Below are 288,358 nucleotides of genomic sequence, written 5' to 3' on the forward strand. Positions count from 1 at the left end.
CCAGGAAAGTGGAGACGGAGGCTTTGGAACAGTGCCGATGCTTTCAAAGCCAATTCTGTTCAAAGACAACCTGTGTTGATAATGCAGTGGGCATGGCCCTTTAGGAACCTGAATTACAGGCCCACTGAAAAGCACAGTTTAACCTGCTCAGTATCTTGTCAGGAAAAGGATTTGCTTTAATTCTAGGGCTTTCTTCAGAGCTCCTGGGTCAGAAAAATTTGCTGCAATAGAGTTGGTTTCTGTACTGATCAGAAACAGTCTTAGCAGGAATGTTAGCAGGAATGTTAGCACGAAAACAAGGCACAGTATGAAGGCAAATAAATATCAATAAATAGCTAGCTAGCTAGTTAGATAAACAGATAGGTAGATGATAGATGTGATAGATAGTTGGATGATAGATGAATATATGTTGATATTTTTCATACTCTCAATTACAATATAATAAACACGGATATTTTTATAATATGATTTAGTTATTGAATGGTAATGTATAACTGTGGTGGTAAATCATATGATTGAAATCTTATGATAGCTATAAATGCCGCCTAAAAGGATCGTTTTGTAATGGAATTTGAATCAGTACAATCTGGCTAGTAAAAGCCATCTCAAAGAACTTATCAACATAGATCAAATTTTTCAAAATCATTCCAAAGGCACATTTTACCCAACCATCTTTTGTCTGAATTTTGGAATGCATATAAAAATCAAATACATGCAGACAACGAGTAGGATGATGGTAACCAGGGGCTGGGTGTGGCAGGGAATGAGGAGCTGCTCTTCAGCACGTGTAAATTTTCAGTTATGCAGGATGAATAATTTCTAGAAATCTGCTGTACAGCCTTGTGACTGTGGTTAATGATACTGTATTGTACACATAAAGATTTGTTATAAAGGTAGATCTCTTCTTAAGTGCTCTTACCACACAGACACACAGACACAGACACAGACACACACACAGAAAGAAAGTCAGGTAAAATGGATAACTAATCTAAATAAACAGGGATGCCTCTCTTACCTCTACACTAATATACTATTTGATCAATAAACATAGATTATCCAATTATTTCACTTTTTTACCATATAAAATTATACTGAAATATAAGGGTTTGTTTAACATAATTAGAAAAGTAAATTTAAACCTATAGTGTATAACAACAAAATTAGTTATGTAGTATATAGATTTCTGACAACCTTGAATTTCCAAAATACCTGTGGAACTTCAACTCCAGGTTTCTCTTAAATCAGTCATTCATTATCATAACAAGAAAACAAATCCAACACAAAGAAAAGAAACATGTGAAGATAATTAAATTTCAATTTCCTTCCTGCCAAGAATTAATGATTTAAAAAAAAATTTACATCTTTATGCTCTAAAGATGTTTGCCATGTGGTCTTGGTCAAAAAAAGGACTTCTCGAGATGATATTCTGCTATTTCTTATATTTTTTCCATCTGTGTCTTACATAGCAAATGTACTCACTGTACAAGCCAAAACAAGATTTTTTTTCCTCTGAGAGTGTTGAAGTTCAATCTTTGCTCTAAAAATCAAGCTGTTCTTTCTGTTTCACATTTAGTATAATTGATAACAATCCCTGAAAATTTTAGAAATCAGATGTGCCCTGATAGTTTGGTTGACACATACAGCTAAAAAAAATTTTGCTTGCCTCTTCCACAAGTTGTGACAACAGTAGCCATCAGATGTTTGAGGCTCATAAATAGCCAAAATACGTTCTAGGAAATGTTTAAGGAACAAAAAAGAAAATAATTCAGAAGTTACAATGAAGTATCGTTAACTTTTGCCATCTAGAAGGAGGTGATTGATAATTATTAGGAAAAAATGAAGTCTATGATAATTCAAAATAAGTACAAATTTGCTCATTGGGAGCATATGCCATAACTCAAATTAAGATAACAAAGTGTTTGCCTTGTAGGACTCTATAGGCCATGTACTTTAATAAATGTATAATTATAAGAGATAAATTGACTTTTAATAAATTTATTGCTATTATCTTTATGTAATTAGATGTTTCTAGATAATTTCAAATAGTTCACTGATAATATTCCTGAAGCATTCATTCTCTAGTGATATTCATTAGCTTTTGCTACCTGTTAAAATGAGATTGTCAACAAAAAAATAATAATACTTTTGTACATACTCTTTGCTGTGGCTTCAAAGAAGTTCACAAATGTTGCCTAGTATTTTCAAATGTGAAGAAACTATTTAAAAAGCAAACATTATTGGACATGAAGGAAGAGGTGAGTAAGAGCTCAACAGAGATTATGAGCGTGATCACAGCTTTAAGAAACGTGACGATCACTTTTGTAGATGTATGATCTGACATCTTCCTGCTTCAACCTTCACCTCTAAAAAGTATCTGACAGTCAGCAGTGTCTCTAGTAAGCAAACAAAAACAGACAAACAAATAAAAAAGGTTCTCTTTAGCCTTTCTGAAAAGCAGGAAGCCAAGTTGTCAACCCCTAAGCTACACCCAGCTGCTTCTCTGTGTGCCAGCTGAGATCAATGCTCGTGTAATCCAGAGGACAGCACTGGAGAAATGATGCTCACCGTGAGCAGAAAAATGATCAAGAAAGCTGAGACTCTATTGAGAAACTGTTCAGTGTGCTACTAGTGGCCCTTTTTTTGGTGTCTCCTTTATACCCAGTCCTATCCAGTGGCTGCAGGCATCTGGGTTGGCTTTATGTAGCTTCTGATAGATTCTGAACAAGCTGGTTTATGATAACAGACAGAAACTACAAAAATATAAATGCAGACTCTTAAATTTTCATCTTTTTCTTTCTGCTCAGCAGTCGTACTACTTCTGCCTTTTAGACTCTCTTTGTTAAGATTATTATCACCTCTTTCAGCATCCTCCACTGCCTCTAATTTGGACAGAAGAAAATATTTCTGTTCTTTATTTTACATTATCCCTGAACTTTACACCCTCAAGAATAGCTATACAATACTTCAATTACAAGTCTTTTTACACTGTATTGTATTATAGTATGTCTCTATTGACTCTAAACTTTGTGGGCAAAAGTATACAACAAGATTCATTACTTAAGTCCAAAACTGAAAGCGAGGTAGTTATTCATGAAAAGTTGTTTGAAGCAGACTGAGCTGAATATTATCTATTAACATGTTTCTTTATGGTCTTACAAAAACTACATTGTAATGCCATGATACTGACATTATTTCAAAATGACACCTCTTCTTCTTAGAATAGAAAGGTGGCTATTATTAGATTCTAGGATCAAGATCAAAAACTTCAAAAATGACAGGTCTGGGACTTAAACTGTCATCATTAAAATGGAGTCTTTAGCAGTGTCCATCCACTTTAGAATGTTATGAGAAATGACTGTTCAGTCAAAGTTTTAATTGTAACAATGGAAAAAAAAGACTAACTTCAGCAACAAAGAAATTTATTACAAACTTATGTATTGGAAGGCATTTGGAGAGTTTTAGAGGCTCAGGAAGAGCATTAGGAAACCCACAAAGACTCAGGCAGAAGCTGAAGATGAGAAGAAACAAGATCTTACCACAGTAAGAATTTGCTTGGGATGCTGCCACTGGTGCCATCAGCACTGCTTAACTGAAGCCACACCTGGATACTCTCATCTCCACCTCTGCAATGCTAGCAGAAACTTGTTTGTTCCTTCAAATCACTCCTTCAAAATTCAAAGTTCAAAAATAGTTGTCTAATGGGCTGGACCTGAACTATGTAACAAAAATTTTCCTGCCAGGTAGTTGGGAGAGAAATAGGTGCTCCCTTTAACTTAAAGGAGATCAAAGTGAGAAAGGAGTTTGGATGTTACCTTGGTTATGGTGCTCAGGAGAAACAGAGCCAATAGGATATATTTATATATACAGTTGGCTCTTGAAGAGGGGCGGGGCGGGGTGACGCGGGGAAGGGGAAAGGGGCAGTAAGGCATGCTGACAAACCCGCACAATTGAAAATCCACATGTAACTTTACCGTCGGCCCTCCGTATCATGATTCTGCATCCTCAGATCTAGCCAAACACGGATTGTGCAGTACTGTGGTATTTACTATTGAAGAAAATTCATGTATAAGTGGACCTGCACAGTTCAAACCCAGGCTGTACAGCAGTCAACTGTTTGTATGAAGATAAATATATGAACTAGCTTATGTGATTATGGAGACTGAGAAGTCCCACGATATGCTGTCTGCAAGCTGGAAACACAGGAGAGTCAGTAGTATAATTCCAGATTAGGTCTGAAGACCCGAGAACCACAGAAGCTGATGTGTAAATTCCAGTTCAAGAGCAGGAGAAAACTGATATCCCAGCTCAAGCAGGCAGGCAGGAAGCAAAAGGGTCGAATTCCTTCTTTCTCCATATTTTTGTTCAATTTAGACCCACAACGAATTGGATGCCCATCCACACCAGGGCAATCGACTTTACTGAGTCCACTGATTCAAATGCTAATTTCATCTGGAAACATTCTCACAGACATACCCAGAAATAATGTTTAATCTGGGTATCCCTTGGGTCAGTAAAGTTGGCATATAAAACAATTAACTATTGACATGTGAAACCACAGAAATACCAAAGGTTTTACTGTAGTGAGTCTCTCTTAGACCTGACCCATTTGATTTCTGACTCTGTTACTAAAGTATATTTCTACTCTTGGAGTTTTAATATTTTAGGCTTTTCCACATCCAAATTACAAAATACATAGAGTAGGAACACTAATGTGGGTAATTGATGGGTTTAATTTCAGATTTTTTAAAACTACTTTTCCACATTAAATTAGATAGAAGATACCTTGTCATATTTAGGAGTTTCACTTAGATTTTTTTTGTTTGTTAATCTTAGGGATGCCAAAACTCTCTCTACAAGAAGTTTTCATTCCACATACATATGCTAATCAAAAAAATGTTTACAAGTTACAAAGCTAATTCATAAAAAAAACTGCTTAGCTCATTATGGAAAATAACAGTGTTTTAAGAGTAAGAATTAAGCTAAACTAAACAACAACAACTAAACTTGAATGACATTGCAAGGATGTTTGTTGGAAAAAGCTTATTCCATTAGAGAAAGTTGAGTACATCTCAATGACTTTTGTGGAGGAGAGAAAAGATTTTCCATGCACAGCAAAAAAAGGCTGAGTACAAGGAGGAAGTAACAATGGGCGAAAGGAAACCAAGATGTATACATGCGTGAGATGATCTGAAACGTAATTCATTCGACCCAAGAAATAAAATACGCTAAGGGAAAGTGGAGGAAAATGTGACAAGGGAAAGTGGAGGAAAATGTGACAAATCAGTATACAGTAAGCAGGAAAAGCTGCTACTTTAGCCAAAAAGTGTCACAATAGACCCAGAACTATTATTTGGAAGAGGATATATAAGCTAGAGTGAAAAATAGTCCTTCAAATGCAAGTGCAGGATAATTATAATCCGGAGACTTTCCCAAACTAGATATATATCAATCAGGCATTTGTGTTTATAATGACATTAGCATTGTTTTCTGTACATAATTATTGTTTATTGAGTTTCTTTTTAAAAAAGTAGATGAGAAAAATATTAGCTGACCAAGTGATTAAGAGCTTTATAGCATCCAAAAACGCTATCAAATATCCTCATGTAATAAATTAAAACCAGTTGCTTATTTTTTTTTTTATCCCCCTCACTTCAAATAGGTGGGAAATGAAACATATTTCACTATGGGTCTTAGTATTCTGGAAAAAACAATTGTGCAAAATAACCGTTACCTAAAGTTTCATATTTAAAATTTTATCCAACTGGATATAAATCTAGGATTCTCCTGATTGTGATTCATGCTAGGAAAAGATTTTGTCTTACCTTGAAAAGTCCTGATCACTAAATAAAAAAAAGTTATTGTCGTAAAGATTACCTTTAAGGCAATTCGATGAAATGTACCCCTCTTGGAAAAACTCAGCTCGTGCCATAACACAGATATTAGATTTCAGCCTTTTCTCAGCCTCCTCGTATGGATATCTTTACATAGTGTACAACCTGCAAAACCATATATGGCCACTTTCTATGGACTCCATAGAATATTTACCAGGGAAACATTATATCAAACTCAGTCATATTTATCCTAATCTATTCACTTAAAATATGTGTAGATCATCACACACCATTCATGTAATAAAAACACATTAATGCATATTAAAAAGCTCAACACTCTAGATGTGTTGTTTTATAAAGACGTAATGAAAATAGCTCCCTTTCAAAAGCACTGTCATTGTAAGAAGTGTTTCAGTAGGCATTGTACATATATATCATTTATTTCTCAAAAAATTCTCTGATGATGATAAGCTTTCCTGCTTGCTAAAAGAATATCCTTTTCTTCTTTGAGGTCGTAATTGTCCTCCACAAAGATATTTAGAGGTATCCAGAGATTTCTAGTGATCCACATATATAATTGAGGCCTATATTTTGATTCAGTTTCTAAATCGATTTTCGAGGTATGAGTATATACTGCTACTTTACCCTGTTCCTGCATGTCTGTGTCTCCGTGTCAGAGGGATTGTCCCAGATTGTGAATGCATGAAGAAGAACTGCAGACACACACACACATATATATATACACACACATACCTACTTAAGTCGTCACTCTGGGTATCTAACTTTCTTGCATGTGCAACACTTCCATTATACTTACATACAGACATTGTTCATTACCCAAATCAAACTAATTATTTAGCAAACTGTCTTATTATTTGTTGACCATCAACCTACATTATTTCCATAGATTTAGGCAAAACATTAATTTCCTTTTGGGTTACCTTTCAATCTGTACGGATTCAAGGCCAGGCCCCAAGAATCTCTTAGTTATTGCTTAATCTCTTCTTCCAGGTTCTCCTGTTGTTTTCTGTCCTTCTGCCCTCCTCAGTTTTATCCTTTAACCCACATCCTGATCCTATGCTTGGGGTAATGTGGGAAGTGGAAACCACAAAGACCCTCTTGTAGAAACATCTCAAAATATTGTCTTGCTCATATGAACAGATTTTAATATAATTATTCTAAACAACAGCGAAACAGATTTTTCAACCAGAGGTGAGAAGAGAAAGAAACAGAGTGGGTAAGGGGGACAGAAAACTTTGTCCTACTTATCAAATAAAATGAAAGAATTGAAACTGAGAATTCTTGTATATAGCATGTTTAGACTAGTCAATTTTTATAAACTAAAATTCTCCATGATCCCTAACAGGATTGCAAGTTCTATCATCTAGAATAAAGAACATTACTTGAAAAGTAGAGCTGTATTCAGAAAAGTTTCCTGTTAGACTTCACATAACACTTTTTCACTGCACACACATTCAGCCAGGTACCCATAGAAATCAGTCCTGCTTATTTCACAGAAGAAAAAACAACTGCATTATTATCATCAGTGCTGAACTGTGAACTTCTAAAAAGCAACTTGGATTTTTTCCACCTAATGCAATGTCAAAATGCTGCCAGAAATATCCTGATCTCAGGATTTTTATTGCTGATGATGATGTATGAAGTGGAAAGAACATAGCTTGATTTTCAAATAAGTGGTTAAGCTTGCACTACTGACTACATTATTGAAAAACTAAAAAGAACTTGGTAACTGAGTGAATATGATAGGAAAGTCACTGATGGGGAAGAAAACTGGAACACTAAGATATGTCAGCTTTATAGAATCACATTTTTGGAAATATTGTGCATTAAATCGAAGACAGCAGGTTACATAGGATTTTTTTTTTAGTAAGTTGCCATTACAACAATTTTGAATAAAACGTAGTGTTTTCCTTAAAAATTCTTCCAATTGAAAGTATTTGATATTTTTAAATAAGAAACAAGTTATCAACAAGTATAAATCTCCATAGTCAATTTTCTTGCTATAAAACACAATTAGGCTTCAATTATAATAATGCTTTAGTGATAAGCAGTGATATCTCACATGGGCTTAGGAAATAGAGAAATGAGAAAACATGTACTTATCTTATAAATAAGTTGATATCAAGGAAGGGAAGGAATACGGGGATATGTGTATAAAAACAGATGATTGAACTTGGTGTACCCCCAAAAAAATAAAAAAAATAAAATAAAATAAAATATGGCATTAAAAAAATAAGTTGATATTTAGACTAGTTTACAAATACTTGAATTTACATATAATCAAATTATATAATAAGCAAAATTTGGCAACATCCCATGTCTTTTAATAGCCTCATTGTTATTTCCTAGGGACCAAGTAGTAAAAGAAAAATCAGACATAGGCAGAGAATGTTAGAAAACAGGTGAAGCTATTCATTGTATGTTTTTCATAGGCATTTAAGAATAACTTAAATTGTGTTGGATCATTATCTTTTATCAATATAGCCATTATATATTATAATAATATATGTATACATACTACATGTATTTTATATAATCCTCTTTTACTATATTCATATTATTACCTCTTTTAAGCCTGTTATACATTAGAAATACCACTCTACATATTTCACAGATTTCATTTTTATCTCCTGTTACACATTAATTTTTTCCCCTATAGTAAATGGCTGCACTATAATTACACATCATCAACTTTAAGATAGGAAAATCAACAATATTCCCTTTAATTATCTTTCATGAGCGTATCCTGAAATCTCACATCATGCATCCATCTTAAGTTCTTCTTCTTTCCCTTCTTTACCATTAGGACCCAGGCTGATGGAGCAACCCTGCTCTATGCATGTCAAATTAATGGCAGGACAGAGGAGCCATGGACGAACCATCAAATGACTCTTAAATTAATTGTTCTGCCTGAAAATAGGATGCTTCACTCCCACTCACATTTCAATGGACAAAGCAAACCTATGCCTGTTGTCTATGGAATAGGCCCACTACAGAGGGGTTTGGGGGAAAATCTTGACTATTTTGTCAATAATGTAGATAATCCCAATGCTCAAATTGAAGTCCTCCAACAGTACTGGCTTTGGCTACTAATCTATTATTTACTTTAAAATTGTCTTTCCTTATCTTTATGCTAAAACTGTTCCTGCTCAGATCATCTCAGTGTTGGCGTATCTAAAGGACACTTTTCTATTCCTATATTTTGCCTGATCAGAAGCATTCAAGTTTCCCACTCCCCCTTCACTATCTTTTTCCTTTTGACATTGAAGACTCCAGGATCTCTCCCACACCCAAAATGTGTTTCTTTACATCTTACTTGACAGCATTTGAACTCCTTTATATTTTTCTAAACAGTGATCAGGGCTTTACTCTTTACAACTTCCTTTCCCTTGTTTTATATACTAATCCTTAATGAAATATTATTTATTTTTAAAACAACTTTATTGAGATGTAACTGATACATCTTAGAGTATTGCTTATATAATTAAATCTTCCTAGAACTCTGTTTAATCCACCTTCTTATGTCAAATGTCCATATCCATTTGGTTTTAGAGTAAAATCACTTCCTTGGAGAGCCCTCTATAACATACTCGTCAAAATTTGTCTTTAATATATAGTTTATATTTTCCTGTTATTATCTCTCATAGTAGCCTGAATTTTTCTTTTGTAATTTTAGAGAGACTACTTCTGGGATTTTTCTTGCCAAATTCTTTAAAATTTCTTTGTTCATTCATTCATTCATTCATTTGGAATTTACTCACTCAATGAAGGAAAAGAAAGGAAAGGAAAGGAATAGTCTCAAGAGCACATATTGAAAGAAGATGTAGGTAGGTAAAAATTTAGTTAAATGTAAAAGTATGTATAATCTCATTTCATCCTACAACAACCTAGATGTGTAGACAAAAGCTTTTCAATTTTGCAGCTTAATAAATGAAGGTGCAGAGTTGAGGTAATGTCACTGGGATTTAAAACAATATGTGAGCGGCTTAAAAAGCTCTTTCATTAAACCATGCTGCCAAATGTAGGGAGATTGCTGCAAATCTGTTCAATGTTATCCTTTGAGCCTTTTATCCCACATAATCCAATTTCGTTGACCTGCCATGTTTTATGAATAGTGAGAGAATTAACTTAAAAGAAAAGATATATTATGAAGTCAGGGACCTTATATTTTAAAGTACTTATACCCACACACACACATATTTTATAACTTTCTGTTAACACAGATATTAGGTGACTACAAACCTACACAAAGTTGAGTATGCAAATAAGGTTTACATAAATGACTGAAAATCAAAGATTAAATTCATGTAACATATTGCAAAAATTATTGATTATAAGCACTTTGTCAACACAATACAAAACATTCTGAAAGTACGTTTAGCAAGATTTTTGCTGTAAAACAAACAATTCTAAGGAAAGGAGTTTTGTGTTATATATCTATTTAAAAATATGTATTGGTAAATGTGCTTACTAATATGGTAAAGAAATTACAGTGGCATGCCACTTTTCTTCTTAGATAATATTGAAAAAGAACATTTAAATATACTAATGAATATTGTAACAGGGGTCCTGTCTCACATCCAGAGTGTATCTGAGTATGACTGGGAAATTGGTTGAGGATACTATAATTCTTTTTGTAGGAGGGCATGGGAGCCATTCGTCTTGTTTCTTTTTATCCCCCCACAATTTCTCTGTGGGATTAAGCTCAGGTAGCCTCACCTTGAAATGGACCTTAGCTAAGTTTCCTTCTTTGATTTACATCCTCAATCCCTACCAGTGGTTTCTGAACTTACCAAATGAACTATTGTACTCAAATCCTTATCTTAGAATCAGCTTTAAGGGAAACTCATTCTAAGATACCTGGTACCATTCTAAGCTACCTGGTTTTACTGTCTTGCTAACATAATACAGTCCAAAAGAAGCTCGATTATCTGGATGTTGCCGGAACATAACGGTAGCCCTCTATGTTTATGACCTCATATTAATTAGAAATGATAAGCAGAACATAATAAGTATTCTTCATGCCTTAGAAAGACACATACCAGGATGTGAGAAACGAAATATAAAAATTCAGGAACAAATGCCAGTATATACCCTCTAAAGTATAAAGCAAATCATTATCTTGTATCCCTCCTGTCACTAAGAAAGAACTTCAGTGCTTGATTGTTCTCTTCAGGATTTTGGAGGCAATGTATACCACACTTGCACATGTTGATTCAGCCCATTTATCAAGTGACTTGTTGGGTAAACCAGGAAATTCCAACTAGCCTTGTAAGCTTGACTTTAAGCTGGTAGATCCCATTAAAATCTCTAAACATTCAGGAAGGAGTATTAATTCAGAAAAAAATAATAATTTCAAATTCCTGAATGTAGATACTCTAAATATTAATCACACTCTTGGCTTTATCTTGATAAAACCAAACAAGCTGACTGTTGTACATAAGAATTTCATTGAAGCCATAAAGAGGGGAAATTTTAGGAGGGACTGTTAGGAATCATGATAGAAAGCCAACCATAGATGAATATAAATAATTATAAAAAGTGAGTAAGGGATCAGTTCAGGTCAAAAAACACTAACATATATTGAACTTAACAAGGATGGTTACATTATCCCCTCAATAACACCCAGCAGTGTCATATGAGGAGAAGAGAAAACAAATAATCAAGATTACCTGAGCTGGATATTGGCAAGGTGAGACTGGAGGAGGAACATTAACATGGGAAGTAGGGAGAGTGGACTTGGATTGACTTGTGAGTGAAACTTAACTGTATATCAAATTAGTGCCATAACCACAGAAAAAAAAACCATGTAGCTTTTGAGCACAACTCAGACTGCACATTATTAGTAAAATATTCTTTTAGGATAAAAAAATTACAAAGAAATCTTAAACTTCTTTTATTAGATGTATTGTCAGTAAAAATATTGGTTAGTAGAAAACATATATATTGGTATTATAATTTTGAAATAATATTCAAATTGAAAGCTTCAGCAAATAAATATGCTATTACTATTAGTGACTGAGATTTTTCATGTGAAAGAAAAGAGGCAAAATTATAAAATCAACAAAGTTAAAAATTCTGCCATGTTAAATTTAAGTTAGACATTCAACATGGACTTATGACTTTTAGGTCGTTGAAAGATCAAGACACTCTAGTAGCAATAAGTATCTCTAAAACCCAGAAACCCAAGTCTTGGTTTCCACATACCCTGCTAAAAGAAACTAGGACTCTTGGACACATTCCAAGATCAGAAGAGAGAAAACAAAACATGGATCTGGGACTTTTGCTGTGCAAGAAAATAAGAAAGCCTAATGGGAAAGTTATCAAAAGGACATAAAATCAGCTTGAAAGGGATCCCGCTGGCCAATTAACACATCACAAGTGACTGCACTTCAAGGTAAAACAATGAATAAATAAAAGACTGTGAATTCTTTGTGACACTAAAAAAAAGGAAAGATAAGAAAAATTTACATATATATAACAATATGTGGCAAAATAGTTTTATCGCTATATAAATGTTAAATAAACTTGAAATCATTTTAATGACTGTATTCAGGAAAGAAATGATTTCTAAAATACATAAATCAGTTTTCTGATAAATTTGAGGGGTTTTGCTTACTTGTAATTTTTACCCTTCACCCAAAATAAAAAGTTATAAATTTTGCTACCTAAATTATACAATGTTTAACAGGTACTTATGGGAGAAATCCGAAGTTATTTATGTATTTCCTACTGGTAAAAATATTAGTTAATAAAAGCCCATTACTGTAAAGGAAGATGAATTAAATACATATTTAACTGGTGAAATATTTTCAATGGAAATTATAAACTCTTTAATAATGTCACATTTATAATAATTATAATCACTTTAATGAATAATTTAAAGTAAAAATAAGAAAAAATCATTCAGACAGTTTAAAAAAAAAATGAAAGTACCATACATCTGTTCAAAAGAGATTCCAGAAGGAAACTCTTAAAGAGTCTTCATTCTTGCTGACTTTGTTTATTTCTAATAAACAGTACAACCAAAGATGTTTAAATTCATGGGCAAATTAAAAAGCTCTTTTATTCTGGGATGAAGAGATCATGAATCCATGACACTGACATGAAAGTGAGCATGAGTGCTCACAGAGTTTATTGGCTGTAAAAGTCTTCAAATAACTTATGTGACTGGGTGGTCGCTTAGGAAGCTGCAAATACGTCATTTACAATCTTTGCTAAGAAACTGCACAGTTTCTCCATGAGAATATTTTGATTTTATGTGAGAATTGTCTTTTTTAAGAATAATTTAGTGCTTTCTGATTATGATAGCTTCAAAAACGTCCTGCTTCTACAAATTCTTATAAAAATAAAATGCGCATATTTACATTTGTAATTTCATGAAATCCCATTATTCAAAAGTTATTACTGTTCTTTTCCCATGTATTCACAGAGACTGATGGGCATAAACAGAAGAGATCACAGAAAGAGATGCCTTATTATCACTATGTGTTAAATGAAAGCAAATTCTTGGTAGTTCTGAATATGTGTGGCAAAAGGGGCGAGGAGATAGGGATAATTCAAAGAACTTCTCTTAGGAATTTAGACATGGTGGTGCATGTAATAACATTTCAATCCTAAAGCATGTGGAAATCCACCATAAGTAGAAAAATAATCTAAACTTGTCCATCTACGACATGCTTCAGAATGCTAAAGGAAGACTGAGTGTGTTTGTGTGTGTGTGTGTGTGCGCGCGCGTGCGCGTGTGCGTGTATACATGTGCCTGTGTTTTGAGGCAAGGAGAACTCCTCCAGTAATCTCTGGAATTGTTGTTTCTGCTGTGTGGATGGTAGGCAAGTTTTTGCACAATGTTTTAAAATGCCTGGACCTATGGGTACAAGTAGATGTGGCTAGAAAGGATACAGTTTACACAAATAATTCACAAGAAATGCACTTCTAAAAATATAAAATTTTCTTTCAGAAAATTGAGGAAAACTTTTAAGCAACATACTAAATATTTAATTCTCTCTAGGAATCTAAATTAATTTGCTTAGCCAGTGGAGTGTCCTTTAGGAAACAAGTTTTCAGTTCAGTATTTATCATTCCTGGAAGTATGTTAATTTACTTCATAGTTATTTATTAATTCTGTTCTGTGTACTAAGCATCATGCCAGGAGTTGAATACAAAGTAATCAATTAGGCAAAAAACTTACCCACATGCAGTATACATTTCTGTGTTGGTGGTGAGAGGGAAGGAGACATGTATTTCATATAAATAAGTAAATGCATAAACTAATTTTATACTGGGATTAAGCAAATGAAATAAACAAGACATGATAATAGAGAATAACTGGGCTGAATTATGGGCAAAAATGGGAGATCTCTTTGGGACAGTGACACTTTTTAATTTAATTTAATTTAATTTTTTAATTTTTATTTTTTACAATAAACTGCATATATTTAGAGTGTGGAATTTGGTATCCCAGTCTCCCAATTCATTCCCCCCCAACCCTCCCTGCTTTCCCCACTTGGTGTCCATAAGTTTGTTCTCTATATCTGGGTCTCTATTTCTGCCTTGCAAACCGGTTGATTTGTACCATTTTTCTATAGTCCACATATATGTGTTAATATATGATATTTGTTTTTCTCTTTCTGACTCACTGCACTCTGTATGACAGTCTCTAGGTCCATCCATCTCTAAAAATGTCCCAGTTTCATTGCTTTTTACAGCTGAGTAATATTCCATTGTATATATGAACCACATCTTTTTTATCCACTCATCTGTTGATGGACATTTAGGTTGCTTCCATGTCCTGGCTATTGTAAATAGTGCTGCAATGAACACTGGAGTGCATGTGTCTTTTTGAATTATGGTGTTCTCTGGGTATATGCCCAGTAGTGGGATTGCTGGGTCATATGGTAACTCTATTTTTAGTTTTTCAAGGAACCTCCATACTGTTCTCCATAGTGGCTGTATCAGTTTACATTCCCACCAACAGTGCAAGAGCGTTCCCTTTTCTCCACACCCTCTCCAGCATTTACTGTTTGTAGATTTTCTGATGATGCCCATTCTAACCGGTGTGAGGTGATACCTCATTGTCGTTTTGATTTGCATTTCTCTAATAATTAGTGATGTTGAGCAGCTTTTCATGTGCCTCTTAGCCATCCATATGTCTTCTTTGGAGAAACGCCTATCTAGGTCTTCTGCCCGTTTTTTGATTGGGTTGTTTGTTTTCTTGATATTGAGCTGCATAAACTGTTTATATATTTTGGAGATTAATCCTTTGTCTGTTGATTCGTTTGCAAATATTTTCTCCCATTCTGAGGGTTGTCTTTTTGTCTTGCCTATAGTTTCCTTTGCTGTGCAGAAGCTTTGAAGTTTCATTAGGTCCCACTTATTTATTTTTGTTTTTATTTCCATTATTCTAGGGGTGGATCAAAAAAGATCTTGCTGTGATTTACGTCAAAGAGTGTTCTTCCTATGTTTTCCTCCAGGAGTTTTATAGTGTCTGGCCTTACATTTAAGTCTTGAATCCATTTTGAATTTATTTTTGTGTATGGTGTTAGGAAGTGTTCTAATTTCATTCTTTTCCATGTAGCTGTCCAGTTTCCCCAGCACCACTTATTGAAGAGGCTGCCTTTTCTCCATTGTATATCCTTGCCTCCTTTGTCATAGATTAGTTGACCATAGTTTATCTCTGGCCTTTCTATTCTGTTCCATTGAAATATATTTCTGTTTTTGTGCCAGTACCACCCTGTCTTGATGAGTGTAGCCTTGTAGTATAGCTTGAAGTCAGGAAGCCTGATTCCACCAACTCCGTCTTTCCTTCTCAAGATTGCTTTGGCTATTCGGGGTCTTTTGCGTTTCCATACAAATTGTAAAATTTCTTGTTCTATTTCTGTGAAAAATGCCATTAGTAATTTGATCGGGATTGCATTGAATCTGTAAATTGCTTTGGGTAGTATAGTCATTTTCACAATGTTGATTCTTCTAATCCAAGAACACGGTATGTCCCTCCATCTGTTTGTGTTGTCTTTGATTTCTTTCATTAGTGTCTTATAGTTTTCTGAGTAGAGGTCTTTTAGCTCCTTGGTTAGGTTTATTCCTAGGTATTTGATTCTTTTTGTTGCAATGGTGACTGGGATTGTTTCCTTAATTTCTCTTTCTGATCTTTCATTGTTAGTGTATAGAAATGCAAGAGATTTCTGTGTGTTAATTTTGTATCCTGCAACTTTGGGACAGTGACATTTAAACTGGACCTAAACCATAGCTGGACTGACTAGTTACGTTAAGAACCAGTAATGAATTCCTTAGAGTGATTACTTAAGTAACTTGCCCAAGGCCAACCATCCTGTTAGAATGAAGCCCAAATTTAAACTCAGATTTTCTCACTAGAAAATTACTCTTCTCAGCACAAAACATTTCTATCCATATAATTATAGCCAAAATTTCAGATTCCTTTCCCACCTCTGTTCTTTTCATCTTTTGGTGTTGGAGTCCTCCAAGGCTTGATCTTTAAGATGTCTCTCTTCTCAATCTGTGCTACATTTATGCCCTTTGCAATCTCATCTCATACTTTAAACACTACCTATAGGCTTATGGCTCCCAAGTGTATCTCTGTAGTCAAGACCTCTTTCTGATCTTCAGACTTATATCCTGATTGCCTACTTACAATAATGATGGCTAATAGACAGATTAAACTTAACATACCTTGAAATGAAATACTGGTAGTTAGTCCTCTACCAAACTCACTTAAATGCAATTCCATTTCTCCATTTTCTAGAGCAAAACAATTTGGAGTTATTCTTGAATCTGTTCTTTCTTTTATAAACTGTCTCTAATTCATGATCCAATCCTGTTAACTGTACTTTTAAAAAAGTCCAGAATTTCAGAACCAGGTAATTTCTTCAAGATATTTTTTTCTAGTGTTAGCTATGTGTACTCTGCTGCTTAGTATATTGTTGATTTTCTAGTCCTAATTATTTTTTCCCATTTCTATCAGTTCTATTTTTCTTTCAATTTTGCCTATACATTTCTTTTTCTTCCTTCCTTCCTTCCTTTCTTCCTTCCTTCCTTCCTTTCTTAGCTGCATTGGGTCTTCGTTGCTGCGCATGGGATTTCTCTAGTTGTGGTGAACGGGGGCTACTCTTTGTTGTGGTACATGGGCTTCTCATTGTGGTGGCTTATCTTGTTGTGGAGCACAGGCTCTAGGGCACGTGGGCTTCAGTCGTTGTGGCTCACAGGTTTTAGTGCACAGGCTCAGTTGTTGTGGTGCACGGACTTAGTTACCCCATGGCATGTAGGATCTTTCCAGACCAGGGCTCAAACCCGTTTCCCCTGCATTGGTAGGAGGATTCTTAACAACTGTGCCACCAGGGAAGTCCCTATACATTTCTATTAATCACTTATTTCTGTTCATCTTTGTGATTTTGTTTCCTTTTTAATATTTTATACATAGTCTCCTAAGTCCTCTAAATTACTTTTTGTTCAGTCCTTAGTAATCTGATCATGATGCTTTATTTCTACTGTCTATTACAGATGTTGTCTTGATCGTGTCTGTAGTTTTGTTATTTTTTGATTGTAAGCTCATTGCTTTATTTTAATCTATGGGAGTCCTGTGGGCCTGAATTGTGAAAGCTTTCCTCAAGATAAGATTTGTTCTTGCTTCTTTTGAGTAGCTGGGAAGCACCACCCACAAGAGTGTCATTCTAATCATTTTCAGGTAACGGGTTTCACTAAGTCCAAGCCTCAGTTCCTCAACCTTGATTCTGGCCCAAAGCTAAGTATTCAACAGCTTTCATGCTGGTGATATCCATTGTACCTCTACTTGCTGCCTGTACCTCTAGCACCAAATCTTGTCTTGTTTGCTCACTTGTTTGGGAAGGGTTTTCCATGGAGATCACTACTACCTCATATGAAGCCAGCAATGCCTCAAAGAGCGTGTCTTATCTATGATCTAGCTGTTTTGAAGTTAGAGGGGCTTTTAGATCACCAGTTTAATATAGTACTGGTCAAGGAAGAAAAAAAATGGTATTTTTGATCTTTTATTTTATTTCTAGAAATGGATATAGAAAACCTGACATGGTTGTTAATTTTTTTCCCTCCTTTAATTATCTCAGATTTTACTTTGTATTTTTCTAGGCTATGTTTTAGGTACGTACAAGATTATAGTTGATGATCTTCCACTTAACATTAAGTAACCTTCTTTAGTTATATCCTATTTAGTTAGTTCACCTTAAGTTCTATTTTTCATTTAATGCTACTTTTATTAGTCATTGTCTGGTGAATCCTTTCCCACCCTTTTATTTTATCCCCTTTATATTTTTAAAATATGGATGTGCTTCTTTTAATGAGCAATTATTTTTATATAATTCCAATGTTTGTGTCCCATAAACAATAAATTTATTCCATTTGTCTTTATTGTTGATATTAATACTAGTGTGTATTTTGTCTCACTTTTGCAATCTTGTATGTATACCATGCTGCCTTTGCTTTGTGTTTTCCTTTTGTCCTTTTTGAATTTATAAGTTCCTTCTTTCCCCCATTACTCATCATTAAGTGATACATTCTATTTCTAACTTCGATTAGCCATAAATATTGAACAACTTATTAACTTTATATGTTTTCTGACAAAGTTCAAAGTCAGCACATAAATATATTTCACCTCCTCCCCACTCTTCTCCTTTTCCCATCTTCTTCATCTTATAAATTTATTTTATTTGTATTTAACAACTTGGTTTACCAATTAGTTTTTTCACCACTACTTGCTTTTCACTCCTTTCTTCTGGATTCATTTTATTTCTTGTTGAAGTGTATCTTTTAATAGTCTTACTTCTAAACTTCCCACAACTACTTAACTCCTAATCACGTTTTGCTTATACAGGTATTTATTTTATTTTCACTTTTGTGTAAAGATTAGCTAGACAGAGAATTCTAGGTTTATAACAAAATTACCTTTTCATTTAAAAAATATAATTCTATTGTCTTCAGGCATTTTTTATTGTAGATGAGGTCAGCTATATTCAATATTCTTTTTGTCTTAGTTGTTTGTAATCATTCTCTTTTCTTTGGTAGTTCTGAGCTTTTCTATTTGTCCTTGGTATTAGGCAGATTTATTAGAATGTATGAAGTGTATCTTTTAGTTTTTATTTTGCTTGTTTTATTATTTGTTAAGTTAATACTCTCAGCTTTCTTCAATTCTCAAAAGTTTTAGCCATTATAACTTTGAATTGTATCTCTCCCCGCTTGCCTCTCTGTGCTACCCCTATAAATCCAATTACATACTTGTTTTCTTCTGTCTCTCTGTTCTAGAATTCTGAGTGATTTTCTGTTTTACATTTCTAATTATATATTTTGATGTGCCTAGTTTACTGTAGAGCTTTTCTGTTAAATTTACTATATCAACTATTGTATTTTAATTCTAATATTTTAATTTTTATATTAGCCTATTATTGGTTGATAACTACAGGTTTTTATTCCATAATTCATTAGACTGTGAGACTTCTAGATGCCCACTAGCAGATTTTGAGCAAAAGTAAGTCAGCAAATCTTAATTTGAAAACTCATCTTGCATTGGAATATTTCTCTTTTGATCACCAGATCAGTCCTCTTTGTGCAGTATTTTCTGAGGTCATTTCAGCCCAGCCCCAGGAATCCAAAGCTCAGAAAAAGATCATCCAAATGTGTTCTGAACTCTAGACAACAACATCTCTGTTTTAAAAACCAGCATATGACTTGGCCAGGATCCAAGTTGTACTGCAACCTCTTTTTACTCCCTCCACCACATACAGTTTGTTTCTCCTACAAGCAGCCAAAACTTTACCAACTACATTCTTGTAGCTAGCCTGGTTTTATAACTCTAGTGTGAGCTTGAGTGGCCTCTGTTCATATGCAAGGGTGGAAATTCTAGACTCAGCTTCTGCCTCTGAGCCCAGAATCTCTTGGACCATAGAGCTTCATTTCCTATTGTGACTTCCAAAATATTTCTGGTTCATGTATTTGTTTTTAGCCCTGTGATACTGTTTTAACTTTATAAAAAATTTCTGTGTATTTGTAGAAGTGAGAGCAGTTATACTTGTGTACTTAATCCAACATTCATGACTTTATAATTCATCCTAAACAGTGAAATCCATGCAGAAACATATATAAAAAGATGTTTATTTTAGGGTTCTTTATGAAAAATCAGAAATGACATGAATGATTGATAATAGGGTTTGGTTAAATAAATTACACTATTCCACAAAATAGAATATGTGCGGTCTGTAAAAATAATTATGTGAGAAACTATTGACTAAGCTGAACATAGATTTTTAATTTAAAAAGCTGCTTATACTATAGTTCATATATGTATATTTAAGCATTTGCATATTTGAGTGTGTGTGTGTGTGCATATACAATATGTTACAGTAATAGGACATCAGGTTATTTTAAATTTGTAGGCTCTATATTTGCATTTTCCGATATTTTTTGATGAATATTTTTTACTTTCAGAAGACAGGATAAAAAGCTACACTTCTAAAGGTAACATTAGACTTTCATAGTGAAAATAGAGTTGGTGCTAATTGGCAGTGTACTTAAAAACATATAATTAAGATATCATTTAGCTTCTGATCTGTTCATTCTAAGGTTTCTGGCACAGAAACAATACCTATGCTTATTTACAACAGTCTAAGACTGGAATCTGGGATCTTGAGGCTGCTGCTTCATCTGGCATATGTTTGACAAACAGATGGATCTTCCATTATGCCCCAAGGGCCAGAAAACTTGGGCTCTTTCAAGCAAAGCAGTAAATTATTTAACTTCCCCATGCTTCCATTAATGACCTGATAGATCAGCACAGCAATGAAATGTGTAAAGTGCACTAAGTTAATGATGGTATGAAAAATTCAGTGAACATAAAGGGAAGAAGCAAATTGAGCAAAGAATCAGTAGAGAGAAAATTTGCCAACATACATTCCTTACAAAACTCTATGGGAAACAGTAAGGTAAATGGGAGTAATGGAGAGAAGTATCAAGAAAGGATGAGTTTGAATCTGTGAAGATGCCTTTTGATTGTGTGTATGTTTAGAAAAAAATTAATATAGAAATTTCTGTTGCAAACTATGTCTCAAAAACCTGTATTTAAAATAAAATCTAGAGGGCTTATGCAACTAAAAAATTATTGGACTCGATTACTTTTAAAGCACTATATATAATCTAAGCTCCTTGAGGGCTGGGCAAATAACTATCATTTTTATTTCCCAATGTATTAGCACAGTGCTCTCCATGTAATAAGTGATCATTAAATCATTGATGAACTGAATAGAAATGACTGAAGTTTCCAAAAGTAAAAGGTATTAAAAGCAATTAAATAAATGTGAAAAATGACAAGGCTGAATTCAGAAAACCTATCCTTTATTGATATAAATAATCTGTTCTCCATTTAGTTTTTCTATATGGAAACCACCCTTTAAAAAGTCTTGGATTTTAGAAGATTTATCCTTGCTTTAATTTTTCCTGTGCCATTTATTTACTCTTTCCCTTTTAAGATCTAAGAACAGTAAGAGCAGAAATGGGTATTTTTTTCTCCAAAGTGAAGCATTTAAAAACCCAGAGTTTATAAATAATTAATGCATCTTGGCACAGAATTTAACTGATGCACAGAAGAGCTGGCCTACCCAATGAGGCTGACTTTTTCCTAAGCTTTGAAGGCAATAATAGCTTTAAGCTTTTTGGATGAAGAGAAAAAAAAAAAAAAGAAAAGCAAGCCTCCAAGTAAGGGGCAGCTATGTTTATAAACCCTGCAGCTCAGCAGATAGATATTTTTGCATAAAACAAGGCCTGCTAACCGTGGACACATAAACCTAAATCATGTTAGTCAGCCAACTTCGATGGTGAGACATAGCTGTAACGTAGAGTCTGACTTCAACAACCACCTTGGCAGGTTTTCATGTTGCTGCAGCTCATATTCATAGGTATCCACTCTGTAAGGGAGCAGGCTAAGGATAAAAAGCATGCTGCTAGGGTACAAAGACAAAAGAAATAAAGAAACAGAGAAAAAAATCCAGGTCTCCCCTAAGGAACTCAGCTTGTTAAAAGTCCTTCCTGATACCCCTCATATCAAATATTATCCGTCACTGTTTTTTTCTTTAACTTACCCAAAATTTTGAACAACAGTATTTATATTTTAAAGGCAAAGCATTGGTGACAAACTACAGAATAGGTCAGTTAAGTCCAAGGTGATTTCTTTTCAAACTATATCTTTTTTCTGTCAGCAAAAGATAAACATTTTGCATACATCCTATATATTATAAACTTTACATCCTTTTATTTTTAGTATTTTCCCATGAAATATCTAGTTATTCTCCACCATTATTAACTGAGATACCTTGAAAATCTTAACGAACTGCATTTCAGTAGTCATCTCTACTTTTTAAAATTTGAAACCTGTCTGTAAGCCCAACTTTTGTAACCTATAGAAAAAATAAAGTCTTGGGCCCTATGACCTATTTTTTAAGACGACATCCCATCATAAGATAAATATTAAAAGATTAATCAGAATTAGTACCAGAAAGTCTACCATGCTCACAACCATAATTTCAAATATCTCACAACCTCAAACCATTTTCCATCTGGAAAGCTTATTTTTAATTATATTCCCATCACTTCCACAATATTTTAATTTCTTTAAGATCACCAACCCATTGAACGCTTCACTTTCTCACGGTCCATCAAGACTGTTATGTTTTCATTTTTTTCATTGTCCAACTTAGACCTCATTATTAATCATTTAAATCTTCACTTGTAAATATTTCCAAATGCCTTGTCTTCCATTTTTTCTTCTGTGTTCACTTGGCAAAACCTAAACCTAGTTATACCCAACTATAACATAAACAACTTAATGCCTACACAAGTCATTCCCCATTCCCTTTCAAACAGAAGTCTATTTACTATTACAATTATTATTATCACCACACTATTCTTCATGAGCAGGTAATTTAGGAAAGACTGACTCAACCCCAGATGTAGGTTCTGATTAGACTAAGCTACCATGTTTTCCCATTCCTCTTGTTGGGGAGTGGTTGAAGCTTGAAAATATGACAGAATTCTGGCCAATAAAAGGAAGTTTTCTAAGTGGTTTCCAGAAATAGTTCCTTTACTTGTACAAATAGATAGTGGTGTTCTGGTCCATCTTTCTTTTTTTTTTGCCTAGATGTCTGCATATGGCTCCTAAAACTGTGGCAGCCATTTTGCAATCATGAGGGAAGCTAGTCATAGAAAATGCCAACATTTTGAGACTAGCCAGGGGAAGTTAAGTGGACTTTGGTTACCATAAATCACTGATTTAATCAACTCTGGAACAATGCAATGTTGGGACTTTTTTTTTTTAAGCTCTTTATTGGAATATAATTGCTTTACACTCTTGTACCAGCTTTTGAGGTACACCAAAGTGAATCAGCTGTATTTATACATATATCCCCATATCCCTTCCCTCCCACGACTCCCTCCCACCCTCCCTGTCCTGGCCCCCTAAGGCATCACCCATCATCGAGTTGATCTCTCTTTGTTATACAGCAATTTCCCACTAGTTATCTATTTGACAGTTGGTAGTATATATATGTCTATGCTGCTCTCTCACTTCGTCCTAGCTTCCCCTTCACCCCCCGGCCCCCCCAACCCTGTGTCCTCCAGTCCATTCTCTGCATCTGCATCCTTATTCTTGCCCTGTCACTGGGTTCATCAGTACCATTTTTTTTTTTTTTTTTGGATTCTGCATATATAAGTTAGCATGCAGTATGTTTTTCGCTTTCTGGCTTACTTTACTCTGTATGACAGACTCTAGGTCTATCCACCTCATTACATATAGCTCCATCTCATTCCTTTTTACAGCTGAGTAATATTCCATTGTAAATATGTACCACATCTTGTTTATCCATTCATCTGTTGATGGGCATTTAGGTTGCTTCCATGTCCTGGCTATTGTAAATAGTGCTGCAATGAACATTATGCTACATGTTTCTTTTTGGATTATGGTTTTCTCTGGGTACATTCCCAGTAGTGGAATTACTGGATCATATGGTAGTTCTATTTTTAGTTTTTTAAGGAACCTCCAAACTGTTTTCCATAGTGGCTGTACTAGCTTACATTCCCACCAACAGTGCAGGAGACTTCCCTTTTCTCCACACCCTCTCCAACATTTATTGTTTCTAGATTTTTTGATGATGGCCATTCTGACCGGTGTGAGGTGACACCTCATTGTGGCTTTGACTTGCATTTCTCTAATGATTAGTGATGTTGAGCATCTTTTCATGTGTTTGTTGGCCATCTGTATGTCTTCTCTGGAGAAATGTCTATTTAGGTCTTCTGCCCATTTGTGGATTGGGTTATTTGCTTTCTTGGTATTAAGCTTCAGGAGCTGCTTGTATATTTTGGAGATTAATCCTTTGTCCATTGCTTTGGTGGCAAATATATTCTCCCATTCTGAGGGTTGTCTTCTTGTCTTGTTTATGGTTTCTTTTGCTGTGCAAAAGCTTTTAAGTTTCATTAGGTCCCATTTGTTTATTCTTGATTTTATTTCCATTATTCTAGGAGGTGGGTCAAAAAGGATCTTGCTTTGATGGATGTCATAGTGATTTCTGCCTATGTTTTCCTCTAGGAGTATTATAATGTCTGGCCTTACATTTAGGTCTTTAATCCATTTTGAGTTTCTTTTTATGTATGGTGTTAGGAAGTGTTCTAATTTCATTCTTTTACATGTTGCTGTCCAATTTTCCCAGCACCACTTATTGAAGAGGCTTTTTTTCCATTGTATATTCTTGAAAAAGAAGAAGTAAAATTGTCACTCTTTGCAGATGACATGATATTATACATAGAATACCCTAAAGATCCTATCAGAGAACTACTAGCACTAATCAACGAATTTAGTAAAGTAGCAGGATATGAAATTAATGCATAGAAATCTCTTGCATTCCTATACACTAACAATGAAAAAGCAGCAAGAGAAATTAAGGAAACTCTCCCATTTACCATTGCAGCAAAAAGAATAAAATACCTAGGAATAAACCTGCCTAAGGAGGCAAAAGACCTATATGCAGGTTTGAAAGAAATCAAAGACAATACAAACAGATGGAGGGACATACTGTGTTCTTGGATTGGAAGAATCAACATTGTGAAAATGACTATACTACCCAAAGCAATTTACAGATTCAATGCAATCCCTATCAAATTACCAACGGCATTTTTCACAGAACTAGAACAAGACACCTTACAATTTGTATGGAAACGCAAAAGACCCTGAATAGCCAAAACAATCTTGAGAAGGAAAGATGGAGTTGGTGGAGTTAGGCTTCCTGCCTTCAAACTATACTACAAGACCACAGTGATCAAGACAGTATGGTACTGGCACAAAAACAGAAAGGTAGATCAATAGAACAGAATAGAGAACCCAGAGGTAAACCCAAGCACATATGGGCACCTTATCTTTGACAAAGGAGGCAAGAATGTACAAGGGACTTTTTTTCAATTGAGAAATTAAATCTCCCTTACTGGTTTATTTGGGATTTTGTCTTGTTTGTGGTCAAAAATATTCTGGGAAAGCTGAGATACTATTAAGCAGTCACATAAATGGTTTCCCCTTTCAAATTATGATTAATAATTTTGAATAGACATTATATACCACTGAGCACTGAGCAATCCCATATCCTTCCTAGTAATTTTGCTTTTCTACTGGCTCAAATTGCTATTTTATACCATCTTACCCCACCCCCACCCTCTTTTTAAAGATTTCCTTATCATTTTTTTAGCTCCATTCTTACTGATCATCTTATCAAGATCAAAATGTGAAATCTCTCATTTTTTTCATTACTAATTTTTCAATCATATCAGTGTCTGTATCCAACTTCTCCTTTCCTCTTGTTAAATCTAAAGAACACTTTGTGCTCCTATAAATTATCAATCCTTGCTTTCTAAAGGACTTTGATTCCTTCTCTGGGATCCATTTCTTAACTTGTGTTATATATATTGAAACTACTTGATCTCAAATTGGGGCTTAAACTCACTTCTTCTGGCTTAAGTCTCCATCATTTAATTGATAGTAATCTAGTAAGGCCACCAATAAATTCCATGTTTCTAAACTCAATATATACTTTCATGTCATTAAAGCTTTCAGCAATATCTGATTCAGTTAACCACTCCATCTCTCCTAAAATATTTTCCGTTTTCCTTTCTCAGCCATAGTGTCACTAACTCATAGTTTTTCCTTTTTTTTTTTTTTTTAATTTTTTGTGTTTCCTTCTCCACTAAACCTTTGCAATTTGAAATTTCTCCGAGCTTAGTCTGGGGCCCTCTACTCTTCTAAATCCATATACTCTTCTTAGTTGACTGGTGACCCCAAGACTTTTCTTCAAAATCAAATGTTACTTGCACAGAAACATACCTACACATTTTATGCAGTCGTTAATCTAATAAGTCAAGAACACACATAACAGAATTCTTTACACACTTTGTACATTGAGGTTCCACAGACCTCCGATCTTATGACTTTTCTTTTCTAAATCTATACAACCTCCCTAGGTAATTTCATTTTTCATGATAAATAATGTCTTTATGTCGATAATGCACAGCATTTTTATCTCCATCCAAGAGTCATGGATTTAGATATCAATGCATTTTGGCAATACTCAAATGCATGTTTTACTACCTCTGTGCTCCTGACCCAGACTCAGCTGTCTACTTGAGATCCTTACTTGCCTATCTCATTGAAATCTTAAAGACAATATGAGCAAAATGAAAATATTGATTTATTGGTCATCCCCCCAAAATACTTACTTCAAACCTAATCTTTGTTAATATTCCCTATCTCAGAATACTACAACTGACCCAATTACTAAGGCAAAAAACATGGAAGTCATTTTGACTTCTCCTTTTTCTTTATCTCCCCCATCCAATCTAGCAGTAGGTCCAGTTGGTTTGTATGTCTACATTGTATCAAATATCCTCTACTTAATCCATTTCATCTCTCACCACCTTAGTCCCATACACCACCTACTTATTTCAAAAGCCTCCTAACTAGTTTCTCCGATTTTCCCTTAATTCACTCCAGGCTAGTTTCTAACAGCCAGAGGGATCTTTTAAAACACAAATTAGATTAGATAACTCCTCTACATTAAAAACCTTTCCATAGCTTCCCATTTGCATTTCAGTTATAATAAAACCCAAACTTCTTGCCAGGCCTTTATAGTTCTGTGTAATCTGACCCAAGTTGGCTTTCTAACTCTTCTAACTCTCTAGACCCCAGGCAGCCTGGTGTTCTTTCAGTTTCTATAATGGTTCAAATTAGTTTCCATTTAGGGAACTTGAGACTGCAGTTCCCTGGAATGCTTTCCCACTGGTTTTTCACACATCTGTCTCTTTTCATTCCTCTAGGTCTCATTTTAAATGTACCCTCTTTGAGATGCATTTCTTAAATTCTATGCTATGTAGCTTACCCTGCTCCTACCAATACCCTTCTAACATAGCAACTAGGTATTTCTTTCACAGGATTTATCACAGTCAGTAATCATTTTACCCCTGTTTGTGTACTGGTTTACTGTCTGTCTCATTTATTGGAATATAAACTCTATGTGAGTGGAGATCTTGTCAGTCTTTTCACCTTTAGGCAGAGTGACTAGCACATAGTAAGTGCTTAACAAAATTTTATGGAATTAGCGACTACATATTAAGACTCAATAACATTACCCATGGCCCAAACAGAAATGTGAGGTGATAAACATTTTAAAGACCTTTATAGCTCTCCCTGAAAAATCCTGACTTTCTAATTTCTAAGTCTTAAATTTTCATGCAACTTTAAAAATATTTTAATACTCAGAGTTATTTATATTTAAGCCATGTCTCATTTCAAAAAGAAACTTCAAAACCCTGAAGTACCTTTTGAAATTAAATACAGTAAAAATTTCAAATTGAATAAAAACTAAGTTAGGAGATTTCTTCAAGGTGGAAATAATATGTAAGAGCAATAACTATTACCATTATTGAGAATTATAACTATTAATGAGAATTGACTTCATGTAGATACTATGCTAATAACAGCTTGCACTATCCTATATGGTTGTCACACTAAGCTTATGATATGGTACTATTCTCCAAGTTTTTCAAAATAGGGATACTAAGGTTTACAAAAATGAAGTAATACCCAAGGGCACACAACTAGTGGCATACAGATGCCACTGAAGTCTGAGTGCTGAACCTACTATGTTGTATTTGCCACTCTTCTATGTTGCTTCTTAATCAGAAAGGAAAATACAATTAAAAAAACAGATGTGGCAGATTCTACACATCCACTTGCATCCTTTCTAGCTTGCTTGTCTGTAAAATAGAGGCTGTGAAGCTAAAAAACTACAATCCCCAGACCACTTTGCAATACCAAGCAGAAGTTTGGCAATAGAATGAAGTGAAATGAGTCATCCTTTGGGCAGGGAGACCTGATCTTCTGACATGTATAATCAGAGAGAGATGTTTTTCTGGGGCAGCTGTAGCAGTTTCTGTTATCAGGTTCCTAGTGTTATAAGTGTTAGGTGACAAGCCATGGTAGTAGTAATGTTTCCCTGTGAACAATTTTTCCTGTGGCTCTTCTGGGGATTTCATGAACTAACTGTTGCTAATTAAATTACTTAACATGTATTGTTCTGCACACATGTACTGCGATTGATTCAATAATTGTTACTAGAAATAAGTAACAGGAACTAAAATATGGATTTGACTTAATGGAGAAAGTGGAAAGATGAAAAGTCAAGTCTTAGGTACTTGACACTGAAAAACTGGTCACACTTTATATGGAATGGAAAATATTTGCTCAAATTGTTACATGATGAATTTTGTTGAAGCAAACTATACACTAAGACGGTACTGTTGGGAAGAATGGGGACTGATCAGAATGTTAGCTAGAGCTAGCTCTATTTCCACCTTTAGGAAAATTCTACAAGAGCTAGATGAACCCAGGTGAGAGGCAGAGAGCTTGGAACCCAGGAGGGAAAGGCCACTTTGGTAAGAGAAATACTCTCTCCATACAGCCTAACACCTATATTGCCAGAGAATCCTCTAACTTGGATCCTTAGAAGGCTAAAACAAAGCAAAATATGTTTCACACCCTAAATAGAAGCCATTGCAAGGGCAGCAAAGCAACAACCTTAGCAAAAGATAAAACTGGTAGGCAGCCAGGCAAATGCAACTAGTATGAAGGCAAAAATGAGATTAAGGATTTAGTCTTACCCCAAATATATTATTTTAAATTACCCCAAGGCACTCACCATTAAGTTAAGGGAGGAGGAGTGGGCAGAATGTAAAGGCTAGTCAATAAAGAGAATATTCAAAGTTAAAACCCTTGACTAGGTAATGTCTTTAGCTACAGTTACATCTATAGGATACTGACTGGACACAGGTAATCTGCTAACGTTCTGACAAAACAGTAGGTGACCAAACACCCAGTCTGGGTTGCAAATTCTTGTGACTGTCATTGCTCCACTAAAAAAGGTATGAAACAAGTCCCATTTCCCCCAACTCATGATAATAGGCAATTGCTTTTGAAAAGTACAACCACCTGAAGTATCAGATCTGTGCAGCATCTCACAGGACAGAGCTAGGGACCATAAAAATGGAATGAATACAGGATTGGGTGACACAGATCTTTTTCTGCCACTAGTTCAGGGAGTCCTTGCTACTCTTATCAGCAGGATTTGAAAATCGCTAAGGATGTTACTTCTCTGTATTTTCTTAATCCTCTCTTTTTCCAAATGGAAGGTTTCATAACAGTTAATCTGTACTTTCTCCAACATTGTGTATGTTTTGGGGACAATTTGCCTTTTAGTTAATAAATTGCCAGACAACCAGGAACTACATGTGGTCCTACTGGTGAAATTACCTAACATCAAGATAACACATCATGAACTTTGAGTTGGATGCAGCAACTAGAAGAGAATTTGTGGTGTCTTCATTGGAAAAGAGGTGGTTCTATTCAAGACAGAAAAAAACCCAAAACATATTTCCTAGTCTCTGTACTATTCCCTTACCAAACACTGAAACAATTCTGATCGATGAATAAAGTTAAAGTGTGCTAAGGATTTCTGGCAAATTTTACTTTTCTGTTGAGGTAGATCATCTCTAAAGATGGCCATCATAAATTCCTTCCTTTTCTTTACATGCACGTTCCTTCACATATCAAGAGATGAGGTCTAGTTCCTTTTTACATGAATCTGGGATCCCCTTAGTGACTGATTTAACTGATAGGATATAGCGGGAGTGACAGTCAGGAGTTTTTGAAGCTAGGTCATATGAAACCTTTCAGTTAGACAAAGTTTAGTGATGACATGCTACAGTAATGTAGGAGATGGAAAATGGTCCTAATGAATTGCTATATCAGGCAAAGGAGATTTCCAGGCAGAATGTTGAAAGTGTCAATTGGTTTCTGCTAGATGCATAGAGTAAGACACAGATAAAGAATGAGCTAAAAAACAAACAAACAAACAAAAAAAAATATTCAGTGTTTTATATAAGAATTTAGAGAGAAAAGAAAAGAGATACGATTTATTGGGCTCAAAAATAGAACTGTTTATCATCTTCAGCCTTTGCAGGCAGCAAGAGGCTTCTCAAAATAAGAAATGTCTTTAGGGCAAAACTCAAACCCAGAATATTTCCAATAACACACAATAGGAGGATAAATTTCAGTTCAGTGGTGCATTTAGAGCACCCTTTACTGACACCTCAGAAACATTTCTGGTAGGGCCTCAACCCAGACTAAAAAGCTTTATGCATATCACAGAGTGTCTTACAGGCTTTGTTAGGTAGAAAATAGGTCTCCTAAGAATCTTAAGGATATAATTCCATACTATCAAGGCTTTCAGCTTAAAATACAAGAAAAAAATTGTGCGGATGGCTTTTGCCTAATGGGTTGAACCCCAAAAAAACAGGTTGAAAGGGATAGAAGCAATTTACAAAAAAGAGCCCTTGGGGACTGCAACCTTCTAAAGGCAGCAAGTAGGCAGAGAAAGCTACTAGCAGCAAACATGTGCCAGTTCTAAATGAAAAGAACAGAAGTGTTAAAGAGCAGAGCCAGAAACCTAGAAGGCAGACCCAAGTGTCACAAACTCCTTCTCAGGAAGCAGGACTCAGCCCCAATCAAGGAACTGCTGACATGTGCTCAGCTAGATTTCAGAGTTCTTGTGGATGAGTGACTGCTATGTGCCTTCCATCAGACCCCACTCTCTTTTAAAATTGGAGTTGCTGTTTGCTTTGTAAATTCCATACCCTTGTATCAACAATGTAATATTCAGTGTGTTGAACAGATAACTTATTGAGTTTATTGAGCAGATAACTTGTCTCGTTAGTTCAAAGATCTTCCACTAGAGAGAAATCATGCTTGAGAAACTGCGTTTGAGAAACTGGACCCTCATTGTCCCTTGAATATCATTTAAATGATGAATTCTACACTTTAAACCAATGTCATAATGGAATACAATTTGGGAGATATTGAAGAGGAATCAGTCTATTTTGTATATGGAACGAACATGAATATTGGTAGCCAGAGAGTAGACTATCATCTATCTATTACCTATCTATGTATGTATCTATCTAAAGGTAGATAATCTTCAGAAATGGTCATCACTGATCCCTTGTCTCCATGCCCACACATGCTGCTCCTCACGTGACAAGGTAGGCTGCAATTTCCTTTCCTTGAATCTGAGTACCCTTTATTTTCTTGACCACTAGAATATGTATCAGAAGCAATATTCAAAAACACCTGAGACCAGGTCATTAAAAGTCTTACAGCTTTCATTTTTTAACAGTTACTCTTGGGATGTTCTCTCTCAGAATCCAGCTGCCAGACTATGAGAAGCTAAAGCCATATGTAAGCATTTCAGCTGAGTTCCCAGCCAACAGTCAGCATCCACTCAGCCACATGAGTGCGTCACCTTGGACTCAGCCCAGTTAAGCCTTCAGATGCCTCCAGCACCAGCTACAGTCTGACTGCAATCACATGAGAGATCCCAAGTAAGGACAGTCAGTCGAGCCTAGTCAATACACAGAAGCATATGTGATGATAATTGTTTTAAGCTACTAAGTTTTGAGGAGGTTTGATGTGAAATAATAGATGGCAGAAACACCTGTTATCAGGACCAACCATACTTCTTCTGGTCTTTTCCTCCTTCCTTTTGCAAACAAAGGCATGATGCCTGCAACTGGAACAATTATTTTAAGCCCATGAAGGAAATACCAAAACATTTTTAGAGACATTGACCCTGAATTCCTTAAGCTTTAAACAAAGCACTAGAAACCACAAACTTCCTGACTTCAAGATATTAGGAAAGAGAATCTCCTATTTGGGTTTTTGGTCACACACAGCCATGTAAACAAACTGATACTCCAGGGATGAGGTGAATACAGAAAATGATACCATAAAGTGTTGTACTTCACTAAACAGAGGCTGCTGGTTCAGCTTTGAGTTTTGTGGGCAAAGAAAAAGAAATCAGTCACAGAGTTACAAAATTTCCAGAGTATCTAAAATAAAAAATCAAACTAGCTATTCAATGGGAACCCAAACATTCTGAAACTGAGTTAAAATATCTCTCATAGATCCTTGTAAAAGAAAAGATATGGTGTGATGCAGTATACTACTCACTTATTGTTAAGTTAAATATGACCTTATCTTTCATAGCTATATATTTTTATAACATCTCTCTCCTAATGCCAGGCAGTCCAAAGCAATTCTATAAAATGAAAAACAATGAAGTCCAGTTTTACAGTTGCTGGCAATCTGTACTAATCCAAGAATAAAATTCAGAATATAGAGAAAGTGGTGGCCAGTGACTTCTACTACCAATCTTTATAAAAAACCTTACTACTAAGCTGTTGATAAATCAATCTGATAAAATCCAGCACTATAAGTATTGCCTATAATTAAAGACAGACACAAATGCTGATATGGAGGTAGAGTTAGCATTTTCTTATGGAAACTGAAGAGCCTAATTAGGATATGTACCTGGATGGAAAACTCTAATTCAACCTGGAGATTGGCTGAGAGAGTAGCCAATAACAGAATAAGGGTTTTCTCTTAGAACATTTCTGTTCATTTCACAACAAAAGTGGTAAAATGATACAATAATGACCAAGCCCATAGAGTCCATGCCCAATAATTTTAACCTGGAAAAAAATTCAATTAGGCACTGCCAAGGGCCCTCTTGGACTGTATGTATATATGAACATGGTATTGATTTGGATACAGGAGGTAAGGGAAATGCTAAGGATGAGCTTCCCTCTGGTCTCTTTACTAGCAACAGAGTGACACTGAGTGACATTTATGCACCTTTATAACAAATGTATGCAAGTTCAGAGCAAAGATGTGAGGCAATAAAATCATAGTATGACCTTGTTTTCCTACCTTTTGTTTCCCTGTACCTCAACTTCCTCAACAACTCAGATTTATTTTATCTTTTCATTATATATACGTTTGTAAACAATCTTATCCTTTCTTTGGAAACAAACTGAGATTTACATTAGTAAAAATAAATTTCCTAAACTCATATTCAGTAGGCCATTCTGCTACTTTATAGCTGTTTGATTTGGAGCAAATTCTTCAACTTCTCTGAGCCTTAGTATACTTGTCTGCAAAATGAAGATAATCTTAATCTGAAAGAGTTATTGTGAGGACTGAATGAATTAACAAATCTAAAGCATTTAGCATGTTAGTGTTCAGTTAGTCTGAACAATTATTTTTATATGGAGAATAAGAGACTGTGGAAAAAGAAGTGCGGAAAATAAGTTGAGGAAAATGATGGAGCCAGAATCCAGTACAAATCGGAGTCTCTGAAGCTCTGCTCTTAATCACGATGTGATTAATCTTCAGACTGGTAGAGGATCTCAATCTGAGGTTACAACAGAATCATTTATGAAGATTCCTAACTGTACAGATACTTAGGCAACTCCCTATGCCAATATAACATGAATTCTTGAGTGTGGGATCAGCACATGTATATATTTTTTAAAATGTCCATAGGAACTGTAATACTTCCTGCAGAACAGAAATCTTGCTCTTGAACACTTCTATGAAGAGTCTCATTGCTCCTGCTAAGAGTTTTGACTTTCAGGTCCCCAGATATATTTATTTTTATATCATGTACATTATAAAGGAGTTAAAAGTAAATAGAACTGTGAGCAGATATCCGGAGTGGGTTTTTTCCTAGGAATAATGTTAAGTACCTTGATAGACAACTAATTCTGGAGCAATAAACAATGGACTCTTGTGGATGCTAGAAATAAGTTTGATTAATCTACCCCTATTTGTCAAAGTCTATTTTGCCACAGAGAGTTGAAAAAAGAAAAAACCTCAAAACTATGGAATACTGTGAAATTATATTTACTTATGCATTTCTTGAAAACAGAATATTGAAATCCATTGGAAAAGATGAGCCAGAGAATTGGGATGATTACTTTTCGGAGCCCAGCTTGCCATATTCCAAGAAAGAAATAATTATCAGCAGAAATGATATTGAGTTTGTCTTCCCTGAAAGACTACACCCATTGATTTTACCTTAGATTTCAGGATTTGCTAAATCCATTGCTCTGGGCATGGTATAATGCAAATTTGACAAGCCAAGGGCAGCTCATTAAAGGTCACATGTTTGTTGCTTAGAAACAAGTAAATATGCAGGCTTCTTGGACCTCCCTGACTACACTGGTGCTTGTCTACCTAAAATTTAGCTCATTTATACACAAGAAGCTATTAGGCCATGAGAAGCCTACTGGGTAAAATGCAGTTGGAATTTTAGGGAGGGAGATTGAACCCTGCACAGATGAAGAGTAACAACAGAGTAAGTGGGAAATATACATAAAACAAGGGGATAAGAACTAAAGTCTGAAGCTTAAAGATTGCCATCCTTCCTGTTTTGGAGACAAAGGATTAAAACAAACAAACAAACAAGCAAACAAACAACCAGCCTAATCACTCTATGTAAAGAACTTTCTTCAGGCTGGGGGTGAGCAGAGTCAAAGGATAAAATAAATTCCTAATCCTTTTTAAGTAATTAAAATAGGTGTAAGGCCAGGTTGCCCCCAAAAGGACTGGCAGATTAAGGGGAATAACTATCAAAGATGTTTGCTTACTTTGCTTCAAATGCCTATTTGAGAAAAACTACCTGAGGAATTTTACCTTATCCCTGATGATATGTCATGAGTATTGAAGGAACCTGTTTGAATAGAATGGAGAGAAATCCAAGTAAAAACACATATATTTAGAGTCAGATGAAAAACAGAGCCAGAAACCTGAGCAGAGATCCTATATTGTGGCTCTGTAATAGGATCTTTTAACAAAATATGAAACGTCCAAGGTTTCTCAACCAGCCAGACGTGAAAGTTTTGGTGACGGTTCCTCTTCTATCTTCTTCCATTCTACCTTTACCTCTTGCCTTGTAACATGCTATTGATATGGGCAGGCCAAATATATTGGAGACTGTGGGTTTAAAATGTTCAACTTCTGATGGAGGGACTGATATGAACTTAAAAGGACTATCAAACATCTATCTTAGTAAATCAAGCATAGCATCTGTACTGAGAATAATGTTTGCTGGATACTTATCAGTCACTGAGGATAAAGCTCTTTATGAAAGCCATCCTTGAAAGTGCTGGGATAGCCTGAGGAGTATTGGGGAAATAAATATTCCAATCACACATGTTTATGAAATGGATTATTTTACAACACTCATCTCTTCAATAATTTTTCTTAAAAGTTCTTTTACCTTCCAACATGAAACAAACTATTTTTCCTTTATTGCTTCACTTTAAAAAGTAAATTAGTCAAAACTATACTGAATAAGCAAAAATGAATAAAACTAAAACTAAAATAGCAAAAAAAAAGAAAGAGAGAAAGAAAGAAAAGAAAAAACAGGATAGGTGATAAAAGGTAATAGATTATATCCTTGGTAAACAACCAAACTCTAGAACCAGCGAGAAGCTGACAAGGTGTTGGCTGAGTACCCAATCCATGGATTCGATTTCATAGTAGTGGTTACTTACCTAATAATTATGAGAAACTAGGCAGAAAGGAATGACTTGATTTTCTAGCCACATACAGTGGTTGGTCAGCTTGCAAATCAAGTGGAGAACATCTGTAAGTCACTCCAAACCTATTCTTTCTCTCTGTTTACTCCCCTCCTGAGCTATGAACGCAATTACACTAGTTTCCATTGATCTCTAGTTCTTAGGTTAGGCTCTTACTAACAAAACAGCCAAAAGGAGGTACAAAAGGGAAAGGAGAATAGTTAACATGTTTTCAAACATCAAGATATCACCAACTATTTTATGATGTACATTTAGCTTTGTAGGTGAAAATCCTAACCATTTTATCAGCATGCTTATTACACATCTAATGAAATTTATTTACATAGCTAAATAAAATTTGGTGTATTATCTGGCACTTCAATCAAAGTGTGACTTATGATGGTTAAAATAGTAGATTTTCAGTTCAGGAGTGACTATATGAAAGTAATGAAAAAATAGTGTTTTTAACAAACATCAGAATTTCATATTTAGTGAAAAGATATTCTTTTTAAAGGAGTAACCTAGAGAAACTGTATATTTCTACTAAAGTTGCTGCCACAGCTTAAAACATTTGGTAATATTTCCTTTAAAGACAACTTGGAGATAATGTATAAAAATTATCATTGCTTTAAGTTATCGTAATAGTTTTCTTATTTTCCGACAGATATGATTCTCACTTCCATTTAGTTTTAATGCAAAAGTTAGTTTATAAATAATAGCAATTATTAAGTGAATTACCACTATTCTACGATATTATAGTGTATGACTTTCAAATATCACAAAAAGTTAGGTATACGGCTAAATAAAATTTATGTGCTCTGTTTTAATAACATTTTTAAATGAGGAAACATCATCTAAGAAATCTGGAGTCTTGGCTTCTCTTGGAAATTAAAACTAAAATATTTAGCAAAACTGGGTAAATAGTTCCTCATAATAAATATTAGTGGGAGCTGAACAAAGGCTGATCCCTTTAGAAGAGGAAATGTACTTTCTCTTTAGTCCCTGTTTACACAATATACACAAATACACTGACATCATGGGGGCTTGGCTCACTCTGGTAAGCTAGTTAGCATACAGGTAAAACTCAGTTGGCTGTTTAAGTGGCCAAATACTCCAACTTACCTCACTGCAAGAGGATTACCTATCCTTGCCTTGCTGAACTCTAGAGTGGCTTCAGGGCTTATTTTGACCAATAAAATGTAGATGAAAATGAAATATATCATTTAGGGCAGAAGCTTATGAACTAGCATGCAGTTCACCACATCTGGACATTTAGCTATGAGGCAATATTCCAGGCAGGGGTTTCTCCAACAGCCTTGGCCCTGGAGAAAAAACAATGAAGAGCAGAATCACAGTCCATAACAAATGGGCAGTGTGAGTGACAAATATATCTTTGCTGTAACCCTCTGTGATATGGGGACCATCTGTTGCTACTATATGAACCAGCCTACCCTAACACACACATTTAAATTACCACCATGGCCCCTCTAGGCAAAGGAGTTTGTGACCAATACTTTTCCTGTAAGTTCTCTTCTAATTTTTAGAATGTGAAAAACTGAAGCCCAATAGGGTTAAATACACATTCAGAAGATAACGAAGTCAGTTTGTGTATCTAGGTCTGTCTGACTCCAAAGTCTACGCACATACTTTCATTCCTTACTCTCCTACGTCATAATGTGATGGGAACTTTTCACCATTATTTCTCTCTCTCACAATGCTGTAAATAAATTAAACAGCTTTGAAATTCACTGGTTTCTAAAATATCTAATCAAAGCAGTATCATAATTTAACAAGGAAGTTGTTAAAATACAAAAACTCTTTGCCAGATTTTTCTAGAAATCATACAAAATACATATGTTAATATGTAATTCTATAGTCTTGGGTTTATTTTGTAAACACATTCTATTACTTTCAAAGAATTTTAAATTGTATTTATTGTTTTGCATACAACTCAGACATTTTTAATATTTAAAAAACCCAAACACAAAGTAATACATTTGGCTTCTTTTCCCCATAAAAATGGGAAATACATCTTGGTAAAGAAATTTTTAAATTATTTTTACACACCAGTTGGCTGTTGGAATTTATAGTTCCAGGAAAACAAACAAACAAAAACCTTAACCAGCCCCAAAAATAATTAACTGATTAGTGTATAAACAGTTTACAATAATAAGGTAAGCAAGAAAGAAAAACAGATCAGAAAACACCCTGCTTTAAAGTAATTTTCAGATCTCTATTATAATAGTGCAGTTTACTGCCAACAACTCTGAGCCCATTAAGAGCACTTCTATATGGAGAAATACATAACAAAATGATACATATTTATTGCAACAGCAAATTAAAGGTTATCATAATATATGTAACTTAAATACCCCCCCCATTGATAAAGTGGCTTTTTATTCCTTAAACATAGAAATTCTGCTTTTCATTGTAGAAAGATGAAGTCCTCTCATCAAAAGGCACATTCTTATCTGCAAGAAAAAAAAAATACTATAAATTCTCATCCTGGAACAAATTTAAACCACATTTTAAAATATTCCCAAAGATTTGGAGTGCCAGAAGATAATGAAAGTATCTAATCTAAGGAAATTATAATGAATGGCACCAATAAAACACATGATTACTTTGTCTATATTAATTATATCAGATGCTATTTTTAAAATATAATTCTAACTTTATCAAGGAATTTTATATATAATTAATGTGGGTAATTAAAGGCTATTTCATAGTCATACTAAAGTTATACCCTTGTATAATATTCATAAACAACTTTAGTTAAGTATACAATGTAGTTATTTATAGTTTTTATAAACATAATTCTTAACTGATTCTATTTCTAAACCTTCAGAAATGAGGATTAATTGAAGCTGTAGGCCTGGAAGTATATTCAATGAAACAAACAAAAAATGCTTTTAATATTTATAATACAATTACAAAATTTATCCATACAGAAGATAAGGTTTTCTATAAACTATATAATGGGGTAAATTTGCCCATTTTCTTACCTTATTGACTAGTTTATGGTAATATGAGGTATATTTTCATCACACATGTTTTATAGACCTTAATTCTAATTACACCTCATGCTTTACTGCTATTTATTCTAAACCACAAATTCCAAGAAGCTTCTGCTAATAAGAGCCATTACAACCAAAAGCATTTAGTCCAATCAAATCCAAACATGTGCAGATGTTTACTAACTTAATAAATCGTCCTTTATAATCATTAACATATAGAACTTCATTGGAGATACCTATGAGAATGAGTAATACTCTTTTGCAACTTATTGTTTTATCTGAATCTTGGTAAGCAATCTATAATAGATCTCTAAATGATTAGATTATTATAAGCAAATGAGATTCTAATATATTTTAATTTGAGGGTAAATTTAAGCTTTTTAAAAATATATATTGAAGGTTATTAAAAAACCTGCTAGTCATGAACAAAAATTCCTCAGAATTCATGCCTTCATTCAGTGCCCCACTCCCTCAAACCCAACAATTCTCTCTTGCCAGTTGCCAAATTTAACTTTCAGAAAATACTCTGAATAGTCAGAATGACATATTTTAGGCTGTCTGCTCAACATTTATCTCCTTTTTGTTTGCTAATAAAAATACTGATTTTTTTTTTTTTTGGTGAGCAAAGTAGGATGACAGTCTGTTGGGAGGAAGGGGATAGTTCTGAGAAATTTTGATTTCCTGATAAAGAGACAGATGTGGCTTGGGTTCTTGCCTTTCACTATCCTGTTTTCTGGAATACAGATGTGATGGCTGAAACAGCAGCAGCCATGTAACCAGGATAAAACAAGTATCAGAAAGGATTTGGGAAAATTACATAGACGTAGACCCTGTCATCAAATCGCCACTGAATAGATGGCAGGAGACAACTTCTGCAGACTTCTTATGATAGGAGAAAAACTTGAGTCTCTGTAATTCTAGGTTCTCTGCTATTTGTAGTAAAAAATATTCAATCCAACAGAAGCAGAGAGTAGAATGGTAGTTACCAGGGACGGAGCGGACAGGGAAATGGGGAATTGCTACTCAAAGGGCATGAAGTTTCAGTAATGCAAGATGAATAAGTTCTAGAGACCTGTTATATAACATGGCACCTAAGGTTAACAATACTGTATTATGTGGCTAAGAATGTGGGAGGGTAGATCTCATGTTAAATATTCTTACCACATGGTTTTCTATGAGGTAAAGCAGGTATGTAGTATTAATATATTTTGTGGAAAGCTCAGTTTATTTTTCAAGCTTCAAGAATGTTCTGTCTCTACATATTATGCAATGACACAATTAAAAAAAAAAAAAAAAAGAGACATTTTCAAGGACAGCCTAAGAGAAAACTCGGAAAATCTTAAACTATCAAAACTGCTATTAATCCAAATCAAGTTTGAAAGGAAAAACTGTCCTAGTGTAGTCAAGAGTATTGTTATTCTCCGTTCATTTAAATACATTTGCAAATATTAGATTCCTGGAGTTCTTTTCTCCCTGGATCTTTCCAAGAAGATATAACGTCTTTGGATTTTAAAGAATGAACACTATCTGAGGATACTGGGAAATATTAATGCCTTAATAATTGTGTTTAGGACTTTTCCGTCCATAAACTTGAGGTCCTTGTCGCTGCGTTGTCCTGCAACCCTGTTCACATAAACCAACCTTATGGGTGGCTATGCTCTGCCTCCCATGCCCACTTATCCAACTATATACCTTACAGAGTTTGCAATCCAGACTATCACAGCAGAATATAAATCCTGAACCAAAGCAGTAAGTAAGCATTTTATTAAACAGATCAACTGCTATATGAACAGAAACTTGTGATTCAACTGTTTTTTAAGAGTTTCCATTTGACAGGAGTAGTTTAGACTAGATCAATCAAACACTTTCACTCTAGGTCTGTACTATCCAACACAATAGCAATCTGGCAATTTAAATTAAAATTTCAATTAGTGAAGATGGCAGAGTAGGAGGACGTGTGCTCACTCCCTCTTGCAAGAGCACTGGAATTACAAATAACTGCTGAACAACCATCGACAGAAAGACACTGGAACTCACCAAAAAAACCACCCCACATCCAGAGACAAAGCAGAAGCCGCAATGAGATGGTAGGAGGGGCACTATCACGTTAAAATCAAATCCCATAAATGCTGGGTGGGTGACTCACAAGCTGGAGAACAGTTATACCGCAGAAGTCCTGAGGGTTCTGAACCCCACGTCAGGCTTCCTAACCTGGGGGTCCAGCAAAGGGAGGAGGAATCCCCAGAGAATCTGACTTTGAAAGCCAGCAGGATTTGATTGCAGGACCTCCACAGGACTGGGGGAAATGGAGACTCCACTCTTGGAGGGCACACAAAAAAGTGTGCTCACCAGGACCCAGGGGGAAGGAGCAGTGACCCCATAGGAGACTGAAACAGACCTACCTGCTGGTGTTGGAGGGTTGCCTGCAGAGGTGGGGGGCAGCTGTGGCTCACTGAGGAGACCGGGGCACTGGCAGCAGGGGTTCTGAGAAGTGCTCATTGGCATGAGTCCTTCCAGAGTCTACCATTAGCCCCACTAAAAAGCCTGTAAGCTCCAATGCTGCGTTGCCTCAGGCCAAACGACCACCAGGGTGGGAACACAGTGCCACCCATTGGCAGACAAGCAGATTAAAGTGTCACTGAGCTCCACCCACCAAATCGGATTAAAGTTTTACTGAGCTCCACCCACCCAGCCATACCCACCATCAGTCCCTTCCATCAGGAAGCACCCACCAGCCTCCTAGACAGCTTCCTCCACAAGAGGGCAGTCAGCAGAATCAAGCAGTATCAGCAGTATTTCATCTTGTGGAACTGAAAATCACAGCCACAGAAAGACAGAGAAAATGAAAAGGCAAAAGACTCTGTACCAGATGAAGGGACAAGATAAAACAGCAGAAAAAAAACTAAATGAAGAGGAGATAGGCACTCTTACTGAAAAAGAATTCAGAATAATGATGGTGAAGATGATCCAGGACTTTGAAAAAAGACTGGATGCAAAGATCGAAAAGTTTACCAAAGACCTAGAAGAATTAAAGAGCAAACAAACAGAGATATGCAATACAATAACTGAAATGAAAAATACACTAGAAGGAACCAATAGCAGATTAACTGAGGCAGAAGGGCGAATAAGTGACTTGGAAGACATAATGGTGATAATTACTGATGCAGAAAAGAAAAAAGAAAAAAGAATGAAAAGAACTGAAGAAAGCATAAGAGACCTCTGGGACAACGTTAAATGCACCAACATTTGCATCATAGGGGTCCCGAAAGGAAAAGAGAGAGAGAAAGGACCTGAGAAAATACTGGAAAGATTATAGTTGAAAACTTCCCTAACATGGGAAAGGAAATAGCTCCCCAAGTGCAGGAAGCGCAGAGAGTCCCAGGCAGGATAAACCCAAGGAAAAACACACCAAGACATATAGTAGTCAAATTGACAAAAATTAAAGACAGAGAAATGTTATTAAAAGCAACAAGGGAAAAATGACAAATAACATACAAGGGAACTCCCATCAGGTTAACAGCTGATTTCTCAGCAGAAACTCTGCAAGCCAGAAGGAAGTGGCATGATATATTTAAAGTGATGATAGGGAAGAACCTACAACCAAGAATACTCTACCCAGCAAGGATCTCATTCAGATTCGAGGGAGAAATCAAAAACTTTACAAACAAGCGACAGCTAAGAGAATTCAGCACCACCAAACCAGCCCTACAACAAATGCTAAAGGAACTTCTCTAAGCAGGAAACACAAGAGAAGGACCTACAGAAACAAAAACAAAACAATTAAGAAAATGGTAAGAGGAACATACATATTGATAATTACCTTGAATGTAAATGGACTAAAGGAATCAACCAAAAGACACAGACTGGCTGAATGGATACAAAAACAAGACCCATATATATGCTGTCTACAAGAGACCTACTTCAGACCTAGGGACACATACAGACTGAAAGTGAGGGGATGGAAAAAGATATTCCATGCAAATGGAAAACAAAAGAAAGCTGGAGTAGTGATACTTATATCAGATAAAATAGACTTTAAAATAAAAAATGTTACAAGAGACAAGAAAGGACATTACATAAAGATCGAGGGATCAATCCAAGAAGAGGAGATAATTATAAATATATATGCACCTAATATAGGAGCACCTCAATACATAAGGCAAATGCTAACAACTATGAAAGAAGAAATCAACAGTAACACAATCAGTGGGGGACTTTAACACTCCACTTACACCAACGGACAGATCATCCAGACAGAAAATTAATAAGGAAACACAAGCTTTAATTGACACAATAAATCAGCTAGATTTAATAGATATCTATAGGACATTACATCCAAAACCAGCAGATTACACTTTCTTCTCAAGTGCACATGGAACATTCTCCAGGATAGATCACATTTTGGGTCATAAATCAAGCCTTGATAAATTCAAGAAAATTGAAATCGTATCAAGCATCTTTCCTGACCACAACGCTATGAGATTAGAAATCAATTACAGGGAAAAAACTGTAAAAAACACAAACACATGGAGGCTAAACAATATGCTACTAAATAACCAAGAGATCACTAAAGAAATCAAAGAGGAAATCAAAAAATACCTAGAGACAAATGACAATGAAAACACAATGATCCAAAACCTATGGGATGCAGCAAAGGCAGTTCTAAGAGGGAAGTGTATAGCAATACAATCCTACCTTAAGAAACAAGAAAAATCCCAAATAAACAATCGAACCTTACACCTAAAGAAACTAGAGAAAGAAGAGCAAACAAAGCCCAAAGTTAGTAGACGGAGAGAAATCATAAAGATCAGAGCAGAAATAAATGAAATAGAGACAAAGAAAACAATAGCAAAAATCAATAAAACTAAAAGCTGGTTCTTTGAGAAGATAAATAAAATCGATAAACCTCTAAAAAGACTCATCAACAAAAAGAGGGAGAGGACTCAAATCAATAACATTAGAAAGGAAAGAGGAGAAGTTACAATGGACACCACAGAAATAAAAAGCACCATAAGAGACTACTACAAGCAACTATATGCCAATAAAATGGACAACCTGGATGAAATGGACAGATTCTTAGAAAAGTATAACTTTCCAAGACTGAATCAGGAAGACATAGAAAATATGAACAGACCAATCACAAGGAATGAAATGGAAACTGTGATTAAAAATCTCCCAACAAACAGAAGTCCAGGACCAGATGGATTCACAGGTGAATTTTATCAAACATTTAGAGACGAGCTAACACCCATCCTTCTCAAACTCTTCCAAAAAATTACAGAGGAAGGAACACTCCCAAACTCACTCTATGAGGCCACCATCACCCTGATACCAAAACCAGACAAAAATACTACAAAAAAAGAAAACTACAGACCAATATCACTGATGAATTTAGATGCAAAAATCCTCAACAAAATACTAGCAAACAGAATCCAACAACTCATTAAAAGGATCATACACTATGATCAAGTGGGGTTTATCCCTGGAATGCAAGGATTCTTCAATATATACAAATCAATTAATGTGATACACAATATTAACAAATTGAAGGATAAAAACCACATGATCGTCTCAACAGATGCAGAAAAAGCTTTTGACAAAATTCAACACCCATTTATGATAAAAACTCTCCAGAAGGTGGGCACAGAGGGAACCTACCTCAACATAATAAAGGCCATGTATGACAAATCCACAGCAAACATCATTCTCAATGGTGAAAAACTGGAAGCATTCCCTCTAAGATCAAGAATAAGACAAGGATGTCCACTCTCACCACTATTATTCAACATAGTTTTGGAAGTCCTTGCCACAGCAATCAGAGAAGAAAAAGAAATAAAAGGAATCCAAATTGGGAAAGAAGAAGTAAAACTGTCACTGCTCACAGATGACATGATACTATACATAGAAAATCCTAAAGATGCCACGAGAAAACTGCTTGAGCTAATCAATGAATTTGGAAAAGTTGCAGCATACAAAATTAACACACAGAAATCTCTTGCATTTCTATACACTAACAATGAAAGATCAGAAAGAGAAATTAAGGAAACAATCCCAGTCACCATTGCAACAAAAAGTATCAAATACCTAGGAATAAACCTAACCAAGGAGGTAAAAGACCTCTACTCAGAAAACTATAAGACACTAACGAAAGAAATCAAAGACAACACAAACAGATGGAGGGACATACCGTGTTCTTGGATTAGAAGAATCAACATTGTGAAAGTGACTATACTACCCAAAGCAATTTACAGATTCAATGCAATCCCGATCAAATTACTAATGGCATTTTTCACAGAAATAGAACAAGAAATTTTACAATTTGTATGGAAACGCAAAAGACCCCGAATAGCCAAAGCAATCTTGAGAAGGAAAGACGGAGTTGGTGGAATCAGGCTTCCTGACTTCAAGCTATACTACAAGGCTACACTCATCAAGACAGGATGGTACTGGCACAAAAACAGAAATATAGATCAATGGAACAGGATAGAAAGGCCAGAGATAAACTATGGTCAACTAATCTATGACAAAGGAGGCAAGGATATACAATGGAGAAAAGGCAGCCTCTTCAATAAGTGGTGCTGGGGAAACTGGACAGCTACATGGAAAAGAATGAAATTAGAACACTTCCTAACACCATACACAAAAATAAATTCAAAATGGATTCAAGACTTAAATGTAAGGCCAGACACTATAAAACTCCTGGAGGAAAACATAGGAAGAACACTCTTTGACGTAAATCACAGCAAGATCTTTTTTGATCCACCCCTAGAATAATGGAAATAAAAACAAAAATAAATAAGTGGGACCTAATGAAACTTCAAAGCTTCTGCACAGCAAAGGATACTATAGGCAAGACGAAAAAACAACTCTCAGAATGGGAGAAAATATTTGCAAACAAATCAACAAAGGATTAATCTCCAAAATATATAAACAGTTTATGCAGCTCAATATCAAGAAAACAAACAACCCATTCCAAAAATGGGCAGAAGACCTAAATACACATTTCTCCAAAGAAGACATACAGATGGCCAAGAGGCACATGAAAAGCTGCTCAACATCACTAATTATTAGAGAAATGCAAATCAAATCGACAATGAGGTATCACCTCACACCGGTTAGAATGGGCATCATCAGAAAATCTACAAACAGTAAATGCTGGAGAGGGTGTGGAGAAAAGGGAACGCTCTTGCACTGCTGGTGGGAATCTAAATTGATACAGCCACTATGGAGAACAGTATGGAGGTTCCTTGCAAAACTAAAAACAGAACTACCATATGACCCAGCAATCCCACTCCTAGGCATATACCCAGAGAACACCATAATTCAAAAAGACACATGCCCTCCAGTGTTCATGGCAGCACTATTTACAATAGCCAGGACATGGAAACAACCAAAATGTCCATCAACAGATGAATGGATAAAGAAGATGTGGTACATACATACAATGGAATATTACTCAGCTGTAAAAAGCAATGAAACTGGGACATTTGTAGAGACATGGATGAACCTAGAGACTGTCATACAGAGTGAAGTGAGCCAGAAAGAGAAAAACAAATACTGTATATTAGCACATATGTGTGGACTATAGAAAGATGGTACAAATCAACTGGTTTGCAAGGCAGAAATAGAGACACAGATGTAGAGAACAAACATATGGACACCAAGTGGGGAAAGTGGGGCGTGTTGGGGGGGAATGAATTGGGAGATTGGGATACCAAATTGTACACTCTAAATATATGCAGTTTATTGTAAAAAATAAAAGAATTAAAAATTAAAAAAAATTTTCAATTAGTTAAAACCCAATGAAATTAAACATTCAGTTCCTCAGTTACACTAGTCAAATTTCAAATGTTGACTATCCACATATCGCTAGCAGCTGTCAAATTAGACAGGGCGACTCTAGACCATGTGCTGAGATGAGAAAACAGCATTACCAAACAGAATTTAGTGTTACATATCATGTGTTGAAGTAACATACAAATTATTCATGTTCTTAACCAATAAGGAGATTGGGATGATGAATGGATCAAGGCAAACTTTCTTCTAAGGCTCAACGTCCACAAAAAAGTTAAACGTCCAAAAAAACCCCCCAAGCTCTACACGGAGGTTCTCTTCTATTACCCATTTAAATAATGACAATGACAGCATAGTTCCCTTTAATGGATAAAGTACAGTCTATCCTACTAGTAAGACACACTGGACATCCTTAAATACCAATTTCTGTGTAAAATAAGCATTTGTACTTTGACACATTCCTATACATATTCCTACTTATTTTGAATAACCTTAGTGTTTATTCTGATAAAATGTTATGGTCCACATTGAAAGTACTGATTTAGAAATTAGAACTATTTTCAAATTGATAACTGTTTGAATAAGATCTTCTTAATGAGAGTTTCTAGTTAACACACATATCAAATCTGCTTCTTGATTGTGATATGCTGATGTTAATAACCAGAAAATATTTTGTGACCAAGTAACATGGAGCGCAAATGTAATGGACATATACAATACAATATTAAATTTAATCAAGCAGAATGGAAGTAGCGAAAAAGCAAATTTATATTTTTTAAATTACACGCTTGGCAAAAATTACTAGTATAGCCTTGAAGTGACAGAAGTACCAGCTTTTAGAAGCTACTACCAAGATTGTAAAAATGTCCTTTAGTGTACATCATTATAAAATAATAATAGTAACTTTACCGTTCAGCAGAAATCAAAAAGAATAACAAGGTATTTTTTCCCCTTGTTTTGCACCATAAAGCAGTTTTAAACTGCATTTTTGAAACTGCTTATGAGTATTTACTTCTAATATTTTTTTAAGGAAAATGAAGGTAATTTTTAGTTAATATATAGCTGTCTCTGATTACTCATCAGTTTTTCCATGAGCGAGCTAAAACTTCCTACACAATTGTTAAATAATTGACATTTGGGTCAGTTTTATAATTCCTTTGTGCAAAATGTTTTAGTAACCAAACAAAAGAAATTACTTCTAATATACAAAATTAGGATATCAATAGCAAATTCAAGAGAAGTCATATTAACTAAACTGCTTGAGCTATTTTTTCCCACAATTTGACTGTATTAACCTCAATGCTTAAATTACTAGATCTAGTGGTAAGGATGGTTAACTCCTCAATAACCATTCAACCCCAGATAATAATTCCAAACTAATCATGGTACTTCCGTTTTTCTTGCAAGGATTTAGTTTAGGAATGATCACATAACCAATGATATGAAAAACAAAAGCAAAACTGTCACACAGAGTTTCAGGGGAAACTATTCTCATTCCTTAGAAGGAGACACAAGATAGCTGGTCCTTAACTTCCAATGAAAATCACTATTTTTGGCATGATTATAGGAACTGCTGGCAGCTCCTACTATTGGCCTAAAAATGAAGCCCACACGTGAAGATGGTCAGAATCAAGGGGATCACGGAGAACAGAAGCCAGCGCCCTGATGTATTGTGCCTGGAGTTGGCCCCACCTGCTGTATCTTATTACATGAAATAATAAACTTCCTTCAGGAAATTTAGATTAAACCATATATTAGCAGTTTCATATGGTTCAATCTAATGCAAAGAAACAGTGAAAATAATTACTCCAAATTCTAATCACCACCAACAATAATCATGAAAATTTTGATGTATTAGAAGCCACATTAAAAATACCCCTCTCAGAAAGAGTTGACTACAAAAGGATAGTTTTATACTGTGATTAAATTGTAGGCAAGGAAATTAATTTACTTTGGAAATAACTTGCTTCCTATTATTTTGTGGATAGAATTTATAAAATGAAGATGAACTAATTTTAGAAAGCACTTAAACAGTGAAGGAAGCATCAGTAAGAGATGATCCAACAACAATCACCAGCAGTTATACTGCAGACTAAGATGATTCTGCATTGCAGTTGGCAAGGCAGGCAGATAATAATATTTACATTCCTCATTTTAGGGGTCCCCATTTGAAAAATGAACAATAATAGTGCTAATATAGAAGACAGAATGAACAGACTTTAGAATTATTCTCTTTATAGGTATAAATCAAATAAATATTTAAAAAATGCAATGAGATTGCAACAGGAAAAGAAGCCTAGATTACTTAAACTCTCTGAGCCTCAGTTTTCCTATCTTTAAAGTGAGAGCAATAGAAACTACTTTGCAAGATGGTCCTGATGATTTCATTGCATGTTTAAGGAGCCTAGCACAGTGTCTGATACCTCCTGCACTAAGGCAAGTATTTACTATTAAGTGATTATTATAATTACACCTATTATAGTTCTGCTACCCCACTCTGTCCAGGTTTCCCCCCTGGCTCAGTGCTAGGACCCTTGCCTGATCTTATCCCTCTAAAGACATTCTCTCTACCATTATCATCCATTCCCTTGGTTTTTTCCTACTATTTCTATGATTGCTCTGGGAAGCTCTTCGTGAAAATCCTCTTCTAGGGCCTACAAAGACCTTGTGATATACTCTCCATACAAGTTTTGATTTTTCCCTTTTATTGAGAGCAACAAATGGCATTAATTACGATTATCAGCTGTTATTGAAGTGAGTCACAATAGGATCTATACAGACAGTCCCCAACTTACGGTGGTTTGACAACAATATTTTGACTTTATGATGGTGTGAAAATAATATGCATCCAATTGAAACCATACTTAAATTTTGAATCATGGTCTTTTCTCAGGACAGTACGATACTCTTGTGATGCTGGGCAGTGGCAGGGAACCATGGTTCCCAATCAGCCATGGGATCACGAGAGTAAACAAATGTGACACACTTAAAACCACTTTGTACTCTTACAACCAATCTGTTTTTCACTTTCAGTGCAGTACTCAATGAATTACATGAGATATTCAGCACTTTATTATAAAATAGGCTTTGTGTTAGATGATTTTGCACAACTATAGGCAAATATAAGTGCTCTGAGCATGTTTAAGGTAGGCCAGGCTAAGCTATGATGTTCAGTAAGTTAGTTGTATTAAATGCATTTTCAACTTAAACGATATTCTCAATTTATGATGGCTTTATCAGGACATATACCCATTGTAAGTTGAGGAAGATCTGTGAATCTTTCCCACAAGATAAAATTTGAAATGTTGAATAAATTGATGGCATAATGCATGTTTAATATCCAATACCAACACTGGAAGATCAGAAAAAGTCCTGCCCACTGAATCTACTTCAAATGAAGTAACAGAGTTTGGACTGTATATCTCATCAGAAAATAATCTCTAAGTTACAGAAGGTAATAGGAATACAAACACACCTCTACCCACATGTCTTTGAAACTTCTATCCATTAGTAGAAAAGAAATGAGTCTACCTTCCTCAAAATGAGAGAGAGAAAAAAAGATCCATGTGTGCACAGACTTTGAAAAAAAAAAAATCACAGTAGAGATCTAAAATCAGTGTAGGTGTTATTTAATACTGTTTGAAGAAGAAAATAAAAGGAGAATAGGAAGACTGGTCTTTGCGTCTTTGCACTCTGAAATATCCATCTTATTGCTCATTTTAAAAGGTGCAAAGGAGTTTGGGCCTAGAGAAGAGCATTACCCCTGGTTTCAGCAAGGTCAAAAAACAATAATCGGGAATCCCAAGTCTAGCTCAGACTTCTTTGTTCTGTATTTCTGGCCTATGCATGTATATCTGTTGTTAACTACATGAGGCTGAGCATTTTGTCCATTTTTGTTCACCACTGTATCCCCAGGGCTTAGGAGAGTGCCTGGGGGTAGACGGCAGACAGTTTATCATTGCTCTTAATGAAAAAATGAATCCATCCAATTTGCTATGTCCTCTGGGATATCACAGGTACCTCTAATATTCATAGTTAAAACAGACCTCACATCCTTTGACAAGAATCCTGCTCCTATAAATTTACCCTGAGCATATACCTCCAATAATACAAAAATATATATGTGCAGGGTTATTCATTGCAATATAATTTGTAATTGCAAAATAACTGAAAACTATCTAAACATGAAAGCATAGGCAATTGATATAATAAACCATGATACACATACAACATGGAGTACTAGATAGCTGTGAAAAATAAAATCTCTGTGAACTTACACAGCATGACTTATAGGAGATAATATTAAGTGCAACCAAAAATATAAAATAATATATGCTACATGCTACTTCTTGTGTAAGAAAGAGGAGAAACATAAGAAATACATATTCCAACCAACTTTTATCAAAAGAACCACAGGAGGACAAACCGGAAAATAATGAAATTGATTATCTACAACAGGTGAGACGGGAAGAATGGAGAGGAAGGGATACAAGAGAGTGGTACTTCTCTGAGTGTATCAGAGAGTGAGTGGCTGACATTCTTAAAAATTTTTTGGTATAGTTTTTACTTTTGGAGGCATGTTAGTACTTTTCATATCAAAAAAAAAAAAAACAAAAAAAAATGGGAAGGGCAGAAGAAATCTAAAACAGAAGCAAACAAATGACAAATTGTATTTCTTTCTTTAATTGTATTTATTTTATTGGAGTGTAGTTGCTTTACAATGTTGTGTTATTAAATTGTACTTCAAATGACTACTATAACCACAATGAAGCGGGCGAAAAAAAGAACTAAGCCAAATCACTTACTGTACCTGACTACCCTCAGTTCTGGGCAGGATGAGGTTGTGAGGAGAAAACTGCAAACAAATCCTAAACTTTTATTGGTAGGTTTGTCTACTGTAGTGCTATAGGCAAAGCAATTCTGAAACTATATTAGTTTTATTATAAGACTGAGCAAATAAGTAAATGTGTTTATGTTGTTGGAAGCCAGGATGTTGCTGGAAGTCATTCTTAACACAATGAACAAGAAAAATGCCATTACATAAAAGGAAGAAGGCAAGAAAGAACCCAGTGGGGATAGACTGGAATGGCAGAATAGGAGGTGTGAAGTAATAATATCTAAAGTATGCATATCTATGCAAATATGCATGTATACGGGCACATGGGGGTATGTGTGTACGTGTGTGTGTATGTGCTTATGTATATATTTCATAGGCTTCTCTGCTGAAAAGGCCAAGAAGCAAGGACATCCAGTAGCAAAGAGCTCACCTAGTACGCAAAGGAACCAGGGCTCCTTGGAGAAATGACTGATTCCATGGCTGGAGCACGGCAGGTACAAAATGAGCCTGGAATGTCTTGTTAGACCAGAATGTAAGGGAATACTTAAAAAAAATGGGAGCAGGTCACAAAGGCACAGAAGCCAGCTTGAAGAGGCTCCCACTGGCAAGTACATCAATGAACTATAAATCTTTGAAAATCATTATTTTGTAACTATCATAGTGTGAAGATGAGATCAGGCAAGAATCATGACAAATGGGTACTAAACCTAGGGGGAAATTTTGATGAGAATCAGAATATTTTCATGATTTAAAAATGTCTCTTTAGTAGTCGCAAAGGAAAAAACAGTACATACTGGAAAAATGAGACAAAACCTTGAAGAGGTACATCACAATTACACTGCTACTAAAGGACAGATGGACACTATGTGTCTCCAGATACAATATCCTGAGTAGAACGTAGAAAGATCTATGTAGTATTTCCATCAAGAATGCATACTGAGAATCTAATTATGAGGAAATATCAGAACATCATTTAAATATAAAGTGAGAGGGATGCATTCTTCTGTGTCTATTTTATGACAGGGAAAGAGAGAACACAAGAGAACAAATGAAGTAAAATGCTAAGGATAGGTGATTCTAGATAAAAAGCTTAGGATACTCTTTGTACTGTTTTTATTCCTACAACTTTTCTGTAGATTTGAAATTATTCCTGAGCAAAAAGATTTTTTTTTTAACTAATGCATGAGCATGCGCTCTTTAAAGAAATAAAAAAAATCAAACAACACAGAAATATATAGTAGGAAAACTGAAAATGAAAATGAACTGTCAACCCCCCAGTCTCACCTTCTCCCCACTAGAAGCTAAGCTTCACAAAGTCAGGATGTTTTAAAATTTTTATTTTCTGTTTTGTTGCTTTAATGTAGCCTAAGCACCCAGACTATTGCCAGATATTAAATAGTTGCTGTATAAACTAGCTGCTACATCATTCATTTATTGGATGGATGAATGAATGAATGAATAGGTAAGTACACTTAATAAGGTGTTGCTCTCCTTACTTAATGTAGACATATGTATATTAAAGTTTTTTCTAAGTTTTTAAGTAAATAGTATAATATGAAAAAATTCAAGCTGATTTCATTACCAATTATCATTATATTATCATCATCATACTCCTGAAACTTGCTTCTCCATTTTAACCATTTCTCTCTTTCACCCTCCACGCACAATACCTAACTCTTGTTGATAACACCTTTCAAAGCCTCTTGAATAACTCACTCTTTTTTACTTCTCTTGCTATCACCTAGTACAGGCCACCCCATTTACGCATACCATCTAACTGGTCTTCCTCCTGGTCACCTGGTCATCTTTATCATACTCTTCTCCAATTTATGCACAGTAATCTTCAAACTATAGCTTCCATTATGTTTTCTTTGTCTTAAAATTTTCCAAGTGGCTTTTTGTAACCTGTAGAATAATTTCTAATCAAACATGGATCACAGTCTGCCTTCTGATTCTTTGTTCTGCCTTAGCCTCTTCCTTTTGTATTCAAAGCTCAAAAAGTCATTCATTCACCTGCTTATTTCACACATATTAATATAGCACATATTCAACTTCTTTGAGTTTCTTGAATACACTATACTATACTCTTTTGCTTCTGGTACTTTGTGACTGCAGTTCTGTCTCCAACTCCTGCCTCTATATCCACCTTTCACTTAGCTAATTTTTACTCATGTCTCAAGTCTCAATTTACACGTCACTTCCAAGAGGCTTTTCTGGACCATTCGTTTTTGGTTAAGTGTTCTGTGCCCCCACTATATGTTCTCACATCACCCTATTCTTATTCTTTCTCTGTTTATGTAACTCTGATTAATGTCTAACTCCCTAACAGAATGCAAAATTCATGAGAAGCAGGGCATAAATATGGGAGAAAGGTCTGTGATGAGGCCAGATACAGAATGAAAGATGGCCACAGGTAACTGCATCTCACGGAAACTATCCCCTTCTTTATGTCCTCCTACCTTCCCTAGCTCTGTCCCTCTTCATCACTCCTAGGCCACTTTGCCCACCACTACAACACAGATATGATTATCTGATTACATACACTCCAGTCATGCAGCATCAATAGTTCTCCACTGATAGGGCAATATCAAACTCCTTAAAAGACTACAAAATTCTTCCTATTTTCCTAAAAACAAACACAAAAACAAAACCCTTGCACATCCCCATGACCTGTCACAGCTGATCCCCAAGTATAACACCTTGCATGTATAAATACATGTGCACATACAACAGACTGCATTCTAAACATTTTCTGCTGGTTGTATTCTGAACAAACTATCATTTTTCACAACTACTGAACTCTGGGTAGTTGCTGCTGACTATAAAAACCTTTGTCTTTAGTCAAGCACACTTCAAATAGATGAACTGGGCTTCAAATTCAGTTTCTCTTTGGAAGTAACCCTGACTTCCTAAGTCAACAACTTCCTTTTTTGTGTTCCCTTTCTGTGTATGTACAGAAGAGGTACCTCATATGCATTCAGCTTTTTAAAATACTACAAATACTACACTTTTCAAATACTATAAAAATTTTGCAGAAAATTAAAAGAAAATAATTATTATATAAAAAGTGAGACTCCACCCCCCCATCCTACTCAATGAGCACCTTTTCTAGGGTAAACCCAAGATTAGAGAAATGATGAGCTGTTTCCTGAGTCAGTCTCAGCTCCCAACTGTATTTCACAATTATTCTCACTGTCATTCTAGTGTGTAAAGATAAGTATCTACTACACACAATGGCTCCCAAATGCACGCGAGTAACCTCATCTTGTTCACAACTACAGAAGCAGTCAACAACTGGCAATTTTAGACTTAATGGGAATTTATAGGCAGTTTAAGGTCTTTCAGGGGGTATATCTGAATGTTCTAAATAAACTTTAGAATATTCTAAATAAATACATTTTTTATCTCCTTTATTCATGTTTATTTTCACTAAGAGACTGAATCCCTAATGAACAAATAAAGTTGTTTTGTTCATGTTTATATATCTAGTCTCTAATAGTATTTTATGATATTTCATGAATGTATTTTTACTAAATGAACAAATTACCAGCAACTAAAAGCTCATATATGTTTGATATAACAGCCCAATTTTTTGTTGAGTCTTTTTTTTAACCCCCAGATTTCTGTAGTCTTTCTATATGTACCTGATTCTGGACTCCAGTTTTCCTCCACTCAACGAATTCCTCTTCTATTCCAACATGTCTTTTCCTATTGAGTGGAACCTTTATTGCCTCCTTTCCTCACTCCATTTGCATTGAAATTAGTCTATATCCATACAACTTTGTTTATCCAAACCTTTTAGGAAAGGTCTTAACAGTCAGTGAGAATAGATCTGAGAACAGACATTATAGTCACACTGTCAGACCACTGACCACTGGTCCCACAATTTTGCTGAAAACATTGTTTACAAATAGAATAACCCAGACCAAAACCAAAATATTTTCAGAATGCAAAAAGAAAATCAAGTTTACTGATCTCCCTCCCTCCCTCTTTTTCTTCTCCCTACCGCCTCACACACAGAGAATTACTATTATGCACCAAAGGACCAAGCTCTTTAAGGAGATCTAAAATAATAATTTTTTTGGGGAATGATATTCTATTGTTTACATTCTTTTTAGCAAAGCAGTGTGAATGTGAGCTAGTGGCTAGGGAGCACAAAGAACTTCATTAAACAGAACTGAAAATAACCGTTTAGGATAAAAACTGTTAAATGAAATTCTACTTTATTTTTTCAATTTACTTGTGAAAGTGCCTCCTGACTCGTGGAATTAAACTGCTCAAAACTTACCTTCGAGGATGATTGGCATCAAACAATGTGTTATCATCATCCTCATCATCTTGTTCTAAAGGTGTCAGTTCCATGTTTTCTATGTTAGTGTCCAAAACTCCGTATCTCCTAGTCTTTCGGTTTCTTCTTCTCATCCTATTAAATAGAACATATTAATGAATAAAAAATATTTGAATATGATATAGATGATTTTATACTGATTTGTAGATTAAAAATAAACTATCCCAGTTTCTGACATTGGAGGCATTCAATATCAGAAGGGTTACATTTCAGAAATGAAACCAGTTTATCACCTAGGATTATTTATTAAATAAAACCTACTCCTGTATATTTGTGCACCATCACCATTTCTTCTGTCTGACATACTTTCTTCTCTGTCAACTTATAATGTTGACAGATAATTCCTCAAGTCTTAGTTCTGGTACAATATTTTTACTGAAGTCTTCTATACCAGCCTTTTTCCCCGTCTCCTCTATGCCTTCTTACCATTGTACAGCATTAGGTACTTTCTGCCCCACTATGAAACTGTATGTATATATGCACTCAAATTCTAGACTAGGTACTGTACAACCCCGGCTGCATATCAGAATCACCTAGGGTATTTTTAAAAGCCCCCTACTCAGGCCGTATCTCCACAGAATTGAATTGCAATTTTCAGGCATGGGAGCTAGGCATCCAGAGTTTATTAACTAACGTTTTACAGGTGGTTACAATGTACTGGAAGACACTAGCCTAGATCAATGGTTCTCCAAGTGTGATTCTCTGGATCAGCAGAACCACAGTCCCCTAGGGGCTTATTAGAAATGCAAATCCTCATGCCCACCCAGACTCAGCAAGCAAGAAACTTTGAATTTGGGGCCCAGAAACCCATGTTTGAACAAACACTCCTTGTGAGTCAGATGCAAACTAAAGTTTGAGAACTACTGCCCTAGAGGAAGGAAAATATTTTAATATGTAACTATTACCTGTATATATATGAAGGGGTCTCATGATTTAGAACCATACTGCCTCCTTCTCTCTCAGATAACTTGTTCTTTTCCTTCAAATTATTTACCTCACTCTGCATTTATATGTACTATGTGTATATTTATTTATTTGCCTGTCTCTCCCACTAAGTTCCTTGAAGGGAAAAACCATGCCTATCTTGTTGACCATTGTATTATTACTTTGTAGCACAGTATCTGATTGATTCTCCTTAAATATTTGTTGAGGGTCTGAGTGACATCATATTCTAGCTCAGTGATCCAAATCTGACCCTGAAATCAATGCCTAGTAGCCTCCAATGTAACAACCTCAACTCCACACACAGAAAAATATATTTCACACAAGTATCTAAGGGAGTTTAAAAACAAAACAGAAGATAACTCGGCAAGTAATAACAAGTTTACTTAAATTCTGATTCACTTTGTATGAGGTAATAAGTGTGATAAGAAATACTACAACCATAACAGCAAATACAGAGCAATACGAACCTCTGTAAAAATGATAGTGGGGACCCCTAGGAAAGAAACTGTCCCATATATGTTAAGTATATATGCTTAAGAAATATTTGAGTCTCTCTAAGCATCAGGCATTGTGCTAGCTTCTGGGTATAAAGTACCTGGCCTAGTGATCAAAAATTTAGAAAATATTGCTAACCCCAGGCAAAAACCAAGATAATTTCCACTAATCACTGCTTATAAACCTATCTCTATGCCTACCCAAAGATGGTAGAAGAGGAAACAGAGGTTTAAGTATAGTATTTAAGCTACAATACAAGCTACAAATATAATGAAAGAGTTAATAACTAACATAACTAGCAAAATGAGGTAGAATTGGTGATGGTATGAAGTATAAGTTAGTCCTTTTTATATAGTAAGAAAATACATGTGTTTAGGTTGTTAAATTTACAAGTATATAGGTGTGAATGTCTCTATGTATGTGTGACACACATACACACACACACATACCCCCCTTATGTGGACCAGAAGTCTAAACTTCTGTAAAGGATCAGATAGTAAATAATTTAGACACTGTACAGCGCTTAGTCTCTGTCACATATTCATCTTAATTTCTTCAGTTGTTTTGATTTTTTACAACCCTTTAAATATGTAAGACATATCCTTGGCTCATAGGCCTTAAAAAAAAAAAAGGTTACAAAAGGGTTAGCAGACTGGATATGGCCTATGGGTTAGTTTGCCAATCTCTGATTTAGACTCATGAAAGTAATTCACAGAAAAACAACAGAAATGATAAAATATTGACATTGGAAGTAGGAATAGAAAAGTACAGGGTAGTTATAGTTCACTATTGGTCCTGTTGAACCACGTGATTTAATAACACTTGCATGCATTGCTTTGATTTTAAAAAATAAGTACATAAGAATGAGTGAAGCCACTTGGCAGCATAAGTTAAGCATATTCAGAGTTACAATTTCCTCTCTTCCCTTTTGCCAGTCTGTTGCTCAATTTTCTAAACCATATGGCTTTCCAAACATTCTGGCATTTTCAGTCATGTGAAATTACTTTTGGAAATAAACTAGATTCTTCCAGGTCATATATTTTATATCAAATAGTCAATATGCTGATAACCAGGTCATTGTCAGTTACAGGATACCTTGGCAAGTCTTTAAAAAGGAAATGATATGAATGTAGATCTTAAGGACTTTTGACATTTATCTTAGCTGACACTCTTCTCCACTTCCAAGGTCATCATCATACCTTGAATGACTTCCCAATCTTTCAATGAGTGGCTAATCTAATCTGCCCAGTAACACTATTTTCTCTTTCTGTGTAAAGTGTAAACATTTGACTGCATTGCTATGAACACTTCATTATTTATTTTGGCTTCGACTGCCTTTTAACACGTATACTACCTTCTGAACATGAATCCAAGCTCTTTAATAAGAACATATTTTGTATGCAAAGACAGTGCACTCTTAGGTACCAAATAAATAGGGGAATACAACTCAATTAAAATGAATTCTGTATTTTAGTAAATGTTACTAATTCACATAAGAATAAGTCAAATTAAAAAACTATATATTGTTAAATAGAATTTAAACTTGAAATGCAACTCCTGTAAGAATGTCTTTCCTAAGTGCAAAGACATAGGCAGTGATGGCTACATGTTCATGACAGCTTTATGGCCATAAAAACATCAAATATAACAGAACACATCCATATGCTGTGATTTTTCTCAGGGAAAGCCAGAAACACTTATAAATCTTTAAAATTATTGGGCTGATTCAATGAATAATCTACTTACAATATTAATAAACAATAAGTATAAAATACAATACATAAAAATATACTGAAATTTTAAGTAAAAAGGCTACTTCCACTTTTTAATATGCAGTGTACACTGTTATTTTTAAACAAAAGAGTAAAGGGGGATTTAAAATTCCTGCAATTTTAACAGCTATGGTTCTTTTCCTACAAATTAATGTTTTCATTAAGCTCCTGATGCCCAAACTCGTCCATGTATGTTAATAATTACATACATATAATTATAGATATGCACACTTTTCTACCAGACATAGTAAATGCATAACTGCAATCTGAAGACAAATTTCACTGGCTCTTAGTTAACAAAAAAAAAAAAAAGGGACTTTATCTATAAATGTGTGGAGAGGAAAATATGGAAACCTAGGAAGGCAAAATAGCAATATGGTTTATTATATTGAATTATATTCATTCATCACATGGCAATCACAGTTAAATGATCTTGATCAGATACCTTCTAGGTATTCAAGTTATTATTCAAATAGTTGTCTAAAGTAGATACAGATTCCTCAATGTTCCATTATACTCAGGGTGGTAAGAATGATTTGTTTAAATAACATGTAAAAGCTACAGTAGAAAAATAAAACTAAACTACTAAAGTAAGGTTGATAAAATTTTATGTAAAAATGTATGATGCCACATAAAATAAACACAACAGAATAAAACTCCATTCTGTTTTACTATTCTGTGAAAGGGAGAAAACCAATCAATGTAACCTGCTGTAACTCACTGTACTGATTTGATTTTCTAGTTTTAACTGAACACCTGTAGAGTATTATTAAGTAAGGAATTATATAAGTAATGTTTTTCCTTAATTTCTTCTATTGAACATTCAAAACTTGACTGAAGAATATAGTATTTAGTGTATGTTTTTATATACATACATTTTCCTATGTGATCAAGTATAATGATAAAGTAGAGCAAATCTTAATAAAGATACAACTAAAGATACAGAATTTGTTTGCCTTGACTATTTTTGGCAAAAAAGTCAATTAGTGGCCAAGAATGCTTTTGGAACTGATTTTTTTTTTTTTTTTGCACTGAGACATAACTAAGTAAAAATTGGTGAGCCACAGTTTTAGTTGTCTATGATTTTCATGAAAAAAATCCAACACAACATATAGCATATAGTGAAAATTCTTTTATCTGAAATCGCTCATTTTCATCTCCTATTCCCAAACCTAATCCATCACTTGAAATGTCACATTTTTGAAGAAGCAGACACCAGTAAGAGATGAGTATGTTATGAGTTGAACTGTGTTGCCCCCAAATTCACATGTTGAAATCCTAACCCCTAGTTTCTCATAATGTGATGTTGTTTGAAAACAGGGTCTTCACAGAGTCAATCAAGTTAAAATGAAGTCATTAGAATGAGCCCTACTCCAACATGACCAGTGTCCTTATAAAAAGATAAGATTTGGAGACAGACGTGCATACAGAGAGAACACCAAGTGAACATGAAGACGGCCCATCTAAAAGCCAAGGAGAGAGACCTGGAACAGAACCTTCTCTGTATTTGTCTGCTCAGTTTGTCATAACAAAATACTGCAGTCTTGATGGCTTAAACAACAGAGATTTATTTATTACCATTCTTGAGGCTGGGAAGTCCAAGATAAAGGTGCTTGCAAGACAGGTTTCATTCTGAGGTGTCTTCCCTCGGCTTGTAGGCAGCTGTCATTTCACTGACCTCTTCTTTGGGTATATAGGAAGAGAGAGCGAGCAATCTGGTACCTCTTTCTTTTCTTATAAAGTACCTATTGGATGAGGACCCCTCCCTTATGACCTCATTTAACCTTTATCACCTGCTCACAGGCTTTATCCTCAAATACTGTCACATATGAATTTTTTTTTTGGGGGGGGGCATAAACATTCAGTCCAGAACATTACCTCATAACTCTCAGAAGAAACCAACCCTGCCAATATCTTGATTTTGAATGTCTAGCCTCCAAAACTGTGAGGTGACAAAATTTTGTTACGTTCACCCAGTTTGCGGTGCTTTGTTATAGCAGCCCTGGCAAACTAATACAGGGTGCAGGAGATTTATTAGGGGGAAGGCCTCTGAAGGATAAAAGGGGAGGGGGCAGGAGAAGACGAGGAAATCCTACAGAGGGTGACACAGGTCTGACACTTGTGAGAGTAGAAAGGAAGGACGATCGGGTAGGAAAAGCAGTACCAGTGCAATACAATTCTGAGACAGTTTAGAGCAGACCGATGGTATGTCCTTAAGCAAAGCTTGCCCCTTTGAGAAGGGAGTCCTCTGTCAGTCACGATGACCAGGTTTGGCTACATTCGATCACTGGCTGGAAGCAGGTCTAGGAATCATGGCCCTGGCATGGATGCTGTGATAGATCCAAAGCTGTGGAAGCTAGGGGCTGTCCCCACAGCAGGGTCTCTTAAAGGGAGGTTTGATCAGTGTACCCCCATGGCTGCCACAATCACAAAGTCCAATTGACAGAACTTCCTGAGAATCATTGAAGTTCACGTATAGTGCTCACCACTGCTACTATCTATTGCCTTGATTATTAAAATAGTTTCGTAACTACCTCTACTACTCTGTCTGCTCTGGCCATTCACCCATCTCCCCTCAGTCCTCTAAAATTTTCAGTGGTTTCCTACTGCTTGGCAGTAAGTAATGATTCTGTAATAAGGCCTATAACGTTCAACACAAGATGGCTCGTATGTTTCTCTCTAGCCTCACTTTGCTCTTGACTCTACATTCTACTTCACTTTCTATACTCCAGTGACAAAGCCTCCCCTCATTCCCTCATAACAGCCACGGTTTCTCTGTCATTGGCTACCACAATATTGCTGTGTTACTGCCTATTCATTTTACAAGGCTTCCCTAATCTATCCTACACTACCCAGCTAGGTCACAAACACCTATTATTGGCTTCCATACCATCCATGTACATATCCTTTAAAGCACTTATCAAAGATGTATTTACACACTTATTTTTGTAACTTTTTATATTCTCTATGAGACCATTAATAGGAACAGGAAATAGATCTGTTCTTACCACTGTGCCTCTAGCAGACAAGGACTGGCATAAAGCAGATGCCTAAAAAATATCTGTTAAATTATTTAACTAAAATATTCAGATTCATAATAGATCTTGCATTTTCTCTGTGTAACAAAGATACTATATGCAAATCATCACCTCTGGTATAAGAGAAGCCTGAAATGATATCACCTCCAGAACCATACCACAGCAAAACCTAAGAGAGCTAGCCAATTTTTAAATTATAATTTGGATAATAGCCCTCTGGCTCAGGAGATACACACACACACACACACACACACACACACACACACACACACACACACACACACAGTACTAGAATGATTAAGTATATTAAACATGCATTCACTCCAGGACCTCTAAGATACTCATTTAGGATGTTTTAGGTAGATTAGCCTACCTGTTTTAGTCCAGGTGATTCTCATATGCTACCTAAATTAGAGCCACCAATATTCAACTTGTATCCTGTGCTGTGGAGTTTCATTTTTATCTTTTGGGTATGTAAATTTACCGTATTGTAATATGTAGTTGTCCTGCATTTACATACTAAATAATTGAAGTTTATCCTTTCAAAAGACAAACTATTATTTTTCTCTTAAATTCTCAGCACTCTACATGGAGCCATATACAATGCTAATGCTATTCATGCCTTAATACACAGGATAAAATGAGTTAATTCTACTCTTTTTGATCGCTCAGGATCATTATGATTATTCCACTTTAATGTAAAGCAATGGTGCTGTCATGAGCTATTGACCCCAAGTTGACAGACTACTGTGCTTTTGAATCTCTTTGGCTTCCTTTCACAATTATTCTTGGGTCCTCTCTATTGGCCTATAAGTTACCAAGCTCTGTCACTATCACAACCTCGACCAAATGCAGCACTAAATAGAAGATTCCCCAGCAAGGTATCCTGCCACCATTCATTTCCAACAAAATGTTCACTGCTAATACCTAAAAGTTAAAAAAGAAAAGATCAAATGCATGTTCATCTATGTCTGGGATATTGCTATGTTGCTTTCTCTATGGGATCTATAGATAGATATGGTCTATCTATGTGATAGACCCCTTTTCTCAACCAGCTCCTTGTAATTCAGCACATATGATCAGTTCTTGTGTTTAGATTTGCCTCCCATTTGATGGTATTCTGGTGGATACCCCCAAGTGAAGTAAACCTTAAGTAAACGTCATATAGCTTAGTTATGAAGTGTCCTATATGTAGGTGCACAGCATATAGCTTCCTTGTCATCTCTTCGTCTTTACATAGACATCCTAGTGTTCTCTTTTAGGCCCTAGAATTTGGGATGTGAAGACTGAATTCTCCTGACCTCCACTTCTAACAGTTCAGCATGGGCTTATTTCCCAACCAACTTTAAAGTCTTATTTACAAACCAGCACCTCTAAGATTCATTCCACCTTGCCTTTGACTGGGTCTATGACCAACACTCTAGCAGATTTCTTTTACAACCTCCTTCTTCCCCCTTCCTCCCACCCCATCTCTAGCCTTGTCAGACCTAACCTCTTGCTCACTATAGTTACAGAGGTCAGATACCACAGAATGTGGTATGGGGGAGGTATTAGAAAATACGGTAACACCCCTTCAAATATATTACAATTGCAAATCTAGATACAAAAAAACTTTCACTAAGAACAGTCACTATTTAGTGAGTGTGCACACATGTCAGGCATTGAGCTAAGCAGCTTACAAGCATTACATGATGTAATCCTCACAACAGTCCTATAAGTATCCTCATTCTAAACACAGAAAGTCAGAGCTCAGAAAAAATTAAATTTGGGACAGTAAGTGGTAGAGCTAGGATTGAAATGCAAGCAATTTGATTCCCAAGTCTGGGTTCTTAAACATTAAGCTATATTGTCTTCCTAGTGATTCAAAGTAATTGTAACCAGGGCCCAAAATTAGCTATTAAACAGTCTTCTGATATCTTACATAATGATCTTACATTATACCAGATTGGATATATTGTTTTAAGTGAATTGCATTTTCTGGTTCATCCTTTCATGGTAAAAAGTAATGACTTGGTAGCTACTTGCAGTAACAAGTACATTTATGATCTTCTGGTTAGGCCCTCTCTTAGTTTCACTGTAACAGTATCTGCTTTTTGTCTATCCTAAAGGAAATTCTCTTCTTCTGCCTTAACAGTACCATGATTTTGTTTAGAAAGCAAATGAACCCAGCCCTAAGAGATACATAATAATTGGTGCAACCAATCATGAAAATATAGTTTCCCCTTTGCCAGTCATTGCCTAGGGCTAAGTAGATGAAGCAATTCAGACAAATGAGATAGAAGGGGTTAACTCAAGTAGTGAGGTTTCTAGGAAAGATTTTTCTCCTTGATAAAAAAAGAACATAGGAAGAGAAGACCTCTTTTCAGGCCCCCCTTCCCTCTTTCAGCTTTGAGATACTATTGTGTGGGAACATAATGCTTAAAGCTGAGATAGCCATCCCATGGTGAGACAAGGATGGAAAAAGCCAGAATCCTTGATAATCTCACAAAATCACTGAACTAAGCCTGAGCCTGCTCATATTCATGATAAGAAAAAACAACTACAAAACATGTCCTTATGCTAAAGTCAGGTTTAATTGGATATTCTATTACTCACAGGTAAGGGCACTGATAAGGGCACTGAGCATCCTAGCTTCTCAGAGTTAGATTACTAGTCTTCTATCACCCAGCTGTATGTTTGCTTCTGATTCTCTTCACTTCAAGAGTCTGGATTTAAAGGTGCCCATATGATAACTTGTCCAACTACTTCTTTACATAGTCCACATTCAGCACCATTCTATAAACACTTCCCCACCACTGTGTCATACATGCAAATGGTTTACTGATGTGTCAAAACAAAGATCTCTTCAGCCCTTTTAACAGCTAACAGGGCCCAAGGTAGACAGACCAGGGCAAACAGTCTCAAGCATTTACCCCACATGAATATCAATTTCTAAGTGTGACATGGCATGAAAAAGGTTGGGAAGCACTGCCCTGGCCCCAGTTCCCCGACAAATTAACCTCATTACTTTTATCTCCCAGAATGCCACATGATAAATATTGCTTAAATACAAAAAAATCCTATTATCACATGCAGAAGCACAGACTAAAGAGATAGTTTCAGAAGTACAAAATCATCTGTGTGAAACTTTTGAAAATTGTAAAGCACTACAGAATTTAAGGAATCTCATTCAATTAAAATAAATAAATAAATACCTACATAAATAAATAAGAAGCACTCTCAGAAGCCTAGACTTCATCCTTGTTATAGGAGAAAAGGGAAAAGATCCGTGGAAGAGACCAGAACAGAGTGATAAGAAAAATAATAATCATTATCACTAGTAAAATTCATTGAGCAGTTGTTATGTGCCAGGAACTCTGCTAAGTACTTTGTATAGATTCTTGAAACAATTCTTTCTGGTGAATACTATCATTTTCTCTATTTTACAAAACTTGAGCTGAACTTTAGAGCTGCCATGTAACTCACTCAAGAATACACAGCTCTTGAGATTTAGAACTCAGAGTCTGGCTTCCCACAAGACTATACTGAAAGAGGGTTAGGATAGTAAAATGAAATAGAAGTAAACAGAGGGAAATTACTCAAGAATTAAATGAATGGTAACAAATGCAGCTGAACTATTCAGAATAAAGACCCTTCCGGTAGAATAAAGAACATTTGGTAATGTAGAGGTGATTAGTGACCTTATAGACTGCTGGTCAAATTGCATGACACTTTTTAAGCCATTCATAGGGACTTGGGGTTTTAAACTGCTAGGGTAAAAAATATCTAGCAAGGTGGGATATGAATAGTTCATATTCCTCCTTGATTCCTAAAGCAAAGATGGATCAAGGAAGTGTACATTTATTGTTTTTGGTGACTGTATCCTTTTCCTTTTTGCACCCATATTTCTTTATTGGTTGTATCTCTACCACAATGAACAGTTTGGTGAGAAGATAACTACGACTGCCACCATCTCTGCCAATAGGTGGACTTAATTTACTTCTCCTTCCATGGAATTTGATTCCTAAGCAGAGTGATGGAGGCTGAAAACTACTGCATACCCATACAATGGAATGTTCCTGCAAAGAAAACTGTGTGGTATTTTGGTGTCTTGTCTCCTAAGCTGACTTAGTTCCTGCCTGTTCCCAGAACCTGATTCTTCAGTTTCTCTCTGACTTTCTGAGCTCTCAACATTCTTCCAGTAAATCCCCATTAATTTAACTTAGCCAGGGTTGTTCTATGTGTTTAACTAAAATGGTAACTGATAGAAGCAGTAATCTAATATTCCTTTAATCTTAGAAGGGAGCATGAAAGGAAAAGTATACAAGGGGAGAAAGATAGGGAATGCTATTTCTTTTGAAAAACTGAATAAAATAACTTTTTCCCTACCCGAACATTTATTTTCTCAGTCTAATCAAACCTAGTTCATTTACTAAATGTCTCAGTGCAAACAGCGTACTCAGCCTTGGATAAAAAATGGTAAGTAAGCAGCCTTTGTTCTCAGGTTTTTGAGTCTTCCCCAGACTCACACTGATCCCTGACAAGAACTAAGAACGCTCATTCATTAGGCAACTACTTACTCATTGCCCACCATGTATTGTACATGATGTTCAGCACTGGAGATATAGTAGAGAAAAAGACAGACAATGAGGCTCTTCTCAAAAAGACTATATATTAATTTTAAGAAGCCTACTCTGTTCCTTCTCTATATATTTCAGTTTCTACAGAGAGAATCTAATTGTTCTTTGGAATTATTTCCAGAAAGTTATTTCTAGTTACACATTCATTATAAACTGAATTAGATTAAAGCAAAACAACATGGACGTTTCATGGCATTCAAGTACTTTAAGAGTAAAATATTCTGTGTTTTTGCATATCAGTTAATGAAATGATTTTGGCCCACTCTTCCCCCTTGGCACAAATAAATAATACTGCTGGGTTGTCACAACCATTTTGGAAGTTGGGGGGGTCAAAATGGGTATTCACCAAAATGAATAGTTTTCATCCCATAATCTGGAAGCAAAAAGCATGAGTTCTGAACATTGCCCAGCCACTGTTAGCATCAATCAAGCTTTGGACATCAGGTGGCCAACTAAATTTAGGATTTGGACTGAATGAATGTACTAGATGCTAGTTAAAGAGTCCAGTTTTTCTTAGCCATAGGTTCAGAATTTGGCTGTTAACACACAATATTAGTGAGTCAGCCAATAGAATCACACTGAAAAGACCGTACCCTTCCAAGCTTTACAGAAATGAAGGTAGAAAATCAACGGCAATAAACATTTATATGTGAGATTATGCATAAGGTAGAAGCAAAATGAAAAAAGATCATCCCCCAAAAGCTATCATCGAACCCATTATTTATATGTGTATGAAACATAATACTTAGGGTACTCTGGATCTTTATAGGAAATATATGGAGAGCATTAAATAACAATTATATAGTGGGAAAATAATTACTGCTTGAATTTTCTTCAAACATTTCTTTATGTCAAGAAAAAAGTCTCAGCTTGGTGATAACATGTCTGTAACACCTTATGAATGTTTTCTAACTTCCTCTTTAACAGAAAGTGGGCCTGGATTTGCTGGGTTTTGTGAACCAATAGTATATAGCTCAAATAATATTGTTTCCACCAGTGGTTCTCAAATGTTTTGTTCTTAAAATTCCTTTACATTCTTAAAATTATTCAGGACCCCAAAGAGCTTATAATTCTGTGGATTATATATATCAATACTTAATATATTAAATCTAAGAAAACTTTAAAATATCATTTGCTTTTTAAAATTATAATAAATCCACTACATATCAACATAGCTTTTTGTGAAAAATATATTATCAAAAAGAAAACAAAAAAAGGTGAAAAATGGCATAGATTTAGGTTTTTTCAAATCCCTTTAATGTCTGGCTTAAATGGATAGGACTAGATAGAAAATGAAAAGAGAGAAAATAGAAAACAGCTAGATTTTTATATCTGCTTCTGCCTTCAGTCATTTGCAATGTGTTGTTTGGTTGAAGGATATGAAGAAAATACAGGTTCATGTAGATATGAGCTTGGAAAAGGGAGGTGCATTTTAATAGCCTTTCCATATACTGGTGTTTATGCTTTTTGATAGTACACCAAAACTCAATAAGAGGGAATTTCTTAAAAGTTAGTTGCAATGTAGAATTTGAAACTATATCAATGAACTTCTTGTACCCTATAAACTTATAAACAAAGGTATTATTTTGAAAATAATGCAGATCCCCTGAAAAGGTCTCAGAGAACCCTCTCACCGTCCAGGATTCCCTGGACCACATGTTTAGAACCACTGGCTTACATTGCACTTTTTCAATCAGTTATTTAAACCAAGGGACGTTGATTTTCCATTCACAAAATAATAGATATGTTTAAAAGGAAAGTTTCAGTTTAAATAAATCTATTTAAATAAATATATCAAATAGTGGAGGTTAGGCAGTTATAGGAAAAAATGTGAAATAGTTTGGAAAACCAACCAGTGCAGTCCTACAAACCTACCCTCTACTGTATTTATACAGGAGGAAACTACACAGTACTTCCTCAGCTCTTCTCTTGGCTGGCTCCTCCTAACAGTGAGGTCTTGGCTCTGCATGTCAGCTCTTCAGAGAGGAGGTCCCCAACTAACCTAGTTAAAGAGGCTTTATTATAGATTTTCCAAATCAGTCTTATCACATTGTTGGAGTATTTTAATATCATGGTTTATGCCATAAAACACCTTTACTTCAGTAACAATGGAATGTATCAAGTGGAAGTTACTTACAACAATAACAAATATCACTGATTGAATTATATAATTCCTTTTCTACTTGATAAGGCATTAAGGGGAGTAGAAAAATAAGTGTCAGTCATCTACTTTTATTCATAACCTGGTACAACATAAAGGCCTGGTTTACTTTATCAAAAGGTTGATCATAGATTAGGACACAGACATCATGCTAATGGGAAAAAAATTCAAACAAAGCAAACAATGGATTGAACAATCATAGATGATCATTAGACCCCATGGGACACCAGTTAAAACACTTTACTCTCCTAGGTCAGTTTCATCATATGTAAAGTGAAAGATGTCATTTAAGTGTCCATATCTGTACCAAATTTGAAATTTAAGTAGTCCTATAATCTAACATTCTGTAGTAAGAATAGGCTCAAAAACTATTCATCTGTTAGTTTAAACTTTTGAATGACAATTATTTATAGATGAATTCACTTTAGAAAGGTTTTTTTGTGTGTGTAAGATATCAAATTTATCCATTTACTAATTCAAATTTTTGTAAATTTAAAACATATAGTTTTGTTAGGATATTAAACACATGTACCAATACTAAAACAGGATCATGCTTATGACATTTTTTTTCCTTTGCTGCATAGGTGTCAGTTTTCCATCTTATCGTGCAACTGGTAACACTTTGCATTGAAATATTTAGTGCCATGCAAAATGAATGCTAGATGTTTCTACTATGAGAGAAACATGATAGGACTATGATAAAGACTGAACAATGCAAAATTCTCAGTTTTCTAGGTTAAGAAAAGTGGAACGTAAGAAACTTCATATGGTACAATCGAATTACTAAGGTGGCGGGTTAAAAGTCAACACTAAGAAACTGCTGCTAAGAACTTTTCTTTTACATTTTATAAAATAAAATACCAATAATAAGGTCATTCTGCATTACTATTAATTTACTCAAAGATTGATTTAGAGGTTCGGTACTAATTTACAATTTACAAATGAAAGGGAGCAACTACTTGGTGGTTTAAATACTCCCAAAGGTACCACAGGCTTTTAAGACAATCGTCTTCACAAACTCACTCAGGCAGGCCACCCAGGATACAGGGAGTGGGAAGACGGCAACGCCAGGTCGCCAGATGGCCCATTTCAGGCCTGCGAGGGAGGCTCATTGAGGTTTTGCCTCACCTGACCGTCCTGACGACGAAGTACACCAGCACCGCGCCACTCACCACCATCAACACGGTCAGGGCTCGCTGGGTCATGGGCTTATCGCCGGGGTTGGGGCTCACAGCGAGGACGCCACCCACGGAGCCTTCTTCCCCCGCCTTCCCGCCTGGGCCGCCCGCGGCAAGCCCCGCCCCGGGAGTGCTGCCATTGCCGCCCTCGGCTCCCCGCGGTCCCGCGGCTTCGGCTGGAGCGCGGCCTGGGGACTGGGCAGCTGTGGGGCCGGGTGGCAGAGGTGGCAGGGTCCGCGGCCCCCGGTCCGGAGGCCTGGGATTCGGCACGGCGTCGGCCGCCTGCAGCAGTACCGCCAAGGGCCCTCTCAACTCTGGCAGCAGGAGCAACAGCAGGAGGGCGGAGGCGAGGAGGTGGCGGAGGCAGCAGCTACAGTGCGTCGCCTTCATTTTCCCTGGACCGCCCTCTCACCAGATGGGAGCTGCGGGGCCCGCCGCCCTGGCTCCAGCTGGGACCATGGGCGCGGTGAAGAACGAAAAAAGGGTGACCAAATCCCGGGCTAAGACCCGGCCACAGCAGGTGGCAGAGGCGGCAGCTGCTGCAGCTGTCGGGAGAACCGGAAGTTCGTACATCTCAGCAGCCACTGCTACTACGGACGCTTTCGGTTGCTAACATGCCGGGGCTGGCGCGTTCAGTGACGTCAGGCGCGCAAGGCCGTCTGCGCACGCGCCCTGCCAGAAGGCGAGGAGAAGAGCTGTGTGGTTGGCTCACAAGAAAGTAAACAAGAGTTGTGTAAAGTGTGCAGCAACTCTGCGTGAAGAAACCATGAGAGATAGGAAGCTCGTAGTTTGAATTCGTTGGTGCAAAACTGCAGAAACACAGATAATCATTTATTAAGACCGCCTTGATGTTTCCCTCAACTCAGGTACAAATTTTAGACAGGTTTTTTCCTGCTTCTAGGTCCTTGACTTCCCTTTCCTTAGAGAATTTACGTTAGAAAACTTGCAACTATACATGGATTCTCTGCATTTTTGGAATGTAAATCTTTTTAAAAGTTCTTGCCGGTGTTACAACGCAGGAATGTCTTTCTTAGGGAACTAGGAGCAATCCTTTTGAAATGTCGTCAGCAAAGGAGATAGCACTGCTATTTCCCAGTCTCTTTGGAAGGGTAGGAGTCTAACTTAGGCAGGCACCTTGTTTCAAGTTGTAAAACTACCTCCTGTAATGAAGCTAAGGGAAAATTTTACTTTTCCTTTGGGTAAGGTTAATTAGGAAACAGAATTGGCCTAAGAGGCTCCCTACTCTTAAAATCTCTTAAGCTTTTTGTTACTTTCTGGTGAGTTGAGCTCAGACAGAGTCCTGGCCCCTCTTCTCTGTTGTGATAACCTTGAATATGTCTTCTTTGCCTGTTCAACTTTGACATCAGTAACATGGAACTTTGGTTTGAGCAGATACAAACAAACACCAGACCAGAAATCGAAGTTAGTATTTGTTCTTTAAAAAACTTATTAATTCAACAAATTATTTAGACTTTCTACTCTTTTCCTAGCCCTGTGTCTGAGTAGTGAATAGTAGACAAGTACGATGTGATCCTTGTTCTCATAGCACTTAGGTTCAAATGGAGGTAACACAATAAACAGTTGCATTCATTCTGATTCTAAAGTGTGTATTATGAATGACAAGGACAGAGTCAATAGTAAAAATTGTGTAAAGTACTATTGTAGGTAAGGTGGACAGTATCGTATCTTCTAGCTGCTTGTGGGTAACAGAATAATGGAATGCAGTTGCTCCTGCCATGTAGAATTGCAGGGACTAGGCATGTTAATGCTGGATTCCAGTGTGAGGAAGATCATTGGTGACACACACTCATTTTAGCTTCTAGCTGGGCATTTATTAGTAATGAAGTGTCTCCTTGGGTTTCTTCTCTCCTTTATTCACAACCTTATTCAGAGCCATACATGGAAGAGGGTTAGTATTTAATGGCACTCCCTTCCACACCTCAAAACAGTCCAATATTCAGCACATCAAAAAAAAAAAAGTGCATCATCTTTCTTTCCTTACAATATCTCATTTTACCATTGTGTTCCTCATCTTGATTAATGGCATTATTCTTCACGCAGGTGTTCAGCCATAAAATCTTGGAGTCATGCTTTACCCTTGGCTTTCCACCGGCAGCAATGCTTGCCAATAACTGCAACTTGCTAAATAATTCTGAAATAGCAGAATTAAACTAATGGTTCCAAATGATTAGAGCATATCATGTTTTAGTGTTTCTCCAAATGTGACTCTTACCTACCTGAATCAGAATTAGAAATAGGATTTGTTAAAAATGCAAGTTCTAGGTCACTATTCCAGAAATTATGAAAGCAAGAATTTTGGGGATTGGGGACATTTTTTATTATGTAAAAAGTTTTTATTATTTTACATGATAAAAATATATGCATTTTTATTAAGCTCTCAGGGTAATTTTTATTTGCACTAAAGTTTAAGAATCTCTCCTTTCCCTCACCACCTGTGTCCAAATGTTGTCAAATTTTCTCCATTTCCCTAATGTCTCTGTCGTTAATCAACTCTTTTCTGTTCCCTGCTTCTGACAAGGAATTATTTTTATATTGCTAGGGATCTTAAGCAGGCAAAATACCTGAAAATTATTGTGTTTTTTGCATAATACTGTATTGTTTGTAAAGTGTCATGAAACAATATTTTCAGTTACATCACAGGACCTAGGAGCAAGTTTCCTGGGAGAAAATACTGTATTTTGCTTGTATTGGGTTTGCCAAAAAATTCTATAACATCTTACGGAAAAACCCAGATGAACTTTTTGGCCAACCCAATATAATATAAAATGACAATTTGGGGCACACGTGTATTTAAAAGACAGGTTGTCATACTAAATATAATTGGTGTTTCTGAATTTTTTCTATTAATAATAATGCTACTTGTTCATTTACATGTTTTCATTTGTCTCACAAATAAGTTGTGCCAGTCACTAGAGATTTAAAAACATATAGGGGAGAAGAATTATTAGAACAAGGAATTTATATCAATTTACTTAAATTAATCTGCATACTAGGAAAAGACCACTATTCTAATTTATCAGAGAACACCCCAGCTGACAGAACAACAGTTTTCCATGGGAATATGTAAAATATCACTGGCCTGATAAGTAAAATATAATCCTCTCTCCCTGGTCTGGTATTGAATAATAATTTTGAATATTAATTAAGCATCTATTGTGTACCAGATATCACAACTGCTAAGCAATTAGTCCTTACCAAAAAACAAACAAACAAAAAAACCCAAAAAACTAAGCCATTATTGTTGCTGTTTTACGATTAAGGAAACTGATAAAGGATAACCAAATTGGTGAAAATGAACATGAGTGAAAACAACAGAGCTAGGCAGTGAACCCAGGCAGTCTAGCAGCAGCGGGGAATATTGCCTGCTACATTTTATCTTCTCCTCATTGTAGGCTTCCATAATTTGAATCTAGCTTATTGTCTCAATCAACTATTGCTAGAATAATGCTGTATAACCAGTAACCAAAAAGATATCAGTGGCATACAGCAAACAAACATTTATTTCTCACGTGTTTTTGGTCAAGGTTGGATTGACTAAGTTGACCTCATGGGTAACTGGAAAGGGGATGGGGAATAAGCAAGGGAGAAATGAGAAGACATGTATGTCTTTTTTTTTTTTTTTTAAACAGCGAAAACAACTGGTTACTCAAAGTCCCACCTGATGCCCTTGACACACATCTTGTTGGAGAGACGTATGTCACATGGCTGCTTCCAGCTTCCGGGAATCCTTGTTTAGGTTAGCAAGGAAAAAGAAGACAATTTATATTGATAGGCATTTCATTTTCAATTTGATCTACTAGAGAACAAGGCTCAAATAGTGTTCTCTGGTGTCAAAATTTCCTTGCTTATCCATTAAGGAAGAGAGAAGTTAAGAGGTTGGCTCAACTGTAATGGTCATTCATAATGACATCTAATAGAATGAGTCTCTTATACTTTAAGTGGCAGGATACTGCTACATCAAGTGGGACTGTCTATACCCTGAAGTTCAAAAGGAAAAAGTTCAATAGTCAAGAAAAGAGAATATGAACTGATCACAAAACCAGGACGTGAAGAGAATGTACTAAAAATCTCAAATGTGAAGGAAGAATTGCAATGTCAGAGGACAACTAAAGAGCAACAGTTTAAGGATAAAAAGGAACAGTGTTGTTGGGGTAGGCACTGCATAACCAAGTAGGAATATGAATAAATGTTAGGGTTAAATAGCTAAAAGAAAATGACCATATAAATGGGCTGTGGTGCCTGAGAGGAAAGAAGCAAGGTGAGCCTCACAGTTTCCCTGGATCTCTGCCTGGGGAAAATTTCGCAGCTTTAGTGCATTAACTTGGAGTTCAGTCAGAATGAGTCTCTGTTATCTGAAGAGGTAGAGATCAGTGTTCTGAGCTTTTGAAGTGGCTGGGATCTGTGGACTAAGGCATTAAAGAAGGAGTCTATGAAAGTCATGAAGTTCATGTGGGGGTCCCCACACATCCTTGACTGAGAGCTGGGCAGTACTACCAGAAATAGCCACAAAAAGTTAATGAGACCGACTGTTAAAGAGGTGTGAGCAGAACAGAGATATTAGACATTAAGCAGAGCTGGGGACTTTGGGATTAGGGCCCAGACATACTGAATAGACCTTTTAACACCTCTAACAAAGTGGGAATCAAGCTGAATCACTGCTTTCTGATAAAGGTCACACCCAGAGAAAGGCCCTCTTTATACCCACTTTAACAAAGCTTGAAAGCAAGCCCTAACAAGATTCTTAGAGGGGACAGAGTTTTGAGATTGGATCTCACCAATTTACAGGGACTTGGAAAACAGATAAACAGAAATTATACGCTCTCAAGAATAGAGATATAAAAAGATTCAAGAAAAAATGAACAAAACCCCTTGAGCTTATGGGACAGTATTATACAGTTTAATATGTATGCATTGGAGCGCCAAAAGAAAAATCAGTATAGTGAGGCAATAAAATATATTTGAAAAATGATTGAAAAACTTTGACTTACAGTTCCAAGAAGATCATAGGGCAGTAAGCAAGATAAATACCAAGAAAACTGCATATTGGCATATCAGAGTCACACAGAGAGTCACAAATATCAGAGTCCAAATTAGAACATCTTGAAAGAAGCCAAAGAAAAAAGATGTACAACATACAGAAGAACAATAATACATATGAAGGCAGAGTTCTCATCAGAAACAATGGAGACCAGAAGCGGTAGCATCTTTAAGGTGCTGAAAGAAATAAAAAAGTTATCAATCTTGAAGTCTATATCCAGTAAAATTATCTTCCAAAAGATATGGCAAAATAAAGATATTTTCAGGCAAATGAAAGCTGAGGAAACATTTCAAACTGACTGCACTACAGGATGTTTTTAAGGCTGAATGGAAGTGATACAAGGTGGAAACTTCGATTTACAAGAAGGAGAGACTGACAAGTGGAAATGGAAAAATCACTGTGTAAATACAAAAACCAATTTTTTAATTCTCTTCTAATTTTCTTAAAAAGAATTTAATGCTTTGCATAAGGCCATGTTTATGATGTGTGTACATGTAAAAACATGGCAGTAGAGCCTAAAGGTAAAGGACAAGGGAGGTGAAGCAAATGGAAATACACTCTTTCTGATTTGTGAAGTATGACATGTGACATGTGAAGTTTGAAATGTCAGGTGTGAAGTGGGGTTTATGAATTAGGAAGCTTGTAAGGTTAGAAGTGAGATGTTTATAAATAGAATCATGCTCTTGTAAGGCTGTTACATTTGTAAGGTATGAGGTGGGAAATGTCAGGTGTTGAGTGGAGTTTATAAAGCAGGAAGCTGCAAAGATTAGGAGTGAAAATTGAAGTGACACAATATTGATGCTAAATAGGCAATGTTAAAAATAATAATAAGGAGAAATATTGTTAGACTTATAGCAACCAGCAAAAAATAATGAATAGAGTTATATCTATGGAAAGATCCTATAAATATATAGCTAAAAATAAAAACATATCTTTGTCAGGTATTTCTTACAGTGGATCATGAAAATGGCATATTTCTAATAAAAGTGATACATTGATACTGTTGAAGGTTAGAAACTTACAGTGTAAAGAAGCAATAATTCTACTATCCTGAGAATTTCCTTTCAATATTCCAACATTATATATGTGCCTGTGTATATGTGTATGTATATATACATATATAATTTTTGCTTACATACTTAGAATAATAGTGTACATAATTTATATTATATTTTAATATTTTTATCATAAATAATATTTCATTTCTCCCAAATAGCTTTGTAGACATGAATTTTAATGATTTATTATATGTGTTCACTATGTTGGACAATTTCCCTTTAGCTGGAGCACTGTCATTAAAAATACTACTAAGGTATTATTTTATTTAAACATTTTCTGCATCTCTGCCAGTGAAGTATTTCTTAAGGGATTGTATGCCAGTGACCTCATCTTAGGGTATTAGGTATACAGAGTCTCTCTGTCTTGAAGATTTAAAATAGAAATTTGTTGTGTTAGCTGTTTGAAAAGCAGAAGTGGATAGACCTGAGGCAGTGCTAAATGGTAAATGGTCTCATTGGCTGTAGCTGAGCACCCAACCCAGTGAATAATAACCATGGGAGGTAAACCCAAGGCTGTGGTCTAAGTACAGGCAAGAATACAGGAGGGTGATGTTTGAGAGCAGAGCCAGTATGGAGTAGAGTGGTAACACCTTTGCCTCCCATTCATTGCCATCATCACTTGGGAGAAAGTCAGGCCTCATAGAGGAGGGTTATATTAATTAACATTTCATCCTATGAAGCAATTTAGTGTTCCTAAGGTGAGGGATAGCGTATTGGCAATGAACTTAAAAGGAGAAGTCAGTGTCAGGGGAAAATGGAAAGAGATTATTTTGTGAGACAAGACAGTTATGACCAGCTTTATATGTGCACAGCATAATCTTCCTTAGCACAACAAGTGTCACCAAGTGAGTGAAAAACTGCACTTATGGTGCAGTGGGAATTTACTGAGGCACCAAGAGTCATTGGGATCACAGGCTTATGAGGTTTAAAATCTGTAACAGATATGTCTGCAACGATCTTCTCTAGGGTCTCTTCAATGCAATATAGGGTTTGGTGGTTGACATTAGCAGGTCGGGGAAGGGAGCAATTTATGTCTTAAAGCTGAGAAACAGGGCAGGCACCTCAGAAAATAAACCAAACTCACCAAGGCAATTAAGTTTGTAAGCCTTTGTGAACAGATCTTGCCATTCTTTGATAGAGCTGAAGCCAAATTTGGAGTTTGTTGGAGACACTGTTCTTGTGTTTTTAATTCCAGAAAGAGCATATGATATCTGGATAGTAACCATTATATTTTAAAATGGCTCATTAATTTGGAAGGGTATACTTGATGCCATATAAGAGAGAGAAATGCTTCCTAATGATCAGTTGCTTCCATATGATGAAAACCTGCTAGTTTTAAAATATTTTTATTTAAATAGTTTAAAAATATTTTTAAATTTTTAAAAAAGATTTTAAAATTTTAAAATGTTTTAAAATATTTTTATTTGAACAGATGTTAAATTTATATGGTTCAAAATTCAAAAGGTACGAAAGGATATCTACTGAAAAACTGTCTTCCATACCTATTCACCAAACAGCTCTTCTCTCCAAGCCTAATGGTATTTTCAGTTTCTCATTCATCTTCCAGAGATAAACATACATATACAAGTTATATAAAAGTGTCCTTTTTAACACAAATGAAATGGTAGTATTCTTTACATACAGTCTAGTACTTTGCTTTTTTGTTGGTGTTATTTTTAAAAATACCTTGGAGATCATTCCATATCAGTATATCATAAAATTTGTCATACTGTTTTATTCAGGGCTGAATTATCATTTTTGTGAGCCTTAGGCTCCTTTGCCTTCTTTGATCCCTTTCTCCATAAATAATAGTAGTAGAAATAGTAATGGTAATAGTAATAATAATAATAATAATAAACGACTGTGTTGGTATAAAGATGAAAATATAATCAAGGTTGGATTCATTATTGTTTATTATTATTATATTTATTTCTTCTGATTTTAAAAGAAATTTGAATTAACACATTTTCATGGGTCCCTAAAAGTACTGTGAGCCTTAGGCACTATGTCTATTGTGACTAAGTGAAAGATAAGTCAGCTCTGGTTTTATTACTACAAAGTTTTCCATAATAAGGACAATATTATCTTTAAGTCCTCACTGATGAACATTTAGGTTGTTCCCAAAATTTTTGATTTTTTTAATAGTAAATGGTGTTTAAAAACTGTAAGCTAAACAAAAAGATGTAGCCAAACATAGTATTTACATACTCATTTAGAATGGTACTACCTTGTAAACTACAAGTATTATTTTATTTTATTTTCCTGCATATTTTTAGCTGCTGGTAAACCAGATAGTCACCAAGTGATAGCAGGCCATGTAAAATAGCACTTGTCTATCTTGATTTTTATTTTCTTTCTCTCTCTACATACACCTTCCCCTTCTCTTTCTCTTCTCCTCCTTTCATTCAGATATTACTGTTCTCTTTACAGTTCTTCCTTCTTTCCTATCGGTCCTTTAAGTTTGTCCTAAAGGCTTATTTACATTTAAACACTTTGGTAGAATTCAAAGATGAGGAAATGGCCAGAATTTATCCAGTATTGTTAATATTTGAAATGTGCCTGCATAGAATTTCCCTGGGCTGAATTAATAAATAGCCTAAAACAAAAATTACTTCATATGCTGTGAAATGTCATAAACTAAAATATCAAATTGTCTTATATCCTTGATTCTCACAAATTTATCAACTGTATATCTTTCTCTTTATCCCATCCTTTATGCCTGTCTCTTGACAAAATGATTTCTTAGGTACATATATTGGCTATCTAAGCATTAACATGAAACTCTCACAGCATACTTAGCTTAGTATGGCTTCTCTCAGTGAGATATTTTCCCAATTACTTTTATGTTTGTGCACCAGGGATTAAAACTAAATAAGGCTGGGGGTGGGTAGATAAATGCATATATAATCAACTGGATTATGATGGTCTTGTCTAAAAGTAGATATTATTTACTTTTAGTCAGTTTTTATCATACAAGACTAGAAAGAATAAGTTGATTTTTTTTTGTCAAAATACACCAGAAATTCATATATTTATGTGACATCACTTTTTAATTAGCAAATAAAATAAATAAAAATATCAAAATTACAAACATTGTGCAGTCAGCACTGCACACCAAATCAAGTATATCTCTAAGCTGTAGAATTCATTGGTAGGCAGTATAAAACTTTTGTGTAAACTATTCAAGGACAGGCATTTATACCTGCCTTGATATTTAACAAGTATGCCCACATGTTGTTGGTGTCCAGTAAATATAGGTTTATATACAGAATGAATAAAATGTGAGATTTCTAATTTTGAATAGTAGTAATAATGTTTCTTTTATTCATATATCACAACTCTCTGAGGAATAAGAAAGATGGAAAGATATACTGCAAATTCTTCAGGTTAATCAAATTCCATTATTTGAAGGAAGAAAGTTAACACTAAATAGATTTTCATGTATCTGTAGAGTCTTAGAATTCTTACATACTTACAAAGAAGTAAATGTATTAGCCTAAATTTTGTTGAAGAGAAAAGGAATATCTAGAGAGGTTGTGTAGTTTTTTTAGTGGAGAAAACTACTGAAAGCAGGACTAAACTCAAATGTCCTGATTTTTAAAATTGGGCCCTTTTGCACTACACAGTGTTTTCTAGTTTGTCACTGGTGCTATCCCTCAGCAAACAATTGGATAATAAGGACTTACTTCCCATATCTATAAGGGTTTTAGATTTTTTTAAATTGAAACTCAGTAAGGAAAAAAGTTTAAAGTTAAATTAACAGTTTTTTCTTGTTCTAAATGGAATTAATGTAACTATTGGATTTATGCAACAAAGTTTGGTTTAATGAGTATGATACTATTAAAAATCATTTAAGCCATAATGAAATTTGTAACTGGTCTGGAGACCACTTTTGGCATGGTTAATCATTCACAGCACTGGATGATTCTTCCTGTTATATCAAGTAAACCCATCTTTAAAGTTGAAAATGCTACAGCATATCCATAATGTTCATCTCAAAGGATGACAAGGTGTCAAAGGATGACAAGAGTCATTGAGCAAATATGTAAATTTGCAGTTTAAAAAAAGTAAGAATTTTCCTTTAAAAATTGTCATCAGATATATTTGCTATATAAATTTTCTGCTGCAGTCCTAATAAGGATTCCTTATTATGCTAATAAAGATACCCTAGTAATTAATTAATTATTAATCTTATAATTAGATACCCTAGTAAGGATATCCTAACCAGGCTTCCATGCTCATGATCACTACCAGCAATCAGCACAGGCATACCAAGAAGGGGAATCTGGGTAGATCATCAGAGAAGTATTTCCGTCCCCGGGACACTATTGCAATTTCCTAATTATGATTTTGTCGAAAGGGTACAGTAAAATAAAACTATGATGGCAACCTATTTGTAACCTCAGGAATGCACCAGAATTTGTGTAAGTCTGCTGAGTAGGTCCTAAAGGTCGAGGTGGGGGAGATTAGCCTGTGCCTAAAACTTCTAAATGGAACCAGGTGGTACATCCACACCCCTTGGCATATCAGATAAATGATCACAAGCCACAGGCTCATGATGCAGTTCAGATATTTATCCAGCATCACTCTCCTGCTTATATGCTCTGTCTACTTACTCATTTACTTCTTGGCATGCTTCTTGGTTTGGTTTTACTTATGTTTCTATTGAAGACATTTACCCTACACTTGGCCTGCATCCTGGCTTAGTGCACTGAAGCCTCAAGAAAGACCTTTGAAAAATTATAGAATATGTATAGAACTATTAATTAAAATTTTCATATATCTTATTGGGTCTGTGTGAGAAAACATCACTAAATTAGGTAAAGGCAGTTAAGGGAAGTACAAACTGGGAATTCCATTATTTAATATCTGCACATTTCCTATGTTTTTTAAACAAACAGCTTTGTTCAGTGTGCATCACTGGAGGATACTATTAAATATAGCAGTTCTAAAAACATACACTGAACGTCCTGTCACGTGAAAACTACATATTCTCTCACAACAGAAGAAACAGTGATGAAAAGTCAATTCTGTACTTTAAAGTCAAGACAAGTACAGTAGAGGGAAAAGGAAGGAAAACAAGTATCCACGAATGATGTCAGTCTCAAGATATTGCTTTAGTTATTATCTTGCTTATCATCAGGGGGGAAATACTTTCCATTCCTGAATGTATCAATCAGAGCTTATTGACGAGAACTTTTTAAATAGATTTTATGCTTTAGTGTGATTCATTCATTCATTCATTCATTCATTCTTCCTTTGAATTTATCAAACCGATATGAGCACTACAAAAAACATCTTTAGTACCGCCTTTTGGGAAGATGCTTCACACTCACACTCCCGTGGTCACTGGACAGTCTGACCCCACTTTTGATCCACATCTGGTAAGCACCAGGTGGGCACCTGACTCCAGGTAGGCCATTCAGAATTCATTACACTGAATTTGGAACTGGCATGAAGATTGGACTTATACCTGGGAATGTTTATTGAATGGTTAAAATGTAAAATCTCAGCCAGGCTTTCTGCTGTGTGAGCTAGGATGTAGCCAAAGCTGATATGAATATTGAAAAAAAAGTGACATGGTAGAAACAAAGATGAGGAGTGGATAGTGACTGTAAGTTTGTTTGCTTTTGTAGGTTTGTTTACTTTTGTTCACTTTGTTGTTTTGTTGTTTTTTTAAGAAAAAACTGCATTTTAGTTTCCAATTCTGGAATTTTCCAGGACACTTTCATACCATTGTGTTTTCTGATACTGTACTCTTACATTTTCCCTTTAGTTGTTTTCTTATATTGATTTGCTGTCCTTTACTTGCTCCTAGAACAATCCCAATTAATATTAGCTCTGAGGATGAGCTATTGTGTTAGACACTGATATTGTAAATGAGATATAGTCACAACTTTTAGGCCCTCACAGTGAGATGAAGGAACTAATGTAATAATGTAGATGCAGTACAATTAAAAGTGTAATAAGTTTCTAGAAAAGAGGAGTTAGTATAAGAAAACAAATGGGAACTATGCTGTTGTACAACATTAGGTTAAAAATTTACAGATACTAAGTTAAAATAAGTAAAATGCATTTTTTGATCTCCATCCATGTGGTTAAATAACTAGTAAAACTATCCCATGTAATGTAATCTGCATTAGCTGACTTCAGCAGTGTTACTGGATTTTACTGGACTCAGATTTGCATACCTAAATTCTCTGCCAGACTATGTAAAGAAAAACAGTAAATAATAACAATGTATAGGGTTACATATGATAAGGGTAGAAAATCAGCAATGCTATAATAAAAATAAAACCAATAATATAAGTTACTGCAGGAATATGTGATCTTAATTTTATTTGCTTAAATCTAAATTCCACGTCTAGTATAGATTTCTCCTTAAAACAATTTCCCCAAACAGATAAAACAAGAATGCCTAATTGTGTGAAATGCTTCTGTATTATGTATTGACAAATCAGAGTTTTATATAATTTTACACAAAAATATTACCCTCACAGAATATTTTTAACAAAACGAGACAGTATTATATGAGTGAGATTTTTTGTGTTTCTAGAATTCTCTGCTAAGAGTTTTACATTGAAAGATAAATTGTTTAAATGAGATGCATACAAGAATGCCTATGAGCATAAATGCAGCTTCAAGTTAAGCTAGGGTTTCAAAATATTTGAATCTGAGAAAACCACTAAGGGTTTTTTTTTTTTTTTTTTGGTAAAGCAGAATGGGTTAAAAGATCTTGGTACAACATAGTGATGAAAAATCGTTCCCAGTAATACTATATTATTGAAAAGTGGTAGTGAAGGAGGAAATATTTCGGTCTGGGAAATTTTATCTCATTCTGGAAAAGAATCTTGCAGAATTATACTTTGGAGTGACAAGTCTTAAGCATCTGCAAACTGCAGATTCTTGGCCTATTCAAATTAAAGCAAGTGTTAAACATTTACCTGAGGTCACTAGAGAGAAAGAGAGAGATTTTAAACTGTTTAAAGGTAAAAGTGTATGTCTAGTAGATACATTAGGAAAATTTTAGAATTATTACAGAATTTAGTTCACTTGATAATGAAATCAAAATTCCTATGAAGAGAACTGTTCATTGGAAAAAGATACAAGAAATAGTTTAAAATATATATTTATCAACTGTTTTCATTTTTTTTGTTAGAGATCATTTTATTTATTTAACGTAGTTGTCTCTCAGTCACTGTGAATCAATTTTTTAACTGATTTCAATTTTTAAATGTTCATTTTAAAAACTGATTTGTTAAAGGACAAAGAAGATATATTAGTTTAAAAAATGTACTTAGTTTGTGCTGGTTTCCTATTTCTCTGATGAGCCAGAACTTCATTTTTTTGTAATAATATGGAGAGAAAGTCTAGAGCAGACATTGTGGCAATAGTCTTTTCAGGGCTTGAAAGCTTAGGAACAACCACTAAGCCCCAACCCACCCGCACTTCCCCTTTTGAGTCTGTGAGCCTGTCATACTCAGGAAACTCCCATTCTCCCCCATCTCCATCTCCCACCATGTTCAGGAAAAGAAAGACTTTGATTTTAGAAGTAACATCGCTGAAAGCTGAAAGGGGGCACGATGAAGTTAAATTGTTAGTAGCCAGCCTGAAAGAACCAGAGGTTTTATCTCTAGACCCTCTCCTCACCTCAGTATTCATTTTGTTAATGCTGATGTAGTCTTCCAATTGCTTATTCTCCAAAGAGAGCACATCATCTTTAAATTCTTCCTTGGGCCTCTTCCTCCCTTAGAATCTAATTTAAGACTTTCTTCCTCTAGCATATCTTCCCTAATTAGTCTCTAGGCAACTTATGTCTCTTGCTCAACTTTTATCAGTTTAATTCTGCAAATCTGTAAATATAAGCATACACTGTCTGTGTCCTATGTAACATATTAAGGTTTCCCACACTTCTGAAGAGTCACATGTACTGTTTAAGTTTCTATCATTAGGATGGCTCTACAGAAAAGCACAGATTTGGTGAAAGCAGTTACAATAAATAAAACTTTTTTTCTTTTTCTTCTTCTTCCTGTTCTTGCTGCTGTTGTTGTTTGATTTTCAAACTAGAGAATATTGATAAACTCTTTGGGCTGGTGGGCCGGGGAGTGGGCGGGGGCGGGGGGAAACTCAAACACTCAGATAGTTTAGTGACACATCCAATCTATGTCTAAGTAATTTTAAACTGTGCAAAAAATCAATTCATATATTTAAGAGCAACTTTCTTGGAACTTTAAACAGATGTATTTGAGAAAAATATTTAATTGGATCTAAAGGACAGATTTTCAGTAAAAAAAAGCGCAATAATTAATTGCATTAAGAATTTCATCCTATGAGGTTAATATGATTGCTTTTCGAAAACCAGTGTTACAGTGGTGAATAGGTCTTATCTGTAACTTGAAATTGGTAACTAGGAACCAAAACTGAGGACAGGGAGGCTTAAATACTCTGTATTCTTAGGAGAGCTGAGGACAAATGATTTTATTTAGAGGATGCTGTTGCTCCTGTCCTACTGTGAACTCAAATATGTCCTTAAGGAAAAAGATAGAAAAAGACTTGATAGAGGATAGTTGAAGGCAAAGAACATTAAAAAAAAAAAAAGAATTCAAGTTTCTAACCCACTGAGTTTAAATTCAGTAAAATGGTTTGCTCTAACTTGGCAGTTTTCATTATCATTTTTGGACTGCCTCCTGTGAAAGCAGGATTCTTAGCAGTGTAATGCTGTGTACCTGCATGTTAGGCTTCCATGTAAGAGTGACTTGCGTGCAGAATTGCTCTTTGAAAAATGGAAGTTGTATAGGTTGTAACTTTGAAACTTCTGCCTCACATAGCTTAGAAACATAAAAAGTACATCATTAGGCAGTGGGGCAGTAGTCACATCTAAAATATTTAATTATCATTAGCATTTTTAAAACTTTTAGCTATAAAATATACTATGTAGTGTTAAAGTGCATCACACAAATCTATATCCTATGATCTGAAACTATCAATTACATAAATCAATTTATGGCTTAGCATTATTAGAATTGTGTGATATAATAGAAAAGAAAAACTATTATCCTATATCTCCAAGGTAGTTTAATAAACTATCAGTATAAATTGTTCCAGGCATAATTCTCATAAAAAATTCTCCAAAGCAATTATTTTATTTGGGTTTATGTAATGCAGACAATTAAATCAAAATATAGTAGTTCAAACTCTCCTTTGATTATTACAACATGTTTAAAATTATCTTTCACTGGGACCTATTAAGAAATGATGTGTTCAGGGTTTTATTTTTCAAATACTAAGAAAATTAAGAATATTTATAGAAAAACTTTAAGATCACTACAGAGGTTACTAATTTTATTTATTATTACCAAGTTATCAGGTCAGAACAGTAACTTCCAATGTGAGTTTTACAGCATTCCGGAATTTTTCTACTTAATTTGAGTGCCCCAAAGTTTAAAGCGGTTCTCTTTTAAAAAATCAATTTTAATTAAATTGAAAAAATTATTTTTCCTGAATGTTCATGCTGTTCTTACTGCTTAAATAATTTTATTTAAAAAGTGATAAAACAGTTACCAGAAACATATTAATGTACTTTTTATAAATTAGGCATGTGTATAAATATCAATAGTAGGGCAGTCGTTCTCTTAGAGAATGAGGCCCATGGCATAAGCATCACCTGGAGATGTGTTAGAAGTGAAAATTCTCAGGTACCAGTCCAAGCTATTCAATCAGAAACTTTGATCTGGAAGGAATCTGAGATTTTCCAAGCCCACTATGTGATCTAGAAGCACACTAAGTTTCAAGAGCCACTACAGTAGGGTATTACTGCTAGGAAAAGATTAAAACAGATTGACTGGTTGTTCTCTGTAAGTTGAATCTTCTGATTCTAAAACTAGTTTCAATCTTGGCTACACAATAGAACTGGGGAACTTTAATAAGAAATTCTGATGCCAGGGCCATAACTCAAACTAAATGAGCGAGATTCTCTGGGGGCTAGGACTTAGGCATAGTATGTAAAGCATCCCAAGTTATTATAATGTGCAGTCAAGTTTGGGAAACCACTACATTTTGGAGTAAGCTCTTGTAGGAATAGTGCCCTGTGAAAGCTATAAAGATATTTCCTAAATATTAGTGCCACCCTTTGAGGGGATAGCAAATGAAGGTGCTTAAATGCAGAGATATCACAGGTATCCTCTGCCTTGGGCATTCTACATCCTTCAAACCATCTGGAATGGCCAAATTTAATACATCCCTAGACTTTTCTCCACCTCCCAGAATTTACTGGAAGAAAAAAACCCCCCAGAAATTGAAGAACACAGCTGTAAAAGAAAGATAACACACTATGACCTAGACAAACCAGAATTAATGTGGAACCTAGTTCAATACTGTAAAATAATCATAATAAATATCCTCAGAAAAGAGAATGTCTGTAGCATGAAGGAGGAACAAGAAATTATAAAGAATGAAGCAGAAATACTAAGTATTTTTTTAAAAAAAACTCTTGCCTCTTTTTATTCTTTCCCATCACTGCCTGTATTCCTCTAGAAAGTTATAATGAATCAGAGTTTTAGTTCTACCTTATTTAGAAATTGCCTGCCTGCCTTCCTCCCTTCTTCCCTCTCTCCCTTCCTTCCTTCCTTTCCATTTCCAATTTTGATGTTTGCTTTGTAGACGCTAATCAATTTAATTAAATTCATTATTCACCATTGCTTCTTATATATCTGTCCAATGTAATGCAAACCAAAGAAAATAAAAGGCAATTATCTAACAGGCAGTATCTCTGCCCTTTGATCCTAGGTGGCAGTAGCAACCCCTCCCTCTGTAGTGACAACCAAGAATGTCTCTGGAGATTGTCAAATGTCCCATGGGGGACAAAATCACCCCCAGCTGAGAACCACTGGTAAACACTATTCTGGCTTCTCTCACCATAGATTAATTTTGTTACTGAATTTCACAGGATTGGAGTTAGATTGTGTGCATTTTGTTCTGTCTTGTCTAATCAACCCATCACTGTCCTTGAGTATAGATCTATTTGTGCTGTTAGAGTGGATGTTTTAACCATAGTTCCAAGATTGATCTCTATCGTTGTGTTTGGCTGAATTTCTTTTTTCTTTTTGTAAATAAATGCAGCTTTCCATTGCACGAATATACTACAAGTTATTTAAGCTATTCTCTTGCTGATGGACGTTTAGTTCCTAAATTTGAGTATTATCAGTAAAGCTAATATGACCATTTTTGTACATGTTATTCTGTGGATATGCATATGTTTCTGTTGATGTTGATGTTCTATTGATGTTGCTGTTCATTAAATCTAAGAACTTCTATTATGAAAAGACATTAACGAGAGAGTGAAAAGGCAAGTTACACTCAGGAGATATTTTCATCAAGGAACTCATATCTAAATATATAGAGGGAGCTTCTATAGATCTCTAAGGAAAAGGCAGTCAAAATGGGAAAACGCGCAAAAAACTAGAACAAGCTCTTCACAAAAGAGAGTATGTAATATACCTGTGAAAAGGAGCTCAATCCAGTGGTCATAAAAGATATGTAAGTTAAAACAATAATCTGATGACTTTACACAGCCACCAAACTGGCTAAAATTGGAGACTGACATTACAAAGTATTGGAAAGGATATAAAAAAAACTGGATCTTTCACATTGCTTACCCTGTGAGGCATTCTCATTATGAAATATACAAAATGCTCTGACACATGAACGTTTGGGTTGTTTTTAATATTTTGTCATTAGAAAAAATACGGTAATATTCTTGTACTTTCATCTTTGCACTTCATATGAAAATTGGTTCTAGATATTTAAAACAACCTGTTTCACTGAGTTGTAGGCGCTCTTAGTATATAATGGATATTAACTCTTTTATGTTATATATATTGAAAATTTTTTCTTCTTGTATCACTTATTTTAATTTTGTTTTTAAGCTCTGGTACTATGCAGAATTTTAAAATTTGAATGTCATATCTATCACTTCTTTTATGGCATCTTGTTCATATCTTGGTTAGAAAGGACTTTTATCTCAGGGATATTCAAAAATATTTTTCTAATGCTATATTTTCTTTTTTTTTTAGAACTTTTATTGAGATACAATTGACCTACAATAAACTGCATATATTTAAAGTGTACAATTTGATATTTTTTTCTTATTAGTAATGTATATATGACAATCCCAATCTCCCAATTCATCCCCCGCTTTCCCCACTTGGTATCCATATGTTTGTTCTCTACATCTGTGTCTCTTTTTCTGCCTTGCAAACCAGTTGATTTGTACCATTTTTCTATAGTCCACATATATGTGTTAATATACGATATCTGTTTTTCTCTTTCTGACTCACTTCACCCTGTATGACAGTCTCTAGGTCCATCCATGTCCCTACAAATGACCCAATTTTGTTGCTTTTTATGACTAATATTCCATTGTATATATGTACCACATCTTCTTTATCCATTCATTTATTGATGGACATTTACGTTGCTTCCATGACCTGGCTATTGTAAATAGTCCTTCAGTGAACACTGGAGTGCATGTATCTTTTTGAATTATGGTGTTCTCTGGGTATATGCCCAGGAGTGGGATTGCTGGGTCATATGGTAACTCTATTTTTAGTTTTTCAAGGAACCTCCATACTGTTCTCCATAGTGGCTGTATTCATTTTCATTCTTACCAACAGTGCAAGAGGGATCCTTTTTCTCCACACCTTCTCCATCATTTACTGTTTGTAGATTTTGTGATGATGCCCATTCTTACTGGTGTGAGGTGATACCTCATTGTCATTTTGATTTGCATTTCTCTAATAATTCGTGATGTTGAGCATCTTTTCATGTGCCTCTTGACCATTTGTATGTCTTCTTTGGAGAAATGCCTGTTTAGTTCTTCTGCCCATTTTTTGATTGGCTTGTTTGTTTTTTTGATATTGATCTGTGTGACCTGTTTATGTATTTTGGAGATTAATCCTTTGTTGATTCGTTTGCAAATATTTTCTCCCATTCTGAGGGTTGTCTTTTCTTCTTACTTATAGTTTCCTTTGCTGTGCAAAAGCTTTAAAGTTTCCTTAGGTCCCACGTATTTATTTTTGTTTTTATTTCCATTAATCTAGGAGGTGAGTCAAAAAAGATATGATGTATGTCGAAGAGTGTTCTTCCTATGTTTTCCTCTAGGAGTTTTATAGTGTCTGGCCTTGAATTTAGGTCTTCATCCATTTTGAATTTATTTTTGTGTATGGTGTTAGGGAATGTTCTAATTTCATTCTTCTGCATGTAGCAGTCCAGTTTTCCCAGCACCACTTATTGAAGAGACTGTCTTTTCTCTATTGCATATCCTTGCCTCCTTTGTCATAAATTAGTTGACCATAGTTGATCTCTGGGCTTTCTATCCTGTTCCATTGATCTATATTTCTGTTTTTGTGCCAGTACCATATTGTCTTGATTACTGTAGCTTTGTAGTATGGTCTGAAGTCAAGGAGTCTGATTACTCCAGCTCCATTTTTCCCCTCAAGATTGCCTGGGCTATTCAGGGTCTTTTGTGTCTCCATAAAAATTTTAGGATTTTTTTGCTCTACTTCTGTAAAAAATGCCATTGGTAATTTGATAGGGATTGCATTGAATCTGTAGATTGCTTTGGGTAGTATAGTGATTTTCACAATGTTGATTCTTCCAATCCAAGAACATGGTATATCTCTCCATTTGTTTGTGTCATCTTTGATTTCTTTCATCAGTGTTTTATAGTTTTCTGAGTACAGGTCTTTTACCTCCTTAGTTAGATTTATTCCTAGGTATCTTATTTGTTTTGTTGCAGTAGTGAATGTGATTGTTTCCTTGATGTTTCTGATCTTTCATTGTTAGTGTATAGAAATGCAAGAGATTTTTCTGTGTTAATTTTGTATCCTGCAACTTTACCACATTCATTGATTAGTTCAAGTAGTTTTCTGGTGGCATCTTTAGGATTTTCTAGGTATGGTATCATATCATCTGTAAACAGTGACAGTTTTACTTCTTTTCCAATTTGGATTTCTTTTATTTCTTTTTCTTCTCTGACTGCTGTGGCAATGACTTACAAAACTATGTTGAATAGTAGCGGTGAGAGTGGACATCCTTGTCTTGTTCCTGATCTTAAAGGGAATGCTTTCAGTTTTTCCCCATCAAGAATGATGTTTGCTGTGGGTTTGTCATATATGGGCTTTGTTATGTTGAGGTAGGTTCCCTCTATGCCTAACTTCTGGAGAGTTTTTATCATAAATGGGTATTGAATTTTGTCAAAAGCTTTTTCTGCATGTGTTGAGATGATCATACGGTTTTTATCCTTCAGTTTGTTAACATGGTGTATCACATTGATTGATTTGCATATATTGAAAAATCCTTGCATTCCAGGGATAAACCCCACTTGATCATGGTGTATGATCCTTTTAATGTGTTGTTGGATTCTGTTGGCTAGTAGTTTGTTGAGGAATTTTGCATCTAAATTCATCAGTGATGTTGGTCTGTAATTTTCTTTTTTTGTAGTATTTTTGTCTGGTTTTGGTATTAGGGTGATGGTGGCCTCATAGAGTGAGTTTGGGAGTATCCCTTCCTCTGCAATTTTTTGGAAGAGTTTGAGAAGGATGGGTGTTAGCTCGTCTCTAAATGTTTGATAAAATTCACCCGTGAAGCCATCTGGTCCTGGACTTTTGTTTGTTGGGAGATTTTCAATCACAGTTTCCATTTCATATCTTGTGATTGGTCTGTTCATATTTTCTATGTCTTCCTGATTCAGTCTTGGAAGGTTATACCTTTCTAAGAATCTGTCAATTTCATCCAAGTTGTCCATTTTATTGGCATATAGTTGCTTGTAGTAGTCTCTTATGAGCTTTTTATTTCTGTGATGTCCATTGTAACTTCTCCTGTTTACTTTCTAATTTTATTGATTTGAGTCCTCTCCTTCTTCTTGTTGATGAGTCTTGCTAGAGGTTTATCGATTTAATTTATCTTCTCAAAGCACCAGCTTTTAGTTTTTTTTTTTTTTTTTTTTGGGGGGTACACCAAGTTCAATCATCTGTTTTTATACACATATCCCCATATTCCCTCCCTTCCTTGACTCCCCCCACCTTGAGTCACCCCAACCCTCCCTGCCCCAGTCCTCTAAGGCATCTTCCATCCTCGAGTTGGACTCCCTTTGTTATACAACTTCCCACTATCTATTTTACAGTTGGTAGTATATATATGTCTGTGCTACTCTCCCACTTTGTCTCAGCTTCCCCTTCACCCCATGCCCCCTCCCAAACCTCGAGTTCTCCAGTCCATTCTCTGTATCTGCATCCTTGTTCTTGTCACTGAGTTCATCAGTACCATTTTTAGATTCCGTATATGTGAGTTAGCATACAATATTTGTCTTTCTCTTTCTGACTTACTTCACTCTGTATGACAGACTGTAGTTCTATCTACCTCATTACATATAGCTCCATCTCATTCCTTTTTATAGCTGAGTAATATTCCATTGTATATATATGCCACATCTTCTGTATCCATTCATTTGTTGATGGGAATTTAGGTTGCTTGCATGTCCTGGCTATTGTAAATAGTGCTGCAATAAACATTATGGTACAAGTTTCTTTTTGGATTATGGTTTTCTTTGGGTATATGCCCAGTAATGGGATTACTGGATCATATGGTAGTTCTATTTGTAGTTTTTTAAGGAACCTCCAAATTGTTTTCCATAGTGGCTGTACCAACTGACATTCCCACCAACAGTGCAGGAGAGTTCCCTTTTCTCCACACCCTCTCCAACATTTGTGGTTTCCAGATTTTGTGATGATGGCCATTCTGATCGGTGTGAGGTGATACCTCATTGTGGCTTTGACTTGCATTTCTCTGATGATGAGTGATGTTGAGCATCTTTTCATGTGTTTGCTGGCCATCTGTATGTCTTCTTTGGAGAAATGTCTATTTAGGTCTTCTGCCCATTTGTGGATTGGGTTATTTACTTTTTTGGTATGAAGCTTCATGAGCTGCTTGTATATTTTGGAGGTTAATCCTTTGTCTGTTGTTTCACAGGCAATTATTTTTTCCCATTCTGAGGGTTGCCTTTTAGTCTTGTTTATGGTTTCTTTCGCTGTGCAAAAGCTTTGAAGTTTCATGAGGTCCCATTTGTTTATTCTTGATTTTATTTCCATGATTCTAGGAGGTGGGTCCAAAAGGATCTTGCTTTGATGTATGTCATAGAGTGTTCTGCCTATGTTTTCCTCTAGGAGTTTTATAGTGTCTGGCCTTAAATGTAGGTCTTTAATCCATTTGGAGTTTCTTTTTGTGTATGGTGTTAGGAAGTGTTCTAATTTCATTCTTTTACATGTCGCTGTCCAGTGTTCCCAGCACCACTTATTGAAGAGGCTGTCTTTTTTCCATTGTATATTCTTGCCTCCTTTGTCAAAGATAAGGTGCCCATATGTGTTTGGGTTTACTTCTGAGTTCTCTATTCTATTCCATTGATCGTCCTTTCCATTTTTGTGCCAGTACCATACTGTCTTGATCACTATGGCCTTGTAGTATAGTTTGAAGTCAGGAAGCCTGATTGCACCAACTCCATTTTTCCTTCTCAAGATTGCTTTGGCTATTCGGCGTCTTTTATGTTTCCATACAAATCGTAAGATTTCTTGCTCTAGTTCTGTGAAAAATGCCGTTGGTAATTTGATCAGGATTGCATTGAATCTGTAAATTGCTTTGGGTAGTGCAGTCATTTTCACGATGTTGATTCTTCCAATCCAGGAACATGGTATGTCCCTCCATCTGTTTGTGTCGTCTTTGATTTCTTTCATCAATGTCTTAAAGTTTCCTGCATACAGATCTTTTGCCTCCTTAGGCAGGTTTATTCCTAGGTATTTTATTCTTTTGGTTGCAATGGTGAATGGGAGAGTTTCCTTAATTTCTCTTTCTGCTCTTCCGTTGTTAGTGTATAGGAATGCAAGAGATTTCTGTGCATTTATTTTGTATCCTGCTACTTTACTAAACTCATCAATTAGTGCTAGCAGTTTTCTGGTAGAGTCTTTACGGTTTTCTATATATAATATCATGTCATCTGCAAAGAGTGACAATTTTACTTCTTCTTTTCCAATTTGGATTCCTTTGATTTCTTTTTCTTCTCTGATTGCTGTGGCTAAAACTTCCAAAACTATGTTGAATAATAATGGTGAGAGTGGACACCCTTGTCTTGTTCCTGTTCTTAGAGGGAATTCTTCCAGTTTTTCCCCATTGAGAATGATGTTGGCTTTTGGTTTTGCATATATGGCTTTTATTATGTTGAGGTAATTTCCTTCTATGCCCATTTTCTGGAGAGCTTTTATCATAAATGGATGTTGAACTTTGTCAAAAGCTTCTTCTGTATCTATTGAGATGATCGTATGGTTTTTAATCCTTCAATTTGTTGATATGATGTATCACGTTGATTGATGTGCATATATTGAAGAATCCTTGCATCCCAGGGATAAACCCCACTTGATCATGGTGTATGATTTTTTTAATATGCTGTTGGATTCTGTTAGCTAGTATTTTGTGGAGGATTTTTGCATCTATATTCATCAGTGATATTGGTCTGTAGTTTTCTTGTTTTGTGACATCTTTGCCTGGTTTTGGTATCAGGGTGATGGTAGCCTCGTAGAATGAGTTTGGGAGTATTCTGCCTCCTGCAATATTTTGGAAGAGTTTGAGAAGGATAGGTGTTAGCTCTTCTCTAAATGTTTAATAGAATTTGCCCGTGAACGCATCTGGTCCTGGGCTTTTGTGTGTTGGGAGATTTTTAATCACTGCCTCAATTTCCGTACTTGTGATTGGTCTGTTCATGGTTTCTGTTTCTTCCTGGTTCAGTCTTGGAAGATTGTATTTTTCTAAGAATGTATCCATTTCTTCCAGGTTATCCAATTGATTGGCATATAGTTGCTTGTAGTAGTCTCTCATGATGTTTTGTATTTCTGAGGTGTCCGTTGTTACTTCTCCTTTTTCCTTTCTAATTCTGTTGATTTGCATCTTCTCCCTTTTTTTTTTTGATGAGTCTGGCTAATGGTTTATCAATTTTGTTAATCTTCTCAAAGAACCAGCTTTTAGTTTTATTAATTTTTGCTATGGTTTCCTTCCTTTCTTTTTCATTTATTTCTGCTCTGATCTTTATGATTTCTTTCCTTCTGCTCATTTTGGGGTTTCTTTGTTCTTTCTCTAGTTGTTTTAGGTGTAAGGTTAGGTTGTTTATTTGATACTTTTCTTGTTTCTTAAGGTAGGACTGTATTGCTATAAACTTCCCTCTTAGAACTGCTTTTGCTGCATCCCATAGGTTTTGGGTTGTTATGTTTTCGTTGTCATTTGTTTCTGGATATTTTTTGATTTCCTCTTTGATTTCCTTAGTGATTCCTTGGTTGTTTAAGAGTGAATTGTTTAGCCTCCATGTGTTTGTATTTTTTGCAGTTTTTTTTTCCTGTAATTGATATCTAGTCTCATGGCGTTGTGGTCTGAGAAGAGGCTTGTTATGATTTCATTGTTTTTGAATTTGCTGAGGTTTGATTTGTGACCCAAGATGTGATCTATCCTGGAAAATATTCCATGTGTACTTGAGAAAAGCGTGTAGTCTGTCGTTTTTGGATGGAATGTCGTATAAATATCACTTAAGTCGAGATGGTCTAATGTGTCATTTAAAGCTTGTGTGTCTTTATTTATTTTCTATTTGGATGATCTTTCCATTGATATAAGTGGGGTGTTCAAGTCTCCCACTATTATTGTGTTACTGTTGATGTCCCCTTTTATAGCTGTTAGCATTTGCCTTATGTATTGAGGTGCTCCTATTTTGGGGCATAGATATTTACCATTGTGATGTGTTCTTCTTGAATGGATCCCTTGATCATTATGTAGTGTCCTTCCTTGTCTCTTGTAATAGTCTTTACTTTCAAGTCTAATGTGTCTGATATGAGTATTGCTCCTCCAGCTTTCTTTTGACTTCCATTTGCATGGAATATCTTTTTCCATCCCTTCACTTTCAGTCTATATGTATCCCTTGGTCTGAAGTGGGTTTCTTGTAGGCAGCATATAGAAGGGTCTTGTGTTTGTATCCATTCAGCCAGTCTGTGTCTTTTGGTTGGAGCATTTAATCCATTTACATTTAAAGTGATTATTGACATGTGTGTTCCAATGACCATTTTCTCAATTGTTTTGGGTTTGTATTTGTAGGTGTTTTCCTTTTCTTGTGTGTCCTACTTAGAGAAGTTCCTTTAGCACTTGTTGTAAGGCTGGTTTGGTGGTGCTGAATTCTCTTCACTTTTGCTTGTCTGGAAAGCTTTTGATTTCTGCCTCAAATCTGAATGAGATTCTTGCTGGGTAGAGTATTCTTGGCTGTAGGTTTCTCTCTTTCAGGACTTTCAGTATATCCTGCCATTCCCTTCTGGCCTGCAGAGTTTCTGTACAAAGGTCAGCTGTTATCCTGATGGGTTTTCCCTTATATGTTGTTTGTTGCTTTTCTCTTGCTGCTTTTAATATTTTTTCTTTGTGTTGAATTGTCGTTAGTTTGATTAATATGTGTCTTGGTGTATTTCTCCTTGGGTTTATTCTGTATGGGAATCTCTGTGCTTCTTGAACTTGGTTAATTATTTCCTTTCCCATGTTGGAGAAGTTTTCCACTATAACCTCTTTGAATATTTTCTCAGACCCTTTCTTGTTTTTATCTTCTTCTGGGATGCCTATAATTCGAATGTTGGTACGCTTAATGTTATCACTGAGGTCTCTCAGACTGTCTTCTATTCTTTTTATTCTTTTTTCTTTTTCCTGCTCTGTGGCAGTTATTTCCCCCATTCTATCTTACAACTCACTTATTCGTTCTTCTGCCTCAGTCATTCTGCTGGTTAGAGCATCTAGAGTATTTTTAATTTCAGTTATTTTGTTATCCATTGCTGTTTGTTTTTCTGAGTTCTTATGAACTGTTTCTTGTACTTTCTCTATTTTGTTATTGAGATTTTGTATCATTTTTACTATCATTACTCTAAATTCTATTTCAGGCATTTTTCCTATTTCCTCCTCATTTATTTGGTCTTGTGGGTTTTTTTCCTGCTCCTTTGCCTGCATGGTGTTTCTTTGTTTCCTCATGGTTGTCCAAACTTTTGGGGTTGCTTGTCCTGACGATAGAGGTGTTTATAGAAGACTGTCCAAGCTTCAGACTAATGTGCAAATATTGGATTAAACAAATATTAAGTCTAGGAAACACATACATGTATAAGACTCGCAATTACTGAATCCATTAGGACATAAGGCTCTAGAAAGACCTGACAGAACCCCAGTGTGCTATCAGATATTCAAAGAGAAACCCAACAGAAATTGACAACTGAAACAACAAATCAGAGACAAAAGCAAAAGTGAACAAGTAAACAAATAACACCTTACACATACAAACATTAATCCAGGGAGATTTTGTAAGCTAGGATCCAATATAGAAAAGAGCCAGAGTACCACCAGAGAGAATGGAGATTCTCAGAATGTAATTAGGCAACTGTACTAAGAACTAAAATAAAGACAAAAACCTAATATTAAATACCAACGCGGTGCATCATCTGGAGAATAGAGCAAGGAGTCTGAGCAGATCGATAGTGTTGCTTATAAGTATGTTAAGATAAAATAAACTTAAAATGACTGGAAGAAAGGGGAACAGAAGAGCATAGTGTGGTTGGAAATATGCAAGTAAAAAGAAAGGAATAGAAATGTATAAAAGATAGGGATGAAAGGAAAGTATGAGAGATATTTTGTCCGTACTACCAAAAACTTAGCTAGATATAGAAGTATATAAAAAGGCAAAAAAAAAAAAAAATCATTAAAAAATTATGTTATAAAACTTGTAGATCCCTTAGGGCTAAGATCGTATTTAATAAAGACAAAAAAAAAAAAAAGAGAGAGAGAGAGAGAAAAAATGAAAAAAAAAAAAAAATCCGGAGCTGATCCCAGAATGGACCAGTTCAATAGGAATTGATACTAATATTTTTGTTTCCTTAGAATCTCAGCTGTAAGTGTCCTTCTCCTCGCCTTGCGTTTTTTTGCATTATTCTATGACCAGCAGAGATTCCTTTATTGTTCGTTTGTAAGGGTCGGTGTGTGGGGAGGGAGAGGATACAATAGTGGCTCCTTCTCATGGGAGTGAGTGAGCAGTGGCACACTGTTGTTTCAGTCGGGCTTGGAGGGCCTGTTGCAGAGGGCGCTGGTGGCTCAGGCGTAAACAGAAAGTCTCAGAGTTGGCCCTCTCTCAGAGTTTTTTTTTTTTCTCAGCAGCCTCCCTTCTGCTGGCTTTCCAAGTGGTTTTAATCTAGCCCCGCCCGAGTGCCTGAGGGTGCTTGTTATCCCTGAGCACCTTAGGTGGCCCAGGGGTGTCTCTCCACTGCCTGTTGCAGAGGCGCCTAAAGAGAGAGAGAGGCTATACGAGGCTCCTCCCCACCCCCCCCCCGTCAGCCTGCAGCCTCCAGCCGCCATCATGGCCGGGCAGCTCTCCTCACCGTGGACCTCTTCCCTCCTGTCCTCTCGGTCTGTCACCTTACTGGCAACAATGTTTCTCACCCTGAACCAGCTCTCCAGTTCCCACGCTCCTGCTCCTGGACCCTCTGTTCAGCTGTGGATCGACATCTCGGTCCGGGAACGCTAAGCTGTGCTGCGGACCCTCCGTATGTTTCTCACTCCCTCCCGTCTGCCACAGCTCCGCCGCTTCACCCTCTTTGAGCCGTCGTAGATGCCTCCCTACCGGTTATGTCGCGCTCCTTGTGGTCCTTTCTGGTGTCCGAGGCTGTCTGCTGGTGTTCAGGTGGTTCTCTGTGGGAATTATTGCATCCTTCGGTGCATTCCCAATGCATCTGTGGAGAGGGATGCATTCCACGTCCCTCTACTTCGCCACCATCTTTTTTCTCCCAGCTTTTAGTTTTATTGATTTTTGCTATTGTTTTCTTTGTCTCTATTTCATTATTTCTGCTCTGATCTTTATGATTTCTCTCCTTCTACTAACTTTGGGCTTTGTTTGCTCTTCCTTCTGTACTCTCTTTAGGTGTAAGGTTAGATTGTTTAGTTGGAATTTTTCTTGTTTCTTGAGGTAGGATTGTATTGCTATAAACTTCCCTTTTAGAATGGCTTTTGCTGCATCCCATCGGTTTTGGATTGTTGTGTTTTCCTTGTCATTTGTCTCTAGGTATTTTTTGATTTCCTCTTTGATTTCTTTAGTGATCTCTTGGGTATTTAATAGTGTATTGTTTAGCCTCCATGTGTTTGTGTTTTTTACAGTTTTTCTTGCTGTAATTAATTTCTAATCTCATAGCATTGTGGTCAGAAAAGATGCTTGATACAATTTCAATTTTCTTAAATTTACCAAGGCTTGATTTGTGACCCAAAATGTGATCTATCCTGCAGAATATTCCATGTGCACTTGAGAAGAAAGTGTAATCTGCTGTTTTTGGATGTAATGTCCTATAGATATCTATTAAATCTAGCTGGTTTATTGTGTCCTTTAAAACTTGTGTTTCCTTATTAATTTTTTGTCTGGATGATCTGTCCATTGGTGTAAGTGGGGTGTTAAAGTCCCCCACTATGATTGTGTTACTGTTGATTCCCTCTTTTATAGTTGTTAGCATTTGCCTTATGTATTGAGGTGCTCCTATAATGGGTGCATATATAATTGTTATATCCTCTTGGATTGATCCCTTGATCATTATATAGTGTCCTTTCTTGTCGCTTGCAACATTTCTTATTTTAAAGTCTGTTTTATCTGCTATGAGTATCGCTACTTCACCTTTTTTTTTTAATTTCTATTTGCATGGAATGTGTTTTTCCATCCCCTCACTTTCGGTCTGTATGTATCCCTAGGTCTGATGTTGGTCTCTTGTAGACAGTATATATATGGGTCTTGTTTTTATATCCATTCCGCCAGTCTGTGTCTTTTGGTTGGTGCATTTAGTCCATTTACATTCGAGGTAATTATCAATATATATGTTCCTATTACCATTTTCTTAATTGTTTGTGGTTTGTTTTTGTGGGTCCTTTTCTTCTCTTATGTTTTCCGCTTAGAGAAGTTCCTTTAGCATTTGTTGTAGGGCTGGTTTGGTGGTGCTGAATTCTCTTAGCTGTTGCTCTTGTGTAAAGCTTTTGATTTCTCCGTCGAATCTGAATGAGATCCTTGCTGGGTAGAATATTCTTGGTTGTAGGTTCTTCCCTTTCATCACTTTAAATATATCGTGCCACTCCCTTCTGGCTTGCAGAGTTTCTGCCCAGAAATCAGCTGTTAACCTTATGGGAGTTCCCTTGTATGTTATTTGTCATTTTGGCTTTGTTGCTTTTAATTACTTTCTTTGTCTTTAATTTTTGTCAGTTTGACTAGTATGTGCCTTGTCGTGTTTCTCCTTGGGTTTCTCCTGCCTGGAACTCTCTGAGCTTCCTGCACTTGGGTGGCTATTTCTATTCCCATGTTAGGGAACTTTTCAGCTATAATCACTTCCAATATTTTCTCAGGTCCTTTCTCTCTCTCTTCTCTTCTGGGACCCCTATAATGCGAATATTGGTGCGTTTAACGTTGTCCCAGAGGTCTCTTAGGCTGTCTTCATTTGTTTTCATTATTTTTTCTTTATTGTTTTCCACATCAGTGATTTTCACCATTTTGTCTTCCAAGTCACTTATTCATTCTTCTGCCTCAGTTAATCTGCTATTGCTTCCTTCTAGTGTATTTTTCATTTCAGTTATTGTATTGCTTATCTCTGTTTGTTCTTTAATTCTTTTAAGTCTTTGTTAATTTTTTCTTGTATCATTTTAATCTTTGCATCCAGTCTTTTTCAAAGTCCTGGGTCATCTTCACTATCATTATTTTTAATTCTTTTTCTGGAAGGTTGGCTATCTCCACTTCATTGAGTTGTTTTTCTGGGGTTTTATCTTGTCCCTTCATTTGGTACAAAGTCCTCTGCCTTTTCACTTTCTGTATCTTTCTGTGGCTGTGGTTTTCAGTTCCACAGAACAAAATACTGCTTATACTGCTGTCTGCCCTCTTTTGGAGGAAGCTGTCTGAGAGGCTTGTGCTTTCTTCCTGATGGGAGGGACTGGTGGTGGGTAGGGCTGGTTGTTGCTTTGGTGGGCACAGCTTAGTAAAACTTTAATCTGCTTGTCTGCCAGTGAGTGGGGCTGCATTTGCATCCTGTTTGGCCTGAGTTGACCCAGCATTGGATCTTACAGGCTCTTTGGAAGGGCTAATGGCGGACTCTGGGAGAGCTCACACCAATGAACACTTCCCAGAACCCCTACCACCAGTGTCCCTGTCCCTGCAGTGAGCCACAGCTACCCCCCTACTCTGCAGGCAACCCTCCAACACCTTCAGGTAGGTCTGGTTCAGTCTCCTATGGGGTCACTGCTCATTCCCCCTGGGTCCTAGTGCACACAGTACTTTTGTTTGCCCTCCAAGCGTGGAGTCTCTCTTTCCCCCAGTTCTGTGGAAGTCCTGCCATCAAATCCCGGTGGCCTTCAAAGTTTGATTCTCTGTGGATTCCTCCTCCCATTGCCAGACCCTCAGGTTAGGAATCCTGACATGGGGCTCAGAACCCTCACTCCAGTGGGTGGACTTCTGTGGTATAACAGTTCTCTAGTTTGTGAGTCACCCACCCAGCAATTATGGGATTTGATTTTATCATGATTGTGCCCTTCCTACTGTCTCATTGTGGCTTCTCCTTTGTCTTTGGATGTGGGGTTTCTTTTTTGGTGAGTTCTAGTGTCTTTCTGTCGATGATTTTTCAGCAGTTAGTTGTAATTCCGGTGCTCTTGCAGGAGGGAGTGAGTGCATGTCCTTCTACTCCACTATCTTGAACTGTCCTTCTAATGCTATATTTTATATAAAAGTTTTATTTGTTAGATCATTTATAGTTTATTTTTCATTGTGATGTATGGCTTGAATCATCCTCATATTATTTATTTTTTATTGAGGTGAAATTTTCTTTTTTCCATATACTAATTTCCCATATATGTATGTGCCCTTTTCTGAATTCCTCATTTCCTTCTTTTTATCTATTTGTCCATTATTGCATCAATATCACATTTATTTTTATTTTCTTCCTTTTCAAAAGTTTCCTGGCTGTTCTTGAGCATTGACACATCCAGATAGGCTGTTGAATAAATTTGTTGTTCTCTCCCTGCCCACATAAAAACCCTCTGAGAATTTGGTTGAGTTTGGCATTTACTGTTGAGTCATTTTATATTTTTATGATATGAAATGTTCTCATCTAAAAGTACAGTATGTATTTTCCCTAACTTTTATATTTGTAGCAAAATATTTACAGTTAATTTTAGATGTCTTACACATTTCTTTTTTTTCCCCACATTTCTTGTTTGGTTTATTCCTATGTAATTTATAATTTTTGCTGCTATTGTGGATTTCAATTATTTTCTTATTTTCAAAACAATTTAGTTTGTGAAAAAGACATTAATTTCAGTATATTGATTTTGGGCCTGTCACTAATTACTAAACTTTCCTAAAACATCTAATAGTATTTTTTTCTTAGTATAATTTTATTTTTCCAATTAAGTATTATATTCTTGTAAATAATGAAAATTTGCCTCATTATTTTGAGAGTGTAAATTCTTAGTTATTTTAATTGATACATAGCCTCAAATGACCTCTAGTACTATGCCAAATTCTGAAATTCTTGTAGTGTTAATGGATGTCATTGTTTTTGTCTTTTCCTTTTTTTTTTTTCTTTTTTTTCTTTCACTTAAATGGTATTGGTTCTAGTGTATTTCATGTAAGTACACAGAGTTTTGCATTTGTTTTGTGGATTTCCTTCAAGTGCAAAATTACTAAATGCTAAATCTGAACTAATATGGTCAGCTCTTTCTGCCATTCCACTCAATGCATACATCCTCTGAAATTAGCTTGAGTGTAGGAAGACAGGAATCTTTCTGTTCAGAAGAACTCAGTTCCTGTTTGCCTCTCATTGTGGAAGACTTTTCTAAGGTAAATTTTGGTTCTGGTGTTTAAGTGTATGTATTTTTGAACCACCAGCACAGCACCCCTAAATGCAAAGCAAATACATAATGTGTTATAATTTGGTGTACATACAGAGTAATATAGTATTGACCAGTTTTACAAACACAAAGCAACATATTATGTTGTTATGAGCATTTTAAGGGGTCTTCAGAGGTAATTTCAAATATTAAGAAACAAATTTCATCTTAGAGATTGAGTTCAGAACCCAATTCTCTTGTAAAATGCAAATTCACTGCACCTTTGTAAATGAAATGAGTCTGATTTTCTTTTTTTTTTTTCTATGTTTATTAGCATTAGGTGTCAGAGCCCAATTAGATTTCTAAAATAAAGTGCAGTGCAATTATTTTTTTATCTATGCTTTTAAATATTTTAAATAACTTGCAGTAAGAAAAGGTAAATCGTTAGCTTTTCCATTTATTTTGTATAATTTGATTTATTTATGTTTCCTATGGTTTTCAATCAACTCTGGTAGTTTATGTCACTATATATTTCTTAAATAAATATTTCTAATTTAACATCCTATTACAATTTTGTTCCCATCTAATTTTTAATCTTATTTTCATCTGTCGTATCCCTGTTATAATTGATAATGTTGTTTACTTTTTATTTCTCTCTTATTTTTTTCTTTATCACGCTCACTAAGATTTTGTCTATTGTGTTGATCATTCCAGCTTTTAGCCTTGTTTATCATGCTTTTTAAAAATATGAGGTAAGAATACTTAAGTTGAGATTTATGATCTTAATGAATTTAGGTGTACAATACATTATTGTTGATTATAGGTACAGTGTTGTGCACAACTCTCTGAAGTTTATTCATCTCACTTAACTGAAACTTTGTACCTATTGATTAATTACTCCCTATTTCCTAGTCCTCTCAGGTCATGGTAACCATCTTTCCAGCCTTTGGTTTTAAGCATTTGACCATTTTAGGTACCTCATATAAGTAGAATCAAGTAATATTTATCTATGTCTGGCTTATTTCACTTAGTATAATTTATTCAAAGTTCATTCATTTGCATCAAATTGCAAAATTTTCTTCTTTTATATTTAAGGTTGAGCAGTGTCTCATTGTGTGTATAATACCACATTTTCTTTATACATTCATCTGTTCGTGGACATTTAGTTTGTTTGCATACTTTACCTGTTGTGAATAGTGCTGCAGTGAATATTGGGGTGCTAATATCTCTTTGATATCTTGATTTCAATTCTTTTGGACATATATCCAGAGGTGGGTGTGCTAAATCATATGGTAGTTCTATTTTTTTTTTAATTTTTAAGAACCTTCTACTCTTTTCCATAGTGGCTGCACCATTTTGCATCCCCACCAACAGTTTACAAGCATTCCCATTGTTCCACATCCTTACCAACACTTGTATTTTTCTTTTTCTTTTTTTTTTAGTCATAGCCATCTTGACAGATGTAAGGTATCTCACTGTGATTTTAACTTGCTTTTCCATGATGATTATTGACAATGAGCATTTTCTCATATATCTATTGGCCATTTCTTCTTTGGAGAAATGTCTATTCAAGTCTTTAGCCCAGTTTTAAGTTGGGTTATTAGTTTTGTGGTTATTGAATTATAGCGGTTCCTTATATATTTGGAAGATAACCCCTTTTAGATATATGATTTGCAAATATTTTCTCCCAATCAGTAGGTAGCTTTTCACTCTGTTTACTTTGCTGTGCAGAGGTTTTTGTTTAATGTAATCAAAGTCCCAAAGTCATTTTTTTACAGAATAAGAAAAAAAAAAATTATACAATTCATATGAAACCACAAAAGACTATGAGTAATGAAATTGATCCTGAGAAATAACAAAGCTGCAGGTATCCCAGTTCCTGATTTCAAAATATATTATCAAGCTACAATAATCAAAACAGTATGGTACTGGCATTAAAAAAAGACATATAGACTAACAGAACAGAATAGAAAACCTAGAAATAAATCCACGGATATATGGCCACTTGATCTTTGACAAGGGTGCCAAGAATACACAAGGAGGGAAGGATAGTCTTGTCAACAAATGATTTTGGGAAAAATGGATATTCTCATGTAAAAGAATGAAATTGGCTTATTTACATGATATGTAAAAATGAACTGAAAACAGATTAACTATTAAAAACCTGAAAATGTAACACTTCTTGAAGAAAATATAGGGGAAAATCTTCATGATACTGGTCTTGGCAATGATTTCATGGATATGACATCAAAAAGATAGGCAACAAAAATGAAAATAAACAAGTGGGACTATACACTAACTTTTTTGAGGGGGTTTACTTTTAAAATCCACCTTAATATCATCCACCTAAATTCATTTGATATATTTTACTGCTTTTTATCTACATTTATTTTCAACATCTTCTCTTTCTAATTAAATAAGTTACTGTGCACATTTTTTACTACTTTGAGCTTTGGCTGAATCCTATAGGTATTCCATATAAACTTTTCATAAGTATTAATTTTAGGAGGATTTTTAAAAACTTAGTTTACTCTTTTAGGAAAATTTATTTAGAGGATTGATTTTTTTAAATTCTCTGTTTTAAATTAATTAAAAATATGTTTTATTGCATTGAAATAACAGAATATTGACTTTATAGTTACTATTTGGAAATTTATTGTTTTTTTGTGGCAAAATACATAACTGGTTTTATAGATAATATTTGTCAATTTTAAAAGATTGTATATTCAGGGTATGGTATAAAATTCTAGGAATATTAAGGGTGATATTTAAATCTCTTGTATCATTTGTTTGTCTACTTGTTTGCTTCAGCCTATTGAATTCTGAGGTAAATAAGTTATTGTCTCCTAACATGAGTTCTTTTTGGAGGGAAGGAGGAAGTGTGACAAACAATCTTTGTTTCTAATACTTTTGTTTTATATATTTTGTTGCTATATTAAAAGAATGTATGTTTATTAGTGCCAATAGTATTATAGCTTTTCCCATTCTGAAAGATTTACATTTCTTCCATTACTGCAAAATAAGAGTTTTTTCTTGAGTACTGTGTCATCTAATATAAAACTGCCATCTTACAATATTTTTTGTATACCTTTATCTGTTAAATTTTTGCCTATGTATTTATTTATTTGCTCATTTTTTGTTTTATATTATAAATACATATATTTACTTCCATCTTTTTCATTAATAATATATATAAAAGTTTTTAAGTCCCAATCTACACTTACTGTAATAACTTTTTATTTGTCTTATTTATCCTAGTTAATTTCACATTTCATGTTTTCTTAGGCTTTCTTATGGGTTCTTTTCTTGTCTTTTATTAATTTTGCTAAAATAAAACTTCTTTTTATTTTTCCCTTTAATGATTTGAATGCTTTGGGGTCAAATTTGTATTTTTCTTGTGGTGTCCTTAATTTTTAGAAAACATAAATAGGTATAGATTTTGAGAAATGTGATGGTTTTCTGATCTCCCATCCTTTGTGTATAATCTGTTTTTCTATATCTAATTTTTTTTAAGATCAATTTAATGTTATATGTATTCTGAAATGCTGTTGTATAGTACAATGGTGGGATTTTTGTGTATGTTACTATCACATTTAATTTATTAAAAAGGTACTTATTATGATTATTCTCACTTTTATAGCCTTCCCAGGATCTCAAAACTTCATATATGAATATTGAAATTTGCTCATTATCCCACTGTAGCTGTGAAACAGTGGTTTCAGTCTGAGCTTTTATGTACAAGAAGTTCTAGATGACGGGGTCTCCAGGGGAAAAAGAGGAGAGTTGTGAAAATGAATGCCTTACTCGTGCCCTGAAAACCTGTCAGTTTATTTTGGGAGATAGACATGTAATTGACCTATTCAAATCCAGATGTATCAGTGGTGAATAGTGATGAACTGCGTATCTAATCAGGAAAGAAAATAAGGACAGAAGGAAGAGCATGAGCAAAAGAATAAGGGAAGATGTGAAAGTGACTGGCTTATTCACACACCAGACAATGGTGGAGTGAATGCAAAGCCAGAAAGGCATGAAACTGAGTGACTAGGGGTACAACTAGAAATAATAATAGAGATGTGAATGAGAGGAGTGAGAGAATGGACTTTATCCTGTTTGCAATTAAAATAATTGAAGACTTTGTTCAAGAAAATAATTTGAAAAGTTCTATGTTCACAAATGATAACTCAGGTAGTGACTGAAAGAGAGAGCTTAGAGAGAGAGCGGAGATTAGAAAGTGTTGAGCAAGTGGTACTGGAAGAGAAAATGGAAGCAGGGAATTTATTTAAACACATTTTTGGCACCCACTTATCATAAACAAATTGAATGTGGGTATTAATAGGGATGGAGTGGTCAGAGTTGTCTCTGAGATTTCAAGTATGAGTGATTGGTGGATGCTAAGGTCATTAACTGAGCTTTAAACAAGGTATAAAAGCAGATTTCATTGTATATAAAATTTGCTTGGGGAAGCATTGAAATTTAACCGTTAGATAGATTTGAATTAAAATCACTGTACTTACCTTTACTGGTTTTTTTTTTTTTTTGACATGTATGTTACTTAATCAGTCTGATTGTCAGTTTTGTTCATGGTAAAAGATGTAGAGTAATTCCTCTCCGGGTTTTTATGGAGATTAAAACAGTTAATGTAGGTGAAATGGATTACTATTTCTATCATAACATTATTAATACTATTATTTTTGTTACTATTTTTGTCAATAATATACTTCAAATTTCTGTTGGAGAAGTATATGGATGTTCAGAATTTGGTAGGTGAATTAGAATGAGCTTTGCACTCAGGAGAAAGTTTAATATTGGAGAAATAATTTTTGTAGTTGATATCATGGAAGGGACTGTAGACAGACCATAACAGAAACAAAGATATTATTCGTCTCTGGGCAAGAGAGCAGGTGAAAAACTAATGCTAAACTAGCCAGATACACAATAGTGATAAGAAGGAAAATCAAAATAGTACTGCCAGTTAAGCTAAAAGAAGAGAGAATGTCTAAGAAGAGCGTTATCACAAAGAAATCAAGGCAAGTGAAAAATAAAGTCTATTTGCTCATCCAGAGGTCAATTTCAAATAGTTTTATGGAGTGCTAGAGGAAAAAAATAACAGTGCAATGGATTCAAGACATTCAAGCATAAGCATGAAAAAGGTAGGTGAAGATTGCTCTTGAGAGTCTGTGTCAGAAAAGGAGGAAGAATGGTAACTGAAATACATTAATTATTTCCTGCATTTTCTGAGTGGAAAGGACTGACCATGTTGGAAAGCCATGGTGAGGGTGACAGTCAAGAGGCAGGTTAGGGATTCAAGGAGAGTAGTAAAGGTATAGTGAAATCACTGAGGAGCATGAGAGAGGAAGTCAATACGAAAGTGTTGACATCTCATTCCTATAAGTGATGATGTAGTTATATGCTCAAGCCAAGAAAGAAAAAGGTCTGAAACTGATAATTTGAATAAAATCTTAACACACGGTTTTGCATATTTCCTCTCGTTCCTACTAGTGTGTCCTGTTATAAGATGTATACATCTTTCTGAGGCCCTCATAAGTATGGCAAAAACCGTAGAATACTCTTGGATTTTTAAAGTTTGTTTTAGCTTCTTCTCTGTATTTCTTATGCTTCACCCATCCTATATCTGACTATCTATGTTTCAAAAGCATGCACATTTCACAAACGTTATATTTTTATTTTCCGCTACAGGCACGTATTCTGTAGAATATGTTATAATTCAGATTCAGCCTTTGGGGGAAAGAGGAGTAAGTATCTCTTGTAGGTCACAGAAACATGTTAGAGAACAGTGGATGTAATACATAATTATCATCTGTTTTCTGCTGCTCAATACTGGCAGAGTGTGCTAAATAACAATTACTGTCCTTGAGAACATTGGGCTTGTCAGATGCAGCATCTAAAAAAGAAAAAACATAGACCAAATCAGTGGTTTGTTTGCTGTGTTTATTCAATGGCCAATAGTTACAATACAGGATTAATTTTATTTTTACAGTTCTATTACCAAGTAGAATAAAAATCCCAGTGAATAAACATAGATATTCATTAAGTATATTAATGATACTTAATGTTTGTGGATGCTTCACTTAATTCTAGATAAGCAAAACTATTGTATTATATAGTATTAGGAGAGATCTAAATTGTGATTGTATTGTTGGACATTTTTGTTATGATTTTGTTCTCACTGGTCCCTACATTTTTAATGCTGTCGGCGGAGCTAATTTGGGTGCTATAAAACTGCATTTACCAATGATGTAAAAAGTTTTGATTCAGTAGTCATGTCATATTTGGTCAATAGCCAGCAACTGCCATTAGTGAGAAGTGAAGCATCTACACGAAGTGCCAAGTTGGTAAGAGAAACAAATCAGAAGAAGATGCAGTGATCCATTATGAGCAGGGAAGAATCAATAAGGTAAAAAAAGAGCCTATCTCTTAAAATGAATGAAGAAGAAACTGGCTGATGTTTGAACTACATTTGTTCCATGTAAGTAGTCACTCTAAGCAGTAAATCTTAGCACAGAAATATTTCTTACTTGCCCTAATTCTCCCTGATTGTGAGCCTATTCTAAAACTGTATACAGTGATTGTACCTGGTAATACATAAAAAAAAAAAAAAACATGTCTTATTAAAAAATCATGTTTAAAGAAGCAAACTTAAAGTAAAGTCTACACTATGGAAAACCCTCTCTCTATAATAATAAGCCACACACCTGATTGTCATTCTAGACATCGCTCCTACTAGCCTAATTCAGATTGAATACAAAGAACAGCGTGTGGATAGTGTGTAGGTTGGCCTTGAGGCTAACTTAATTCAATGTTCTGTCTTGAAGCATATAGAAGACTTCTCAGGAAAACATCAAAGAGGAATTTAGCTTGAAGAGCTAAACTATTTCATGGATCCTAGGAGGATAAATGGGAACTTTGACAAGAATGGAGAATGTGGTACCTCAAAGGTGTAGGTACAATTGTTCTGCTACTCTGTTCATCTTCTCCCGTTAAGAAAACTGCCTCAGCTTCTGATTAACAGTAGGCTTTTCTAGTAAATCCATTGCTTTAGCTAGAGAATGCACCAAAGCAGGGCAATTCAGGATTTTAGGGGGACATTCAGTACATCACTTCACTGTTCAAATACATTATTGCTTTATGTCTTCCAAGGATGAGACAAAATCGGGAGGATATTCAGTACTTCTAAAATCAAAAGGCAAGGGTTGGGCTTCCTAGGTGGTGCAGTGGTTAAGAATCCGCCTGCCAATGCAGGGGACACAGGTTCGATCCCTGCTGCAGGAAGATCCCACATGCCATGGAGCAACTAAGCCCGTGTGCCAAAAAAACAAACAAACAAACAAAAGGCAAGGGTCATCTTTTCTAATCACGGAGCTTTTGGGAAGGATAAGGAAAGAGTGCATTTTCATCTTCCTCTACTACCCCAAATGACTTTATTAATTCAAATCTTTGGATTCCAAGTCAAGGCCTCTGTGGGTAACCAGCCTTAAAAATTGCCCCGATGCCTTCTGATATCCAAACCCTTTCTGTCAATTGACTAGTGTTGGGTTATTTGATGTATTAGATATGGCAGAAGGGATGGGATGTCACATCTGAGCTTAAGCTTCCCACTTGGATTTTCTCTCTCTTTCCCCCCCCCTCTTTTTCTCTCCCCTTTTCTGTCTCTCTCTCATCACTCGATTTGGGGGAAGCTTTATGGAGAGGCCCTCATGGTGAGGAACTGAAACCTCTTACTAATAGCCATATGAGTGAGCTTGGGAACTGATTCTCCAGGCCCAGTGAATCCACAGAGATGCAGACCAGCCAGCCAACAGCTTGACTGCAACCTCAAGAGGGACTTTGAGCCAAAAATACATGGCTAAGAGTTCCTGACGCCCAGAAATTATGATATAATGTTTTTGTCTTAAGCCACTAAATTTTGCAGTAATTTGTTATGCAGCAATAGATAAGTAGTGTAGGCTATTTCCATCTACACTGGGACACAACCTTTTCATTTGTGAAATGATTTTTTGAAAAAATAAGCAATATCAAAAATCCTTTCACTTTATGTACATCACTGATTAAGTGGAGCCACACCCTTTCAGTAATCATGACCCAGGAGATTTGAGAGAAAAAAGGATCTATTCTTGTTTTCAGAATTTTAGTCATATTATTTATTTTTAATGCATGGTGTCTGGCACATGTGGCAGGTACTAAAGTTAAGGACAATCTCTATAAAAATTGTAAAGGTTTACATTCTACTTATGCATATTTATTGTCATTCTTTCTTCAAGTAATTCTTGCTTCTTGTACAAGTCTATATGCATAAGTTGAATGTGTATAATAATACTGCTGAATTGTTGGAGAGATAAAATGTGTATGTGTAAATTACTTCAAACAGTACCTGAAATTTTTATAATTACTATACATGTGCCCCTTCCTGTGTTACCTCCTTCTCTTCATCCTGACAAATAGAGATATTGTTAGAGAGACCTCAACATGTCACTGTGATCCTCACTTTTAATCCAGTATGTATTGTCCCAGAATGTGTTCCCCTGAATGCCTGTCATGATCTTGTTTCTTAAGATATTCAGCTGAACACCCAAGATTTTGGGCCTATCCTTTTGCCAGGACCAATTTATTGGAAAATATTCAAATTTAAATGTAGTCTACCTGTTAACTAAGAACATTTCAAAGCATTTTAACCACAGAAAGGAAATGTCGATAATTGTCAGTCCTTTTATGAGAAAAGGAATCACTGGTTGATTTAAGGTCTGCAGTGTTGATTAACCCAAGAGAGTGATAGAGAGGAAACATTGGCAAACTAGATTTGAATGCAGACTCTGCCATGTAAGCAAGAAGTCCAGAATATACCTTCAGTGCACATTTTGACTTAATATATATCCTTTTAAAAAATAGATTTTTCTTATTGTAAAAATTATTTTAACAATACTTTAACATTATAATAACTTAATCAGAAAGTATTAAGGAAGCAAAGTTATAAAGGAACTAAAAAGTCATACAAATTCCTATATTGAACTTGGAAATAATCTTCCTAGTGCTTAGTCTGTACCTATATTTCATCCAATCTAAGGTACCATCAATTGTAGGATGCTCCATTATGTTATGATCTATTAAGAAAGAAAAAATATACACTGCCAATTAAAACCATGATAAAATGCTTGCCTATGACATATTTTTATTTGTATGTATTGAAAGGGCTTTTTTAGACATTTAGCAAATACTTTAATCATATATCGCATTTGTACATGCAGAAAAAAGAAGATATGAGCAAAGCAAATTGGTTAAGATACTCCTAAACTGCCTTACATGAAATTGTATTTTTTTTTTTTTGTCTCAGAGTGGTCAGTGTACATGTTTTTCCCCATGATATCTGCTGTAACTTCAAAAGTATAGATTATGTAGTGTTTCTTTTCCTGTTACCTTCTCTGAGATTTTCCTTTAAGCTACTGACACTCATTCTGCAAAATTTGATGCACATACACAGGCAATTGTAAATAAGTCAGTTTTGCTGTCTCATCAAAAAAACTGACAACATCCATTCCAATATCACAGATGTTAGGACATCAAAACAGTGTATCGGTTAGTGTCCAGTCAGGAAACAGAACTAATGCCAGGGAATTCAACAAAAAGAATTTAACAGAGAACTACTTAGAAAAATGTTAGAGAGCTAAAAAACAAATAGAGGTAGGTAAGGCATCTAAAATGTTTTATAAACTCTGTTCTTGATAGTAATCTGGGCTTCTTATATCAAGTTTTCTATTTGAAGAGCAGGCTAGTTTAAAGTTTGATGGTTTCATTATCAAACTCGTATTATTCATTACTTTGTGGACATATTTGTTAAGGATAATATTAGTTAATGTGGAACTTTTGTTGACTTTGTATTTTATCTCAGTGGCTTGAACTCAATTATGGCTACATATGCCTGTACTATTTGGTTAAAAGTGACCAAAACTCAAAATGGTTTAATGAAAAAAGAATTTATTAGCTCATGTAAGTCAAAAGTCTGTTTTTAGACATAATTCTTCACTAGATGGATCTAGGTACTTAAAATGTTATTGGAATACTCTCTAAATTTATCTTGCACTTACACAGTACCTGAGATGAGAGCTATTTGGAATCAATTTAGACACCTCATTATTGATTTTTATACAGTACCCATATTTTAATACTTTTTTAAGCCTGAAGTTTGGTAGGAAAAATCTTGACTTGCTGCTACTTTCACTTGAACTGGAAACATTTCTTCATAGAAAGAACAGAAAAATACAGTCTCTTGTATGCAATTGACAAGAATGTATTCTCTTAAATTTGGAGCCAGCTGAATTGATTATGTAATTAATGGTAAGAAAAAATGACTTCAGAGCAGCTGTTCCAAAACCAAAGGCATATTGTCTCCCAACAATTTACTGCTTTGTATGCAAGAATTGACATGTACATTGGAACATGCACTGTGATCTTTTACTATTATATATTTGTGGGTGCTTTACTGGAGAATACACACATATACACACACAGATCCAGCCTTTTTTAAAAATCAGGAAGTATCACTAAAATGAGCTGCACATATTTTCTGGACTAATAGTCTTGTTGCCACCATTTTTGCTACACTATCTATGCATTTCTTTGATGGTATGATTTATTGTGGAAATTGCTGTGGAGACCCTAGAGCCTCCTTTCAGGAATTCTTTTATGTCCTTTCTCTGTGCAGAGGAAGAAGGACCTTCTATTAACTTAGGCATTTGTGTATGTATCATTTTAATTTTCTTTTTCTCTTTCATAAAGAGCAGTTATTTCTCCCTCCTGCCTAACCTATTAACTCCCGTTTGGCTTTGGTTTGAGCCACAGCACAGAATACATTCACTTAGAGTCTTATCAGGGAGAATGACTTCAAACTCACTATTGCTCAATGTCTCAAAATCTTTGTGGAAATAAATAATATTTACAAAGAGTTTCTTGAAAATTAAGTAGTCCATCCATTTTTCTTGCTCAGAGATTATTAACCTTGGATAAGGAAGGCTCTAAAAGCAGCTTAAAATTGTACATAAATTTTATGCATATGAATTTTATGCATATGATGTTCTGTCTGTTATTTTCACTAGGTATTCAAGGTGGTCTATAGCTAAGCATTGGTTAAGAATCATCTCAGTTGATGTTTTCAAAGCTTTAGTTGGATTAATGCAAAAGACCAGAAGGCTATATCCTGTATACCTAGACTTCAGTATTCCAGAACTATAGCATGTAGTTAGTTATCCCTAAGTTGAGTGTTAAAATTTTATACGTATTTTAAAAACAATAACAGAAACATAGCATAGCACTTTGTCTAGTGAAGGTATTTATCTTTGGTATTCATATAAGCAGTAAATGTGCTTCTTTGAGAAACTGGCCTATCTTTATATTTTGGAAGCTATGGCTCAAAGAACTGGTTATGTTTCCTCTGGCTTTACTGTTATAGACAGTGCACTGCCAAATTAGAGGCTCAATGTTAGCTCTTGTACTCCAGGGCATGCATTTTGTGTAACTCTTGAATTTATTCTGTTGTCTCTGCCTTTACTAACCTTTGCCACAAATTCTTCACTTTTTTTTGATGTGCATTTTGTTGTACTATGTATTTTTGTAAATTGCCCTAAATCATTTCCAAAAACACTGAGTGTAAAAATATAGATGAATAAATAAATAATAGTGACTGAGGCAGTATATAAATCTTTTTGTTTATTTTATATACTATTTTCACATTGTCCACAGTTTTCAAGTGCTTTCAGCAATGGTTTAATAACATACTTTTGTAGTTTTTGTGTAAATATTTATTATTAAAGTTTAAAAGCTACTAATGTATTCTTAATAAAGTAAGAAGAGCTAAGGGACGAACATTGAAAAATGAATCCGTATTTTAACCTGAATGGTAAAGCAGGGAAGATCTTTTCTCCCCCTTATGGTGTAAAAACATATTCTAGGCATCATTGCTTTTGGTAGATGTACTATTTTGTAGTCCCTTGTTCAGAAAATGTAACAAAATTGAATATATTTTCAGAACGTGTCTACTCTATCTTCTTCTTATAAACATAATTATGAGTTTCTGCTTTGTCTTTTAGTAAAATACAGTTGTTTATATAGTCCCTGTTTTGCTTTTAGTTTTAAACTTGCACTTGTAAAAAGTTAGCAATACATATTGCTTCTTTGTTGCTGTTTGTCAAAAGTGGATTGCTGACTGCTGTCTTATTGTATTGCGGTAGGATGTACTGATGAATTGAAAAAGAATAAAAAGGGGAATTGATTTTTCTTCTCATGTCCTGAGTAGGACTCCTCCGTCTCCATTGCCATCTATAGAATAATCATTTGAACGTACATTTAGTGGATAAGACAAAAGCCCAAGCCTGAGGCATAGCATATGTAATAAGCAAACCTTAAAGATCAACTGTAAACCATTTCTTCCCAGCCATATTATTAATTGTGCTATAATGGAAACACCGAGGGTTAGCGTAGAGAAAAGAATAGATGTCCTATTCCCATTATATAAAACTTTATCAGTGACAGGTTTGGTAAAATTTTTAAAGCAGTGTAAAATACGTGTGTGTGTGTGTATTTTAACCTGAACAAAAGGTAGTTCAGTGCTCGTCTTTGTGTAGTCTGTATGCCCAAGCATGTGCCACGTCTCAGGCAAACTGAAGAGGTTTCCCTCATCACATATCTCATCCCAACGTAGGCCTGGGCTAAGTTCTGTGCCTGGTACATAGCAAGTGCTCAGTAAATACTTGTAATATTGAATCTTTATGTTACTGTTAGAAAAATGAAAGGCCATGCACAGTGTGTGACTCAGAAATAGCTGTCAGGGAAGAAAAATAAAGTGCCCAGGTTGCCAAAAATCATGTCTGTTGGAATAAAAGGAAATGGCTGTGTGGTAGCTCCTAGTCAGAGAGCTGATATGCACTGCTCCCTTTCCCATCATGGCTGATTTAGCACTGCGCTACAAGATGTGGTCATTGCTCTACTCAGCTTTAGCTAGAAGTATCAGAGCTAGGCTGACCCTTATAGAAGGAAAAGAAAATGTGAACATCATTTCCTTCACAAGTTTGCAGTGAACTGCTAAACTAAAGACTTCACTCTTAATACACAAAGAGAAAAATCTGCCATAGTTTTTTTTTTTTTAATTTTAACTTTTTATTTTATTATTATTTTTTATTTTTGGGGGGGTACACCAAGTTCAATCATCTGTTTTTATACACATATCCCCGTATTCCCTCCCTCCCTTGATTCTCCCCCCACTCTCCCTCGAGTCCCCCCCACCCTCCCCGCCCCAGTCCTCTAAGGCATCTTCCATCCTCGAGTTGGACTCCCTTTGTTATACAACAACTTCCCACTGGCTATCTATTTTACAGTTGGTAGTATATATATGTTTGTGCTACTCTCTTTTTAAGGGCTGCTAACATAGCCTGAAGAACAGACTCTATAAGTAGTCATTAAGTAGGCAGGGAAAAGTGGAACAAAGACACTTCAGACTGAGGATTTTAGTTGGCTTGAGAGTGAATATTTGAAGGAGTAGCTACTAGGAGCTACATTCTTTCTACTTCAGGAGAAACTTAAAGTTATTGTGTAAAGTGGTCTCTGAAATAAAATAAGAAGTATAGACGTATGCATTTGGGGATATGGAATCAAATTAAAGAAGGTAGAGGTATGCTTCTGTGTTCTTCTACTAACTCCCTTTGAGACTGTTTGGCAATTAATACTTTGATTAATTTCTACATGTCTCTGAATTACTACTTTACCTCTCAGGATTTGGTCTGAGAAGTAGAATCACCATGAGTGATGTAGAATAGAGATTTATTATAGAGGCTTTCACCTCACACAGTTGTTGCTGGTACAGAAGTCTGTATAAGGCTGTGCATCTTCTACCAGACCTCATGTCTCAAAAGGTCAGGTAGTCTAACAGTCTGGGAGAAAAGCTGAATGTGTAGTAGGGAAGAACTGAGAAATTTGGAACTTAAGAGGACAAACTGCAACCCGTGAGCCCAAATGGAGACCCACATCTGTCTTTTATTGCTTCCAAATCTATAGTGCACATAACCCGTAAGATGAGCTGGTGCCATTTGCCATAGAACTGAATTTAAAGTTTATGGTTAGCCTGAACTTCTTCAATAATAGCATTTTATCAGCTTACTCCCACCCTCCCCACACACACTCTTCATTTCTCTACAGAACATTAAAAAATGCCCTAGAAGATTTTTTAAAAGGCTACTGAAATTGATCCACAATTATCTTTCAGAAGCAGAATCCTTTCTGAGAGTACTTTCAGACTAGAGTGGTTTTCCAAGAGGATGATTCTCAATACAATGAAATCTTTCTCTTGCACTTTTAATATCTGTATGCAGCAGTGGTAATATTAAAAACAAAGATTCATTGGTCATATGAAAAAGATGACTCTTCCCATCACTGCTCCTTCAGAATTTGTGCTATATTTTGTAGCTGTCTCTACAAAGGCCATGTCTACCAGATTAATCCCTGACACATGAAGACCATCCATTCATAGTTATCCAGATGACCTGTGTTGCACTACTATGCTGTTCAGGAATTTAGTGCCAGCTAACACAATGACTGGTTGAGCAATGTAGTTTTGATGTGCACAGTAGCAATACTAGTTTTATTTTCCTTCTAGGGAGAAATGTTGGAGGCTGACTCTTTAAAAATAACCAGTTTAGAATGAAGCAGCCATATGGCTGATTACAATGATGCTTTTCATTTTAGTTCAGTTTTGATTAAGTTAGAATCTGATACTATAAGTACTCCCATAAAACAACAGAACAAAGCTTAACGCATTTCAGTCTTAGCATTCATGTTTATATATAAATGTTGACATTCTAAAGATAATATGAAGGATCAAGCATTATATGCATTTAAAATTCTTGATATTTAAAAAGTTTTTCATATTTACAAAATGCCTTACTGTAGTACTTAAATTTTTCATATTTATATTAATGCCTTACTATACTATTTACTCGAAAATGATTTGAAGTTTAGTGAGAAATTAAGGAAAATAAATAATGTAAAAATTATTCCTTAAGAGAGGAAGTTACAAGAGAGTTTAATGCAGGTGAAACTGGAATTAAGCAGTATGTACACCTAGATGATCACACTTTTAGGTTCAGTTCACATTCATAAGGACATTAAATAAAGAGATTCTTTGGTCACAGAAAGCTGATTTTCACTATCCTTTCTCGCTAAGAACCAATGTTGTCTTTCATAGTAATTTATTGTCTTTTCTTTGGAAATGTCTTCTCATAATAGGGGATGTATAAATCAGAAAATAAGGGGAAATCAAAGGAATATGAGATCTATGTACATTGCTGCGATGATTTTTAATTTGTTCAAATATTTTTCTGTGAAGCTTGCAAAAAACATTTTTCTAAATCATGAATGCCAGGATATAGTGCATCAACTTGCTACAGTAAGTTTTAGATAGAAAAAGTTGGTATTATGAATTTTAAAGTTTATATTGAAAAGTTGTCTTTTGAAAGCCATTGCATTGTGTGCAAATCTTGAAGTATAGATGTTATACTATTTTTGTGTGTCATAATATCACAATATTATGCCCATAGATCTAGCATATGTTGAATTACTCACTATATAATTTTACTTTTAGACATTGAACATAATTTAATTTTTTAATTAGTATTTTTGTATGAAAAAAATTATGAGGGGGTTTAAGAAAAATTTGAAGAAATTTCAGTTACATTTAGAAAATTTTTTCCTGAAAGCTTTTTGGTAACTTTGGTACTCCAGGTATCAGGTTTGTCAATTATGTTTGATATTGGAAGTTTACTTGAGGAGCCTATAGAGAATGGTAACCTTATCTTCCCTGGGAAGCGCTAGTCTGTCAGTGAACCAGTTAGTCTGTGAGTCAGTCATTTACCTGTTAAAAAGGAGAACATTTTGAAACCTAACGGAGAGTGCAGACTTCCTCAGCACTGCAAGCACCTGATTCAGTCCTCTGTCTAGGCTGCTATATGAGGGAGCCGGGAGACAAAGAATCACTTGGTAGCTGAGAAATTTTAATGTAGGGCTAAAATGCAGATCCATAATATGCTTGATTCAAGTAAGTAAACTCAAGAACTGCTCTTGTCATTATACTCACACCATTCTGGGTTACTTATCTTAGGCAAAACAGTAGGCTATACGGTACACAGCACTAGGTCCAAAACTTAGTTCAGCAGCCAATTCATGTTATGATTCTAATCAAATCTAGGTTTTGATCCATGGATTATTTAATTAGAGTGTTGGCCTAAAGGACTCCTATACCTTATAATTCTATATTATTTTCTTTATTTGTATCAACCTATAGAATACTGATTCTTAACAATTTCCCACAGCTTTCCAATGTACAATGAGCTCTTTTGATTGTAACAACTCAACCTGATATTTTATATCATTTCATTTTGTTAACTTTACAAACGGTTTTAGTGATGTCCGTCAAATAGATCAGCAAGTTAAATGGATGGTGGTATAGATTTGGGTACAACTTGCTACAAATGAAAAGTAACATAGGATAATATTAATCCACTACTAAAGAAAGGTAATTGCCCTAAGAGAGTGGGTATTAGGCCTGTCATATTAAGACAGTAAACAGTTACTGGAACAGCAGCACAATGCTAAGTGTGAAAATGTGCATGTAGAATAACTGTGAATGGTTTTCTAGATACTATGACAACTTGTTATACTTTAGTAGTGATTGCCTTATAACTATAATTGCCTTTCAAAAAATGTTGTATTGGGTCTTTTAAACTTTTCCAGTGTGCTACCAAATAATTCTGGCATTTGTAGGGGTTTTTAAAAATATAAGAATTTTAAGATTTACTATAGAAGGTTGGATAATGGAGCTGATCCACAGTAAATTCAACTCAAATTATATGGAACCCTCTGAATCCAGCCTTAAAATGGAACAAAGCATATCTAGAGACAGACCACTTTAAGTCCTCTATGACTTAGTGCAGGATCCTTCTCTGAACTTACTGTAAATAGGAATTTTATAAGAAGGAAGGCGTGTGTCTCCGTTTTGTTATGGTACTTAACTTTGAGGAATGTATACTCCAAGTTGCTGTGCTGAATAAATATTCAACTTTCAGTCATATTCAAGTTTTGAGATTAATTTCTTGATAAATATTTCCCCAACTTGTGAAATTCTTAAAACAAAAACTATTGTTTTTTAAAACATATGAGGTTAATAATAAGTATGAAAAAATACCTCGGCTCAGAAGTGGAAAAAGGAAAAGCATGGATCAAATTACATAGCACCTCTTTGACAATTTGACATGAGGCCAGAAGCAAGAGTTTACACTAACCGTTGTTTTTAAAATGCAACCTTTACTGTTATTTGATTTTTTCCCCAAGCAAACTAAAATGTGAGATTTAATAACCCCTTCTGACAATTTTGTAAAAATGGACTGCCATGCTTAATTGATGACGGGCCTCTTCATCTGCCACCTCCAGGCATTCGCTGTAAGTTATTGATATGGGGTTCACAGCCTCTATCCATCAGATCTTTGACTCCATCTGTGTTATTAACCTTTGGGTTGATCTGAGAGTGGCATCACCCCGACTCACTGGCTGTCATGTCAGCTTGGCAGCTGGGCTTCGCGTGTTCTCTTTCACTTTCACTTTGTCTCCCAAGATCATCTTTACCGATAGGGACAAAGTGATGTAGCCAATTACCTTGTGATTTCTAGATTTTCCAACTTTTCTCCTGAGATAATGTCAGGGAGATAGAAAATTATAAAATATGTAAGTACTTGATGCACTAGAAATGAGTCAAAAGTTTTTGTGCCATAGAGACCCAGGTTCTAATTTCAGCTCCAAATCTATGTGACTTTTTGTAAGTTACTTAACTTCTCTGGGCCTCATTGGTATTTGGAAATTGTTAGGAGGTAGAGACAGTGAATTTTCCTCCAGGATTTATTCTTGTATTAGTTTGCAGATAAGTCCTACTTGTCAGGGACAGATCTATTTTTGGGAAGTGTTAAGGACAAAAGGATATAAAATAAATAAATGAATATGTTGCTAGTTTCCCCTCCCTCAGGGTCTTGGAAGAAGCACATGTGAGGGGCTTTAAAAGTTATACCACATTAACTTTACAAGTAAATCTGCCTTGACCAGTTCTGACACACACACACAGGTTTTACGAGGGCTTCTGCTCTCCCAGTTAGAGACATTTCTTAAACTGCCTTATTCTTGAGTGAGATCATCTGACTCTGCTCTGGCTCACTGGAAAACACAAATGATACGTTTTACTTTCAGATTCTACCCTTGAAATAACCCACTTAAACCTCCGCCCCCCCCCCTTTTTTTTTTTCCTTTTTCCACTGGCTGGAAAAAGCAATTCCAGAGCAATAGTTGGGCTTGGGAAGCAGCACATTTTGGACTCAAGAAATGGAAACTTTACCTTATCTGGCAGAGCCCTCTTGGGTAACCCATTCTGGATCACCCTGTGTATCTAAGTGTTCTTTGAAAAAAAAATAAACCTTTTTTAAAAGTCAATGTATATTTGGGTCTCTTTGTTGAAGTAGCTTAGTCTGTATCCTAACAAATATAAACCCCTACATTCTAGTATTTTTATAAGGGTTAAATTATATAAGCCATGTAAAATGCTTGCATGTGGTACTGTGCAAATACTCTCTTTGCAGATGGACGTTTTAAATTACCTAGTTTTGTTCGGACAGAGAAGTAATCCTAAAATCAGTAGAGAAGTTACACCTTAGTGTTAATGGTATAAAAATGTCTCTTTCTTTATCTTAATAATAAATGTTTCACTGCTTTGGGATTTGCAGGCAAAGGTACTGCCCCATATCACCCCATCCCATCTTCATATTTATTATCCTTTATGGATATCTGGGTGAGTTTATAATGTATATAAAGTTTATGTGACATATAGTATGTGCTCAACACGTACTGAAGTACACTATTTCTCTCTTTTTACCACATTCTACATTAGATATAAAGTATAATGGTTTCCAAGATCATAAATATTCACCCATTGGCCTTCCTATTCTTTGAGTAACTACACTTTATCCGCACATTCTAACCATGTGGTAAAAGGGAACTGTTGGGATCTTGCCTCTTTCTTCATAGTCCTTAATGGAGTTATGAATGGACTGGGATTTTTTAGATATTGATAAGAGAGAGGCACTCTTCATCCTGTGGTTCTGCTGTTTTGGAAACATGAAAATTAAAGCTTTCTGTAGTGTTGTCTGCTGTCATACAGGAAGAGTTGTGGTAATGATTTATTTGTTCTGAATGCACAAGACAGGTTTCACTCTAGCTTTTCTTATAATTCAAGTCCATGAAACAAAATATTTCTCCTTAATTAAGATGAATTAGGGTGGGTTTCTTTCACTTGCTGTGAAAATAATCCCTAGATCAGGAGGAACCTCTTTGCTGCAATGTCCTGTCTCCCCTGGGCTGTTGTTGGAACAAAGATGAATATGCCTGAGTTCTCTGTCAGATCAAACAGGCAAGTGCTCTGCCTCATACTAAGAGAATTGTTCTCTAGGACACATCCCTGCCTTCAAAGGGTTTACCATAGAGAAGAAATGATATGAACCAATAAATAGCTAAATAACAATACAAGCTTTAAGTAACTGTGAAAAACAATAATAAAAAAAGATATCACAAGACAGCACCATGTTATCACAAATAATTTCCTGTGGAACTTGAGGTTCAGGGCAATAAGCAAAGCAAAGCATATGATAAATCATTAAGAGAATATTTGTTTAAAACCTCTGTGGGATAGTACCTGCAGGCATGCCTTCCCTTTTTCTACAGCCTGAATGAGGTAAACAGAGTTAGGTGAGCAGCCATGTGAAGGAGGAGGACCCTATGAGGTCTTTCTGGGACAGGCCCTTCCCCCACATCTTCTGCTTTAGCTCTTCTCTGAAGTACCTAGATAACAGTATTTGATGTACATTTCCTGAGTTGTTTTACAGATGTGAAAACCCCCCACCAAATTGAAGATGTTAACTACTTGATGTCTATGAGCAGATAACTCTGGGCCTCTTGAAGCTATGGACTGATAATGTTAACCCCTGTGACAAGGCCCTGTTATCTCACCATCAGCCAATCAGAGAATTGTGCATGAGCTGATCACATACCCTATGACCTCCCTCCCTCAACCTGGCCTTTAACAATGCTTAGCTGAAACCCTTCAGGGAGCTTGGGGGGGGGGGTTTTTGGGCATGAGCCACCCATCTCCTTTCATGGCCCTGCAATAAACCTTTCCCTGCTCCAAACTCTGATGTTTTGGTTTGTTTGGCCTCATTGTGCATCAAACACGTGAACTTGTGCTAACAGCCAAACCGTAAAATCTGCAAAGATATGAAACCTCTAAAGGCTCTTCTCCCCCTCCCCACACCACCCCATCACTCCTTCCCTCCCTGAGTATCCTGTCTTTTTTAGCTCCCTCTTGAGACTATTCCCAGACATGGCTGCATGATTCTATACACTGGCCCAGCAGGATGTAGCACTATGTTCATCCACAGAAGCAGAAAGCTTCTGGAGTTTATTGAGTTAACTGTGCTGCATAGTATTCAGTGAAATACAGTTAAGCCTCATATTCTCTCTAACTCCTTGGTTGTAGTTTTTATTTATCGTTTCAGGCCTTACTGGGAATGCTGGGGAGATTCTCCTGAACCACAGTATATTTGTTTGGTTATTTATTTGCATACCTGCTGAAAGTCTTTCCACAAGTTCTGAGCTCTGTTTCCTATATGTCAGCAGCTCACAGAGCTTCCCTCATGTGTCACATCTGTAACACCACTTCTGTTATACTCATATATGAACTGGTCATCCAAAACCACATTATTGACTGACTTAGAATGTTTATCATCATGATTGCCTTGATCCATTTGCTAACCCCAGGGATTAAGCTGTCTTGACTATTAACAGTGGTTTTGTAACAGGGAAGAGCAAAATCTGACTCCATGTTGCATCTGTTTCTTTGACTTGAACCTTTGCTTTTCGTTGCTTTTGTAATTATAATCATACATAATGGCCTGCCTCAGGGAAACCTGCCCCTCTACCTGAATGTTAAATTGCCTTTGTTCAGCTCACAGGGAGACAGCTTGACCCTGTCCACCTGTGAAGGGCTGCAGAAGAGAAGAAATTAACACATCCCCTCCCCAGTGCTGGCCAAGCCAGGCAAAAATAATGGTCTTTTCACTTACTTCCTCACCTCCTCCCCCTCTGTGTTCTATAAAAGAAACTGGCATCCAGACCCCGATAAGATGGTTTTTTGGAGACACTAGTCTGCCATCTTCTTAGTCTGCTGGCTTTCTGAATAAAGTCGCTATTCCTTGCCTCAGCACCTTGTCTCCTGATTTATTGGTCTGTCGTGTGGCAAGCAGAGCCAACTTGGACTTGGTAACAGTTTGAAAAAGCAAGAATTTACCAATTCCTTTGGTTGGTACTGTGTAGACTGCCATATGGCCTGGGCACACATGACCTAGTTAGAGAGGCAGAGCTACATGTTGCCAAAAAATCAGAGATCTTGGAGCAGGAGCTGTGTACTTAGACTGCCATGGGTTTAAGCTTGGACCTACTATTTATTACCTGTATCACTTTAATAAAGTTACTTATTATCTTTAATTTCTTTAAGTTTCACTAATTGTGGGGTAAGACTAGCAAACACAACTTACAGAGATGTGCAACTTAAGAATGATAACATTCATAAAATATTTACCAGGTTTGTAGTGAGCACTCAATAGATAGTAACCATAGGCTGTGGTAGAGATGACAATGATAATAAGCAACAAGTGAGTGTATAAATATGATTCTGTGATACTTTTTACATTGTAAAAATAATGTAGCAAATTAAAGGAACCATTTGGGGGCTTAGTTTGAAAGCTTAGTATTCCTCTAAAGAATAAAAATGAGGGGACTTCCTTGGTGGCGCAGTGGTTAAGAATCTGCCCACCAATACAGGGGACTCAGGTTCGAGCCCTGGTCTGGGAAGATCCCACATGGCACAGAGCAACTAAGCCCATGTGCCACAACTACTGAGCCTGTGCTCTAGAGCCTGTGAGCCACAACTACTGAAGCCCACGTGCCACTGAAGCCCACATGCCTAGAGCCTATGCACCACAATGAAGAGTAGCCCTCGCTTGCCACAACTGGAGAAAGCCTGTGTGCAGCAATGAAGACCCAATGCAGCCAAAAATAAATAAAATAAATAAATTAAAAAAAAAAAATCCTGGATTGGGCCAGCCTAAATAATACTGGCAACCAAGATTCTGTTAGGATTTCTGTGCATATAGTGTAGTAAAGAAGTATTCAGGGGTGAAAACAAAGAGCTGTTTTAACAATGTTGAGTACATTTGGCTGTTTTACAGCTTTTTCTTCCCTCCCCAAAGAAATTCTGTTTGCCTAACTCTCAAACTATTGGGGTGGTACATTCCTTTAGGACCAATTAACACATAACTTTGGGGTCAGTAATATATTTGGCTGACTCTGGTTCAGTATTCTCTTAGGTCATTATGTTCTCTCATGTACAGTTAAAGGAAATTAAAATGTTCAAGTAACCTAAAATGAATTCAGACCCGTAAAATCAAGGGAAACACAAGTTGAAGTCCATTACTTCCGTAAGCTGCTTGCTATTAAAAAGGGTAAAGAGGCAGGTTGCCCACCGTTTTGTGCACTGTTCTGACACTTTCCCCTGGAAGAAAATACATACAAAGGTCAAGATGGAGGCATGACTAAGAGGAGGTTGTTAAGGATGATATTTATGTGTCTCTGCTCTCTCTGCCTTATGCCTCAGTATGGTTTAAAAACTTTTGTACTGGCAAATGGTGATATACAGTGCGGGATAGTGTCATAACCAATTTGACAATTTATTAATCACAAAATAACAATAAATCTCTAGCTTTTTTTTAAAAAAAGAATAAAAATGACGCGATTCATCCTTAGATAATTTTCAACTAAAGTTATTCTAAAATTTAATCCAATAAACAATGATTGGGTTTAGAATAAAGTCATTCTAATGTTTAATCCAATAAACAGTTATTGGGTGTTGTCTTTGTGCCAGGAAATATGCAAGCATCAGGAATACAAAATTAAGTATAGTTTAGTGATATAAGCATACTGATTGAGCATGTACATGAGATAACCTGAATGTAAAAGTGAAACGTATTAGATAGTTATTCAGACATGAAATAATGAGATAAGTGTGATATTTTCTTATCTACATAACTGATTTATTTCATTTCTAGCTTCATGTTTTACTAGTTGTGGTTTTTCAACATATAATTGAATTTCTACAATAGAAAAGGAGAAGCATTTTAATTTCCATCAAGATTTACTATATGTATTTTTCACTGCAACATTTATGCTCTTACTACTAAATGAGGATAAATAATCTGTAGAATTTATTGTTTGATCGTGATTGCTTACCTACCCAAAATAAAAATTGGCAGAAATTTACTTGTATATAGATAATTAATCTTGCTCAATTGTCTAAAAATAGTATGTGTATGGCTTACTGATTATAGTACTTTTTTTCCTCACTAATTTTCTCATCCTATACGTTTTTGTCTTTATCCAACCTTTCCATTGTCTCTTTTCTGCCTTCTGTACAGTTACTATCATGGAGAACCCAACCATTGGGGGATAATATCTTGTGATTAGAAAAAAGCAGATAATTTTATGTAAATGTTTTGGTTCTTGACATGCAAGATGTAAGGACAAATACATATTTAAAATAAAAGGTTTGATTCTGCCTGTGAAAAATAAGATGAGATGTCCTACCCTCCCTTTTCTTAGATATTTGCTTTAGAAAACTTATAATTGTAAATACTTTCTCAGTCTCTTTGAAATGTATGTAAATCTTTTTAAAGTTAAATAAGTCTTTTGTCATTTTAACAATTCTGGAATATCTTTCTGTAGGACCTAGGAACCATATCTTTGAAATGTAATCATCGATGAAGATAGCACCTATGTTTCCCAGTTGTTGTGAGAGCTCAACCATGACCAAGCTGCAGAACTACCTCCTGTCATACAGGTAAGGATTTAATTTGCCTTTGGATAAATCTAATTAACTAATATAATGGATCATCTCAATTAGGTGAATTTAGACATTGATGCTGTCAAGTCCTCTTCCTTGAAAAATAGTTATTGTTTACCTTGGGAGCATATATGGGATGGATTGTATCTCCTTGGTTATACAAAAGGGTGCGATTTCTTTCTGCCTTTGAAATCTCTTAGTGGATTACCTGTAAGGCTCATTGTGTTCTGGCTTAATACTCATTCAAAGATAAAATTATTTTCTCTCACTTCTGCCTTGTGTAGCTGTTTTTCTCGCTTGGCAGAGGATTTTTAAAAAATTACATTTCCCCAACAAAGGTGAGCACAAATATCATTCATTCATTAAACTATTCATAGTTTTTTAAATGTTATTTAAGCATTGCTCAGCAACTATTTAAATACAGATATTTAAATAAAAATCTGTATACGTGTACATATGTATTAGGTTGAATCATTTGATACTGTTGTTTTGTAAGTGAAAAACAGTAGAATATCAGCAATTTCATGTGTTATAACCTAAATTAGGTGCATTTAGAGAAATGTGTGGAGGAAGCTACAGTAAACTGTTAATACCAGCTAATTAGTTGGGGAGAGATTATTACATTTTCTCTTATGTATCTGTCCTCATATTTTTTAACTTGTTGCAGTAAGTTTGTATTACTGTTTTTCTTGGTTTCAAAGTGTAAATTGATTTTTAAAAAGATGCTAATTGCACTTACAACATAAATGTCATTTATTAAGGCAGGGACAATTCCCCTTTTACTTTTTTTTTTTTAAATGTCCAGCTCCTAATGTAGTGCTGTATAAATATTTATAAAAGGAAAAAGAATGGAAAAAAAAAGTATGAATGAATGAATGACCATAGCCAGAGAAGATTTTTGAGGAAATAGTGAAGACTTAAAGAAGCTATACTGAAATAGATAGGTGTTTGGGAGTAAAACAAAAACAAAAACACAAAAAAACAGAGGCAGTATATAAATAAATAAATACCTTTTTGGAAGAGTTTGGCCAATAATAGACTTGGTAAAGTGACTTATATCGTTCAAAAGAGATCTTTTTGTAGTTGTGAGTTCTCAGAGCATCTTTGCATGCTTATTAACACCATTGTTGGTGGCAAAGAGGTTGAAGTTAGAGAAGAAGACAGGAAAACTAAAAGCTAGAGATGGCTGAGAAAGCAGAAAGAGGTACTGGTCTTGAATTGGTTCATACAGAGTTCTATTATAACTAAAAGAAGGAAAGATTGCAGAGGCAAGTCTATTTGTGCATCTGTAGAAAGACTGGGAGGATCTTGGCTGATGATGACTTTTCTGTCTCTGTAAGGTCTGGAAATGAGTTATGATGCATCTGTTTTTAATGTTGCAATGACTCTTGCTGAGTCCAGTATCTGTACAAATATAAGTGGTAGCTTACATGCTTTAAGCTACAAGTTTTAGTGGTCATTTGCATGCCCAGCTGCTAATTCTGAAGAATGGTCATTGTGCCTGAGTGCGTAGGACAGATGGTTTTTCATCTCTAGTTACATATTGCCAAATAAACTCTCCCCAAATGGACAGCCTTGGAGTTGATCACAGATCATCAACCTGTTTTCTTCTTTCTTCTTGGTGAATTCCTATTTGGGATCCTTGGTTCCTTTCTTCAGTCAGGACCACCAAAAGACTTAAAAACAAGGGAATGAATTCTGGATCCCTTTTCATCCAGAGACCCTGTATCAATTGGGGTTCAGTCAGGAAACCAGAAGTAACTCCAGGTGTTTCAAACAACAGATGGCTTTAATAGAGGGGATTAAAAAAGTTAGAAGGCCTGGGATAGAAAAGATTAGGGAAGCCACTCTACCATTTAGGAAATGGAAATGCTCAACTTGTAGGAAACCACTGCCATTTATTGTACTGCCCACTGTACTAAGGCAGGTGATTCTTTGGAGGACACTGGGAAGCTTCTGGTTAAACCTTGATGCTGAAGCCTTAGTAATTGCCAGCCACAGCCATGAGAATAATATTGCTGTTGCTTTTTGTATTTATTCCAGATTTACACTAGATCCTCTCATTGGCAGAATTGAACCTAGGGCCATAATGACAGAAATTCTTGAAAATGCAGTTCCTGGGCTTCCAACTCCTATGATAAAAGGAGAACCTAGAAGGGGAAAAATGGGCTGAGTGGCCCACACAATTCCACACAATCCAGCACATTTCTCAGCCAAATTACCCACATCTTTTCCCAGGGAACAGTTCCCACTTGACCCATAGTAAGAGATGCTGAATACGCGTTCTTGCTAATTCAGGTGAGACCCTAGTGGAAAGTTAGGCCAGAAAATTGAAGGTAGTCAAGCACTAAAGGGCTAGGCTGATTTGCCTCAGACTGCCATTATCACGAATTTCTTAGCAGTAGCCCAATAGCAAATTTGTGTAGGAGTCATTTGTAGGGCTGCCAAGCAGAAACTTAATAATAATTTTCTGCTTCCCCTAACCCCTACCAAGTTGTTGCCAAAGTAGGGGAAAAGGGAGTACCATTTCCAAAGGATCACTAAATAGTTGCATTCAGAATAAGTTATACTTCTCAATCTATGAAGGTAACTCTGTTGCATGTAATAATTTAATAAAGATGATTTGTAAGAAAGTTCAAGATAAAAAAATTTATAGACGAGATTGCTTTGAAGATTTTAACTTAAAGCAACCTTGTGAACTAACATTGGTAAAGAAAGCAGAAATTTAAGAAAGTTTGAGCAGGATGCAGATACTAAAGTCACAGTATATTCACTTAGGTTATTATACTGAGTAGTCTACAAGGAACCATTACAGTTAAACTCAGCACCGAGACTTTGGAAAAGCTGAGAATACCATAATAAAATCAGTGAGTTTTATGAAACCAAGATCAACCCCTTCAGTTTTATGAAATGTCAAGAATTTTTTATTTCTGGATTTGAATCTGAATGTCTTCTATATCCTGCCACTTCTTCCACAAGAATATTAGCAAGCATATCAAACAACTATCTTGCTTTGTAGGAGCCTCATTTTATTTCTGTTTAGGGAAGAGTCCAAACTCTGAGAAGAAGATAGTGGTCATAACAGGACCATTAGATGCTTAAACTGAGACTGATGGAAAAAGAAATGGAAGACTTAAAACATATTCTTCAGTTTTAGGAGAGACTGAAATTCAAAGGTCATGCTTGGCAATGCTTGAATTTCAGTCTTGCTTAAAAACACAGGTTAAGACCTCTGAAATACAACACATATAGCTTTTAAAATATAGGAATGGCTAAATAAAGGACCCTAAATTTCTCACTTCTTTTATTCTTACAGTTAAATAAATTTTCCACTTGTTTTTGTACTCTACAGTCTAAGAAATGTGAAAAGCTGGTTTTTTAATAAAGTATCATTTGTAAACTTATTAAGGTTAAAAAGTACCTTCTCAAACACTGAGAATTTCTTTATTGTTAATTGTTCTAAAATCTCCTCCTGGAGATTTTGTAATTTAAAATTGAGAGCAATTTAACCTGGTTTATGTATGATGTGATGTATCATATGATAATATAAAATCACACATATGTATTCATTGTCCATTCTATTTAAGAATTAGCAACAGTAGTTACTATTTTAATTTAGTTGCTTTAGTAAAATACTTTAATTTTGTGCAAAATGCATAAATCAAAAGGAAATTCATACTTTTTTTTCTCCCGTTTTTCTCTCACATAACTGTAAAAAGACAAGCTGCTCAACCCAGAAGAGTATTTCTAGTTTCACCTAGTGGTGGTATATATTTCTTCCAATAAAACTATGTAGAATTAACTGTTTTAACTGATAGGTTAGAAAATGTAAGTTAAAAATGGAAATTAAATACTAAAATTTGTTAAGATAGTGAAGCTTAAGAGTGCTTTGCCAAGTGAAATGAACACATCATTGAAAAGTGTTTGAACATTTCATGATTCAGCAAAAGTTGAGGAGGTTAATTTGGCTAAAGGAATGGGCTCTCTCATTGGAGAGAATAGTGAATAAAATTTTCAGATGTGTGAACTCTTCCATATTGATCTTTATTTCTTTCAAGACTTTTATAGCATTTGCTGTTTTTGCCCTTCACTTCATACTTATTTTAACTTATTATCCAATTTATGTATTATTTTACATGAAATCTCTAACTGATTAAATAAACTCTTATAGGCCATGAGCCGTATTTCATACTTCTTTATAGTTCTCAATTGTGCATGGCACAGTGCGTATTGTAGGCACGTGATAAACATTGCATTTGGCATGGTTGATGATGACGGTGAAGTGATTATGTTGGGTAGGTAGATTAAAACATGATTGGGGAATTGCTTGGATGCCAGTCTGATAACATTAGATGCAATTTTTTACCTAAGGGTGGAAAAGAATTATGGAAGATTTAGGTGATGAAGTTAAAATTTTAAGGAAGAATCTGTAGTCACATATATAATGAAATCAAGTGCAATGGGAAAAAGCAAATCTGTTGACAGGAAATCCAGTTTAAAAATGTAGATTAGTTGCCTGAAGAAGAAGAAAATTAGTAATTCAGGTTTTTTAGAAAATCAGAAATGAGTTAATAAGAACTTGAACCTCATTGGCATTCGTGGTAATGAAAATAAAGCAGTGAATAATGTGAACTGTGACTCCTGACGTGAAATCAGAGGGTTTACATGATCAGAATCTCCAAATCCCTAACATATCAGTGCTGTTGTCATGTTTGTTATATCACAGAGAATGTAAAGCGTGTAGGACTGCCTCCTAACCACTAGTGGCTATCTCACCTTCAAATGTAGCGTAATGGGTTGGAACATCCTGGTTTGCAAATACATAGTCTTTTGTCACTTAAACTAGAGAGTGAAGTGTACTGAACAAACTGTTCTGTAACACTCTTATGCTAGGCTCTCAACCTTGGGATCGTAGCACACTCTGTGTGACCAATCTGGCTATGATAGATACAAGAGAGGGGAACAGAGCGGGGAGAAAAGAATGGCTCCATTTTCCTATGGCCAATTGCTAGAGCCAGCTGTGATTCTGCTTGCTCCCTCTTTTGTCCCCAAATTCTTTCTAACCCTATTTGCATTCAAGTGGAGCATCAACTCCTAATATGGAGGCATTACCAAGGTAGATGTGATCACTTCAGTCACTAAAGAGGAGAAAGAATCTCAAAAAGAGGCAAAGGGATAAAAGATTCAAAGAGAGAACAAAGGCATATTGCCATACTCAGACTCCATTTGCCATATTCAAACTCCATTTGCAATCTTTTTACTCTTCATACCCAAATTTTGCCCTTTATTATTGCCTCTTAACTGTGTTTCTCTGGTGCCTCCATATTGCCCTTGAGAGGGTATAGAATGTGAGAATGCAAAAGGGATCTAAACCCTATGTATTATGTAGTTTCTTAGTTCTTATTCTCTCATATAAAACAATACAATTTTTGCATACTGCTTATAATACTTGATACAATTTTAAAAATTAAATAACTTTTAAGACATTGGCAATTTTATTTCAAAAGTTGATTTCATATTATAAATGATGGGTTCAGGACATGCTACACCAAAATATGACACCTTAGTATTTGAATATTTTAAGCTGAAGAAGTTTGGAAAAACAGCAGAAGCAGGAGGGTCTCTTTAGCTTTCCCCTGCCCTTCTCCCCTGAAACAGGGAGCAAAACCTTCATGTGAGATGTGTCCTCCCTATATCCCAGAATAAAGGAGCATCCTTATCTCCAAAGAAAAAGGGATGCCAGAAAGAATTCAAATAGGCCTTGCTAAGTTTCCCCCGGTTTACTACACTTACTTCATACTCTCTGACTTATCATACATCTACGTCACTGCCCACTCTTCATCAAACCTAGCATAAAAATACTCAGGTCTGTTTCTTTGAGTCTTTGTTTCCTTATGTAGACTTCCATGTATATAAAACTTATATCAAATAAATTTGTCTTCTTTTCTTCTATTAATATGTCTTTGTTAGTTTAAGTTTCAAACCAAGATAGAGACCCTAATAGGGGTTGAGGAAAACTTTTTCCTCCCCTACACTACCATAAAAAAAATACACCAGTATTTCTTAGCATAAAAGAGGGAAACAATAAAAATACATAAATTAAATAGTATCTTTGTAATAACCTGAAATAATTTTGTGGATCAATACAGGTACATGGACCACACTGGGGAGTGTGGCATTAGAGGCTAGAATTCATCATGAAAGAGTTTCAAAGACAGAATTATCAAGGTGTTTGGTGATTGAGTCTAGGTAAGAAGGGCACAGTTGGCATAAATAATAATTAACTCTAAGATTTGAGTAAACTTGTCATAACAATGAAAAAAGGAAAATACCAAGCATATCATTGTAGGTTATAGACTGATATTTGTGCAAACAGCAAGGAAGGGGATACAGGTTTAGAATTCATTGTCCTCTGATTGATATTTGATAATCCAAGAAAAGATATTCTAGTTCTCTTTCACAGAAAGACTAAAGAAAGAAACAACATGTAAGCACTTCAAAATGGCATATATGTATTCCTGAAAAACCTTATATTCTGCAAAAATTGTATACCACAAATGAGGCTTACATAAAAGATAACACAGGGTCAAACCCATCAAACTCTTTGCAACTTTGTGACCAGAACAATGACATAAACAGAAAGAATCCTAATTTTTAAAGACATTGACAGGTTTTTAAAAAGGCAGATTCCTAATAAATTAATAAATTGTACTGTACAAATAAGATTTTTAAAAGAAACCAAAAACAGGAAAATAGCTTGATAGACAGTATATCGAGGAGAGTATGGAGTTACACAGACAGAAGGAAATTACAAAGATGGGGAGAAGTTGGTAATAAAGACAAAGCAAGTGGCCAAACTGAGCCAATACAAAGAACATGTGATCGTAAATGCTCCTCAGTGGCTTGCTGTCATTCAGCCCTTTGTGGTAGGCAGAATAATGGACCCTCAAGGATGTCCGTGCCTTAATCCCTGGAACCTGTATATGTATTACCTCACATGGCAAAGGGAGATCCTTGCGTGTAAACACTTTGAGATTAGGTGATCATCCTGGATTATTTGGGTGGCCCGAATATAATGACATGGGTTCTTAAAAGCAGAGAATCTTTCCTGTCTGTAGTTAGAGGCACATGTGAATATGAAGAATGGTCAGAGAGATACAACATTGCTGGTTTTGAAGATGGAGTAAGGGGACTCAAAGCAAGAAATGCGGGCAGCCTCTAGAAACTGGAAAAGGCAAGAAAACAGATTCTCCTCTAGAGCCTCCGGAAAGGATTGCAGCTCTGCAGACACCTTAATCTTAGCCTAGTGAGATACAGGATCCCTGTCAGACTACTGCTGCTGCTAGCACTTCTACTAGTACTACTACTAGTACTATATATAGATCTGTAACACAAATTTGTGTTGTTTTAAGCCATTAAATTTGTGGTAATTTTTTACACAGAAATAGAAAACTAATATGACATTTTCTGTGTTTGCATTTTGTTTTCATATGCCATTTGTGGTACCACAAAATATTAATATGCTGGAAAATATCATATATCATTCAATGTGAATGTCATATCATTAACTTTATACTAAGTTATACCAATAGCATATAGAGTTATTTGCATTATAGAAACGTGATGTAGTAAAAGAGACTGCCCTCAAAACCGATCTTTGGAGAAGGCTATCAGTTAAAAAGCAGCTGGAAAAAGTGAATAAGTACAAAAGGCAATTATAGAAGTAGGAGAAAAGCATCCAGGATGGCCTGTAGGATAAGGGTTTTATGATAATGTGAGTAAACAATTTTATTAATGTTGAGCGATCATGGAGAAATTTTTCAGATATTTTGTCTTATCACTGGGGTTGTCAGATGAAATACAGATTGTCTAGTTAAATTTGAATTTCAAATAAGTAATAATTTTTGTTTTAATGTAAGTATATCTCATACAGCATTTGGAACAGATTTATACTAAAAATTATCCATCATTTATCTAATATTCACATCTATCTATGTGTCCTACATTTTTATTTGCTTAATCTGGCAACTCTACTTGTCCTAAAAATTCTTAAATCGAAGACACTTTTATTATTAATATGTTTGAAATTAGAAGGAATCTTTCAATTTAGGTATTTGATGTGTTTCACTGTACTTTTAAAAGAATCATTAAATTTATGATGTATCTTACAGTCTATGGCATCTTAAAGTCATGGAAATAGGTATGAACTTTTCTTGAAAAATGTCACTTTTTTTACTATTGCATATGTTTAACATTTGTATCTAATTGATTAATTGATTTTTACATTCAATTGTCTGAGAGTGCATTTGTGTCTACTTTTTATGAATTATTTCTGGCATATCTAAGTTTAATCCGTGATAGTGGACAATATTAAGCAGAAATTTCATCCTGTGATGTGCTATTATATGAGGGTAAAACAAATGTAATTGTGTTTGTGTGCGGCAGCTGATATTTGCAAGCAAATGAGCAGTGGAGCAGGTTCACGTGTTCCTGTGTACAGTGTGTATAAGCAGTAAGGATTCCAAAGAGAGCCTCATGTTGAAAGACTTTTCAGTCATGACTTTACACTATATCTGATCTTCAATTTGAAGTATTTTCCCATCACTTCACATCTTAATTGTCCAAAGAATTTTACTCCAAAATTCTAATTACTTGAATTTTCATCTTTGTGTTTTCATATTTATTTTTAAGATTTTCTTTTGTCTCTATGGTTATAGATTTTAGACTTTTAAATCTTTGTTCTGCATGCTATCTTTTAATTTAAATGTGTTAGGGACTGTGTACATATTGAGAACTGATTCGGTTTTAATCAGTTACTTTACTGACTGAGGCAAAGAGTCCCAGGAAAACCAGAGAGAAAATTATCAGTATTCCCTAGAATTTCCATATTTACTTAGGCAAAAATTTTCTGGCCATAAAATTCTTCAAATAAATTTATTCAGACTTAACAAGTTTAGTTTACTCTGGTTTATATCAAAAACTGGTAAATAACAATAAATGCACTCTGCATTCCAATATGGCATAATAGGTGGAAAAATTTATTTAAAAATGATAAACAGGGGAGCTTTTCTTCTATGTAAATAATCTAAAGATTCATCCATTGGCAGCCACAATTTGTCTCTGAAAGTGAGGATTAAAAGTAGAGCAATCTTCTAAAAGAGGACTACTAAAAAATATGTAAATTAGCAAGACAATCGATTTTAACCAACTGTACATGAAGCTCATCTTATTCATTCTGGCTATTTTTTAAAAACAGGTGAAAAACTTGAGTATAATTTCGTGGTATTTCATTTACATTCTTTTTTCCTTATAAATTTGTAGTTTTATTATTTTATACTCTGTCATACTTACAAGTTAAATACAAAGCATGAATAACATTTATTATTTAAAAACTTTTCAGCATAGTAATCTTAGGAAATACTTTCATATAATATTTGACATTGTATGAACAACAGCAATCCTCTCTGACTTATAAAAACAGTGACGGTGGAGTGCAGACTGAATTACAAAGGGCAAAATCCCCCAGAAGCTATGAAGGATTAAGAAATATCTCAGTTTGTAGCATTCGATTTGGTATTCTATTACTCTGAATTGCCCAAAGTTGCTTTTGAAAAAAAAGTTTAATCCTTCATTTCATGACCACCAATATCTGTAGTAGTTGCTGTATTAGATGGTCAATAGCAACCATATTTAAAGGCTGAAAAATGGTGTTGTTTGTGTATTTTATATGTAGTGACAGTTTTTTTTAACAAAAAGTCTCTTTGTACTTATATCTCAGAAATGGAGGCTTTTGCTTCAAAATCCAAAGTATTCTCTTAGGTCATATCTAAGGAAGCAAAGGTTTCTAGCTATAAACAGTCACAGCTTTAAAACAGATGTTCTTCAAAGTTCACTTAGAGTTTGTTGCTACCAGGAATATAGTTTCACCTGTCTTTAACATTAGTAATCTTGATTAGGTTCCAAGAAGAGTCTGAAAAAGAACTGAAGATATCAAATAATAAGATGAACTATATTTTCGATGGTAAAATACATTGGAATTATAATTTAGGATTCTAGAATCCATTTATCTATTCCTTTCCCCCCTCCTTTGCCATATGTTACAAAAAGTAGAAACAAAAAGAATAACATGAAAGAATAACAAAAAGTTTCATTCCTGAACGAATAACAGTTTTGGAATAAAAACAGCTAGGGTTGAACTGGGGTTTACTTTTGGCAAGTTCTTTGCCATCACTGAGCTCTTTTTACCTTTTCTGTAAAGCAGGGATAATGATGGTGTCCATTTTGGGGAGACAATTCTCCATAACTTTTTGTGTATGTGCAAGGGTCTGGGCTTTCGGAACAAAACTCACTGGAAACTTTGTTAAAAGGTGACTAATAGCAAACATGCTTTGAAAGCTTAAGATGGTAAATTGCTCCAAAGATATTTAGAGTCACCTCCCCTAGGGCCATTTCCTATTATTGTTCCAGTTTTGGAAGGCTGGGGACTTTCCACTTCCCTCCCAGGAAAAGATTTGTTTATATTCGAGCTTGAAGGTCTCTCTCTCTTCAGGAGATGGAAGGACAGATGTATTAACTGCCCTATACAACTCCTGAGCATCACAAATCAGGGCTCCTCCTCTGTGGTGCAACTCACTGCAAGCACAGGGTCTGTCTCACCATGTTGCCAAACGAAGACTGGAGTTTGAGGAACCAGCACTAAAATGCTCTGTGCATAATGAAGATCTGTTCTTTGATCCAGAGACTTTATGTATCCCATTAAAGACAAAATACAAATATATAACTTAAGCAGCCATTTGTCTCATTTCCTATGAACCTAAAATTTGTTCTGCAGCAATATGCCCAACCCAGAGGATAATGCATATTTTGGTGGCTAGCATCCCTTTTCCTCTGGTTAATTTAGAGATGGGTTAAATATGGCCAAAGAGATTAAAGGAGAAATCTGCGAAGTTGATGATAGTTCTGTGAAAGATTTTCCTCCTAAGTGAGAAAGAGCACCATCCTAAGAGAATCCCTTTCCCTCCAAATTATTTGGATTTGGGGGCTTGTCATTTGAGGATGTGAAGCTTGGAGATGCAGCAGGCATGTTATGACTATTAGAAACAACTCTGAAGAAGGAAACCAATAGACTGAGAGTGAAAGAGCAGAAGAATGTCAAATGAATGAGCAAAAGAGCAAAAGAATGTTCTGGATGGCATCTTTAAACTGCTGAATTAACCCTGAACTCATTTCTCTGTATATTTTAAAAATATACAGTAACTGCTGCTTACAATTCAAACAAATTCTTGTTGAGTTTTCATTTATTTAGAACTAAAAGCATTCTAAGTAATACAAGAATCTAACTCAAGGAATTGTGAAGACTAAATGAAAAGAGCTATAAAGTAATTAGAGAGAGAGAGAGTGTGTGTGTATGCTGCTACTGCTGCCAGTGGAGAATATCTCAGGTCCAAGCACTGGTTCATCTATTGTATAAGTGCCTATATCATATATATCATATCATATCATATCACGTCACAAGTCAAGGGCTATAGCCTGGGAGGGTTTGTGAGAGAAGTCATTGAAACACAAGGACAGAAAAGATGGGACATAGTGGTCAAAGACAGGAACATCAGAGTAAAATAAAAAAAGAATAAAAATTTAATTAGAGCAATTGTTCTCGAGTAGAACCCTCTGTATTCTTAACAATTATTCAGAGCTCCAAAATGCTTTTTATATGAATATTCTATATCAATATTTACTGAATTAGAATTTAAAATTGAGAAATTGAAAAGTATTTATTGAGTACATCATTTTAATGTTATACTTTAAGAACACATTTTATATAAAACTTTTTTCCAAAATTAAAAGAAGAGAAAAATGTCATTGTTTACATTTTTTTTTCTTTTGCAAATCACTTTACTATCTGGCTTCTCACATCTGCTTCTGTTTTCAAATTGCTGTGTTATTTAAATTTGATTGATGTGTAATGAAGAAGTTTTGGCTTTACACAGATATGCGCTTAGAAAAGGAAGGTTAGTACTCTTAAGATTACTGTGTTTTTTTTGAACTACACCAAAGCTTGGCAATAGATGATTTCTTAAAAGTTGACTGTAATGTAGAATCTTGACGGGGCAAATATTTCATAGCAACAAATATGAAATACATTTGTCTGTCTTGCACCTCAATTATTCTTTACCTGTGAATAATTTTGTAACATCATGCATTGGCTGTTTAGTAAATATTGATTAACTGAGCTATGTACATCTTCTAAAAGTTGACAAATTCGTTGTCACATTTGTTAACATCAAGGGTGTTCTTATCAGAATATTATTTAGGTATTGGGAAACTGTCTAGTTCATAGTGACTGACCTACATTTTCCAAAATTCCAATATTTCCTTGAAAGCTTGAAATTTATCATTGCAACAAATATTGAAATATGTTTTCCTTGAAATGAAGTCCACTTCATTAATTTTTTTAAAAAAATGACTGTCAAAACATGGCTGAATAATTATAGTATGTCTGTCAGTTGTGTTTTCAAGTAAAAATGTTGTTCCATTAAAAAGACAGCTAGTTGAGCTTGTATTTGAAACAATTGACAAGTGCTTTTACTTGCAAGAGCCATCATACTTCAGAATGTAGAAGTGGTTTATCTACATCTATTTTGTCATATAGATGATAAAAGAGGTATGTATGCAAAGGTCTGGTTTAATGAAATTAAAATTTTACTGCTTCATTAAGAACACTGTTACATGAACTCAATGTTTTTCTTCTTTTAAAAATTATGAGTGCCTGGCAGTAAAGAATATAATGACTGCTAAACTACTGATATAATTTGGTGTTTGTATGTCAGTTTATGTTATGGTGATAGCATTTTTACCCTCATTGTTTTTGTATCATCAATGTGCATGTCAACCCAGTGAAAAAGGCAAATTATGTCTTAGTATTATTATGGAATAATTTTGATCTCATTGAGCCCTGAAAGTGTTGTAAGGACTGTTTTTGGCTCCATGTACCATACTTTGAGAACACCTGAATTCTCAAAGGGTGGGATAAAAATGTATCACTGTTATCTCAACTCCCCCTAAAATCCTGATATGTGCTAATAGAATTAAGACCTGACATCAAGCTCATCAAAAAAGAAACCTGTTTATTTGGGTTCATCAATCATCCATCCCAATAATCTGAAGTTCTTACTCCGAGTGGTAGATATTGTTGTGATCTAGGCATTTTCCATATGTATGGATGTTGTTGGAATGGGTGTCATGGTTGTGAATCTTTATTGATTCACAATATCCGGGTCTCTTGATGTAGATGAAGGGAAAAATCAAGGAGATTTTGGTTTTTATCAAGTCATCCAAACAGATTATTTACTGCAGCAGATTCAGGTTGTTACCAGAGTTTCATCTTTTTCTTGTGTTATCATTTCTTTTCTGTAATCATTGCAGCAAGCTCCTGCATATTTTTTCTTCTCCCAAAAGACTGTTACATTAGAAGCAAGTGGGCTTATATTTGCATTATTTACTTATAATATCTGTTTTATAGAGACAGGGAATAATTCTTGTTGACAACTATTTATCTTGCTTAGTGAGATAAAGTTCAGTAACACCAAAAGCTAAAATATTTTTGTGGTTGGCAGTTAGTGACTGGTACAAAGTCATTATTTTTATGTACTTTTCATAGTACTTTCACTTCATGAACCACTGGCATTTGTGTTTTGTTGTTTTTTTTTTTTAATTCGAAGCTGAGAAAAGTACACACAAGCCTGTAAGAAATTTGCTTGATATGGCAAGCAAAGTTAAATTTAATTTCTAGAGGCCAGAGAATGTCTCTTTATCCAAAATGCAATGCCCCTTACTGATGTATTCAAACCTCTGTAGACTCCAAATAACAGTGTGGTATTACTTTTTATACTGATTTCAATCTTTATTTCATTTTTTGATATTTAAATCTATTTTATTTTTCTCTTATCCACTATTTTTATTGATCTAATTGTACTTTATTTTTTATTCAAGTATAGTTGATTTACAATGTTGTGTTAATTTCTGCTGTACAGAAAAGTGATTTAGTTATACCTACATATATATTTTTTCTTTTTTAAAATATTCTTTTCCATTATGGTTTATTATAGGATATTAAATACAGTTCTCTGTACTATACAGTAGGACATTGTTGTTTATCCATTCTATATATAATAGCTTACATCTGCTAACCTCAAACTCCCACTCTACCCCTCCCCAACCCTTTTCCCCTTGGCAACCACAAGTCTGTTCTCTGTGTCTGTGAGTCTATTTCAGTTTCATAGATAGGTTCATTTGTGTCATATTTTAGATTCTACATATAAGGGATATCATTTGATATTTGTCTTTCTCTTTCTGACTTACTTCACTTGGTATGGCAATCTCTACTTGCATCCATGTTGCTGCAAATGGCATTATTTCATTCATTTTTATGGCTGAGTAGTAGTCCATTGAATATATGTACCATACCTTCTTTATCTGTTCATCTGTTGATGGACATTTAGGTTGCTTCCATGTCTTGGCTATTGTGAATAGTTCTGCTATGAACATGGGGGTGTATGTATCTATTAGAATTTTTTCTGATGTATGCCCAGGAGTGGGATTGCTGAATCCTATGGTAGCTCTATTTTTAGTTTTCTGAGGAACCTCCATACTGTTTTCCATAGTGACTGTACTAACTTGTATTCTCACCAGCAGTGTAGGAGGGTTCCCTTTTCTTGACATTCTAACCTGTGTGAGGTGGTACCTCATTGTAATTTTGACTTGCATTTCTCTAATAATTAGAGATATTGATCATCTTTTCATGTGCCTATTTGTATTTCTTCTTTGGAGAAATGTCTATTTAGGTCTTCTGCCCATTTTTTGATTAGGTTGTTTCTTTTTTGTTGTTGAGTTGTTTGAGCTGTTTGTATATTTTGGAAATTAAGCCCTTGTTGGTCCCATTATTTACAAATATATTCTCCCATTCTGTAGGTTGTCTTTTGTTTGTGGTTTACTTTTCTGTGCAAAAGATTGTAAGTTTGATTAGGTCCCATTTGTTTATTTTTGTTTTTATTTCTATTGCTTGGGAGATTGACCTAAAAAAACATTAGTAAAATTTATGTCAGAGAATGTTTTGCCTATGATCTCTTCTAAGAGTTATATGGTGTTATGTGTTATGTTTAAGTCTTTAAGTCATTTTGAGTTTATTTTTGTGTATGGTGAGAGGATGTGTTCTAAGGTCATTGATTTCAATGTGGCTGTCCTACTTACCCATGCCACTTGCTGAAGAGGTTGTCTTTTTCCCATTTTCTATTCTTGGCTACTTTGTGGAAGATTAATTGACTGTAAGTGTGTGGGCTTATTTCTGGGCTCTCTATTATTCTGTTCCATTGATCCATATGTCTGTTTTTATGCCACTACCACATGGTTTGGATTACTGTAGCTTTGTGATATTGTCTGAAGTCTGAGAGGGTCATGCTTCCTGCTTTGTTCTTTTTCCTCAGGATTGCTTTGGCAATTCTGGGTCTTTTATGGTTCCATATAAATATTTGGATTATTTGCTCTAGTTCTGTGAAAAATGTCATGGGTAATTTGATAGGGAGTGCATTAAATCTGCAGATTGCTTTGGGTAGTATTGCCATTTTAACAATATTAATTCTTCCAATCCAAGAGCATGGGGTATCTTTCCATTTCTTTGAATCATCTTTAATTTCCTTTATTATTGTTTTATAGTATGTCTTTCACCTTCTTGGTCAGGTTTATTTCTAAATTTTTTTTTGGTGTGATTTTAAATGTATTATTTTTTTACATTCCCTTTCTACTGTTTTATTGTTAGTGTAAAGAAATGCAATCAATTTCTATATGTTAATCTTGTATCCTGCTACCTTGCTGAATTCATTTATCAGTTCTAGTAGCTTTTTTTGTGGAGTCTTTAGGGTTTCCTATGAATGGTATCGTCATCTGCATATAGTGACAATTTTACCTCTTCCCTCTGGATACCTTTTATTTATTTTTTTCTTGTCTGATTGATGTGGCTAGGACTTCCAATACTATATGAAGAGAAGTGGTGAGAGTGGGCATCCTTGTCTTGTTCCAGATTTTAGCGGGAAGGCTTTCAGCTTTTCATCACTGAGTATTATTTTGGCTGTGGGTTTGTCCTAAATAGCTTTTATTATGTAGAGATATGTTCCCTCTACACCCACTTTGGTAAGAGGTTTGATCATGAATGGATGTTGAATTTTGTCAGATGCTTTCTCTGCATCTGTTGAGATGTTTATGTGCTTTTTGTCTTTTCTTTTGTTGATGTGATGTGTCACATTAATTGATTTGTGTATACTGAGCCGTCAATGTGAACTTGGGATGAATCCCTCTTGATCACAGTGTATGATGTTTGCTAGGATTCAGTTTGCTAGTATTTTGTTGAGAATTTTTGCATCTATATTCATCAAAGATATTGGCCTATAATTTTCATTTTTGGTGGTATCTTTGTCTGTTTTTGGTATCAGGGTGATGGTGGCTTCATAGAATGTCTTTGGGAGAGTTCCCTCCTCTTCAGACTTTTGGAAGAGTTTGAGAAGGATTAGTAAAAGTCCTTCTTTGTATGTTTGGTAAAATTTGACTGTGAAGCCATCTGGCCCTGGACTTTTGTTTTTGTTTGTTTTGTTTTATTTTGTTTTGTTTTACAGATTCTGTTTCACGTCTAGTGATTGATCTGTTTCTTCTTGATTCAATTTTGGTAGGCTGTATGTTTCTAGAAACGTGTCCATTTCTTCTAGGTTGTTGAATTCATTGACATATCATTCATAGTATTCTCTTATTGTTATTATTATTATTTTTTGTATTTCTGTAGTATTGGTTGTTATATTTCCTTTTTCATTTCTTATTTTGTTTATTTGGGTTCTCTCTCTTTTCTTCTTGGTGTGCCTGGCCAGAGGTTTGTTCACCTTGTTCACTCTTTCAGAGAACTAGCTCTTGGTTTTGAATTTTTGTCTATTGCTATTTAAATTTTCTATTTATTTCCTCTCTGATCTTTATTATTTCCTTCCTTCTGCTGATGTTAGGTTTTCTTTGGTTTCTCTTTTTCTAATTCTTTTAAGTGGTAGGTTAGGTTGTTTATTTGATATTTTTCTTGTTTTTTGAGGAAGGCCTTTATTGGTATGAACTTTCCTCTAAGAACTGCTTTTGTTGCCTCCCATAGATTTTATATGGTTGTGTTTTCATTGTCATTTGTCTCAAGGTATGTTTTAATATCCTCTTTGATTTCACACTAACCCATTGTTTTTTTAGTAGCATGTTATTTTGTCTCCATGTAATCATTTTTTTCTCATTTTTTTCCCCTGTGGTTAATTTCGAGTTTCATGCCTTTATGCTAAGAAAAGATGCTTGAGATAATTTCTAGGCTTTTAAATTTGTTGAGATTTGTTTTTGTGCTGTAGTATGTGGTCAGTCCTAGAGAATGTTCCATGTGTACTTGAAAATAATATGTATTCTGGTTATTTTGGATGTAATGTCCTGAAAAATATCACTTAAGTCTAACTGTTCTATTGTATCATCAAAGATCTCTGTTGCCTTATTGATTTTCTGTCTAGAAGATCTGTCCATTGATGTGAGTGGGGTGTTAAAGTCTTCTACTATCATTATATTCCTGTCAGTTTCTCCCTTTATTTCCATTAGTATTTGTTTTATGTATTTGGGTGCTCCTATATTAGGTGCATATATGTGGATGACTGTAGAAGCCTCTTCTTGCATTGATCCTTTTATCATTATATAGTGTCCTTCTTTATCTTTCTTTATGGCCTTTTTTTGAAGTATATTTTGTCTGAAATGAGTATTGTGGCCCCCGCTTTCTTGTCATTTCCTTTTTCATGAAATATCTTTTTCCATTCCCTCACTTTCAATCTGTGTATCCTTTACCCTAAAGTGGGTCTCTTGTAGACAGCATATGGTAAGCTCTTGTTTTTTAATCCAATCTGCCACTGTGTCTTTTGATGGGAGCATTTAGTCCATTGACATTTAAGGTAATTATTGATAGATATGTACTTATTGCCATTTTAAACCTTGTCTTCCCATTGATTTTTTTTTTATAAATTTATTTATTTATTTATTGGCTGTGTTGGGTCTTTGCTGCACACAGGCTTTCTCTAGCTGCAGCAAGTTGGGGTGGCTACTCTTCATTGTGGTGCATGGGATCCTCATTGCTGTGGCTTCTCTTGTTGTGGAGCACGAGCTCTAGGCACACGGCTTCAGTAACTACTGAACGTCGGCTCGATAGTTGTGGCTCACGGGCTTAGTTGCTCCATGGCATGTGGGATCTTCCTAGAGCAGGGATTGAACTCATCTCTGCTACACTGAACCCATGTGGATTCTTAACCACTGTGCCACCTAGGAAATCCCGCGTGTGTCCCAACCCATCGGCTAGGACCTCCATTGATGTTATATTTCTTTTTTGTCCCTTCCTTTTTCTTTTTTGTTTTCCATTTGTGGTTTGATGATTTTCTTTTGTACTATACTTATGTTCTCTTCTTTTTGGTTTTTGTGGATCTGTTCTATGTTTTTGATTTGTGGTTACCCTGTTTTTCAAGAATGTTAACCCCTTCCTAGATCTTCTTGCCTTAGATTTGTAGTCATATAGGATCAAGCACATTCTAGGAAAAAAAAATCTACATTTTCTTACTCTCCTCCCCCACATTTTATGATTTTGATGTCCTCTTTTACATCTTCATGTTCATCCTTTTGCTGTTCATTGTGGTTATCATCACTTTCACAAACTTATTTTTGAAAATCTGTGTACTGGCTTATTTCAGTGATTTAGTTTCCAGTTGTAGTTTTTCTTTCCTATTGACACTTCTTTTCTATTTAGAGAAGTCCTTTCCATATTTCCTTTAGGATAGGTTTCATATTTCTGTATTTTTTTAGTTTTTGCCTGTCTGAGAAATTCTTTATCTCTCCTTCTGTTCTAGTGATAATCTTGCTGGGTAGAGTATCCTAGGTTGCAGATTTTTCCCTTTCAGGACTTTGAGTATATCTTGCCACTCCCTTCTGGCCTGCAACATGTCTGTAGAGAAATCAGCTGATAGCCTTATGGGGTTTGCCTTGTAATTAACTCTTTGTTTTTCTCTTACTCCCTTTTAAATCCTCTCTTTATCTTTAAATTTTGCCAGTTTTATTATAATATGTCTTGGTATAAGTCTTTTTGAGTTCATCTTGTTTGGGACTCTCTGTGCTTCTTATACCTGGGCATCTGTTTCCACCTTTAGATTTGGGAAGTTTTCAGCCATAATTTCTTGAAATATATTTTTCATCCCCTTTCCTCTTTCTTCTCCCTCTGGAATCCTTATTATGTGTAGATTGGCATGCTTTATATTATCCCATAGGTCTCTTGTATTACTTTCTTTTTCTTTTTCTGTTTTTTTTTTTCATTTGGCTTTCTGTCTGCTGTCTTGATTGGGTGATTTCCATTATTTTATCTTCCAGGTCACTTTTTTGTTCTTCTGCCTTATTCATTCTGCTGTTTCTTGCCTTTAGCTCAGCTTTTGTCTTGGCAAGTGAGTTTTTTACTTTTCCTTGGCTCTACTTTATAGTTTCTATTCCTTTTTATAGTATTCTGCATTTCCGTCAATAGCCTTTCTTTATTCCTTCAGTATTTTCATTATCTCCTTTTTGAAATCAGTGTCTGTTAGACTGAAGAGGTCTGTTTCACTGTTTGTTCTTTCAGGGGAATTCTCTTGGTCTTTTAACTAGGAGTGGTTCCTCTTCTTCTTCATTTTACTTATACTTCTCTCACTCTGTGAGTTTAGGAGAAGCACTTATCTACTTGGTCTTGGAGGGCTGTTTATATGTGGGAGCATCCCTGTGTAGCTTGTGTGGGTTTAATTTTTTGGTGCAAGGGCTGTTTTTAGTATGGATGCCTGTCATCTCTTCCCTCAGCATGTGCTAGCTGTTATCCTCTTGATTGGGGGTGTGCAGATGTGGCAGCTGGTGCCCAATCCTGGGGTTCCTGGTGGTGGTGGCAGTTCACATGCACCCCGAAGCACACAATAGGGGTAGTGCTGGCTCACAGCCACTCCTGGAGCTCGTGTAGGCAGTGTCCTGCTGCCTGAGACCATGACAGGGAAAAATGCTGCAATAGCAGGTCCTGCCTCTTTCCTTGTGCACACCCCCAAAATGGCTCCTGACCTCTGAGGCAGCACAGGCTTCCTCTGTTAACCCTCAGTTGCAGCTGCACCAGATTCCAGTCCCTTCTGGTTATTTCCGTGCAGCCAACCCCAGTCCTCTCCCCAGGTCCAATCTCCAAAGCCGGAGCTTCAGTACCCAGCCTCCGCCCACACAGGTGGTTGCTCGTCTCAGTCTGGGGAATGCTGGGAGGTGGCACTGACTGTCTGTGCAGGTCTCTCTCCATTCTGTTTACTGCAAACCAGTTGCTGTGTTTTCCTTTGAGGCTCTGAAGCTGCCCCTCTGTCCTGGCTCACCTCCCCACTGGTGAGGGGGCTTCCCAAGGTGCAGGAAACTTTCCTCTTTCACAGCTCCCTGCCAGGGGCACAGATCCCAACTCAATTCCTTTGTCTCTTTCTTTTTTTTCTATTTTCTTTTGTCCTACCCTGTTACATGGAGATTTTCTTGCCCTTTCAGAAGTTTGAGGTCTCTGCCAATGTACAGTAGATATTCTGTGAGAATCGTTCCACATGAGGTATTTTTGATGTATTTGTGGGAGGTGGTGAGCTTCACATCTTACTACTCCACCATCTCTGTTGCTCCCCTAATTGTACTTTATTGATCATTATAAAGCATTTAAAATTATTTTTGTAATATGGTACTGTATAAGTAAATAAGTAACTAAGTAAATAGGTAAGTGAGTTGTAACAATGACTTTTCACATATTAGTCTGTTCTCATATCGATTTTATCCCATTTTTTTCCTCTGATGGCAATTGCAAACGTCACAAATTGTCTATTTATGTCTCTGATATTTATATATAAAGACTTGTGTACCAGACCATGATGCACACACCTATGTGACCCCTGAAAATGAAACAAGCAATGGCATTTTGGGGATAAATGATCATATACAAAATGAAAATATGACATAGTACTATAAGGAAAATTAACCCATGGAACATGAAATCTTCCTAGTCACCAATCACATAATGATTTTTCTTTCATTTGAGAAATAGTAAAGAACACCAATACATTTAGATAATTGGTCCTAAGCAATGTATGCTGAAGGCCACTGCAAGAATATCTGCATTTTATACTAAGGAAGAATGAATAATGCTTTTAAACACTATACATTTCTTTGGAGAAATAGATGTCTGCTTAGAAGATTCTAAGGTTTAATTGGAAATCTTCATGAGTAATTAAGTAAATTTTAACTTTTAAAAATTTCTGCCTTATCTTAGAAGGATAGTTTTCATTTTTTCACTGTTAAGTATGATGTTAGTTTTGGGTTTGTCATATATGGCCTTTATTATGTTGAAGTACTTTCCTTCTATACCCGTTTTATCAAGATATTTTTGTCACAAGTGGTTGTTGAATGTTGTCATATCCTTTTTCTGCATCTACTGAGATGATCATATAATTTATATTTTTTATTGTGTTTATGTGGTATATTGTTTTGATTGATTTGCAGGTGTTGAACTATCCTTCTATCCTTAGAATAAATCACACTTGATCATGGTGTATGATCCTATTAATGTATTGTTGCATTTGGTTTGCTAATATTTGGATAAAGATTTTTGCATCCATTTTCATGAGAGGTATTTGCCTATAATTTTCTTTTTTCTTTTTGAATAAATTTATTTATTTATTTATTTACTTATTGACTGTGTTGGGTCTTTGTTGCTGCAGGCAGGCTTTCTCTAGTTGCAGTGAGCAGGGGCTACTCTTTGTTGTGGTGCACAGGCTGTAGGCACGTGGCCTTCAGTAGTTGCAGCACATGGGCTCAATAGTTGTGGCACACAGGCTTAGTTGCTCTGCGGCATGAGGGGTCTTCCTAGAGCAGGGATTGAACCCATGTCCCCTGCATTGGCAGGCGTATTCTTAACCACTGCACCACCTAGGAAGCCCTATAATTTTCTTTTTTTGTGTTGTCCTTGTCTGGTTTTGGTATGCTCATTGCAGCATTATTTACAATAGCCAAGATATGGAAACAAATGCTCATTCACAGATGAATGGATAAAGAAGATGTATATATATATCATATATATGTGCATTACATATACTCACATATATATGATACTATTCAGCCATAAAAAGACCAAATCTTGCCATTTACAACAACATGGATGGACCCTGAAGGTATGCTAAGTGAAGTAAGTCAGAGGGAAAAAGACAAGTATCATATGATTTACCATATGATTTCATTCATATGTGGAATATAAAACTTAAGTAAGTAAATAAATGAACAAATCAAACCAAATGAAAACAAGCGTATAAATATAGAGAACAGAGTAGTGGTTACCAGCAGGAGAGGAGTATGGAGGGAGGGCAAAATGGATAAAAGTGATCATCAGTATGATGATGAATGGAACCTAAACCTTTGGTGGTGAGTACACTATAAGTAAACACAGAAATTGAAATATAATATGGTAAACATGAATGTTGTATAATGTTATAAACCTATTAAAAAGCAATAAAAAATTTAAAAAACTTCTTCCTCAGGAAAGATATATAATCAGTTTGAGCAAATTCTAAAATAGTTTTGGACTAAGGATAATATACCATCACATGGGGATGCTTTGGCAGCACAGGAAGAGGTATTTAATCTCCTTTCCTATATCTCCTTTGTTATATTTCCTTTTCTATATCATACACACTGCCAGTCTCATTACACAGCAAGTGACTGGGAGAGGAAACATGGAATTTGGGAGAGGAAAACAAGTATCATAAGGAAAAATAGCAGATCCTTCCAAAAGTGCAAGAACTTTTCCAAGGTTGTCATTCACGAAGAAAAACTTATTTAAAGAGTTCAGATATAAATCTGGGAGTGTCTGAAAGGTATTGACCTCATGTGGAATATAACTTTTTCCTTCTTTTTTTATCTTCTTTCAAAAACCAATAATATTTACTGTGAAATTAGCAAAGCATGCTCATTCATATTCATTATTTCTGGATATGGTGGATTGAGAAAAATTAAAAACATTTAAAATATAACAGATTCTCATATTTTGATAGATATTCAATGATTATCTCAAGATATTTTTGCCAATAGTGTTGCTATTGTACAGCATAACCTTAAGCTTGTATATGGAAGATTTAGAACTAGTGGTCTCTACAGAAGTGACTTTTTTCCCCTGATTTGCTAGAATAGAAAGTGTACCACCATCTATCCAGCCATGGTACAGGGAATTTTTCAGGTTATTTCATTTTCCCAGATATCAGAAGATCAGGGGGAAAAAAACCCAGGTACTAAAAAATTCGTCTTAAAATGTTCTACTCATTATTAATTGCTATAATGCATTTTTAATTTGTTACACTGAAGTTCTTTTTAGATGTTAGATTATTGACTTTTAAAACAACAACCTTATTGAGTTATATAATACACATCATAAAATCCACCCATTTTAAGTGTACAATTCAAGAATTTTTAGTAAATTTGAAGAATTGTACAGCTATTATCACAATCCAGTTTTAGAACACTTTCTTTAACTCAAAAAGATGCCCTGTGCCCATTTTCAGTCCTCATTCCCACTCACAACCCCAAGCAACCAGTAATCTACATTTTATCTCTAAAGATTTGTTCTTCTGGACCATTCATATACGTGGAATCATACACTATGTAGTACTGCATCTGACTTCTTTAGCTTAGCATAATGTTTTTGATGTTCATCTGTGTTGCATTATGTATCAGTAGTTTGTACCTTTTTATTGGTAAATAGTATTCCATTATATGGATATACTGCATTTTGCTTAGACATTCATCAGTTGATGGGCATTTGAATATTTTCCACTTTTTGGCTAGTATGAATAATGCTGCTATGAACATTCACATTACAGGTACTTGTGTGGCCGTATATTTTTTTGCGGGTTAGATACCTAGGAATGGAAGTGGTATATTATATGATAAATTTATGTTTAACTTTTGAAGAAACTGGCAAAAGGCTTTCTTTCCAAAGTAACTGCACCAGTTTATATTACTATTAGCAACATATGAGAGTACTAGTTTTCTACTTTCTCATCAACACTTGTTATTGTGTCTTTTTTTAAAATAAATTTATTTATTTTATTTTTATTTATTGGCTGTGTTGGGTCTTTGCTGCCGTGCACAGGCTTTCTGTAGTTGCGGAGACTGGGGGCTACTCTTTGTGGCAGTGCTTGGGCTTCTTATTGCTATGGCTTCTCTTGTTGAGGAGCACAGGCTCTAGGCACACAGGCTTCAGTAGTTGTGGAGCGTGGGCTCATTAGTTGTGGCTCATGGGCTCTAGAGCATGGACTCAGTAGCTGTGGTGCCTGGGCTTAGTTCTCTGTGGCATGTGGGATCTTCCTGGACAAGGAATTGAACCTGTGTCCCCCACATTGGCAGGCGGACTCTCAACCACTGTGCTACCAGGGAAGCCATGTCTTTTTGATTATAGCCATTGTGAAATGACATCTCATTATGATTTTAAATAGCATTTCTTAAATGGCTAATGAAGATGAGCATCTTTTCATGTGCTTATTAGACATTTATAAATCTTCTTTGTTTAAATGTCAATTCAAATCTTAATTTTCAGTGACTCTGCAAGTTGACAGCAAGGTTCAGGACATTGTTGAATTCACCTTTGAAAGCTTTTGGACATTCAGCCTCCCAGATTTTTCCTGGTAAAATGCTACTTTACTCTTCAGTGAGATAAGTGGACCTTTCTATGTGACACTGTGGTATCTTACATTCTCTTTTGCTTACAGCAACTAGGGAGAAAAGCCTAGTTTCCTACTTCCACATTCTCTTGGAGGACTATGACCATGTTACAATATGTAGGTGAATAATCACATATCCATGTCTAAAAGTGGAATAGAGTAGCACAGAGTTCAGTGCTGCGTGGTGATTCATATATTGGTCATTCATAGTCCTGTAAAATTTGACTTGAGATCATTTGTGTACTTACCTGACCTCCTTGACTTGACCTTTGTCTGGTTAGTCCTGTGGTGTCTACAAGACTTGCACACATAAACTTGAAGACTTGAATCTGGCTACTCTTTACTCTCTGCTTTCCAAATTTCTACACAACACTTCTATTTCTGTTTCCAAAAATAAGACAGGAGCATACTACTTTTTTCAAGAGCGAGGCTGTCACTTTAGTTTTTATACATTTGATGCCTGGAATCACACACTTACCAGAAATACTAATGTAATGTTTATGAAAGGAGTTTGCATCATTTTGGTAAGATTTTGTTAGATAATATTTCAGAATTTCTCCCCTTGCCCTGTCCTACTGTGATATGTGTGTATCACACATAGAGATGTTTGGCTTACCGTGTTACCAATAGCTATGTAGTAGAGTTAAGTAGAGGAGTTTTATGATTCCACTTTGTACCATCACAGAGTAACTGCTACTAGACCTGTTTTGCCATAGTAAATAACTGCAAAAGTGGACAAAATATATGAGCTGTTTTCAGACATTGAGTAAGCAGGTGTCACGGGACTATAATTATTGAGAGAATAGAAACAAGTGAGATTAAATGCATGATCACTCTGGTTTTCTGCCTGAATGCATCTTTCTGACTACAGTTCAGGGATAGGAAGCCCAAAAGTATTCTCGCCAAGCTGAGGATACAAAGGCTATTTGTATATAACTTAAGGCTATTGAGGTGGCTGGAATTTTCAGAGAATGGTATCAGAGAAAAGATATCTGTGTAAAGAAGGAGGTTCATTTTTCTAGAAAAATGGTGCAGATGAACTTATTTGCAAAGCAGAAATAGAAACACAGATGTAGAAAATGCATACCAAGGGGGGTGGGAAGAATTGTGAGATTGGGATTGACATTTATACACTACTACGTAAAATAGATAACTAATGAGAACCTAATGCATAGCATTCTAGTCAATGCTCTGGTGAACTAAATGGGAAGGAAATCTACGTATAACTGATTCACTTTACTGTATAGAAGAAAGTAACACAGCACTGTAAAGCAACTATACTCCAATATAAATTTTAAAAATTTTAAAATAAAAAAAAGAAGGAGGTTCAGATATCTGTATATGACTTGCCCTGGGTCTTTGACTAAATACCAATCTGAACATATGCAACTTGAAACTCAAAGAGGAAGCATAATGATACCAAAAGATATGCATTTATTGGGGAGCCACGAACTGAACTCCTGCAGCTTGCACAGAACAGATGTCCCATTTCCAATTAGCCAATGTGGAGAGACTTCAATTAATGATAGATTGCAAAGAGGACATGCTTTAAGAGTAGGGCTGTTCTAGCCTCAGCTAAACGCTGCTTTCTGTTATAACTAACAAAGATTTTTTTAAAGCCTTAGAAAGGTGACAGATGTGTCTAAGTAAATTAACTGTCAGGTGGCACAAAATAAACACTTTATTAAGGAAAACAGTAACATCTAAATAATCAATAATATAGTATTAATAATGTCTAGTATACAGTGAAAAACAGACATGCAAAAAGCAGTTAATGAGGTCCAGAACCATGAGAAATATCAATCAATAATGAAAATGACAGAATTAGCAGATGAATTTAAATACTATTAAAAATTAGTTCAGGGACTTACCTGAAGACTCAGTGCTCCCAATTAATAAATTATAATTGTAATTTATAATAAACAATAATTAATAAATAAATATTTAAAAAACAAATTAGTTCAAATTTTAAAAGAAATTTTAAAGGACAATATTGACTTTAGAATTTACTCTCCCATATAAACTTTGCAACTTTTCCAAATCTCACATTAAATAAATACATAGTAAATATAAACAAACAAACAATACATGCATATGTATATACAAAATACATATTTTTGGCTGAGAGGGGAACATGAGAATATTCCAGGTAAGAGAAAGATCAGAGTAGATGGTAGAGAGGAAATTGACCTGTTCTATGTGATTGGTTGTACAGTGTATTTGAAACAGTAAAAGATGAGGTTAGAGAGTTATTGAGGAGCCAGTTGGTATAGATTTTGAAACCAAATTAATAGGTTTGCATTGGCTCCAATTCAGTTGGAGATGTTGACCTAAAAGGAATATGCTGCCAGGTATTTCTCCAACCAAGATGTTTATTTGGGATCATCAGAGAATTACAATTTAGTATCTGCAACTGTGGCAAGGCACATGGGAAATCCCACACAGCGAGGAAAGAAGTGTTTCATAGACAGGAAAAGAAAGTTGTGAAGGCTATAGTAAACAAAGAGTCCATGGCTGAGTACTTGCCAGAAAGGAAGTCTTTCTTCTTTTTATTGGGCTCTGCTATTTTCACCAGGCATGAGGAGCCCTCCCTTCTTGTCTCCAGACTCTATTTGAGGTTTCTGTTTAATAATTTTTGACACTTCCCACTTTTGATCAAGATCCTGCTCTGAAAGCACTGCTGATCAAGTCAGATTTTCTAGTTTTAGCAGCTTTTTGTCCCTAAGTGTCAAGAAGGACCTTTCCTGGGTGTAACGTCTCACAGACCAAAAGTGCACATATTAGAAACCTATTGAGATCACTTTGAGTAACAAGGACGGGTAGGAGGGAGAACTATAAGGTATGTTTTATCTAAATTCCATATATTATCAAGATCATAGACATTGGAGATTATCTGAAGCATTATGTTATCACCAAAGTTTTGATGACAAATGTCCAACAGAACAGATCTGGATATCTTGTGAAAGCTGTCTCATTAGATGTTATCTACTTCAGTTTCAGGAAATCTTTACTTTTGCATCACCAGATGATGTGCAGGTCCAGTTAGTGTTTGGTGCTTTCTTTAGATGTGTCATGTGAACCCAAGAGTCTATTCCTTGGAGTTGGACAGCATAAGGATTGGTTAGCAGTACCTGATAGGGGCCTCTCCAATGACGTTGAGGAGAGTTCTTCTGGAGGTTTCTTTTCCAATAGATAAAAGCTCCAGGTTGCAAGATGTGATGCTTAAAGTCTTCATCTTCCAGTAACACACTATGAAAAGATCGATCTACCAAAACATGGCTATTTTAAATAAAAGCAATTAGGCATTTGCAATATTGGAATAGCCCTCCTTCTGTCAATTGTATGTCAAGAGAAGCAGAACTCAAGTGCCTTGGGTGTCCTGTGACTATCTCAAAGGGTAAGAGTTCTGAAAGGGGTGGTTCTGAGATTTAGAAGGACCAACAGGAATGCTTTCAGCCAAGGTATTTGTGGGGACGAAGGGGACTCTATAAATTTTGCCAGTGGGATCTTAAAAATGCAGTCAGTATGTCTGACTAAATCAGAGGACTGAGGGTGGTAAGTGCAGTGAAAGTTGTAAAACCAGCCAAACAACACAGCCTTGTCAAAGTGGCTGGCCAGTAAAATGAGCACCTTGATCACTATGAAGTTCAAGAGGAACCAGATAAGGCTAATATCTTCCAAAAGGACTTTAGCCACAGAAGAGGCAGTAGCTGGTCTGCAAGGGAAGGCCTCAGTCTAGTGTGAAAACATATAGACCATGACTGAAACATTCATGAGACAAAGGAAGTTGTATTAAAACCATTTGCCAGATCTTTGAATGGTCCATTATGCAGTTTAAAATGTCCAGGAGCAATACGAAAATCTGTGGGTTTCACTTCAGACAAATGGGACAAATGAGGTAGGTACTTTTTATAGCCTTGTTAGTGTTTCCCTACCAATATTGATTTAGGAATGCTATCATTTTGTTAGTAGACCAGTCGTTTAATGCATGTTCAGTGGTGAGGAGTGAGAATTTTAGAGTCTTCAATAGGACTGGGTTGGTATTTAGTCCAAACCAGAACTTTCTCTTTTTATTGAACCAAAAATTGTTAAATTTCCAATCTTGTTTTTTTTTCTTTTCTGAGGACAGCTTTTGGGCTTCTCTAGCCAATTTCTCTAAATGATCATTTGGGGAAATAACCCTTTGGGTGATGATAGAGGTTTGGCTACTGTTTGTCCCTTTAAGGGCAGCATTCCTTATGCATTATGAACAAGGTGATTTCCCTTAGCTTCCAGACCGGCTACTGCCTCTTCTGTGGCTAAAGTCCTTTTGGAAGATATTAGCCTTATCTGGTTCCTCTTGAACTTCATAGTGATCAAGGTGCTCATTTTACTGGCCAGCCACTTCAACAAGTCTGTGTTGTTTGGCTGGTTTTACAACTTTCACCGCACTTTCACTGCCCCAGAATCTTAATGCCCCAGGTAAAAGTATTTTTTTCTAATAATTCCCAAAGATAGGGACCACTTAAAATTTTTCCACTGGAAATAAGGAAGCACAGTGCTTCTACAACATTCCAAAATTATGAGCTACTCTGAAAGCATATCTACTATCAGTATAAACATTGGCATTTTTGTCCTTGGCTAAAGTACAAGCCCATACAAAAACATATATTTCATCCTGTTGGGCAGTAGTAGCCACAGGTAAAGATGCTGCCTCAACAACATCAAAAGGAGTTGCAGTTAAATACCTAGCACAATATTTGCCATTGTCACCTTTTAAATAAGAACCATCAGTGAACCATGAGAAGTCAGAGCTATCCAAAGGAATTTCCTGGAGATCATCACAAGGAGTCAGGAGGTGGTCCATCACTGTTAGTCAGTCATGAGGGACTTCATTGGTGATGGAGGAGAGAAGAGTAGTGGGGTTAAAGTTTTAATGATGTAAAGGTTATGTGTGAAGCAATTAGCAAAAGGACTTTATAGGAGGTAAGGCAGCTGACTGAGAAATGCTAAGTGTGATGAAAATTCAGGAGAGCTTCTAGTGCATGAGGTACAGAAATGGTTAAAGGGGATAGAATAATGATTTTCTTGTTGGTCTTAACCAAAAGGGCAGAGGCAGCAATGGGTTTAAGCCAAGGGGGTTATCCTCATGCCACAGGACGCAGTTGCTGGCTGTAATACTCAGTGGGTCCATGGTGGTCCCCGTGTTTTTGAATGAGTACCCCAAGTATATTCCCTTCATTTTCATATGCAAATAGGAAAAAGGAAATCTGATAATTGAAATGCCCAAGGGCAGGTAGGTTCATCAAACTCTCCTTTAAGGCCTTGAAAGCTATGTTGTTTGCTTTTCCTCATAAAACTGAGTTGGGTGTTATTGTTTAGTAAAACATATAGAGGGTTTGGGCGTAAGACAGAAATTTGGAGTCCAATTTTGGCAATAGCCAGTTAGCTCAAGAAAACCTTGCAGTTGGTGCATAGTTTTAGATTTTGGGGAAACTTAATACACAATGAACTCTCTCTGGATCTATCTGGATATCATTTCTTGTTTTGATATCAGATACCCTAAATATCAAACCTGGGTTTGGGCAAACTGAGATTTTTCTTTAGTAAGCTTTTGTCTCTTTAAGCTTTAGCAAGGGGATGCTGCCTTCTTGTGAGGAAGCTTGAAAAGGAGAGCAAAGTAGGAAATCATCCACATTTTGCCACAAAATAGGACTCCTAGAGAACTTTATATCATTCAGATCAACCTTCAGGATTTGTGAGAAATAAAAGAACTCTCAGTAAAACACTGAGGTGTTATTGTCCAGGTGAATTCTTTTTCTTCCCAAGTGAAGGCAAAAAGAGCTAGCTTCATCAACTGGAATAGTGAAGAATGCAGTGCATAAATCATTTATAGTAAATAATTTGCAGATGGTAGGATTGGATGTTAGTAGTGTATGAAGGTTAGAAACAACAGTTTCAAGGCATAACAATGTTTATTGCCCAGAGGTCCTGGACAGACTTCTACCCTTGGCCATTAAGTTTTATCACTGGTAAACGGGATTGTTGCAAGGGCTAGTACTAGGGATAATGAGGTCCTGAGTCTTGTACTCTTCTATTATGGGGCTTTGCCTTGAAGGGTTTCTTTACTTACAGGGTATCAATTCTGGGAAGAAATTTTGAGAGACCTATTTGAATCTTGATGGGAGGTATGCTTTGAATTTCACCAATATCAGTTGGAGATTTTGTTCTTAAGGGAGATGATAGCTTATTTGATAGGGATAAATGATGAGTGTTTCCAGAATCAGCTCTAGTACTCTCAGAAATGGAACAAATAAAAAAGTCAAAGGGTCATTTGATTCACCTGCATTGTTACTTTGATGATTAATGTCAAATTCTAGACTTATTTTCCCCTTTTGGGGGAAAGAAATTCCAGCATGGTACTTCTCTAAGGAGTCTCAGCCTAATAAATGGATAGGAACAAAGAAACCAAAGAGAAAAGGGTGTGTGTTTCTCAAAAGGTCTAAACAAAAGGGAGTAGATCTATAAACAGAAACCACCTCAGGTTCATTAGGGATTTCCACTATTTGACCTGTCTTAACACTCATAGGCAGGGGATGTTTTATGGTAGCGGGGTTGAGTACAGAGTGTGCGGCTCTGGTGTCAGTTAAGACTGGAAGAGCTTCATCCCCAATATGGTGAAATATTTTTCCAAGTCAATTAATAGGAACAATTGGGAAGAGCTCCTGTACTTCCTAGAAGCCCCATCATTGAGAACTGGGAGGACACTGAAAAGGCTGGTTAGAAGGCTGAAGGAACCTAAAATGCTTAAATTTGTAACAATGTCCTTTCCTATGCCCAGGCTCTTTGGAATAATAGCAGAAAGTAGGAGGGGTTCATTTTCACTTAGGAGCATTCATTTGCTGGAGTTGAAAATGAAGAATTTTTGGCATTCTTCTTTTTAGGTGACTCATCTAGAGTGGAAAAGAGTTGGTTTGCCAGATGAACTACAGTTGGAGTGGACATAGTTTTCCATTCCATAGTAGTCCTTTTTATTAGAAAGGAAAGGTCCTGGTTCAGCCCATTAATAAAAATAAAATTAAAAGCTACCTGAGTGGCATCAACATCTGAAGAAAGTCCAGAATTTAAAAATAATTTGAAGTCAGTTGTAGTAGTCATGAACAGATTCATCAGATTTTTGTGTTCAAGCCTAAATTTTATTCCAATCAATGGGCTTTGGAAAGGCCCTAGGAATTGCTCAAATGCATTACTTAGGATTGCCTGAGTCTGATCATATAATAAATTAGTGGGCTTGTCTCCCATTTGTCATTCTAGAAACCTTTCAGGACTTTCCCAATTAACAGTTTTCATCCAACGTTGGTCCTGGCCTTCACTGGCAAGTATATGAACTAGCTGATATGAGTCAGAGAAACTGGGTTGATTAGTTTGAATGACTGTATTAAATTCCTTAGCAAATATGTAGGGTCTTCAATTACTTTACGAGGATCTTTGATTATGGCTCACAGTTCAGCTTTAGTTCCGGGCACAGAGGAAATTAAAGGTTTAGCTTCTGGATCCCCAGAAGGCTTAATTTAAAGGGATAGGTTATGACAAATTTAGAGGAAAAGATATTTGGGTAAAGTTTCAGAAAAAAAGGGGAAGTTCAGCAAGATCATTTGTATGGATGACCTGTGGGTATAGAGGAGGCATAGGTAGTGTAAAAGGGAAAGAAGAAGATGGTACCACAGGTGGAGTCTAACCACAAGGAGCCATGGGAGAGAGATAAGATGGCACCAGAGGTGGAGCTTGAGACAAAGAATACAAGGAAGAAGAGTCTGAGTCTTCAAGAGTCATTTTATCTTTCTTTAATAGATTGTTTGCCTCTGTGGGTCTTAAAATCTTATTTTTCAAAGAGACAATTTTAGACTCCTGATAACTTTTGCAAGCCTCAAAATACCAATCAAATTAGGCATACCAGTCCACTCTGGAAAGTTTTGAGTTATTTAATACAATTCAGCATTAAGGAAATTAAGTTTGGGGATTTCAAAAGTTCCTCATAATGACCGATGATATTGCAAATTTGTTTTGGTCAGGTTGGTCCATTTTGTTATAAATGCATATGAAGAAGGACAGTGGTTTTTAAACTTAAAATAGGCTATGTTGCAGGTGCCCTCAAAAATTTAAATAACTGGGATCCCATTTCTCAGAGGTTTTTCTCTAGAGTAAAGAACAATTTTCAAACAGCTCAAATAGCTCAACTCAAGAAGCTTGCAAGCTAGCCAATTCTAAGGAAATAGCCTAGCCAAGTTTCAGCCAGTTTACAGAAAACAGCCCCTATTCCAAAGGATTACTATGTGGTTTTGAACTGTAAACAGCTTCAATTTTCTCATTGATTGAAATGATAATAAATAAATATTATAAATGTCATCTTAAGAATAAATTTATACTAATCGCCATGTTAATATTTTTACTTATTGAGATTCTATATAAGATTTTGTCTAAAAAACGTGCTCATTTGCTAACAACATTTAAAATCACTATTCTGAGTTATTAATCAAAAGTGAAACTGAAAAAGAGAGGTAGCACTGACAGAGGGTTAGGAATTCTAAGATAAATCTAATTTTAGACATTTAGGGTTTGATGCAATGACATTAACCTACTCTGTAGAATGTATTTGTAGGTTATCATTGTAGTTTTCCAAGAAAAGTAAATGTGGAAAAGGTCACCAAAGAAGTTAAAAAGGAAGGAGAATAAAAAGAGCTAAGTTTAAGTCTTGAAGACATCTCACAGCTGAGAGAAATCCATAGAGGAGAAATTGCATAGTCTATATTGAAAGATTTACCTCACAAAAATCCAGTTTGAAGTACATAGAGTACATTTGCATTCATGCTGTAAAGCAAATATTGTTATTCCAATTATACCCTAGTTTGAAATCCCTAGTTAAATGTATCAGTGATTCTCTTTCCATTGGGAGGTGGATTCTATTTTTCTCCCCCTTGAATATGGCCTTGGGTCTTGCTTTGATTAATAGAATGTGTCAGAAATGACACATCTGTGCTGTGCAACTTCTGAGCCAATCAATAGACCTTGTACTCTCTTGTAATGTAGGTATCACATATTAGGAAGCTCAGCCTGATCTAGTCTCCTTGAGGGTAAAAGACACCTAGAGAGAGGCCCAGATATTCTAAATGTTGCAGATGAACCCAGCTCCAGCCAAGTTCTCAGCTAGATATAGCAGCATGAAGGAACACAGTTGAAAACAGTGCAGGAATTACCCACTCAGACCAAGGATTTGTGAAAAATAACACACTGCTGTTTTAAGCTACTGCATTAGGGGAGGTTTCTTATGTAGCAAAGTGTAGCATCAACTAAATTTTCTAGAAGAAAGAATTCAGGGTTTGGAGATAAAGAATCAATTTAAAGCAACAATTTGAGGAGAATTTTCTAGCTGGGTGTTTTTTGATCCAGTTATTTCATCTTTCTAGTTCCCTATTTCTTATTTGGTTAAAAAACACTTAAAGACACATAATTCCCAAGTTTGTGTGTGTGTGTCTGTGTGTATTTATTGTTGTTGTTGTTTCTGTGTCTGTTTCTAAACTATAGTTCAGTAAATCCCTTAGAATTTGTTGCCAGCATTTCATTTCCTTTGTTTAGCATTGTGTGTAGTTGAATGTAAACAATGAGTGGATTACTGAAAATATGGCCCCAAATGCTTTACTTAAAAATATTTTAAAATGATTGAAACAAGTTTTATGAGAGGTTATCCATTTCAATACTAAGTTATAATATCATTCACATTAATGTTAAACGGAATAGAATCTGAGACTTAAATAATAAGTGAAACTAATGTATCTCTATGACACTGGAAGCCACAAACTAAAACCAGGAACACTGAGTGAATAGATGAAAGCTGTATAAGTAAGTAAATAAATAAGATACATCATCTATTTGCATTTGTTAAATAATGTCATATACATGTGATAAGAATTCTTTGCCACAGACTTCTGGGTGTGGCATTTTATTCATTGATTGCTGGCATGATAATCAATCATCTTTTGACATGTGTGACAAGTCAAATAAGGAAGAACAAAGTACTTGCCAAAATACTTAAATTATTCAAGTATAAGGAGTTTTGCTCACGAAGAGATGACACCAGAAACCCTTAATGTTGTCAATTTGAAAAATTATATGTCAATCATAAACTTTGATTTTCCTGCCTGTATTCATTACAATGTTTGGTATGTAATTTCATTTGTATGGCAAAAATCCTTCTTTCATTTACAGATATATTGTATAATACACATGGTACATTTAAAATTTTCACTTTTATTAGAATTTTCACTTGAAAGTTCAGGGCATAAAGGAATTTAGAGTAATGACTAGTGCAGTTGTGTGGAGTTGAGATACACAATTATTATTAGTCTCCTTGAACTGCTTATGTATGACTTATATACTATGGAAAAATTAACTAAATTAGGGTCTGTTATGTTTTATGATATTACTTGATGTATTTGAAGGCAGTAGCTATTTCAAAATTATAGTTGTCAATTAATGCCAAAGAATGAAGAATGAAAATAATTTTTGAAAAATACATGCAAAGAATTTTTGTTAAAAATAATTTAGATTGATAGTGGATCATTAAATAAAAGTATTTAGTCTCATAAAAACTCAGTGTTGTTTATAAAAATTGCTTAGCCCTAATTTTTTAAAAAAATTGTCACTTCATAAATGTTTTACAGCAATATTTACCTATATCTAAGTGTGATTAGATTAAAATAACATGAATTTTCATGCAGTCATTTGGGTTACTTTCTTAAGTTTATTTCTAAAAAATAAAGAATGTAAGAGAGTTATTATAGTCCATTAATTTTCTTTAAGGCATATCTAATATTCTGGACTGCTATGAGAATGGCACTGTGTTTATTTTTGTACTAATTTAATTCATGTAGTCATATCAAAATGTCTTTATTGGAAAACCACTATTTCTATAGAACAATAGCTATATGTTTCTCTCACTTTAGAAAATTTTGCTAGACGATAATTCACTGTGTAAGATGTTTCAGATGCTTTTTTCAAGTTGACATACCAAAGTACTTTAATCAGTTTAGTTAATAGTTTACATTCTTAATATCAATGAGATTGTAGTTATTCAATGATGGGAACTGTACTCCACATCACACATATATTTAATACATTGTTTAATCAGTCATTAGAACCTCATGTTGTAGAATGAGTATGAGATGAGAAAAATCCCTCCCAAGCACTGTGAGCATTCATGGAGTGTAATGCCAAAGCTCTGAAGGCCGAGACAGGGCAATGGAGAGGAGAAAGATCTCCTGAGGTGCAGAAAGTGGAGATTCAGACAGCTTATATACAGGTTTTAGTGCAGAGAGGGATCCTCAAGGTTTGAATGCAAAGAGCTGGGTATTAGTATTTAATTAATTGGAAACAAGATTACTTTATGAAGAATACTATTCAAGGTAACTAAGAATGATATATATGGTAACTATGTATGATATATTTGATGCTAATTAAAATGCAAATATACATGTTTGAATAAGGGGAGTTGAATAGCAAACTTGTTGCAGAACTTGATCCCATGAGAAACCAAGCACCACACTCAGAGAGCTGGAGAACTCAGGTTTATTGAGCCTGCGGCACCAGACGAGCTAATGCTCCAAAATTCTGGGCACCGTTTCGGGCCAGTTTTCTCCTTTATATAGATTAAGACATATAGCTACAGTTGATACTAACTGGTTACACAGTTTCTATAAATTACAGGTGGTTACAGAACGCGGGGTTGCTAAGGGTTACAGGAGGCAGGAGTTGCTAGGGGTTACAGGACGCGGGAGTTCAGACAAAGGCGAGCAGAGGCAGGAAGATTACATTTTATACTTATATCAATCATTCCTATGCAATTATTAACAGGCAGGGTTCACATTAGCAGGCCTCAAACTGTAGATTTCAAATCTTCCTCATCAAACTGAATCTGAGGTTAGAAGATCCCAGTCTGGCTCGCCTAAGGACTATTTGGCCACTGGATAATCAGTTATTCTTTTTAGACCTAAGTTTCTGTGTCTAAAATGAGAGATTTGGACTTAGTGATCTCTTTCAACCTTAAAATTCTGTGATTCTTCGTTGACCTATATCTCTTACCTTAAGTTCATATTTAATAGAGCAATTAAATGATAAATCCTTATTGTTCCATGGAGTTAAATTAAGATAAAGATATAATAGTAATAAAACTATTATTATTATTTCTTGAGCATCCACAACATGCTCCTAAAAAATAGTTATGTGCTTCTTTCTTACTTATACGATGTATTATTTGGGCATCAAACTACAAAGTTTATTTTAAAAAGAAGAAATATAAAATACAAAAGCACTTGATTCATCTTTGATATTATGAGTTATTAGCAATGAAAAGAAGTAGGCACTATTGGAACTGGTAGCAATGAATTAGAATGCAGAGCAGAAGATAACTGTATATCACTTGGAAAATTATAGAGATTTTAAAATTCTTATTTATGAGTCCTTGAACTTGATAATGAACTCTTTGTATAAGATAGATCCCAAAGTAAAAAAGTTATGTCATCCTTTAAGTATTTGCTCATATATGAGATTAAAAAGCATCTTCTAAAGTACAGAAAGTTGAGAGGCTTATCTTAGTGTTTATTGTTGGTGCTCCACAGATATTTATTGAATCAGTTAATGTAAAGAACTACATTGTTACTTGGTTAAACAGTAGAGTTCTAGTATTCCTGGTAATGATCAAGAAGAGCCATGAAAAGAAGATTTAGAGTTTGTTTTTTTTGCTTTTAATAGGGGAGTTTCTAAAGGAACATACATTAAAATTTAACTGAGGTTGGAGAGGAAGAAATATGAGACCCCATAGAGTAAGATGAAGAAGATGCCAAGGAAAATTATGGGTCTCTTGCATCCATCGGGAATGTGATTTTATTAACAATTCATTTTGTAGAATGAATGTAAGAAATGTGAACTTAAGATCTAAAAAGATATATTTATTAATTTATTTTTGCCCATTTCCTAAAATCTCTTTTGAAAAAATTTCTATTATCATCAATAAAGTAGTCTCCTATATCACAATAAAAATTTATATAAGATACAAATACAGAAATGTGAAGAGGATATAAATGCAGAAGAGAACAGAATTTATTAAATCATTTGCACCATTTAATATAATCAGAGGAAATATCTAGGCCAAGTTTTTGAGGATGAATAGGAACTCATAAGATGAATAATAGTAAGTGGTATTTTAGCACATAAATATCCATGAAGATATGAAATAAAATAGTATACTTGACTAACTACTAGTAGTTTTAGTTATAATGTGATGTCCAAAGATCAGGAAGAAACAAGAGAGGAGGAAAAGAGACAATTTAAGAAGCCAGTGCAGTAGTCCAGGCAAAAATTGAAGAGGACCAGATCTAAATTAATGGCAGAGAATTGGAGAGACAAAGTAGATTCAAGGGGTACTTAGGAAACAAGATATTTGGGTGCAGATGCAGAGAATGGACTGGAGGACACGGGGTTGGGGGGCGGGGGCGAAGGGGAAGCTGGGATGAAGTGAGAGAGTAGCATAGACACATATATACTACCAACTGTAAAATAGATAGCTAGTGGGAAGTTGCTGTATAACAAAGCGAGATCAACTCAATGATGGGTGATGCCTTAGAGGACCGGGACGGGGAGGGTAGGGGGGAGTCGCGGGAGGGAGGGGATATGGGGAAATGTGTATAAAAACAGCTGATTCACTTTGATGTAACTCATAAGCTGGTACAAGAGTGTAAAGCAATTATATTCCAATAAAGAGCTTAAAAAAAAAAAGTTGAAAATTTCTAAAAAGTAAAAAAAAAAATCTTTAGCGTATGGTGATTATTGGGAAGTAGAGGATATTTTAACCACTTTGTATTTTGTCCCTTATTGATCTTTAAATAAATATGATGGGAGGAATTATTAGGTCAAAAAATGCCCTAAAGTGTTTACATGTGGCTATTACATTTATATGCTCACCATTTAAACACCTAGATAATTAATTAAATCTTTTACTTTCATCCAGATATTTTGTTAATGACTAGACAGAGAGAAGTACTTCCCATGTGCTGCAGCTAAGACCCAATGCAGCCAAGTAAATAAATAAATATTAAAAAAAATTACGGTGTGATATATTTTATAAATTATAGCAATAAAAAAGAAAACATTAAATATAATCAGTGTGGATTTATTTAAATTCTAATGTCAGTTAGATGGCTTGGAACAACGTTTATTTTTTAGCTGTGCCACGTGGCATGTGGGATCTTAGTTCCCCAACCAGGGATTGAACCAACTAAGATCCCAACAGGAAGTGGAAAGTGGAAGTGCAGCGGAGTCTTAACCACTGGACTGCCAGGGAAGTCCCAACATTTTTATGATATGCAAAACTTTCTAAATCCTCCTCACTGTTTTGAGAACATACTTCAAAAGTACCCACAAACATCTTTGCTTTTAGTAAATCAACATACAAGGATAAAGTAGTAATTCCTTTGTATCAGAATAGAGGTATATTTTAGCTCCTTTTGTCATAAAAGCAAAGCTACAGCATCTTTTCTTTCTTTGATATATGCATCTTTTAAAATATTTCCATCTGTGTCCTCTTCCACAATATAGCTAATTAAATTTGTGTTTTCTTACACACCGTAAATGCAGCCGTAATGTCCTGGTTACTAAAAATGACTGAAGTAATATAATTCTTGTTAGAACTTGTTTGATTACAGACTTGCCTGCTACAATCAGGCAACAGCAATTCCTTCTTGAAAAAAAGAGGAATAAAACCTCTTTCAAAATATTTCATTGCTTAGTAATGATCTTTGCTGGGCACAGTCCTAATACTTGTTGTGTTGCTAAAAAAAAAAAAAAAAAAGAGAACAGGAAATCATAGTTTAGTAATATAAGGAATGTTTATATGAAGATATTCATGTTATTTAGCTTCCTCCTAAAATACAACCAGTATCAAGTAATATTTATGAACCTGGGATTTTATACACATATACACACTTTTTTTGTGTGTTTACATATATATGTGTGTCTATAATTATTGGATATAATCAACAGATGTATTTAATGGCTATATTTGGTTGCTTAACCAACAACCATAAAATCTAGTGGTTTAAACAACACTTTTTTTTTTAGCTTCTGATTCTGTGCATCATCAGTTTGGATTGGATTCAGCAAGAAAGTTCACATGATGGTTTAACTTGGGACTTCTCATACATCTGCAATCAACTGCTGGTCTAGTGGGCAGCTCTGCTTCTAAGGTTTGACTGACTAGTGGCTGGGGTAATGGCAACAAGTGGGTTTATGGATGTCTTATCATCCAATGGCTAGTCCAGTTTTGTTTCCATGATGGTGACAAATTTTAATAATGGAGAGAAAGCAAGCCCCAGTGCTTAATTACTATTCAAGCCTCAGCTTATGACACATTTGCTACTGTCTCACATTGGCCAGAGCAAGTCACATGGCCAAGTACAAGGTCAGTGCAGGGTAGAATTTTGCAAGGGGGAGGGATACAGGGTCATGGAGACAAGGACAAATTAGTGGCAATTATTGCACCAGTATACCACAACATGGTACTCTGAGGATATGCCTGAGTGTGTCTATCTACTTTATCTATCTATCTATCTATCTATCTATCTATCTATCTATCTATCATCTATCTGTCTATCTTTCTATCTATTAACCAGTAGAATAAATGACTAAACTCAGCTCCTACATTTAATGTTACAACCACTGACCCATGACTGGCCATTTCACTGAAGCTAAGGGTGTGATTTGAAAGAAATGATATGACCAGAACAGTGTTGTAGCATATGACTTCTTTAGCTAGTATTTTATATGTTCTAAACTCTTCCTTCCTAATTACTAATGTATCTACTTGTTTTTAATCTGGAAACATACATGTTTTTGCTGACTGTAGTGGCAAACATACCCTGAGGTGGCCGCTGATGATTCCCACTTTGAGTATTCATGCCTTGTGTAATCCCTTTACCTGTGACTTGCTTTTAATGTGTAGGCTCTAGGAAAAGGATGCCGTCCCTCTGATTACATTACATTTTATAAGACTGTATTGCTAGCAGTCTTGTTCCCACTCTAATGCTGCCCTTGAATATGTAAACTGTCCAAGAAAAAGGGCCACGTGGCAGGGAACTATGGGTGACCTCTTTCTTAGAGCCTCTAGCTGACAGCCAGCAAGAATCCAGGGCCAGCAGTTTTGAAGTTAATTCATCCCTACTCAAGTCTCCAGATGAAAATAAAGCCCAGGTGGACACCTTGAGTGTCTGTGAGTGACCCTGTCACAGGATCCAGTCAAGCTATGTCTGGACAAAGAAACTATAAGATTATAAAAGTGTGTTGTTTTAAACCATTAAGGTTTTGGTAATTTGTCATACAGCAATAGAAGACTAATACACAGGCAAATACCTACTTCAGTTAACATCCACATATCCACATTTGACCTTGTTTTTGACCTTGTTTTTCTTTAACGCTAATTTTTACACAGTTTCAAAAAACGCAATAGCTAAATGTAAATGTATAAATTTCTTGCATTATACATTTCCCAGACTCTGTCAACATATCGTAATGCACTATACTTCAGATCAAGGCAAAAAGTCCTGTTTAATTAGCTTTGGGAATAGAAGACTTAATCGAAACAATTTGAAAATTATTGTTTTCTCACTGTTTGGCTCTTAGCCCTGGCATGACATATGTGGTTACAACCTAATTTCTTCCAAAATAGTAGGAAATAACTACTTTCATTTTTATTGTATAAAGTAATGTGAATTTACAATGGCTAATCTTCAAGTTAATTATGTATTTAACCTGACACCATTTTAAATATATGTAAAGTTCTTCATGTTTCATGTCAAAAATATGTGTTTTCTTCAACTGTCCAAGGGTGAATTCAGTGAAACAAAGAACTAGAGCCTGTTTTTGCTATTTGTAGGCCATAGGAAAAGAAAAAATTAATACTAAGAGCTTGTATTTTGAGGTTCCTTACAGGGAAATATTTGATCATTTTAACTTATAAAAGTATATTGATTATAAGTAACAAGTTTTATCTTTTTCTGTTGCACAATTATTTTAATAAAAAGCTGTTCCTAACATATTTTATTTTCATCTTCTGTAAGTATGGGCACTTTGCTCATTTTTATGTTCTGTGAAATGAATATCAGATGGTAAAAGATCATTTTGATTTGATTTTGACATTAAAGCATTCTGTACCCCTAAAATTAGTGCTATGGTTGGTACTGTTAATGAATTAGAAGCCCAGTGGAATTGCAAGGGAAATAATTGGCAGGAAAAGGCAACAGTATTTTTAGGATTAATATTGCAAGTACTTCCAGTTATTTTCCCTTTAAAAGTTTTCTTTCTTTTTTCTTTCTTTTTTTTTTTTAACTTTCTTTCCAAAGTTAACGTCTATTTGAAACAGAAGTTTCAAAATCAAGTCCTGTTTTGCCATATAGCAGAGTAGCAGAGGCAAAAAGATTTCTGTTGTCTTTCAGAGTTATTCTGAGGAGAAAGAAAGCATGAGTGAATACAGGAAGAGAAAAGTGCAGGTGATGACAGCCTTAGAACTATGTGAGTAAGATGCAAGATTTTATTTTTATTTTATTTTTTTCTCAGTAGCCATCCATTTTATTTTGTTAGGTTATACAACATGATGTTTTTCTTTTAAAGGTGTACAACATGATGGCTTAATATTTTGTTTATGTTGTGAAACAAATACTACATTTGAGTTAATTGATATACCCATCACTTCACATAGTATCACATTTTTGTGAGTGGTGAGAACACAAGATATATTATCTTTGCAAATTTCATGTATAAAATACAGTATTATTAACTATAATCTCTATGCTGTAGATTAGATGCCCAGAACTTAGTTCATTTTATAACTGAAAGTTTATACACTTTGACCAACATTTTCCCATTTTCCCCACCTACCAGGCCTGGAACCCAGTGTTCTACTCTCTCATTCTAATACTTCAACTTTTAAATTTATGTTAATTATTTAATTACTTATTTTTAATAGAAGTATTCTTTAAGTTCTACAGTGCTTTACAGAGTTCAACTTTTTAGGTAATGCAAATAAGTGAGATCATACAATATTTGTCTTTCTGTGTCTGGCTTATTTCATTTCACATTATGTACTCCAGGTTCAACCTTGTTGTCACAAATGGAAGGAGTTCCTTCTTATTTATGGCTTAATATTGTTTAATTATATATTATGCATAAAATATAATATATACAATATACAATGAATATATAACATATACACATATTGTATATATACAATATTTTCTTTATCCATTTATGTGTTAGTGGGCACTTAGCTTGTTTTCATATTTTGGCTATTGTGACATCCTGCAGTGAACATGTGATTACAAATATTTCCTTGAGATATTGATGTCATTTCCTCTGGATAATCCAGAAGTGTAATTTCTGGATAATATAATAGTTCTAATTTTTAGTTTTTGAACATCCTCCACACTGCTTTTATATTCCCACAAACAGTACAAGGATTCCCTTTTTCCATACACTTGCTAACACTTGCTGTCTCTTGTCTTTTTAATACTACCTATCCTAATAGATGTGAGGTGATTTTGATTGTGGTTTTGATTTGCATTTCCTAGATGATTAATGATGTTGAGCACCTTTTCATGCACCTGTTGTCCATCTGTATGTCTTCTTTGGAAAAATGTCTGTTCAGGTCTGCTGCCCATTTTCAATCAGGTTATTTGTTTTCTTGCTATTGAGTTATATGAGTTCCTTAAATATTTTGGATATTAACCTCATAAATATTTGACTTGCAAGTATTTCCTCTCATTCTATCGGTTTTCTTTTCATTTTATTGATTATTTCCTTTGCTATATGGAAACTTTTTGGTTTGCTGTAGTCCAAGTTATTTACTTTTGCTTTTGTTACCTGTGCTTTTGGTGTCATATCCAAAAATCATTTCCAAGACCAATATAAATGAGGTTTTTCCCTATTTTTTTCCAAGGAGTCTTAGGATTTTGGGTCTTACATTTAAGTTTTTAATCCATTTCAAAGGAAATTTTATATATGGTATAAAATAGAGTCCAAATTCATTCTTTTGCAATGTAGTTATCCAATTTACCAACAGGATTTATTGAAGAGACACTATCCTTTCTGTGTCTTTCTTGGTGACCTTGTCAAAGATTATTTGAATATAAATGTGTCGGTTTATTTCTGGACTCTCTATTTTGTTCCACTGGTCTATGTGTTTGTTTTTATGCTAGTACCATAGTGTTTTGATTAATATAGCTTTGTAATATATTTTGAAACCAGAAAGTTTAATTGCTCCAGCTTTGTTTTTCTTTCTCAAGATTGCTTTGGCTGTGTGTAGTCCATTTGGCAATTTGTGGTTTCCTAAAAGTTTTGTGGTATTATTCCTATTTCTATGAAAAATGTCATTGAAAATTTGACAGGGATTGCACTGAATCTGTAGATCACTTTGCATAGTATGGCAAGTTTAAAAGTATTAATTCTTGCAAACCACAAACATAGGCTATTTTTCCATTTATGTCTTCCTCATTTTATTTGTGTCTGCCTCAGTTTATTTCATCAGTGTCTGATAGTTTTCAGTGTGCAGATCTTTTATCTCCTTGGTTTAATCTACTCCTAAGTGTTTCATTCTTTTTCATACTATCGTAAATGAGATTGTTTTCTTAATTTCATTTCAGATAGTTTGTTGTTTGTATATAGAAATGCACCTGACATTTATATATTAATTTTGTATCCTATAACATTACTGGATTTATTTATTAGTTCTCAAAGTTTTTTAATGAAGTCTTTAGGGTTTTCTCTATATATAGATCTCTTTGTAGATCATGGCATCTACAAAGAGAGACAGTTTAACTTCTTTTGTGATATAGATACCAATTATTCATTTTTCTTTCTTAATTTATGAATAGAAATTATTAATAGAGACAAAGTTGAAAATTATAGAAGTTGTAAAAATGGGCACTCTTGTCTTGTTCCTGATCTTAGAGAAAAAGTTTTCAGCTTTTCACTATTGAATGTGATGTTAGCTGTCATATGATGTTCTTGTCATATGTGGACTTTATTATGTTTACATTCACTTCATCTATACCTAGTTTGTTAGAGAGTTTTTGTCAGAAAAGGATGTTGAATTTTTTTGAATACTTTTTCTATCTATTGAGATGATCATATGGTTTTTATCCTTCTTTCTGTTAATATGTTGCATCACATTTATTGATCTGCATATGTTAAACTATCTTATTATTGTTGCATTCCAGTGATAAATCCTACTTTATCATGGTGTATGATTCTTTTAATGTCTGTTGAATAAGGTTGGCTTGTATTAGGAATATTAGCCTGTAATTTTCTTTTCTAATGTTGTATTTTTCTCCCTTTGTTATCAAAATGATGCTGATCTCATAAAATAAGTTTGGAATTGTTCCCTGTCTTCAATTTTTTGGAAGAATCTGAGAAGAAATGTCATTAACTCATTTTTAAATGTTTGGTGGAATTCTTCTGTGAAGCCAGCTGGTTCTGGGCTTTTCTTTGTTAGAAGTTTTTGTTTACTGCTTCAGTCTCCTTACTTGTTATTAGTGTGCCCTAATTTTCTGTCTCTTCATGATTCAGTCTTGATAGGTTGTATGTTTCTAGGAATTTATCCATTTCTTATCAGTTATCCAATTTGTTGGTGTATAATAGTTCATAATAATCTGTTATGATCCTTTCTGTTTTTGTTGTAACGGTTATAATGTCTCTTCTTTCATTTATGATTTAGAGTTCCTTCTCTTTTTTTCTTAATCTAGCTAAAAGTTTGTCAGTTTGGTTTATCTTTTAAAACATTATCTTTTAGTTTTATTGATCTTTTCTACTGTCTCTCTAATTTCTATTTCATTTTTTTCTCTATTCTTTAGTATTTATTTTCCTATACTAATTTTGGGCTGAATTTGTTTTTCTTTTTATATTTCCTTGAGGTATAATATTAGATTGTTTTTGAGTCTTTCTTTTTTTTTTTTTAATCTAGGTGATTATTGCCATAAACTTCCCTCTTAGAACTGCTTTTGCTGCATCCCATGAGTTTTAGTATGTTATTTCCATTTTTGTTTGTCTCAAGATACCTTTTGATTTCTCTTTTTTTAATTTTCGTTGTTCAGAATTGTGTTAATTTCCACGTATATATAAATTTTCCATTTTCTCTCCAGTTATTGATTTCTAATTTCATACCATTGTGGAAGGAAAGAATAATTGGTATGATTTCCATCTTTTAAAAATTGTTAAGACTTGTTTAGTGGCCTAACATATGATTTATGCTGGAGAGTGTTCCATGTGTTTTTGAGAAGAATGAGTTTTCTAATTCTGTTGGGTGGATTGTTCTGTATATCTCTATTAGGTTCATATATTCTATAGTGTTATTCATCTCTGTAGTTTACTAATTTTTTGTCTGAGTGATTCAGACATTGATGAAAGAGTGATAATAAAGTCCTGTTGTATTATTTTATTGCTGTCTATTTCTTCAGTTCTATTAATGTTTGCTTTGTATATTTAAGTGCTCCAATGTTGAGTGCCTATATATTTACAATTACTGTATCCTATTGATGAATTGACCCATCTGTCATTGAATATAGACTCTTTTTTGTTTCTTGTGACTGATTTTGACAGAAAATCTATTTTGTCTGCTAAAAATATTGCCTCCCTACTCTATTTTGGTTGCAATTAGCAAAATATCTTTTACCTTCCCTTCTTTTTCAGCCTATGTGTGTTCTTAAAGTTAAAGTCACTTGTAGGTAGCATATTGTTAGATCCTGTTTGTTTTGTCCATTCCACCACTCTGTGTCCTTAGATAGAAGAAATTAATCTATTTACATTTAGAGTAATTATTGGTAGATAAAGACTCCTATCGTCATTTTGTTAATTGTTTTCTAGCTGTTTTGTCATTCCTTTATTTCTTGCTTCCTCTCTTAGCATATTTCTTTATGATTTGCTGATTTTTTTTTTGTAGTGGCATACTTTGATTTCTTTCTCTTTCATGTGTCTACTAGAGGTTTCTTCTTTGTGGTTACCATAAGGTTTACATAAGACCTCTTATATTTATAACAGTCTGTTATAAGTTGATAATGCCTTAAGTTGCATAAAATAAAAAAAATCTATACATTTGCTATCCCCTGCACATCTTTTATTCTCTTCATGTCACATTTTAGATCTTTTTATATTTTGTATCCATTAGCAAATTAATATAGCCATATTTGTTTTTAATACTTTTGTCTGTTAACTTTTATGATAAAGTGATGAATATACCACCATGACATTACTAGAGTATTCAAGATTTGACAATATATTTACTTTGAGTTTTAAAATTTCATATGTTTTCATGTTGTTACTTTAATGTCCTTTTATTTAAACTTGAAGAACTTCCTTTGGGATTTCTTGTAAGAAGGGTCTAGTGATGATGAACTCCCTCAGCTTTTGTTTTAGGGAATATTTCTGAAGGACATCTTTGCCTTTGCCAGATATTGTATTCTTGGTCATCAGTTTATTTTTCTCTGAGCACTTTGAATATATCATCTTACTCCCTCCTGTTCTATAAAGTTTCTGCTGAGAAATCTGCTGATTTCCTTGGGGTCATTGGGGCTCAGTCCTTGTATGTAATGAGTCTCTTTTCTCTTACTGGTTTCAAAATTCTTTTTTATTTCCTTTGACAATTTGATTATAATGTGTCTTGGCATAATCTTCTTTGAGTTATTCTTTCTTGGTCTTTGAGCTTCATGTATCAACATGTCTATATCCTTGTTAAGATTTGGGATGTTTTCAGCCATTATTTCTTTAAGTATTCTTTCTATTATTTTCTCTCTCTCTTCTAATTCTCAGATTTCCATAATGTGTATAAATTTGCCCTTTTGATAGTATTTCTTAGGTTTGGTTTCTTCACTCTTTCTTATTTTTTTCCCTATAAGTAGCTAATTTCAAATGGCTTGTCTTTGAGTTCATCTATTATTTCTTCTACAGGATTGAGTGTGCTTTTGAGGCTCTCTATTGCATTTTTCAGTTTGTTATTGCATTCTTAAGCTACAGAATTTCTGTTTGATTCTTTTTTATTGTTCTATTTCTTTATGAAATTTCTAATTTTTTTCATTCATTGTTTTCTTGCTTTTGTTTACTTATACCTCTGGATTATATGGCCTCTCTTTGAGCTTCTTAAGATGATTATTCTGAATTCTTTGTCAGGCAACTTGTAGATCTCCATTTCTTTGGGGTCGTTTACTGGAGTTTTATATGAGGATGAGTCAAAAATTACCCACACTCTGGCTGTAGAATTTATTTTAATTAACTTTTAGAAAAGATAAATATATCATTTTGAGACATAATCTCCTTGCTTTTCAATACACTTTGTTCATCTCTCAACAAGCTTTCGTGTCCCCTCATTAAAAAATGTTTTAGGCTGAGCTGTAAGCCGGGACTGCACCACTGTCTTCACTTCTGATGAAGAAGTGAATCTTCATCTTTGTAGGGTTGTTTTCAGGGGACCAAACAGGTGAAAGAAAGTCCAGTGGGGCAAGATCAGGACTGTAGGGAGGATGCTTTAACACCTCAAAATGAAGTAATCCAAGACAGACTTAGATTTGGAAAAGTTTGTTCAAGTGGGTACCAAAACAACTCATGGAAGAGCATAAACAGAAGCACTTTGATATCTGCAAACAAAATTTGGAACGATAGTCTAAGGAAGGTGAAAGTTTCTTAAAAGAGAATCATTACTGGTGACAAGATATGGATTCATCACTATGAGCCTGAGAGTAAATGGCAGAGTATGGAATGGAAACATCCTCAATCACCGACCAAGAAAAGAGTTCAAAAGTCAACCATCAGCTGGAAAATTGACGCTTCCAGTTTTCTGGGATTCTCAAGGGCCAGTATTGGAACATTATCAGGAAAAAGGTTCAACAATCAACAGTGCTTATTACAGTGAGATGCTTATTGGAGAGCTGAAGCCTAACTTTGGATTATACGCAGAGGACTGCTATCCAAGGGCACTGTGATCTTGCATGACAAAGCACATCTGCACACTTCTGCCCATACTGTCAACAATCTGCAAAAACTTCATTTTAAGCTGTTAAAGCATCTTCCCTATAGTCCTGATCTTGCTCCATCAGACTTTCTCCTGTTTGCTCCCCTGAAAGCAGCCCTGTGAGGACAAAGATTCACTTCTGATAAAGAAGTGAAGACAGCAGTGCATTCGTGGCTCACAGCTCAGCCTAAAACATTTTTTTTAATGAGGGAATATGAAAGCTTGTTGACAGATGGACAAAGTGTATTGAAAATCAAGGAGCTTATGTCTCAGAATGATGTATTTGTCTTTTCTAAAAGTTAATTAAAATAAATTCTACAGCCAGAGTGAGGATAATTTTTGACTCACCCTTGTAATTTCCTTTATTGCTGTCATGTTTGCCTCATTCTTTGTGATCTGTGTAGCCTTGTGTTGATGTCTGTGTATTTAAAAGAGCAAACACCTCTTCTAGTCTTTACAGACTGCTTTTAGCAGGTAAGGTCTCCTGTTAGGGCCCTGGGCTGATGGTATTATACCTAGGATTACAGTTGAGCAGGATTGGAGTCAAGTCTCATGTTTGCTACTAGGTCCATGTTAGAGTCTGTGTTTGGAGGGTCTGTTACAAAGGTGTTGGGTAGACATGGATATTTGGGTGGACAAGGCTTCCAGTAGGGCAGAAACTAGTACAGATGCCCAGTTCAGGATCTGCAGATAATGGTCCTGTTACCAGGTGTGTGGATGAGTGTGGCTCCCTACACGTCTCTGGGATAGCTCCTGACAGGTCACTGGGGTCCCTGGGTTGATAGGATTGGCCCTGGACCATGGCTGAGAGGGACTGGAACCATCACAGGGTTGCTTCAGCATCTGCTGTAGAGACTGAGGTCAGTGGGTCTACCTCTGGGGGGCACAGATCAGCATGACTCCCAGTGGATCCCTGGGTAGGCAGGATTGCTGTCTGACTGCAGTTGTGAGGGTCTGTTAGAGGGCTACTTAAAGTTCCATTGTTTGGTGGGCTTACATCTGGGGTTCAGATGGCTATGTTTCCTGGAATGTCCCTGGGTGTGCAGGAGTATTCTCAGTCTGTCATTAAGAGGAGCCAAGTTACAGGGCTGCTTCAGCATTGGCAGTTGGACTGAGGTCAAGAGCCTGCTTCAGCATGGACAGGTATGTCTGCTGACTGGTCCCTGAATGAGTATGAGAGTATGACTGGTGGCCAAGAGTGGCTGGAGCCAGGCCTCAGGACACTTCAGGGTCTACCATTGAGACCAAGGTTGGAAGGTTTGGGCTGTTACCTGTGGCGTGGGTGAGTATGACTCTTGGAGGGCTCCTGGCAGATGGTGCTGGTGGCAGGACCAAGACCAAACAGGGCTATAACTGATTCTACAGGGGGATGCAGCTGTTTCTGGATCTGTATCTGGAACCACAATCAGTGATCCTGTCACCTGGGCATGGACCTACCTTCTCAAGAGGCCTCCTCAGTCTCAAGCTCCACTGGGTTTCACAGTCTCCTCCCTGGATCCAAAAGCTCCCACAAAGTCACTTTTATCTGTGGGTAAGCTGTCAAATTATTGTTGCTGAGAGTGGATATCAATGGGGGAGTTTCTATTCTGCCATCTTTCAGATGTCACTCAACATACAGGTTTTTAGTTGGGCATGATGGTCATTCAGAATATAACAGCTGCATTAGTATCCACCTTCTCAGTATTATTTAAGGACATGGTTTAAAGGTTATGTTATTAAGGTAGAGAAGAACTGGGAGAATGCCAGCAAGCAGATTAGACTGAAACTTTATATATTTTTTCCAAAGGACGTTATGGTATTTCTTAAAAACTAAGGTGCTTACAAAATAAGCACAATGATGAATAACATCAAAATGTTGTTGTGGCAGGAAAGAGTCTTCATGGGGGTGAATGAGAATCAACCAGTGTCACTTTGCATTTCTCCAAAGCCTATAGAGCTGATTAGACAGAGGAAAATTCATGATTATATTGCATATACCTTTCCACATTTTCATGCATTTTTCTAGGTCATTTACTTGAAGATATATTTCAGCAAAAGCAAATATATCTCATTTCATTTAGGATGCCAAGATGATGACATTTTTGCAGTTGAGATGGTATTGGTGGAATAACACAATTCAATACTTGATAAATATCATTTTCTCAAGCCAATTTAAACTTTGAGTCTTACGAAGTCCACTGCAGAAAAAAAGACAAAAAAGAAAACCATAGTATCATAAAAATAAATTATTCATTTCAAAGAATGATAATAAATTAAGCCACTTAAAATTTCAATTCATTTTCAACCATATTCAACCATATTCAATTAAAAAATATTACAAGACTGAAATGGCATTTGAGCAAAACAAACAATAACATTTTTAAATGGCAGTATTTATATTAAAATACTGAGTACTAATTATGCTATAATGTTATTCAAAACAGTCTTTTTCAGATGAATATAAATCAACATATAACTGCTTTAAATAAATTTAGCTCTTATAGCATATATGAAAGGATGAGAATTTAGAAATGACCTAATGGAGTTTTCTCATTGTTTCAGTGAATAAACTGAGATCAAGGATAATCAATGAGTCATCCTAAAGTACTAACTGTGGCACAACAAGTATTCTTAGCACCTGATCTGAACTTTTTGCTCTTAATCTGTACTATGCATCTTATTATGAGAAAATTGAATATTTTATAGCTCTAAACTTAATACTTATATATCAGTTTAAATGTTTAAATTTTTGTGATTATGTAGAAGAAAACACTTATAACTATGGATCTGTATGTGTTTACTATAACTACAGACTTATGTATATACAAATACATGGTATAAACTGTGTATCTCTCTTTATAACAAATATGTTGATAAAAATCTCTTTTATTATATAAGTTTACCAGTGTTAATATTTAAAATATTTACCCAAATAATGAATAACACTGTGTGACTATTTCTTCTATTCATTTCATGAGTTATTTCATGAGATCCCATATGTTTAGGTAGATAATCCTGATATATGATAGATGTTAGGACAACTAGATGGATTCATAATTGATTAATGACAATCAGTTATTGGTAAAGATATCCAAAATTTCTTGATAGATGTTATATTTGGGAAAAAATGTCTCCAATTGTATAATGATTCATCATGACTCTCTTACTCATTATTTTTTTAAGAATAATTTGAATGAGGATTTGTAATATCTGTGTAACAAATTTTTGTTAGATTATATCTCAAGATGATAATGTTTTATTAGTATTAGAGACAGAATCCAGAAGTATTGTAGAGAGAGAAGGAATAATTTGATTAAATAGAATTTAACAGAAATAAGTATAAGACCCTCTATTTGCACTGAAAAAAAGGAATAAATACCAGTGCCATAATTTATGCAAAAATATAGATATTTTAGTCAGCCATTAATTACCTCACTATGGCGCATTTAAGTGAATTACTGGTCCACATTGTTTTGCTAAGTCCTCAATTAATTAAAGAGTGGTAAATGAAAGTTGCAGAACACTAAGAGCTATGTACCAATAAAAAAGCTTTTTAATATGATTGTTGAAATTTAAGATAAATTACATAATAAGGTATTATTCACAATTTAATCAGCTTTAAGCTGTCAGTTTCTTTAAACTGTTTCATGTATACATTCACAAGCAGAGGAGACTGCTGCCTCCTGCCCACTATCTTAGGTGATGTAGAAAAAAGGATTAGATCACAAAAAGTTTCTTCAGCCTTCCCCAAATCCATTGTCAGTTGCCTACCTTCCTAAGGTAAGAAACAGAGGTGATCACCAATTAGAACTTTGGCTTTTCTATTTGAAAGGAGGGCATCCTCTGTCATTTTTAGAAATTTTATAGAGTAGAAAAATGCAAAACCCTCATGTCATATAACAATATTTAAAGTCAAAGAGCATCTCACACTGTTGTTTCATCCCTTTGTAATTTATACTAATTATCTCATTGGAAGTAGACAGCTTAAGCCTTATGTTGCCATATTTTCCTAGTAAAGTAAATAGAAATAATTTATATGAATTGATAGTGATGCTTATCTTTATTTTTGTCTCTAAATTTATAGTATTTTGGTTAGCTCTAGGTATTAAACTTAAGGAGAGACCTCAACAAGTAGAAGAACACAGGAGATAGTGATGAGATAGAGAGATGTGTTGAAATAATGTGACATGAAAAATAATTGAAGGGTATAGGTTTTATCTAAGTGTCTATATGTATTACGGTAGCTGCCTTCAAATGCACTTTTGTACAACTTTAACAGTGGAATAAGCAGAGTTAGTATCTATAATTGTAAAGTATAGTGAGGCAGAACCAGAACTCACAAAATGAAGGACCTATGTAACAGAGAAATCTGTATGTGACGGGCAGTCTCAGGGTTTTGAAAGTTTCTGATTGTGGAAATGCTTTATGCAGAGGCTTGATAGTCATTTGTCAGGATGCTGATTCTTTACCAATAGATGTTCCTTCCCTTTAAGCTCAGAAATTCTATGATTTTGAGTGTTTCTTACTGCTACACTTCATCCTACATCATAGTCTAACACAATATTTATTTGGCACAGAGTTGTGATTCTTATATATTAACAGGTAAACATAACCATCTGTGAAACTGGAGATAAAAGAAACATCAAAATTTTTAATGAAAAATCCTGTGCTGCTTTATTCAAATTACGAATAAACCTCTCTTACATGTTTCTTTTTAGCACATTTGTGTATTGATATTAGTGTGCATATGTAGAGCAGGGAAGACATGAGCAGATTAACACCTTATAAGGTAAAAGGGATGAGCAGATTAACACCTTATAAGTAGTAAACTCACCATTCTCTCTGGAGTTTAGGAAGTATTACTCATTTGAAGAGTTACTTCTTTATGATATTTGGCCAAAATTTTCTCATTTTAACTCAAGCCATTTGTTCATCTGATACCTTAATAATCTCCTCAGTGAAATGCTCAATAATTCTTTGTCCTCTCTCTTCTTATACTTTTCAGATATTTGTAGGCTTTTATCATCTTACCTTTTAGTCATCCTTTTGCACAGTTATAGAGACTTCAATTCTTTAATCTTCTTTCATAAGTCAAAACCTATATTTCCTTAATTATTTCTGTTATGCTTCTTTGAACTTCCTTTGCAAGTCTTTTATCTATAGTGTTCTGGTACTGAGATCTCTAAAGCCAAGTCTTTAATAATAAGTAAGGATGAGTAAGTGCAGCAAACTTGGTCTTGAGGCCCTCTATACTGGGAAATAAGGAGAGTTACTGTTTTTCTGTGCTATATTTTTCTATAGAACATGGAAGGACTTAAGTTTCTTCAGAATCTCTTGGTTAGAGGGAGAATCTGCAGTGGTGAGAGGCATATTTTTTTTTCCTCTTCCTTTTCTGAATCTGATTCCCTGTGTTATATTTCTTGTCAAAGTATTATTCATGCTTTCTTGTTCTGATTCGAAGATCAGTGTTTAAATTTACTCAATTTTTAGTTCCCCTTTTCCTTTTATTTAGCTGTATTTATTTTAAATTATAACTAGGATTCAAACATCTTGTATGATATCCAAATATATCTAATGCATTGTGAAATATGGGAATTTTCAGAATAAAAAAGGTGTCTTAAAAGAGTAAAATTTAATTATATCCTGGATATTAAGCACATTTGAAAGTAGCTAGTTTAATTTTTAAATTCCTTTTTTTTTTTTTTTGGGAGTCTAACTGGAAGAAGAAGGGATGCAATTTTACTGTTTCTTTTTTCCCCCTTTCATTTCTTTTAAACTAGATTCTGAATATCAGCTCTGATTTCTACAATTTTCATCAGCTCACACATCCTAGAGCCATTATTTCATTTGATTAGGGGCTTTATTCTTCTCTGCCCCACAGTCAAGTTCTTTCTACACTTTGTCTCTACGTCTCCAAGAGACATTAATGTCTTTAATTTAAACCTAACCTCTCCTTTCACTGACCATTTTCCCTTCTTCAGCATTGTCATTTTCTGATCTCTAAGCTGAAGGGAAAAGTCACCAAACCATGAAATGAATGGAGAATTGAAAAGCTAGGAATTCTTCTTTAACTAGTACCTCAGAAATATAATAGGTTCCTTATGGCTGTCCATTAGACTTTGACTTGACAATCAGTTCTTACCATGCAACTAAAACACACAAATGTGTAGTTTCTGTAGTGATGGAATTAATTTGCAATACGCAGAAAATGAATGTAGTTAATATGTACATGAATCACCTTGTTAGTATTTCAAATGACTTAATTTACTTCAGGCAACAATGGCAATCATGAACCAAAGCAGAGTTTTATGTATGTATTTTTTTTTTTTACATGAGAGAATGAAACAACAATTGAAGTAATTCCTTCAAGCGCAGTGATTCCTGGTTGTTATTTTTATAATTCAAGTTACCTGGATAGCAAATACAATCTTGTTTTGAAAACTTGGAACCAGCTTCAGGTTTGAAACTGTGGTCTATAGCTGAAACTATAGATATAGTTTGTAATCCACTATACACACACACACACACACACACACACACACACACACACACACACAAATACACAAAGGGTTAAAAAAATTCAAAGCAGGCAGTACACACATCAGGTAATTAGGATTAATATGTTGCTTGCAATTAAAGTCGAATCCTTTTAATTGGCACATCTCAGTGGGAATAGAAATACAAACTTGTAATTAGGTGATTGGCCTGATTATCAAAGCTTCATTGGCATAGATTGTGCAGAGAGAGTCTTTTTTTCCTGTGGCATGAGTTTTTCAAGCAACCATAGCACAATAAGGGAGAAGCATTGAGCAGCCATGATAGGGCTTCCATATTGCATAAAATGAACAAATGTATAGAGTGAATCATCTAAGTCTGTTAAGGTATTTCAAAACTGTATGTGAGAATCAGCATTTTAGAAATAAAAATGCCTGTGCTATTTTAGTGAAATAATCTAATTTTTAAAATTTATAATGTTAGATGTATTTAATTAAAGCCTCTGCCAATTAAATGGATTTGAAGTAGGTTTGTCATTATTAGTCACCAGTCAGTTTCAACTTTGATGTATATTCATGAGTCCAACCATGTTACTGTGGGGCATGCAGATGGACGTCATTAAGCAAGAATGAGCATTCTTCTTTTTAATCTAACAGAAAGGCTTAATGGGGGGAAAACTCCTCTAAAGTTAAAGAGCTGTAAACAATTAATTGGTCCCTATAAGTCATTTTTATGAATGCTTTATGTAGTTATTTAACAACATGTTATTGTCATTTTCTTCCCCTCATGCTGTTCTCTGTGTTCCTGATAGTGGAAATCAGGATTTCAACAGATTAAGTTATCTAATTCATATTGTGATATAACAGACCAAAAGAATTCATTGAGGATCACTTAGGCACTCTTAGTTAGGAATTTGTAGTGAAACAGAAAAGGTCTGGGCACAGGTTCCTATACTTAAGAAAATGGGTTTTAAATAATGGTAATAATTCATATAAAATCTTAAAATGTAGAATATTGAAGAGAATAAACTATATCAAGCAATTTAGAAAACTCACTTATACTGCATTCCAATGTTATTTAGGAATTAACTTTTATTTTCCCTAAATGCTGCTTAGATATTCTATTTCCTGTTACTATATATAGCTGAGTTTGAATGTTGTGTGTCTGTGTGTGTGTATGTGCGTGTGTATTGACTCAAACTACATTTCCTGCAAATAAGAGAAGCTCTATGACCTATAGCAAATTGGATTATATGGCAACATGGACGACAAGATTAAAATATATGAGTGTAAGTTATTTTCCTTGTCACATATACTGAGGGGTAGTGTCATCATTTTCAAGGAATCACAAAGAGCTCACCTTTAAAAAATGGAAAACAAGGGAAAGTATAAAGTCTTATTTATTGTATTTATACAGCATAGACAGGTGTTCTGGGTGAGATAGATACTACCTCACCCCCAGTCATTCACATTAGCTCTCTACACAGTCAAAAACTGCTTATACTGTGAAGATTGTTTGTTGTTATTTTATAGTGGAAATCTGGCTCAGTAATGCCTTGTGTATTACTCTACTCCTTGAAAACAACATTAAGAGACATATCAGTAAAACATACAGATGAACTTGGACTTTTGTTTAGGTTAAAAGGTCACCTCAGGGAAAGATAATCATTTTCTATTAATGTTTAAACTACTATGCACTTCACTGAACTATGTGGAAGGACACAGTGTCTTATTAGAAGAATAGTTTACATTATAGTCTGACAAGAATGGCTTGTAAAGTGTGATTCATGCCCTGAAACAGCACACTAAAGATAATTTCTCCCCTGTCTAGTCTGTAATAATGAAAATAACCAAGAAACTACATCCTAGACTTTATAGGTCCATAAACATATACAAAATCAGGTCACCCTATGCCACCATTGTCATTCCCCATTCATATTTACTATGGTTATTCCATTTATTCAGAACTATACTTATATTAAAGAGGGAATAGAATCAACTGTTTGGTTTGCAGGAATACTTCCACATTTCCAGAGTGAGCAAAGTATCAAGCACCAAATGATAGGAGGAGAGACTACCAATTAAATATGCTGTGTAAATGTAATCTATAATTTTTATATTGATCTATTTAGTGTAGGAATAACTTTGCCCTGTTAATGTACTCAAGGCTAAACAATTAAAATAAATTAAAATATTTAGAGAACTATCAGAATAGCCTAAAAATAACAGAGATAACCCATAATCCTTATTATTAGTTAGGGTTTAAATATGAAAGGTTACCTAGTGGTACATTTATTATAATTTAATTATAATTGTATGGATTGTATAGAAATATGGAGGAAGAAATTTGTAATATCTCTGCCTACTATAAAGATTTCCATATACCCAGAGAGAAATATAATAATTATGAATTAATTTAGCTGTATAGTGATAGATTAGTTACTACAGAATTATTTACTGATCAGTCAATGAATTGAAATGCAGTAACTTTTTAAAGTATATTATTAGACAGAATATACCTTAACTAAGACAGATATTATTATTTGCCATACTATTTGTTACAAAGATAACTACATTTGATGGTTTCCTGTCACTCAAAATATGTCATTTAATATTATCATTATTAGTAATTAATGATAATATAGTTATCATTTAAATGCATTTTTAAAAATCCTAGTTATTCTTCAAAACCCAGTTCAAATTCCATCTTATTAAAAGAGATTTCTCTGGCTGATCTTCAGAAAGATTACTTACTCTGTTTTCTTATGCAGGTTTCTATTAAATATTTCTCAATTTAATTTAGTCATTTATTTACATGTAGACTCCCTTTTGAAGTCTTGAACTTATAGAAAGAATCTGTCCATCATCTTTATGTGGGGGAGAAATTATTGGCTACTTGGGACAAGACTTCTTGAAATAAAACACTATAATATGGCAAAGCCCCAGACAGGAAGAAACATTGGAAAAAGTTAAACTGATGACTGGCATCAGAGATAAAAGTTGAAGTGAAATGAGTATATTTTGAGCTCTTTTCAAGGGGCTATAGATGTTTGCATGCACTCTGCTGCACATGGTCATAAGAAAGGCCTACTTGGCCCTTCAGGCCTTAGGAGATGTGCAGTGGGAATAAACTCTAGAGTGAGGTGCTCCATGTGCCTGGAAGAGGGCCCTGTGTGCTGACTGCAAACGGGAGGCTTGAGGGGGAGGAGAGGTCTTCTTTCCGGTGCCTCAGCAGAGAGCTCATAGCTTTCCTGATCAACTAGGACAAGAGCATGTGGCTCCCTCCATTTCTGGTTTGACAGTGCCTGAGGGAGTCCCAACAGTCTGACCTGAATGAGGACTGTGGGAACACCAAATTGAGAACAATCAAAAGAAAAGTATCAATCATAATCAAAGTAACTAGAGGGATAAACATCTAGCCAAAAACCTAGACAAGTGGAATCTGCTGAGGCAGAACTGATGATGAGAGAAGGGAGACTTTCCAGAAAAATATTAATACTGCTCCAAGAGAGGCACTTACAATTAACTCTTTCTCCAAAATCCTTCAGGAGTCAGCAAGTATGATTTCCAAATTAAAAGAAGTCACTATATAAACAAACAAACAAAAAGACTATTATCACTTTTGAGGAAGAAATGTCACCAATGTGAAAGAAATATGAAAACCATGAGTAAAGAACCTATAGCAGAATTTTCCAGCTTGGTTTTTTTCAAATTGTCGAGCAGCTGATGGGGTACATGTGTGCCGAAATATTGATCTGGTGGCCAGGGTGCCCAGGATGCTACCATTTGCACCCCGCTTCATTGGCCACTTATATTCTAATAAAGAAAGAGATTGGGAGCTCTGATTCAGAAACTAGACCCAAAGAACTCATGTGTGAAAAAAACAAAACAAAACAAAACAAACAAACAAAAAAGCAACAAAGAACTCGTGTGAATAACTGAAGTTCTAAAAGGAGAATAAAAATGAAGAGAAATAAAGAAACACTGTTCCATCAAAATGAAGTGGACTTTTCATTTGAAAATCTCACGGAGGTGCAGACAGTATAAAGAAACAACACAAACAGAGAGTGTACTGTCATACCCAGTTTGAAGAAAGTACTCGAGATAGTGCTGCAAACAAATGAAATTTGAAGCAGAACAATATAGAAAATGTGGAAGTAGGAAGAAAATTTAAAAATTAATACTAGGACATTAATTAAATTAAAATTATAAATTAGTATTGCTATTAGGATTAATATTAGGTTTGTATATATTAATATTAGGAGTGTGTAGTTACATATAAGTATATGATAATTATGTGGCTTGGAATTTGTAATACAAGGATTAGGTAAACAAAGAGACATTGGGAAAAAATATTACTCCTCTAAAAATTCTTGAATTGGAGGAGGAGTGTGATGAGAAGAAGGGAAAAAGAATAACATTATAAAGGTTTTGTTAACATGGGAGAGGGAATTGAAGAAGTTAAACATTTTTGTGTTGGATTCACAGTTATTATTAATTTAAATGTGAAACTGGTGAAGTAGGATGGTTTAGTTTAGGATGGGAGATATAGCAATTTGTTTTAGTACCACTCCAGGTTTGTGCACCTGCCTTGTTTTTGTGCCAGAGCAGTCTTGACAGTGGCTTAAGGTGGTAAAGCCAGTTTGCTGCAGCTGCTGTTACATACTGATGGGATGAGAGTACTGCAGAATAGAGATTGAGGAGGAGGGACCACTGCACTAGTAGCTCTGTGTCCCTCATATCTGGTCACAGTGTCTTGCCTGGCATCCAGGCTGCCTGCTTCCAGCCCCCGTCTGAGGCCTGTACAGGATATTAGAACTGCTGGTGAGTTGACACCTCATAGAACAAATTTTGAAAATTAAATTTGGAATAAGATACATCCTCCCTTCTATCACTCTTCAGGGAACTGTGGCCAGCTCAGCCATGTATTCCTTCCTTCTCTGCCTCATTCCTTTTTTCCTGAATCTTGTGTCCCTGGGATTGCACTCACCAGTGGTGTTATCATGTAAACTTTTGCCTTAAATGCTGTCTTTTTAAGGCATTCAGATTAAGTCTGAAGATTAACACTGGTGCCACCAAAAAGAATTGTGGAGCTTCCAAATTAATGGATTAGAAAGGAAAGGGAATGAAGAGAATCAGGTATAACCCAAAAAAAAAAAAAAAAAAAGATACAGGCAATTAAGGAGAGACAACAAAAAAGCAATATAAATAGTAAAAACACAATAATAGAGAAGGATGTAAAACAACATTATCAATTAATGATGTTTTTAAAGGTATTGATTTTCCTATTAAAAGATTAGGCTTTATGATTGTGTTAATTAAACAAAATTCAGCTGCATATGTTCTGTTAGAAACTTCTAAATCCTAGTAACAGAGTGTAAATAAGGGATGGATGAAGATGTTTCAGGCAATTGCAAACTGACAAGAAACAGGAATCATAATTAAAATAAGTAAGATAGAATTCAAATTAAAAGTATTAATTAGGACTGTTAAATTAGCTAAGGAGGCCATTAGGTTGAGGTGGTTCTAATATCTTAGCAGCTTACATAAGCAAATCAAAACATAAGCCTTTAATGCATCAAGGTTAAGAAATGGAAACTTAACAAAACCAATTTCAAACAGCCAAGGAGGCTTTCCCAAATTCTGTACCCATTTAAGCCATAGCCTATCAAATAATTTCCTTGCTTTGCTTCTGCCTCTTTTTTGTAAAAGTCTCTCACCTGAGCTCCTGTTAGTGGGGTGTTCCTGAGCACTTCAGGTTTGGCACTGCCTAATTTAAATCTATTTTTGCTCAAAAAACTCTTAAAGTGTTTAATATGCATCAGTTTATCTTTTAACAGGACCAAAAAAAGTATAATGCAATAACAATACGTACAGAAAACATGCCATATTTGTAACAGTTTGTGACATCATTCTGCAATTCTCCTACTTAGAACTTGAAGTGTAATATGTGGAGGCTAAACAATACACTACTAAACAACCAATGAATCACTGAAGAAATCAAAAAAGAAATTAATAAAATACCTGGAGACAAATAAAAATGAAAACACAATGATCCAAAATCTACGGGATATAGCAAAAGCTGTTCCAAGAGAAAAGTTTAAAGTGATACAAAGCCTACCTCAGGAAACAAAAAAGTCTCCAACAATCTAACCTTCCACCTAAAGGACATATAAGAAGAAGAACAAACAAAACTCAAAGTTAGAAGGAAAGAAATCATAGAGATCCAAGCAGAAATAAATGACAGAAACAAACAAGCAAAAGAATAGAAAAGCTCAATAAAAGTAAGAGCTGTTTCTTTGAAAACACATAAAGAAAAGCCTGACTTATCCAGAAAAAGAGAGAGGGCCTAAGTCAGTAAAATCAGACATGAAAAGGAAGAGTTTAGGAATAACACCACAGAAACACAAGGGACCCTAAGAGATTACTGTGGGTAATTATCTGCCAATAAAATGCACAACCTAGAAGAAAAGGACAAATTCCCAGAAATGCACAATCTCCCAAACTGAATAAAAAAGAAATAGAAGATAGGAACAGACCAATTACCAGTAATGAAATTGAATTAGTAATTTAAAAAATCCCCACAAAATTCCAAGACCAGCTGTTTCACAGGTGAATTGTATCAAACATTTAGAGAAGAGGTAACACCTGTCCTTCTTAAACAATTCTGAAAAAATGCAGAGAAAGGAACACTTCTGAACTCATTCTATGAGGCACGCATCATCCTGATACCAAAACCAAAGATATCTCTCTCACAAACACACACACACACACACATTACAGGCCAATATCCCAGATGAACTTAATGCAAAAATCCTCAACAAAATATTAGCAAACCAAATTCAGCAACACATTAAAAGGACCATACACCATGGTCAAGTGGGATTTATCCCAGGGATTCAAGGATAGTTCAACATATGGAAATCAATTCATGTGTTGTAATCACAATAACAAGTTGAAGAATTAAAATTGTATGATCATGTCAATAGATGCAGAAAAAGCTTTTGACAAACAACATCCATTTATGGTAAAAACTCTCAACAAAGTGGATATAAAGGGAACATACCTTAGCAAAATAAAGGCCTATGTGACAAACTCACAGCTAACATACTCAACAGTGAAAAGCTGAAAGCATTTCCTCTAAAATTAGGAAAAGACAAGGATGCCCACTCTTGCCACTTTTAATCAACATAGTATTGGAAGTCCTAGCCACTGCAGTAAGACAAGAAAAAGAAATAAAAGGCATCCAAATTGGAAAGGAAGAAGTAAACTGTCACTGTTTGCAGTTGACAAAATATTAGATATAGAAAATCCTAAAGATACCACCTCAAAAGTATCAGAACTCATCAATGAGTACAGTAAGGTTGCAGGATATAAAATTAATATACAGAAATCTGCTGCATTTCTCTACACTAACAATGAACTATCAGAAAGATAGTTATATTATACATACTCTTTGGAAATAATCTTTTTATCTTTTTTTTTCTTTATTGCTTGGCTTTTCTTCTTCCAACCTCTATCCTTACTTATCTGCTTTAGTTAACCTGTTAACTCAGTTTGCCAACCTAGAAAATATTCTTTATTTTTCTTCATTCTTATTTAATACATATTCTCACACCTTCCCTCATACATATATACATACATACATACTGTATATGCTTATCTAATAACATTATAATATCTAATAGCTATCTATCTTTCTATCCATCTGTGTTATATTTTTGGTCATTGCTTTACAAATCTAATCTACTGATTATATTATCTCTGAATCTTGTTTTTTTCACCCTTCAATACCTTGTGAAATACTTCCAAGTCAATTGGAGTAGTTCTTACAAATTTTTGTTAATGATACCTGATATATCATGGCACAGATATAATGAAATTAATAAAAAAATTCTATTATTGGGCATTCTACTTTTTAAAGTTTTATTTGTTTGTTTTTGGCCACTGAACACAGTGTTTCAAGAAGCAATTTTGGACTCGAGATTACCTACTGGTAGCTTTATTTTAGTATATAGGTTCACTACATTGAGGAATATATGAATATATGTTGTATATTCATTTGTGTGTGTATATATATATATATATATATATATATATATATATGTATACAATGTGTGTTTGTGTATATATGTACACATTTATATTGTTCCAGTTGCTTTCATTAAAGCCTATACAAGTCACATTTCTATCAGCAGTGTATGTGAACACTTTTCCAAAACATCCTTCAAGAATAGATGTTACCAAGATACAACATAGATAAAAGGTGTATTTGAAAATTTCTTTATATTAGCATTATTCAAAATTTAATGATCATCTTTAATGTTCCAGGGTCTTAGGAATAACAGTTAACATGAATGTCATGACATTTGCCTTTATAGAGCTTTACAGTTATATGGGGGCAAAGACAATGAACAGTATTATATACTAATAATAGGGAAAATGCATTCATGTATAAAAACATAGGAGGGGGTGCTTCTGCTGTGAAGGTCACTGGACAAGACGGTGCCGCTGGCACAGGTCTGTCTGCTCATCGAGCTCGGCTGCTAAGGACTACAGTTACCTTAGGCAGAAGAGAAGAGGATAGCAGCTGAGAAGAAAAAGAAGCAGAATGAAGTGAAATGGATTGAGAGAGAACTGGCAGAAGCCCAAGAGGATTGCATATTAAAGTGCGCCTGCCTCTGGAGTGTTGTGAATGAATAGAGTTTTCTGTGCTGTGTGAGAAGAAGGAGAGAGAGAGATACACGGCAGGGGGTGGGGGTGGGGGGAGGGCAGGGCGGGGGGAGACTAAAAGAAAACAGGTGAACTATAACTCGCATGTTTCTGGATTATAAAACTAGGTGGATAGTGATTGTCACTCACTGAGACTGGAAATGAACGGGTATATGCAGGTGTGAATAGAAGGTAAAGAATTCCATTCTAGACATGCCAAAAGTGAAGTGGTTGTAGTTTATTTACATAGGAATTGGTTTTGAAATAAAATGTAGAATTTTCAACCATTGACATATGATTTCTAAGTCTTTGAGCCTATGGATGGTTTTGGACAATCCCTGAGCAACCTAAAATGGTAAGCAACACATAATGTATATGTATATGCACATTTCCAGGAGACAGCTGGTTAATTTTCATCAGATTCTCAAAGGATTCTCTCATCTATTAGTGTTTTCTGAAGTCTTGCAAAGGAATGAAATCACTATAATCTAGCAAAAGTTAATAATGTAGAGGATTGCCTGTATTATATTTTTGGACTAAATTTTTTTCTCCATGTTGAATGGCATTTTATGAAGCTACTAAATTTATGAGCAATATTAAGTTTAATCAAGAGTAACTTGTTTAATATGCTTTTGATTCTATCCTGATCCAAATATTTTAAAAAATCTTTGGCCTCCAAATGCTAGAGATACTTTTAGAAAGTATCCCCTACTTTATATAGTTCATAAGCACTTTCAACCAGGACATTCTAAGCCAGAAAAAATAACTCCCTTATTATGACATAAAAGGTCTTTTTAAAGAGTATTTAAAAAAATATTATAATTGAATTTTTTCAAAAGTAGCCAAGCAATATGTCAATGTGCCACTAGTATGAGTGTGGGTACCACAGGAAGATGCCTGTGGGACAATAGCCCTAAGTTATTCATGCAGGAATCACATATTTCTTTTGTTTAGACTTTCTCCTGCTCCAGTGAGGGTAAACTTGCTTTCCCCAATGACAAAGTATTGGGGTGGCCAAAAAGTTTATTCAGGCTTTTCCTGAACGGGAAAACCCAAATGAACTTTTTGGCCACCCCTATAACACCCCCGTCCTTCTCAAGTGTCTTGCTTAAAAATGCAGAGTACACCATCCAGAAAACTGAGGTGCTGACCCAGTGCAATGGGAAACTTTCTAGTACTGCCATAACTCATTTCTTTGAGTATACATATAGTAGCAAGTAAGTACACATTTATCGAGAGTATCCTGTGTGTTAGACAATGTGTTTATCACTAGCAATGGTTAACACAACATAGTCTCTGATTTCATAGAATTTATAATCTAACAGGAGACACATACAAGCAAAAAGTAATTCTACTGTTGTTTTGCATGTTACCATATCAGTAAAGTAATAAGGGTCTTAGGAGTATTCATTCAAAAAGCACCTCGTCCACTCTTTGGGGTTCCTTAGAGAAACCAATATCTAAGTCTGGACTTTATCTGGTGTAATTGGGCAACCATTGAATGGTTTTAAGCAGAGGAGAGATATAATCAGATGTACACTTTATAAAGATTAGTAGTGTGTCAACAATTCTTGCAACATCAGTACTTCTGTTTACAGCCATGTTAAAAGAGTTTCATTCTCAAGATTGCAGCCTGACTAGCAATAGGGGGAAAAAATAAAAAGGCAGTAATTCTTAGCCTCCAGGTTTGTGAGATCAATATTAGGAAGAAATCTGGCTCTAACTGTTAACGTTGCTACCCAGAACTTTAGTTAGGATTACATTTAGTGACATATATAGGATGAGCATATGTCTGGTTTGTCTGGGACAGCTGTTTGCACTCAAAAGTGTTCTTCAGACTCAAAATATATGGTTACCTTTATAAAATTCCTAAATAACTGTGGATTCTGTGGATTAAACTAAATATGTGTTCCATCCTGAGTCAGGTTAGAAAACAAAACTAAATTAGACATTTTAACATGAGAGAATTGAATATAAAGTTGTTTAAGATATCACAGAGATAGTGTTGGAGGAACTGGTAGAGGTAGGCAGGACACTGAGGCTTATAATGCAGGAAGCAATGTTAATTGTACCGGTACAGGCCCAGTGGATTCACATCCAAAGACTGAGCCTCGAACCAAAGGAGAGCTTCTCCTTTTATAGACCAGTTCCCACGCTTTTGGGAGCCTATAGCTATGTTTATCTATGCAGAAGCAATGTACAGAAGCCAGAGTGCATACGTTAGTTTTTTCTTATCTCGTTGACCCAGATATTTGCACTGCCCCTGGCAGGGTCTTGTGAAAGAGGCCATAAGTTATTTATTTCCTGGGGCTTGCATTTTCCTATGTTTGCTTTGTCCTTCCCTGTTTTTGTTATTAACCTGCCTCAAAAGCAATTGCAGGTAGCAACTACCATCCTTAGAACTGGGTATTCAAAGGGAAGTGATTGAAATTATCACTATTTAGTAGCTTGGGGCAGGGACCCCATGAAGTTGAAAACCAGATATCTGAGGAGGGAGCATTGACTAGGAGATACTATTGTCTCTGAGGGCCTGTGGTGGTGAGAAAAATGCAAAGGAGATTCAGTTGTTGGAACCACTAGAACAAACTGTTGGCCAAATGTAAATATGTTGGGCTGGGGTGAAGCAGGCAGGAACAGGAGGTAGACTGAAAGCTCAAAGGAAGCAAACAGCTTCCAGCCCTGCAGTCTCCCTCTAGCTCCTGCTATTGGCAAAGCCTAACTGGCAATGCAGGCTTGCAAAGCAGAAATGGGGTTTGCAGTCCTAACCCCAGAATTACACACTCATTTACTGATTATTTATTGGCACATTGGAAAGTGCTTACATGAAAAATAGGGGTTGTGTTTGATGTGATATTAAAATTTGGGCCTCTGTAGTTGGGAATATCAGAGTATCAGAACCATTAACTGTTTTTTTGCTTCAAATTCTATCTTAAAAGTAATACATATATTAAATATTGGCATAGATGTTATGGTGCAAGTAAATACTTTTATATGAGACTTTGAAGGCACTTCTTTCACCAATTTACTTAATCTATTTTTTCATATGTGAAATAATTTGGCTTAAGTGTAATAGGAATATCCATGTAAGTGTTCTGTTTTTGCAAAATTAAAACTTGCTTTGCTCTGTTTTTATTGCAGATACACATATATACACAAATAGATACGCCTTGAGTCATAAGAAACACATTAGTAAAGCTGATTGAATTTTCACTTCTTTTGCAAGCATGGCCATGTTTCTTACTTTGCATGTCCTTCAGGCCTCATCAGAGCACAAAATTCCAAGTAACTTCAAAGGGTTTTCTGCACTCAGATCAGCTCTATGGGGCATGTAGGAAGATGAGAAATGAACCAACACCAGAGGTGCAATGAAAGGTAAAAATCCCAGCATTACCACAGCTCTTGAGCTGAGCAGCAGGCTAAATTACTGCACCTGAATATAGTGATCTCAAGGGTTCATGAAGGAAAAGATGGTAAGCATTTAAGCCAGAAAATAATTCTGAGTTTATTCCTTGGATTTAGGGAAAGTTTTCCTCTAAGTAACATAGGTAACAGTTAATTATTATTATCATGGAAATCTTTCAGCTTTCTCTCCTAGAGAAGGAAATAACAGATAAATGTAAATGATCAAAATTAAAAGTGAAATATAGTGCCTAGCTATAGTGCCTTCCAATAGTACAGTAGGCATTCCATATATGCTATTCGGATGATAACAGGTCCTTCTGAATCTGATATTTTAGAAAAAATCTTTATATTTACAGTGTTAAGAGTTCTAGGGGTAATGAGGAATTAAAGAGAGACCCAGAAACATATAGAAGAAATCCTATGTATCCATTTCTATCAACCTTGCTCTTCTCTGAAAGATTGGCCTTGGGAAAGGGAAGAAAACAGATATAAAATGAAGATTGAATTTAGATACTGTATCATCTAGCACAAATTCTTATAATTCCTTATAAATAGGCAAGTATAAAATTTAGAAGTGTTTATATACATATCAATGTTAAGATAATATCACAAAGTGAAGTGGTTTATATTTTTAGGTAGACGGTACATATATTTGATAAAAATTATGAAGACTTGAATTTTTGAGAACTTAATTCTTCAAATAATTCTGATTCGATTTTAATCAATCTGAATTTTCTTTTCCAGAATTAGGATTTTTATTCCCTATCAATTCAAATATTTGAACTGATGGATTTAAACTTTTTCTTTATTTTCTGAGGTTTTTCCCTTTCACAGTTATCACTTTAGGGGTTCCTAAAGCTCATAATGATGTTACCTTAATTGATAACGGCATAAGATTAGGAATTATCGGAGACTTTTGGAAAGCTACTAAAAGCAAGAACAAATTTTTCTTCTGCTTTTAGCTGAATAAGGTAGGATAGCTTTTGAATGTGAACACTTAAGAGCAGCCATAACTCATCCTTTATGCTTGTCATTGACCATGATTCCTACTGGAATATCATTTCTTCTGGAATTGTGCCTTAGAGCATTGACAATAAAAATTGAGTGAGATATATATTAGGCTCAACAAAACACATTAAAATTATTAATTATTCAGTCATATCTAAAATTATTGCTTATAAAACAAAATTACATGGACATATTGTTTTAAAACCAGCTTGCTCCATCAATGTCTTTCACCATCAAAATACGTTCTCTATAATCTTCTAGCAATTACTGTGTCCAGTTTGTGTGTTCTATACCCTACTTCCCTCCCTGTTATCAGGATCCACTTTCACTAGAGATTTAGATATTGCTAGTAGCTTGGGATGAAATTATATGGTTGGAAGAAGAGATTTTCTGTAATTGGGAAAAGATTTCCTCCTCCAGAATGTTAAGTTTTTTTCTTTATTTCTGGATTTGGCTTATTGGTACCATTTGATGTTTACAGTGTTGTATACCTCTGGCAATTTCCCAAATGCCTGACAGCTCAACTGAGCCCTCATTGCAGCTACTGCTGCCACCATTTTCTCCAGTCTTCATTTCTTGAAACATCCTCCACCCCGGTTTTATATGCAATTCTTTGGGAAGAGCATCTGCTTTTTACTGCTTAATTTTTCAGTCCAGAATCCGTTCTGATATCTCTTATTTATGCTCCATTATTTCTGCTTGAATAATCTACTTTTACCTTAAATTTAGTCTATGAAACTTTGAAGGAACAATGCTAAAGCCCACCTATGTGGTCTAAGGTTGTGTTCCCAACCTATGAGAAAGTTATTTTAAGGCGAAACAGTAAGATTGCTCTCCAGTCTCATATCTATGGATTTATTATTCATACACTAGTAAAAATAAGAAAGTAAAAATTAAAAAAGGAAGTTATTCTAACTGGAGGGAGCACAGACAAGAAAAGGCATCAGTGCTGGTGCCAACAGCCTCAGAAACAACAGGAGCCAGATCCATCTCCTTTGGTGCCAGTTTTCAGACCTTCCTTGTTAGCAGCCTTGGCACAGTCATTGACAGAATTAGCAGTGCTCTCAGTACCTTCAGACCTATTAGCCAAAACAGCCCCTTCAACAGAGACTGGCAAGAATTTCTGTGATTCATTTCATAGGACTTGATAATTTTGAAAACTAGAAGTAATTAGAGAAAATGATAACTGTCATATGAATCACACTTAAGAGGACTAGATTTTGGAGCACAAGTAAAAGACCCTCTAGCAACTTGCAGAATTGGGAGGAGATTGACAGACATTTTTGGGTTATAAATGTGCAGTAGGGGAGTGAAACGAGTACTATATGTAACATTTATTGTGGCTCCACATGTACTTCCTATCTGATGTACCTTGTGAGATGCAAGCCACATAAAATTCTTTTTTTTTTTTTTAATTTTTTTTTTAAATTATTTTTTAGGGGGTAGACCAGGTTCAACCATCCGCTTCCACACACGCATCCCCGCACTCCCTCCCTTCCCCGACTCCCCCCCTCGAGTCCCCCCCACCCTCCCCGCCCAGCCCTCCAAGGCATCTTCCATCCTCGAGTTGGACTCCCTTTGCTATACAACAACTTCCCACTGACTATTTTACAGTTGGTAGTATATATATGTCTGTGCTACTCTCTCGCTTCGTCTCAGTTTCCCCTTCACCCCCCGCCCCCTCCCATTGAGTTCTCCAGTCCATTCTCTGTATCTGCATCCTTGTTCTTGTCACTGAGTTCATCAGTACCATTTTTAGATTCCGTATATGTGAGTTAGCATACAATATTTGTCCTTCTCTTTCTGACTTACTTCACTCTGTATGACAGATTGTAGTTCTATCCACCTCATTACATATAGCTCCATCTCATCCCTTTTTATAGATGAGTAATATTCCATTGTATATATATGCCACATCTTCTGTATCCATTCATTTGTTGATGGGCATTTAGGTTGCTTCCATGTCCTGGCTATTGTAAATAGTGCTGCAATAAACATGATGGTACAAGTTTCTTTTGGGATTATGGTTTTCTTTGGGTATATACCCAGTAGTGGGATTACTGGATCATATGGTAATTCTATTTGTAGTTTTTTGAGGAACCTCCAAATTGTTTTCCATAGTGGCTGTACCAACTTACATTCCCACCAACAGTGCAGAAGAGTTCCCTTTTCTCCACACCCTCTCCAACATTTGTGGTTTCCAGATTCTGTGATGATGGCCATTCTGACTGGTGTGAGGTGATACCTCATTGTAGCTTTGACTTGCATTTCTCTGATGATTAGTGATGTTGAGCATCTTTTCATGTGTGTGTTGGTCATCTGTATGTCTTCTTTGGAGAAATGTCTATTTAGGTCTTCTGCCCATTTGTGGATTGGGTTATTTGCTTTTTTGGTATTAAGCTTCATGAGCTGCTTGTATATCTTGGAGGTCAATCCTTTGTTCGATGTTTCATAGGCAATTATTTTTTCCCATTCTGAGGGTTGCCTTTTAGTCTTGTTTATGGTTTCTTTCACTGTGCAAAAGCTTTTAAGTTTCATGAGGTCCCATTTGTTTATTCTTGATTTTATTTCCATGATTCTAGGAGGTGGGTCAAAAAGGATCTTGCTTTGATGGGTGTCGTAGAGTGTTCTGCCTATGTTTTCCTCTAGGAGTTTTATAGTGTCTGGCCTTACATGTAGGTCTTTAATCCATTTGGAGTTTATTTTTGTGTATGGTGTTAGGAAGTGTTCTAATTTCATTCTTTTATATGTAGCTGTCCAATTTTCCCAGCACCACTTATTGAAGAGGCTGTCTTTTTTCCATTGTATATTCTTGCCTCCTTTGTCAAAGATAAGGTGCCCATATGTGTTTGGGCTTACCTCAGAGTTCTCTCTTCTATTCCATTGATCTTCCTTTCTATTTTTGTGCCAGTACCATACTGTCTTGATCACTATGGCCTTGTAGTATAGTTTGAAGTCAGGAAGCCTGATTCCACAAACTCCATTTTTCCTTCTCAAGATTGCTTTGGCTATTCGGAGTCTTTTGCGTTTCCATACAAATCGTAAGATTTCTTGTTCTAGTTCTGTGAAAAATGCCATTGGTAATTTGATTGGGATTGCATTGAATCTGTAAATTGCTTTGGGTAGTACAGTCATTTTCACTATGTTGATTCAAGACAAGAATAAGGACGCAGATGCAGAGAATGGACTGGAGAACTCGAGGTTTGGGGGTGCGGGGGGTGAAGGGAAAGCTGAGACAAAGTGAGAGAGTAGTATAGACATATATATACTACCAACTGTAAAATAGATAGCCAGTGGGAAGTTGCTATATAACAAAGGGAGTTCAACTGGATGATGGATGATGCCTTAGAGGACTGGGATGGGGAGGGTGGGGGGGAGTCGAGGGAGGGAGGGAATACGGGGATATGTGTATAAATACAGATGATTGAACTTGGTGTACCTCAAAAACTGGTATGAGTGTAATGCAATTATATTCCAATAAAAAAAATTCTTATAGTCTGTCATTCTCAATGTTCTTGATTTTCTTGCTGTGATGGTAAATGGCTGCTCAGCAGGATTTCATTTCTCTGGAAGAGGCAAACAAGTGTCTCAAGTTGCTAATTTATTCATCCAAATGCCTCACAGTAGGTGATCTTTGCTTCATGCTGTAATGGTTAGTATTAGCCATTTCCTCATAGTCTTAACCTAAAATTGCTTTTATTAACATAGATATTCCTTCTTAATTTCCAAGTCCATTTGGCACTATCCTTTCAGTATTCCAGGGCAAAAAAAATTTTATTGAAGTGTGTTTGATTTACAATATTATATTAGCTTCAGGTGTGCAACCTAGTGATTCAATATTTTTGTAGATTATACTCCAGGCAAAATTTTACAGTCGCTTTTCACTACATGTTATTGTAATTCTCCATCTCACATGTATGAAATCACATTATAATTCATATAATAGTAAATTATATCATCACAAATCACTTGCATACAAATCTTAACTCTCACAATTAGAACATTCATTAGGAACTAATTGTTTTTGTTACTAGATTGCAATAACAGCATCTTAACGGTCTTCTTACCTCTGTTTTTTCCCTTTTTAAGTTCTTTCTGCATGTTGCTGCTAGCTTAATCTTCCCCAAACTAATTTTATCTTGACATGTAACAGGAGAAAAATATTTCAATTCACTACTAAAAATCCTCTAATATCTTTATGTTGTCTGTCATATTAAATTTAAATTCCTGTCTGATTTGTGTGATTTTTAAATAATCTGGTCCTAGATTATTTTTTTAATTTTGTCCATTACTTAGAAACTCTTTTAGTGACTTAATAAATATAGTAAATATATGCTACTGATTTGATAAATCCTGTCTTCCCAATGAGAATGTAAACTTCACAAGGGCAAGGATAGTATCTAATACTTCTCTTTATCTTTCACAGATCTGCAATAGTAATAAAAAAAGTTTTTAAATAATCACTTGCATATTTGTAAATTAACTTAAAAAATAAAGTCAATTTCTAAATGTCACTGAAATTATTTATTTCAAGTCAATTAAAATCATGTTAAGTCAAAGAAAAAAAAATTTCAAGGTAAGGAATTTATATGGCCTAAGAATTAAGTTATTATGTCATCCCTATTTTAACATTCTTTGCCCATAAATGAGAACGTTAGCTCATCATGTTTTCTGAAAGACAAATGCTTTTAAATCATAAACTGTTTAGAGACTTCTTTACAGGGCTGTATCTACTGTCATTTAATATGAAAATTACTTTCTCTTTCACAATAGTTGTGGAAATTCCAGTTCATGGCTTATAATCTCTTTGATAATTATCCACTCCTTTGTCACTGCATGTGTCAAGCTCTCTTACAAAGTTGAATCCCATTTAGAATTTATTAAAACTCAAATGGTATTAGTGTGTTTTGATTGTTCATAACAAATTTTCTTCAATCTACTTTTAAAAATACATTTAATGAATGAATAGCAACTTATGCTCACCTAAGAACTACCTTACATTTCTTCCATCCGTGTCACAGTACTGTCACTACTTTAGAGGTTTATTCACAAACTTCCGGCTTTCATTTTGTGTTTTGTAGAGGAATGAGTTAATTCTTTCAAAAGACTTTGTGGGATGTTAAATCCATTGCTTTTAACACATTAAGATGCATTTGTTTTTCTTCCTTACAGTGCACTCAAGTAAATACTGCTTTGTTGACACCTAATAAGTAACATGTCAGAGACCAAATTCGTTATTTTCACCCAGCATATTTCTCCTTTCTCAAATACCCCAAAAGTTCACAATGGTGCTTTTCCCTCTTTCTCCTTCAGATGATTTGTTGGATAATTGTCTTCTTTGAATATTTAAAAAGTGAGTGAGCTTATATATAGATATAGAGGTAGAGATAGAGATATTTCAGACATGAGAAAATTCCAACTGTTTCTACATTTCATTTCTGTTGAATTAGTTGATATCTGCTTACTAAATGGGCATAAAAATCTGTGTTGGTAGAAATCTGGAAACCTAGGATCTCCTCCAGCTCTACTAAATGGTGACTAAATGTTGTTTAATCTCTTTGGTCCTCCATTCCTTCATCTGTTTAATTAGCTTATTGAAGTATCTCTCAGAGGTCCTTTTAATGTTGAAACTGATCATAATTCAGGGGGTGGTGGGAAGTCTGTGAGGTGCGTGCTCATAGCTGAACAATCAGGGATAAGTAACACTGGGACTTCCACTAACAGCACTGCCCATAAATGTGAGTTTGTCTCAGATAATCACCTGCCACGTTTGCATATAAATTTTGTTTTGATAAACTAAAGGAATAACAGCTTTTAATCATAGTACTCTGAGGTTTACTTCTGACATTTATTATGTAAATATGGATAATTATAATTATCATTTTTCCTCACAAGCATTTGAATTTCTTGAATTCAGTCTCCTTTTTACTAGTGTGGAATAGGAAATGCATTTCATTCTCTGAAAATGAAATGAGTTTAGGAATGGGGAAAGAAACTACTTTCCTTTGGCAAGATCCCTGGGGCTAAGAGGCTAGCTTCATTTTTCTTCATTTTTCAGTGTTAATTAGGTTCAGCTTTTGTTTGCTGCCAGGGCAATGTCACTTGAAATCCAGAAAACAAGAAAAGAAATTGCATCCTAGTAATTTAATATATTTAGAACTTGGAGAATTCTAGACTTCTGAGGGTTTAATAATTTATTTATTTATTTCTATTTATGATATCATTGGGGGAAAAAGAGCATTTTTAATTTAGAGAATATTTAACATATCTGTGTAAAATCTTACATGCAATGTTAAATGTTATACCTATCTGACTCAGTCAGTTAGCTCAGAAATTCATAGCCATCATGTTTAATCTTCTCATGTGGAATTTTTTTTTAAATGAGAAAAACCTACCAACAAATGTATGCCTAAACAGAAGAAATGATTCTATTTTTATAACTTTCTATTGAAATTAAAATGTATGACCCCATAATTATTTTGGAATGAATTCTACAATAGATTTTATGGAGTACACGTAAAAGGAGATACTATTAGTGAAATTATGTTCTGTACAAAACTATTTGGTGTGTGAAAAGTTATAGTTATGTTTTCACTAATGATCTGTTTCGTTTACTGCCATATAGGAATAAGAGCCTATTTGGGGCTTTTATTTCAGTTGCATGAAATTTCCTTCACAAATGGAATTTTTTAAAAAGCATTTTCTGAAATAATAAGCCTTTTTGAAGAAATAATATTATTTAAATACATTTTGAAAGAGGCAAGATTAGAAAAATAGGAAGAGATGGCAGCTTGAACACTCATTGCCCTGCTGTCATTATCCTAGTTGCCATCCAACAACTTTGTCTCTTGCATGCTACACACAAGTGAGGCTTAGAGGCTGGTAGCAAGGTCTCGTGCTTAACAGGAGCCCTAGAGGAAAGAGTATGGCTATTTTCCCCTCTGGGCTTGATATCACTTTTGGAAAAGTGGAGGGAATTTTAAGGTAAAGATCTAAAGGACCAGGTGGATTCCAGATAGAACCTAACCTGAAGATATCCATGAATCCCATCCCCTCCTCCCCACCCCCGCCAAGGGGAAAAGCTGTATATTTCCTCCAGGAGTGCTTCAGAGATGACTGGCTGGTCCCTCTGCATTGGAGGTGTGGAAACAGCAACACTGGCATGCTGAGTTCTCTGTACTCCTGAAAATTAGAGTGGCAGGGAACTGAAAAGTTGACTGTTGCCTCTTCTTAGACCAGGAATATAGTATTTTGTATCTCTCCCCAGATCACTCTCACCTCATTCCAGTATTTGGACTAAGTGTTAATGATCAGGCAAGAGAAAATTTTGTAGTTGCTAAGAAGCCCCAGGAGATAGAACAGAAAAAAGAGGCAATTTAATCAAGTAAGACTGCTCTTAGGAGGAAGATATTTTAAGCAAAAACAACAGTTTTAATTTAACTTAAACACAATTTCAATTTAAAAAGGAATTTTAAATCTGTGGTTTTGATCAGATTTAAAAAATTCACAGCCAATATTTTTTCAGTTATTGTCCTGCCCTATTACTCCTCTCCTCCTCTAATGCAAATCCAACTATGTGAATGATAGACCATTAGCTCTTTTGCTCTTTTCTGTATTTTCCTGGATATTTATTTTTATACCATCTTCTACTTCACTGGTCGTCTCTTCTGCTTGTTATCCTGTTTTAAACCTCCTGTTTATTTTATTTTATTTTATTTTATTTTATTTTATTTTAATTTTTGGTTTTGGCCGAGCATTGTGGCTTGCGGGATCTTAGTACCCCCAGCAGGGATTGAACCCGGAGCCACGTGAGTGAAAGTGCTGAGTCCTAACCACTGGACTGCCAGGGAAGTCCCTTGACCCCATTTTAAATGTTTAATTTCAGTTATTGCATTTCTCAAATTTAGAGTTTTCCCAATTTTCTATTTTTATATATTCCAGTTTTGGTACAAATTTTTATATTTTCCCCCTTCTCTTTTTTAAAATTTATTTTTATTTTTTTAATTACACTTTATTGGAGTATAGTTAATTTACAATGTTGTGTTAGTTTCTGCTATACAGCAAAATGAATCAGTTATATATATACATATACCCACTCTTTTTTAGATTCTATTCACATGTAGGTTAGTACAGAATATTGAGTAGAGTTCCCTGTGCTATACAGTAGGTCCTTATTAGTTATCTATTTTATATGTAGTAGTGCATATATGTCAATCCCAATCTCCCAATTTACCCCTCCCTAGTTACCCCCTTGGTAACCATAAGTTTGCTTTCTACATTTGTGACTCTATTTCTGTTTTGTAAATAGGTTCATTTGTACCATTTTTTAGATTCTACATATAAGCGATATCATGTGATATTTGTCTTTCTCTAACTTACTTCATTCAGTATGACAATCTCCAAGAACATTCATGTCACTGTAAATGGCATTATTTCATTCTTTTTTAAGGCTGAGTAATATTCTACCATATATATGTACCATATCTTCTTAATGTAGTCCTCTGTCAATAGGCATTTAGTTTGCTTCCATGTCCTGGCTTTTGTAAATAATGCTTCAGTGAACATAGGGGTACATGTATTTTTTTGAATTATGGTTACATGCCCAGGAGTAGAATTGCTGAATCATATGGTAGCTCTAATTTTAATTTTTTAAGGAATTTCTGTACTGTTCTCCATAGTGGCTGTACCAGTTTATATGCCCACCAACAGTGTAGGAGGGTTCCCTTTTCTCCACACCCTCTCCAACATTTATTGTTTGTAGATTTTTTTGATGATGGACATTCTGACTGGTGTAAGGTGATACCTCATTGTAGTTTTGATTTGCATTTCTCTGATAATTCATGATATTGAGCATCTTTTCATGTGCCTATTGACCATTTGTCTGTCTTCTTTGGATAGTGTCTATTTAATCTTCCACACATTTCTTGATTTGGGTGTTTTTTTTTTTTCACATTGAGTTGCATGAACTGTTTGTATATTTTGGAGATTAATCCCTTATCCGTTGCTTTGTTTGCAAATATTTTCTCCCATTCTGTGGGTTGTCTTTTTATTTCTTTTTATAGTCTCCTTTGCTGTGCAAAAGCTTTTAAGTTTAATTAGATTCCATTTGTTTATTTTTGTTTTCATTTCCACTACTCTAGGAGGTAGATCAAAAAAAGTTCTTACCATAATTTATGTCGGAGCACATTCTGCCTATGTTTTCCTCTAAGTGTTTTATAGTATCCAGTCTTACTTTTAGGTCTTTAGTCCATTTTGAGTTTATTTTTGTGTATGGTGTTAGAGAATGTTCTAAATTAATTCTTTTGCATGTAGCTGCCCAGTTTTCACAACCTCACTTATTGAAGAGACTGTCTTTTCTCTATTCTATATTCTTGCCTCCTTTGTCATAGATTAGGTGACAATAGCGTTGTGGATTTATCTCTGGACTTTCTATCCTTTTCCGCTGATCTATATTTCTGTTTCTGTGCCAGTACCATACTGTCTTGATTACTGCAGCTTTATAGTATTGTCTGAAGTCAGGGAGTCTGATTCCTCCAGCTCCATTTTTCTTCCTCAAGATTGCCTTGGCTATTCGGGGTCTTCTGTGTTTCCATAATAATTGTAAAATTTTTTGTTATAATTCTGTGAAAAATACCATTTGTAATTTGATAGGGACTGCATTGAATCTGTAGGTTACTTTGGGTAGAATAGTCATTTTGACAATATTGATTCTTTCTATCCAAGAACATGGTATATCTCTCCATCTGTTTGTGTCATTTTGATTTCTTTCATCCGTATCTTACTGTTTTGTAAATACAGGTCTTTTGCCTCCTTAAGGAGGTTTATTCCTAGGTATTTTATTGTTTTTGATGTGATGGTAAATGGGTTTGTTTCCTTAATTTCTCTTCCTGATCTTTCGTTGTTAGTGTATAAGAATGCAAGTGATTTCTGTGTATTAATTTTGTATCCTGCAACTTCACCAGATTCATTGATTAGTTCTAGTAGTCTTCCCATAGCATCTTTAATAAGATTTTCTATATATAGTATCATGTCACCTGCAGTGATAGTTTTACTTCTTCTTTTCCAATTTGGATTACTTATATCTCTTTTTCTTCTCTTATTTCCATGGCTAGGACTTCCAAAACTACATTGAATAAAAGTGGAAGAGTGGACATCCTTGTCTTGTTCCTGATCTAAGAGGAAATGCTTTCATTTTTTCACCTTTGAAAATGATGTTTGCTGTGGGTTTGTCTTATATGACCTTTATTATGTTCAGATATGTTCCCTCTGTGCCCACTTTCTGGAGTTTTTTAATCATAAATGTGTTGAATTTTGTTAAAAAAAGTTTTTTTCTGCATCTATTGAGATGATTATATGATTTTTATTCTTTAGTTTGTTAATTTGGTGGATCACACTGATTGATTTAGATATGTTGAAGAATCCTTGCATTCCTGGGATAAATCCCACTGGATTGGGGTGTATGATATTCAGGAGGGTGTCTCTTGAACATATTAATAACAGTAACTTAAACATACTTGTCTAAAACTCTAAAATCTCTATCATTTCTGGGTCTGTTCCTTTTGTCTATTTTTTTTTTCCTCTTGAATTTCTGTCTTTTCTACCCTGTCTCCTAACAGACCTGGAAGTTATTTATTTAATGACAGCATTGTGTTTGAAAAATTGTGGATGGCTCTGCAAGATCCTATTTTCCTCTATGCTTTATTTACTTTACTTCTAGAATGTGCCAGAAGTAGGGGCAACTTTTCCTGGTCCAAGTAAGGATGGACTATTTCAGTCTTTATTAAGTTTAGCCAATTTCCAATTGACTTTTGTTTAGGGCAATCCTTTTTTTATGCCTGCCCTAGTTTTCCTATCATTAGTATCAAGAAAGTCCCTTTCATAATTAAAAGTGTTTGGCTGAGACCAGGGATCGGCAAACTTTTCAAGTGAACGGCAAAACAGTAAATATTTTAGGCTTTTCAGGTCATATGGTCTCAGTCATAAGTACTCAGTTTCATTACTGAGCCACAAAAGCATCCATTAGAGAAACAGAAATAAATGAGTATGTCTTTGTTCCAATAAAACTTTATTTATAAAAACAGATGTTGGGCTGAATTTAACCTGTAGGTCATAGATTACTGATATCTAGTTTAGACTATAAATATATATTCCTTAGATTTCTTAGCCTTTGTCCCATGACTTGAAGAAATGAATAATTCTTCAAGGAGGAAAGCATAACAGAATGTTAAATTCATTTTTCTACAGTTCCCTTTTCTACAAGGTCTTTCTCCTCTAGTTATTAGATCACTTTGTATCCTTGAATTACAATTATTTGTCCGCCTGGTTCCAGGAGACCACCATAAGTTCTGAGCTTATTAATGCTTGTTTACTACATTTCCTACTGTTATTAATCAGCAAGCACCTTGAAAGAAAAGGGGCAGAAAATATTGGACTCTTGTCCACACTTTTGTCTTTTCTCTAGAATCTTTGACCTGTAAAATTGTGGCTTTCTTAATTGTACTCTATTGCCTTTCAAGAGATATTTTTGGTATTTCTTATAAGTTTTACACTTATTCTTGAAGGGGCAAATTGGTCTAATACAAGCTAATCTATCACAGTGGGAAGCAGAAGTCCCCAAAGGAAAAATTAAAAAAATAATTTGTAGTTTTGAATAAATCAGCAAAATATAGAAGTGGAAAACCATGGTAACAATGAAATGACAAAAAAAGCAAACCATTTAATAAGCAAGTAGAACTTAAATCAAGTATGCCAAGTATTATACTATATATAGAAAACTACTCAATCTTAATAATGTAAGATAAAATCTAAATAATAGAATGAGATGTCATGCTTTTCATAGAAAGATGTGATAAAATTGTAAAGTCTCTCTGAAGCATATATTTAATGTAATTTCCAATGAGATCACAGCAATCAGTTTTTAGTTGTGTAAAATCATCTCGAATTCTTTTTGAAAAATAAAATCTTGTGAATAGCCAAGACAATTACAACAAAGAGAAATAAAAGTCTGGCCTTATAAGATAATGAAATATCAGAATTTTTTTAAAAAAATTGTTTTTGGATTAAAAATAGAAAATCCAAGAGTGAAACCAAATGGATAGCAAATAGATTCCAATGTATACATAACTGAAATTTTATGTTTGGCACTGGTATATTTTAATTTTGTGGGAACATAATGGCTGAATTAATAAATGTGTTGACCCAACTGTCATTCTAAATAGAAAAAATAAAGATTATTATCTCGTACTACTCAAAAATAACTTTTAGATGAAACACAGCATAAATGTAAAAACTAAGCATTTTGTAATAAAATGTGAGAGATTAAAGGAATATCCTATCAGGAAGAGTTTTAGCCATGTCAAAAAACCTAGAAATTATGGAAAAAAAGATATATTTGACTATATGTTTTTTATAAAATATGTTACATCACAAAATACACCATAAACAAAGTTAATATACCTAGTATTGATTAGAATTAATATTTGCAACTGAGTTAACATCTGTAATATAGTGTGGCCACCGTTCTGAAAATGAGCAAATATGCATAATGAGTGGTTTATTGATATTACATTACAACATATGTTACATTCAATGTATCTTTTCTTATTAGCAACACCGATTGTTAACAGGAAAAAATAAAGTACTATAATATATTACTAGTAGAAATATAAATTGTACAGTACTTAGACATTTCTATGGCAATATCCATTAAAATAAGAATGTGCATAGTCAATATTTCTTCTGTGATATATCCTATGGAAATATTAGTCTCACTCATACAGTTACAGGGATGTTTACTGTAACTGTGTTGTGGCAAAAATTGAAATGAGATGGATGCTGATCTGTAAGAAAGTGGCTGAATAAAATATGCCATATCCACACTATGGAGAATATGAAGATATTAAAAAGAATATTCACACGGAAGTTTCTCATCTTGATCTACTAAGTGAAAATTATAAAATGCAGAGAGGTAGGTGTATTATGATCCTCATTTTTGTAAAACAAATAAATTCTAAAATTACACCTCTAAATATAGTGCTTTATATGATTTTATTAGCATGGAAAAACAATAGAGATGAATATACATTAATTTCTTGGAGTGAAGATGAGGTAAGGGAATGTGGTCTAGAAAGGGAATATGTTCGATTTACTCAGCCCTTACAAAGAAAATTCAATTATAATGTCTATGTAGCTAAGAGATTTTGGATATTAATGATAAAATTAAAACAGCTTAAAAGAATATGGGTGACAACTTTCTCAGCACACACTGCAAGGCATAAGTTCATCTGGGACACGTGAAAGAGTATCTTGAGTGGTAACCAGAACCAGTCTCTTAACCACCCTCATTATAACCAGTTCTTTAAAGCCATGCTTCCTAAAGTGTGGTTTGTGATTCTCAGCATTACCTGGGAATTTGAAACACAAAGAGAGGCATATGTTTGGCACAGTTCAAAATTATTGCATTAGAATCTTCATTTTTACCAAGCTCCATAAGATATGGGTATGCACATTAATGTTTGATGAGCAATGCCTTTGTAGATGATGGCAAACTAAGGTCAGAACCCACAGTATATCTTTTCAATTTAAGCATATAAAAGTATGCATAGAAAAGTGTGGCAAGTTCTGATTTTAAGAATCTTTATAAAAGACAAAGTAAATTTTAGTGAAAACAAAAACAGTAAATAATCCCAATAATAACTCTGTGACAAATTTTGGTGAGAAGCACACCAGTAATTAATTAATTACTTTGCAGCCAACATAATACTCATCATTGAAGCTGAGTCTCAAGTCTCTCAATTACAAAACAGAATCTTTTTTGAAAAATTTACTTTATTGACTTATAGTTGATTTACAATGTTGTGGTAATTTCTACTGTACAGCAGAGTGATTCAGTTATACATATATAGATATTCTTTTTCATATTCTTTCCATTTATGGTTTATCACAGGATGTTAAATATAGTTCCCTGTGCTCTACAGTAGGACCTTGTTGTTTATTCATTCTATATGTAATAGTTTGTATCTGCTAACCCCAAACTCTTAGTCCATCCCTCTCCTACTTCCTTCTCCCTTGGCAACCACAAGTCTGTTCTCTACATCTGTGAGTATGTTTCTGTTTCATAGATAAGCTCTTTTGTGTCATATTTTAGATTCCACATATAAGTGGTATCATATGGTATTTGTCTTTCTCATTCTGACTTACTTTACTTAGGATGATAATCTCTAGGTCCATCCATGTTGCTGCAAATGGTATTATTTCATTCTGTTTTATGGCTGAGTAGTATTCCATTATTCATATGTACCACATCTTTATCCATTCATCTGTCAATGGATATTTAGGTTGTTTCCATGTCTTGGTTATTGTAAATAGTGCTGCATGAACATAGGGGTGCATGCAGCTTTTCAAATTATAATTTTCTCTGGATATATGCCCAAGAGTGGGATTGGAGGATTTTATGGCAACTCTGTTTTTAGTTTTTTAAGGAACCTCAATACTGTTTTCCATAGTGATTATACCAATTTACATTCCCACCAACATTGTAAGAGGGTTCTCCCTTCCCCACACCCTCTCCACCATTTGTTATTTGTAGATTTTTTCATGATGGCCATTCTGACTGGTGTGAGGTGATACCTCATTGTAGTTTTGATTTGCATTTCTCTGATAATTAGTGATGTTGAGCAGCTATTGGCCATCTGTATGTCTTCTTTGGAGAAATGTCTGTTTAGGTCTTCTGCTCATTTTTTGATTGAGTTATTTGTTTTCTTATTACTGAGTTGTATGAGCTATTTGTATATTTTTGAAATTAAGCCCTTGTTGGTTGCATCATTTGCAAATATTGTCTCCTAGTGCATAGATTGTCTTTTTGTTTTGTTTATGGTTTCCTTTGTTGTAAAAAAGCTTGTAAGTTTGATTAGATTCCATTTGTTTGTTTTTGCTTTTATTTCAATTGCCTTGGGAAACTGATCTAAGAAAACATTGGTACAATTTATGTCAGAGAATGTTTTGCCTGTGTTCTCTTCTAAGAGTTTTATGATGTCATGTCTTATATTTAAGCCTTTAAGCCATTTTGAGTTTATTTTTGTGTATGGTGTGAGGGTGTGTTTTAACTTCATTGATTTATACGTGGCTGTCCGACTTTCAACATCACTTGCTGAAGAGACTGTTGTAAGATGGAATCTTAATAAATAGAAATTGTTTCATTGGTCTTTCATTTTAACCAAAAATCTATCCAAAAATAGTATAAATATAAATGCATTTTTATTTTCCTTGGGGTTGTAATTAAATGCCCATATATCTTTTACTTTTTTTTGTTTGTTTCAATGTTTTTCACATTGCAATTTCACAGAGCATCATGAAAGAGTTTTACTCAATCAAGAAAACTGAAGGCCTAAAAATTTATGTACCTACACATTGGCACACATCTACAGATTCTTAAGAACTAGGAGACTGTCTCCTCCTTTTTTAATTTCTAATAATCTAATACTGCTTTTAAAAAATATTTTATCATCTTTATTATTTATAAATGAATACTGAGTAAATAATATACTACCATAAGCTGGGTTTCTTTGACAGAAATAATATATCTGGAAGACAAAATAATGTGATATGTGATTTTGTATGTGTATCAACAAAAATTAAAACAACTCACATTACAAAATGCAAAATGTCTTCAGTAGTATATGAAATAATTTGTAATTTTTAATCTTACCAGTCAGCTAATAACAATGCTAGTCTCATTGTAAAGATGTCTTTGTTTATAAACTATTTTTCTTTGTCTTTCCTATGTGAGTATTCTCATTTCATATCTAGTTGACACCAAATATTTCAAATTTTAGGTTAAAGAGCCATCAAAATCTATAGTCGTTTAATAGGCCCAAAAGAGAAGTAATCATGACCTTAGCATTTTAAAAAGAGTGGACTTATAACATAAATATCTATAGTAGAAGCAGCCATGAGGCTAACCAAGAAAGAAGCAAAAGAAAAAAAAAAGAATAACAACAAGAACAAACAGCATTGAAATAGCTCTTAATAAAAAGGCAAGTGGAAAATTAAGGAAGACATGCAAATTAGCATCAGAGATTAACTCAAAAAGTCGTACGTAAGAAAAGAGAAGGAACAGAATCTACTCAGTATTTCTGGACCAGTAAAATAGAGAGTGAAATGAAAGCACAGGGGGATATAATTCAGACAGCTTTAAGAAGAGTAGAAGATAGGGTAGAAGTACTGAATAAGCAAGTACAGAATACAAATGAGGGCAAAACTAGCATCCACGATAAGAAGGGTGCTAAAGAAATAGAAATCACAAACCCAAAAGCCTTTTATTCAGTCCTAGTTATAAATTAAGTATATGTCACAAAGGTATTTAATAAACAATGCAAAAATAGATTCTTACATGAAGTGCTCGAGCTATTTTTTGCAACACAAAGGCTTTATTCTCTTGTTGCCTTTATAATTTACAAAAATTAATCTAGTGTTACCCATCATTTTTACCTTCAAGCCAGTAGGATGGAGGATGCTAGAGGAAATGGAGACTCTTGTTTCCATTTAAGGATACTGTCCAGAAGCTATACACCTCTTTCAAATACAATTGATTGGCTAGAACTTAATCATATGGCAACACCATTCTGTAAGAGAGACAGCTACACATAGACTTTATTTTGGATAGCCATATGCCTAGCTAATATTAGGGATCTTTATTACTATAGGGAAAAAGGAGAATAGATTTTGGGCTAAATCTAGCAAAGGGTTATTAGGGGAAGGAACCCATATCTCAATGAGCATATGAGGAAAGTAATGTGTAAATAAGCTTATCTTCTTCATTTTATTTATTTATTTATTTATTTTGAGGTACACCAAGTTCAATCATCTGTATTTATACACATATCCCCGTATTCCCTCCCTCCCTCGACTCCCCCCCCCACCCGCCCCGTCCCAGTCCTCTAAGGCATCATCCATCCTTGAGTTGAACTCCCTTTGTTATACAGCAGCTTCCCACTGGCTATTTTACAGTTGGTAGTATATATATGTCTATGCTACTCTCTCACTTCATCCTAGATTCCCCTTCACCCCCCGCCCCCCCAAACCTCGAGTTCGCCAGTCCATTCTCTGCATCTGCGTCCTTGTTCTTGTCTTGTCACTGAGTTCATGAGTACCATTTTTAGATTCCGTATATATGAGTTAGCATACAATATTTGTCTTTCTCTTTCTGGCTTACTTCACTCTGTATGACAGACTCTAGGTCTATCCACCTCATTACATATAGCTCCATCTCATTCCTTTATATAGCTGAGTAATATTCCATTGTATATACATGCCACATCTTCTTTATCCATTCATTTGTTGATGGGCATTTAGGTTGCTTCCATGTCCTGGCTATTGTAAATAGTGCTGCAATAAACATTGTGGTACATGTTTCTTTTGGGATTATGGTTTTCTCTGGGTATATGCCCAGTAGTGGGATTACTGGATCATATGGTAGTTGTATTCTTAGGTTTTTAAGGAACCTCCAAACTGTTTTCCATAGCGGCTGTACCCATTTACATTCCCACCAACAGTGCAGGAGAGTTCCCTTTTCTCCACACCCTCTCCAACATTTGTTGTTTCCAGATTTTTTGATGATAGCCATTCTGACTGGTGTGAGGTGATACCTCATTGTGGCTTTGACTTGCATTTCTCTAATGATTAGTGATGTTGAACATCTTTTCATGTGTTTGTTGGTCATCTGTATGTCTTCTTTGGAGAAATGTCTGTTTAGGTCTTCCACCCATTTGTGGATTGGGTTATTTGCTTTTTTGGTATTAAGCTGCATGTGCTGCTTGTATATTTTGGAGGTTAATCCTTTGTCCGTTGTTTTGTTGGCAACTATTTTTTTCCCATTCTGAGGGTTGCCTTCTTGTCTTGTTTATGGTTTCTTTCACTGTGCAAAAGCTTTTAAGTTTCATGAGGTCCCATTTGTTTATTCTTGATTTTATTTCCATGACTCTAGGAGGCGGGTCAAAAGGATCTTGCTTTGATGGATGTCATAGAGTGTTCTGCCTATGTTTTCCTCTAGGAGTTTTATAGTGTCTGGCCTTACATGTAGGTCTTTAATCCGTTTTGAGTTTATTTTTGTGTATGGTGTTAGGAAGTGTTCTAATTTCATTCTTTTACATGTCGCTGTCCAGTGTTCCCAGCACCACTTATTGAAGAGGCTGTCTTTTTTCCATTGTATATTCTTGCCTCCTTTGTCAAGATAAGGTGCCCATGTGTGTTTGGGCTTACCTCAGAGTTCTCTCTTCTATTCCATTGATCTTCCTTTCTATTTTTGTGCCAGTACCATACTGTCTTGATCACTATGGCCTTGTAGTATAGTTTGAAGTCAGGAAGCCTGATTCCACCCACTCCATTTTTCCTTCTCAAGATGGCTTTGGCTATTCGGGGTCTTTTGTGTTTCCATACAAATCGTAAGATTTCTTGTTCTAGTTCTGTGAAAAATGCCATTGGTAATTTGATCGGGATTGCATTGAATCTGTAAATTGCTTTGGGTCGTACAGCCATTTTCACGATGTTGATTCTTCCAATCCAGGAACATGGTATGTCCCTCCATCTGTTTGTGTCTTGTTTGATTTCTTTCATCAATGTCTTAAAGTTTTCTGCATACAGATCTTTTGCCTCCTTAGGCAGGTTTATTCCTAGGTATTTTATTCTTTTGGTTGCAATGGTGAATGGGAGAGTTTCCTTAATTTCTCTTTCTGCTCTTCCGTTGTTAGTGTATAGGAATGCAAGAGATTTCTGTGCATTAATTTTGTATCCTGCTACTTTACTAAACTCATCAATGAGTGCTAGCAGTTTTCTGGTAGCGTCTTTAGGGTTTTCTATGTATAATATCATGTCATCTGCAAAGAGTGACAATTTTACTTCTTCTTTTCCAATTTGTATTCCTTTTATTTCTTTTCTTCTCTGATTGCTGTGGCTAAAACTTCCAAAACTATGTTGAGTAATAATGGTGAGAGTGGACACCCTTGTCTTGTTCCTGTTCTTAGAGGGCATTCTTCCAGTTTTTCCCCATTTAGAACGATGTTGGCTTTTGGTTTTTCACATATGGCTTTTATTATGTTGAGGTAATTTCCTTTTATGCCCATTTTCTGGAGAGCTTTTATCATAAATGGATGTTGAACTTTGCCAAAAGCTTTTTCTGCATCTATTGAGATGATCATATGGTTTTTATCCTTCAAGTTGTTGATATGATGTATCACGTTGATTGATTTGCGTATATTGAAGAATCCTTGCATCCCAGGGATAAACCCCACTTGATCATGGTGTATGATTTTTTTAATGTGCTGTTGGATTCTGTTAGCTAGTATTTTGTGGAGGATTTTTGCATCTATATTCATCAGTGATATTGGTCTGTAATGTTCTTTTTTTGTGACATCTTTGCCTGGTTTTGGTATCAGGGTGATGGTGGCCTCATAGAATGAGTTTGGGAGTGTTCCGCCTTCTGCAATATTTTGGAAGAGTTTGAGAAGGATAGGTGTTAGCTCTTCTCTAAATGTTTGATAGAATTCGCCCATGAATCCATCTGGTCCTGGGCTTTTGTGTGTTGGGAGATTTTTAATCACTGCCTCAATTTCCGTATTTGTGATTGGTCTGTTCATAGTTTCTATTTCTTCCTTGTTCAGTCTTGGAAGATTGAATTTTTCTAAGAATTTATCCATTTCTTGTAGGTTATCCAATTTATTGGGATATATTTGCTTGTAGTAGTCTCTCATGATCTTTTGTATTTCTGAGATGTCCGTTGTTACTTCTTTTTCATTTCTAATTCTAGTGATTTGCATCTTCTCCCTTTTTTTCTTGATGAGTCTGGCTAATGGTTTATCAATTTTGTTAATCTTCTCAAAGAACCAATAATAAAACTTTTAGTTTTATTAATTTTTGCTATTGCTTCCTTCCTTTCTTTTTCATTTATTTGTGCTCTGATCATTATGATTTCTTTCCTTCTGCTCACTTTGGGGTTTCTTTGTTTTTCTTTTTCTAATTGTTTTAGGTGTAAGTTTAGGTTGTTTATTCAATATTTTTCTTATTTCTTAAGGTAGGACTGTATTGTTATTAACTTCCCTCTTAGAACTGCTTTTGCTGCATCCCATAGGTTTTGGGTTGTTGTGTTTTCATTGTTGTTTGTTTCCAGATAAGCTTATCTTCTTATAACTCTATTAGAGAGTGGTAAAATTAGGTATTCGAGGTATTATTGACATACAAAAATCTATACATATTTAGCCGAGCAAAATTTCTTTGACTGTTTAATCCACTCCAAATGGACACCTGCCAGTTCCATCTCTGCTCAGGTTTTGCCATGCTCCAAGGAGCACAATAACAAACTAAGATAATTCTTTTCCATTGCCATTGTTCTTGCAAAACTCTGCAGAAGAATAGTGAGGAATAAGGGCCATTTGTAGGTTCTTTTCTAGCTCTTTTCTAGCTTAAGTAGAGTTAAGCAAAAGTGAATAAAGTTGGGACATGTTTTTGATATAGTAATATAATTTAGAGGGATAAATTAAAAGAAACGTGTCTGGGGGAGGGGGCAAATGAAGTGTTATAAAACTATTCCTTTTCAATGTGGTGTATTTGACTATTATACGTGACGTATCTAGTATATTGAGAGCTTTCTTCTTTCTTCGTAACATGTATTTTCATCTAGAAGGCCTCAATTTTCGTATTTTAGTGGTTTATATATAATCAAAAGATCTGTTTTTAAAGACCAATAAAATTATTATATCATGATGCTAGAAGAGCTTAGCCCCAGACTATTCAAAATTTTTTCTAGAATTAAAGAGAAACATACAAATTGGCTAATATGAGTACCAATTTCTCAATTCACTTTGGTAATCAGTTACAATGGAGAAAAAGTTTTAATATTCCAATTCCAAATCTGATCCTTAAAACTACTCAGCACTGAATTTAATTTATGAGAAATAAAATTAGCTATAGGAAAACAAGCAACTAATTGAGGGTCTAGTGATGATTTTAGAAAAATAAAAATTAAATTTTTCTTTTTCTTAGAAAAATAAAAATTTAAAGCAACAATATTATTCTGAAAGGCTCTTAATGCCTCTTGAACAAAATATACCTGTTTCAGCTCAACAAGTAAAGTCTACTTTTCTTCATGGCTTAAAAAAAAAAAAGAACGTACGGACCCCACAGATCTACCATGAGGTTTATGATACCTACTTTTGTTTAGTGTCATATGTTTGTTTTTAAGACTCATTTCTTAGATTAAAGCTCCTATTTCACTATATAACTGCTAAAATGAAACTATAGTCCGTGTAATGCAAAAGATAATTGAGTCATTAATAGAAAATATCTGAGCACAAATATTGTATCAATTTTCATAAAAGAGGACCAGATATTTACAGAGAGAAATGGAATTCAGAAGGACTCACGTATGGTCCATAATACAGGGAAGGAAATCCTACATGAGATAGCACAGTGATATCTTGGGCAATTATTGGATGCTAGAGTTGTCGACACAGAATGACATTCAAGGAGATGTATAGAATTTTATGGAAAACTTTGCTTTACCTACAATTCTGTATAGAATATTTCCATACAGTGGAAATAAAATGAATGTCACTTTCTTCTTTTTACCTAAGCTAAAACAGCAGATGAATTTTTCTGTAGATCCATATGAACCCAGATTCTGACCCATGGATCATAAATTCTAGTTCTTTCAAAGAACACAGATTTTTAGATATCATAAGTCCTGTTGGACAGATAAGATGACACAGGATTTCTTGGTATTTATGAAAGAAAACAGAAAATATAGATTTACCTTAGCATGTTTAGTTAAGCTCATTAAGTGAAAAAAAAACTGTTTAAATAATTTTCTACCCATTAAAAGAAAAGCCTTCATTTGATAATACTGAAGATCCTGTGAATGTTTTGTCATAAATTTAGCTCTATGTCTTGGACAAATTATTTTTATTTAAAAGGTTATTGAACCTGTTTCCTTGTTTTGTAAAATGCAATATCAGCACGTAATTTTAGATCCCTCCACCTTTAAAAGAATTCTGTATAATTTTTGGAAATAGTATTAAAATTTTAATTTTCTCTATATTTTTTAGACTTTCTGTAAAATTCCTTTCATAAACCAAAAATGATGATTGAAAGAGACATTTTTACAGAATATTGCAAATAAGACACATTTGAGTCAATTTCAGGAAAATATGTGAAACCTGTTAAAGAGGAGAAATCTGTTTTGTAGGGACCACATGGCTCAATAAAAGTAATATAATTAGAGCTGTGGAGGCCAAAATTCAAATCTTGAAGTTTCCAGATTTCTGACTGAAGTTGGATTTAGTATAGCGAAGTGGTCAGAATGGGCTCTGGAGCCCAACTACCTATATTTAAATCCAGGTCTTCCTTTTATTAATTATTTGACCCTTAGCAAGTTTGTTTATTTCTTTGCACCTCAGTTCCCTCATGTGTAAATGGGAGTTAGAAGGATGAATGTTTACATGACTACATGTATAGTGCTTAGAAGAATGCCTGGCTCTTAGAGTTTACCACTATCTTTGTTTCATTTTCATCGCTGAATTACTACCATCATATTTTAAAGTAGTAAAGATAGAAAACTTTCAAAAGAAATGTTGAACTGTGGTGGAAGTGTTGTGAGACAGTTTAGTCAGGATCTTTTTCTTTAGATGGGATTTTAAAAACTATTCGAAAAGTGAAAAACCTCTCTTCTGTTAGACTCCCATTGTCCTGGTATTGGAAGACAGGAGAAAGATCAGGTTTTAACATATATTCCTTAAAATGCAGTCAATAGTTTTCAAGAGTCTAAAGAGACAAGGAATTGAGGCCCCGCACTAGGGAAATCAGCATAGGTCCAGGAGATCATTTGGGGGAGAGAGAGCATCAGCAGACTTAGTACACTAGGCCTAAGGGAAAGAGCTGACCTGTGAGAGGCCCTGTATGGAAAGTGGTCGCCAAGGTGCTGTGTGTCAGTAGTGCCCAATGTTCACTTTAACGTTGTATTGTGATCTGTACTCTACTTATTATCAAGCATCTTTCACTTTGAGAAAAATACTGCTAGGTAGAATAGTCTGGTGTTCAATGAAATTTGAGGCAAAAGTGAGGACAGACTTCTATTCCAGTCCACACCCTCCACTCTGCTCTTAAGATGACATGGTGAGGCAAGTAGTAAGAATGAACATGACCTTTACCTAGGTGATTGAAATTTGACCCAGACACAGCAAGTCAGAATGAAAATAGATAGACAGCCATTAAAAATCTCAGTCATCCCACCACCCTCTCCAACCACCAAATTCTACCTGTAAATCAAAAGAAATATTTAGGAGGTTGCCAAAGGCTCAGGTATTTTATAATGTTAACGAAGAAAAGTTAATTATGAACATGAAGGTCATACAAGGTCTTAGAGAAAGTATATTAAAATCCTTCAAAGGATGCAATGTACTCTATAAAGCCAACTACTTCCAATACCATATCTTAAATATATCTATTCTATTAAATACAAGCATCATAAAAGCAGGTCTTCTCAGTTTTGTGTACTGCTGCAATCCCTAATCCTAGATCACTGGCTGACACAAAGCAGGTGCTCAACAATATCTGTAAATAAATGAATGGAGACTTTATAATTTATAGGTAATAAATTTCTCTTGAAGTTTGTTAAAAGATGTTTTTGATAATTTAATTGGAATTTATGTCATGGCACTTTTAAATATTTTTCAAATATTATATTGTTAAAATATTTTTCAGCATGATAATTTTTCAGTTTATCAGAAAGTACAGACTTACCTCCCTTTGTATAAGTTCTTACTTTTTTGAAGCTGCATGTGATTAAAATCACATTAAGAGTTGAAAGAATATTTGAAAGAATATGTACAAATAATTTTAAGTAAAGAATATTTTGTGAAGCAAATAATTGAATTTTCTGTTTACATTTTTTGCCTACTACTTTGATAGTATTATAGTCTTTAAAATGTGTCTTTGCACTTTTTCTTTTTTCTCTGAACACTGATGTTTCTGCCATAGTTAACAAGGCAAAACTTTAAGAACTTTATCAGAAAAAAAAACTATAAAAATGAGTGCTTTTCAGGAAAATGGGGCTGTGTTTTTCCTTTGGAGCCTATCCAGGATAAGTTAACACTAAGGAAATGAGACAGTATTTCTGTTGTTCACACATGCCACATTTGCCACAAGCAGTAAAGTAAAGCTTCACATTGGCAACAACAGAATTTGGCCTGGCATTTCCAGCCCTGATGCTCTCAGCTGCATGGTGCAGCTCCCAAAGAAATGAGCAGCTATTGTTGTCTCTTGCCAAGACCAGAATTTTGAACCATAACCAGGAAGAAGTATTTTCCCCATTTATATGCACACTGATAATTAGGTTCAATGAAATGAAGTGCATAGAATGGAAATTGAGATTTTGTTTTTTAATGTGAACTTGTTTGATACTAGCTTCCACTCTTCTGACAGATGGATTCTTTTTGGCAGATGATTATGCAAACTGTTCCTTTTGTGCTTGTCTACATGAAATGTATTCTATAAACACATTGAAGCATCGTGCTCCTCTGAGTCTTCAGTGCTTGGGAATGCATTAGCACCATGATGATGTGGATGACAGGATTCAAAAGTGTCTGAGAGTAGGAGCTGGGGGAATACTCATGTGATTGCTTTGGTTCTGTCAAGGGCCCTGGTAGATAATAATGTGGTTCCTTTGAAAGTTTAAAAGGAAAAGAAATGAACTTACAGATAATAGAGGAAAATCCAAATAAGCAAATTGTAAATAATTTTTAATAAGTGTTTTAACAGACACTAGAAAACTAATGCATTTGGAAAGCGGTGCTTAGGCAAATTTAAAATGAATGTCAAGCACTCACAGGAGTATCCTGCCTCTCATGATCTAATTATCCGGGTCATATTTTCTCATGATTTAGCAGTTTTGTAATGATTTCACCAGTATTTCAACTACCAAAGGCCCTCCCACTTTGTATTTCTGCAATCAAGGCTATAAGACCTGACACAATAATACTTTTGCAACCCAAATTTTAGTGGGCAATTTTTTGAGGAATTATTACTACTACTGCTACTAACACACACACACACACACACACACACACACACACAAATCCTTATTTTAGGAGAAAGTTGGACTGCTTTAATTGAGCCATGGGTAACTTGTGTTAGTTAAACAGTTCTGGGCATTCACTGGGGAAGTCTAAGAGTGCTATATCACACATTCACTGGGTCATTGGGAGGCTAACCCACACTCCGGTCTGCCACCTTACCTAAAATTCTGAAAGCTAGTCTCCCTGAGGGCATTATTAGAACCTAAATATTTCTTTCTCATTAACTGACATTTTAGGGGATTTTGTAGAAGACAAAGGGCAAGGAAATGAAGATAAAAGACTTCTGATATCTATTCAATAAGGGTTTGGTAAAGACATATAGGACACTAAGGGGAAGAAAAGAGAGTAAAGGATTATGTCCTTTGGATTCCACATGCATGATATACTGTCTGAAAATCAGATTTTTTTCTGGAAATAGAGTATAACCTTTTATCTCCCACTAATTAAAGCTGTACATCACAAAAGGGTGACACATGATTATAGATGTTTCTGATCAAGTGTGGTGGTGACAGCCAGTGCCTTGAATTATATGGAAAAGAGTAGAAGGAGCGTGTGCATGTGCGCACACACGTGTGTATGAATGTGTGTGTGTGTGAAATTATCATCTAACTCAAAATGTTGTGTGAGACCTGCTCCCATGCAAAACAAATAGAGAGGCAGCCAGTCATGAGAGGTACTGAAAACACACCTGTAGCCACATACTGGGCACTTTCTTGTGATTGAATTAGGGATTTTGATGTTGTTTCCAATTAATCACTACACACTTAAGCAGATTGCCAATTCAGATTGCCAATTCAGATTGCTTCGGTCTGTGATAACTAAACCAACATTACAGCTATCTGGATGTTTGGCTTATAGGTGTAAAACTTCATTGTTATAGGCCAGTTATTTAAATCTGATTCAGTTAGAATCTAGTTTCTTAATTTGGTGGATCCATGTTTGAGAGATGAGGAAAGCATTTGTGGATATAGAGAATGAACCTGTAAGCTTCTAGTATTCTTTACCTCTATTACTACATAGTCAGATTCTCTTTGCTAGTCAAGTCAGTAGAACTGAAGTAGTAATTTATTCAATTAATATGTACTGAGGCATTGCTTTGGGTGTAAGAGATATAACAAGGAACAAAGCAAACCAATTTACTTATTTTATGTAGCTTGTATTCTGCTTCTGGTGGGAGTGGATATGTATAGGTAGTAAACACAGAAATAAACAATGAAAGGATAATGTGATGGATTTGAGAGAATAAGGATACCTAAGATTGGGAATGCATTTCTTATACTATTGCATTTAAGTGAGTACCAAATGCTGAACATAACATAATTCTGCAAAGATTTGTGTGAAGATAATTCCACAGAGAGAGAACAGAGAACAGAGAACATTCTACTGTGAGAATACTCGGGGGTTCCAGGTGTCTATTCCTATGTAATAAACAATGTCAAGATTTAGTGGCTTGAAATGCAAATTTTAATTTGCTCATGACTTTGTGGATAAAGAATACATGATGGGCTCTGTATTGTGCACACCTGTGTTTTATGTGCAATCGCCTGTGGTGACTCAGTAGAGCTGGAAGATCTACTCATATATCTGATAAATTTGTACTGGCTGATAGCTAGAAGCTTTGCTGGGGCTGTTGGCTTGGGGCCTCAGTTCTTCCTCATGTGGATGTCTCCTTGAAGCATGATGGCTGGCATCTAAAAGTGAGTGTTCCAAGAGACAGGAAGTGGAAGTGTCCAGTCTCTTAATGTATCACTTCTGCCATGCTCAAAGTAGTCATAGAGCACACAGACTCAAGAAAAGTGGTTATAGACTACAACTGTTAATTGTAGTAAGAGAAAAATGTATGACCATCTTTAATCTGTCAAAGTTAACCTTTTGTCCAAAAATTATTTACATGGCTCCCATATGCAATAGGCACTCACCCCTCTGCCAGAACCAAAAGTTGTATCCCAGTACAGCAACGGGTTCAAGGGAGGATCCAGGATTTCATATTCCAAATCAGGTTTAGATGTTGAGGAGGCTTCTCACATGGAAGAACAGGTTGGTGTTGACTGCTGGCTGGGAGCTCAGCCAGACTAGTCCTCTCCATGTGACAGCTCTGGCTTTCTCACAGTATGGTGGCTGACTTTCAAGAGTAAGTCTTCCAAGAAGCATGAAGTAGAAGTTGCTAGTCTCTAGAGGCCTGGAGCAGAAACTGGCACAGCAAAACTTCCAATATATCCCATTGGTCAAAGCAGTTACAGAGCCTACCCACTTTGATGGGAGGAGCATCAGGGAATTTGTGGCTTTCCTTAATTTGCATATCTGGTATTCTCAAAGGGCAGAAAGATGAATACTTAGGCAATATCAACCTTTGTGTGCTTATAATTTAAAATTAAATCCCTTCAAGAACTCAGAAAATGTATAGTGGTATAAAAGTACATACTAAAATATAGCTCTGAAAGCCATAAAATCACTTTGACTATGATAAATCCATCTGAGTGTCAGCCAACCTAATGGGCACAGAGGTCTTGCTTTTAGAGTACAAAAAGAGAAGGGCAAGTGCATTAACCCAAGTAGTCAGGAGCAGAAGGGGCAATAGAGCAAATAAAACCTAAGTACTGAACTGAGAACTGAAATTAGACAGAATCAGCTTAAAGGTCCATTGGGTGGTGAGGCTGAAAATTACAGATTGGAGGTCAGGTTTAGCTGGGACACAACAGGAGGTGAGAACAAGGGGAGGACAATAAGGAACTCTTGCTCATTGTCATAAGCAGGACTGTGGTAACACCTTCCTAATACTGCCTCCTATTTCCTCAATGAATGTTTACTTAGACTTGTTTTTAAAGTGCATGGCCAGGGGAGAAAGGATGGCACTGAAGTAGAGGGACGTGGAATGCATCCCTCTCCACAGATGCATTGGGAATGCACCAAAAGACGCAATAATTCCCACAGAGAACCAACTGAACACCAGCAGAGGACCTCGGACACCAGAAAGGACTGCAAGGATCCCGACATAACCAGTAGGGAGGCATTTACGACAGCTTAAAGCGGGTGAAGCGGCTGAGCTGTGGCAGACGGGAGGGAGTGAGAAACACACGGAGGGTCTGCACCACGGCTCAGCGTTCCAGAATGAGACATCGATTCACAGCTGAACAGGGGATCTAGGAGCGGGAGCATGGGAACCAGAGAACTGGTTCAGGGTGAAAAACATTGTGGGCAGTGGGTAGACGGACTGAGAGGACAGGAGGGAAGAGGTCTTCAGTGAGGAGTGCCTACTGCAGAGGGCTGCAAGACCATAGTGGCTGCTGGATACTACTGACCCACAAGCAGGGGGGAGGAGCCACAGGCGTAGCCTCTCTCTTGGTGCCTGCGATGACAGAGGAAGGACCCCGGAGGGGCCAAGCTGGGACACTCAGGGATAACAAAGACCCTCAGTTCCTCGGGCGGGGCTGGCTTAGAGTGCTGGCAGGCAGCTGAGAGCAAAAAAAGCCAGGAGAGAGGCCCAACTCTGAGACATTTTGTTTACACCTGAGCCACTGGTGTCCCTCTGCAACAGGCACCTCCACGTCCTGCAACAGGCACCTCCATGCCCGACTGAACCGACCCAGACAGTGGGCCACTGCTCACTCACTCCCAGGGGAAGGAGCCACTATTGTACCCTCTCCCTCCCCACACACCAGCACTTACAGATGAACAATAGAGGAAGCTCTGCTGGTCACAGAATAATACAAAAACCCAAGGCAGGTAGAAGGACACTTACAGCTGAGACCCTAAGGAAACAGAAATATTAGTATTAATTCTATTGCACTGGTCCATTCTGGGGTCAGTTCCAGTTTTTTTTCTTTTTTTTCTTTTTCTTTATTAATTACCATCTTAGTCCTAAGGGAATAGAGAACTCAGAGGTAAGCCCAAGCACATATGGGCACCTTATCTTTGACAAAGGAGACAAGAATATACAATGGAAAAAAGACAGCCTCTTCAATAAGTGGTGCTGGGAAAATTGGACAGCAACATGTAAAAGAATGAAATTAGAACACTTCCTAACACCATACACAAAAATAAACTGCAAATGGATTAAAGACTTACATGTAAGGCCAGACACTATAAAACTCCTAGAGGAAAACATAGGCAGAACACTCTATGACATCCATCAAAGCAAGATCCTTTTGACCCGCCTCCTAGAGTCATGGAAATAAAATCAAGAATAAACAAATGGGACCTCATGAAACTTAAAAGCTTTTGCACAGTGAAAGAAACCATAAACAAGACTAAAAGGCAACCCTCCGAATGGGAAAAAATAGTTGCCAACAAAACAACGGACAAAGGATTAACCTCCAAAATATACAAGCAGCTCATGCAGCTTAATACCAAAAAAGCAAATAACCCAATCCACAAATGGGTGGAAGACCTAAACAGACATTTCTCCAAAGAAGACATACAGATGACCAACAAACACATGAAAAGATGTTCAACATCACTAATCATTAGAGAAATGCAAGTCAAAGCCACAATGAGGTATCACCTCACACCGGTCAGAATGGCCATCATCAAGAAATCTAGAAACAACAAATATTGGAGAGGGTGTGGAGAAAAGGGAACTCTCCTGCACTGTTGGTGGGAATGTAAATGGGTACAGCCGCTATGGAAAACAGTTTGGAGGTTCCTTAAAAACCTAAGAATACAACTACCATATGATCCAGTAATCCCACTACTGGGCATATACCCAGAGAAAACCATAATCCCAAAAGAAACATGTACCACAATGTTTATTGCAGCACTATTTACAATAGCCAGGACATGGAAGCAACCTAAATGCCCATCAACAAATGAATGGATAAAGAAGATGTGGCATGTATATACAATGGAATATTACTCAGCTATATAAAGGAATGAGATGGAGCTATATGTAATGAGGTGGATAGACCTAGAGTCTGTCATACAGAGTGAAGTAAGCCAGAAAGAGAAAGACAAATATTGTATGCTAACTCATATATATGGAATCTAAAAAAAAAAAAAAAAAAAAAAAAAAATGGTACTGAGGAACCCAGTGACAAGACAAGAATAAGGATGCAGATACAGAGAATGGACTGGAGGACATGAGGTTGGGTGGGGGCAGGGGTGAAGGGGAATCTGGGATGAAGTGAGAGAGTAGCATAGACATATATATACTACCAACTGTAAAATAGCCAGTGGGAAGCTGCTGTATAACAAAGGGAGATCAACTCCATGATGGATGATGCCTTAGAGGGCCGGATGGGGAGGGTGGCAGGGGAGTTGAGGGAGGGAATATGGGAATATGTGTATAAATACAGCTGATTGACTTTGGTGTACCTCAAAAACTGGTACAAGAGTGTAAAGCAATTATATTTGCCCCCCCCGAAAAAAAAAAATTATAGTTCAGACCTAAAAAATAAATAAATAAATAAAGTACATGGTCAGAGCCAAAAGAAACAATGAATGATTTTCTTCCTCTGGACGTTAAGTGCAGGTAATTATATATTGCTTACAGTAAAACATTTCTTCACATATCATGTGGAAAAGGTAGATAACCAAAGTCCAAAATATTTATCTGTGCTTTTTGGAATACAAGAGGAACTGATGTGATATGTTGGAGGATACTCTTTAAAGTGCGCTTGTGAGATTTCCCTGATTGTTTTCTTGCACACAGAAGTGTAAGACTGGAAAGAATAAATACAAGCACCAAACACAATGAATAGAGCAATCTATTTTTGAAAATGAGTATGACCAAGATTATTTTCATTTGTCTCCTTTGCAAGTGCAGAAAAGGTTCTAGGTGACTCTAACTCCTACTTATCCTTCAAGACAACTGCTTTTATTTCCTTTAAAAAATGTTCCTTGATATCTTCCCATTCCTTCTAATCTGAGTTACAGATTTTCTATGTTCCTTTAATCACCCTATGTCTAATATTATACCTTTCATCTTGTACTTAAAAATCCTACTTGTTTTTTCCCAATATTATGAAAATATGAGTATAGCAGCTGTTTCTTATTGTCATAGATCTGCTCTGTCCAAGATGGTAGCCATTAAACACATCTGGCTATTATTTAGATTTAAATATAAAGTGTTCAAACTTACATTAAATTAAAATTCAGTTCCTCAGCTGCATCAGCCCCATTTCTGGTGTACAATAGCCATGTATGGCTGATGGCAATCAGGTTGGAAGGTTTAAAGAACATGCCCATGTTCATAACAATTCTAGTGGAGAGTGCTGCTCAAGGTTTTTAATAATATTTATAAAATAAAGAAAAAATATCTATGACTCAACATTATTACAGTCATTTGGCCCTCACATGGGAAATTGTTCATATATACACAAACATTTTGTACAGATATTAAACTTCAGTTTTCTTGGCATGATATTTAATAGCTACTCATGAAATATAAATTAAAACTTGAACATACTAAATAGAAGCATTTTAATTCACAGAAATGGTTAATAGTCACATAAAAATGTAAATTCTATTTGTTCCTAAAATTATTTGGACAGTCTGTCTTGGTTAGTCTCTGAGATAAACTCTTAAACTCTTTCATGGGCCATGTTGAGGACCCATACTGCGGAAAATGAAGTGGGTAAGAGGTTGGGTCTGTATAAATCATCATTCCAAACCTGAATTTAAGTCATACTGGAAGATGTCTTAATTTTTTTCATAATAATTAGCTTTAAGTTGTAGAATGCTTTCAAGAAGCAATGAGAGAGACAGTGATATAATAAAAACTGTTTGGAGTTCAAAAAGTGCTTTTCAGATGCAGAGGGATCTGAGTCATATTAAACAGACATAAGAATCAGCAACTAAGTGAAATAATTTTCTAAGGTCTTATTTTTAGCTATTTGGAAAATTACAGAAATGATCTTATTCATTGTTCTCTTCATTGACCCACATAAATAAGATAATAATTGTAAAATGGTGGAAGGAGTGTGCTCATTAGTCCTTAGTGGGACTGTGCTCTTGCTCAGTGACTGTCCAGATTTATGCATGTTGCTTATTCAGCTGGAAAAGCATCCTAGACCCTCAATTCTAAATGAAAAGGAGAGAGAAAGCTCCTATGCTTTGGAAAATATGAGAGAAAGAAAATTAAATATTGACCGAAGAGGAAAATTTCTAATTGGATGGGAAAAGTTAATTCATTGTGGAATGGAAAATGAGACCATATCTCAAAATGGTCTCTGATACATGAGCATATTTACTAGGCATATTTTTCCATTATGGATTGCGATGTATGGCAGGGTAGACTTCATTTTCCCTATATAGGTGTCCCTATGTTACATGCTTTCTTGTCTCCACTATTGTTTTATAAATAACCTAAATAGAGCATAGTCCTGGTTAAATACATACAAAACAATTCTCTCTAATTGTAATAATTATGCAGGCAGAGTTTATTGCTTTTACTTACACTTGACCAAAACTCAAATATCCAGACCTTTATTTTACCTTATGTATTCTTAATCCTTATTGTTTTTTCATTTCACATTTTATAGTCTGATTCCTTATTCAGTGCTTTTCATATCTACCCCTATAAACTTTAGGCCCTCCCTCCTGAACTACAAAGTAGTCTTTAGTTGTACTGAAGTATTTTACTCCTTGCTTAGATGATCTGATGGGAGTATTTGGGTGCTGGAATAATGATCTGAAAAGCTTCCAGAGTAAAAAAAATTCCACCCATTGTAGTTTATCCTGACATAAAATCCTACTCTTATCTTTTGGGAACAACAATATACACAATGGGAATAAAAACAGGAGCTTTTGTCCTATTTTTTGTACCATTACATATTAAATTTTTATTTTATATGTTAAAATTTTTAATCTGCCTGAGCACTATAAGATCCCTAATTTGGTCATTATTTTTAGTCAATTTGTATGATTACTTATCAAATATACTCCATTATTAGGTCCAGAATTTTGGAATTTGACCTGGCTCCTTCCTACTTACTATTAGAGACTGAATCAGATTCTGCATTATTCACAGATGTCATACAAATTTTAATTGATTTTTGCCATCAAATCATATTTTAAACGTAGATAGACTGAATCTACCTTAAAACCTTTTTGCTATAGCAGTAATCTTTCTCTGCCTGCAGTCCTCATCAACATTTTTTCAAGGTCATTTTCTATTACAGGAAATTTGGGAGCACAGGTAATTGGACATTTGGATGGTGAACAGTTACTTTTTGGAAATATAGGAGGCCTTTTTACTGGAGAGCGATCCTATGAAGTTGCCAATATTTGAGAACAGCAGGGTAGCTCTTGAATCTATTTTCAAACTGCAGTTTCAGTGACCTTTCTGAAGCATGAATAAAATGTGAGCATATCGCTGCTCTACTTTAAAACTTTCCTGGCTTCCTAGAATCCCTAGAATAAAGTCCAAGTTCCACAGCATGTTTTTCCTTCCTCAACTACTCCATGTTTTCTGCTAAAGAAGCTGTTGTCCTCTTATATTTGTGGTAGATAGAGAAGCATGCTGCCCACATCTTCTTCGAAGAAGGACTTGCTGTCAGGCTTCAGGGTGTGTGGTCAACACACAGCTTCTATTTGTGAGCTTCTTCAAGATATACTTAGCTGCAGTAAGTCACCTTACCTGAAGTCATACCTTTTCTAGGGTCAGCCTGTCTGGTAACTGATTGAGATATGGCTATAAAGGCCCGGCCATTTTACTCAGATAACTGTGCAGCAAGGAAAGGGGGCTAACCAAATTAGGAAACTGAGGACAAGACTGCAGGGAGTAGAGGCATATGAATAGACAAATGAGAGTGGGCACAATGTTAGAAGATCTTTATATCACATGTTCATTGTCACCAGAAAGCATTCACCACAGAAGAGTCACTAAACTTCCAAGTGGACAAAATGGACCAGTCAGATGATATCAGTTTGTGCCTGTAATGTGACCTCCCACGGCCAGCACAATGGACACAAATGTTAAGTGGCTGCAGTGGTGGCTTTAAAGGCTGTGCGTGAAACAGATAGCACTGATCCACTAAATTTAATCTACCAAGAGTCAGTATCAGATACTACTGCCAAGTCTTTGATAGGTACTAATGCTGGAGGAGACAGACTGGTCACTTGGTGTCAAGTTATCGACTTCTCCTTACATCCTGGAAGGGCCAGTGATGCATCAGAAGAATAGACACATATTCTCACAGTAGGTTTGCCTTTCTTGCCCACAGCTCTCAGCCAGCAGTATTATTTGAGGGCTTACAGAGTATTTTATGTGGGATCTGGCACTGGATCCCACATAATGTCATGTCGGATAAGGTGACCCACTATATACAAAGGAGGGCAGAAATGGGCCCATCACATAGACTACCACCCAAGCTGCCAGCATGATAAAGCACTGAAAAGGTTTACTGAAGATCCAGCTGGAGGGACGGCCTAGTGGCAATATTATGGGGTATTATAATTCAGTATGTAGTATATGCATTGAATTAAAGATTTTTATTTGGCTCTGCACTTGCATAGAAAGACTACTTGGCTTCAGGAACCAGGAAGAAAATAGGAGTGGTCCCCCACCTTCACTTCCAGTAATTCACTGAGTATTTTTATGATGGATATGGTAGATATGGAGATGAGCAGCCCACTTCTCCCTTTAACTAAAGACTTGGCTGTCCAGAAAGTGGGAGTACCTTCAGAGACAGTTTCCATCTGTCAGATCCTTAGGGGCTGCCCAGCTACAGAGATTACCTTTTCCCAACGTTACAGGATTACTTGTGCTGCCTGCGTCTGGTGACTGACTGAAGCTGGAGTACAAAGGCCTGGCTGTATCGCCTCCAGGCAGGACACTTTGATGGTCAATACTTGCTCCAAAGCTCTCTACTGAGTTGGCCAAGGCTTTGATGGTCCTGTATTGTAGTTCAACTTCCTCCACTGCCCAGTTGCGTTACCCGCCCCCCTTTGTTTCACAGATGTTAATCCCTATTAAACATCTTGCACTCCCAACTTCTGTCTTAGCATTTGCATCTGGAGAACCCAACTTGTGACAGTATTATAGTAGCTTTCTACCTTTTGTAGAAACAGTGCAGTTGTGAATCTGGAATCATGTCTTCTTTACCATTTTATCTGCAGAAACTATCACAGTGTTTGGTACATCATATATTCTCAGTAAAAATGGAAATAATTAAAAAATTTTAAATATGTATGAAAGATAGGAAACATGTAACTGCTACAGAGTAATACTTAAATTAGAACCCTAAAAAATTACATTATATTGGTCCAAATAAAAAATAACTTTTAAAATGATAGCATATTACATAACCTACTTTATATGTAGATGTGGGTTAGTCCATAATTTTTTTTAATTTTTAAAATTAATTTTATTTATTTATGTATTTATTTTTTTTTTTTTTTTTTTTTTTTTCATTTTCATGGCTTTTTTTTTTTTCTTTTTTTTTTTTTTTTTTTTATTATTATTTTATTTTATTTTTTTGGGGGTACACCAGGTTCAATCAACTGTTTTTATACACATATCCCCATATTCCCTCCCTTCCTTGACGCCCCCCCCTCGATTCCCCCCCACCCTCCCTGCCCCAGTCCTCTAAGGCATCTTCCATCCTCGAGTTGGACTCCCTTTGTTATACAACAACTTCCCACTGACTATTTTACAGTTGGTAGTATATATATGTCTGTACTACTCTCCCGCTTCTTCTCAGTTTCCCCTTCACCCCCCGCCCCCTCCCATACCTCGAGTTCTCCAGTCCATTCTCTGTATCTGCTTCCCTGTTCTTGTCACTGAGTTCATCAGTACCATTTTTAGATTCCGTATATGTGAGTTAGCATACAATATTTGTCTTTCTCTTTCTGACTTACTTCACTCTGTATGACAGATTGTAGTTCTATCCACCTCATTACATATAGCTCCATCTCATCCCTTTTTATAGCTGAGTAATATTCCATTGTATATATATGCCACATCTTCTGTATCCATTCATTTGTTGATGGGCATTTAGGTTGCTTCCATGTCCTGGCTATTGTAAAGAGTGCTGCAATAAACATTATGGTACATGTTTCTTTTGGGATTATGGTTTTCTTTGGGTATATGCCCAGGAGTGGGATTACTGGATCATATGGTAGTTCTATTTGTAGTTTTTTAAGGAACCTCCAAATTGTTTTCCATAGTGGCTGTACCAACTTACAGTCCCACCAACAGTGCAGGAGAGTTCCCTTTTCTCCACACCCTCTCCAACATTTGTTGTTTCCAGACTTTGTGATGATGGCCATTCTGATTGGTGTGAGGTGATACCTCATTGTGGCTTTGACTTGCATTTCTCTGATGATGAGTGATGTTGAGCATCTTTTCATGTGTTTGTTGGCCATCTGTATGTCTTCTTTGGAGAAATGTCTATTTAGGTCTTCTGCCCATTTGTGGATTGGGTTATTTGCTTTTTTGGTATGAAGCTGCATGAGCTGCTTGTATATTTTGGAGGTTAATCCTTTGTCCGTTGTTTCATAGGCAATTATTTTTTCCCATTCTGAGGGTTGCCTTTTAGTCTTGTTTATGGTTTCTTTTGCTGTGCAAAAGCTTTTAAGTTTCATGAGGTCCCATTCGTTTATTCTTGATTTTATTTCCATGATTCTAGGAGGTGGGTCAAAAAGGATGTTGCTTTGATGTATGTCAAAGAGTGTTCTGCCTATGTTTTCCTCTAGGAGTTTGATAGTGTCTGGCCTTACATGTAGGTCTTTAATCCATTTGGAGTTTATTTTTGTGTATGGTGTTAGGAAGTGTTCTAATTTCATTCTTTTACATGTTGCTGTCCAATTTTCCCAGCACCACTTATTGAAGAGGCTGTCTTTTTTCCATTGTATACTCGTGCCTCCTTTGTCAAAGATAAGGTGCCCATATGTGTTTGGGCTTACTTCTGAGTTCTCTATTCTGTTCCATTGATCTTCCTTTCTATTTTTGTGCCAGTACCATACTGTCTTGATCACTATGGCCTTGTAGTATAGTTTGAAGTCAGGAAGCCTGATTCCACCCACTCCATTTTTCCTTCTCAAGATTGCTTTGGCTATTCGGGGTCTTTTGCGTTTCCATACAAATCGTAAGATTTCTTGCTCTAGTTCTGTGAAAAATGCGATTGGTAATCTGATCGGGATTGCATTAAATCTGTAAATTGCTTTGGGTAGTACAGTCATTTTCACGATGTTGATTCTTCCAATCCAGGAACATGGTATATCCCTCCATCTGTTTATGTCATCTTTGATTTCTTTCATCAATGTCTTAAAGTTTTCTGCATACAGATCTTTTGCCTCCTTAGGCAGGTTTATTCCTAGGTATTTTATTCTTTTGGTTGCAATGGTGAATGGGAGAGTTTCCTTAATTTCTCTTTCTGCTCTTCCGTTGTTAGTGTATAGGAATGCAAGAGATTTCTGTGCATTAATTTTGTATCCTGCTACTTTACTAAACTCATCAATGAGTGCCAGCAGTTTTCTGGTAGAGTCTTTAGGGTTTTCTATATATAGTATCATGTCATCTGCAAAGAGTGATAATTTTACTTCTTCTTTTCCAATTTGGATTCCTTTAATTTCTTTTTCTTCTCTGATTGCTGTGGCTAACACTTCCAAAACTATGTTGAATAACAGTGGTGAGAGTGGACACCCTTGTCTTGTTCCTGTTCTTAGAGGGAATTCTTCCAGTTTTTCTCCATTGAGAACAATGTTGGCTTTTGGTTTGTCATATATGGCCTTTATGATGTTGAGGTAATTTCCTTCTATGCCCATTTTCTGGAGAGCTTTTATCATAAATGGATGTTGAACTTTGTCAAAAGCCTTTTCTGCATCTATTGAAATGATCATATGGTTTTTATCCTTCAATTTGTTGATATGATGTATCACGTTGATTGATTTGCGTATATTGAAGAATCCTTGCATCCCAGGGATAAACCCCACTTGATCATGGTGTATGATTTTTTTAATGTGCTGTTGCAGTCTGTTAGCTAGTATTTTGTTGAGGATTTTTGCATCTATATTCATCAGTGATATTGGTCTGTAGTTTTCTTTTTTTGTGACATCTTTGCCTGGTTTTGGTATCAGGGTGATGGTAGCCTCGTAGAATGAGTTTGGGAGTGCTCCGCCTTCTGCAATATTTTGGAAGAGTTTGAGAAGGATAGGTGTTAACTCTTCTCGAAATGTTTGATAGAATTCGCCTGTGAATCCATCTGGTCCTGGGCTTTTGTGTGTTGGGAGATTTTTAATCACTGCCTCAATTTCTGTACTTGTGATTGGTCTGTTCATGGTTTCTATTTCTTCCTGGTTCAGTCTTGGAAGATTGTATTTTTCTAAGAATGTATCCATTTCTTCCAGGTTATCCAATTGATTGGCATATAGTTGCTTGTAGTAGTCTCTCATGATGTTTTGTATTTCTGAGGTGTCCGTTGTGACTTCTCCTTTTTCATTTCTAATTCTGTTGATGTGCATCTTCTCCCTTTCTTTCTTGATGAGTCTGGCTAATGGTTTATCAATTTTGTTAATCTTCTCAAAGAACCAGCTTTTAGTTTTATTTATTTTTCTTATGGTTTCTTTCCTTTCTTTTTCATTTATTTCTGCTCTGATCTTTACGATTTCTTTCCTTCTGCTCATTTTGGGGTTTCTTTGTTCTTCTTTCTCTAGTTGTTTGAGGTGTAAGGTTAGGTTGTTTATTCGATCATTTTCTTGTTTCTTAAGGTAGGACTGTATTGCTATAAACTTCCCTCTTAGAACTGCTTTTGCTGCGTCCCATAGGTTTTGGGTTGTTGTGTTTTCGTTGTCATTTGTTTCTAGATACTTTTTGATTTCCTCTTTGATTTCTGTAGTGATTCCTTGGTTGTTTAATAGTGAATTGTTTAGCCTCCATGTGTTTGTCTTTTTTGCAGTTTTTTTCCTGTAATTGATATCTAGTCTCATGGCGTTGTGGTCTGAGAAGATGCTTGATATGATTTCAATTTTCTTGAATTTGCTGAGGTTTGATTTGTGACCCAAGATGTGATCTATCCTGGAAAATGTTCCGTGTGCACTTGAGAAGAAAGTGTAGTCTGTCGTTTTTGGATGGAATGTCCTATAAATATCAATGAAGTCGAGATGGTCTAATGTGTCATTTAAAGCTTGTGTGTCTTTATTTATTTTCTGTTTGGATGATCTGTCCATTGATGTAAGTGGGGTGTTCAAGTCTCCCAGTATAATTGTGTTACTGTCGATGTCCCCTTTTATAGCTGTTAGCATTTGCCTTATGTATTGAGGTGCTCCTATATTGGGGGCATAGATATTTACCATTGTGATATGTTCTTCTTGGATGGATCCCTTGATCATTATGTAGTGCCCTTCCTTGTCTCTTTTAATAGTCTTTACTTTCAAGTCTAATTTGTCTGATATGAGTATTGCTACTCCAGCTTTCTTTTGACTTCCATTTGCATGGAATATCTTTTTCCATCCCTTCACTTTCAGTCTATATGTATCCCTTGGTCTGAAGTGGGTTTCTTGTAGGCAGCATATAGAAGGGTCTTGTTTTTGGATCCATTCAGCCAGTCTGTGTCTTTTGGTTGGAGCATTTAATCCATTTACATTTAAAGTGATTATTGACATGTGTGTTCCAATTACCATTTTCTTAATTGTTTTGGGTTTGTATTTGTAGGTGTTTTCCTTTTCTTGTGTTTCCTACTTAGAGAAGTTCCTTTAGCACTTGTTGTAAGGCTGGTTTGGTGGTGCTGAATTCTCTTAACTTTTGCTTGTCTGGAAAGCTTTTGATTTCTCCCTCAAATCTGAATGAGATTCTTGCTGGGTAAAGTATTTTTGGCTGTAGGTTTCTCTCTTTCAGGACTTTCAGTATATCCTGCCATTCCCTTCTGGCCTGCAGAGTTTCTGTAGAAAGGTCAGCTGTTATCCTGATGGGTTTTCCCTTATATGTTGTTTGTTGCTTTTCTCTTGCTGCTTTTAATATTTTTTCTTTGTGTTGAATTGTCGTTAGTTTGATTAATATGTGTCTTGGTGTATTTCTCCTTGGGTTTATTCTGTATGGGACTCTCTGTGCTTCTTGGACTTGGTTCATTATTTCCTTTCCCATGTTGGGGAAGTTTTCCACTAGAACCTCTTCAAATATTTTCACAGACCCTTTCTTGTTTTCTTCTTCTTCTGGGATGCCTATAATTCGAATGTTGGTACGTTTAAGGTTATCACTGAGGTCTCTGAGGCTGTCTTCTAGTCTTTTTATTTTTTTATCTTTTTCCTGCTCTGTGGCGTTTATTTCTTCCATTCTATCTTCCAACTCACTTATTCGTTCTTCTGCCTCAGTCATTCTGCTGGTTAGAGCATCTAGAGTATTTTTAATTTCAGTTATTTTGTTATCCATTGCTGTTTGTTTTTCTGAGTTCTTATGAACTGTTTCTTGTACTTTCTCTAATTTGTTATCGAGATTTTGTATCATTTTTACTATCATTACTCTAAATTCTTTTTCAGGCATTTTTCCTATTTCCTCCTCATTTATTTGGTCTTGTGGGTTTTTTTCCTGCTCCTTTGCCTGCATGGTGTTTCTTTGTTTCCTCATGGTTGTCCAAGCTTTTGGGGTTGCTTGTCCTGGTGATAGAGGTGTTTATAGAAGACTGTCCAAGCCTCAGACTAATGTCCAAGTATTGGATTAGACGAATATTCAGTCTAGGAAACACATACATGTATAAGACACACAATTATTGAATCCGTTAGGACATAAGGCTCTAGAAAGACCTGACAGAACCCCAGTGTGCTATCAGATATTCAGAGAGAAACCCAGCAGAAATTGACAACTGAAACAGAACAAATCAGAGACAAAAGCAAAAGCAAACAAACAACAAATAACACCCTACACATACAAACATCAATCCAGGGAGATTTTGTAAGCTAGGATCAAATATAGAAATGAGCTGGAGTACCACCATAGAGAATAGAGATTCTCGGAATGTAATTAGACAACTGTACTAAGAACTAAGATAAAGAGAAAAGCCTAATATTAATACCAAGGCAGTGCATCATCTGGAGAATAGAGCAAGGAGTCTGAGCAGACCGATAGTGTTGCTTATAAGTATGTTAAGATAAAATACACTTAAAATGGCTGGAAGAAAGGGGAACAGAAGAGCGTAATGTGGTTGGAAATATGCAAAGAAAAAGAAAGGAATAGAAGTGTATAAAAGAAAGGGATGAAAGGAAAGTATGAAAGATATTTTGTCCGTACTACCAAAAACTTAGCTAGATATAGAAGTATTTTAAAAGGAAAAAAAAAAAAAAAAAAAAAAAAAAAAAAGAGTGAAAAATATCCTTATAAAATTATGTTGTAAGACTTGTAGATCCCTTAGGGCTAAGATCGTATTTAATAAATCAAAAAAAAAAAAAAAAAAATCCAGAACTGATCCCCGAATGGACCAGTTCAATAGGTATTGATACTACTATTTCTGTTTCCTTAGCGTCTCAGCTGTAAGTGTCCTTTTCCTTGCCTTGGGTTTTTTTTTTTTTGCGTTATTCTGTGACCAGCAGAGGTTCCTTTATTGTTCGTCTGTAAGCCTCGGTGTGTGGGGAGGGAGAGGGTGCAATAGTGGCTCCTTCTCCTGGGAGGGAGTGAGCAGTGGCGCACTGTTGCTTCAGTCAGGCTTGGAGGTGCCTGTTGCAGAGAGTGCTGGTGGCTCAGGCGTACACAGAAAGTCTTAGAGTTGGGCCTCTCTCGGGGTTTTTTCTTTTTGATGCTGGTTTTTTTTTTTTTTTCTCTCGGCAGCCTCCCTGCTGCTGGCGTTGCAAGGAGTTTTAATCTAGCCCCGCCCGAGCGCCTGAGGGTGCTTGTTATCCCTGAGCGCGCTTGTTATCCCTGAGCGCCTTATGTGGCCCCGCAGGGCGTCTCTCCGCTGCCTGTTGCAGAGGCGCAGAAAGAGAGGGAGAGGCTATGCTCGCGGCTCCTCCCCCCCGCCCGGGAGCCTGCAGCCTCCAGCCGCCATCATGGCCGGGTAGCTCTCAGGGATCGGCCCTCTTCTCCGCGGACCTCCTCCCTCCTGTCCTCTCGGTCCGTCACCCTACCGGCAACAATGTTTCTCCCCCTGAACCAGCTCTCCGGTTCCCACGCTCCCGCTCCTGGACCCTCCGTTCAGCCGCGGATCGATGTCTCGGTCCGGGAACGCTGAGCTGCGCTGCGGACCCTCCGTATGTTTCTCACTCCCTCCTGTCTGCCACAGCTCCGCCGCTTCACCCTCTTTGAGCCCTCGTAGATGCCTCCCTACCGGCTATGTCAGGTTCTCCGCAGCCCTTTCCGGTGTCCGAGGCCGTCTGCTGGTGTTCAGCTGGTTCTCTGTGGGAATGACTGCGTCCTTCCGTGCATTCCCAATGCATCTGTTATTTATGTATTTATTTACTGTGTTAGATCTTTGTTGCTGCGTGGGCTTTATCTAGTTGCGGCGAGTGGGGACTACTCTTCCTTGCGGTGCACAGGCTTCTCAATGCAGTGGCTTCTCTTGTTGCCGAGCACAGGGTCTAGACACTCAGGCCTCAGTAGTTGTGGCACATGGGCTCTATAGTTGTGGCTTGCAGGTTCTAGAGTATAGGCTTGGTAGTTGTGGCTCATGGGCTTAGTTTGCTCCACGGCATGTGGGATCTTCCCGGCCCAGGGATCGAACCCATGTCCCCTGCATTGGTAGGCGGATTCTTAACCACTGCACCACCTAGGAAGCCCCACTCCATAATTTTTTAACCTGTAATCTTTTTGGACCAATAATAAATCTCTCTAAAATTTCATGATGCTTCAATAACAACTCTGCTGTTTTCTTTAAGGTCATTTATATCTCCAAGTAGTTAGGGGAAAGGAATATCTAAAATGAATCCACAAATGGAAAAAGATGTAAGATCACTTTAAATTTCTGCTTTAAATTTTTGTTACGTTTTCTTCTCTTGAAATACTTAAGTTTGGGGTATATTTTATCTTCTTTAGCAAAGAAAAGAGTATCTTCTATCACTGTCAGCAAACACAAATTTTTGCATTGGATTTGAATTTGTTTTTAATGTGATTCTGCATGGTATAGCTCACTACAGCAAAATTGCTTCATGGTAGGGAAAGGCAGGTACTGTGATACTTTGATAATTTATGATAAATTTCAGATAAGACTAGTGGTTCATACATTTTCCCACTATAATCTCAAAAAAATAAACATTTTATGACAAGTACAATAAATATCTTTTTCTTTTTTTTTAACGTTTGTGTTTAAAAATATAGAAGAGGGCCTCATTTGATTTCATGAGTGAATAGTTAAGTTTTTCATCTACTAGAATTTTGTGTAATTTTGTAATAAAATTTCTTGTTTTGAAAAATACTGTTTAAGTATATATTTAATTGTTCAATTAAATGTGTTTGCAAAGGACATAAATTTTTAAACTGCACTATCACTATCAAAATGCTAATGTTAAAAGAAGTTATCACAAAAGCAGCATAACTAAAGGGTACATCTGGTGAAAATTACAGGAAAGGACAATTATCTTAATTCATTATGGATTTCGTGGAATCAAGTGTTTCTTTAAAGCATGTATTATATACTTACATTATGGGGATATTTTGGAAGTGGGAGTACCGTAATCCTGACCCTTAAGAACATTTATAGTTTGGCATGATGGCTTCACAATACAGGGAAAGGGCACACTTTTGGAGTCAAAAATATTAGGGATAAAATCTTGACTCAGACAATTCCTAGCTGTAATAGTTTGGGCAAGGTGCATTTTTCTGAGGCTCAGAGTCTTCACCTGAAAACCTCAGGATAAAATTACGTTCCTATCAGAATTATTGTAGTTCTTCTCATCCTCTTTTGTAGGCTTCTCTGTGTTGACCTGTAATCCGAACAAAAGGGTTTGTTCCATGAACATCTATTCCTGGTCCATTACTCTTCTCTCTTCACATTTGTGCATGCTTATTCTACCACTCAGAACAGTTTTACTACTATATATTTACTGACGAATCCCGAGGTTAAGTCACCAGGCTGGATGTCTCCCCTGAGTCTGAAACTTCTTTCCCACTGGACATATTCACTTGACTGATCTCACAAGCACCTCACACTGACTCTGCATAATTCAGTTCCTCATTTTCTGCTGTGCTTCAGTCTCAAACTTTGTCTCCATACTACCAATACCTTCATCATCACTTTGCCAGGAAAATCTTTCCAAGTGGAATTTTATCCCTGACCGTTCTGTTAACTCTCCTCATGCAACATGCTTTTATGGAATGTGAAGATGTTATCCCTCATTATAGTCACCCTTGTAAGCTAGAAATCAGACCATCACACTTCAGGTTAAAGCTTCCAAAATATCCTGCTTCCCAGAGTACATTTATTGTCTTAGTTGGGCATATAAGGCCTTACATAAACAGTTCTAGGCATTTTTCTTCTCTCTTTTGCATCCAATAATGTGAAATTTTTAGAATTAACTTGTTTCTTATTATAGGTCATCCTGTTTCATATCTCTGCATGTGCCTGTGCTTTTTCTTTGGCTTGGAATATTTTTCCAGTATTCTCTGGGATTTAATTAAAGCATCTTTTCACTCAGAAGGCCTCTGAATCTCCAAGTTGAGTTTAGCTCTCCTCTTTTTAGCACCTATTGCATTTTAATAGAATTATTTGCTTATATTCATACTCTCACCCAACCCTCAACATAACGTGGTTGTGGTGTTTGAAGGGCAGTTTTTTTGTCTCTTTTATTTTATGTGCACTCAGCATCTAGCAAACTGCCCAGCAGTAATTTGTGTCACTAGGCTGTTCAGTAGTTGGTAGCATTCGGACTCTAAAAATAATAGAGTTAGAAGCAGCTGGTGTGAGAAGCTTTATCCAACTCCATCTCCATTAATTTCTCTCAAAAATCACCCCAATAAATATTCAATATATTAATTTAGTAAAAAGCAGATTTCACTAAACAGTAGTAGATTTTAGATAAATTCCTTAGCCTTCAACTTCCAACCAGAATGTCACCTAAGCCCTTTGGATCTGCAAATTGTGGAGATGTCATTGAATATTAATTATGAAAATTAATTAAAATAAAACCAAAATGCTTTAGTTGCTTTTTATTAAAGTGGTTAGCTGCTTTTATTATAATTATCATACTGCGATTTACCATTGTTTCAAATCAAAATTACTTTTAATTACAAACTTTTAAAGGTAAGGAATAGACACTATAAAAATGGTAAATTATTCCACAGTTACCTATTTGAGGCAACTTAATCTCTGAAGATATTTCCTCTTTATTATTTAAATAATGCTCCAGCACCATCAAAATGTCCTATCATTCACAGATATGATAGTATGAACAAAATGGAAGAAAACTGAGTACTTTAACAACTCTAAACTTAAATTACTTTCTGCTAACCTTGCCATTTATTTATTCATATTTTTGTTCAGTTAAGCTTTTTTCTAGAAAAATTTAATAAATATCCATTGCTATAATCTTAAAGTGTTTAAATTCATTTTATTTGAATCAAAATCTATTTTGATTCAGTATGGATGGGTGTAAACAAGGGAATAAAATAGCCTCTATTCTTTTTTTGTTTTTAGTTGCTTTTTAATGTTTCATCAAAGAAAAGTTTTCAGTGCCTCAATAGTTTCCGATGGATTATTTACTCTGCTAAATAAGAGTGTCTTTACAAAGCCTGCTGTAATTTTTTTAATAGTCCTAAATGGACTAACAACTTGCATTGAGCCCATTTTCAGCTATTGTTAGGGAGATACCAATTTGCAGAAGGACAGGGTTCAACCAAGGATGTGATTCATGTATCCCAAGATTCCAGTTATAAGAAGGTATCAAATAGAATCACCAAATCAATTACTTGAAAAAAAAAAAGAACAATAATTTTAACAGCAGAAAGGAACAAAGAAAGGAAGTAATTATTATAGTCCTATAGCACTTATCTTTATTTTAAAGAACAATTCGTTAGCTGTTGTGAGACAGCGTGCCTTGTTTACCTTACTCTTAATAGGAACGTCTTAATATGTTCTGAATTTCTGCCAAAGAACACAATGGTGATACTGAAACAAATGACCATTTATTGATATAAATGATACTACTGAAGGCACAATTATTTGGTTTCAACAAGCAGATCTTTAGAATTGATCACAAAAATCATAATCAAAGTGTTTATTCATAATTTTGATTATTATTTTTTACTGAAAATATTAGTTCCTAGTTAAACTTTTAGGTATAAGATTCATCAACACTATGCTTTTTAAAACCAAGGCTTATACATAGTAAAAATGAAGATGAGACCACTTGTTTAAAAAAAATAAGAAATTATACTATGAAATGATTTCAAAGTTACTTCATTTCTGAAAAATGAAAACATATGATTTAAAATGTCATGCTTTGGATGGATGAACAAGCTTCCTGCGATCCATCATCCAAGGTAAACTACATTATTTAGGAACTTTGTGAAGGCAGACAAGCTGAAATCATGCTTCATAAATGAAAGGGCTTACACTAAAGTTAAAGTCTTAATCTGTCATGAACTCAAAATGACATTTTAAAGATGTATATGTGGGCTGTTGCTTCTTATTTAGTGCTGTCAAAGTGGCTTCGTATTTTGAAACTCCTCTGTCAAGGCTTACTCCAGTTTTTGTTAAAATCACCTGGTTACTTAAATAAAATTGATGGGAATTTATGTAATCAGTATTGATGTAGGAAAAAGAAAGTCATTGAGCAGTAGTTACATGGTGATCTTATATGGAGGGAGATGGTAAACATATATGCATACATAATGTGAATTAAAGGAAACTTTCATATTATATGTCAAACATGTCCATGGTATTTGAATTTTTTAAAATGTTGAACCTAAATTACTTCTGAAGTTAGGAATAACCTGTGTTTCCTTAAAAGAGAAAATTCTATATATAAGTAAGTACTAAAACTCACTTTTCTTAGTGAGCTTTCCTTGATACCTTCTCTAAAATTCAGCACCTTTACATATTCCTCCTTCCCTGATTCATTTTTTTCTCATTAGTACCATGCACCACTGAAAATAATATACATTTTCCCTTTTCATCATGTTTATTTTCTCTCTTCTTATTAAGACTGTAACTCCAGGAAGGCAGAGATTTTTATGTGCTTATTCACTACTGAATCTCTATTGCCAGAACATTGACCTATAATAAGTGGGTGCTTAATAAATTAATAATTTCTTTAATAATTATTTGAAATACATACATGTGCATGCTATTATATACATATTTTCATAGAAATATGTATAAATACATACATGTTTATATACATAGAAAGAGCCTCCTACTTTTGTCTAATCCACTACCTGCCTTTTAAAGAAGGGAAAAAAAAAAAGACACAAAAACCAAAAACTTCCAAGCCTCATGAAGAATGCTATCTGTTTATGTAAATAACTTCTATTTTTATGACACACGACAAAGTTGAAAGAGTACTCTTTGAGAACATTTGAAAAGTAATCTTTGAAACCACACAAGAACAAATGAGGCATTTGATATACACATGATTGTAGGCATAATTGTTGCTGCCAAGTATGCATATATCTGAGTTTTCAAAATATATTTCTATTACAGTCTTTGAAAATAAAGCAATTTCCATGATGCTCTGTTTGTATCCTACTGAGGACAAATGTGTACCCAGAACAAAAAAACGTCAGACATAAGGAAAGTTGCCCTTTGTCAGAATCGTGAGGCTTTTGAATTTAAACTATGAAGTTAGTTGATTCACAAATACTCTTTTTTTAATCTGCTTACACAATTAAAGTGTTGTGATGAAGGTTGTGATTCTTGAAGTCAGGATCACAGGCTGACCATTATATATGTATATGAAGAAGATGCTACCTGGTTATTTGTCCTTGCTAGAGCAAATAATTTGAACAGTTTAGTGAAAAATTATTAAGAACCAACTATGTACAAGACACTGTGGTAGATCCTAGGGAGGAATATAAAGATGAGCACCATATGGTCTTTTCCCAGTAATACCATCACCACCAACCACAGTAGCTGTCATTTTTTGAGCACCTTTCACATACCAGACACTATATGAGGCATGTTATTTTTGCACATGATGACTATTTCTTGAAATATCCCCTTTGGACAATGTATTGTAATCATCACTTTACAGAAGAAGAATTTGAGATTCAGAGAGATTAAATAAGTCATTTCAAAATTATCTGATGCTAATCACCTCTTGGAGTATGTGCCTATATCTATGTGACCTGCTACCTCACCTATAACAGATATGATTTACACTTGTCATCTTTATAATGATCCATTCTCAGCTACAATTCATTGGATTAGGAATAGACACTAGAATTCACCTAGGCTATTAATGTTGTCTTAGGAATTTGAAATTGGGATTGAGAGAGTCCAGTTCCTTTGACCAGACTACGTAAACTCACCTGAAATAAAGTCAGGATCTGTTGGGTGACACTTCATCTGCAAGGAGAAGCAGAAAGTGCCTATCTGTAAGAAGAAAGAAGCAAGCTTTTAAAGACAAGGAGAGGTGAGCTACCTTTTGAGAGTATTTTAATTTCCTTTGGTCAAGGTAAGGTATATTTGATTATTGCAGACTTTATTTTGAGAAAGATGTAAGATCTAAGTTCAGAAAACACCACAATCATGTGGTAGTAATTTGCTAGTATGTAAATCAATCTTCCAGTCTAGTGTGCTATAGCTTTTGTATCTAATTATTAATAATTTTAATAAGGAATTTATTTAATGTGCCCACTCATTTTTCTCTATGCTGGTACATGTTCATCATGATTGCCAGTTTCCTTTTTACATTTTGCCACACAAAGGCATTCATGGACACTGATGTGATCATTGTATATTAAATTTGGATCCTTCTTTGGGTGTATAATTTTAATATTATGTCATTTTTGATTCAACACTATCATGTGTAACTTACCCATTATCTTATGAAACAAATTTTTACAATACAGAACTTAAGTATCTATAGAAATTATTGGCTAAAAGATATATTAAGATATATTTAGAAGGTGTAAATAGCCATGTATTTCTGTTGGTTGGGAAATTTAATACACGAAAATGCTTTTAAGTGGCAGTTCTATTGCAGATATATTCTCACAATACATGTGGAAGAAAGTGGTGCAGTTGAAACACTACCACTGCTACCTGTTGCTTACTACTGCTGCTGCTGCTACTACTACTACTACTAAAATTACTACTGCTAGTACTACTACACCACCACCAAAACCACCATTATTGCTATGGCTAACACTTATAATATTATTAATCTGTGCCAGCACTATTACAGAAATTAACTCAGAGCTCTGGACACCAAATCAGACATTAGTTCATGCAGCTCATATTTAAATTTGGTAATCTATTATCTTTGATTTGGGCAAGTTGTTGAAATTATTTGAGATAAATCTTCCTTATTAGTATAATTTCAGAAGTTTTATAACAGTTAAATGAGATTAAGCACATGAAAGTGCTTTCTGAAATGTACACCATTATACACATTTAATTATTTATACTGTGCTCTAAATAAATGCTTACCATTGGGGTTATTAACTTTAATTAACAGTAAAGAAAGTTACACTCATGATAATTGGGAAGCTAATCATATAATTTGTCCTGCAGTAATCAATTATGAATAGAAATTTCTACCATCTCTATCTTCCAGTATATTTATTTTTCACTCACTAAAATGGTCAAACAATTACTCTGAATATATGTAGAATACCTACTATTTCAGTAACTTTTATACATGTGTGGCACATTTGAATCTCCATCTCTCCCAGTATATCCAGACTTGACATTTGGTGTAATAGATCCCTGAGTTTCTTCAATATGTTTCACATCTAGCCACATGAAATGGACAGCTCTGTTCTGTAATTAATGATGCAATATACTCCTTTTAAATAAGGATTTTATCAGCCTATATAACTAATGACGGAGTCACCTAAATGACCAGTTGGCATCATTAAATTTACCAACTACTGTGCTATCATCAATTCCAATTAAATCCTAAGTATGTCTCTCACCAACATGTAAACACATTTTCTAATTGGGAAGTACCATCATGAGTAAATTTAATGGTGCCAAGTTGACCATCTAAGAGATTTAATAGATTGTGTGAAATCGTTTGGCTTTGAAGGTCTTCCTTTTTCTATCCCTCACATTTGTTGCAGTTGAGAATATCCATTTGATAAAGATTGTTAGGGAAACTGATACTAGCCTCATATAAAGCAAGTTTACTACATTTTGCAGTGATCATAGGTATCTTTTGGGATGGTGTGTTAGCATAGCAGCTGAATTGAAGTTATAAAACCCCAAAAGGATATACTGGATAGTCAGCATGAGTAGGTGGGACAAATAAAATTATCAGGAGAACTTTTTTTCCCCACGAAGTATCAAAACAAGTTTGGACAGCCATCTGTCCTTTTCTTATTTGCTTGTTTACCTTCAGCACCTAGAATACTGCCAAACACATAGCAGAGGTATGTTGAATAAATGAATGAATGAACCACAGAAGTAGCTCAGTGATAGTATCATTTTCTTGTTTGAACATCTAAGCAGAGGATTGTCAATAAAAATAATAATATCTAATACTTATTGAGCTAATTGTATTCTGAGGACTGGAAGAACTTTTCACATGTCATGTACTTTGATGTTCACAGTAATCAAAAATGGAATCAGCCGGGATTTTGGACAGAAACCAGTAACCATTATGTGTGTGTGTGTATGTGTGTGTGTATAAAACACGTTAAATGTAAGGAATTAGATTCTTCAGAACACTGTAAGTCTTGGAGATGTGGACTCTGGGGTGGCTTCCAGGAATGACTCCAAGCCTGTAACTGAACCTGACCAGTAAAACGGTTACCACTTTGCCACAGCTGCCTTTAACAGCCTTGAAGCTGGAGACTTAACACAGACATCTCTACATTTTTACTAACCAGCAGAAAACAACTAAAGAAGCTAGAAGATAGCCTCTGCTACATTTATGCTTTCCAGATCTCAGAGAAATATAAATATAGTAGTCATTGGTAGTGACTGATTTTTTTCATCCAGAAGTTCAGCTGCAAGGAAGTCTAGAAAATGTTGTTTTTAGCTTTCTAGCCCCTTCTGGTTAGGAAAGAATGAGGGAAAATAGGTAAGAAAAGATTCTCAGTGCCACCAAGTGTGTTTATCATAGGCTTTATTATTCCCATATCCAGATATGGGAATTGTGAACCAGGTAGTTTAGGTAACTGGCTCACCATCATAGAGCTAGCATGTGGTGAAGCCGGGGTTCCAATCTAGGTGTATTCATAGATTAATATACTAGGATAAGCGGTAGAAAGAGCAGCATGAACATTTCACAGTTTCAGGGGCTTATATTAACAAGTGGTAAGCTGTCTTCCTCATTCTGGAATAGCCACAGCCTGGAGTATTTAGGTCACAGTGGAAAGGGAAAAAGAATAGCTCATGGGCCACAGTCATACAGATCATGATGCGAGTTATGGAAGTCCACAGAAATGGTATTTTGGGGGAGGGATACTTCAGTTGTGAGGGAAGGGGGCTCCTGGTTAGAAAAATAAATGATTTTCCATTTGACCAGGATAATTATTTTTCATCCTTCATATATTTGCCAAGACATATTATTTCCTTCTTGACTGTCACAACTACACTACATATCTCCTCTGTTGTTCTTGTACTTAAGCCTATCATGATAAAAATAAAAATACATTATATTTGCTTGTTGCTATCTGTATCCTTACAAACTAAGTTCCTTGAGGGCAGAGACTTGACTTTGATGATATAAAAGCACAAAGACTGGCACAAAATATAATGATAATATAAATTGATCTTAATTTTAATTGGATATGTTTTGTAGGCACTGATAAATTTTATGTGGATTACCACATTTATTCCTGACAATAACTATGAGTAAGTTAGTAGTATTATCACCATTTTACATAGAGGAGAATTTGAGACTTTGAGGAGGCATGAAGCTCAAGCTTATGACTAAAGTGTGTTAGAGCTGGCGTTTGAATACAAGCAGCCTGGCATTAGAGTGTTTACTTTTAATATGATATTAAAACTGCATTCTTTCAACTTTTAGAAACACGAAAATTATATGATATAAATCTGAAACATTTCATTTTGTCTTATGAAAGTTTTAATCATGAAAATTTATTATTTATTCAAAGAAGAGAACTTGATTAGCTCTAAAAAATGATGGATAATGGCATCTCGGTAGACAAAATGAAGAAAGAAAACAATTATTTGCATAATATAGGAAAGGAAAACAAGGTAACATGGAAAGCAGGTCCCTTTTTTTTTTTTTTTTTTTTTTTTAACTTTTACTATGTCAGTCTCTGTGCTGCAAAGTTAAACGTATATTATTTCCCCTAATCCTCCCATCAGAACTGTTGGCTAAATGATGGTTAAATTGATGCTGAGGTACACATAGTAATGAGTCTAAAAGAACAGAGTTTTTAAAAGATCCCATTGTTATTATAATCATAATGTACTCAATATACCATACTAGTTATGGAAGTATAAGATACATTTGTATTCAGAGCTCAAATGGACTAGATAATTTCACTTTATAACCAGAATGTGAAATAACTAACACATGTAGTAAATCTCACTGTGCTTTGGCCAAAATATTTTATAGATAATGTGTATATATCCATAATCATGTATTTAGAAGCTCTATTTATTAGTTAAAGTTAATTAGTTAAAGAGTTAGTTAAAGTATTAATAGACATGTTTGCAATGGCAGTGGTCATTCATCTCCAGGTATAGGCATAGCAAAAATCTAAACATTTTTATCTCACTTAAATTGTAAACATATGAGATAGTTATCTTAAGATAGTATCGTATTGACACAAGTAACTCTTAGGTTATAATAATGCAACTTAAAAATTGTATATATTTTTGAAACATAAAGATAGTAAATTCCCAAAATCGTAATAATTTCTGACTACAGACAAAATAATTTGGATGAATAACCCATACATAATGAAATATACTAACACTAGTTTTGATTCATAAATAAATTCCTCTCAGAATGTTCTATGGCATTGCTATAAATTTGCAACTCCTTTTGAATTCACAATTATCAGGTAATGAAATCTAACTGGATCTTTGGATTATTTTGGTAGCATTTTACCACAATGCTGTTGAAAATTTTGTAGAAGCTTTTTAAAATTAATTTGTTTGAAGATATTAAAATTAGAACAGAAATACAGATTTATGTTGCTTTATATATCATGTATCTAGCATACAATTTTAGAATGAAAAAGGGAAATAAATCAAATTTTTACTGAATATTGTATATTATGAAAAAATATGCAGATAATATTTAGATCCAGGAGTATAAGTTGATCATTCACACACAATATGTGGCCCTACCTATTCGGATATCTTGTGGCTGGTTTGAAGATTCCACAAATATTCATTTTCCTAGTCTTTAAAAACATTCAGAATCTATTAAAACTATCTGTGGTAGAATTGCCAAAAGCTTTCTATAGGTTTTGATATTAAAATATCCTAAACTTCAGACTTTAATGTATGTCCTATTTACATCTACAAATTGTCCGATTATTGCATAACACAAATACCAAAATACCAGCCACTTCTTGACATGTTAAGCCTCAGAAATTTTTTTTCTACCCATTGTTGGTTTCACAAGGCAATGTACACTCAGTTTTATTCAGACTAAATATTGTCACTGTTCTGTTTTATAAAGATAAAACATAGTGCCAAGTACTAACAGTTATTGATACTTTTAGGGTTAAACCCCTCTCATTACAACATAACACTACAGTTCTTATTTTTAAAAATAGCTGCCATCGATCTAGAAAACACTCTGCCTTTTTGTTTTTTTTAATTTTTTTTTTAGCTCTTTATTGGAATATAATTGCCTTACACTGTTAGGCAATTATATTCTAGAAAACTCTCTGCCTTCTTTTGTAAATAGACTCTGAGTTCCTAATGGCCTAACCTTGGTTTATACAAGGACTCTTGGTTTCAAATGCTTCCTTAAGACTGGCAGGTAAATGGTAATGTAAATAAGTGAAATGGCCAGGTATTAGAGAACATGGGGAAACAAGTAGGTGTGGGTGACCACGGCAAATTAAAGAACTAAATCTTTGTTAAAAAGGGCAAGCCATCATTCTACTGCAGTCATTTTTGTTATTGAAAGAATTTGGAAATACACATTATCTGTGAACTTCCTTGATTTTTCTGATACTGAATGGAACTCACAAGGTATATCTATGGACCACTAGTTGGTAAGCCTTGGCTTATATCCCATCAGTTAATGAGAAAGATAAAAACACTAAGATACTCATTGTCATCCCAAATTGAATCCACAATTTGGAAACTAGAGACAAAGAAGAACATGGAAGAGGCAAAAGGAGACACAATCAGATCCTTATTTCACCATGCTAGCATGATTTGATATTTTACTGGACTCTCTGAAATTAAATTAAAATCTCAGAGAATGTGCTTTTTAAAAAAAAAAAAACAAAAAACAAATGATTAATGCCCAGGCATCTTGCAAAGACTAGTCATTTCAACCCTTTTAAAGGGATTTTTGTTCATGAGGTTGAATCTCATGGTCAGTTTTCTCCTCCACCGAGTCATCATTTTTGGGACAATTTAGAAAAGAAACAGCCCTTGAAAGGACTTCTAACATATACTTGGGCTTAGGATGGTCAACTTAGGGACAGAACCTAAATAGAATATAACCTTCCTATAGGCTTTTGTCTAATTACAGCAGCAACTTCAGTTTACCATCTGCTGCCTTGGGAGCAAACAGTGCTATTCTGATATAGGATAAGCATATTTATCCAGTATGTAATAAAGGGATGCAGTTGCTGGGCTATATGTTTTCCTTGCTCATAAAGTTGATTATAACACATTCAACTGGTTATTCTGCAGAACCATGGAAGAGTCTAAAGTATTCAGTAGTTTCAGTGTACTAATAGAATCTCAGACAATTAAAAGATTTAAAGTCACATTCCAGAGACAGCTATGCTTCTTCAATTGTAAAGGCAATTTTAATGATACTAACACTAGGATTATTTCATTTATTTAGGCTTTTGAGATTTGCTTTTTCTTAATGCATGGTATATTGAGTCAAATAAAACAACTATAAAGAGAAAGAAAGAAAAGAAAGGAAGGAAAGAGAGAAGCAAGTAAGAGGGAAGGAAGGGAGGAAAGAAGGAAGGGAGGAAGGAAGGAAGGAAGGGAGGAAGGAAGAAAAGGAGGGAGAGAGAGAATAGGAGAGAAAAAAGAATGTAAGAGAATAGAGAGAAAGGAAAGATGGAATGAAGAGTGAGTAATTTGTCACATAATTTTATTGAGCTGGTGTTTATTGAGCAGCTATTCTTTTATAAAGGCTCTGTTAGACATGATTAAGTGTTACCTTGTATGATTTCCTGTTATGGAATGACTACACCTAAGTTATAGGATGAACTTTTAAACAATAATGATTATCTCAGTGTTGGTCAAGCTATATAGATTATCTGGGGACTCCTGAAAGTACTGTGTATACCCAGAACTTGACACTGCTATGTATTTCCATGGAATGGAAAAACATAAATAATCTTATATTAGTAGGAATGAAAATTTATTATACTGCCAATAAGAAAAACGTATTGGTAGTGGAGACTATTAAATACAAATAATTAGCTAAATAATGGGCCCAACGTGTTCTTTTTGTAAATGCATTATTGGAAATTGATTATATGCTCATTTTTCCAGACCCATAAAAAGAACACAAAAAACTCTAACATATATAGACAGAGAAATGTTTTATTTATGCATTTAGATATGATGTGTATAAATGGTACCAAAAATAATACCCCAAATCTATGTTTATCTTCTTTATTGATAAGGCTTTGAAGAAATCATGCGAACAGTATGTGCCTTGTGATTACTATAAGGCTACATGGACCTGATTTTTGTCTGTCATTTAGCTGCCATGATGATGTCTTAAAACAGCTTGGGGCTACACCGGCCAGACTTGTAATTTTAAAAACATCATTGAAGTTTTATATTTATGAAGCTCTCAGTTTATAAATTCAACAGTAATTGGATATTGTTAGGACTGGAATGTTAATTTAGCATTTATTAGAATTAGTTTTGAGTGCACTACCATTTTGTGTTATTAAAAGATGAAACATTATAATTCAGAAATTGTTGGTCAAATAATAATTTTTTTTTCACTTTCTTTCCTAGTCTTGACGTGATCAAACTTTTTATGTGGCTATTTGAAAAGTGATGTAGCATTATTGACTTCTAAACATTTTATCTCTGGGATCATAAAGCAAAGGCATACACATATTTCAAGGTGCATTGGCTATTAAGTTGAACATATTTTTTTACAAGTTGGATATAAACTGAGACCAAGCACCCCTGCTAAAGCATATATGTTTATCAGGATGTATATTCTGTTTTAATACATGATCTGTGGAGCTTGGGAAAACAGCATTCACAGAGCCTACAATAGAGTAGTCTCCAAAGTTTTTGCTCATGTATTACTATCGATAAACTGCTTTAGCACACTCACACACACAAACACATGTATCAATTTTTTATATATGTATATATATGTAATAATCTCCACCACTATACCAGTATATAAAATATAGACATTATAAACCATGTATAAAATTAGGAATTAAAATGATTATGTCATAAGTGAAATATTTTCTTGAATGAATTTAATTTAATTATGGTAAAGACCTTTCTTTCTCTGATTAGATATGATATATGTGTCATTTTGTAAAACTTGTTTGTTATCTTATGGTACAGCTTTTCAAAGATTTAGTCCAAATTTAGTTATTTCTATATTTAATGGCTGTCATAACTAAAAAGATTACTTCACAAAAATAATAGATGCAAATGGAAGAAATGCATCCTATGCTGTGCATGCTAAATCAATTTAATTTCATCCTCCAGTTATACAAAAATTTTTGTCAAAATCTGGTTAATACTTTTCTTGAAATTAAATTGTAGGGCTTATAATTTGAAGGCAATGAATTTTTTAAATAAATTAGTTAAAAACTTAATCAGATTCATTATTTGAAGATTTGTTATACAAGATAGAATATTTCGTTTCTATTTTTCTGTGTTTGACAATTGAGGAGATCTTGCAATTAATACAAAATACTTTCGAGAATAAAATTGTGTAATGATCGAAATATGTCCAAATTTTTTTTCCCAAAGTTTCCCTTATATCTCATGTTAAGCAAAACTAAAAGCCCTTGATATTACCTATAAAATAAACATCAGACTCTTGAGCGTCTTATGAAAAGAAAGATGGACTAGCTAGAAAGGTGAAGAATGACACAATAAAAAGTTTCTGGATTTTTTTTTTCCTCATATATTCACTACTTCCCCTGGAAGAAGTTGTGAGTCTGGAAATACCAATGAGTGCAGACACCCTCTCTGCCTGCTCTTTTTAGCAAGGGGATCAAGAAAGAGGCAGGCTAGCAAGACAGAAAACTTTTAGACAAAAACAACCCTGCACCAGTCAAATACTGCAGAAAACATTGTGTTACCACCCCCATTCATGCCAAGGAAAGAAAGGTGGGAGGCTCAGACTTCTACCTTGTAAGGCTGTAGCAAGATGACCAACACCCTCATCATGCAGGTAAAAAGAAGCCAAGTATAGAACTTGAGTTTCAGTCATGCAGTTATGAGGTCATTCCCTCATATTGTCTCTGGAGAACTTTTGGGGGTCCTGGTCCCCAGGGGTACCCCATCTGGCAGTACCAAAGAATGATGTCAGAGATAGTAGAAAGTGAGGACATGCACCAATGATAATGAGACCACCCGCACAAGTGTCAGTAGAGACCACGCGGTAAACTAGAATATCTTTTTCCACTCAACAATAACAATGAGACCCGACACTGGGTGTCAGCAGAGGTTGAGTGGGGAACACAGACTTGTTTTTGTGCCCAGTGGTAACAAGGCAGCATCAGAGAAAAGCCAACTACAGCAGAAGGCTTAAGAAGATCCAAAAACTCAGAACATAACATTGAAATGTTCAGGTTTCAGTTAAAAAAAATCACTCATCATACCAAGAATCAGAAAGATCTCAAACTGAATGAAAAAGACAATAAATGGATGCCCAAACTGAAATGACAGAGATGTTAGAATTACCTGAAAAAGATTTTAAAGCAACCATGCTTCAACAAGCAATTACCAATACATTTGAAAAAAATGAAAATATAGAAAGTTTTAGGGAAAAAAGTTTCAGCAAAGAAATAGAAGATATAAGGAAAAGTCAAATGAAAATATTAGAACAGAAAAATACAGTAATTGAAGAGAAAAGCTCAGTGGATGGGCTTAATAGCAGAATAGAGAGATCAGGAGAAGAATCAGTGAGCTGGAAGGTAAACAATAGAAACTATCGAAGGTGAAGAACAGAGAGAAAATAGACTGAAAAACAAAAAACAAAAAAAACTCCATGGACCTTGTCTTTGGAATCCCAGAAAGAGAGGAGAAACAAGGAGAGTCAGAAAAAGTACTAGAAGAAATAATGGCAGGAAAACATCCAAAATTTGGCAAGAGATATAAATCTATAGATTCCAGAAGGTAAGCAATCCCCTAACATGGTAAAAGCAAAATAGTCTGCATCAAGACACATCATAATGAAACTTCTGAAAGCTAAAGACAAAGACACATTCTGAAAGCAAACAGAGAAAACTCACACCTTATTGGGGAAAATGCAATTTAGAAAGGCAGAGGATTTTTCATCAGAAACCAGGGAGACAAGAAGGAAATTGCACAATATAGTTCAGGGGCTGAAAGGAGAGGACAGTCAGTCTAGAATGCTATTATGTCATGTCCAGCGCAAATAGTGGAAATCATGACACTCTCAGTGAAAACAGTTTTTCCCCAGAAGACCTACTCTAAAAGAATAATTGTTAAAAATTTCTAAATAAAAAGGAAAAAACAGAAGAAACCTTGGAATATCAGAAATGGAGGAAACAAAAATCAAGGTAAATGTGGTAAGTTTTCTATTTCCTCTTGAGCTTTCTAAATTATGTTTGATGGTCCAAGCAATAATTTAAACACTGTTTGATATGGTTCAAAATGCATGGAGAGCATACTTAAGATATTTGCACTAAAAATGGGGAAGGGCAAAGGATGTAAAGAAAGATAAAATCTCTATACATCACTAGAAGCAGTAAAATGATGATACCAGTAGATTGTAATTATATATATATATATATAATATATAGTAGACTATATTATATATATATTTATAGTATGTATATAATATATATATAATATATAATGTATAGTAGAATAGATATAATGTATAGTAGACTGTATTATATATATATCTATAGTATATAGTATATTATATATGTATTTATAGTATATATATATAATAGTAATACCTAGAGGAATCTTTAAAAGCCTATACAAATAGATACACTCAAAACACTACATATAACTTAGAATGAAATTCTAGAAAACTTCAGTAAGGCAGGAAAATAAAACAGAGATGAACCAACAGGAAACAAAAATAAATTAGCACACTTAAACCCTAATGTAGCATTAATTACATTAAACTATACAGTCAAAATGCACTTATTAAAAGACATTGGCAAAGTGAATGAAAAATCATGACCTAACTATCTACTGTCTATAAAAAAAAAATCCTCATTTTAAATATAACAACATAGGCAGGCTGAAAGCAAAAGGATGATAAATATGTATCATAAAACATGAATTTTAAAATGTATTAGTGGCTATATAATTATCAAAGAGACTTTAGAGCAAAGAAAGTAATCAGAGCCACAGTGGGACATTATATAATGATAATGCACTGAGAAGATAGCACTCCTAAATGTGTATGTTCTAAACAACAGAGGTGCAAAATATGTGAAACAAAAACTGATGGAACTGAAGGAAAAACAGACAAATTCACAGTTATAGATGGAGGCTTTAACACTTCTTTCACAACAATGTATAGAATAATAAGACAGAAAACCAACAAGGATATAAAACTTGACACCACCATGAAACCAATAGGACCTAAAGGGCATTTATAGAACACTCCAATCAACAACACAAGAATACATTTCTTCAAGTGATCACAGAATATATTCCAAGCTATATCATATTGTGGGCCATAAAACAAACCTCATTAAAATATAAAGACCTGAAATCAAGTACAATATGTTCTTCAACCAGTGGAATCATACTAGAAATCAGTAAGAAAGATAACAGGAAAATTTCCAAACAAGTAGAAACTGAACAACACACTTCTATATAATTGGTGGGTCAAAAAAGAGGTCTCAAGGGGAATCAGAAAATACCTGGAAATCAATTAAAATGAAAATTGAACATATCAAAGTTTGTGGGACATAGTTAAAGGAATGTGAGAGGAAAATTTATAGCATTCTATGCTCACATTAGGAAAGAGGAAAATTCTTAGATCAATAACCTAAGTTCCCACCTTAAGAAAAAGAAGAGCAAAATAAACCCAAGGCAAGCAAAAAGAAGGGTATAACAAAAAAAAAGAATAGAAATCAGTGAAACTGAAAACTGCAAAAGAATAGAAAGATCCTCTGAAACAAACAGCTGGTTCTTTGAAAAGATCAATGAAATTGCCCAACCTCTCAAAACAGGGTGGAGCAGAGAGAGGAGGGAGAAGGACAGATTTCCAATATTAGAAATAAAATGGGGGGATATCACCATAGATGCTTCAGAAATCAAAAGGATGTTTAGGAATATTGTCTTAGTCTGACGAAACTGTTCTAACAATACAATTCAAACTGAATATGTGGTTTATAAACAACAGACAATTATTTCTCACACTTCTGGAATCTGGCAAGTTCAAGATCAAGGCACTGGCAGATTCAGTGTCTGGTGAGAACCTGCTTTCTGGTTCATAGACAGCTGTCTTTTCACTGTGGCTGCTCGTGGTGGAAGGGATGAGGGATCTTTCTAGGGTCTCATTATAGGGTCACTAATCCCATTCGCTAAGGCTCTGCCCTCATAATCTAATCACCCCAAAGGCCTCATCTCCTAATACCATCACCTTAGATGTTAGACTTTCAATATATGAATTTTGAGGGGGACACAAACATTTAAACCATAGCAGCTATAAATAACACATAAATTTGACAACTTAGATAAAATGGACCAACTGCTTGAAAATTATAAACTACCAATATTCACCCAATATGAAAAAGATATTTTGAGTAGGCCTATAACTATTAAGACCAAGTAGACCAAGTGGTTGATGGAAACTGAAATGTGAAAGTCCTATTGAGAAGGCCACATGAAAGAATGAGGCAAACTTTAGTCGAGGGATTCAGTCAGCCTAAGCCAGTATCATCATGAGAGAGCCAGGGGAACACGTATGACGGTGCTGACGTCATCCTTTCATCTCCTGATAATCCCTATTGGCCAAGCCCAACAGAAAGCCAGAAAACAAAGGTAACCATTGATGAGTACATACAGGTCTGCCTCCTTTAGCAGAAAACATAAGGGCAAATTGAGATATTTCGTACACTTATTGAGATAAAATATAATTATTATTTCCAATTTTGCTTCTTGTTGCCATACGTATTATCTTATTCATACTCTAGCATATGAACTCATTTTGTATACTGCTCTAAAATATAATGTTCCCTCTTCAACTACACTGAGATCTACCATGTAGTATCTGATGGAACAATATTTGTGCAATGTGATTTTCAACATCAAAACTGCAAAAATATTTATTGTGTAAATATATAACCTCTTTGTCTATCTCTGTCTTTCTATGCCTCCCTCTCTACACATACACACAAATATATATATACACATAACATATATATGTATGTTATGTATACATGTGTTATATGTGTATATATATAAAACATTCAACATATACATGCACATTGTAGTTAAGTTTATGACACAGAAACGTGCAATATGCAGACATGGCAAGAGCATGGGAAAATAGACTTTGTGGTGTAATGCTTGGCAGTGTAATTTTTCACTGCAGGTAAATGTGATTGTGTGTGTGTGTTAAAAATTCAAATTATTGCATACCTTCTATAAAGTATATCCACTTCCTTGAAGTTATTTTAATGATATAATTAAGGTGTGAGCAAAGATTTAAGTTCAAGAATGACAGTGTCATTTATGATAAGGAAAGATATAAAACAACTTGAAAGTTATTCTGCAGTACCAGGCTGATGACGTGAATGTTTGTGCATCCATGGAATCAAATATTATGTATTTGTAAAAATTATATTTTGGTGTGTTATTTGTTGACAATGAGATAATTTCACTATGTGTAATTGAGTCTTTTGAGGTAATATGAATTAGTGTTTAAAACCATGTTTATGTGAAATTTATATTCCAACTCTAACACTTATTAGCTCTTTAACCTAGGCTAGGTTTCATAGTCTTTGTAACTCTCATCTGTATATTGGTTATAAAATAAGAGCAGTTATGTCATAGAGATATTTTGTAGGTTTAATGAAAAAGTGAATATAGAATGCTGAATGAGCATTTTGCATGTAACATGTGCACAAGAAAAATAATCAGGGATCCAGGAGGTTCTGTTGAATTCTCAAGTAATTTCAACATACAGAAAAAAATATAGTTGAAGGTTTAATTTATTTGAGGTGTATGTTAAATACATACTTTTCAAAAGTTGTGAATATCAGTGGTTAGGAAAAATTAGTAAAAGGAAATGTTATTAATTCTGAGATCTCAATTTTTTTGAGTACCTGCTTAGAAAATGGGACCTAGAAAGGGATAATCTAGCATATACTTCATTTTTGTGTCTTAATTTCCTTAGACAAGAAATAACATTTTTATCTACTTCACAAATTGAGTTAAATTTTGTGAGTCAAGTGAAAATATTTTCTTCATTCACCCCCTTAGTGGACTGATATTCACATATTATGAGGATACAGTTTAATCCAACAATTGGATTGATTGGTTGTTTTGTCACCAAATGAGATTAGATTTACCAGTCAACTGATGCTAGGTGTTGATCTAAGTGAGAGCTAGTAGGCAGACTAGAAGCTAAACAAATATCTAACATGAAAAAGTATTTAATGCAAAATGTAAATATGACCCAAGTTCTGAATAAAACAGGAGCATATTGATTCAGAAGAGAACTGCCTAGCCACACAATACTGGAAAAAGATCTTCTGGAAGTAAGTACTTCATATTGCAGTCAAGTATCCTGATTAAAACTTTGAATTGTTATTTAAAAACACCTCATATGTAAGGTAGGTAGAACAGACATCTATTTATATATGAGGAAACTGGGTCAACAGAAAATCAGAGAGTCTTATCCAAGGTCAAACATTGATTTTCTTCTGGAGTTATGATTGAAATGAACTTTCTGGATTCACAGCCTACCATTCTTTCTTTCATATTGAGTCTAATATCAATAGATATGATAATAGTTATATAATAAACCTATGTTCTTGCTCAAATGATTACATTAAAATAAAATTTTATATAATATAAATATTTTTTGTTGCTAAAATGAAAGATAGTGGCCTAAATAATGATGACTCTTTTTGTAATAATGGCTCCTTTATGCTAGATATGATTTAGCTTATTGCTCAGCATAATAAACAGACCATTAAATATTGTATATAATTGAATTTAAATAAATTTCTCTTTATCTGTGTTTCACTGGGCCAGCTTAATTGGCTTTATTAATAAAGACAATTTGTAATATTAATTAAGGATGATGTGTGTAATCTAATTCTTCACCATGAATATTTAACCAGTGCTTTAATTGAATATTTTGATTTAATGATAAATATAATTCAGGGTAAATGTATAATTATCTTATATATATGCAGATAATAAAAATTAAAATAACAGATGGTTTTAAGTGCTGTATTTTAAAAAAATATGTACTTGAGTGGCCTTTTGCCTTAAAAAATACATTTATACCGTATATACAATTATTGAATCATTATGTTGTACATCTGGAAATAATATAATGTTATATATCAATTATACCTAAATTTTCAAAAAGGTGTGACCAAATAAATGGATTAGCAAGTTAAAAAAAATACACTTAATTAGGGATCAAGATGGCAGAGTAAGAAGATCCTGAGCTCACCTCCTTTGATGGACACAGCAAAACTGCAATTGCATATACAACAACCATCTTTGAGAATGACCTGAAGACTAGCAGAAAAGATTTTCTATAAGAATATAAAGAACAGGCCACATCAAGACTGGCAGGAGAGGAAGAGACATGATCTAGTCAGAACCTACATACCCAGTGTGATGACCCACAGCACAGGAAGAATATTACAACTGCAGCAGTCCCCCCTGAGGAGCAAGGGGTCTCAGCCCCATATCAGGCTTCCCAACCTGAGGGGTCTTCACTGAGAAGTTGAGTCCCCATAACATCTGGCTTGGAAAATCAGCATGGCTTATGTCAGGAGAACCAGAGGCCCATAGAAAACTGAGATTCTTTTCTTGAAGGACTCATGCACAAACTCACTCATTCCAAGTCCCAATGTGGAGGCAACAGCTTAAAAAGTGCCTGAATCATACAAGGAGACTCATTGTCTAATTTTAGGTTGTGTGCTAGAGGGATAGGGAGCTGGTGGTACTTTCTCTGGGGACCACAGTGCTGGCACTTCTTTGTTTTTACTCTCTTTACACCAATTTTGTTACTCTAGCAACCTAGCTACCACCATACACCCCACCTTAATGTTCCCCTAAGGAACAGCTGCTCACAACCAACCTGCCCCAGCCAACCCCTCCAGAGTGGCTTGCACCACACCCAGCAGCCATTCTGACCAGCAGTAGTATCCCTCCAAAGTGGCTTCTGCACATCCCAATTCAGGGGAGCAAGAAGTGTACCCCTAGCAGTAGTAGCTAGTGCATCCCCAGCAATTGCAGCCAGACCTTTCAGTCAGCCAGGCTGGGAGGCAGCTTCACCCACCAGCACACACACAGCTCACCTGAGGGCCAATCCTATATACCAGCACATCTGCAGCAATCAAGGTCAAACCACAACAGCAGGGTGTACATAGCCCACAGAGGAGATACCCCTAGAGCACCTGGTGCTTGTGACTAGGAGGTATTGTGCCACTGAGCCCCAGAAAACACCTTCTACTTAAGGACCTTTTTCAAGACTGGGAGACATAGCTGATTTACCTAATACAGAGAAACTAAAAAGAGAGGCAACATTAAGAGACCAGGGAATACTTTACAAATGAAAGAACAAGACAAAAGCTCAGAAAAAGAACTGAACAAAAGATAAGCAATTTACAACATAAAGAGTTCATAGTGATAGTCATAAAATGCTTATTGAACTTGGGAGAAGAATAGATTAACTTAGAACATCAACAAGAGATAGAAAATATTTAAAAAAATAAAAACTGATGAATACTCTAACTGAAACGAAACATACACTAGAAGGAATCAACATCAGATCAAAGCATGCAGAACAGAGCAGTGATCTGGAAAACAGTGTAGTGGAAATCACCCAATTGAAATAGCAAAAAAAAAGATTAAGAAAAAAATTAGGATACTTTAAGAGACCTCTGGGACAACATCAAGCATACTAACAATTGCATTCCAGAGGTCCTGGAAAAAGAAGGATAGAGAGAGGAAAAGGGCCAGAAAACCTGTCTGAAGAAATAATGGCTGAAAACTTCCCTAACCTGGTGAAGGAAACTGACATCCAAGTTCAGGTAACATAGAGAGTCTCAAAAAAGATGAACCAAAAGAGACCTACACTAAAGCATGTTATAATTAAAATGTCAAAAGTTAATGACAAAAAGTGAATCTTAAAAGCAGTAAGAGAAAAACAGTATGTACAGGGGAACCCACAAAAGACTATCAGCTGATTTTTCAATAGAAGCCTTATTGCCCAAAAGTAGTGGCAGAATATAATCAAAGTATTGAAAGAGAAAAATTTACAACCAAGAATACTCTACCTAGCAAAGTTATCATTCACAATTGAAGAAGAGAGAAAGAGCTTCCCAGACAAGCAAAAGCTAAAGGAGTTCACCACTGCTAAACTAACCTTATAAGAAATGTTAAAGGGGCTTAATGGTAAAGGGATCACTCCAACAAGCAATGTAACACACTTGTAAATATCTATGCAGCCAACATAGGAGCACCTAAATACATAACAGATATATAAACAGAAATAAAGGTAGATATTGACATTAAATAGAATAATAGTAAGAGAATTTAATACCCCTTACGTCAGTGGATGGGCCATACAGACAGAAAATCAATAAGAAAACATTGGCCTTAAATGACACATTATATTTGATGGCCTTACAGATATATATTGAGCACTCAAACACCCAAACAGCAGAATACACATTCTTCTCAAGTGCACATGGAACATTCTTCAGGATAGATCACATGTTGAGACACAAAACAAGTCTCAACAAATTTAAAAGGATAGAAATTATATTAATTTAAAACTTTTTATTGAAATATAGTTGATTCACATATTGTGTAAGTTTCAGGTGTACAACACAACAATTCATATATATATATGAAGAATAATATAATAATCTTTTCAGATTCTTTTCCCTTATACATTATTACAAAATATTCAGTATATTTGCATATGCTATAGGATAGATCTTCATTGGTTATCTATTTTACACATAGTAGTGTGTATATGTTAATTCCAGCCTCCTGAATTATCCCTCCCTCCACCCCACTGCTTTCCCCTTTGTAACCATACATTTATTTTCTGTATCTGCAACTCTCCGTTTTGGAGATACAGTCATTTGTGTTTGTTTGTTTGTTTGTTTTAAAGATTCCACATGTAAGCAATATCATATGATATTTATCTTTTTCCGTCTGGCTTACTTCATAAGTATGATAATCTCTAGGTCTATTCATATTGCTGCAAATGGCATAATTTTGTTTTTTTATGGTCAAGTGATATTCCATGTTTATCCATTCATCTGTTGATGAATTTAGGTTGCTTCCATGTCTTAGCTGTTGTAAATAATGATTCAGTGAACATCATGGTGCATGGATCTTTTCAAATTAAGGTTTTCTAGGGATATATGCCCAAGAGTGAGATTGTTGGATCACATGGTAGCTCTATTTTTAGTTTTTTAAGGAAGCTCCATACTGTTCTCCATAGTGGGTATATCAATTTACATTTGCCCAAACAGTGTAGGAAGGTTCCCTTCCTCCACACCCTCTCCAGCATTTATTATTTGCAGACTTTTGTTGATGGCCATTCTGACCACTGTGAGGTGAAACCTCATTGCAGTTTTGACTTGCATTTCTCTAATAATTAGCAATGTTGAGCATCTTTCCATGTGCTTTTTGGCCATCTGTATGTCTTCTTTTTTATTTTTAATTAATTAATTAATTAATTAATTAACTTTATTCACTATGTTGGGTCTTTTTTGCTGTGTGCAGTCTTTCTTTAGTTGTGGTGAGTGAGGGCTACTCTTAATTGTGATGCATGGGCTCCTCACTGTGGTGGCTTCTCTTGTTGTGGAGCACGGGCTTTAGGCATGTGGGCTTCAGTAGTTGCAACCCATGGGCTCAATAGTTGTGGCTCACAGGCTCTAAAGTGCAGGCTCAATAGTTGTGGCTCACAGGCTCTAAAGTGCAGGCTCAATAGTTGTGGCCCATGGGCTTTGTTGCTCCGTAGCATGGGGGATCTTCCTGGAGCAGGGATTGAACCCATGTCTCCTGCATTGGCATGCGGATTCTTAACCACTGTGCCACCTAGGAAGCCCTGTATGTCTTCTTTGGAGAAATGTCTATTTAGATCTTCTGTCCATTTTTTGATTGGGTTGTTTGGTGTTTTTTTTTTTTTTTTTTTGATATTGAGCTATATGAGCTGTTTGTGTATTTTGGAAATTGATCCCTTGTCAGTTGCATTGTTTCCAAATATTTTATCCTATTCTGTAGATTGTCTTTTCATTTTTGTTATGGTTTCCTTTGCTGTGCAAAAGCTTTTAAGTTTATTTAGGTCCCAATTGTTTATTTGTTTTTATTTCCCTTACTCTAGGAGATGGATCCAAAATGATATTTCTGCAATTTATGTCAAAGAGTGTCTTGCCTGTGTTTTCTGCAAGGAGTTTTGGAGTATCTGTTCTTACATTTAGATCTTTAATCCATTTTGAGTTTATTTTTGTGCATGGTGTTAGAAAATGTTCTAATTTCACTTCTTTACATTTTCTCAGCACCCTTATTGAAGAGACCATCTTTTTTCCACTAAATAGTCTTGCCTCCTTTGTCATAGATTATTTGACCATATGTGTGTGGGTTTATTTCTGGGCTTTCTATCCTGTTTCATTGATCTATATTTCTGTTTTTGTGCCAGTACCATACTTTTTTGATAACTGTAGCTTTGTAGTATAATCTAAAGTCAGGGAGCCTGACTCCTCCAGCTCCAATTTTTTTTCTCAGGATTGCTTTGGCTAGTCAGGGTCTTTTGTATTTCCATACAAATTAAAAATTTTTTCTAATTCTCTGAAAAATGCCATTGGTAAGGGATTTCATTGAATCTGTAGATTGACTTGGGTAGTATAGTCATTTTGACAATATTGATTCTTCCAATACAAGAACATAGTATGTTTTTCCATCTGTTTGTGTCTTCTATGATGTATTTCATCAGCATCTTATAGTTTTTGGAGTACATGTTTTTTGCGTCTTTGGGTAGGTTTATTCCTAGGTATTTTATTCTTTTTGATGCAACTGTAAATGGCATCATTTCCTTAATTTCTCTTTCTCACCTTTCATTGTTAGTGTATAGTAATACAAGAGATTTCTGTGTATTAATTTTGTGTCCTGCTACTTTACTGAATTTGTTGATGAGCTCTAGTAGTTTTCTGGTAGCATCTTTAGGATTTTCTGTGTACAGTATTATGTCATCTGAAAACAGTGACAGTTACATCTTTTCCATTTTGGATTCCTTTTATTTCTTTTTCTTTTCTGATTGTCATGACTAGGACTTCCAAAACTATGTTGAAAAAAAATGGCAAGAGTGGACATCCTTGTCTTGTTCCTGACTTAGAGGAAATGCTTTCTGCTTTTTACCATTGAAAATTATGTTAGCCGTGGGTTTGTTATATATGGCCTTTATTATGTTGAAGTTGGTTCCCTCTATGCCCACTTTCTGGAGAGTTTTTGTTATAAATGGGTATTGAATTTTGTCAAAAGCTTTCTCTACATCTATTGTATGGTTTTCATTATTCAATTTGTTTATCTGGTGTGTCACACTGATTGATTTGCAGATATTGAAAAATCCTTGCCTCCCTGGGATAAATCCTACTTGATCATGATGTTTAATTCTTTTAATGTCAGTAAAATTACAGGATACAAAATCAACATACAGAAATCTGTTTCATGTCTATAAACTAATAATGAACTGTCAGAAAGTGAAATTAAGAAAACGATTACATTGACAATTGCATCAAAAAGAGTAAAACACCTAGGAATAAATTTAACTAAGGAAGTTGAAAGACCTCTTCTGTAAAAACTGTAAGACATTGTTGAAATAAATTGAAGATGACACAAATAAATGGAAAGATATACTATGCCCATGGATTAGAAGAATTCATATTGTTAAAATGCCATACTATCCAAAGTATCTGGAGATTCAATGAAATTCCTATCAAAATGCCAATGGCATTTTTCACAAAACTGGAACAAATAATCCTAAAATTTGTATGGCATTACAAAGACCTTGAATAGCCAAAACAATCTTAAGAAAGAAGAACAAAGCTGGAGGATCACACTCACTGATTCCAAACTATACTACAAAACTATACTAATCAAAACTGTGTCTAGTACTGGAACAAATGCAGACACATAGATCAATGGAACAGAATAGAGAGCCCAGAAATAAACCCACAGTTATATGAGCAATTAATCTAGGAGAAAGGAGGCAAGAAAATAGAATGAGGAAAAGACAGCTTGTTCAATAAATAGTTGGGTAAATTGGACATCTACAGTCAATAGAATGAAACTGAACCCACTTTCTTATACCATACACAAAAATAAACCCAAAATAGATTAAAGACTTAAATGTAAGACCTGAAGCCATAAAAGTCCTGGAAGAAAACATAGGCAGTATGCTCTTTGACATAGGGTCTCAGCAATATCTTTTTGGTCTGTCTCCTTGGACAAGGGCAACTAAAGCAAAATGAACAGATGGGACAACATCAAACTAAAAGTTTTGCAAGTGAAGGAAAGTACCAGCAAAATGAAAAGGCAACCTAACTTACTGAATGGGAAAAGTTATTTGCAAATGATATATCTGATAAGCGGCTAATACCCAAAATATATAGAACTCACACAACTCAATATCAAAAAACTGATTAAAAAATGGGCAGAACATCTGAATAAACATTTTTCCAAGGAAGACCTACAGATGGCCAATAGGTACATGAAAAGGCTCAGCATCACTAGTCATTAGAGAAATGCAAACCAAAACCACAATGAGATATCATTTTATACCTGTCAGAATGGCTATTATAAAAAAGACAACAAATAGCAAGTGTTAGCAAGGATGAGGAGAAAAAGGAACTCTAGTGCACTGTTTGTGGGAATGTAAAGTGGTGCACCCACTATGGAAAACAGTATGGAAGTTCCTCAAAAAATTAAAAATAGACCTATGACATGAATCACCAATTCCCCTTGGATATTTATCTGAAGAAAATGAAAATACTAATTGGAAAAGATGTAAGCACCCCTATGTTGATTTTAGCATTATTTTGCAGTAGCCAGGATGTGGAAACAACCTAAGTGTCTATCAATATATGAATGAATAAAGAAGATGTGATATATATATTTATATATGAATATTATTAGCCATAAGAAGAATGAAATCTTGCCATTTTTGACAACATGGATGGACCTAGAAGGTATTAAGTTAGGCAGAGAAAGTCCAATATTGTGTGATTCACTTATATGTAAAATATAAAAAATACAAAAACAAAAGAGAAACAGGCTAATAAATACAGAGAACAAATTGTTGGTTACCAGAAGGGAGGTGAGTAGGGGTTTGGATGAAATATGTGAAGGGAATTAAGAGACACAAAATTCCTTTTATAAAATATATAATTCATGGGGATGTACAATATAGCATAGGAAATATAGTCAATAATATTGTAATAGCTGTGTATGGTGACAGATGGTTACTAGACTTATTGATAACGCATATTAGTTCAAATCACTCTGTTGTAAACCTGAAACTAATATAATATTGTATGTCAACTACAATAAATAAAAAATTTAAATGCACTTATTTATAGATTCAGAAAAGTTATGAAAAGCAAATGAATAGCAAATGATAAGAGAAGAACCTGCAGATACGTGAAAATCTGTGGAAAGAATGGGACAGGGTGGTTAGCATGATGAGAATTCAACAATTTTTCATTATTGGTATTGTCCAAGTTTAGGTGGTCTAAGGTGGGGTGGGAGGTGCAGACATTTCATTATTAGTGAAAAAATTATAAGATACTTTTCTGCATAATGAGTTGTATCTAGTATCATTTAGTCAGTAAACTGTTCTAACAATTCTCTTAGCATGAAAGCTTCAACTCTTTTATCAAAAAGTAAAATTAATTGTATAAATAATGTAAATTTCTAATAATGGAGGGCCAAGTTGAGTTGAACTAAAATTTCTTTTTTAATGATAGGAAACATATACATTATCTTACTGAAGTAGTGAAAAATCATTGCAAACTGTGGAATATCTTTTCTCACCAGCCCCATAATAGATAATAAAGGCATTTAAAAAACTAGAATAAGTTAGAGAAAAAGTTAGGTTTTCTCACAGTTATGTGAGAAATAGAATAAATTAGAGATAACTTATCTCTAATAGAATAAGTTAGAGAAAATGTTAGGTTTTCTCACAGTTATGATAATGGCATTGAAAAAAGTTTTGTGGTTCAGTAAAGTAATTATTATGTAAAAAGTATCCCTTTGGTTTATCTAAACCCTTTCCAATAAATGTATATTCCTCCTTTTGACATGTTGTTTGTGTATGTTTGATTATTGTTGTTTTGATTTTCAATTATTTCCTATCACTCTCATTTCAATATAAGATATTCAATATCACAAATTTATTTTGACATATTATTTTCCATATGATGTGACAAAACTGAGAAAATAGAATATATTGAAGAGGCTTGAATATTAATTTAAGGAAACCTTTTTGGTATCATCTTTACACTTTTTCATTTAAACTAACCAAATTAAATGAAAATATTTCTACTTAAGAAAGTCCCTTCTCAATAACCTATTCCCAACTATTAGAAGAAATGATTAAGATCTATATTTTTATCTTTAGTTCAGCACATCATCTTTTTCATATCTACTATTTATTGATGCTGTATAAATTTGGCAGAAAATTTAAATCTAAGACCATTATGTATCAGTAATTTATAAGTAAAGATAAACTAGAAAATAATGTAATATTTTTTGTGCTTTTTTCATAAGTTACACATATTACTGGAAATTTTCAGATACTTTATTAGAAACCAGTTTCATAACCTAGTTTTTTTAAATAGAAGTAACAGATTTCTGAACTTGGATGAGGAAAATACTACATCTTTATTTTCCCTAATGTCTAATTGAAATTTAGTATTTCATTTAATTATAAAGGTAGACAACAAACCATGGTGGTGTTAGTAATACATATATCTTTCTTATCACATGATTGTGGCAGATACTTTGAAATATTATTCATGATCACCATATATTCACAATTATTCACCTAATTGCAGTCTTCCTTTTTTCAGATATCCAATGCATCTGGTCAATTCTGCATCTAGATCACCTTGCAAAGTTTCAGGTTCTCACACTAAAGATCCAGACATCTAAGTCTCTTTCCTCTATTCTGTATCTTCTTGTTTGTTAATTTATATATAGAAAGTGATAAGTCCCTATCTTTACATATTAATTTTTTTTAAGCCTGGGTAATTCAAATGAGAACTGCTCTTACTCATTTTTTGAGGTCAATCAACATTCAATTCATCTATGTGTATTTACTTTCAGCTTTATTGAGGTATGATTAACTAATAATCATTGTATATATTTAATGTGTGCAAGGTGATATATTGAATACATATACCTTGTGAAATGATGCCCCCAATCAAGCTAATTTACCTATCACCATAGATGCTCATTTTTTGCATGTGTGTGGTGAGAACTATAGTGAATAAAATGCATTATATACTTTAAATTTTCTAAATGAGTAGATCTTGAGAAAATCTTTATGAGTTTTCTTTAATGTAACAATATATTTACTAATATACTATGCCATGATATGAATTATTTATCATGCTGAAAGTTCTAAGGCTTCTTTCTTTCTTTTTTTGTCCTTGGCTCCCTTTTTAGGTCACTATCTATGTTATGAAATAACAGTGTAATATGCAAACAGTGTCTTTGTAATATAATTTTGTGAAAATACTACACATTTAAAAAATAACTTTCCAGTAGAATCTACAAAAGATATCAGAAATTAAAATTATAATAAGGCCCAAAATACATATTTCTCTGCCCAACTCCTCCATTCTAACAATATAATTCCATTAATACTGAGGCTTATGTGACTTCTGTCAGTGTTACATAATTTTGGAAAGAACAATATATCTAAAGAAGGGTCATCTGATCTAAATATCACCTAGTTGTATGCTTAAAAACCTCAGTTTTAAGGAAGCAAGAATAATGAAAAATGCATTGGAATGATAAAACTATTTTGGAAAGTAATACTATTTAAAATGGATTGATGATTTGAATGAGTTAATAATTTCAAAGTCCTAATACAATGCAGCTGATACAATAAATTACAAAAGATGAAGGAATACGATATTGTGATAAATAATAATATGTTGGGAATTTTCAAAGACATAGGTGAATAATAAGATTTCCCTAAGTTTGAACTTTAGGCATACATAGATTTTATTGGAAATGCTTAAAATATATTGAACTATTGTGATACAAAGACCTTCTGTTTACTTTGACAGCTCTTTAAGAGTAAGAAGCACAAGGTTGACATCTAATAACCATTCATCAAGTTCTAATGTGACTATCATTAAAACACTTACTTTTTGGTATATGTAGGTTAATGATTCAATTAGTTTCAATTCCCAAAGCCTGTCAGACAACCAAATATGAGGGAAGGACATTCTTATTTTATCCCTCGCAATTTTACCTAGGAGTCAGAGAAAAGAAGAATTTTAGTTTGTTCAGATCCTAAGTGAGCAAAATGATACAGTGAATATATAAATACTGAAAAGGGTATAACTTCCTTTCATTATTTGGCATATTTGATAATGCACTAGTAGATTACATACCATAATGTAAGACTTGCACTTTCAAAATATTGACAATAGAGAAAAGACCATTAGTATAATGGAAATAAGAGTTGGACAGGAAAACCAGAAGAATGCAGTTCCGGCCCCAGCTCCATTTAACTGTGTGACAAGGACAAGTGCCTTTAGGACCAGCCTGCTTACCTCTCTCAACTTTGGTTTACTCAAAGAGAAAAAGAGAGAAACAGAGGGAAAGAGCGGGGGGAGAGAGAGTATGTGTGTTTGTGTGTGTGTGTGTGTGTGTGTGTGTGTGTGTTATATATATATAATAAATGTGTTCTTCTTTTTGGATCAGGGTCCTCTTAAGTAATCTAATAAAAATCTATAGGATATCTACCTAGATAAGTACATATGCACCTATGTAGACACACAGTTTTGCTTGTAATTTTAGCAGTTCAAGGATGCCCAGAGGTAATTGCCACGGATGCCATTTTTTCAGAAAATCCCTGAACTAAATTGTAACATTCTTTCCAACTGGAGGTTTATAGCTCTTCTTTGTCAAGTTCTAAAATAAATTTATTAATGATAACTCACAGACAACTCCAGTCAGATATGTCAGATACAGGAATGGCCAGAGTTTATTCCATGAACAGCAATCTTTAATTACTGAATTTATCTGTAATCATAATCCCATCATGGAGCTAATAATGCTCAGATTCTTCTCTTGGGTCCCAAGAATAATGTCAGCACTTGAAAGAATAAGTCAACTAGTAAACAATTGAAAGTTTGTAGATTGGCTTCTGTTAATGAAAACATCAACATTAAAAGTACTTGGTAGAGTCTATCTATACCTGTTGAGGATTACTGAAAGCTGAATGCATTTCTTCATGTATTAGGTTTTTAAAAGAGATAGGTTTATCATGACCACATTAAGTGTACTCAAGAAGTTAAACAATTAGAATTCAATAAAATAATCTTTAAACCCCTGTGATGTATTAGATGTTTTGAACATGATAGTGGTTAGAATGATGCAGAATATTTCCTGAATTATAATAACCAAGAATAGCTCATAAATTATATTAGTATTGAATATTGCAGTATAAAGGTGAATAATAAATTCAAAGGAAGGTGTTTTCCTGTTTAAAAAAAGTGAATATATGTTTATACAATCAAAACAATAATATTAGACAGTGATGAACTTTTTTTCCACATTGTCTCATCCATTGGTTGTAGATATATTAAAAAATTAATGAGCAAAAACCTCAATTAGATAAAGTTGGGAGACCAGAAGGAGGCGCTCTCATGCCCTGTGAGGATAGCAGAGCAGACCAGGAATAAGACTGCTCTTTTTTCCTGGCAACATCTCAGCCAATGAAAGGCCATGGACTCTTTGTTTACTATAGCCCTGGCAACTTCCTTTTTCCCTCTATGAAAGAGTTCTCCTTCCTTTGCTGTGCCTTGACTTGCACGTGGCTCACCATGGTTGCCAGCCCTGAATTGCAACTCTACCATCTCAAAAAAATTTGTTTTTGTTGGAGAAATATCTGTCAGTCTGTTTTAGGTCAACAGCCTTCATCAGTATACTTCTCCCACCCATTCTCTGATGAAGAGTATTAATTTCCTCAATCTACTCTAAAGAGTTATAAAATACCTTCAAATCTCCCCTTTACAGGTGAATTGTTGGACTCCTCTCTAGAATTTCTAGAACCCTATTTATGTTTTGTTCAGCAAATTTACTGAGGACTTAAGCCCCGGGGACAGCCTCTTGATAGCTCTAAGGTCACTATTCTGAAAAGGTAAGGGAGGAGCCAGGATATATAGGAGTTTTTGCAAAAATCCCTGGGTAGTCACAACATCAAAAGATTATTGTTAAAACCACACATCTCAAGTTCATGAATTTAGTGCTTTTCTGTGTATGGGAAGATGCAAGAGTCTGGGCTTATTGAAGTTATTCCTTTGATACCTTAACTATCTAGGGCCAATATTCTGTTCTTCTCTATCCTGAATCCCCTCAGCGTGCAGTGTTGGGGGCGGATGCAGTGGCTAATGGCTTGTTTATTGATATGGTAGGCAAGATAGGAAGTATCTAATTATTTGTCTCCATTCAAATATTCATATTCATAAAACAAATAATCAATTTTATGGTTATTTAGCATAAAACATCTAAGTAACATTGTTTTCCTTTAATTTTCTTTATATGGAGTTTATGTTGCTATTTTTTAAAGTAGAAACTGTCTCAGTATCCTAATTTGAACAGAGATTGTAACATTTTATTTCAAAGAATTATATCCATTTTGTTGATAGAAATAAAAAAAGATTAATGACTCATTTTTCTTTGGCAATAGCTGCAGTTAACATTAATACAGAGAATTTCAGTCAGCCTAGAATTGACAGTCTTTGGTCAAAAAAAATGAGACCTTTTTAAGAGTATGGATCAAACATTTAAAATATATTTGTTGATAATGTAGTAAAATTCAGTTCTTTTAAGAATTACCTGATGGATAACTTATTTTTACATCAAGTATTAGGTGGAAACATGGTATTCTTGGATTTTTAAAAAAAAATCAGAAGAGCAAAATGCCTTTTCAAATCTTTCACTAATCCTTGACATGTAAGGTCTTGTTTGAATATAAATTGAGTATAAATTTATATAGCAGGGTATTTTTATTCCATTTTATGTTAGCATGTATTAGGACTTAGAAAAGTAAAATCAGATTTCTAAGATCAAAGTTGGTATTCAAACAAATATGTCTGGTTCCAAATACTGTCCTTAACCATTACCCTGCCCTGCAGTTCTTCTTTCAGAGGACTGAGATGTATGAATCTGGGCTGATTGTAAGCATGGTTCAAGAGAGTGATTTGAGGAAAAGAAATCCATTTTATCACTGTATCTCCTTCAAGATTCAGATTACTGGCTTTTTATAGCTCCAGCAAAGATTCTCTGCTCAGAGAGTCTAAGAGGTAACTTTTGATTTTTTAACTTTTAAGGCACCACAGTTCCTTGTCACAATCTTTCTGCTAGAGAACAGAAAAAGTATTAACACTGTCATTTCTTTCCATGACACTTGCATAACTCTGAACCAAAATCTGATAAAGAAAGCATGAAAAATAAAAATATTGCTCTATCTTACTTATTACTTCATGTTCTTTACAAATAATCACATCTAATTCAGCAGAAATTTTGAGACTAAGCTACTTTGGTGGAATAGAAAGTAGCTTAGTCTTTCTAAGACTAAGAATGTGCCAATATAAAGAAATCTGTTATAAATTTAATCTCATCTGTATAGATGTTTCAAAAACTATTTCCAAAATTTAAAAAAATCAAAATGGGATAAAAGCTTGGAGTAAAATAAAAATTAAAAAATAACTATTATATGAAAAGTAATATTATATAAAATAACAATGAAGATATTACTTGTTTTGAAAAATTGAAAATTAAAAGTATCCCCTTTAAACTCCATAATAAGAGTCCCTTATACCATTATTAAACAATAAAATAACAAATGATCTAGAAATACTGACAGAAGTTTAGCCAAAATGTTAATAGTACACAAGAGAAATTTCAGTCAGATTCATATTAGTAACCTTTTTAAAAAGGGTCAATTATTCTATAAATGGAGCAGCAGTGATTTTCTAAAATGATAAACATCTCAATTTATGCAAAATATATTTTAAACAGATTTAATATTAAAACAGAAAAGAATCATAAAATAATTATAATACACCTGAATGATTCTTATATTTGAATGGGGAAATGATCTCTAAGCATAAAAATTAGGAAGCAAGAAGTAGAGACTGAATAAAAAAAGTTGATTTCTGTACATAGAAAGATATTAGAAACAAAATTACAATGCAAGTGACAGCCTTGCCTCCACCTGCCCAAGAGCTCTCATTGATTTGGGTGTTCTGGCTAATAAGCCAGGCCTGAGAGGCAACCACAAAGCAACAAAGTCAGGGTGAAGAAGCCAGACCTTTTCTGAGACAGTTGGGTAATAATGCAGTTGCTCTCAAAATTTAACAGTCATCATAAACATAGCAAGTGAGTACCTTCTGTTACTCAGCAGCCAAAATTCTTGGAAGAAAACAGTCATTGGCCAGATGTCTATCCTGCTAATTAAAGAATCAGATCTATTAACAACTACAATTCCCTAATCCATCTTTCAAAACCCCATTGAAATGACTGTGCCTGGAATTGCAATGTAGAAAACAAAATTTATTTCTTTACTAAGTATGCTGAATTCTACTCTCTAATTTTAATAATAAAAATTGGATCCAAAATATGTTAAGAATCCCCAAATTGACAAGTTTGAAAAGTATTGGAAGTTGTTGACTAGAAGGTGGGAACAAATATTACATCTGCTAGAAGTGAAGTGCAAAAACAAAGTGAGATAGGCATCCAAACTTACATAGTCAAAATTTAAATATGTTAAATGTGGCTTAGGATAAATGAAGACCTAAAATGTTATCTTGGAAATAAAAATTATAAAACTTGCCTTTACTGGGGGCTCAGGGAAAGAAAGGGATGTGAATGAGAACTAAGATTCCACTTTTGGTCATTGAATATAAATGACTATAAATGATTAGATGATATAAAATTTCTTTATTTCTTTACTATGTATATTTGTTAAAAGGAAGCTCCAGATTTTAATGTAAATCTTATAGGAATTGTTTCAGCATTACTAATTTAATGTTGTTATACTCTAGACAAATTTTAATATCTCAAGTGTTCTCTGTTGTTCTGGAGATTTAATTTCTCTGCAGTTTTGAATTTACCTTTGCATTTGACCTGTATAATAAATGGTATGTGGTAGAGCAGTGATTGATTAGAATTGTAGGGGAGCAAAATTTGCCACCCCAAAGTGTGTCTCTTTCCCTTGAGGATTAATTTAGACTGATTATTTTTAAGAAACAGAAGAGTCATGAAGTCTATCTTTTTACCTTCCCCTTGAGTGCCTAAAGAGTTTAAATAAAGGGCCTGTTTCCAGAATAGAGATATTACCAGAGATATCTGCAAAGAGTATGGATTAGATGTGGTGGGGCCTAGAGATCAGAGTTCATGCTGTGTCCCACTGTCTCAGCCTGGTACCAAACATTTGCTTTTCCATCAACTCCATGTGAATTGCGTGCCTCTCCTTTGAAGTTCCAAACCACTACCCCCAACATCCTCTTATTGTCTTTAGCTGAAGATGGAATTTAAGGTGAATATTTCCATTTTGGTGCGTTACTCAGTTGTCCTGGGTGTCTCCAACATATATATATTATCAAATTTTGTTTGCTTTTCTCCTGTTAATTTGTCTAATGTCAGTTTAATTCTTAGACCAGCCAGAAGAACCTAGAAAGTAGAGGAAAATTTCTTCTTCCCTGACAGAATCTTCCACAAATTCAAGTATAATCAATAAATCCGCCCTAAACACTATAATGCCAAAAGGTAGATGGTTTCTATCTAACAAAAACATGTAATAATCATTGAGCTACCATGTTTATCCTAACTCCAAGAGTTAATCTAACTCAAATTACCTCCAAATGCTGCTTTTTATTTCAGCATATGCAGAATAATTGTAGCAATTTAACAACAGTCCAATTTGAAGATATATTTGAATTTTAAAAAGAAGGCAACATCTGGATGAGTCAAAAATAAGGCAAAATTTTACAAATTAGAATGTTTGCAACTGGAAGACTTACCCTATTAGTCAATATTTTTAAATGTTTAAACTGAGATTGTAGGCTAATATCAGATGGATTCTGGAAAGTATGCTTTTATGTACAGGAAATTTAGAATTACATGTTTCATGAAGACCTTGGTTCATAGAGTTCCAAGCTGATGTTTATGTGTTCCAGTGGTCAATATGTCCAGAGTAGTTTTAAATTTCTAAAGAAAGGAGTTATTTTTCATCCACAAATCCAACCTGGAAACAAGTCAGTCATATGAATTTCAAGTTAATGTCTTTAATAAACATAGTTTTATGCTTCATTTTTTTTTCACTTTATCTGTTTTGGATTACACATTGTGTTTGTATTCTGATATAATAATTCTTTGAAAGTTTTATAGAATTTAATTGCATTACTCACAAAATTTTAAAAAGAAGCAGCTGAAAAATGAAAATGACATACTAGGATAAATTTGCAACATGCTTGACAGATAAATATTTGTACTATTAAAAATATTTATAGGATCTGAAATAAGCACAATTTGAATACCTGAATTGGGAGACAGGCCAAGATCACAGATGGAAATTAAAAAATAAGTACTAATGTCAAGAGACTTTTGAAAAATTATTTTATTTTATTAGATAACAAAGAAATTTAAGTGAGAACTTTAAAGTACCAGTTCTTTTACCCATCATGTTTGAAAATATTCAAACTCAGTAATTATACTAATATCTGTAAAAGTGCTATAAAATTGGCATTTCCATTACATTATTGATTAGAGTGTGAAATAGCATAACTTTTGTTGAGGAAAATTCATCAAGAACTATGAAAACTATATATAAATTTATATATATAAAAAAACTATAAAGGTGTTTTTATCCTTTCATGCAATTATATACCCCTAATTTTCCTATGAAGTAAAAATAGATATATGATACATTTTTGAAAATTGTGTTTATTAAAGATGTCCTTTTAACAAAAGGCAACTTTGGAAATACAGTAAAGCATTGATTAAGAGTACTTCTGTCCCTTTACACTAAATAGAGTTAAGATTATAAATATATTTTTTAAAGAGTTGATATTGATATTCCAGTTTTAAGTTAAAATTACAACTGCAAAGTACTTCATTGTGGTTGTAACATATTTTATTCATCAGTTCTCTATTGAGTGTCAATTTATGTTGCTTTTGTAGGGAAGCAAAATTTGCCACCCCAAAATTTATTTCTTTGACATGTCAATGAAAAATTAGTCATTACTTAAAGAAAGAAACCGGAAAATTTTATTTGAGCTAACTTGAGGATTATAACCCAAGAGACAGTCTTCCACAAACGTCTGAGGACCTTAGAAGTGAAAGCACAGTTATATAAATTTTTGAGACAAAGGGTTATATGTCAGATGACATATTATTGACAGTTTACACAATCCATATCTATACCCACAAAGGCTGTAGTGAGTCATGGCTAATTGTGGCCCCTTACGAGATTAAGAAGGAAGGTTATCTCCTAAGGAGGTGTGGTTAATGCAGAAGCACCATACACACTAAAGGGAAAGGAGGAAGCCCAAAAGGGCAAAGAAAAATTTTACGTTTAAATTTTTCTCCTCTTGCCATAAAATATGAATTTTATTTCATCAAGCATGAAGATTAGTTCAAGCTGAAAACAATCAAGTCCCAAAAGACTCAGGAAGAGGCTTTGGCTTTCTAGCTAATTGCCTAAAAGAATCTAGATAAAGGGCCTGTTTGGTGAGTAGAGGTATCACCAGAAACATCAGCAAATAATATGGGTCAGGTGTGGTGGGAGTGGAAATTCAGCAGGGCCTAGAGATCAGAAATTTAAGTGACACCCTATTGATAAATTACTCAAGATCAGAAGAACTGCTGATGTATGTTTTCCAGTGCTGAGTGTAGGTGAAAGGTCTTCAAAATTACTTGAAAGCCTACAACTTTATAGAGCATCAGCTGTAAGCCTTTGATTAGTGTTGGCAAATACATACAGTCATGTAACCACCACTATTTAAGATACAAAACTTTCAGTCATCCTCAAAGTTCCTTCACTGGCCTTTACAATCAATCCTTCCTACACTATGGCCCTAAGGTGCTAAAAGTCTGGTTTCGGTAACCACAGATGGTTTCTGCCTATTCTAAAACTTTATATAATAGAAGCCTGCTAGATTCTTAATCAAAATAAATCATAAAATATGCAGCAAGCCATTGTCTCAAAGATTTGAGAGTTGCATGGGGGAAAATGAAATGTACAGGACAAAGATTCTATTAGTTTAGGTTTTGTTAGTAAATGTGAGTGTGTAGCCTTTATACACAGTGACTTGCCAGGTATATTGAGGCACAACAGGCCCAAACTGTTGGGCATAAAATATTTTTTCAACATTTTAGTTACATAAATGATTCTTTTGCCTATTTGCTAAAAGATGAAAAATAGCATTTTCTGGACTTTACTTCTTCATGAAGTTCACCTCTCATTGCACTCATATAAAAATAGTACACATGCATCAGACATGCTCTAATTAGCTGATTAATTTCAACAAAGACTTAGAACACAGTATCCTATAAAGAGATATAAACTAAGGTGTAAATTTATTTATATATTTGAGATAAGTCCTTTGTACCATATAAGGCTTGCAGGTATTTTCTCCAGGTCTGTAGCTTGTTTTTCATTTCTTAATTGGGTCTTTTGCAGACAAAAATGTTTTGATGAAATCCAATTTATTGATTTGTTTTCTTTTATGGATCACTCCTTTGAGGTACTGTCTAGGAACTCTTCACCAAGATTTTCTCCTGTGTTATCTTCCAGAAGTTTTATAGTTTTATGTTATACATTTGAATCTATAATGCATTTTGAGGTACTTTTTTTTTGGAGGGGGCTAATTACTTCAGCACCATTTGTTGGGAAATGCTTTTCTTTTTTTCATTAAATTGCACCTGTATCTTTGTCAAAAATCAACTGACCACGCTTATGTGGGACTGTTTCTGAGTTCTCTATTCTGTTCCCCTGATCTACCTGTCTATCTCCCTGCCAGTACCATGGTCTTAATTCTTGTGACTTTGTAAATTTTGAGATCAGGTCAACTAATCTTGCTTATTTACCCTTCTTTTTCAAAACTGTTTTGCTATTCTACTTCCCTTCCATTTCCATATGCGTTTTAGAGCTATCTTGGCTATATCTACAAAAAAACATGCAATGGAATTTTGATAGAAATTGCATTAAAACTTTATAAATTTGAGAAGTGACTTTTTTACTATGTTGAATCTTTCAATCCAGTCAAATGTTTCTCTCAATTTATATAAATATTATTTCATTAATGTTTTATCATTATCAATATGCAGTCCTATACATGTTTTGTTAAATTTACACAAAGGTATTTCATATTTTTTGAATTATTGTAAATGGTATTTTTCTTTAAATCTTGGATGCTGTTTTCCATTAGTTGCCTCAGCCTGGGAAGGGGGAAACAGTGTCAGCAGGGCAAGGAGTGCCCAACACCGCCTCAGTCCATACAGCAGCACCATTGTTACTGAGTCCAAGCTCACTCTGCTCACAGCACGACAGGCCAACGAATCGGAGACGAAGTGTTGAGGCAAGGAATATGACTTTATTCGGAAAGCTTGCAGACTGAGAAGACGGCCGATTAGTGTCTGTCAAAAAACCATCTTGCCTGAGTTAGAATCCAGGCTTCTTTTATGCTCAAAAGGGAAGGGGGTGTTGTTGGTTGTTGCAGACTTCTTGGTGCCAGAAGCCTTTGTTCTTGCAGCTGGCCACGTAGGTCAGGTCACGATGTTCCTATAAACCTCCAACAAGGCAAATGTTATTCTTTGTTCTCCAACTTTAATGAATGGAAAAGCGTTACACCGTTAAAAGTCAGAGGCTTGAGAATGGGCTATCCTGTATATTTTAGGCTATAAAGCAACATCCTAAACTTGTAGCAAAAGCAGTAGAATATAAAGGTTAATGTAAAATAAATAGATCCAACATGGAGTCCAATTTAGCTTTTCCCTGTTACACCATGACCGGCTCCACCTGGCTGCCCCAGAGAGGTCTCCAGCTGGTGAGAGCAGGTACAGGAAGACCCTTGTTACGCAGGCGCGTTTGGAGCACTTTATGGTCAGGTGTGGGAGCTCTGGGAGGCCCTCCAGTTCCGACTGTGGCGTTCACAGTGACGTCTCTGTGAAGCCCCTTCCTGAGACCTTGGGTGTGCGGGCTCTGCCTTCTATGCTCAGGTTGCTGCAGTCCACGTCTCACTCAGCCCCTTGCACCCAGCGATGAAGGTATTGTTTTTATTTTATTTATTAAATACTCATTTATCAGATCTAGAAATTCAACAAATTTTCGTATGTTGATCTTGTATACTGCAGCTTTGCTGAATAACGTATTAGTTCTAGGAGTTTGTTTACAGCTTCTTTGGAATTTTCTACATAGATCATATCATCTGCAAATAGAGGACGGGGTTTATTTCATCTTGTCTGAATTGTTTGCATGTTATTTCCTTTTCTTGACTTTCTGGGCTGGCTAAACTTCCACAACTATCTTGAAGACCAGTGGTGATTGTGGACACCCTTGCTTTGTTCCTAATCCTTGGTGGAAAATTTTAAGCCTTTTATAAATGTGATATTTGCTCTAAGTTTTTTTTGTTGTTTGTTTTGTTTTGGTGTGGGGTTTTTTGGGTAGATGTTTGTTATCATGTGGAAGTCCCTCTATATCCTTATTTCTCAGAGTTTTTATCATGAATGGGTGTTGATTTTTTCCAAATGCTTTGTCTGCGTCACTTGATATTGTCATGTTTTCTCTTTTTGCCTGTTGATATAAAGGATTACATTAATTAATTTTATAATTTTGGACTAGCTTTGTTTACCTGGAATAAAAATTACTTGGTCATGATGTATACTTTTAAAATATATTTCTAAATTATATTTAGTAATATTTTGAGAATTTTTACATCTTGGTTAATGAGAGATATCTGTATTTTTCTTTTTATGCTGCCTTTTTCTGGTTTTGCTAAATACTCATAATATTGGTTTTGATAGATACTCATGATATTGTTTTCATAAAATAAGTAGGAAAGTGTTTCCTCTTATTTTCGAAAAGACTGTGTAGAATTGATGGTAAGCCTTTAAATAGTTGGTGGAATTTGTGAGTGAAATCATCTGGGCCTGGAGGTTTCCTTTTTGAGAGTTTTTAAAGTAAAATTTCAATTTCCTGAATAGTTACAGTGCTCTTCAAATTATCTGTTTCAAATTGAGTGCATTTTGGTAGTTTGTACTTTTCTAGAAATTGGTTGATTACATATAAGTTGTCAAATATGAGTATTTGTTTGTATATTATCTTATACTTTTGTTGTGTTTGGGTCTGTAGTGGTATCCTCTGTTTCATTGATTTTCTTTATTGCCTTTTCCTTTTCGGTTTCATTGCTTTCTGCTCTTACTGTTATTGTTTCCTTCTTTCTGCTTGCTTTGTATTTGTAATTTGCTCTTCTTTTTCTAGTTTATTGAATGGCTTAGATTTTTGAGATTTTTCTTGTTTTCTAGTGAAAGCATTTCATGATATACACTTCTCTCTCAATTATTTTAGCTGCTTCCAAGAAATATTGTTAATTTTCATTTTCATTGAGTTGCATGTATTTTTTTTTTAATTTTCTTTAGAGTTTACCTTTAACCCTTTAATTATGTAGGTATGTGTTACTTAGTTTCTCAGTGATTGGAGATTTTCCTGTTTTCTATTTCTAGTTTGATTTCACTGTGGTCAGAGAACATACACTATATGATTTATATGATTTTAATTCTTTAAAACTTATTGAGGTTTATGTCTCATTGTTGATATTTGTGTCTTGGATCCTTGCAGGAAATATGTATCCTTGTGTTGTTGATTTGAATGTTCTAGAAATATGATTAGATTCTGTTGGTTGGTGGTATTGTTGAGTTATTCTATATCCTTGCTTATTTTCTGCCTAGTTGTTCTGCCAGCTATTGAGATAAGGGTTTTAAAGTCTCCAAATATAACTGTGGAATTGTTTATTTTCCCTTTAAGTTCTGTCAGTTTCTGCTTTATATAGTTTTCACTACTGTGGTTTGATGCATACATATTTGGGATTGCTTATTAACTCTTGGATTAACCCTTTTACTTTTATGTAATGTCCCTGTCTGTCTCAGTAAATTTCTTTGTTTGGAAATGGACTTTATCCGTTAAAAAATATACCATTCCTGCTTTATTTGATTAATGCTTATGTGGTATAGCTTTTCCCATCTTCTTATTTTTAGCCTGTCTCAGCCTACTTCTGTCATATTTGAAGAGAATTTCTTATAGACACCATATAGTTGGGTCATTTTTAAAAATCAGTTTTGCTAATCTCTTTGTATTTTTACATGGTTTATTTTAATGTAATTTTTGATAGGTTAGGGCCTAAATCTGCCATTTTATTTTATTTTCTGTTTGTTCTCTCTGTTCTTTATGTTTTTCTACATCCCTGTATGTTTGTGGAACAATTGTTTAGAATTCCATTTTGATCTATAATATTTTATGTGTGTGTGTCTCTCACTCTGTTCTACACACACACACACACACACAGTTGCTCTTAATGTTATATTATATATACAAACATATCCCAGTTCACTGGAGTCAGTATTTTAAAAGTTCAAGTGAAGTAAACAAATTTTACCTCTCATTTCCTTTTATCCTCCCCCATCTATAATCTAATTATCTTAAATATTTTCTTTATATACATTGAAATATATTGGAAATTACTGTAATTTTTGCTTCAATCATCAAACATAATTTAGAAACCTCAAAAGGAGGAGAACGTCTATTGTATTTCCCCAGGCTTTGCTCTTTTCCTTATTCTTTGTTCCAAGTTTCCTAATTTTATTGTTTATTTCTGTTTAGAGAATTTCTTTAAGGCATTCTTTTAGTATATGTTTCCTGACCAACATTTTTCTTAGGTTTTCTTCACCTGAGAATATCTTAATTTACTCCTTTCTTCCCTCTTTTTTTTTCTTGCAGCCTTTTACCAACCTCTCCCTATAACCCTTTCCTCCCCACAACCACCATTCTGGTCTCTGTTTCTACGAATTCAGCTTTTTAGATTCTGCATATAAGTAACATCATACAATATTTGTCTTTTTCTGTCTGACTTCTTTCACTTGTTTCACTTATTAAGCATAATGCCGTCAGGGTCCATCCATATTCTTACAAAAGACAGGATTTCCTTCTTTCTCATGGCTGAATTATATTCCGTGTGTGTGTGTATGTGTGTGTGTGTCTTCTTTAAGAGTTTATATAAATATATATATCTTCTTTATCCATTCATCTATTGATGGACACTTAGGCTGTCTCCATATCTTGGCTCTTGTGAATAATGCTGCTAAAATCCCTTTGAGATACTGTTTTCATTTCCTTTGGCTGTAGACCCAGAAGTGGGATTGCTGGGTTATATGATAATTCTATTTATAATTTTTTGAGGAATTTCATACTGTTTACCTCCTTTATTACTGAAGTATATTTTCACCTAATATAGAATTCCTGTATAACAGTATTTTTGTTTTTTCTTTTCTGCCTGCTTTCAAGAGTTTTTCCTGGTCTTTACTTTTTAAAAGTTTGACTATGATGTGTGATGGCTTCTATTCATTTTGAGTTATCCTTTTCAGTGTTCTCTCAACTGTTGAATCTATAGCTTATTTTATTTTTCCAAGATTGGGAAATTTTCAGCCATTATTTCTGCAAATATTTTTCAGGCCCAATGTCTTTCTCCTACTCTTCTGGAACTCCAGTAACATGAATGATAGATCTTTTGTTATATTCCTACATGTCCCTGAGTCTCTGTTCATCTTTTTCTTTCAGTCTGTTTTCTCTGTTGATCAGGTTGGATAATTTTTATTGGTTCATCTCAAGTTCACTGATTTTTTCATCTTTCTTCTCCATTCTGCTGCTGAGCCCATTCATCGAGTTTTACAATTTTGGTCACTGTATTTTTCACTCTAAAGTTTCCACTTGAATCATGTTTCCATCTCCTATTTTTGGCTGATACTTTCTATTTTTTATTTGTTTCAAGGACATTTGTAATTGCTTGTTGAAGCATTTTCATGATGGCTGTTTTTAAAGCTTTGTCAGACAGTTCTCATGTTGGTGTCTTCTTGTTGTTGCCAGCTGTTGATTGTCTTCCCTCCCTGAAGTTGGGAATCTCCCTAAAGCTTGGCATGAAGAGTGATTTTCTGTCAAAACTTCTATATTTGGGGCATTGTGTATGAAACTGTAGATATTATTTAAATCTTGTGTTTTAGCAGGCTTCCTGTGATACAGTTCCAAGTATCGGAAGATGAGGACAATTTCTCAGTGCTGGATATGATTAGAATCTAGGTTTTTTGTTTCCCTTTCTTGACATCCGGGATTGGGTACAGAAGGATTCTGCCTCACAGCTGGGCAGATGGCTGGATAGGTTGCTTTGCTGGTTTGCTAATTCAGGCTCTCCACTAGAGTACTGTTAATTGTATCTTGTGTGAGAAGAGGAGGTTACCTCATTATTCCTGAACAGAGGTGGAAATCCTGATTTTCCCTAGGCCTCCTCTAAAACTGCTCCTTTGGAGAGAGGAAGGACACCTCCTCACTGATACATGGGGATAGAAGTATGGGCTCCCCAGGTGGTCTCCACGGACTTCACACTGGGGGCTCACTGCCACTCATTTGGGATGAAAGTTCCAGCTCCATACCCTGATACCACCCTGGCGGAAATCTGGAATGAGTCATTATTGTCTGGTTAGTGTGTATGACTAAGCTCTCCACTGGGAATTCCTGGAGGGCTGGTTGTGGGGCACAGTTTCTTCTTTGGTGCATCCCTGGAGTAGAATGGTTATTGTTAAAAGTTTTCTGTGTTGCTAGCCTGCCCTTTTTCTGGCCCTTGTACTAGAGAGAAAAGGTTTTCTTATTTTTTGTGTTGTTTTGGTTTTGGTTCTGCACCCATTGACATATCTGGTTTGGTGCCTTCACCGGAACCCAACCACTCAGTCTGATATATATGAGGCAAAAGAAAATCCAGAGAAATTACCACTGTCCTCAGGTCCTGAGGACCTGGTCTACCCTTTTCTCTCCAGGTTTGTTATGACTCTTAAAAAACAAACAAAAATATGAAAAAATAAACAACATAAAAACAAAATCAGTTCAATTAGATAATGGACAAAGGACATGAGATTTTACTGAAGAGGATATACAGATGGAAAATAAGCACATGAAAGTATGTTCAATATCACTAGCCATTACAGAAATCAAATTAAGGACCACAAAGAGATATCATTGTGCATCTATTGCATCAAAACAAAACATAATGACAGTACAGAATGCTATAAAAATGCAGGGAAACTGCCGCTCTAATGCATTGCTGGTTAGAATGTAAAATGGTATAGTCACTTTGAAAACTAATTTTCATTTTCTTTAAAAAAATAAACAAACATACACGCGCACTACGCGGCTGCTGGCGGGTCTCTGCCCAGGGCTGAGACTGCTGGCGCTGAGCTAGGGGTGGGGCGCACGACGCTATGGCCGAGGGCAGCGGGGAAGTACTCACAGTGCCCGCGACCAGGGCTGCCCCGCGGCCTCAGCGCTAGGGCTGGCGGAACCTCGGCGCAGACCAACAACCGGCTGTCGCGGAAGCAGGGTAAGATCCTGGACACAGGGCTGGGCAACGATAAGGAGATGTTCGAAGCTCTCCAGGCACTCTCAACCTTTTTTGTTGAAAATAGTTTGTGGACTCAAAGAAATTTACGTGGAGATATTTAACGCAGAAGTTTAGCCATCAATGAAGAGTTTGTAAGCATTTTCGAGGACGTGAAAGAGGAACTTGAAAGCATACATGAAGATGTTCAAGCAGTGAACAGCTGTTGTCAAGATATGACATGTCGCCTGCAGGCAGCAAAGGAACAGACTGAAGATTTAATAGTAAAAACCACTAAACTTCAAGCTGAAAGTCAAAGATTAGAAATAAGAGCACAAGTTGTAGACGCTTTCTTATCCAAGTTCCAGCTGACTTCTGATGAAATGAGTCTTCTCCGAGCTACAAGAGAAGGACCTGTCGCTGAGGATTTTTTCAAGACATTGGGAAGAGTAAATCAGTTTCATAATGATGTCAAAGTTTTCTTGCATACAAACCAGCAAACAGCAGGTTTAGGAATTATGGAACAGATGGCCTTGCTTTAAGAAACATCTTGTGGAAGACTTTACAGATGGGCTCAAAGTGAATGCAGAACATTGACACAAGAATCATGGGACATATCTCCAGTACTAACTCAGGCAATGGAAGCCTTGCAGGATAGACCTGTCTTATATAAATGTACCTTAGATGAGTTTGGTACAGCCAGAAGAAGTACAGTTGTTCGTGGATTTATTGATGTTCTTATAAGAGGGGGGCCAGGAGGTAAACCTAGACTCATTGAAATGCTCTCTCATGACCCTTTGAGATATGGAGGAGATATGTTGGCTTGGATCCTTCAAGCTACTGCTTCTGAAAAAGAACACCTTGAAGCTCTCTTAAAGCATTTAACTACACGAGGTGTTGAAGAAGATATTCAAGAAGTTGTTGGCCATATCACTAAGGGTTTGTGCAGGCCTCTAAAGGTTCGAATTGAGCAAGTAATAGTTGCTAAACCTAGGGCAGTTTTATTATATAAAATTTGTAACCTCCTCAAATTTTATCATCATATAATCAGCGGCACTGTTGGCAATAGTGCAGCTACATTGTTAACTACCGTTGAAGAAATGCATTTGCCAAGCAAAAAAAAATATTATTCAATAGCTTGAGTCTTCATGCCAATAAATTAATAGACAAGATCTTTGTTGGAGTATAATTGCTTTACAATGTTGTGTTAGTTTCCGCTGTACAACAAGGTGAATCAGCTGTATGTATACATATATCCCCATATCCCCTCCCTCTTGAGCCTCCCTCCCACCCCTCTAGGTCATCACCTAGCATGGAGTTGATCTCCCTTAAATTAGCTTTCAATGTAAATTGAGATAAAACTTACAGTATACAAATCTTAAGTTCATTGAATTTTTGTATTTGTATATGTTCATTAATCATCATCCAGCTTAAAATATAAAACATTTCCAGCACCTCAGAAAGCTTCTTTATGCTCCTTCCCAGTCAAAACCCCCCAAAGTTAACCACCATCTGACTTCTATTTCCTGTTTTTGTGTGCTCTTGAAATTCACATAAGTAAATTCAGACAGTGGAAATAAATAAAGAAACAAACATATACTTATCATATGACTCAACAATCACACTCCTGGACGTTTATTATTGAGAAATTTAAGCACATAAACACCTATCCATGAATGTTCATAGCAGCTCTGTTTGTAATAGCCAAAATCTGGAAGCAAGTAAAATGTCCCTGGGTAGCTGAATGATTCAACCTCTGATACAGCTACATTGTGGACTACTATTCCATGAAAAAGGGGAATGAACCATTGATACGTGCAGCAACTTGGATGGATCTCAAGAGTATTATTCTGAGTGAGGTAGCCCATTTCAAAAGGTCACATGCTGTTTGATTTCACTTATATAGCATTCTCTAAATGACAAAATTGTAGAGATAGAGAACCTGTTAGTAGTAGTCAGGATTTAAGAGTGATCTATTTAGTTTCCAAGGGCTAATGTAACAAAGCCCCACCAACCAGGTGCTTAAAACAAATGTATCCTCACAGTTCTAGAGGCTGGAAGTCTGAAATCAAGGTGTCATCAGGGTTTCCTCTGGAGCCTTTGAGAAACAGTTTCATCCTCTCTAGCTTCTGGTGGCTGCTAGACTACCCTTGGTGTTCCTTGGCTTGTTGCATAACTCCAGTCTCTTCCTCTTTCCTCATGTGACTTCTCTGTGTTTTCATGTGTCCTCTGCTCTTCTCCCAAGGACACAAGTCGTTGGATTTAGGTTTCACCCTAAATATAGGATGAATTCATCTCACGATCCTTAACTAATTCTTGCTGCAACGACCCTGTATCCAGATAAGGTCACATTCTTAGGTTCTGGGAGGAAACACATTTTTGAGGAATGTTATTCAACTACAGATGGTGAGGGGGAAGGGGGTGATTGTGACTAGAGGAGGGCAGAACTAGGGAGATCTTAATGGAGATGGACTAGAGCTGTATCTTGATTGTTTTTAGGTTCCATGGGTCTCCAGTGGATAAATGGCATGAAACTTTAAACATTGATTATATCAATATCAGGTTTCTGATTTTGATAATCTTTTTATAACTATGGAAAAAGTAACCATTGCAGTAAAGAGTTTAAAGGATACATAGGACCTATTTGTACCATCTTTGTAACTTCGTATGAAGCTATTATTATTTCAAAGTAGAATTTAAAGAGGATCTTAAAGATGACATCTTTTCCTCTAATTATGTGTAAATATTCCTTGCTTTCCTTTGTGTTTAATATAAGAAAGAGATTTTTTTTTCTGCCTAGTCAAGTAAGGGAAAAAATTTATAATTGCTAAAGTGTATCATGAGTCATGTGTTTAATATTATAATAGATTGCTTATGGTGTCACAGAGCTTATATATCTGCTCAGAATGCTGTAAGAATGTGATCCAATAATTGTCTTACTGGTTGCTTCTGAATTGAATATCAGGCCTAGAGTGTGATTTTCTTTTCTCTCTCTCTCTTTTTTAAGAGTGTCATTTTCTACATAATGAAGGTAAATTAAAACCCAAATTAACGGTAGAATGTCATATTGCATCTTATGTATTCAAAATTCCTTTCTCCCCTCAAACTGATTTATGTATATTTAATGGGTTTAGTTGAAAAGAGGATGATAGAATGATTAAAGATTTTTAAAAGCACGGAAGCTTTTCCCCGAAGGTAAAATGGGAACATAAGCAATTACCTTCCCTGAAGGTAAAAGGGGAACATAAGCAATTTCTGTATTTGCATAAACCTTTTACAAAATAGATGAAATAGAATGATGTTCAGGGAACATCATTAGCACTGGAAATTTACAAAAAAAAGAAAAAAAAAAAAGAAAAAAAAATAAAAGAAAGCCTTCAGTGGTAAATGTGGCATTTAAAGTGATTTACATGTTATTACTAAAAAAGTATTTGAAAATCATTTTTCTTACTAAAAATTTTTGAATTTCTAAAATATGCAGAAGAATTTCTCCAGGACTTAAAACCATGTGGTAGTTATATTTAGGTAGCTGACTGGCAGATGTCTGTTCTGTTAAAAATGAGATTTCTCCTCCTCTGTCCACCTCAAATTTAACACAAAATATGTTACTAAGGAGAATTTAGACCTGATTAGGATTGACACTTCTTTTCAGAGAAAACTTCCATAAGTGAAAGCAAAATGTCATAAGGGAAATAAAGCTGTAACAGAACAGAACTGCAAAGAAATGAAAAGAATCACAGCTCAGTTTATGAAACGTTTGTAAGAATGATGATGTTATTTTCTAATTAGACTTGACTTTCAAATTTTCTGTTAGCATATAGAAATGAGCCATGAATTATTACTTTGAACTATCATTCTTAATCTCAGTGATAGCAGGCTTACAATGAATTTTTTAAATAATACTTTTTTCCTACTTAGTATGTATCCTGCACTTATCTAGTACCTTCAGTGTCAGAACATCAAAAGATATTTTACAGATTAAGTGCTTCACCTTTGTGGTAGAATTCACTAGAAATTTAAAAGCAGTACAGTACCTTGCAAACTGGTCTCATGTGAGGTGAAGTATATAATTTATTTTTCAAAATTGAATCAAGTTAAAATGGTCAAGATAAAATAATTA

At 35.0% G+C, this 288,358-nt stretch overlaps 1 protein-coding gene, 1 long non-coding RNA gene and 1 pseudogene across 6 annotated transcripts; 2 read left to right on the forward strand and 1 right to left on the reverse strand.

Moving 5' to 3' along the window:
- Positions 1–37,910: 37,910 nt before the first annotated feature.
- Positions 37,911–70,668, reverse strand: FAM174A (family with sequence similarity 174 member A). 4 transcript variants are annotated; one of them, XM_057738398.1, is made up of 4 exons: positions 70,046–70,668; positions 55,828–55,962; positions 55,184–55,247; positions 37,911–38,362 (listed from the first exon to the last, which is right to left on the reverse strand). In XM_057738398.1, the coding sequence occupies exons 1-4, from the start codon at positions 70,483–70,485 to the stop codon at positions 38,288–38,290; spliced, it is 714 nt and encodes a 237-aa protein (XP_057594381.1). In that variant the 5' UTR covers positions 70,486–70,668; the 3' UTR covers positions 37,911–38,287. The 4 variants fall into 4 exon arrangements, with proteins under 4 accessions (XP_057594381.1, XP_057594401.1, XP_057594390.1 ...); XM_057738418.1 differs by lacking the exon at positions 55,184–55,247; XM_057738407.1 differs by lacking the exons at positions 37,911–38,362; positions 55,184–55,247 and adding an exon at positions 55,258–55,371.
- Positions 70,669–70,822: 154 nt separating this feature from the next.
- LOC130855228 (uncharacterized) lies at positions 70,823–168,584 on the forward strand. Of its 2 annotated transcripts, none has more exons than XR_009054259.1 (3): positions 70,823–70,961; positions 126,070–126,184; positions 168,510–168,584. It is a non-coding gene; the product is annotated as an uncharacterized LOC130855228 (long non-coding RNA). The 2 variants fall into 2 exon arrangements; XR_009054258.1 differs by lacking the exon at positions 168,510–168,584 and adding an exon at positions 166,141–166,353.
- Positions 168,585–284,122: 115,538 nt separating this feature from the next.
- LOC130855219 (conserved oligomeric Golgi complex subunit 6-like) lies at positions 284,123–285,521 on the forward strand (annotated as a pseudogene).
- The last annotated feature ends 2,837 nt before the right edge of the window (positions 285,522–288,358 follow it).

The sequence above is a fragment of the Hippopotamus amphibius genome, chromosome 1 (genome assembly GCF_030028045.1).
Source record: "Hippopotamus amphibius kiboko isolate mHipAmp2 chromosome 1, mHipAmp2.hap2, whole genome shotgun sequence".
NCBI lineage: Eukaryota > Metazoa > Chordata > Mammalia > Artiodactyla > Hippopotamidae > Hippopotamus > Hippopotamus amphibius.

Bases quoted from the DNA above. Each gene is read 5' to 3' on its own strand.
- FAM174A (XM_057738398.1), bottom strand. From the start codon at position 70,485: ATGAAGGCGACGCACTGTAGCTGCTGCCTCCGCCACCTCCTCGCCTCC. The intron at 55,248-55,827 runs GTAAGTTTTGAG...TCCACTCAATAG, and splicing joins GATGCCAATCATCCTCGAAG to GAAAAGACATGTTGGAATAG. The intron at 38,363-55,183 runs GTACATATAGAA...TTTTTCTTGCAG, and splicing joins AAACTGGAGTCCAGAATCAG to ATAAGAATGTGCCTTTTGAT.